Here is a 231,265-nt window from a genome sequence, read left to right on the forward strand (position 1 = left end):
ATGGACTTGTCATCTCTGACATTCCGCTGCTCCATAGGGCTGAATAGAGCATCCAATCAGGTCCGCCTAAAAAACTGACAGGTGGACTTGATCGGATAGCCCGTGTGAAAGGGCCCTTAAGAGTGCTTAATCCTAGAATTCCACCCTTGTACATTCCAGGAGAAGAGCTTTATGGGGGTCATAGTAAAGAATTAATTATAAATTGATCAAGAGGGGCGCACCCCCGATGACCCCGGTGGAAAGCATGTCACAGGTACAACACTTATACATATAATACTCCCACCCATAAACCAGCATCCAGATAAAATGAATAGTAATCACAGCATCTAAAGTCGAGAAAAAACACAAAAACAGCTTTGTTCGGTGGCAAGAAGATATAGAGGGTTTAGATGAAGAGGACTGGACACGTGCCCTTGAAACACTTCCTAGGACATCTCTCTTGCCGTCTCAAAGGCTATCCCAGCTTTTTAACTGCTTGCGGACCGGCTCACGCCGATATACGTCGGCAGAAGGGCCCGTACAGGCAGATTAATGTACCTGTACGTTGCCCTCTAAGAAGCGGTTTGCGGGCGTGTGCGCTGCAACCTCTGTGAGTGTGATCGCGGGTCCCGCGGACTCGATGTCCGTGGGGATACCCGCGATCGTCTCACGGAGAGGAAGAACGGGGAAATGCTAAAGTAAACAAGCATTTCCCCGTTCTGCCTAGTGACAGGACACTGATCACCACTCCCTGTAATCGGGAGCGGTGATCAGTGTCGTGTCACACATAGCCCCTCCCCCCCCACAGTAAGAATCACTCCCTAAGACACACTTAACCCCTACAGCGCCACCTAGTGGTTAACCCCTTCACTGCCAGTCACATTTACACAGTAGTCAATACATTTTTAATTGCACTGATCGCTGTATAAATGTGAATGGTCCCCAAATCACTCCAAAAGTGTCCGATCTGTCCACCATAATGTCGCAGTCACGATAAAAATTGCTGATCGCTGCCATTACTAGTAAAAAAAAAAAATATTAATAAAAATGCAATAAGACTATCCCCTAATTTTGTAGATGCTATAACTTTTGCGCAAACCAATCAATAAACGCTTATTGCGATTTTTTTACTAAAAATATGTAGAAGAATACGTATTGGCCTAAACTGAGGAAAAAATGTTTTTTTATATATTTTTTGGGGACATTTATTATAGCAAAAAAAAAATGCGTCTTTTTCAGAATTGGCGCTATTTTTTTGTTTATAGTGCACAAAATAAAAACCGCAGAGGTGATCAAATACCACCAAAAGAAATCTCTATTTGTGGGGAAAAACGGACGTCAATTTTGTTTGGGAGCCACGTCGCACGCCCGCGCAATTGTCAGTTAAAGCGACGCAGTGCCGAATCGCAAAAAGTTCTCTGGTCTTTGGGCAGCCAAATGGTCCGGGGCTTAAGTGGTTAATATACATAGGGCTCATTATACTCCACAAAAACTTTATGCCTGGGGAAAATATATAACACCACTATGTCCGCGATGCTATCTATTCAGTGGTTCCCTTATCCATATGCTCTGGAGATATACAAAGCTTCATCATTACTGGGAAAAAGTATTTATAACCTTAAACTTAGTATGCTCAACTGAGATAATAAGGACGCCCAAACTGGCACTACTGGGTATAATACCTGATGGAGCATTACCAGTAGAAATGCATACTATGTGTTAATATTATGATTATACAGGATTTATACAGCGCCAACAGTTTGCGCAACGCTTTACAACATGAGGGCAGACAGTACACTTACAATACAAATCAATACAGTAGGGATCAGAGGGCCCTGCTCGTTAGAGCTTACAATCTAGAAGGGAGGGTCAAGTGGAAAGAAAAGGTAATAACTGTGGGGGGTGAGCTGATGGAGAAAATGAAAAAAGTTGTTGTTAGGTGTGGGTAGGGTAGGCTTCTCTGAAGAGAAGGGTTTTCAGGGATCGTCTAAAAGCTAATAGAGTAGGAGATAAGCGGACAGATTGGGGTAGGGCATTCCATAGGATTGGGGAGGCTTTGGAAAAGTCCTGGAGGCGAGCAAGGGAGGAGGTGATGAGGGAGCTAGAGAGCAGGAGGTCTTGAGAGGAGCGAAGAGAATGAGTAGGTTGGTTTTTGTTTTTTATTGGACTTTTTACGTTATGATATGAAATGGAATAATTTGTTATATTTGTTTATATGTTTTTTGCAACAAAAAAATTTAAAAAAGTATTTGATTAAAAAAAAAAGTCGAGAACCACTGCCAAAAAATAAAAAAAAATAACAAAACCCAACCCAAAGCCTCCCCGCTCCATTTAGAACTTGGATTGCTTAGTACCCAAAACTGAACAGTAGGAGTATTTCTCATGGGGGCAATGTGTTAAAGATAGGGAAGTAAATACACAGTTCTACTCAGTGTGACCAGTCCAGTCTGGAAACAGGAACAGCCTGAAAGATAAAGGGATCCACGAAAAGGGGGAACCCTTAGCCATAGCTAGGGGAACTGACTTAATTGCATAAGAAAAAAAAAACTCAACTGATGGAAAATATTATTACTTATATTACATATAAGGTATGATGAAACAATCTTACGGATCAATCCAGCCGGGAAGTTCCATAGTATGGAGGGGATGAGAAGAATCATGGAGTCCCACTTCTGAGCATTCAGAATCACCAGGAGGTAGCAAATGATAGAGCACCTGGGTATACCCAGGTCCAGGACACATTTCAGCGGTGTTCTCTGAGTAGCTACAGAGAAGGGGAAATACTGTAGTGTATCCACACAGTCAATCAAGGCACAGTGGAAGGTACAAACAACATGCGGCATGTGAGTTAGATAAGAAGGGAGAGAGAACAAAAAGGCATCTCCAAAAGGGAACAGTAGCGGTGATCAAGCATGTAGGCCTAATCAGCAGGCACTTGGCAAAGTCTCAAGCCATTGTGAGGCATCCTTAGGTGAAGTGAAATATTGGGTAGACTCACCTTCCTGCACTCGTAACCGGGCAGGGAATCACATGCTGTACTTTCCAAACCAATTACAATGTTAAGCCTTGACGTGGTTGAAAGCTCTACAGAGCCTCTGGGTTTCAACCGGAAAGAGCACAAGTTTGGTGTTCTCATAGTGCAGAGCCTCCAATTTCCAATTTTAACAATACTGTTATAATATAACAGCATTGGCTTTTGAAAGTCATTGAACCATAAATAAAAATGTTGCATGAAAAAGTAAACATGTTTAAAACAGCTTATAAAAAGCTTTATAAGCTAAAAAACATAGAAACATATAGAAACATATAGAAACAGACACTACGTTGGCATGAAATATTTTATAGTTACAGGTGTGTGTTGAATGTACTATTTTTATTTAACTTTAATTGAGGAATAATGAGCTTATTTTCAGGGATGTCATTGTAGCATTAACCCCAGTGGAACCACTGAATTGTTTTGTGATTTTTCTGTACACCTGGAGATGACACCCCTCATTCACCCAGCACTTACAAACACACCTTAAGGTATTTCAAAGAATTTATTAGGCCAAGCATAGCCTAAAGTGAGAGAGGATTAGAAAGTGCACTTATGCAAACAATCAATCACACAATAACATTATCCTGAGAGATATGGTTAAACACTTGCAGTATTCTGACTATCAGTAATTAACAGAACTGAACTGCATTTACCTAGCAATAGTGTATAAAGACAGTCCTAACTTGCTATACCAGTCCCTGTTTTATCACACTGCCCAGGAATTGATGAAAAAAGAAACTGTTGGTCACCAAAGCTGGGGTCCTTGAAGAAAGCACAACAGTTCCCAGTACACAACAGATTATTGTGTGCAGTATTAGTCTCTTACCAGTCTCATGGTACCCTCTTCTGGGTCCCAAGGCATGTGCTCTGTCAGGAAGAGAGAACATGTTAAAGTCAGGGATAGAAGTTGCTGTGATTTCTCTCTGAGGGACTACTGAGACCCTCTTTTATTTCCTTACAAGCTGTGGGGTTGCTCTCTAGTACAGTCTGATCACACCAAGCATCCAAATCACACCTCACATGCTCCCAGGAGAAGTTACTGGTCTCTCAGGCAAGGTCCTGCACAATGAGAGTCTTCTTTGAGGTCTCTCCCGATTGTTGTCAGTTACGGCAGGGTTCCATTCTGCCAGCAGTGTAGTCTTTTTTTCACCCCTGTTAGCTTTACAATTGTTTTCTTTTTTCCTCTCAGCAGCCTGCCTACACACTTATCCTTGCTTTGTTGCATCAGCCAATTACCATCATCCAGGATCAATCCAGACCCAGCAAGGATGGCTCCCCCTGCACTGTCAACACTCCATAGATGAGCATTGCAAAGTGGTCTCCATAAAGATGGCTTCTGTACCTCCGCATTAATGAATATTCAGTTTAGCCGTGCCCACACTGCAGAAGGATAGTACAACAGCAACAAATGAAGAGTTTCCAGAGCAGTTATCAGCTACGTGTGGGCGAGGCCAACTCGCCTAGTGCACATGGGGTCTTTTGCTCTCTTTCACTCTTCTCCTTCCTCCAGACTCTCTGGTGTACAGTGGCGGCTGGTGCTCCATTGGTTGGGGAGGTGGTAGGCGGACCTAACCACAGACCCCCCCACCACCATACCCTACCCCCTCAGTCTCCGTGTCCCGGCTCCATCGGTTGGGCCCATGTGTTTTCTCGGCTGTATGTCTCCTCCTCCTTCCTCCTTATAGGCCAATAGGATGGCCTCTCCTTTTGTCCAATCTGATTGGCCGGGAGGAGGATCAATGTGAGAATAGCGAATATTCATTCTCTATTGTCACACAACTGGGTGGGCTCAGAGCGCAGTGCTTTGCTCGCCGAGCCCACCCTATTTTGAAGCCTATCAGAGCCTCTGGCTCTAATCACATGCTTCAAAAAATACATCCCCATTGTAATCCATGATCCGGCACCCTATATGTAGATCAGTGGGCCGGACGCATGGATGGGGGTGGCGCCGTGCATCCCTAATGGGCGAGCCGCCACTGCCAATGTATGTGCTCACTAATCCAGCCAGGCGGGTGATGTTTATGTGGCATCAACATTATTGTGACACCCCAGTGTCCCTGTAGCATAACCTGAAGCTGTCATACAGGTGCCTCCCAGTACAGCAGCTCCTCCTAAGCTCTTTGGGTTTTTTTCATTCTTTCCACTGGGTTGAATGAAAAAAAACCTGTTAGTTTGTACCAGGCTTTAACTGCCTTTTGCAGTAAAAAACTCTTTCACAGGACACTTGAGAGCATGCAAGATTAAGCAGTACTTATATACAGCAAAAAGGGTTGTATATGCTGTAACTGTAAGTTTTGATTTTAGAAACAAATCACAGAAAGACAGTTCCTACATGCTATATATTTCTGGATACAATTCCTTAAAACTAAGAACTTTAGGTTACATAACAGTTATAAACAATGGATGGCTTCCTTTCATGCCATGCATTGTATACAATTGTGTTGCTAGATGTGATTGGTCACAGTGATCACACGGTACAGACAGGGCCAACCACAGTCCATCTGTACCATGTGATTAGCTTTGGCCCATCACAGCTAACCACAACAAAAGACACTAAATGAACCAGTTTCATTCAGTAAAATGGACGCTTATACCAATGCAATTCATTGGTATAAGCAATCATAATGTGTAAAAAAAAAAAAAAAAAAATCTTATATTATTATATAATAGTTATATTATATAATATTTTCTTTTTTTTGTATTTGCTTGAATTGGGATGATGCCCTCATGATATTATGATGGTTTGCAATAAATGGCTCCACATATGTTTTGGTGATCTCCATTATGTAAAAACCCCCTCACAAACTTTGGACCTATGCATCCAACCCCTACATTTTCCTTATCCAACACCTTCTGATGTTTGTCACATTCTTTATAGCCCCCTTTTATGTGTTATTTTTGTCACCCTTTTACTGTATGCGTAGTACCATATTTATGTCAACCCATTATGGGTTAAAGAATCTGCACCTCCACTATGCAGACAGTGACCAATAAACAAAAACATATGCCCAGAAATCCCCTCTTTAAAAACCAAAACAACACAACGAGCTCCCAGCTTAAAAATATTCTTGTCCCGTGGGACCCCTAGGACAACCACAAACATATGCATGCTTAATCCCCCCAGACTGAAACCCACATCGTGTCCACAATTCTCTTTGACAAAAATCTCCTGAAATCTCCTCTGCTCATCTAAATTGAAAGACACCTGCATGTTCTCCTTTATATGAACCAAATAACCAAAAACAAACAGCAACAGACAACAGATGACCAAAAACAGGCACCTAAATCTCAGCAACCCTGGACTGAAAAATCCCATATGAACCCTGTCCAGGACTGAATGACCAGATGCACCCAGAGTAATGAATGTCCCCATTCTATTATCTGACTGACAGCCATCTGGACAATACCACCCACCGTACTGACAATCTCTCACACCATCTCAAAACTGATGGCTACTAGAATTAACTCAAGCTAGATGGCCATCCACACCCCTCAGAAAGATCAAGACAACACTGTGTTGAAAGTAAAAATGTGCACATGACTGATTGCCACATGAGGAAATCACACAACATTTATAAACAATCATATATTTTACTTTAATACATTTATTTGAAGAAAAAAAACCAACACACAGGCAATTGGTGTTTAACACCTATACATTATATTTTATTGCACACACCCCAATCTTTTATCCCTTTATTTTTTACTGGAATGGGTACCATTGTCCTAGATACATCAGAAGTAATGTGTATTCTACAGTGGCCTATTGTATGTGGTTTGGTCATTTATTTCTTTTAGATTTCTTTTCATCGTTCTTTTTGAGGAATGTGATTCCTATTTCAGTGACATCATCACCTTTTAGTCTGTCTTGAACAAAAGTGACTTCAGCAGGTAAATGAATCTGTAAAGAAACAAAATACCAGGATGATACAATCTTATGTATCTATAGATAGACAACATGACAAGAGAAAAGGAAGCAAGAAATAAGAATAATACAAAAATAATAAAAAACGGTTTACTGGTTTTCTAACGAAGACTTTAATCCCAGTCCAAGGATAACCCAGTCTCTCTTCCCACTTATTTATTAAGTAAGTGAAGGCCAAACTTCATCCAAAATGTCAATGTCGTTTTTAATATAGTGAGGAAGTGTTAGAATTTCCATCAAATTTTAGTTTTAATCTTTTTTGTTAAAGTTTTACAAAGATAGAAATAAGTACAAACTGATCATGGGCAGATCAATAATAGTACAACAGATATCAAAATACAACATGGTAGGAGAAAAAAGACAGTATGCAGCAAGAGCCAATGAACCATTCCCATAAAACCCTGCCGGGTCAAAAACAAAAGTATCCCTTGTAGAATAATAGGCTAGTCAAACTCGGATTCTTGGTCCACTATGTAGAGACAATAAAATTGGATCAAAGTTGCGTATAGCCAAAAATTGTTATCCAATCTAATACAGCTCCGTGGAGGCTTATTCAGTGTTTTGAACCTTTGGAGAGAGGTAAACAAATAACAAGTTCTCCAGATCAACAAAAAGCCAAGCATTAGGTAGCTAACCCAACTGAAGGGTGTGAATTGTCAAATAGAGCACCACAGGTGGAACAAGGATCTTAGCAAGGGGGGGGAATAAACAAGCAATATATTTTGTTACTTAAAAGGAGGGGCTACCAATATGTATTTATTTTGCCCAAAGTTCCACTGAAAATAATCTATAGATGTTAGTCAACAGTTTAATGACTTATAAACTTAAATAAAATAACTGAAATAAAATGGTCCCATAATTTGCTGGTTTCCATTTAAGCCTCAATAACACAATACTGCACAGAAGAGGAAACAGGGTTATATCCTAAAAGTAGGGATGCAGGGGATTTTGTGTGACTACTACAGGGGTTCCAGCACCAGTCATGAATAATAATAATAGTAACAGCACAACCTACCATTTCCAGAGCTCCTCTCAATACCCCACAGAGAAGGTTGCAGTAGCTGAGTGATGGTCTGCCAGATGGAAGCTCTTCCACAAAGTCTACAAGTGGATTTTTATCCAGTATGAGAGAGAATTCATTGCCACCATCATTACCACCTATCGTAGAAGGGGTGATCCCAAGGTACATTTTAAAGGCCACCTATAATTAGAAAAATAGTCAGTTAATACCTGCTGAAAAAGGGAATATTGCAGAAGTAGGAAGCCAGAAAGAGAAGAATCTGATACACATGGATGTGTCAGATTCTTCTCAATTTTTACTGCTACTTATAATTTAGCAGTTAATAAATAAATCATTGCCCAAGGGTTACTTTAGTAACCGTGAGCATTTCTGTATTGGATTAACTTTTAAACTTACACTACTAGCTGTGGTGAAGGATCTGTTTAATTTAAATAATACATTTATTGTAAATGGTACTGGCCGCTAAAAGTAAAATATAAAGTGTGAAGTATTAGACCTTGAAGCATAACTGCTATAAACATACTGTCATACAAAATAAGTGTCACCAGTTTTATAATATAGCCCCATTAATGTCTTATGCCGCGTACACATGATCGGAATTTCGGCCCGCAAAAGACCAATGAGAGTTTTTCGTCGGAAAATGCGACCGTGTGTATGCTCCATCGGACTTCAGCAAAAGATTGAGAGCATGCTCTCAATTTTTCGGTCGGAAAAAGTTCCTATCCGAAAATGCGATCGTCTATGGCAATTCCGACGCGCAAAATTCTTACGCATGTTCGAAAACAATTCGATGCATGCTCGGCAGCATTGAACTTCATTTTCTCGGCTCGTCGTAGTGTTGTACATCACCGCGTTCTTGACAGTCATAAGTTCAGTGAACTTTTGTGTGACTGTGTGTATGCAAGGCAAACTTGAGCAGAATCCCGGCGGAAAAGCCGTCATATCTTTTTCCGACGAGAAGTCAGATCGTGTGTACGCGGCATAAGAGTGCTTACTGTGCAGGTGCAGCCAGTGCTGAAGATTATTTTATCCTAGGGGAGATAAAACGTGGAGGTGGGTTTGTATGGATGTAAAGTATGTATATAAGGATGACATACCAGGTGGTCACTGTGTGGTCTTCCTAGTGATGTTTTACCTTGCTTTTTAAGGCTGGATAAAAGTATAATAGGGATAAACCAATAAGTGTCCTCATCAGACATTTTGATCTATGTGCCTCTTATACCAGTGTAATTTGTCCATGATGTGCTCCATGAATCCTGTAATGTTACAATTATTATCCCCATGGCTGCAAAGCTATCCATAAGGAATTAAATGGCTTAATTAGTAATTTATGACAATGCCTTAAACAAAATGATAGACAATATTCATATTCTGCAAAGGCTTTAGATAGATGCTTTAAAAACAGCTTTATTAGAAAGTGACATCAGATCCATATGGAAGAAACCTGACAAACTGGTTTGTTCCTTTGAAATTTTCATGGTAACTCCAGCATATATTTGTGTGTGGAGAATGACTTTTGTCTGACTGCATTCACGTCTCTAACATCTCTAACATGGAAGCCTTGCACAACCTTCTAAAACTATTTGCAGAAAAGAAATATGCTATTGGTTGTGGCTTTCTGACACTTATAACAGTGGGCAGCCAGCAGTTGTTTTCACCGATTGTGTTCCAGTGTCCATGCAATGAGCACAATCTTATGTATGGTTTTATTTTTCTCTTAGCTCCAGCAATTATACTCACCATCACAGGTTACTTCTTGAGTAGCAGAACTTGGAAATTCTTTACAGGCTGCTGTCTAAACCCAGTGAAGATGTGCCCCAATGGGAACCGATGTCAAGGTCTTCATGTCTTTGTACAGCTGACACGGAATGCTCTCATAGTTCCTGTCATATGGATTTCTATAGCCTTACTACATGGATCTTTCTATGCATGTGCCATGAGTGGCTGGCAGAACCCAAACTATATCCAGTATCTGTGTAAATACAAATCTGAACACTGCCAGAAGCAGCTCTACAAAGTGACCTGTAACAGAACAGCGATGCCTGGCAATGAAACACAAGAGGTTGTTCTGCTTCTTCAAGCTCAATCTCAGGTACGTACAAGAAAACTCTAGGTCTCTTTAAAAATTGCATTTATTAATTAAAAGTCCACTTTTTAACTTGTACCTACAGGTAAGCATATAATAAGGCTTACCTGTAGGTACAGTGAATATCTCCTAAACTTGCACTTTTTAGGAGATATTCACACGGGATGCAGCCGGTGACATCACGTCAGAGCATGCGCTCTGAAGGGATGGCATACCCGTGCCATACCTTCAGAGCTCCGTGCTGGGGGTTCCCATGTGCATGCACGCGAGTGATGTCATCGCACCCTGGCCATTCAGGCAGCCGAAGACCGCAAACACGGTTTGAGACTGGGTGCAGATGAAAGCACTGGAGAGCCATGACAGCGCTGCGCTGGAGGGCCTGTGTGCAGGTAAGTCTGTCATAATGTGCTAGTATGGGGTGCAAATTTGGAAAATTATGACTTAAACCTGCAGGGGGCTTGATTTTTTTAAAGTATTTTTGTGGCGGTTTACTACTGTTTTAAAATATTGTTGCTTATACCATCCAGATCAAATTTTGACATCACATCTACATTCAAAACACCTAAAAGGTTACATGGACTTTGGCAATGCCAATGACAATATAAGGGTAATTTGGGGTTAAATCCATTTATGCAGGTTCTTTACATGTTTGGGGGTTGATTTATTAAAGTCAAATAGGCTGTTGACTTTGCAGTGGAATTTGCACCAGAGCTTAGTGAATGAGGTGTAGCCCTGTTAATTTCCATTATCCAATAGCGTGCAAGCAAAAATGCTGTTTTTTTTTTTTTTTTTTTTTATTCCATAATTTTTATTAGTAAAATAAAAATGAGGTTTACATTGCCTTTGGTTACAGAAATTGGGTCATAATATAGTATTCGGTAACACTGACATTCGAAGTTAACAGACAATAACTCTTATGATATAAAATAGAAACAAACGAGAAGGGGACCTTTCTTCCGCTAACTTTGAAGAGGTGTACCCTTATGAAAAACAATGAAATATAGTTGTGAAAGGTCACTTATATATGAATGCATATGTTCCACTGTTAATAATTTTGTCTGGTGTAAGCGGATGTTTGGGTGTATTTCTTTAATAAGATTGAAATTATGTTTTCATACAGTGTTTAATGGTAAGAGTCTATTACCGTTCAATATTTGGACAGCTAAGGGTGATTGAACATCAGTGTATAGAAAGATGAGATTCTGTCTGCAGGAAATCTAGCTTATGGTGTAGACCTAGATTTATAGGTAAGGAGAGATAAAGGGAGGTAAGGAGCGAGGGAGAGAGAGAAAACAGAAAGTGGAGGGGGGGGGAGGGGGAATGGAGTGGGGGGGAGAGGATAGGGTCAGCAGTAACTTGCAGTCTCCGCCACCATATTTTAAGGGTTTGTAATCTCGCAGGGAGGATTGCCCAACTGACAGGTCTTTAGGCGGGTATGTGTAGAATGCGCTAGGCGACCTCCCCCATTCAATCCTTGTTTAGGTGGGGGAGGTCGGCCATCACAAACCTCCTTAGGTTTAACTTCTGAATGGTATAAAGAGGTTAATATTGGTTGCCCGCTTTTTAGGGAGCGCGATTCGTGTGCGCTTAGTTGGTCAATTGTTTGTATTGATCAGTGGTACAAAAGTGGGACCAGCATGCCCATGTGAATGAGAATTTGGTTGGGCAGTCTTTGGCTATGGCGATCAATTCCTCCATTTCCGCAATTTTTTCTACTCGTTTGAGCCATTCCGGGATAGTGGGTGCATTTGTTGTTCCCCAGTGGAGAGGGATACATAACTTGGCTGCATTAAGTAAGGGTGGTATTAGCGTTTTGCGATAGTGATGTACCGGAATGTCCGAGTGATGAAGGAGGCATTGTGCTGCGGTGTGTTCGAGGGTATACGTGGATATTTGTGAGGTCAGTTCCCTGACTTGGGTCCAAAAGGGCTGAATTAGGGGACAGGACCACCATATATGTTCTAGTGTGCCTACTTCATTGGCGCATCTCCAGCACTTGTCAGAAAGGGTAGGATAGAATTTGTGGATAGTTGCGGGGGTTCTATACCAACGCATTAAAGTTTTATAATTGTTCTCTTGAATCGAGACATTAAGGGAGCCTTTATGTGCTATCGTAGAAATGTGTTCCCATTGTGCCTCAGTTAATTCTGTTTGTAGGTCTCTTTCCCAGTTCACGCACGCTTTGATAGTTTTCATTGAGCCTCCTGCGGAGAGCAGGTTGTAAACGTTTGAGATCATATGTTGCTGAGGTGTAGAGTGAGCACATAGTTGCTCAAAAGTCGTGAGTGGACGAGAGACTGAGGAGCTACTGTCCATTTCTTTTAAAAAATGTCTGATCTGGAAGTATGTCCAGAGTGGGAGGGGAGTACTATTTGCATTAATTGGTAGGGAGGAGCGCTCTAAAAGAGTGCCTGCGCGAAAGAAGTGATGGGCTAGAACCGTTGAGTGTTGCCAAGTACCCGTCAGGAAGTTAGTGGACATGCCGGGAGAGAATGCTGGGTTATGTTTTACCGGAGTGAGGGGTCCCGGATTGGAGGAGATGTGTAGCTTCCGACAGGCTTCCTTAAAGCATTGGAGTGTCGGGGCGATGAGAGGATGACTATTTAGTATTCTCGGGGTGTGTTTGGATAGAGTCCAAGGCAAGGATCGCAGTGGTAATGGGGAGAATGAATGTTCAAGGGTAACCCAGTCTTTGCATTTGTCATGTACTGACCAGTCTATAATTCTAGAGAGGTGACACGCCCAATAATATTTCTTAAGGTCCGGGAGGCCGATGCCCCCTTTTGTCTTAGGGTGCGTTAGTTGGTCGTAGGCTATTCTAGGTCTTTTCTGTCTCCATAGAAATTTAGTGCATAGTCGTTTGTAGAGTTGGAAGAAAGTTGGGGGGAGTTTGATAGGTATAGTTTGTAAGATGTAGAGGATGCGGGGAAGGATATTCATCTTTAGGATTGCTGCCCTACCAAACCAGGAAAAATGAGGATTGTTCCATTTGCTTAGGTCGTTCGTAATGGTTTTGAGGATGGGTTGATAGTTTTTGGAGTATAGGTCTGAAAGCTTTGACGTTAGTTGTATCCCGAGGTATTTAATTTGGTCATGTCGCCAATGGAAGGGAAAATTGCTTTTGCATTGTGTTACCTGTTCCTGTGGGAGGGAAATATTTAGGGCCTGGGATTTTGTGAAGTTGATCTTAAAATTGGAAATGGTGTGAAAGGTATTTGCTTCTTTCAAGAGGCTTGGGATCGATATGTGTGGTTCTCTCAGGAATAATAATATGTCGTCCGCGAATGCAGCGATCTTGTAAGTGCGATCGGCAATGCAGAAACCTTTGATGTTGTCATTGGATCTGAGACATTGGAGAAAGGGTTCTAGGGTTAAAACAAATAATATTGGGGAAAGTGGGCATCCCTGTCTTGTTCCATTATTAATAGAGAAGGCGTTCGACAGGTGGCCGTTGACACGTACTCTAGCAGTCGGAGTGGTATAGAGGGACATGATAGCGTTGAACATCCGATCTTGGAGACCAATGCGTCTCAGAACTGCTCCAAGGTAGTCCCATGCCAACCTGTCGAACGCCTTCTCTGCATCCAGGGACAGGAAGAATCCCTTGTGTTTTTGGTTCGTGATCCAGTGGTGTAAATTCAGCGCTTTGATTGTGTTGTCTCTGGCCTCTCTTCCAGGGATGAACCCCACCTGGTCCCTCCCTATCAGGGAAGGCAAGAAAGGCAAGAGACGGGAGGCCAGAATCTTGGCATAGAGTTTTACGTCCACGTTTAATAAGGATATCGGCCTATAATTACTTACTGAAGTGGGATCTTTTTCATCTTTCGGGATCATTGTTATGTGTGCTTCAAGGAATCTATGGAAGGGGAGAGTGGATGATGTTAAGGAATTGAAGGTCCTAATTAGATGTGGGGCAAGTGTATCTGTGAATGTTTTGAAGTAAGTGGCTGTAAACCCGTCTGGGCCTGGACTTTTCCCATTTTTAAGTTGTTTAATAGCTGCTTTTAGTTCTTCTTCAGATATAGGGTTTTCAAGGTATGCTGCATCTTCTTTATCTATGGTTTTGGGGGCAAATTTGCTAAGAAACGATTTGATTACCTTACTTCTGTTCTCAGAACCATGTTGGCTTGTATCTTGTTTTGGGAGATTGTATAATTTAGAGTAGTAAGTCTCAAATTGGGCTGCTATATCTGTTGAGGTGATGTGCGATTTACCCTGGTGATCTTTAATAGTATGAATGGTTGCCTGTGCTTTCCTGGTCTGGAGGGCTTTAGCAAGGTATTTACCACCTTTATTGCCATATTCATAGAAAATCTTTTGATGTAACAGAAATTTACGTTGTGTCTTACGGTTTAGTTTATCTCGCAGCATCTTCCTAATTTGGGTGAGTTCGTGATAAGTTTGCTGTGCTTGTGATTGTTTGTGGGCAAGTTCAAGTCTTTTAATCTTGTCAAGGAGCTCTGTGATTTCCTGTTGTTGGGCCTTTCGACGTGAAGCTTTAAGAGCAATGAGTTTGCCTCTGACTACGCACTTGTGGGCTTCCCATTGTGAGAGAGGGGCAGTGTCTGGTGTGTCGTTTTCTAAGAAGAAGGTGTGTATGCAATTGTTGATGTCATTGGTAGTTTCTTCCGACGTAAGCAGAGACGCATCTAGGCGCCAAATTTTTTGTTTGGAGATGTGATTGTCAGGGAACGTCAGGGTCATTGTGATTGGATGGTGGTCTGATAGCACCATTGGTTCAATGGTGGCAGTCGAGAGAAAGGGAATATCTTTCTGGGACAGGAACAGATAGTCGATCCTCGAATATTTGTTGTGTGGGGACGAGAAAAAAGTGAAGTCTTTCTCATCGGGGTGAAGGGCACGCCACGTATCATGTAAGAGAAGGTCTTGGATTTGCATTTTAATTTGTCGGATAGCTTTGTATGGTAGAGATGTCGTGCCTGTGGAGGTATCTAAGATTGGGGAAAGAGGGATATTGAAGTCTCCCCCTAGAATGGTCAGTCCGGTATGGAAATCTGAGAGTAGTCGCGAGATTGATCTAAAGAAACTAACTTGTGCAGAATTGGGGCTATATAGGTTGGCTAGGGTAACTGGTCGTCCCTGGAGTCGTCCTTTCAAAAAGAGGTATCTGCCTTCGGTATCTATCAGTGAGTCTTCAAGTTGCCAGTCTAGATTTTTGGATAAGAGAATTGAGACCCTTTTGGACTTTGCAAGAGAATTGGAGGCATGGTAAACCGTTGGGAACATGTGGTTCAAGAGTTTGGGTATTTTGTTTGTGTGGAAGTGTGTCTCTTGTAAGAACACTACATTGGCTTTAAGTTTAGACATCATATCAAGTACTTGGCTACGCTTCTCCGGGATGTTTAATCCCTTTGTATTTAGCGAAACTATTTTGAGTGAAGAAGGTTTTGTTGTGGAGTGTACGTGTGCCATAATGGGTAGTCGTTCAGTTAGGATGCTAGCGAGTGAGCGATAAATAGGTAGTAGCTCAACCTTCCTGTGGGAATTTAGAAAGGTTCGGAGGAAAGGTCTGTTTGTAAGTTTTTGCCTTAGTCAAGATGTGGGGGTGGCGGAGACTGCAAGAAAGGAGAGAGAGGGAGAAAAGAGAAAGAGGAAAGACGATAAGAGTAGAGGAAAAGGGGAAGGAAAGGGAGGAAACGAGAGAAAGAGAGAGAGTGAGAGGGGTCCCGGGAGGGAGATGGGAAGAGAGAGGGAGAGGTTTACTGGGGTTTAGGAACAAAATAAGATAGAGGATATTCCGGAGTGAGGGAGGTTATATAAAACCTACCCTACAGATCAAAGAGTGTCCGGTTTGTTTTGACAGGAATACTGACTTTCCTGTCTTGTGGGAGGGTGGAAAGTGTCGGATCGAGACCGTCGAGACTTAGTATCACCCGTCCACCGAGGCTCATGCCTGTGAGTGTAGGCGGGAGCCAATAGAGTTTTAAGAGTTAAGAGAGAAACCCTTGGGTCTAATCTCATGGGGGTCAAACATATGACAAACTAAACAGGTCATTTAACAGATATATTGCATCAACGTTGTATAAACAGAATTTGCACTACATTGTATAGCACGTAGATTGGTGCTAAAGCCAGGACCTTAACAGGGGTCCTCTAACCTAAAATGTAACAGGAGGTCCCATTGTGTCATCAAGGGAATGGGGATGAGGAGTGACTCTAGCATTTAAACATAACAGTCCTGATAATTATATTCTTCCGAAGCGTTTTACACCATCGGGTTACCATCGACTCATAAGCTGAAAATAGCCCTTCTCATTTGCGTATGCATTCGGGCAGTCTACAGATTATGGTCGGTGTTTCAGCAAAGTACACTTTAAATTGGGCCGGGAAGTTGACCCCCCCCACCCAAACATGAATTAACCATCTCAGAGGTAGCAGGTGAGCAATCCGCTCCCTCTGCTATGGTGATAGGTAAGTAATCTGAACGTGTTTGAATCATATTGGGGACAGTCCCCTTGGTTAGATATCTAGGATTTGAGGATATTGCCTTAGTGAGAAGCAAGGATTTTCTAGCATAATATAATTTTTAAACATGAACAAACATATAACCTTAACTTTTTACCCAAGCGAGGCGACAGGGGGAAGGGTGAGGCCTCCACAGACGCCACAATACGGAGGTTTATTAGAGTGACTAGTGCTGTCGAGTACTCTAGGGGCGATTGAAAGATTAAATTCAGCTCATTATAGGAGGGGAGAGAACTAGCAAGGCGGAATAGGTCCATTGTTGGACCTGGAAAGGGTGTTGGCATCTGTGTGGCGTCACCCCCCACAAGTCATCCGACCAGAGCGTAAGAAAGTACAATCATAAAAATTATTGAGCTTTGGCATCAGAAATTGTTACAAGCCAAGTGGATTTTAAGGCTCACCTGTATCATACCTTCTAGGGCAGATGGGATTGGGGGAGGGTGGCGAGAAAAAGAAAAAAAAAAAAGGGGGTGGGGGGAGTTGGGCAGGGAAAGGGGTATGTGGGGGTGAGGGAAGGGCTTGGGGAGGGGAGCTGAACGGTATTTTGAGTGGAAGTCCCATATGTAAAGCATAGATACCGTCAGTGTTTCTGGAGGGGTCATACAGTGTGCAAGGGCTTCCCAAGGGGAATGTCCAACTCACAGTTTCGCTGGGGGTAATTCCACTTGCTCGGGGATCAGTTTGCACGGTGGGTTCTCAGAAGCAGTGTAGAATAATTATTACTTAAAGGGAAAAAGAAAAGTCACCTGAGAGGATACCGTTTTCGGGAAGCACTTGTTGTCCTGCGAGTTGTTGATGGGTGTTGCGGGCAAGTTCCAATCTTGAGGAGTCATATTCAGTCTTGAGAGACACAGGACGGAAGAGTTGAGGTCGTTCAGTTGGATCTGTCATGGCGGGCCCTTCTGTGGGCCGGGGAGGCCGTAGGGCTGTTGGGTGTCGCGTTCCGGGTGTCTTGCATGGTAGGCTCCCTCGATGGGGTATGTCTGCGACGTCTTATGTGGAAGTCATCACGGACTGGAATGGCGTCAGTAGAGGCTGACCTTCTCATGCGTTGTGGGCGAAGAGTGGAGTACCAATCCGGGATGTCAATGCGTGGAAGATTTAGTGCTTCACAAAAACCTGGTAAGTCTTCTGGGAGGCGTAGGTTTGCAGTGCGACCTTGGAATGAGGCTGAGAGGCAGAAGGGAAATTTCCACCGGTATTGAATGCCTTTGGTGCGCAATAGGTCAAGAAGGGGGCGCAAGTCTCTCCTATTTTGAAGGGTAATGGGCGAGAGGTCTTGGAACAGCTTTATATCAGCTCCTTGATAGAGTAAGGAGTGACGATCCCTGGCCCTATGAAGAATTTCCTCCTTCAGTTTAAAGTTAATGAGACAACAAATCACGTCTCTGGGAGGATCAGATTCTCTGCCTCTGGGCCTCAGGGCTCTATGCAAGCGTTCAAACTCAATGGGTGTTTCAGGAGGTCTGCCCAGGAGGTCGTTAAATATGGCAATAGTAGCTTTCGTAATTTGCGCATTTTCAACTGATTCAGGGATACCTCTTACCCGTATGTTATGACGGCGGCCGCGGTTGTCTAAGTCTTCCATATGTCTCTGAATGTCTCTGAGCTGTGAAGATTGTGCCTGGGAAGAGGTCTGTAAGTGTTGAATGGAGGTGTCATGGCGGTTAGTTACTTCCTCCAGATCATCCAGGCGTATTGTCATTACCTGGACATCTCTCCTGAGATCCGTGATGGCTGCAGAGAGTGTGGCTTTAATATCTTCTGCCACAGATCGCAGGTCTTGCATGGAGAGGGGCTGTGGGGTGGATGCTGCTGCAACTGAAGGCTGGATCTGTGTGTGGCTTCTCCCTGAGGGGCTGAGGCTGGATGAGCGTGCAGCGTTCGGGTAGGCCCGATTTGAAGCCGGGGCCTCGCGTGCCTGGGACCGGAAGATCTCCGGAATATTGCGGCCGATCTGCGTACCGGACCCCCTGGGGGAGCGGGACCTGGCTGGGGATGGTTCCCTGGATGTTTTCCCCATGTTTGTGTCAGGATGGCTCCGGATTGCTGATTTTTTAAGCCTCGGCGGACGGGAGCTCGGGATCTAGGCGGCCATTCAGCTCCGGCTCCAAGCCACGCCCCTGTTTTTTTTTACATTTTTTTATTATTGATTGGGTTTGGATTGATTGGCTAATCTTTGCAAAATGAAACTTTGCTGCATTCACCAGGGAAAGTTGCAGAGTGCAACGTCACTTTAGTAAGTCACCCACATGATGTTGAAGAGAGTTCAGAAAGTTTTGACTAGCAGTGGATTAATGATATAGGACTGAATGGGGCAGTTCTGCTTTGTAGCTGTGGCGCTACCCCTGCAGGAGACACTGTAAATCTTGGGTCCTCTGCTCTCTCTAGCCTTAGGTGAAGCCTAAACCTCGCTTACATCACCAGAAAACCTTGTCTGGGAACTCCCAGCAGACGCATAAAGACTACACACACTGCCCTTTAAAAAGATAAGCCGACTGGCAGATTAAAATCACAAATATAACAAGGTGGATTTGTACATCAACATCGATGTACATAAACAAAACAAAAAAAAACAGATACAGTACCAATGCAACTAACAGAGGTACCTCTAAACCTCAAACCCAGCGTATACTGCAGTACTAGGAGCTTAAAACAATACCTCTCAAGCTCTCAAGTTAACAAAAAGTATTATAAAGAGATGTGACAGGTTAAGTCACTTGAGGGCTCTTAAACAAAGGGGTTAAGCTTAGGCCTTGAAAATTTGAACTCAATAACCACAACCTAATTCTACCCTCAGGAAACATAATGACCTAGACAGTTTTTATGGTGAGCTTCTTCCGCCAATGTTGGGGCCCTTTAAAACATTGGTGCGCAAAAAGGTGAAAGTGTCTCGGGGGGGGGGGGGTGGAGGGGTGGCATTCAACAGCAGTCTAGTGTAAATTTAGGCTCAGTAAGTATGTAAAAGCCTTAGTGCAACAATGCAGAAGGTAAGGCAAGTTCAAAGGGTAGTTGGGGTATAAGGACCAGGATATTATGTAGCGACCGGGGCATTGGAAAGCAAAGTTAGCATTCTGGGATACTTACGGCTTGAGGCTCTGTATTTGGCTTTAATGGCAGCTGCTTACTGATGGATGCAGTAGTAAGTGAGACAGACTTCTTGTAGCAAGTGTCATTGGGATGAAGTGGCTCAGTCTAGACTGAAAGAAGTGTTAACAGCTAGTGACAAATGTAATGCAAGTCAGAGACCCTCTTACTGGATTCTTCTGCTGCAGTCCTCCAGTGGCAGCAAGTGGTCTGTATAGTGGGGCACCTTTAATCAGTGGCACAGCAGACAACAGCAGATGCGATGGCGGCTTCTGTATTGCATATGTCCGCTTTCAGAGCAGGCTCCTGGTTCCAGAGTCTGACACAGCAGGCTCTCTCTCTCTCTCTCTCTGGCACTGCACAGCTTGGCACAGCTTAGCACAGTTTAGCCTGATGCACCTCAGCTCGGCACAGCACAGCTCAGCTCTCTTACTCCTTCCAGGTTGATGTGCTTCCCCCAACTGCCTGACTCCTTCCTGGGCTTTTTTCTTTTATATGGTCTCTCCTGCTCCCATTTGCCTTCTGGGCATTATAGTTGGGACACATGAATGGCTGTAGTATGGATCCTTATTCAATACTTCATTTCCCAGACTGCTCCTGGCAACTGTATTTCAGTCACAGTTAGGCAAGATTAATTGGCAGTGCTATCTGGACAGATAAAGTTCTGCAATTCAGTAACATTGGCCAGTGTTACAAAGCCTAGAACTGACTAAAGGCCAATCTGTTATCCATATAATCTCCACTGAGATAGTTGTGATAGGCTTGTTTAGCCTTCCTGTAATCCCGCAGAAGTTGTGTCACACAGTAAAATGGCTTTCAGAGTCACTAGATGCAAGAATTGTGTTGATGGAGTTTAAGCTTTTATTAATGTATAGGCACTTTTTGCTTGCATTTGACAGTAGTTTGAGATGACTCTGAGATCATTTAGAGCTCAATGACAGGTGCATTGACCTGCATTCGACCTACTTCTGAACTGCATTTGAACCCTGTTTAAATCAGAACTATACTCACCTTGGCTCCAGCGATGTGATGTCTTGGAGCTGCCCGCCGGCCACTGACATCTTCAAGCGGCCAACTTCCAGGTATCGTTCAACAGCTAGTTTCATTAGTTGGGTGGGAATGATGTCACTGCAGTGCATGCACAGGCGTTCTCTCGTTTTCAGCATTGCCGAATTTCTACAACGAGCTGCGGGTGCACAGTTCATTGTACGGAGGTGGACAGGCAGGTAGGTCATTTTAATGCAGAAGAGACAAAGCATGTCTCTTCTGCATTCAAAATCCATCAACATCAACTAATTGTGTTATTGTGGCCACTGGCCAGTATGATGTTATCATGCACATACCATATTGTTCGCTGCCTCATTTATAGCCCTTTACCGCCCCAAACTTAGGGAGCCTTAAATTACATTTTTATGAATGTATTTTTATAAAAAAAAATGGAAATAGTCATTTATTGATGTTAGCAATACATACAGTAAGTTAATTTGTGGTAGAATGCCGTCTAATCACTTGAGATGCTCTCAGCTTAGATGTATACAGTCTTTCAGTAAATCTGAGCAAGCTTATTCAAATGTATAATATGTTAAAACAAAGATTTTTTTTTAACCATTTCGCTGCCAGAGCGTATTAGGCCTAAAGATTGCATAACCCCCCAAACATTATATATTTTCTGGCACCCAAGAGCAGTGATTCTCAACCTTTTTCCAGTCAGGGCGCCCTTGAAAAGTAGTATCAGTCTCGAGGCACGCCAATCTAAGGCAAGGTTCACATTACTACGTCTCGCAGAGACACTGAAAATTGCGCTCTTTCCTGACATGCAGACAAATTCTCTACTCTTTAGGGGTTCCATTAATTCTTAATGGTACTCCACACATTGGTAAACTTGCGGTGCTTTTGGTGTGGTACAATGTTTAAAAAAGGGACGGGGAGTTCTTTACCTGCGTTGAAATGAATGGACTGCTCTACATGCAGCATGCAGCCGTACAGATGTGACTCAAGGGCGGTAAAACCATGTGGTTGAGCTGTTTTTTTTACCAAGGATTTGATCACATGCGAGGTTTGGGGGGGTTAAAACCATGTGGTTGAGCTGTTTTTTTTACCAAGGATTTGATCACATGCGAGGTTTGGGGGGGGGTTAAAACCATGTGGTTGAGCTGTTTTTTACCACCCCCAACTGCTCCCCCATTAGTTAGAGAGGCAACAACTGGGGGTGTACACATGCAGTGGCCACAGCTAGAAATATACCCTCAGGTGAATGGGGCTGCACTGCAACCACCACCCAACTGTGTGTATTGCACTAGGTTGTGGTGTAGTGATGCTGCATGCAGAGAGTTAAAACAGGTGGTGAGGAGCCAACATATTGCCTCTCTACCGCCTGTCAAATGTCTCTGAAAAAGCGATCTGAGCATGGATTGCTTTTCAGAGGAGTGGCAGTCCTTGCTATTATTATGAACAAGCCCTAAAAAAGCAGTTCTGATAGTACAGGAATAGGGGTCAGGATTAAAAAGTAATATACATCCATACTGTACATATACACAGACATATAAACACACACACAAATACAAACACACACACATATACACTCAACAATGTAAAGCGCTGCGTAAACTGTTGGCGCTATATAAATCATGAATAATAATAATATACACAAAATAAAGCACACACAAACACATGTACACACACACATACAAGCACATGTATGCACACACACACATGTACACACATATACAAAGCCTATTAAAAAGTTGCAGTACAGTACCTTCACTCACAGCTGGGTACTGCACGGTAGGGGGAGGCAGAGAGCACAGCACACACTTCTTCTCCCTTTGCTTTCACTTTGCTGAATGCATTCGCTGGCTGACCAAGTTTGGCTGGGAATAGGGAGTTTGGTCTCATTGGACAGCTTTTCTCTACCAAGATGCCACAGCACCCCTGATGACCTCAGGCTGCACCCTAGTTAAGAAAGGCTGCCCTAGAGAATAAAACAGTGGCATCATTTCCAAACAATAATATATTATATATATATATATATATATATATATATATATATATATATATATATATATATATATATATAATATATCCGCACTTAGGCCAAAGGGGAAATTAGGTGTGCAGCCTAACCTGCTAGGTCCCCAATAGGGGACTAGAGTGATAATAGTGCAAGTATGAGGGTAAATGGCGCTACCTATATAGTGAAAGGCGACAGACCCTGTTCACTTGTTAGGTGCTATGTGCCTCTATAGTGACTACTGAATGTGCATATACCAATAGTGCAATCCTAATAAATTACCAATGTGCATGTGCTAGTGTTGCAAACCTCACTAGGTTGCCAAATAAACAAGATATAAATAAATGTTTAGAAGTGATACAAAAAACGTGATCCTACAATAACAAAAATACAGGTATATTAAAATAAATAAATAAATCAAATAAAAAACAAATAAAAATAATAAATAGTCCCAAAAGTGTAAGACAAATATAAGATATCAAAAAATAGTTGAAATTATATGAAACAACCCCAAAAAATTAGCGTGCCAAGTCCAAAAAATACTTCAAAAAAATCAATCCAACCAAAGTCTTATGTGATAGTTAAGTGCTTGGTGACGATACACAGGAACAAAATCTAGGTGACTTTTAAGTGCTCCCCCTCTTGGGTCCCCATTCACAAGCTCCAGTAACCCCTACAGGGGTATCTTGCATAGCATATAGGCTTAATGCACCAATCATGCAGCCAGGCTCCAACTTTACCAACCGGTATCCAGCCCCTATGGACCTTCCAAGGATATCCCGCAGCTGGATCGAATTGTGTGTGCAAAAGATCCTTCTCCAAGCCCAAATCAACCAGCTGTACTCCTCTCCTAATGCTCTCTCCAATATCCAGTATAGATAAGGTTTTCATGCAAGAAATGAGATATGGGCTCCCATAGTGTAGTATTTAAATAAGGAAATGTTTTTATTCCAAAGTTAAAACAGTAAAAAAAGAAAGACAAAAAAAGTAAAAATAAAAACAAATGTTCCATACTATGGAAACTCCTCACAAAGTCCTACAACTACAGGAGAAATGACAGCTTCAGACCCGTGGTGTGTGTCGCTTGCAGCGTGCGCTCCAGCTGTGTTCCACAGGCTCACTGACCGCTATCACACCCGGAAATGACGTCAGTGCATGACTCCGCCTTACGCACGTTTCGTTATCAAACGTCTTCTGAGGCAGTGCCATGTTACTGATCTAACGTCTTTATATAGGCCAGCGGCCGTGCAGTACCCACCCCTTATGAAAGTATATTAGAATGAACTATGTTAATGATAAACACATGTAGTACAAAGAATGTGGAATAGAAATATAAGAAGGGGGGCTTTTAATTGTCATATTGACCCCATAGATAAACTTAACCCTGCACCGCCGCTAACCCATATCAGAAGAAACAGTACAAATATATCCATAAGCATCAGAAGTGGTGTATATATATCTGAAATGCCAATGACAGAATGGGTAAATGTGTCTAATTATACTAGTACTATACTAGTAGCAGTCTCAAAGCGGGGTAGTATTGATAAGCAGCATACCTCTATATACATACTCCCCCTAGTGGTAAATAGTAGTAACGGTCACTAGCATAATCAGGTAGAGGCACAAACCTGATATTACCCAGTAAAATCGTCAGTGCTAAATTCATAGATATAACACAGAATATTAATAAACTACACCCTACATGCCAATGAAAAACTCATATGCAAGCGGCCGTGCAGAACCCACCCCTTATAAAAATATATATAATGAACATATAGTAGCAAAAAAATGTGAAATAAAAAAATATAAAAAATATATATTAAGAAATAAATATATATAAAAATATGTATAAAAAGGGGGGGGCTTAATTAGTGTCATATTGACCCCATGTATAAACTTAACCCTACACCGCCGCTAACGAGGAAACAGTACAAATATATACATTCATATCAGAAGTAATGTGTATATATCTGAATACAAGGAAACTGATGTCAAAATGAGTATAAATATAGCAGTCCCAAAGCGGGGTAATATTGATAAACCGCATACCTCTGTGTGCATACTCCCCCTAGTAGGTAAATAGTAGTAACGGCCATAAGAATAATCAGGTAGAGTTACAAACCTGATATTACCCAGTAAAATCATCAGTATTCCATTCATAGATATAACACAAATATTCATAAAAAACTACACCCTACATTGTGATAGAAAGCACATAGGAACACCTAGTAAATCAGTGAATTATAAAAATGAAAGAATTTAATTTAATAACTTAACCCCGAAATCTGTATCCATCACTAGCAGCCCTGTCCCCACCCTATAGTGGCAATAGTCAAACCTGACCTACTTAGTGTAACAACTGTTACAAAGAGTGACATGCATGTTACTCACTAGTGAGGAATCGTACATTAAAGAACATGGTGCCAGCAATAATAAATAAGTAAATAGCACCCATAAGTGGTCACCCAACTACAAGCACCATTCAAGGGTTGGCTAGGAAGCAATTCAGATCTATGTCCAGGTTCAAGCCCCTAGGAGCAAGAGAACCCAATCGATAGATTCAACTCATTTCGTTTAGTGAGATTAAAGTGGTTTTATTTCCACCTCTCCAATGGTCTGTAACTGTGTCAATCCCATAGGATATGAGGCCCGATGGATCCCTATGATGCACCTCATCAAAGTGCCAGGAAAGGTTGTGCTTAGGGAATCCTTTTTTGATATTATTAATATGCTCTCTTATTCGAATGTATAAGGGATAAGTGGTTCTGCCCACATATTGGAGGTGGCAGGGGCATTCGATCACGTAGGTGACATGAGTACTGTGACAAGCAATTAGATCTTTTATCTGGTACTCCTTATGGTCAGTCTTGGATTTGAATGTTTCTCTTTTCCTTGGCTGTTTTTTACTAGCTCTGCATGGTAAGCATCTTTGGCATTTATAAAACCCTCTCATTTCTGGGAGGACAAGATAGTTTCGAAGGGTAGGTGCTCTCCTATATGTGAATTTTGGTTTGGAAGGCAGGATTTTAGACAGAACCTGATCCTCCTTCAGGATAGGCCAATGTTTCTTCATAATCTTTTCAGGATTTATATTGATTACTAAACCCTGTAATGTAAGAACCCAAGTCACCCCATAATCCACTAGCCCCCCCTTTTGCGAAATGGAGAGTTCACCCCGGGTCTCACCCCCTCTGTCTTTGAATGGTGGTCAGATAAGGGTCTTTTGCGAATTGCAGATCTCTGCGATCACAAGGGAATGCTATCAAAAAATTTGCTGATAGAAAAATACCAACTGCCGAACTCAGAGCTTTAGATACAACCAAATCTACCACTATATGCAGACTCTCTCACGAAAAGGAGACCCTACAACTATGTCACCTATGGAAAATATGTGTCGTCAATTTGATAAAATTCAAGGTCATATATCTGTCATATATACTATCTTGACATATACCAATGTTAAACTGCCTTATATGACCCAAAGGGAATTAGATAGCCAGGAAAACCTGGAAATTGAGGAATAGCATTCATTGGCACAGGCTGCTTCCAGATCACTGATCAACACGTCAATAATCAAAGCGAATTACAAAGTTTTATTAAGGTGGTACTTAGTGCTGACCAGACTGGCCACTTTTGTTCCTTAGGCATCTTCCAAGTGCTTTTCGGGGCTGTGGTCAGGAAGGGACGGTTTATCATATCTGATGGCAATGCCCCAAAGTACGGAGATTTTGAATCAGAGTCTATAACTTTATATACTACCTTACACAGCTCAACCTGACCAAATCTCCGAAACACGCACTCCTAGGATGTAAGATTGATGAAGTTTCCAAAACCCAAAGACGGCTCCTTATGTTCATATTTGTAGCGGCCAAAATTACAATAGCCAGGAACTGGAAGTCAGCAGTCCTACCGTTTGACCAAATCAAACATAAACTATCTTGGCTTATGTTAAATGAAAGACTGACAGCAATTGTGCAGGACAAAATGAAGTTGTTTAACAAAATATGGGATCCCTGGATCAACTACTTGACGAACGACCCCCGGATGCTCACTGACTAGGGAATCTCCTGAAGGGTCTAGCACAGAGCGTGGAGTCCTCCCCCCTTCTATTTCCTTGTGTGCACGCCTATGCTGTCAGATATACTATTAATCAGACCAACCCAATTACCCTCATAGCATTCAGTTAGGAGTTTGACCTTTACAAAATGACTAATGGAACAACTAAACTCATCATGTTTGCTGTTATCTGCCACTAGACATAAGTTTATTCTCTCCCACAAGGCCGTTCTGATTAGACATCCTGAGCCCTGAAGTGTCCCACCCAAAGTAAGGGAGTGTAACACCAATGATACACAACCCAAACCTTGGAAAACTTGTCATACTGTGATGAGGCTCAGTCAGGAAATCTAAGATCAACTTTCAGGTAACAAAGTAGTTACAAGGCAGAGTCTCAACAGTTAGGATATTATGGGATTATCCAATAATAAATGTCAAATTAGCATCATCACCAGATGCTGTGTCCTAAATATCATATGCATATGATATTTCCATGAATCTGGTAACACTGTCCCAACAACCGTAAAATTATGCCATAATAAATTATACAGCCTAATTAGTGATGGGTGACAATACCCTAACCAATAAAGAACAGTATATATTCTGTGAAGTGGTTTTGATACAAATTAAAATTGGGTTTACAAGAAAGTGACATGAGATCCTCATAGAAGAAAGCTTGATAAACTGGTTTCTGAATTGTTATAATGACTCCAGTATGTATTTGTGCTGGAAGATTTAGGCCCCATTCACACTTCAGAGTTTTTGGTAGCTTGAAGCTTGAAGCTCCAAAATGCTGGGGGAGAAAAAAATAATTTATTCTCTATGGAGATGGTTCACATCTCCACTACAACTCGCCTGAAGCTCAAAAAAGTTCTGGGGCTTTTTTTGTAGCTCAAATCGGGCAGATTGGTGGGTTTTGGAAGTGTTTTTTGTTCCATAGAAATGCATGTAAACCAATGGCGGTTGGTGTTCAACATTTTTCGTACCCTATTGTCCGCATTGAAAGTGGTCAAATGAGCGCAACTCCAACTCTGTGGGAGTGGCACCGATTTTTAAAGTAGTTCCTGCACTACTTTTTGCAAGTTCAGGTGCAACTTGCATAGACATCTGTGCATGAAGTCACAGATGTCTTCCAAGTAGCACCTGAAGTAGCACTACTTTGAAATCGTGCAACTTCAAGTGAAGTAGCACAATTTCAATGTCGCAATCGGTGAGCTAAAGCTCATTTACTGCTTGTTACAAATATGTAAATTATTAAATGTCCATATCTTGGTTACAGGTTCACGTTAAATACATAACAGCAACTAATGTTAACAGGAAAAATGGACATACTGAATTTCGAGTTATCCCCTTAAAATCAGATGTTGAGCTAAACAATTTTCTCTTGGAGGTTATCATAATGCCAAATCTAGGGCAACACAACGCTGGGAGGAAGGTTACTGTGAGAACTAGTATACAGCTAAACAGATATATATCAGACAATGGCAGCTAGCAGCAGACAAAAATTTAGCTTAATGACAGATCCCCATAATGACAGATGGAAAAAGGACATCTGTGTGATTTTCAGGGCATAAAGCATTGAGTAGTCAAAACAGTAAAAGCACTAAGCTTGTGTCTGGAATTGCAATGTGCTCTTACCACAAGAGGTCACTGCAATCATTTTTAAAAGTGATCAACGCTTGACCTTTGTGATAAAGTAAGTCTTACTACATGTTTTCTTCTAACATACTGTACGTTTAACTTTACAGAAGATCTAAACTCAATCACTAAAATATCATATAAACTTGTATAATGTGTCAATATCATTTTAAAAACAATTTTAGCCCCGGAAGGATTTACCCCCTTAATGACCAGGCCATTTTTTGTGATACGGCACTGCATCGCTTTAATTGATAATTGAATGGTCGTGCGACATTGTACCCAAACAAAATTGATGTCCTTTTTTTCTCATAAATAGAGCTTTCTTTTGGTGGCATTTGATCACCTCCACGGCTTTATTTTTTTGCGCTATAAACCAAAAAAAAACCCGACAATTTTGAAAAAATATATATATATTTTTTACTTTCAGCTATAATACATATCCAAAAAAAATATATAAAAAAACTGATTTTTTCATCAGTTTAGGTCAATATGTTTTCTGCTACATATTTTTTTTGTAAAAAAAAATTGCAATAAGAGTATATTGATTGGTTTGCGCAAAAGTTATAGCGTCTACAAAAAAGGGAAAAGATTTAGAGACTTTTTTTTTTTTTTTTTTATTGTTTTTACTGGTAATGGCGGGGATTTACATCGGGGGACACTGTTTTTTTATTTTTTAATAAAGCAATTGTCAAAAACTGTGGCAGAGTCCCCCCCTGCCCCCATGTTTAGGGCATGTGGCAGGTATGGTTCAGAAGGTTCAGTCCCTCACCCCCCCTCCTTTCCTGACCTGCCAGACTGCATGCTCGGATAAGGGTCAGGTATGGATTTTGGGGGGACCCCACACCGTTTTTTTTTTGGCATGGGGTCAGGGGCGGATCCAGGGTGGGGGGGCAATGGGGCAATTGCCCCCTCCGAGAATGTGGGTCAGTAAATGTGCTGGCAGGCGTCGCTGTGGGTAAGAGAGCCAGCGGGCGGCTCTGCGGCTGAAAGACAGCGGTGGGGAGAGACAGCGGGTCTCGGGCGGCTCCGGTGGGGACTGGGGAGAGACAGCAGGCGGCTCCGGTGGGGACTGGGGAGAGACAGTGGGCTGCACTGTTGGTGAGCAGCTGTGTGGCCCAGTGACAGCGTGAGCGGCTGCTGGCCAATCAGGGAGCCGGCGGGCAGAGGAGCAGAGAGATAACACCATCTCTCACCGCCCAGCGCCCGCCCTGCATCCCTGCAGTTCCGCCCTCACTGTGTGTGCAGTGTGCAGGCAGCCGCGGCAGCAGAGAGATTACATCATCTCTCTGCTGCTTGACTGGGACACAGCAAGAGATGATTATAGCAGGTAAGTAACAATCCGCAACGTGTGGCATGGGACGTGGCAAGTAACAATCCACAACGTGTGGCATGGGATGTGGCAAGTGACAATCCGCAACGTGTGGCATCGGACGTGGCAAGTAACAATCCGCAACGTGTGGCATGGGACGGGGCAAGTGACAATCCGCAAGGTGTGGCATGGGACGTGGCAAGTGACAATCTGCAACGTGTGGCATGGGACGTGGCAAGTGACAATCTGCAACGTGTGGCATGGGACGTGGCAAGTGACAATCTGCAACGTGTGGCAAGTGACAATATGCAACGTGTGGCATGGGATGTGGCAAGTGACAATCTGCATCTAGTGACAGGCGACATGGCAAGTGGCAATCCGCAACGTGTGGCAGGTGACAGTGGCAAGTGACACGCTCGGGGCTCCCACTGATTCTGCATTATGGTGAGTTGAACTATTTCTTTTTTTATAATTTATAATTATTTATAATTTATTTATTATGTAATAATAGTAATAATGTGCTTCAATCATCCTGACACCATAACAACCATGGTGCCGTGATGATTGAAGCGCTAACACCAACCATTTCCCCATTAAATTTACCCCAAAAAAAGTATTTTCTGGCAGTGCCCCTCCCGAGACTAGGCTCTGGATCCGCCCCTGCATGGGGTTCCCCTTAAAATCTATACCAGACCCAGCAAATATTTTTTTTTCCCTTTTATTCAGCTGTCAGCAGAGAAGCCCGTTGACAGCTACATAGTTACATAGTTACATAGTAGGCGAGGTTGAAAAAAGACACAAGTCCATCAAGTCCAACCTATGTGTGTGATTTTATGTCAGTATTACATTGTATATCCCTGTATGTTGTAGTTGTTCAGGTGCTTATCTAATAGTTTTTTTAAATTATCGATGCTCCCCACTGAAACCACTGCCTGTGGAAGAGAATTCCACATCCTAACCGCTCTTATGCCCCGTAGACACGGTCGGATTTTCCGATGGAAAATGTGCGATTGGAGCGTGTTGTCGGAAATTCCGACCGTGTGTGGGCTCCATCTGACATTTTCCATCGGATTTTCCGACACACAAAGTTTGAGAGCAGGCTATAAAATTTTCAAACAACAAAATCCGATCGCGTCAATTCCGACCGTGTGTGGACAATTCCGATGCACAAAGTGCCAGGCATGCTCAGAAGAAATTCCGAGACGGAACAGCTCGGTCTGGTAAAATTAGCGTTCGGAATGGATATAGCACTTTCGTCAGGCTGCAATGTTTAAAATTGTTTAATGCAGCGCACTCTCTTCTTCTTTATAATGTGAGAAGAATGAAGTTGTTTTGCTGCTCATATTCACACAGAGTTCTTACAAACTTCTTTCTTTATTATTTATCATGATTTCATCAATATATTTTGATTTGTCACATCTGTCAAAAAATATATGTTTGTTTTTTTTGGTTTGTATTTTTTTCAAGCCTGATCGTGTTTTATTTTTTTATTTTTATTTTTTTTACTCGAGAATATTTTTGGGTGTGTTTTGTGTGTCAAGTTAGCACAACACGATTATTATCTTGTCTTATTTAATCTCAAGGAGGTTGTTTGGTGTTGGTGTCTCTTGTTAATTTCACATTGTAGTTTTGAAATGTACCTGCCTCCTCACAAATAAACTGTCCTTTTTGAATGAAAACACACATAGGCGAGTATAATTAAAACAAAAATTTCTTTATTAAGGGATCAGAACCAAACAAAGAGGGAGGCAACGCTGGATAAACATCAGAAATTGGCGAAGCCTTTGGCCCCCAAGGCACACATCAATTCTTTTACAGCAAAATTGGTGGCCTGAGGAGTTCATATCTAAGGGAGTGCAGTCTGGTCCAGAAGTCCCAGAGATCATGATAGCAGCAGATGACATGTATGTTCCCAGGCTGTGGTCATACAAAAGCCTGCATCTTTTGTCAGACCAGACTGAACCCAGGCCATCACTCTCTGGTCTTCCTTCCACACTTCCTTCCCGGCTGTGGCTCTGGTGTTGGAGGTGTGGCAGGAGGAGGAGTAGGACCTGGAGGAGGAGGGATAAGGAGGAGGACCATGGGTGAGCTCACAAATGTGGGTTTCACATGTGAGTTGGCCCCTCAACCCCTTATTTAGAGCTTCTAAAATTAAAAACTCACATAAGAGGCGTTGGCCCTCCTCCATCTGCATCATTTTGCATGCAGTTAGCTCTGCAAAATCATCTTCCACACTGTGGGGTGTTCTGAGGGCCTCAGTAGCCTTCCTAAATAGGCCTATTGCAGCCTCCTCCAGGTTACACCTCTTCCTGCCACTTTTTCTTTGAAGGTGGAGGGGAGGGACCTGGGTATCGGGCAGCCTGCTGGGCCCAGTCGCCTCCTGGCTGAGACTTCCCTGTGTATGAAAAAGGGACATCGTTTTAGTTTTTGGTTCATCAATCACAATCATAAATTAGTACTCCAAACTAACATATATTTAACATCATTGATTGGACAACCAGAAATATTTAGAAGAATGCTATACCTGGCTCAAGCTGGGCTCCTCCACATGTTGCTGTCCTGGAAGGCCCAGGTTGGACGTCAGAAGCCTCAGCTGGGGGGAAGGAAGCGTGGAAGGAAGAGTGGAGAGTGCTGGCCTGGGTTCAGTCTGACCTGACAGAAAATGCAGTCTGTCATAGTACCACAGCCTGGGGACATAAATGTCATCTGCAGCTCCTGATCTCTGGGAATCCTGGACCTTCTTGTGCTCCCTTAGATAAGTGCTCCTCATGCCACCAATTAGGATCTTCAAATAGGTAATGTCTGCCGTGGGGATCACCGGCTTCACAAATTGCAGCAATTGATCCAGCGCTGCCTTCCTCTTTGTTTGGTTCTTATAATCAGGGTGGTTCACCTGCCACAGACAAGGCAGCTCCCTGAACATGTCTATGAAGATTGGCATAAAGTCCTGATCATTGACTAGATCCATTTTCACTGCAAGACACAACACAAGACAAACCCTAATGTTAGGCTAAAGTCTCCTAATCTTGTCACAATACAGGCCTCAATCTAGAAGCAGTATAGGCCCAATTTTAAATCTTACCTTCGTTATCACGATCGGCGCCTCCGATACTGCTTCCTCCGCTCACAGATCGTACGTACTACGCACGCATGTTAAGCTTTATATACACTGCGCATACATCAAACTCCGCCCGCCCCTGACGTTCTTTCTAGTCTATTCCCCTCCCCTTCTCATTTGGCGCAGTGGGGAAGAGCACATGGAGGAGACAGAGCAGGTGTCTGATAATTACACCAACGAGGAGGAGGAAAGCCCAGAGCCTGAAACGTCCCGATCCCGGAAGAGACGATTTAAGGCCTCAAATATGTCCTTTGGGGAGATGTTGGAGATGGTCGACATAAAGAAGAGGGCCGACTATGACGGGAAGTATGGACCTTACCCCAACCCCAATGTCAGAAAGGCCAAGATCATGGCGAAAGTAGTCAAAAGTCTGCAGAAGAATTTTGGGGTACGACGATTGAAAGATCAACTGAGGAAGTGGTGGTCTGACCTCAAATTAAGGGAGCACGATCAGTATAGAAGGATCAGGAGAGTGCTGCAAAAAAGTAAGTAGTTGTCCTGCGTTCCTATTCTTTATGTTTATTACGTTCGTGCTGCTCCATGTGCTTTCTTTACTGTTGTACAGTTTAAAATGGCAACTTTCATGTTCATGGGCACATTGTTCGTTCGTATGAAACATTGTTCGTTCAGCATAGAAAACCCCATTGTTTTGGCCATATGCATTTGAATACCTTATTTCTGGCCTAATTCTCTTCAAATAATTTTGTTGTGTAGATGGGTTGTTAACCAGAATGAAATGCAAACTAGATTCTGTGTAAGGAGAGGACACTCAGCAGCTGTTTACACATCTGGACGCTGGATCACTACTGTGGGACACCAGAACACCCTTTTTATTGGGGGGCCCCACACAGGTGCTCCAGTGTATACTATAGGGGTGTCTCCATCTTTGAAGCTTGTACAAAACAGGTAAGTATTCAAGCTTGACAAAGGAAAAACATATTTCTTCATCTTGGAACTCTGCCAAAATAGACAATTGTACCCCACTTCCAAGCAATGTTTCATATTCCTATTTCTGCCATCAAATATCTGTGTGCTAAGTATACCTATTTTTTTTACATAGGGGAGAAAAGACTTAGAGGACACCCCTCATCCGAGGAGACCACATACCCCCCACCTCTGGAAGAAGGGGAAATCCACCAAAGCCAAGCAGAGCAGGAGGAGGAGGAGGAAGGAGACCTGGTGGAAATAGTCATCACAAAAGGTGAGTGTCTGCGACCACAGGCTCAGGTAAGAGATGGATGCCAGCATACATGTTTTTTTTTTTTTTTTGTTTTTTTTTGTAGGTGATCGTGATGTTGTGGATCCAGGTCATTTCACCAGTGAGAGTGCACAGATCCTGATCGGGGAGATCATGGGGTGTAATAGGGACTTGGAAAACATCCAGAAAAACATCAATGAGGTTAAAAACAAAATGAAGAACATCATTGATGTTTTTGGGAGAGTTTAAAAGACCTCCAAATCCATTCCTTTTTTGTGGTATTTGTAATTGAACAATTTGTAACATTTTTTGACATTTTATAGAAAAGCCAAATTTTGAAGATGCACACAGTGTGTCAACATGTGCTCTCTGCCATCACGGGAGATCAATGTAGGCGTTTTGGGGGTGCAACCCTTTCCTCAATAATAAAGTAGCTGTGAGGAAGGGGTTGCACCCCCAAAACACGTCCCTTGATCCCCCGTGATGGCAGCTAGCACATGTTGACATTCGGCAATTTGTGTGCATCTTCAAAATTTGGCTTTTCCAGGGTTGACTTCATCCCATCTGAACGCAATATCAAACACAGTTTATAAATACTCATGTCTGATATTGCCTTCAATTCCTACAAAAGTTGAACTTTGTAAGTTCCATATTTGTGTATTTCTTGTTTGTTTGAAACGTGCCTGTTTTACCTTAAATGGACATTTCTACTTTTATTAATGTGACCCAAAAAATTGTTATACAACAAACATGTTGGTTTGTTTTAAAAACCTTTTATAAATGCACATGTGATTGTGCTGGTATTAAAAAGATTGATACTCAAGAATGTGTGGATTATTGTTTCAATGCTCCTTACATTTTGTGGTGGTAAAATTGTGGTTTTCAGTGACAATGGTGGATATTTCCTAAGAGGAAATCCAATTTGCACTACAAGTGCAGTCTCAAGTGCACTTGTAGTGCAAAGTGGATTTTACTTTAGTAAATAAAACCCAACAGTGCTTTTTTATGTTACACAATCACGCCATTTTTAGGACTCCCCACATTTCTGTCAGGGTCAGCTAAAAGAAACACAAGCAGTAAATGTCACCAAAGATTTTAGTAGTTAAAATGCTTTTTTAATTTGAAAAATGTATCATACATTGTCTGGCATATTGATGGCCCCCCTACCCGCAAAGTATTCAAGGTATCTTAGACGGACCTTGTGGGCACTCGGGGGGGCAAGCCAGGACGGCCAGCCTCAAGCGCCGTCAGGGTTTCTTTCAGTTCCAGGAATTCCGGCCTCAGGCCCAATTGAGGCAGCATAGTTATCAGAATTTTGCCTTAAAAAGCACAAACTCTACGAGGAGTATGTATACGCAACATGACTAGAAAAACAGTCGGTTGCTCAGAACGAAGTAATAGAACGCACTGAAGAACAGCAAGGCCTGTGAAGAGCGACCTGAAAAACAGTAACGAACAAACAAGAACACAATGACAGAGTCACGCGTAACTCACTGCACACACTGAAGACCAGATACAAACCCACAAGCACAAACTGAACTACAGAAAACGATCTGAAAACCACGAGTCTGAAAAAGCGCAAATTGTCTTTCACCAAACTTTTACTAACACAAGATTAGCAAAAGGAGCCCAAAGGGTGCCGTTCTGAACTGCCCTTTTATAGTCTCGTCGTACGTGGTGTACGTGACCGCGTTCTTGGCGATCGGAAATTCCGACAACTTTGTGCGACCGTTTGTATGCAAAACAAGTTTGAGCCAACATCCGTCTGAAAAAATCCATGGATTTTGTTGTCGGAATGTCCGATCAATGTCCGGCCGTGTGTACGGGGCATTACAGTAAAAAACCCTCTATACAGTTTAAGGTTAAACCTCTTTTCTCCAAATTTTAGTGAATGGCCGCGTGTCTTATTAAATTCCCTTTCGTGGAAAAACTTTATCCCTATTGTGGGGTCACCAGTACTGTATTTGTTCCTTGAAATCATATCCCCTCTCAAGCGTCTCTTCTCCAGAGAGAACAAGTTCAGTGCTCGTAACCTTTCCTCATAACTAAAGGTCCTCCAGTCCCTTTATTAGTTTTGTTGCCCTTGTCTGGACTCTCTCCAGTTCCAGCACATCCTTCCTGAGGACTGGTGCCCAAAACTGGACTGCATACTCCAGGTGCGGCTGGACCAGAGTCTTGTAGAGCGGGATAATTATTGTTTTATCTCTGGAGTTAATCCCCTTTTTTAAGCATGCCAGTATTCTGTTTGCTTTGCTAGCAGCAGCTTGGCATTGCATGCCATCATCTACTAGGACCCCCAGGTCCTTTTCCATTCTAGATTCCCCCAGAGGATCTCCCCCTAGTGAGTAGATTGCATTCATATTTTTGCCACCCAAATGTATTATTTTACATTTTTCTACATTAAACCTCATTTGCCATGTAGTTGCCCATCCCATTAATTTGTTAAGATCTTCTTGCAAAGTTTCCACATCCTGAGGAGAAGTTATTGTCCTGCTTAGCTTAGTATCATCCACAAATACAGAGATTGAACTGTTTACCCCATCCTCAAGGTCGTTTATGAATAAATTAAGCTGATGACTCATCGGTTGTTAAGGATGCTGTGGCTGGCTTCCTGGCCCCACTCCTTAACAGCCAGCTTTTACTGCGCCCTGATTGGACAAAGCTTTACCCAAACAGGGCGCAGAGTGCACTGTGCAGCGCGCAGTGCATTGCAGGGCGTTCGGCAAGGCCAACACCGCCCAAACACCCTGCAAATTCGGGTATTCCCCGAACAGGGCGAACAGCCAATGTTTGGCCCAAACTCATGCTTGGGCTGAACCGTTCACCCAACACTATTAGTGATTAACCAGTACAGAATGACTGTTAACAATGCAGTCTCCTGTCACCTACCCCTCAGTGACCTGACTGAAATGCATGTGATCTGCTTTAAGAGCATGTGCACCAACTCCTCAGTGGCAAATTTTTGGTGTATGGGCATTAACCCTTCAGCATTCTGTACCTGGCATATACGTTTTAACCCCTTAACAACTTGTCACCAGCCTAGGTGCCCCAACCCATTGCATTTAAAAAAGGGCAGAGATATATACCTGAAAACTATAGGCCAGTCAGTCTAACATCAATAGTATGTAAACTATTGGAGGGGATAATAAGGGACTATATCCAAGATTTTGCTGATGAATACAATATCATTAGTTGTACAGTAATCAGCATGGCTCTACAAAAGGTTGTTTTTGCCAAACCAACCTGTTAACATTCTATGAGGAAGTGAGCTGCCATTTAGATAAGGGAAGGCCTGTGGATGTGGTGTACCTGGATTTTACAAAACCATTCTATACAGTCATACGCAAACGCTTAATTTACAAACTGAAGTCTGTAGGCATAGACCATAGGGTTTGTACATGAATGGTTACAGGAGTGCGTCCAAAGGGTGGTGATAAATACTGGTCTAGAGTGGTAGTGGGGTTCCCTGGGCCAATTGTTTAAGTTATTCTTAAATGACATAGAGGATGGGATAAATAGCTCAGTGTTTGCTGATGATACAAAGCTAAGCAGGGCAATAATGTCCCAGCAGGATATAGAAACTTTACAAGAAGACCTAAATAAAATAAAGGGGTGGCAACTACATGGCAAATGAGAATTAACCACTTTGCCAACCATGCTATAGCTAAATGATGGCTACAGAGCTCCAGTTCTGGGAGGCCGTCATATGACGTCCCCCTGTGATCGCACCCGCTGCAGCACGTGGGCGGCACGCTCTGTGATCGACGTGTCTGGAGGACAGGGCTGATCACAGATTGAGATAAAGAGCCAATCAGCAGCTCTTTATCAGGTGATCAGCTGTGTCCAATCACAGCTGATCATGATGTAAACAGAAGCCGGTTATGGCATTCCTTTCCTCACACTGACAGCGTGAGGTGAGGAGAGCCGATAACCGGCTTGTGTAAAAGGGACATATACACTGATAATCAGGGCACTAATTATCAGTGTACTGATTATCAGTGCAGTTCCAACAGTGCCCACTAGTGCTGCCAATCAGTGCCCACCGGTGCTGTCAATCAGCCCCCATCAGTGCTGCCCATCAGTACTGCAAATCAGTGCCCATCAGTGTCATCTATCAATGCCCATCAGTGCCAAATATCAGCGCCCATTAATGCCGCCTATCAGTGCAGCCTCATCAGTGCCTCCTCATCAGTGCTCACCAGAGAAAAAATACCTGTTTGCAAAATTGTATAACAAACTATGAAAAAGTTTTGTGTTTTTTTCCAATTTTTTGGTCTTTTTTCATTTATTTAGCAAAAAATAAAAAACCCAGTGGTGAATAAATACCCCCAAAATAAAGCTCTATTTGTGTAAAAAAAAAATGGTGTTGCATGACCGCGCAATTGTCATTCAAAGTGTGATAGCGCTGAAAGCTGAAAATTGGCCTGGGCAGGAAGGGGGTAAAAGTGCCCACTAGGCACTGAAAAAGGTAAACTAATGCACTTTGGGGCTAAAAATATAAATGCAAGTTATTCGCTAGGGGGGAACCTCTGGGGGAATCCAGGATGTAAAAGGATCTGGGGGTTCTAGTAGATGACAGACAAGCTAGCAGAATATTAGCATGCATAACAAAGATTATTTACTCAGTAAATAAAACTATAATCCTGCCACTTTATAAAACTCCAGTTCGGTCACATCTGGGGTATTCCGTCCAGTTGTAGTCACCAGTCCTCAGAAAGGAGTGAGAGAGTCCAGAGAGGGGCAACAAAGTAATAAGGAGAAGAGACGCTTGAGATGATATATGATAGCAATATACATATACTTCAATGGTGATTCTAGCATAGGGAATAAACGATTCAGTCTCAGGGAGTATAAGAAGACACGTGGTCACTCAATTAAAGTGGATGTAAACCCCATTCATGAAATTTGAGCTGAGCACATATATCTGTAGTGTTTTCCTATCTCTTTTCAAAGCACTATGTCCTGTGGCTTTTTCCTGCTCAGTTTTTCTGTTATCAGCATGATAACTTCTAATAAGTTCTCAGAGACGGGAGCCTGAAGTTTGTGTCAGGGAGGTTGCTATAAATAGATTAGCACAAAGCTGAACTATTCACAGGCAAGCTCGGCATGTGTGCCTTTCCTCCAATCAGCTGTCTCACAGTCTCTCATGGTGTATAGTAAGTATCCATACCCACAGGTGAATGAGAAAGAGAAATTTCTAATGTGAATATTCTAAACAGTATATAAAGGTGAAGACAGCAGATATACATGTAAAACTTATGTAGGGAGATTTGTTTCATATCTGTGTATTATCTGAGGCTGTTCACTTCACTGGGTATATGTGAGGGTTTACATCCACTTTAATTTGGAGGAGAAGGGGTTTAAACTTAAACTGCGTAGGGGTTTTTTTACTGTAAGGCGGTAAGGCTGTGGAACTCACTTCCACAATCGGTAGTGTCAGCGGGAAGTATAGATAGTTTCAAAAAACTCTTAAGCCTCGTACACACTATCAGATTTTCCATAGACAAAACCTCAGACTTTTGTCCGAAGGCGTGTGTCTGGATTTTGTCTTGCATACAAACAGCAAGGAATTGTCGGCCAACAAACATGAACGTAGTGACGTACTATGTGGTTTTTCAGCTCTTTAGCGCCACCCTTTGGGCTCCTTCTGCTAATTTCATGTTTGCAGAAGTTTGGTGAGTGTTGATTTGCACTTTTCATTTTGCGCTTTTCATTTTGCGTTTTCATTTCGCACTTTTCAGTTTGTTTTTCAACGGCCGTTCGTCAACCAGCCATGTTGCAGAATCAGAGGAGATAAAGTGTTATTTATTATTGGCCTTGGAGTTATTGCTTTGACCCAAGTCCAGTCCAGGAACAGGAGGATTTCTTGGACCAAAAATTAGTTGCTTTATTAATCATGACCAATTATGTAATATGTGTTTGCTGCGGGAGCTCCAGGAGAATAATCCAGATGTTTTTCGGAATTATCTCCGGATGATGGACCCCTGCTTTCACCAACTCTTGGCATTGGTGACCCCCTGTATTAAGAAGCAGGACACATGCATGAGGCTTTTATTTTATATTTTGGTTGAATAATAATGATTTGATTCGGTATATTTTCTATATTTTTGGATGCATAGAAAGCACTTTTTGGTTAAGTTCTATTGACAGATAGAATGTCTAATTTTATTTGTTTTCTTTTTTTAATGCACAATAAAAAAAATGTGGAGAATAATACTTGGCTATGTGTTTTACTTCAAATGACAGTTTGGGAGTAGGCAATTACATTTAAAAAAAATACATGGAAAATTAACAAGTGACACCAACATAGTTGTATCTTTGTATCTTAAAAACTACGGGATAATGGTGTTGTGGTAACTTGCCCAAATAAAAAAAAAGCATAATAATATTATTCTTGATATCACTAGAAAAAAGAGCCTTTGAAAATTTGTTTGCAATAACTCCATCAGTATCACCAGCAAAGCAGCTTCATTATTGTCCCATTAAAGAAGAAGAGAATGTGCGCTGCATTTCAAGATTTCATAATTCGTCACATCACGAATGTTAATTCTCCATTATGAATGATAGTTTACAAAACCGACTGCTTCTGGCTCATCCTTGCTTCCGAGCATGCGTGTTTGTACTTTGGACTTTTGTCTCACGAACCTGTGTACACACACTCGGAAAATCCGACAACAGATGTTGTCCGCGGAAAATTTTAAAACCTGCTATCCAATATTTGTCCGTGGAGAATCCAACAACAATTGTCCGATGGAGCGTACAAACGGTCGGATTTTCCGCCAACAGCCTGTCATCACACATTTCCCGTCGGAAAATCTGATCGTGTGTACGAGGCTTTGGATAGGCATCTTAGAGAGCACAATATACAGGGATATGGGATATAATTTTTAACATGAACACACACACCCACACATGTTAACCCCTCAGCACCCAGTACCCAGCTCATGTAGGTTAACCACTCACAGTACCCAATATATGGGCTTTAACCTCTCACCGCAAATTCTTCCGCTTATGTGCATTAATCCCTCAGCTGCCAGGACCCAGCACATATGTAGTTACCCTTACATGCCACTTCCATGAGCATTCCCCTCAGCACCCATTCTCCAGTGCAGTTGGTATAATCCCACACTTTTATTTGGTGTACTATGCCAAATATAAGTCTCCTCTACTGACTTTGGTTCAGTGGAAATACCACCTTCACAGTCTGCAAACCACCTCTATGGAGGTTGCAGGGAATATATGAACAGTTTTGTTGACCACAGTACTACTGACACACTCCCAACCAACTCCAATGTCCTAGAATGACTTACTTCAAAAAGCTTACTTAGAACAAATTTCTTTTTACATTTTCTACATTTAGCCCTGTTTTACATGGGCTTCAGCTTGTATAAGAGCAGTGTGAACAGCAAGCTTTTATAAAGCATTTGGAGAGCTTTCAACAACCTTTTTTGAAGCTTTTAAAGTGCCATTCAACTCCAGTTTGTAAATATTGAACATAGAACTTAATGGGAGTGTTGATTGTCACTTTAAACAAGCTTCAGCAGGCTTTCAACAAGCTTCAAGAAGTACTAAAGTCTGCTAGCAGCTTGTTTAACCACTTGCCGACCAGCCACCATCATTATACTGCAGCAGGTCGGTACGATCCCACAAACCGTCGTGGCATAGTAGACGCGCGCACATGACCACTGTGCAGCGGGGGTGCCGATGCTCATGACCGGTGGTTGCAATGACCGCCGATCACGAGTGGTCGCGAGCACCAGAGGCAGAACAGGTACGTGTGTAACACACACATCCCAGTTCTGTGAGGAGAGGAGAGGAGAGGCAGTTTGTGAGTTCCTACGAGCTAGGAACCACGATCTGTCATCTCCTATAGTCAGTCCCATCCCCCACAGTAAGAACACACACATAGTTAACACAGTTAACCCCTTGATCGCCCACTAGTGTTGACCCCTTCCCTGCCAGTGACATTTATACAGTAATTACTGCATTTTTATAGCACTGATCGCTGTATAATTATCAATCAACCCAAAAATGTGTCAAAAGTGTCCGGCGTGTCCGCCACAATGTCGCAGTCTCGATAAAAATTGCAGATCGCCGCCATTACTAGTAAAAAAAAAATAATAATAAAAATACCATAAATCTATCCCCTATTTTGTAGACGCTATAACTTTTGCTCAAACCAATCAATATACGCTTTTTGCAATTTTTATTGCCAAAAATATGTAGAAGAATACATATCGGCCTAAACTGAGGAAAAAATTTGCTTTTTAAAAAAAAAAATTGGGGCTATTTATTATAGCAAAAAGTACAAAATATTGTGTCTTTTTCAAAATTGTCGCTATTTTTTTGTTTATAGCGCAAAAAATAAAAACCACAGAGATGATCAAATACCACCAAAAGAAAGCTCTATTTGTGGGGAAAAAAAGGACGTCAATTTTGTTTGGGTACAGTGTCGCACAACCGCGCAATTGTCAGTTAAAATGATGCAGCGCCGTATCGCAAAAAATGGACTGGTCATTAAGCAGTAAATTCTTCCGGGGCTGAAGTGGTTAAAGTGACAATTAACACTCCCATTAGGTTCTGTGTTCAACATTTACAAAACTGGAGCTGAATTGTACTTCAAAAGTGTCAACAAAGCTTGCTGAAAGCTTTGCAAATGCTTTGTCAAAGTTCCTGTTCACACTATTCTACAAACGGAAACCAGCGTGAAACAGGCCTAATTACACATGCTACAGTGAAAGACTGTTTTTTCTTTCTATTTTAGCCTGGAGATCAGTAACATTAGTATACTACAAATTACATTATAGGCTATACTAATGAATTGTATAATCCACATTAATGTTATGGCTGTAATAGGACAGTGCTGTTTATGATAGTTCCAAGCTAATTGTTTATAATTATCAAAGTTATAAACTGTATGTGTATTAAACCAAGTTTATTTCTCAACTCTTCCTATTGTTTAATGCCTCCAGGCCATTCATTTGAGCAAAGTTTCAAAAAGATTTTATATTCATATAATGTATTTTAATTATGTTATTTTTCTTCTAAAATCCTCTCTTGTGTGGACATCCAAAAGCTCTGAAGCTGTGCCACCATTTTGGATGTGATGTCAGCAGCCCCAGCAGACTCAGAGGTGTCACTCAAGTGACACCCCTATAGCATTCCACTTTGTTCTTCCTAGAGTGAGCTGATCAAGCACAGAAAGTAATTAAACACTCTGAGAAGAGAAGAATGCTATAACATTCAGAGGGAGGAGGCTGTGCTGGGGAACTGACTTTTGCTGAAGTAAACACATTTTTTAGCAAATAAAAAGACAAAGAGCAAATGAATAAAAAGAATTTAAAAATCATTTATGGAAAAGAAAAACACTGCAAGTAAGCATTTTCAGCACGGATTTTTCTGTGACTTTACCTACAATTATTTAAAGGAGAAGCAAGACCAAAGCTCTACTTCTCCTGTGGGTCACAGGAGTGCACTTAGTTCTGCACTCCTGTGACATGTATTCAGCCTGTAAATATTGAACATAGATCCTAATGGGTGTGTTGATTGTCATTTTAAACAAGCTGCTAGCCGGCTTCAGCGGGCTTTCAACAAGCTGTCAGCTGATATCACTTAACTTGTCCAGACTCTGGAGGGATCCTAACTTTAATGTCGGAACGGCATGTGGCTCAGCCCCTCAACTCGCTGCTGAGAGCCTGAGCCAGGTGCTCCCGATCCCTCCACAGCCTGGTTCTCCAGTGAGCGCCGCAGGGGCAGAGCAAAGAGTAGCGATTGACAGTCACCAGCTCTCTGCTCACTGAAGACCTCTACTTCTGAACTGAGATCTGAATGATCAAAGACTGCTAAATACTCAGTTTCTCGGTCTTAGAGGTGGCGGGGGAAAGAAATGCTGAATTCATCTAAGTGAGTATGAATGTTTGTTTAATTTTTAAATCCTGCACTTCTCTTTATAGGTAGTGACAGGGTCTCTTTAAATATGCTATATAACATTTTTTAAGTGCCAGTGAAGAGACAGAAGACTATAGCTATAAATGTTTATCTTTGGACCTATGACTATGTTTTATATCCTTTGTATTTGCAGGTTATTGGATGGTGCCTTATAGCTATACTTGCTTCACTAGCACTTCTATGTGCTTGTTGGTCTAGGTGTCGATCAAATGTAAGTTCTGTTCAGACAGTTTTCTGGAAAATGTATGTTAACAAGGAAAAAGAGAAATTTGATGAACTGGCTCAGGAATATGCCACCAAACTTGCTGAAAGGAATCTGAGAAGTTTCTTCGAAAACAAAGATCCAGGTGACTTCAAACTGCCAAATAACAAAGCTTGGGAGAAGATTTCAGCATTGTATACATTCAATCCAGATTACCAGTACTATAGCACTCTTCATAGATTTGTTGAGCATGGAGACAATGACAAAGTAAAAGAAGTCATAATGGATTTTGCAGATGAACAAACATAGTTAAGCTATTTTTTATTTGATTTTGTTTTATATGAAGAGTAAAAGATGGATAAATAGCTATTTAATCTCTACAAATTGAGCTAGCAGCATTATATACAGCTTCATTGTGCTCTACATGAGCTTATGTACTATATCAGCCTTTCTCAACTTTTTCAACACAGGGGAACCCTTGAAATAACTTTTTGGCTTCAGGGAACCCCTGCTAAAAATTACTATATATATACACACACAACTCATGATACATTAGTGTGATGGTCGGTGGAAAAATTATCCTTACACTTGTGGTCATTGAGAAGAATTACCCCCTTACAGATAGCCAAAAGGATCAATGGTGTCAGTGGGGGACTTGCTTAAAGAATCCCTAGCAACCTCTGGAGAAACCCTTGGGTTCCATGAAGCCCTGGTTGAGAAACCCTGTACTACATTTTTAAGCAACTGACCCAGCTTGAATATGATTGACCCCATCTAAAACAAATGTGGCCATGCATGGGTATAGTGTAAAATATAGGGCCAAACTTTAATAATGCACAGAGGACAAATGACTACATATATAAACACATACATCATCCAGCTACATCCACTGTTCTGCCTATTCAGTATTCTGAATAGATATTGATCAGCTGCTGAATTCAGATGCATTCTATACTCAGCCTGAAAAATAGGAAATGATACCTAAATCTGCATAATCTGCATAATAATTGTGCAATGTGCTGTATATATGTAATATATATTCCACTTTTAATTAATTTGATTTTGTACATTAATTATGAATTAGGAAATCCAAAACATGTATAAATAATGCCAGCTGATGTTTATAAAGCATCTGTATTGTGCTTTGCCAAATGTTGTGTGGTCTATGAATCTGACCTTCAAGGTTGTCTCAAAATCTATTCGGTAAGTAATCTTCACAATGACTGCTTTGTAAGACAAGGAACATAAATATTTTATATTGTCCTGATCTGCAAAATGAAAAAAAATGATGCATGATGAATTTTCAAAGTAAAATTATGCATTTTGCTTTAAAACACCGCTAAAAGATATCACCTACTGAGATTATATCTACCTGTTACCCAATAATGATGTGAGGTAGAATTGTATAACTTGTGAGATGGAACACTTCATGGTCAATTTTTGAAATGTACTGATTATAATACAGTGTATAATACATGTAGGATCCTGGAGCAAGAATTAAGATTACTGCATGTCACATTGATTTTTTGGGCTATCACAGACAAGGTTTAGCAAGTAACTATAGAGTACATCTGCTGCTATATGATGATGATGATTATTATTATTATTCTTTATATAGCGGTTTCCTCCAACACTTCAAAGACATGCTGGTAGGTTAATTGGCTCCTGTCTAAATTAGCCCTAGTATGCATATGTATTAATGTGAGTTAGGGACCTTAGAATGTAAGCTCCTTGGGGGCAGGGACTGATGTGAAGCTACAATATTTATGTAAATCGCTGTATAAATTAACGGTGCTTTATAAGTACCAATAATAAATAAATAAATTAGACCTTATGTACATGCCAATTTAACCTAGTCCAGAATGTAAATAAGTACAATTTAATCCAGCAAAGGAGCCCTCATTTGTGAATGAAAAAGTCAAGTTTAAATAACAGAAAAGAACGTTTCAGTTAGTAGTTATTAGTATGACAGCAGTGCTAGAGGAGGTGTTAAGTAAAGTTACAAATGTGTATGAGGTTGCATGTTAAAATGAGTTAAGTCACGTATGCACAGTATGTAGAGGTCACAAGATGCCTACTAATATGCAATCATATGCCAGTCCAACTATACTGTAATGAGTGGAACTAGGCAAAAATCATCATATGACTAAGTGTATTTAGTTCTGTCTATTCATGAACAATGTAAGAGTACCCTAAACCCAACCACAGTTATGCCCTGTACACACAATAGGATTTTCCGATGGAAAATGTGTGATAGGACCTTGTTGTCGGAAATTCCGACCGTGTGTAGGCTCCATCACACATTTTCCATCGGAATTTCCGACACACAAAGTTTGAGAGCTTGCTATAAAATTTTCCGACAACAAAATCCGTTGTCGGAAATTCCGATCATGTGTACACAAATCCGATGCACAAAGTGCCACGCATGCTCAGAATAAATTAAGAGACTAAAGCTATTGGCTACTGCCCGTTTATAGTCCCGACGTACGTGTTTTACGTCACCGCGTTCAGAACGATCGGATTTACCAATAACTTTGTGTGACCGTGTTTATGCAAGACAAGTTTGAGCCAACATCCGTCGAAAAAAATCCATGGATTTTGTTGTCGGAATGTCCACTCAATGTCCGACCGTGTGTACAAGGCATTAGAGTTAATTCATTATTATAGCATACCCTTGTTTATATAAATATTTTTGTTCGTGCATGTCATTTTAACTTTGTTCAGTCTATATTCATTTTGGCATCAAACAGAAAGGTGTTCAGTTATCATACAAAATCATACTAATTACGCTAAATATGAGTGAGCAGCTTATAAGATGTTTTATTATGAAAGTAAGAGTATTTAGCTGAAAACTACATTGTACTATATCAAAGGGGAATATCCCACTTTACTATTAAGATGAAAGAAACGTATAGACAGGTCAGCTGCAAACTGGCGGAGTGCAGTTTATGGGTTAGGTGTAACAGGAATGAATAACAAAATGAAAACAATAATTACAGTGAGTAGAAACATTGAAGCTCATTATGGATTAAATTTTGAATTACAGTAACATTCACATTTACTAGGCGAGATCAGATGTACAGGCGTGTGAATTCTTGAAACCAAATTTCTTTTTTAGCGTCTTTTTTATTGGTTGCATTATCATTTTGCATCAATACTGTATTTCCTGCTTTATTCTTCCCAACTAACACAAATGCTGAAGCAGTGAAGTATTTATATTTTCTGAAATGTTTTCAAACACCACAGACTCAATTTATAAAGCTAAATCACTGGGACAATGATCCTTATTCTCCAAAAAAGTGACAGATATTTTTAACTGACAATTTGAAAAGTACAGTCACATGACTGAAAGAGATCTTTATTCCTGTGTAAAGTTATGTATATTTAGTCTACCATCTTGGTAAATGCTCCCTTGTAAAATAGTGCAGGCTTTATTAATCCTTTGCTGCCATGTGCAACAGATAATTGGAGACAGGGCCGGGACAAGGCAGGGTGTGAGAGACAATGCTGATGCTGCAGCATTTTTCCCTACGACACTGATGCAGTGGCATTTTTTCCTTTCGATGACACCACTGATGCAGGGGCATTTTTTCCTTCCAGGACACTACCAACGCAGGAACACTGTTTCCTTCCAGTGATACAAACAATGCAAGGACATTTTTCCTTCCAATGACACTACTGAAGCAGGACAGTTTGTGCACCACTATTAAACTCTTCAGTTTGCTGTGATGTGCCACAAACATTGGCACTGTTTTAGCAAATGCCACAACTATTACATATGTTTCAGATCAGAGCTGTGAGCACCACTATTAGCCCTGTACCCTACACCACCTGGGTGGGGTGGCCAAGCTTGACATCTTTGCCCTGAGAACTGGATAATCGTGTCCCAGAACTGACTGTAGTCCTTCCTTATATTAACCATAATATCACTGTACTTTGTATTGATGTAAAATAATATATTAACTTGTAGCTTCAAACTGTCTGCACTGTGGGTTAACCTATTCCCTTTTATTGGAGGCTCTCTTCCATAAGCTTCCCATTCCATTGGATTCTGGGAAAGGTGGTGGTGCCTCAGTCCTCACTTGCTGGACATTATTCAACTGGGACTACCAGGAACATACTGTGAGTGCAGGTAATACCTATGGCTCCTAGCACTCACAGTGCAATAGCACAGACAGGAGCAGTTACATCATCATGTTAGTGCCACTTTAAGCATCTTTGAGGGCCAGCTGTGAGCTATAAAGGAAAAGCTATGAGGCAGAAGAGGACCCTGGGTGTCACTTGACTGGCCTGATGACATCTGAAAAAGGGGACTATAAATAAAAGGCAAAAATTACAGTGGTAGGTATGACAATTTAACTCTCAGATCCCTCAACTAGAGACCAGAATGCCAGGGCTGCTGCATACCGACCTAGATCACCATTGCTGGAGTCCTGGAGTATTTTATTATGCTCGTCAGACACAGCCTTAATTTCAACTTTTTTAAATGCACCTATATTTCCATCTGACAAGGTATTACAGTCCAGCAACCAACATATTACTGTGCATAATGAAATTACAATTTATTAGTGACCAAACATGACCTTATGTATGTCTCTAGTTTAATGTGTTTTATTAGACTGCATGACCTTGTAGAATAGGCATGTGTGGTGTCTCAGTGATTGGTGTTTTCTTACACATTCATATCATGTCATTGCTATGAAGGTAAATCCATAACAACAGGAATTATGAAGTATTGACAGAGTTTCCTTCCCTGACTGATGCACCTGGCTTAGGACTGCAAAGGCATCAGATTGCACCAGGTGGCTAAAATATGGAGCTTGTAGCCTCCTCCTTCAAGGTCTAGAAGGTCTTCTTACACGCTGGTATCCAAGACACCACCTTTAGGCAGTTTCTTCTTGGTTAGATCAGTCAGGGTTTAACCAGGTTACTGTAGGTGCACACAAATTTCATAAAGTAGCTAGATATGCCTAAGAATAACCTAACATGCCTCTTTGTTTAAAGGGTAAACAGGCCATAAATGCCTAGACCTTCCCTGTTTTTGGGTACCTCCTCCTACCTGGATTCCAAGGTACTGGATTTGTTCCATGCCTATTTGACAATTGACAGTTTGTCTGGGAGATGTGACATGTGTTCAAAGAGTTCTTCTTTCCAGGTAGTGCTGTACATTGACATGTCATCCAGGTAGGCAATTGCAAATGCATCATGTCATTCATGACCCTCTAAAAGGCTGGAACTTTGTTTATCACAGATGGCATTAGAGTAAACTGGAATAATACAAATTGGGTGATGAAGGCTGACAGGTGCTAAGGGAATTTGCCAGTACCATCTGTTCAAGTCTATGATTGTTAATAGCAGGCAGACAGCAGGTTAACTAACAACTCATTGATACTGGACATGCGGTAAGCATCAGCAGTAGTGATAGCATTCAGATTTCTGTAGTTCACAGAGAACCTGGCCATCTGATTATTTCTGGTGAACCAGGACTACCGGTGACACCCGGGCATTGTGGAACTTTTGAATGAACCGTATCTGCAGCATCTCCTCATTCTCCTCCTGTCTGCCTGCATTTCAGGTAAGAAGTGGTAAGCAGGCAGTTTGGTGAGAAGTAACTCACCAAAGAGGTGTGAGTCAATCTTGAAGTCTGCTCTCAATTCCCAAGTGTCAGTTAACAATTCTAATAATGGGCCTATCTTATCCTCTTCAGGCCAGCTGTAAATTGGCATTACATAAGCTGTTTTTCATGGTGTGTTTTGAACATGGTTACATGGAAAGCTCTTTCTTCTATCTCCTTCTACTAAATTTACTGCATAACTGAAATAATTCAGGTGCTTTGTGATGGGATATGGCCCCTCCCATGCTGTTTGCAGTCTGTTCTGCTCCATAAGGAGTAGAACTTACACCTTATGACCTGTATTCCATGTCCACTGCTTGTTTTGATGTCCTGGACCATCCGACCAGTGTCTCCATTTTGTCCAAAAATGTTAGTACATAATTGGCCACAGAAACTTCTGGCCCAGCCATCTTGCCCTCCCAAGTCTCCTTGATTAGGTCTGAGTCCACTCACTTGCCCTCCATATAGGATGCCAAATCATGAAAAGCATGTGGACTCCTGGGTTACCTATTAGTAGGCAAACAGCAGGTGAGGCAAATATCATTCCTAAACTTTTCCCTGAAACTCCCTGCATCCTCAGAATTCGTTTCAAAGTCCCATTTAATTGGTCGCACACAGGGCTGGACTGGGACAAAAATTTGGCCCTGGACTTCCTCATGACTGGCCCACTTTATTTTGAGTGTCCCCAACAGCACCCCCCTTACATCAGAGTGTCCCCAACAGCGCCCCCCTTACATCAGAATGTCCCCAACAGCGCCCCCCTTACATCAGAGTGTCCCCAAAAGCACCCCCTTACATCAGAGTGTCCCCAACAGCGTCCCCCTTACATCAGAGTGTCCCCAACAGCGTCCCCCTTACATCAGAGTGTCCCCAACAGCGCCCCCCCTTACATCAGAGTGTCCCCAACAGCGCCCTCCTTACATCAGAGTGTCTCCAACAGCGTCCCCCTTACATCAGAGTGTCCCCAACAGCGTCCCCCTTACATCAGAGTGTCCCCAACAGCGTCCCCCTTACATCAGAGTGTCCCCAACAGCGTCCCCCTTACATCAGAGTGTCCCCAACAGCATCCCCCTTACATCAAAGTGTCCTCAACAGCGTCCCCCTTACATCAGAGTGTCCCCAACAGCGTCCCCCTTACATCAGAGTGTCCCCAACAGCATCCCCCTTACATCATAGTGTCCCCAACAGCGCCCCCCTTACATCAGAGTGTCCCCAACAGTGCCCCCTTACATCAGAGTGTCCCCAACAGCACCCCCCTTACATCAGAGTGTCCCCAACAGCGCTCCCCTTACATCAGAGTGTCCCCAACAGCGCCCCCCTTACATCAAAGTGTCCCGAACAGCGCCCCCCTTACATCAGAGTGTCCCCAACAGCGCCCCTCTTACATCAGAGTGTCCCCAACAGTGTCCCCCCTTACATCAGAGTGTCCCCAACAGCGCCCCCCTTACATCAGAGTGTCCCCAACAGCGCCCCCCTTACATCAGAGTGTCCCCAACAGCACCCCCCTCACATCAGAGTGTCCCCAACAGCACCCTCCTTACATCAGAGTGTCCCCAACAGCACCCTCCTTACATCAGAGTGTCCCCAACAGCACCCCCTTACATCAGAGTGTCCCAAACAGTGCCCCCCTTACATCAGAGTGTCCCAGTCAGCAGCTCCCTTCACATCAGAGTCCCCACCAGCAGCTCCCTTCACATCAGAGTCCCCACCAGCAGCCCACTTCACATAGCAGTCCCAACCAGCAGCTCCCTTCACATCAGAGTCCCCACCAGCAGCTCCCTACACATCAGAGTCCCCACCAGCAGCCCACTTCACATAGCAGTCCCCACCAGCAGCTCACTTCACATCAGAGTCCCCACCAGCAGCCCACTTCACATAGCAGTCCCCACCAGCAGCCCACTTCACATCACAGTCCCCATCAGAGAGCCCCCATCAGCGGCCCTTCACATCAGTGTCCTCCCTCTTCTCCCCCTCCCACATCTACTCACCATTTTGAAGGTAGCTTCTCGTTCCTCTCTCCAGTCATTTGATAACAAGTGATAGGGGAGAGAGGAAGGAAAGTCTGCCGTTGGTCTATCTCCCCCTGCAGGCTGGAGGGAGCATAACGCCTAATGGAAGGAAGCTTCTCTTCCTGACAGGAGTGAAATTGCGATCGCTCACTGTCAGAGAGTGACAGGACTGCACCTGACTGGCCCACTGAGCCATCAGCCCACCGGGAATCTCCCGGTAGTCCCTATGGCCAGTACAGGCCTGGTCGCACAGGCAGTTCATGGGGTGGTAGGGACTAGCCACAATATGTGTCATCTGTATTTTCCAACAGAGAGCCTGTATCAGGTTCAATACCGACTGTGGGCCCTGATCACTAAGGAGCTCCTCAGGGAACTCCACTGTCATAAAGATAGCCAACAGAGCATTAGCAACGTAGTCCACCCCGTGGGAGGATAGTGCCACAGCCTCCAGGTACTGGTTGGCATGGACATCTACTCTCAACGTGTATAGTTTGCCTGAACTTCTCTGGATGGGTAGTGGTCTAATGCAGTGTTTCTCAAATCCAGTCCTCAAGGCGCCCCAACAGGTCATGTTTTCAGGCTGTCCATTATTTTGCACAGGTGATTTGATCAGTTTCACTGCCTTAGTAATTACCACAGCCGTTTCATCTGAGGGAAATCCTGAAAACATGACCTGTTGGGGCACCTTGCTTGAGGACTGGAGTTGAGAAACACTTATCTAATGATATCCACCACAGGTAACATAGAACCAACAGTAGTTGGCTATGTTTGTAAGAATACATCAGTCAGACCTTGGTCTTACTGATTTCCAAGTGACCTTATAGGGGAAATTTCAGTGCCACATTCAGCAAGTGTCTCATAAATGTGTTGGGTACAATGAGCTGCATATTGACTTTTTTTCTGCCTTACTGCCTTCCATAGTTTGATCCTCCCTGTTTAGTTTTCCACAGTCCTAGTAAACCTATTGTTTGTCTCCCTCTGCAGAAGAGCTGTAAGCTAGGCTTCTGAGTTTCTCCACACTTGAGGCAATTTGCAGTGGTTGCTCAAATGTAGCAATGCAATTCCCAGCCAACTGTCCATGGCAAATGAGAACTACAACTGAGGCTCAGCAGAGGTTAAGTCCACTGTGTCACAGCAATGAGAGGAGTTCCTCCATCTCCATCTCCTTCCCTAGAAGAACTGCAAATATCCAACCCACTTACCTCCCACTGCTTAACCCCACCTGCTCAGATGTCAGACCCACATCTTTACACAATACCTTGGTATGCCCAGAGGGTCCTATAAGTGAATCTTGGGTGTCATTAGAAGGTGTATATTATGAGAGCTGAATATATATATATATATATATATATATATATATAGTTATACAAAGCTAGTATAGAGACACTTATGGGTCTTTCTTGCAGAGGAGGTACATCAAAACAGAACACCGTAGTTTTTGGGTTGTTTTTGTCAACATTTTGATGATCCTCAGTCCATCTATCTCAAGACACTATCACATGGACTTGAACAGACCAATATACCCAATGTCCCACCCACCAACAACAATCCCTAGTGATGACATCACACAGTGCAAGGGTAAAGAGATCACAAAAAGTGCAAATCACAGTAGTCCATCAAAAAAAGCAAAATATACAAAATCCTAGCTTAATTAAAACTATCTAGAAATAGCTCCTGCATACAATTGGCAAAATGCAGAAAAAGAAGGTAAAAAAAGCATATTATAAACACTCACAAGATGGCCTTCACTGAACTTGGCAAACACCAGGCAGCCACAGAACCACCCATTATTAGTTAAATTAAATAATAATAAAACAACAAGTGATGTGCTAGGACAACATTGCAACAACCGAGAAATTAGCAAATAGCCATAAAAATACCATACAAGACCGAATACCTCACATCTGCCAAAAGTAAACAAGTGTAAGAGTGTGAATAGCACCCCATATAAGACAAAGACAATAGATCCCTTTACACACACACACACACACACAATCCCTAAATTAAAGTAAAACTTTTTGCTTTAGTTTTCGATAGAATAGGGAAGGGTCGACCCCATGTCAAGTTGTTATTTTAGTATATGTCTCAGTTGAGGAGCTTCACCCATTTAGTTTTACTGGTGACCATTGTCACAGAAAGTGAAGATGAGGGGACATCCATAATTTTAGAGCAGTCCCCGGAACAAGAGGTAAGGGGAAATCTTCCAATGGGTTTACCTGTCTAAAAGGGGAAAACCTCTAATGTCCTGTTACATCTCTGAGAGAGGAAGTAGGGGGAAATATCCTGAATGGGACACAGCAAATAAATACATTTTTAGCTGGACATAAACTTTAACATTCCTCAGCATGATGCCTTCTGCTGAGGATACATTATTTAATGCTCTTCTATTAAACCCTGCCAGCCAGGGGCGTAACTACCACCATAGCGACCCATGCGGGCGCTATGGGGCTCGCAGCCGAGTGGGGCCCAGTGAGGATGAGAGCAGTCTCCCAGCCAGGGGAAGACAGAGGAGAGAAAGAGGCGAGCTATCTGTATCAGCAGAGAGCTGAATTGCCCGATGTAATAGCTTTCATTAGAACTTCCAGTGTTCCCGGGGCTCACGTCACATAGCTCCACCTCTTGGCCCGGCGCCTTTGATAGACAGAACGCCGATCCAATGTGGGACATGTAACGTCATCAAAGGCGTCGGGCCAAGAGGTGGGGCTATGTGACGATGAGCCCCAGGAAGACGGGAAATTCAAATGAAAGCTATTACAGCGGGCAATCTCGCTCTCTGCTGATCCGGGTGGCTTGCCTCTTCCTCTGCATAGGTGAGGCTGCATGGGGCACAGGCAGACCAGGCTGTATGGGGCACAGGTCACGCTGTATGGGGCACAGGTCATGCTGTATTGGGCACAGGTCACGCTGTATGGGGCACAGGTCATGCTGTATGGGGCACAGGCAGACCAGGGTGTATGGGGCACAGGTCACGCTGTATGGGGCACAGGTCATGCTGTATGGGGCACAGGCAGACCAGGCTGTATGGGGCACATGTCACGCTGTATGGGGCACAGGTCACGCTGTATGGGGCACAGGTCATGCTGTATGGGGCACAGGTCATGCTGTATGGGGCACAGGCAGACCAGGCTGTATGGGGCACAGGTCACGCTGTATGAGGCACAGGTCATGCTGTATGGGGCTTAGGTCACGCTGCATGGGGCACAGGTCATGCTGCATGGGGCACAGGTCACGCTGCATTGGGCACAGGTCACGCTGTATTGGGCACAGGTCACGCTGTATTGGGCACAGGTCAGGCTGTATGGGGCACAGGTCACGCTGCATTGTGCACAGGTCACGCTGTATGTGGCACAGCTCACGCTGCATTGACACTAGGGCAGCTGTGGGGGGGGGCTGTTTGCAGGGGGGCCCCATACAACATTTTGCTATGGGGCCCTGCTATTTCTAGTTACGCCCCTGCTGCCAGCCATAACTGACATCTTAGATCCCTACTAACTTGAGTGGTTTCTGATCATCTGATCACTATGTTAGCTATGACACAGTGATTGTGTTCAAGCAGAAAATTTTAACTATGAGTAACTATGAGAAAATCAGAATCTCCAGAAGCACATACTATAGTTGGGCGTATTGTATGCCTAAATCTGTGTATTGTACAGGAGAAAGATAGATTAAAAATATCTAACTGGGGTTATGTTTGGTATGGTATCAGAATCACTTTATAGTACCTTTGCTATAATGTCCACTGTTTCACTGTAACTTCGACATTTCTTTATACCAGAGTTGGCCAAAAAGTCTTCAATTAGCCTAACTCCAATGTTGTATCCCCTGTAAATGGCAAAACAAATTTAAAGACATTAAATTGAGTTATGGGATCTGTCAAATGGAATACTGGATCTAAGATAACTTTATCATTAGGCACATTTGTACTAAAACCAGGTACTGCAAAGCAGCTACAAGCTACTCACTCAATATTGACTATGACATATTATAGTACCTTTTTCTTACTTCTTTTTCCTTGTCCGGCCACTTATTGGCCTTTTCAGATAATTTCTCAGCAGCATATAGCTTTAGGGGCTATTAATTAAAAAGAGCCACAATACTCCCTTGTAGTCGAGGCAATGTATTAGACATGTGCAGAACAGAAAAATTAGTTTTGTTTTGTTTTGAATAGATACGTTATGTTACTAATTTTGCTTTGTTGATTAGTTTTATAATTGCGATTCGGTTATTAATTTTCTAACGACTTCCACAGTTTCAGAACGATTCGAATTCAGATCTGTCGAAAAATTTTTGATCGGTTAGAATTCTGTGTGAAGAATTGCTGGTTGTTAAGGAGCAGGAAGCCGGTTGCCTCGTCCTTAACAATCGATGATTTATCAGCTGTCAGAGGGCATCCCCGCTGACAGCCAAAATGTAAACAAAGAAAAAAACACGTTCCCCCCATCTATATCAGGCCCTTTGGGTCTGGTATGGATTTTGAGAGGAACCCCACGCCAATTTTTATTTTTCAGTCGGCATGAGGTCCCCCCAAAATCCGTAAAAGAAAAAAAAAAATGTGTCCCACGATGTCCATCCATCTTCAATCACACACCCAACAGACCTGAAAAATAGAAAAAAAAAAGCTCCGCCTTGATGTGAGGTGTCCCACCGACTGCTGTCTCTTGGCTGTGACAGGTGTTGTATAGGCAAGGGCGGGGCCACCCAGTGATGTAACTAAATGACCCCGCCCCTGTCAGCGGGATGCATCCCTTCGAGGCAAAGCTTTTTTAATTTTTCTATTTTTCAGGTCTGTCGGGCGCGTGATTGAAGATGGATGGACATCGCGGGACACTTTTTTTTTCATTTACGAATTTTGGGAGGAACCCATGCCAAAAAAAAATTGGTGTGGGGTTCCCCTCAAAATCCATACCAGACCCGAAGGACCTGGTACAGATTGGGGGAGGCACGCTGTTTTTTTTGTTTACACTTTTTTTTGGTGAACGGGTACAATGTACCCGATGCCCATTCACATGGGGGGCAGTATCTGGGGGCCCCCTTGTTAAAGGGGGCTTCCAGATTCCAATAAGCCCCCCACCCGCAGACCCCCACAACCACCGGGCAAGGGTTGTGGGGACCAGGCCCTTGTCCCCATCAACATGGCGACAAGAGCATGTTGAGAGCATGTGGCCTGGTATGGTTCAGGAGGGGGGGCACTCACCCCTCCATCCTGTCCTCCAGGCTGCATGCTCGGATTAGGGTCTGGTATGGATTTTGGGGGGACCCACACCATTTTTTTTTTCTTTGGTGTGGAGTTCCCCTTAAAATGCATACCAGACCCGAAGGGCCTGGTATGGATTTTGGGGGGGGGCCCACACTTTTTTAATTTTATCTATATTGCCGGGAGTTCCCCAAACACTTTATATGGCAATAACTTGCATATAAGCTTTTCAAATGAGCACTTTTGATTTTTCATGTTCGTGTCCCATAGAGTTTAATAGGCTTTGCATGTTTGCACAATTTCGGCTTTGCATGTTCGCACAAGCCTGTTCGCTTGTTCTGGTGCGCACCAAAACAGAAGGGGAAAGGGGGCAAAGGGGGGGGGACAGCGGGACTTTATATGAAACAAGACACTTAGGGTAAATTAAATCAATCAATATAATAAAAATAGCAATTTATTGGCAACACAGAGGGAGGTAGTACAGTAGATAAATTAATAATAGCTGCTCCTGATGAGTGTAAATAATCCACAAAGCGCGTTGAGCTTTTTACCATTGGATGCTATGCCCCAGTAACCATGATTCTACTATGGGTTTGATCTATTTATATCATCAATTAATTTTATTGGTTATTACTGTACACACACTTTGGAATGTACTGTTGGTTTATTATTAATCATGTGTAACAATGCTACTGTACTATGAATTTTATTGTCTTATGTCATTATCATACCTTTTAATTCTGCTAATTACATATTGACCTATTGTTAATTTATCTACTGTACTACCTCCCTCTGTGTTTCCAATAAATTACTATTTTTATTATATTGATTGATTTAATTTACCCTAAGTGTCTTGTTTCATATAAAGTCCCGCTGCTCCCCCCCCCCCCCCGTGCCCCCTTTTCCCTTCGGTGTCAAATTATCAGGGATGGAGACCTGTACACCGGAAGGTCACGGTTCATACAAAGTCCCACCTGTATTTATTCCTTATAAACTGGTGCAAACCGAACCGGGGAGGTTAGGCCCATCCCATGAATATGCTTTGATCTAAACCATTCCATTATAGCTCTGACTGTATGTTTAGGGTTGTTGTCCTCCTGGAAGATGAACCTCCGCCCCAGTCTCAAGTCTTTTGCATACTCTAACAGGTTTCTTCTAAGAATGCCTTGTATTTGGCTCCATCCATCTTCCCATCAACTCTGACCAGCTTCCCTGTCCCTGCTGAAGAAAAACATCCCCACAACATGATGTTGCCATCACCATGTTTCATGGTGGGGATGGTGTGTTCAGGGTGATGTGCAATGTTAGTTTTCCGCCACACATAGCGTTTTGCTTTTAAGCCAAATATTTCAATTTTGGTCTGACCAGAGCACCATCTTCTACATGTTTGCTGTGTCCCCACATGGCTTCTCGCAAACTGCAAACTGGACTTCTTATGGTTTTCTTTTAACAATAGCTTTCTTCTTGCCACTCTTCCATAAAGGTCAGATTTGTGGCGTGCACAACTAATAGTTGTCCTGTGGACAGATTCTCCCACCTGAGCTGTGGATCTGCAGCTCCTCCTCTTGGCTCCTGTGATTAATGCTCTCCTTGCCCGGCCTGTCAGTTTAGGTGGACGGCCATGTCTTGGTAGGTTTGCAGTTGTGCCATACTCTTTCCATTTACAGATGATGGATTGAACAGTGCTCTGTAAGATGTTCAAAGCTTGGGATATTTTTTTATAACCTAACCCTGCTTTAAACTTCTCCACAACTTTATCCCTGACCATGATGCTGTTTGTTCACTAAGGTTCTATAAGGGCTTCGCAGAACAGCTGTATTTATACTAAGATTAAATTACACACAGGTGGACTCTATTTACTAATTAGGTGACTTCTAAAGGTAATTGGTTCCACTAGATTTTAGTTAGGAGTATCAGAGTAAAGTGGGCTGAATACAAATGCACGCCACACTTTTCAGATATTTATTTGTAAAAAATTTTGAAAACCATTTAAAATTTTCCTTCCACTTCACAATTATATGCCACTTTGTGTTAGTCTATCACATAAAATCCCAATAAAATACATTTACGTTGTTGCTTGTAACATGACAAAATGTGGAAAATTTCAAGGGGTATGAATACTTTTTCAAGGCACTGTAGATCCATCCTCAATCCCAATGCCCACTGCTACTGCCAACCCAAAAGAAAAAAAAAACTCTGCACCGAAGAAGGCTCCCGCCGTCTGCCATCTCCGCCACCTAACAGTTCTTAAATAACTGACATCGGGGAAGCCTGCTGACAGCTGATGAGTCATCGGTTGGTAAGGACGTGGCGGCCAGCCTGCTTTTTAACAACCAGCCATTCTTCACACAGAATTCAGATCGGTCGATAATTTTTCAACCGATCCAGATTCAAATTGTTCTGAATATTTGGAAGTAGTTCGAAAATGAATATACGAAATGAGATTACACTAATTTCAACAATTTCATGTGGGGATTTAGATACATTGGAATCTCCGAATAACCAAAAATTTGTCTGAATTTATATTCGGACCAAAACGAATTGTACGTCTACAATGTACAGCCATGCTTGATAAACTTTGTAGATTAATTATATTTCTACATATGAAACAGACCATGCACTAATAATCACATGACACATCTAGTGAAAACTGTAGAAGATGGTGCCATCATTCACTTAGAGCAACTTGAGTATTCCATCAGGTTTGGAACAACCAGCAGTTAATAGTAGCAGATGATCAGCACTGTCTAAAAGCTCAACTACACTCAATGAATAAGTACTTGCTGCATGAAACTCATCTAAATTGTTTTGTCTCTTTAATGGTCTATGCAGAGAAACGCAATAAATAATATTATACTATTTTCAATATACATTTACTTTTCATTTTTACATTTTAAATTAAAATTTGCATCAGGTCAATAAAAAGGATTGTGAAAAAAACACTTACATTGTATCCAAATATTTGTTAATTTCCTCATCATTGTCATAATCTTTACACATCTGTGCCACTAGTGCACCATATGTGAGAACAAAAAGATCTCTGCTCTGTGAATAAAAAAATATAACAATTTTACAATTTATGGATTTTAACTTAGCCAAACACATAAAAAACGCTTTCGAGAATTAGGGTGGCTTTCAACTTTCAACCTGCCAAGATAAAAATTGTAACCACTAATATACAGTTTTATATATAAATATTCTATTAAAATACATCCACTTTTATGGATTTATTTATTTATATTATTCTGTCAGTCAAGTTGGTCAATCAGTTCTTTCAATTATTTATGGCTTTTTTATTGTATGCTAGTTTCATATTGAAAACCAATAGGTTACTAAAGTTATGAAAATTCTCGTATGACAGAATACAACTTCAAAAGTTATGTAATGTATTTTATTTCATTGTAATGTATTCTTTCGTTTCTGAGCATGTGTGGTCTTGGTCACACTATTTTTTTTTTTGCACAAATTATACATATTAATTACATCGTTCGTTCTGTTATCTTATGAGAAATATTTTCGTGCTTGTGCCTTCGGATATTTTCGCAAGAACTGGCGTGATCGGCTCTTGAAAGCTGTGTACTAACAGTTTATCAGACAATCGCTCCTACAGCGGTATTTTTCGTCCAATCTTTTTCCTGTGTACTAGACATTACACACATACTGACTTTCAGCACTCCTGGCACTTTGCATTAAAGTACGTTTTATTAAATACCACTGATTGCCTTTATTTACTTCATATGTTCTGGCTGTTAGCATCATACTTACTATATGATGTGCTGAGGCAGAGGAAGAGACAGCTGGTAATTGCCAGTCCTAAAATATTTAAAGAAACCGCAGTTAGCAAAGGGAATCTGGCTTCATACAAAAGTTTTGCATTCTCCATTATGTACATTTTATGACCAATAACTAAAACTTTCTAACAGTTGTTACTCTCATCAAGTATCCATGTAGGTTAGAAAAGAAATATCTCTCTCTCAAATATTGTTCATAATGCAGTTCTTTACCCTTTTGTAAAGGATATTGAATAAACCAGTTTTAGGGATGTATACTTCTATTGGAATTCATGTGTGCATGCTGTATTAGATATAAAAGAGAGGTCTCACATGACTGGTGTTAGATGTCTATGGTATAATTCTTTTACAATGCGTGCTTTGAAGACTTTTTTAGGCTCAGAGTGAGGATGTTGGTTTGCATATTTGAGTTGTGAGTCTTCCTTTGTTTAGCATTAAGCAAATCTAAATAGCTACATACTTACAGGGCCATAAAAATGTACAGGATTAACCATTATAGAGCCAGAACAATATTTCTTTGACTGCACGTCTCCAACCATTCTTAGGCCGGCCCTACACGGTTCGAATCTCGTCCGGTTCAGCAGGAACCAGCCAAGATTCAAACCATTATTGAGCAGGCTGAATGTACTAAGTTGATCGATTGATCAACTTGTGTGAAACCAGCCTGCCATATACTCTTGCGATTATCGCTAGAGGCTGCTATAGCCGCTAGCAAAAATCACTGTCTACTCCCAGCGGAAATGGCTCCCCCCACCCACTCCTGCCCCCTGGCCAGGAGAAGACAATTGCTGATTCCCCTGTGAACACTGCCTGTGTTGATGGGGGAATTGTGCAAATTTCTTTCCTGCAACCCATGGTTGCAGAAAAGAAATTTGCACTGTGTATGGCCTGCCTTAAACATTAAAGTGCATTCAATCCAAGAACAAAATATACATTAATTGGAGCTTACTACTTCTTAGATTTGGTGGCTCTCTTTTTTTAATCTTGACTCCTGTCCTAGGGTGACACGACTACCGAACATCTCTTCCTTGACTCACCTCCATAGCATAGGAGAGAGGTGTTCTTTAGTACGCAGAAAGATAGGAACATGGCGGCACAGGCAACTTACATAGGAAGTTATCAGCTCAATGCTTTTCTGGTTGGATGAACAGGTTTTTGCACATATCAAACAAATATAACAAAATTATTTCAATGGTTTATTTAACAGATAAGGAAGAAAGATATAACAGGAGTTCGTTGTGGGAGTTTACATATAATGTATTGCCCTCCTTACTCTGTAAAGCAACCATTTGATATTTAGATCCTTTTACATGGCAGATGGAGCTTTCTATAGGGAGTACATTTATATAAACGTGTTTTGCTTTTATTAGCATTTAGGCAGCAATAACCAAAAAACAAAAAATATATAATGTTCTTAGAACTTATTTCACAACTAACATTTAAAATGCGGAGGCACAAAATGTTAATTTAGCAATTTATGTTAATTTTAAAGATGTCACCTATATCTAATATGTAGCAAACTTGAGGAAAAGGTAGGTGTATATTATACCTGGTCTATCCAACTAAAATACAAACAACAAGAAAAAAGAAACCTGGTGCCGAATTGGCACGGTCTAACCCACCAGGACTTTCAAAGACAGACCAAGTAGGTAAGTAAAATAGGTTACCTATTTTACTTACCTACTTGGTCTGTCTTTGAAAGTCCTCAGGGGTTAGACCGTGCCAATTTGGCACCAGGTCTCTTTTTTCTTGTTATATCTAACACATATAATTTGATTAGCCACCAAATGCACCTGTCTGTGTTGCTGTTGAAGAGTTCTCCTCACTTCCTGTGTGATAAAATGTTGTCAACACAGCTGCCAGATGTGTTTGTACACATGCCACAGTAAAAATTATACTCGCTGAATGGAACCCATTCATGTCACTGGAGCCATGGCCCAACAGCCCAGCAACTGCATGTAATGCACACAGTTGCAGCGCATTGGTGTAGGATAGCATCCCCATATGACCCATAGACTTCAAGAGGAGTATCTGTAAACAGGTGAAACTTGCACTTGAAAAAACACTCTGCTCCTCTAGAACTGCTCTTCTCCTCTTGCTCAGCCCAATTAAAGCTGGAAACGTGCATAAATGCCTGCACAAAGCTTGTGAAACACCCTGAATGTATGTATTTATGCATGCAAAAACACTAAAAAAAACCACACTTCAAAATCATCAGAATCATGCTCTGCTCAAGTGTGAATGCAGGCTTAGAATATTCCACACATGAAAGGGGGGCGGGGCCGGAAGCGGATGGAGGTGAGAGGCTGCAAGGAGTAAGAATGCGTGCTCACCCCGTTCCAGGATCATGAAAGCCCCATGTGTAACTCGCCCAATCCCACCATAGTGCTCGGTGCCTTCCCCCCGCCTTCCCCGCTGCACTACTCTGCTCGCTTGGTCCTCCTGAGTCGTGCCTGTCGGAGCCAGTGCGGTGGGGCCGTGAACTTCTCCTGGGACGCTGAGAGTGATCGGTGCTGGGTGGATGCAGCGTACGCTTGTGAGACTGGGAGCAAGAGTAGGAGCAAGAGAAAGATCGGCTGCTGGTGGAGTGAATACCGGGAGTCCTCGGTGTATGTGTTATACGTCCCCTACACATGTTCCGGAAGCTGCCTAGAGGATCGAAGCTTGAAGCTGGTGTTTTCTCGTAGAGGATCCAGAGGTATGCTTTGATACTAGAGCGCTGTCAGAGGGGATGTGTATAAAACGTATCCAGCCCACCGGAGCAGAGGTACCATACTGATTTTCACTTGCTATCCTCTTTCCCTGTTACAAGTGAAGGTTGTTTGGGAACCTCTTAGGGGACTTAAAATATTGAGAAAGACTGTAACCTATGAGTGAGCTTGTGGAGAGGCTTCTGTGCAGTGGTGTGCAAGCGCTATTCCTATATAACAGACTTAAACAGCAGTGATATCTTTTGGCTTAAGGGCAGCGGTGTCAACCTACTGGGCCTTGGTAAGAGGTGTGGATAGGGGCAGTTTCCCTGTGCCCTCTTTTATATAGCTCTGCTTTGTATTTCCCTCTTTTTCCCGGCTGCAACAATAATAAGAACTGGAATCACAGATAATAACAACTGGTGAAGGAGGGGCTGTGTAGTTGTTTATCTCCTGATTACTAGTGAGCTTATTCAACTCACATAAATAACAGTAGGAAAAACAATATGTCAGCAAGAAGAAAGGGAGATGAACATTCTAACCAGGAAAACATGGGAACTCTATCTCTACGTTCGGCTAAGGATAAAGAGAAGGATAAGGAAAAAGGGACTCAATCCGCTGTGGCGGGGGCAATGGTGGCGGCTGTGGCAGCTACCACCAAATTGGAGAGAATGGTCCACGCGGCGGAACACACTCCAAATAAAGGGGGCAGCAAGTCCAAAATAAATCGTCATCATTAATGGATAGGAAAAGACAGGGACATTCAGGCTAGTCCATAGGGGCCACTAGTATGAAGAATTCTTCCAATAAAGGTTCAGGAGCGACTGGTAAAGAAATAGCAGCCTCTGCCACTCTGACACCCTCAACAGAAGGAGAGCCTTCCCTAAAAGACATTCTTCTGGCAATTAACGCATGTAAACATTCTCTGGGTGAACTGGGAGACCAGATGAAAGATATCAAGGAGGAGTTAACTCTAGTGCGGCACAAGCTCAAGAAAACAGCAGAAAGAGTAACGGAAATGGAAAATAGAATACGTTTGATAGAAGATGACCTACACCCTATGAAACAAGAGGCTAAGATTTGGAGAGAGAAAATGGATAAACTTACGGGGAAATTTGACGAATTGGAAAACAGACTTCGTAGGGACAATGTGAGGGTGGTGGGATTACCTGAAGGGAGCAAAGGCTCAGACCCAATTGTATTTTTGGAGGGCTGGCTGATTGAAGTATTTGGGGGAGATACGTTTTCTCAGCAGTTCTCAATTGAAAGAGCGCATAGAGTTCCGTTTAGACCCGCCCCCCCTCAAGGAAGTCCCCCAAGACCGTTGCTAGTGAAATTTCTAAATTATAAGGATAAAGTAAGGCTCCTTCGTAAGGCCCGAGAGATGGGGGGAGTTTTATACAACGGTGCTAAGATATCAATATTCCCCGTAGAGCTGAGTTTTTTGGGGTTAAGCGCAGCCTACAGAAATTCAATGTCACTTATGCTCTCCTTTACCCAGCCAGGCTTCGGATAAATGCACTGGGAGGAAGTCAGATTTTTGATTCCCCTGCCGGTGCGTTAGCATGGCTAGAGGATAAGAGAGATCAATTATCCATGAAATAATGGGGTATTAGATTTGAACTGGTTACACATAGGTGGGGTACAACTTTAAATAATATATTTGTTTGTTATTCGGAGTGGGGTAGGATGGTGACACGGTTAAATGAAATTAGGATCAGGATAGGGTGTGGGTAACACAAGTCACTTTATGATCACAGGGAGGGAGGAGAGGGTGGTGGTGGGGGGTGGGGTTGATGAGGAAGAGGGAGGAATGTGTTTCAAAAGGGTAGGTGGGTACGGGTCGGCCATTAAAAAAGCCCTTTGGGGTCATCTAGAATGGTATGGGAAGGGAGGGGGGAGGGAAAGGGAAATAAATGGGGAGGGAGTGGGGAGGGGGGTGGGGTAAAGGGTATATAAGAAATAGAACACATTGTAGGGAATTATATGGAACACTGAATGGTAAGAAAATGTATTGTACACCGGATGAAATAATAGTACACAAGACACAGCAAAATATAGGTATAATATCAATGTGTGTAGTGAGAAAATATGGGTAGGTTGTGTAATCATTGGGATACCAAACTTAAAATATTAGTTAAGTGGGGTTTTTTTTTTCTGGATAAGGAGGAGCAATCTTTGAATCTGGGTATTAGCCAGGGATTTAATATTACAAGGAGCCCTACAAGGATCACTATTATTTTTTTTTTTTTAATTCTCTCTTCAAATGCTATAAAGGGTCAGCTTCCGGGGTTTATCTCTCCTTGATAGTGTTCTTTCAGAATAACCAATGGGATTAAACATCGGATCATGGAATGTTCGTGGGTTGGGTACCCCTGCCAAAAGAGCACTTATTTTTGATATGTTGAATTTTTTTAAAGTGGGCATTGCCTGTCTGCAGGAGACACACTTGACTAAAGATACTAAAGCTCAAATAAGAAATAAAAAATATCAGTGCCAGTTTCACGCAGTACACACCTCCTATTCCAGGGGTGTGTCGGTGTTAATTGGCAAAGAGGTAGTGTTCACCTGCAGACAGTGTAATATAGATGTGGAGGGTCGGTATATCTTTTTACATTGTATAATCGGGAATCAGGAATATATATTAGCAAATATTTACATCCCTCCACCTTTTAAACTAGAAGTGTTATATTGTTTTTGGGAGTTTATAATAAATAAACCTAATATTCCAATTATCGCAGTTGGGGATTTCAATGTTGTTATAAATAAAAAAATAGATAGGTTTCCTCCAGGAAAACAGGGACAGGGGTCACAAGAAAATCGAATGGGTCAATTCCTGCAAGAGGACGGTCTATTGGACCTCTGGAGAATACGTAACCCAGTGGCACAACAATTTTCATGCTACTCTGGCGCTTATTCTTCACTTTCAAGAATAGACCTCATTCTGGGCAATGATTTAGCTTCTCAAACAATTAAAGATATAACTTATCAACCTAGGGGGGTATCGGACCACTCGCTATTGATAGCCTCGATAGTCACAAGGAATAATAAACCTGGTAGAGTATGGAAGCTGAATCCAATGTGGCTTGAAATAATAGAGGACCAAAATGAGATCGCAATTAAGTTGAATGAGTTTATAGCTTTCAATGTGGACTCCACGACAAGAGGTGTGATGTGGGATGCATTGAAGGCTTATTTGAGGGGATTACTTATTCAGCAGATTTCAAGAATGAAAAAAGCATCATCGGACTGGGAGGATAAGGCCAGGAAGGAGTTAATAGTAGCAGAAAGGGAGTATGTGAAAGAACCATCCCCTGACAATCACAAAAAATGGGAGAGTAAGCAACAAATATATAAGGATGTAATGGTCAGGAGATCTGAAAACAAGAGGTTGTTTCAAAAACAAATAGTGTTTGGGGAGGGGGAAAAAGTTGGGAAGATGTTGGCCCATATTGTCAGATCTGGTTCCCCCCCCCCCCTCTATGGTCCCCGCTATTAGAACTATTTGTGGTGAGATTTCGTCTCAGTCAGACAAAATTAGTGATACCTTTAAGAAATATTATGAAGAACTGTATAAATCCCGGGGGGCCATGGAGGATGAGGAAATGGATAGCTTTTTTAGGAACATTGAGATGCCCACCCTCTCAGAGATGGATTTTGAGGCACTGGAGGCTCCGATAACATTGGAAGATATTAAAACAGCAGTTAAGGAAATGGAAAACCAGAAATCCCCTGGTCCTAATGGCCTCTACCTGTATCAATGACCAAGGCCACGATAATAATACTGCACAAAGATGGGAAAGACCCCTTGGAACCCGGGTCCTATAGACCTATTTCTCTGTTATGTTCAGGTGCTAAGATCTTAGCAAAGATCCTCGCTATCAGACTAAAAAAAATAATTCATAAATTAGTTCACCCGGACCAAACAGGTTTCAGTCCCCAAAGATCAACAAGTGGGAATATAAGGAGGTTCTTTTTGAACCTACAAATTCCAAAAGAAAATGCGGGCTCAAGGGCTGTTCTGATGCTAGATGTGGTAAAAGCGTTTGACAGCCTTGAATGGGGGATTATTTGGCGTGTACTGAAGGCATTTGGCTTTGGCCCTTCGTTTAGTAAATGGCTCAAAGTTTTATACAACGACCCCAGAGCGAAGGTCAGAGTTAATAATGTTCTCTCCGATGAGTTCCGACTTGAAAGAGGCACAAGACAGGGGTGTCCCTTATCACCCCTGATTTTTGCCCTGGCAATGGAACCGGTGGCTGCCGCAGTAAGACAAAATAAGTTTATGGAAGGGTTCCGGAGAAGGGCTAGGGAAGAGAGGATCGCGTTATACGCGGATGATGTCCTCATTTTTTTGGGAGATACGGAGGGTTCACTTAGACAGGTGATAGTCATTTTTTCGAGTTTTGGAAGGCTATCTGGCCTTTCTATAAGTTGGGAGAAATCAGTTCTATTACCAATAGATCCCATCAAGAAAGGTACCTGCTTAGATAATATCCAAATAGAAATAGTGGAGAAAACAAAATATTTAGGCATTTACATAACTAAAGACCCAAATAACTATTTAAATAATAATTTAGTTCCCTTATTGGTGAAATTTAAAAACAAGACTGATATATGGAAGGGACTTCCACTGTCATTTGCTGGAAGATGCAATTTGATTAAAATGCTGTGGTTGCCCCAGCTATTGTACATATTGCACAATTCCCCAATATGGATCTATAGAAAATGGTTCAAAAAAATTGATACAATGCTAAGAGGTCTCATATGGAAAGGGGGGCAATCTAGGATAAGCCTACAAACCTTACAATTGGCAACCTGAGAGGGGGGCATGGCTGTCCCGCACCCTCGATGCTATTTTTTAGCAGCCCAATTACAGCACTTAGGGTCAGGTATTGACCCTGTTGGTGATAATAATGGGGGAATAGTGACTGCAGGAACACCTCATAAATCAGTATTGGAGGCACTAGAGGCGAATTAGTTTGCCTATAGAACCCCCACGATCAAATTAATAACAAAAGTTTGGAAATCCATCAAAGCACTGAAGGGAATGGGAGGAGAAACCAGGTTTACTCCTCTCTGGGATAATAAAAACCTACAAGAGTTGATACAAATAGGGAAAATAAGGATATGGGAGACAAAGGGGATAGTTAAATTGGTTCAACTGTATAATGGTAGTACTTTAAAAACATTCTCCTCATTAAAGGAGGAATTTGATGTCCCGAATCATTCGTATTATAACTATTTACAAATCAGGCATGCCTTACGGGCTCAATTTGGGGAACCAGGCCCGAGTTGGAGCCTCTCCCCTATCCTTCAAAGACTATGTAGCTCTGACGGGTCAGGTGGGTTCATAGCAGAAATGTACCCCCATATCTGTAAAGGTAGTATGGAGGGACCAGAAAAACTTAAGTGTAGAAGGAAATGGGAAGAGGACCTGGGCACGATACCGGACGAACAATGGATAAAGGTTCTGGGGGGGAGGGCATCAGGTCTCGCTTTCACCCGCCCAGAAATTCTCACACCTAATGCTGCTACACAGGGCATATCATACCCCTAAAAGATTGTTTGAATTTGGGCGGAAGGTGGATGCTAACTGCCCTAGGTGCCAGAATACCGGGGACTTGATGCATATGTTATGGAAATGCCCAAAATTATTTTGCTACTGTTCGGAAGTTTTAGATACTATTAATGAGATCTTTAATTCAGGTCTTAAAATGGATCCGAAACTGTGCATTTTGGGAGTAGGGGTGAGTCTAGGTAGAGGGAATATTGGAATTAAAGCAGTATTGAGATGTCTCTTCCAGGCAAGAAAGGTAATAGCTCAAAGATGGCAGGCTGAGAAACCCCCTTCGAAAGATGATTGGTTGAGAACAGTTTCAGGAACAGTATGGAAGGAAAAGGTAGTATATGCAAGGAGAGGTAATATAGTGGAGTTCAAAAAAATTTGGAAGCCTTGGCTAGCGAAGTTGGGTTATCCTATGTAGGGTGTGCACAGAAAGGAGTGGATACAGTGATCTATACGGTACGAAGATAACTATGAAGGTGTGATTGTAATGATCTTTTTTGTATTTGGTATTTCATTTGTATTTTATACAGAATTGAATAAAGATTATCTAAAAAAAAAAAAAAGAATATTCCACACATGATTAGGCCAAGTCTCCAAGGATATTGGATGAAGAAGCCGAACAGCCAGTGTTCAGGTTGTACCCATGTTGTGCCTCCCAGTGGAAAGGGGGGTGGCAGAATGAGAGTCAATGTGTAGGCAGTCTATTTTCTCCACTGCAGGTGGCACACAACTGCAGCAGCATTATAGAGGAAGTCAAAAGGAACCTAGTTCCTCAATGGTTTTCTGGGTCACAAGGGGGCAGCTGTCAGGTTGGATGCTGGCGCCCCATGTGACTCTAGTGGCCATCTTGAGTCAGACCAAGTTTATTTAAGACCCTGGCTCCTGGGGCATGGTGAGTATTTCATGTGTGGCTAGAGCAGGGACAGGGTACCCATCTGGCAGGGAAAGTGCTTAGCGTCAGGGAAAGATTCCAGAGTATTAGGAAAGGTGCAGAGACATGCCATCCTAACTGGAAGCCTCCCCACTTGGGTACAGACTGTCCAGGCTACATTCCGCCTCTCGAAATAGATGCTCTTGACATACCTGTGGCCTACTTCTACTGACACATCACTGTTACATGCTGTGAGTGTTCCCGTTTGGGTTGTCTTCACGCCTGGTCTGTTGTGTATTGCCAAACTTTTGTTACAAAACATATTTCCATTTCTCTGCACTGGGGCTCTGAGTGTTTTCTGATGCCACACCACGGAGCACCCACCCACACTTGATGGCAGTCAGCAGGATATGTCCCTTCTTCCAGCGGGTACGAAAGGCGGAGCAGAAAATCATCATGGCACTGTTAGAATCGGCTGTGATGAATGTATGGGCCATTTACTTTAGTAATCGCTGGTAGACCTGACATTTGGCAGACATTAGAAATGCATTTTAAGTGTCCAAAAACTAAGGAAACCTGTCCTGTTAGTAGAGTCATGTCAAAAAAGTTGATAGATCAAGTATCTTAAATTGTACGCAAATCTCAGCATTTTCAATAAAAATTAGGGCTATGCACCTTCCCATAAGATGCATTTCCTTCTTGGTCCTGTGTGATTGGTGAATTCATTGACCATTTTGGAGGTGTGAAAGATTAGGCCAAGTTTCTAATATTACAGGAAAAGCTGGGATTTGTATATATATTTGGCAGTCACTGGATCTATTGATTGTTGTGATTTGCAGTTTTCAATTAAGCTAACTTTTGCTTTTGTGCTTTTTTAATCCTATGTTACATCTGCATTGGCCTTCGCTTGAGAGAAGATTACATTAAATGAGGTGTGAATTCTGGGACCTAACATTGACCGATATTTTCTTTATTGTGGGCAGTCCAGGAAATTGAGGTAGGTGCAATTTCACCAGTGGCAGCTGGTGGTTTTTTTTATTATGGGGGGGGCAAACAACCCCCCCCCAATCGGTCGGCCGGCGGCACCCATACCCCCCTGGCGGTCCCCCCCCCTGGAGGACAGTCAGTCGGACATCAAAGCCCCGCACTTACCCCATATAGGTAACGGGCAGGCAGCACATCCTACGAGCAATGGCGGCCTCCATCGCATCTCCTCCTCTTTTGGATCACGGCAGCTTTTTCCATGTGTCTCCTCCCACCTCCTCCTAGGCTTCAAAGAGAATTACCTGTCCTTTCAGCCACTTGGGAGACAGGTTTCAGGACCCGCTTCCTGATTGGCCAGGAGGAAAATCAGTGTGAAAATAGTGAATATTCATTTGCTATTGTCACACAACTGGGTGGTCTCGGAGCGCAGTGCCCTGCACCCCAAGCCCACCCTTTTTTGAAGCCTATTAGAGCTTCTGGCTCTAATCACGTGCTTCAGGAAAACCTCCCCCCCATTGGAATCCAGGCATCCGGCACCCCGCACGTAGATGAGGAGGCCGGACACATGGACAGGGGGGCAGCACCATGCGTCCTTAATGGGTGGGCCGCCACTGAATTTCACAGAGCTAATGTTTATGCCATTCAGAGAAAGATATGAAGAAACAGCCCAAAGAGACTGCATAAGGAAATAATGTATGTTCCGTTTTCTTGCGCTACTACCAAATAGATTTTTTTTTTTTTAATGATCAAAGATCTCTGTCAGTGTTGAAAATTTCTATGAGGACAAGTTTTTTACAAAATGTCAAGGGTGCTAGTGTGTATGACCATCACTCATAGTGCACTCAAATTTTATTAATGCTGCCTTTGAGCACACAAAGGAAACATCGATATTTAATAGTGTAAAACTAAAAGGGTTTGGATGTGACACAATAATTGTAATGGCAGCATTATGGTTCTTTTAGCTAGATCATTTACTTGAATTCCAAAGATAACAGAGAATTAGTCACTTATTGTCCTTGTAAATATATAGGTTGTTTTGGTGAAGCTACCACAGTTAAAGTAACCCTGTCGCTATGAGATCACTTGTAACCTAAGCCCAGCCTGTAAGAGAAGAACATCCATACTTAGCTTTCCAGTACCCCATGTCTTCAAATGCCATCACTTTGCCATTCTCAGCTGCTGCAGGTATACCACACTTTTGGATGAGTTGATTACCTGCCCCCTCATTGTGGGCTGTTGTTCTTTATGTTGGCTCGTATCCTGTACTGACATATGAGCCGGAAGAGTAAATTCAGCACTCAGCAGGAAGTGTGGAAAACGTGCAGTGGCTGGGAGCAGCAAAGCAATGGGGTTTGAAGGCATAGGCCAGTGATGGCGAACCTTGGCACCCTAGATGTTTTGGAACTACATTTCTCATGATGCTTATGCACTCTGCAGTGTAGTTGAGCATCATGGGAAATGTAGTTCCAAAACATCTGGGGTGCCAAGGTTCCCCATCACTGGCCTAGGTTATTGAAAAGGTATGCAGATTGGGATTTGTTTGGAAGTGTTGTGTAGTGACACGGTCATTTAACCACTTCCTGACCAACTGCCGCAGTTATACTATCGTAGCTATACAACGGCTCGCAGGGTCGGGATAGTAAGCGTGCGCACGCACCCGCTGCCCATCTGGGGGCCGGTGCTCGTGCCCAACTTCCCGACCAACCGGCGCAGTTATATTGCGGCAGATTGGCTCCCCTGCGCGATCCGTCGTGGCTATACATCGGCTCGCAGGGTCGGGATAGCAGGCGTGAGCGCACCCGCTGCACCGGGGTGCCAGTGCTCGTGCCCAATGGTCGTGATGACCGCCGCCCACGAGCAATCGTGAGCAGGAGAGACAGAATAGGGACGAGTGTGTGTAAACACACACTTCCCTGTTCTGTTCTGACAGGAGTGACAGATTGTGTGTTCCTATTAGCTAGGAACCACGATCCGTCACTTTCTCCATTCAGTCCCCTCCCCCTTCAGTTAGAATCACCTCTCAGGGAACACAGTTAACCCCTCGATCGCCCCCTAGTGTTAACCCCTTCACTGCCAGTGACATTTTTACAGTAATCAATGCAATTTTATAGCATTGATCGCTGTATTAATGCCAATGGTCCCAAAAATGTGTCAAAATTGTCTGATGTGTCCACCATAATGTCGCAGTCACGATAAAAATCACAGATCGCCGCCATTACTAGTAAAAAAAAAAATAATAAAAATGCTATAAATCTATCCCCTATTTTGTAGATGCTATAACTTTTGCGCAAACCAATCAATATACGCTTATTGCGATTTTTTTAATCAAAAATATGTAGAAGAATACATATCGGCCTAAACTGAGGAAAAAAATATTTTTTTTATACATTTTTGGGGGATATTTATTATAGCGAAAAGTAAAAGATAATGCGTTTTTTTCAAAATTGTCGCTTTTTTTTGTTTATAGCGCAAAAAATAAAAACCGCAGAGGCAATCAAATACCACCAAAGGAAAGCTCTATTTGTGGGGAAAAAAGGACGTCAATTTTGTTTGGGTGCAACGTCGCACGACCGCGCATTTGTCAGTTAAAGCGACACAGTGCCGAATCGCAAAAAGTGCTCTGGTCAGAAAGGGGGTAAATTCTTCCGGGGGTGAAGTGGTTAAAGTTGAATTCCAAAAAACACCCATTAATCCGAATATATGTTTTACTGAACTACATACTTGTTTTGGGTCAGTAAATCAAAGCATTACAGTTTCTGGAGCCAATTAACAGCCAGACAGCTAGCATTTTCAATATTAAGGTTTATCAATGGCAGCCTAAATATTTTCTCATTTCATATACACTTTAATCATGTTTTCAAATATTAATAGTTTAAGCACCTCATATGTACTTTAATATTATTACCAGTCACAAGACTGTTGCTTTGTACAGTGCTGTCAATCTAACATAGTGGACATGCTTATAGAAAAGTAATGCACATAAATTACCTAATCAATATGTTGCTGCTGCTCTTTCAATGTTCCAGTAATAGTTTTAGAGAAGGAATATGGCACTTTTGCATTGTTACAACTGTTATGCCGCGTACACACGATCGGAAATTCGGCCAGCAAAAGACCGATGAGAGCTTTTCGTCGGGAAATGCGACCGTGTGTATGCTCCATTGGACTTTTGCTGGCCGAATTCCATTGAGAGCATGTTCTCAATTTCCTATCCGAAAATGCGATCGTCTGTAGCAATTCCGACACGCAAAATTCCTACACATGCTCGGAAACAATTTGATGCATGCTTGGAAGCATTGAACTTCATTTTCTTGGCTCATCGTAGTGTTGTACGTCACCGCATTCTTGACGGTCGAAAGTTCAGCAAACTTTTGTGTGACCGTGTGTATGCAAGGCAAGCTTGAGCGGAATCCCGTCGGAAAAGCCATCATATCTTTTTCCGACGAGAAGTCCGATTGTGTGTACGGGGCATTAGATATAATAGAGTTGATTTACTAAAGACAAATAGGCTGTGCACTTTGCAAAGTTCAGTCGCACACTGCAAGTGCAGTTGCTCCAGAGCTAAGTAAATGAGGTGAAGATTCACTTTGCAAAGAATACCCAATCACATGTAAGGGGGGAAAAAAAACAATATTTTAGCTTGCACATGATTGGATGATGGAAGTCAGCAGGGCTTCTGTTCACTTACTGATCTCTAGAGCAACTGCTCTTGCAGAGGGCAACTGCACTTTGCAAAGTGCATAGTCTATTTACCTTTAGTAAATCAACCTCATAGTGTCACCCCACTAGCAGTGCAGTGTGGTTAGGGTATATGAATCAAAAAAGTGGCTAAATATTTTGCTGGTTAAAATTGCTCATAAAAAAGGCATATAAGTATTTTCACTGAGTACTAAGCTGATCTGCTGTGAGTTCAGCTTTAAGTTGTATGCATTGAAATAAACTGATTTGTGCTCGTCTTGTTTTTCCTTTCCATTGGATTACAATCCCCTGGGATCCTGTAGTAAACAGAATTAGTAGGCTCCTTAGGCCATTAGCGCCTATTAAAAGATTTATCTATAGTACAAAACATCAACTGTGCACAATACCTAGAAAAAATATACATATTTTTAACAGGGAAAACATAAATTACACTTGATATAGTACAAACATAATTTTACATGTGTTTTGGGAATTAAACAATTGTAAAATGTCCACTAGTCCGTTAACATTAAAGCGGGGGTCCACCTATCTATCGTTTTTTTTTTTTTTTAGTTCATTCACAAACTTTTCTTCTCAGCATTACATACTCACATATTGTGTGTAATATGTCCGCCTGTGTCAGATTTCGTCGGAAAGAATAACTTATATTATTCACTGCAGGCGGTTTCCATCTTCATTGTGGGCATTTGAAGCCCACAAGCATTTATTTCCTGGATGTGGTGAATGCTGTGCTCCCAGCATTCACTGCTCGTTCCCGCACATGCTCAGTGGCATCCTGGGAAGCCTGAGACTAGCTCCCAGGAGTCTGGGAGAGGCTAGAAACACGCCTACTCCCACGGGAGGAGAACCAGGAAGTGCAAAGAAGAATAGAAAAATAAAAGGTAATTACGGCGATTTAAATTTTTTTAAACGGCATGTCAGCATCTAGGCAAGGAAGAGAATACATACAGATTTTGTTCAAAATTTGGGTGGAACCCCGCTTTAAACTTGGAAATCAGGTGTTACAAATAGTTTTCGTCCTGCCTACTGATCTTTTTATTTTTTCCAAATGAGAGTAAAAGTGTTTTGTCAGTACAATAGCTCTGTGTCTGAAAACAGAATGTGCTTCAAACTTCTATATGCTGAAGCTGTCAGGGAATGTGCCCTAATAATAAAACTATAATTTGATTATGCATGTTCGTGAATGAGTCATGACTATATAGTATGTTGGTATGTGGTAAAGGGGACTCGTTTTTTTTATTTAATCTCACATATATTAGCAAAGTTGTTCTGTAAATCTTCCCACCACCCCTCTCTGTGGTAGCTACATAGTAATATACTTACCTTCAACCCCTCTCCAGAGATCTTCATTTGCAACTCTGCCCAGCACCCAGATCCTACTGTGACAGCCCCAGAGGAATACAATAGCTATTGGGTGAGAAAAAATCATCCCAGATGAGCCCCTCCCCTCCAAGAAATGTCTAATGTCACAGAGAAGGTCAAATAACATACAGTGGTAAACATAGATTGGGGGAGTATTCTTATCAGATAGTTCCTAGTTTAGTATGCAGATAAGTGTGGATGCCTCACAGATTGCTCAAAGATAGGATGCAGAAAAAAAACTTCCATAGTGTAAAACCATTCAGAAAAGTAATGCACATAAATTACTTAATCAATATGCTAAAAATTAAAAGATACAAGTGCTTTTTTCAGCCCATCCCCCAAACAATATCATCAACGGAAAACCCCAGTAGTATTGAATGCGATGATTTTGCAAGTGGATGGTGACTGGACAAAGGTTTCTACGTTTAGCAAGAATAATAGGAAAGAGATCACTGTAGATCTGGATCTTTGCCCCCTTATATTCGATTAATGATTTATTGCATGTAGCTAGGGTCAGAGCCTCCTTGCTGTCATAAAAATTAAATCTGATGATGACATCCCTAGGTCTAGCTCCAGAGGTGGGTTTGGGGCCCAGAGACCTATGAGCCCTATCTAGAAGCCAATCGACATTGGCGATTTTGGGAGCCAATGTATTGAAAAGCCCCAACAGATAAGAATGTAAGGCATTATCGCCTACAGTTTCTGGTATACCACGGAAACTTCGATTTTGGCATCGTTCTCTGTTCTCTAGATCCTCTTGTTGCAGTTGGAGCTGGGACACAGAGTTCTTTAATGAGGAGGACTCCTCCTCTAATTCCTGGACATAATACACAAGATTGTCAAATTTAGTTTCCAATGCATCAGCTCGTTCCCCTATTTGGGCAATTTCCCCCCTTAGTTCCTGGGATAGTTTACCCACCTCCGCAGCAATGTTGCGTTTTTATTCGGTGGAGAAGTATTTGGAGCTTTTCGTCCAGTAATTCAGGGGTTAAACCTGCCTATGTAGCTCAGGGGCCATTGCAGGGGCACCCAAAGTGAGTGGTGTAGCGTCATCGGTGTCATCAGGCCCTGGCAAAGAATCCATAGTAGCGAACGGGTCCGTGGGCGTAGGCAAGGCTGGGGATTGCGGCCTAGTGGCGAACCTGTCTATCGCGACTCGATAATCGGGTGCTGGCCTGGAAGAATACTACCACAGGAGAAGTTGGAAGGAGGCTTTCCTGAGAGGCAGGGAGGACAGTACAGCAGCGACTTACAAGGAGAAAGACTGCCACATGTAGCAGGTCTCTCTTGAAAACAGCGGTGTGCCTAAATCTTCTGTAGCCTTGCCCTGGGAGATCTCCAGAGTGTCAGTCGGGTAGACTGGTGAAGAGTGTTAGTGGGGTAGACTGGTGAAGAGAGGCAGCCAGGTGGGCTAGCACTTCCTGCAGAGCTAGAGCTGGAGTCATTGTCTACAAGAGAGTGGAGGTACTCCAGGATGCAGTTCCCACCACATTGTGCTACTTACTAAGGGATTGAGAGTTCCTAGCCTCTAAGGGGCTGTTGCTAATATAAGGCCTCTTGCACCTGATACTCCTGTTTGAGCATCTACTTTTTCAGACTTTTTTTGTATGTATTTGCACCTGTTTTATGCGCATATGCGTCCACGCAATTTCGCAAAATTTTGCACGCATTTGTGCACAAACCTATTCTCGCGTTCTTTTTCTGCAGTATGTTAATGGTCATTTGTGCACATTTGTGCGCAATAGCACGTATTTGGCATGAGGCGTAAATTACTGATCATAAATGCAGATTTTGCTATTTTTTTTTTTTTTTTTACTGAAGAATACCCAACGCTTGTTTACGCTCCTGTGTGAATAGACACATTACAATTAATGGGCTGTATTTTAGCTCAGTAAAAAAAAAAGCTGTACTGAGCTTTTTCAAGCTGCAGTATGCAAGAGGTCTAATAGAGACTGTTAGTCTGTACAGAGGAATCAATTGAAGCTGTGCAGAAGAATCAATCAGAGTTGTACATAGGGAGGAAGTTGTCCCTGGTTTTCGTCACTTTTAAGTTGGGCATCCCATAATTCCTATCCCCATCCAAGTTATTATCCCTCAATAAAACAATAAAAACAAAGCTCAGGAAACGATCCATGTGTTAATAAATAGACTCTCAGAAGTTGGTGTGAAGAATTGGCACCATCCCTAAATAATACAGAAGGAACCTCATATAAATGGGATTTTAAGGGCAAAATTACTTACAAAAAAATGCTAAAAAAATATACATTTTATTTTACAAAAAAGGTTAAAAACAATTTTATACAAGAAACATGTGTGTGAACAACACAATTTGTAGTGTATTATAGTAATGACAAAAACCAAGTCCAACGCAGTTCGAAATAGTTAATTTATACAATCTTCTTCGGGGATAATTTTTGCCATTTCTGAAAGGTACAAAATATGATATAAGTATACATATATCTCATAACATGCATATGAAGCAAGCCTGTGCTGAAATACATAAAAAACGTACAAAAATAATAGTTGACATGAAAGTTTACAATAGTTCATCGGACATCCACCCAATCTGTATAGGCCTTTAATCATGCAAAAGAACCCCTGAATATTGAAATCCAAAAAGAGGCGCCAAATTGGAAAAGCGCAGAACCGCTTTAACAAAGTTGCAAATGGCAGTACTGTGAAAATCTGGGAGAGAAACACATAGCACATGGTAAAACATGGAAAAAAAAGAAAAACAAAAAAAACAAAAAAAACCTTACATGGGATTTTGCAAGTTGCGACGTTCAAACTAAAAAAGTATGATGGAAATTGCTTCAAAAAAGGGACAAAATTCAAGCCACTCAAGATTTGGCAGGGAGTCCCAACCCTAAAAGATGATGGAAGAGGAAAATATGAGGGTTGTCTAAAAACTAGATAATATACAAAAATACTCAGAAAAAAAGGGCTATATTTGCCAAATGTAAAGCCATATTTACAAATTAGGAAGGCAGAGGGATCCGAATTCATAACGTTCAATAAATAAGTTGATGGCTAAAAAAATCACTCAAAGAGGGAGATCCCCCATAGACACAGGGGGCACCCCTCCATGAGTGGAAGCCAGAATTTCAAACAATCAAATAAGAAACTAAAATCAAAATATTCATGAAAGTATACAAAATGGTCCAGCTTACCCAAATGTGCCGTGTGTCTCTCCCACACCTGAACCGAAAGGCAGTCCAGGATCCACAGAAACAGCCCAAAAAAAGAGAGGGGATTGCCCCTCTGATGTTGTAAATAAGAGCAAGATGGTGTGTTGCTCCTCAGACAAGGTGTTGTCGGATGAGGATGGCAGCTCTGGGGTTCCCGGCGTTCTCCTTTTATGGCCCATGCTTGTTCGCCGCAGGGACCTCACAGAGCGTTGAGAGATGACGCTGCATCAGATGGCAGCGGTGACGTCATTCTCTGAGCGCCGCTCGCACAGAGGCGCCGTGTATCAAAGGCAGGACGCAAGGGGAGCGGGGCCGGCGAACATCCGGCCACGCCCACCCCCTTGCGATCCATAGCCTGAAAAACCATCAGTACTGACAGCACCACAAAGGGTCGTCAATTACCGGGTCAGGAGGGAGCGATCAACATCAGCCCCATCTACCTATAGCATAAGACACAGCCAGAGGGGCGACAGTCACTAACAATATGATTCCTACCAAAATACAGGGCAGAAATCCAAAAGTTGTATGTAAAAAATACAAAAATACAAAAATGAAAAAAGGATAGTATTATCTGAAATATGAAATACTATTTACTGGACTGGGTGGATATGATGGAAAGGACCTATGCCGCAGTCCAAAGCCAGGGCATCGGAAGAGAAACCCATAGGGTAATAGTATTCAGAAAGGAGAAACTACCCCCGACACATGGAATATCCTCCCATAGCTGTTGAGCAGTGCCAAGGGCACCCAAAACCACAGCATGGGAGGAGAGAAGGCCCCCAACAGATTTGTGGGGGGCTACCTGTGCCGGATGCATGATAATGGCCACAGAGAAGGGTGGATGAAACCAGAAGGCGCATGGGAAATCGATTTCATCATAAATAAAAGTAAATGCAATAAGTAAAAAAAAAAAGAATAATATTCAAATACTGAAACAATTAAAGCACAAATCACAATCAAATTTCAAGACAGCGGGCATCAATGGTCCAAAAAGGATATATCATTCAAATAGTGTAATTTCAAAGAAACATATATTACCCCAATAGATATCTTCATTTCAACCAATCTCCTGCTGGGGAAACAGAGTGGGAGAGAACGAAATGTGAAAAAGGGAGTAAAAGAAAAACAAGGAAGGAAGAAGAGAAGGGTCTGACAAGTTATATTTTAATCTGTTTTTCCGGAACTGAAGCCATCTAATAAGGGTCTAAAGCTCTCCGCCTCATTGAGGCCTGGTGGGGTGGTGGCATCCAAGTATCTGATCCACCACGTTTCACGTTGTAAGAGAGTTTTATTCCAATCCCCACCTCTGATGGGGACATGGATACGGTCCAAAACTGTAAAATTTACAGATGGCATCCTGCATCCATGTCCCCTGGCTGTACATGTCTTCCAAGGGGGAGATATAAGTTGCCAATTTGCATGCTTTGTAAATGTTTGCTGACACGTTGTCCAAGTTCTTGTCGGGTTTTTCCGACATAGAAAGCCCCGCATTGACATTGTACCAGGTATACCACCCCCCGAGTTTTACAATTGGCGAAATGCTTCAATTGGAAGCGTTCACCATTGGGTAATCGAAAAGAGGTTCTCCTACCAATAACTCTGCAAAAAGAACAGGAACCACAGGGGAAGGTCCCCCAGGTTTTGCAAGGGTCCTGTCTTGAATTCCCCTTGTATTCACTTTGAGTCAATAACTCTGCTAAGGAGCCTGCCTTCCTGAAGGTGATCTGAGGTTTTGGGGTGAGAAGATCCCCCAGAATTGGGTCATCGGTGAGAATCGACCAGTGTAAGGATCTTTCTTATGGTGTTATGTTCGTTAGAGTAACGTAGGATGATCCTTGCTGTATCGTCCTGTTTCTGAGTTTTAGTTTTGAAAATTAGGGCATGTCTATCCTGATCTTTGACCCGGTTGAAGGCTTTTTTTAAAGAAGATTTTGTATATCCTCTTGCGAGCAATCTCTCGCTCGGTTTATCTGCCTCACATTGGAAGGTTTCCATAGTGGTGCAGTTACGTTTCAAGCGCAGGAATTGGCTGAAGGGTATAGATTTTTTAAGGGGTTCGTCGGCATGCAAAAGAGTGTTGCCGGCAGTTTCCTTTCTGTAAAGTCTGCTGGCAAGTTTTCCATTCTTATCTTTATATATGGTAATGTCCAAGAAATTGATCCAATGGTGATCGTAGGACATGGTGAAAAACAAATTCAAAGCATTGAGGTTCATCACTTTTAGGCAACCTTTTAGGGTGTCTTCTGGACCATTCCATATCAGAAAAATATCATCTATGTATCTTTGCCATAGGATGATATATTCAGTATACATGGTTAACTGGTCATCCGTTAGAAATGCTTTTTCCCACTCCCCCAGGTACGGGTTTGCGTAGGAGGGAGCGCAACAAGTAACAAAGATATGTGTTTTAAAATCCTTAATAATCGAAAATGTTACCGGAAAAATTTAGGTTCAACCAGGAATTCTATCACCTGGTTGATGAAGCCTTTACAATGGGAGCCATCACGGGTGAGCTATTGGACTTCATACGTACCAGACATCCCCGCATTCCTACGATATATGCACTCCCTAAGGTACATAAATATTTATATAATCCCCCTGGCCGCCCTATCATATCTGGCAAAGGTAGGATCTCGGAAGGTATTAGTCAAGTTATTGACCAACACCTAAGACCCCATGTTCTAGAATTGGCATCCTACACTAAGGACACCATCCATCTTCTGCAGGTATTGGAGGATTTGGTGATCCCTGATTCGGCTATTCTAGTGACTATAGATGTCGAATCACTTTATAACAACATACCACACGATCTGGGGGTAGCTGCTGTCAGTCGGGTGCTACATCAAAAGGCAACCACTGAGTGGAAATTCAACAAATTAATACTTGAGATGCTCAATTTCATCCTCAGACATAATGTGTTTCTGTTTAAGGGTTCCCACTACCTCAAGGTACAGGGTGTTGCTATGGGGACGTGTTGCGCCCCCTCCTACGCAAACCTGTACCTGGGGGAGTGGGAAAAAGCATTTCTAACTGATGACCAGTTAACCATGTATACTGAATATATCATCCTACGGCAAAGATACATAGATGATATTTTTCTGATATGGAATGGTCCAGAAGACACCCTAAAAGGTTGCCTAAAAGTGATGAACCACAATGCTTTGAATTTGTTTTTCACCATGTCCTACGATCACCATCGGATCAATTTCTTGGACATTACCATATATAAAGATAAGAATGGAAAACTTGCCAGCAGACTTTACAGGAAGGAAACTGCCGGCAACACTCTTTTGCATGCCGACAGTTTCCATCCTGAACCCCTTAAAAAAATCTATACCCTTCAGCCAATTCCTGCGTTTGAAACGTAACTGCACCACTATGGAAACCTTCCAATGTGAGGCTGATAAACTGAGCGAGAGATTGCTCGCAAGAGGATATACAAAATCCTCTTTAACCACTTGCTGCCCGCCCGCCGTCATATGATGGCGGGATGGTGCAGCTGTTGTTCTGGGCCGCCGTCATATGACGGCGCAGCCTTCCAGGCAGCCCAGCATCGCTCTGGTCCCGATGCGCGTGCCCAGCGGCCGCAATGTCCGCCGGGCACCCACGATTGCCCGGTAACCAAGCAGGACCGTGGATCTGTGTGTGTAAACACACAGATCCACGTCCTGTCAAATGGGAGGAGACCGATGGTGTGTTCCTTGTACAGAGGAACACCGATCAGTCTCCTCCCCTTGTGAATCCCCTCCCCCTACAGTTAGAATCACTCCCTAGCAACACATTAACCCCTACAGTGCCCCCTCCTGGTTAACACCTTCATTGCCAGTCACATTTATACAGTAATCAATGCATTTTTATAGCACGGATCGCTGTATAAATGTGAATGGTCCCAAAAATGTGTCAAAATTATCCGATGTGTCCGCCGCAATATCACAGTCATGATAAAAATCGCAGATCACTGCCATTACTAAAAAAAAAAATAATAATAAAAATGCTATAAATCTATCCCTTTATTTTGTAGACGCTATAACTTTTCGCAAACCAATAAATATACGCTTATTGCGATATTTTTTACCAAAAATATGTAGAAAAATACGTAAAATGAGGAAAAAATTTGTTTAAAAAAAAAATTTGGATACTTATTATAGCAAAAAGTAAAAAATATTGTTTTTTCAAACTTGTCACTTTTGTTTTGTTTATAGCACAAGAAATAAAAAATGCAGGGGTGATCAAATACCACCAAAAGAAAGCTCTATTAGTGGGGACAAAATTATAAAAATTTCATTTGGGTACAGTGTTGTATGACCGCGCAATTGTTATTCAAAGTGCGACAGCGCTGAAAGCTGAAAATTGGCTTGGGCAGGAAGGGGGTGTATGGAAGTAGTTAAAAAAGCCTTCAACCGGGTCAAAGATCAGGATAGACATGCCCTAATTTTCAAAACTAAAACTCAGAAACAGGACGATACAGCAAGGATCATCCTACATTACTCTAACGAACATAACACCATCAGGAAGATCCTTACAAAACACTGGTCGATTCTCACCAATGACCCAATTCTGGGGGATCTTCTCACCCCAAAACCTCAGATCACCTTCAGGAAGGCAGGCTCCTTAGCAGAGTTATTGACTCAAAGTAAATACAAGGGGAATTCAAGACAGGACCCTTGCAAAACCTGGGGGACCTTCCCCTGTGGTTCCTGTTCTTTTTGCAGAGTTATTGGTAGGAGAACCTCTTTTTGATTACCCAATGGTGAACGCTTCCAATTGAAGCATTTCGCCAATTGTAAAACTCGGGGGGTGGTATACCTGGTACAATGTCAATGCGGGGCTTTCTATGTCGGAAAAACCCGACAAGAACTTGGACAACGTGTCAGCAAACATTTACAAAGCATGCAAATTGGCAACTTATATCTCCCCCTTGGAAGACATGTAGCCAGGGGACATGTATACAGGATGCCATCTGTAAATTTTACAGTTTTGGACCGTATCCATGTCCCCATCAGAGGTGGGGATTGGAATAAAACTCTCTTACAACGTGAAACGTGGTGGATCAGATACTTGGATGCCACCACCCCACCAGGCCTCAATGAGGCGGAGAGCTTTAGACCCTTTTTAGATGGCTTCAGTTCCGGAAAAACAGATTAAAATATAACTTGTCAGATCCTTCTCTTCTTCCTTCCTTGTTTTTCTTTTTCTCCCTTTTTCACACTTCGTTCTCTCCCACTCTGTTTCCCCAACAGGAAATTGGTTGAATGATGATATCTATTGGGGTAGTATATGTTTCTTTGAAATTACACTATTTGAATGATATATCCTTTCTTGGACCATTGATGCCCTCTCTCGATTTCCCATGCGTCTTCTGGTTTCATCCACCCTTCTCTGTGCCCATTATCATGCATCCGGCACAGGTAGCCCCCCACAAACCTGTTGGGGGCCTTCTCTCCTCCCATGCTGTGGTTTTGGGTGCCCTTGGCACTGCTCAACAGCTATGAGAGAATATTTCATGTGTCGGGGGTAGTTTCTCCTTTCAGAATACTATTCCCCTATGGGTTTCTCTTCTGATGCTCTGGCTTTGGACTGCGGTATAGGTCCTTTCCATCATATCCACCCAGTCCAGTAAATAGTATTTCATTTTTCAGATAATACTATCCTTTTTTCATTTTTGTATTTTTGTATTTTTTTACATACAACTTTTGGATTTCTGACCTGTATTTTGGCAGGAATCATATTGTTAGTGACTGTCGCCCCTCTGGCTGTGTCTTATGCTATAGGTAGATGGGGCTGATGTTGATCACTCCCTCCTGACCCAGTATGGGACGACCCTTTGTGGTGCTGTCAGCAATGATACTTTTTCAGGCTATGGATCGCAAGGGGGTAGGCGTGGCCGGATGTTTCGCCGCCCCCGCTCCCCTTGCGTCCTGCCTTTGATACACGCCGTCTCTGTACGAGCGGCGCTCAGAGAATGACGTCATCGCTGCCATCTGATGCGGCGTCGTCTCTCAACGCTCTGTGAGGTCCCAGCGGCGAACAAGCACGGGCCATAAAAGGAGATCGCCGGGAACCCCAGAGCCGTTATCCTCATCCGACGACACCTTGTCCGAGGAGCAACACACCATCTTGCTCTTATTTACAACATCAGAGGGGCAATCCCCTCTCTTTTTTTGGGCTGTTTCTGTGGATCCTGGACTGCCTTTAGGTTCAGGTGTGGGAGAGACACACAGCACATTTGGATAAGCTGAACCATTTTGTATACTTTCATGAATATTTTGATTCTAGTTTCTTATTTGATTGTTTGAAATTCTGGCTTCCACTCATGGAGGTGTGCCCCCTGTGTCTATGGGGGATCTCCCTCTTTGAGTGATTTTTTTGCCATCATCTTATTTATTGAACGTTATGAATTCGGATCCCTCTGCCTTCCTAATTTGTAAATATGGCTTTACATTTGGCAAATATGGCCCTTTTTTTCTGATTATTTTTGTATATTATCTAGTTTTTAGACAACCCTCATATTTTCCTCTTCCATCATCTTTTAGGGTTGGGACTCCCTGCCAAATCTTGAGTGGCTTGAATTTTGTCCCTCTTTTGAAGCAACTTCCATCATACATTTTTTGGTTTGAACATCGTAACTTGCAAAATCCCATGTAAGGTTTTTTGTTTTGTTTTGTTTTTTACTTTTTTTTTCCATGTTTTACCATGTGATATGTGTTTCTCTCTCAGATTTCCACACTACTGCCATTTGCAACTTTGTTAAGGCGGTTCTCCATTTTTCCAATTTGGCGCCTCTTTTAGGATTTCAATAACGGGGGTTCTTTTGCATGATTAAAGGCCTATACAGATTGGGTGGATGTCCGATGAACCATTGGAAACTTTCATGTCAACTATTATTTTTGTAAGTTTTTTATGTATTTCAGCACAGGCTTGCTTCATATGCATGTTATGAGATATATGTATACTTATATCATATCTTGTACCTTTCAGAAATGGCAAAAATTATCCCTGAAGAAGATTGTATAAATTAACTATTTCGAAACGCGTTGGACTTGGTTTTTTTGTCATTACTGTAATACACTACAAATTGTGTTGTTCACACACATGTTTCTTGTATAAAATTGTTTTTAACCTTTTTTGTAAAATAAAATTGATTTTTTTTTAGCATTTTTTTGTAAGTAATTTTGGCCCTAAAATCCCATTTATATGAGGTTCCTTCTGTACGATCCATGTGTTTGGATGAATGCTGAAATTGTTATGTGCCTGGCTGTGCAGCAGTGGGGAACCCTGTCACTTGCAGCCCCTAGGTTGGTAGTGCTACATAATGTTCTTCATTTATTTGGACCTAAGTGGATGCTTCATTAGTATCAGGTATGTGCTTGGTACTTGAATTGTTGATGTCTTTTTACTAAAGCGTATCCCTGTACCTGTATTTCTATTTGTAATTTTTTTTATATCTTCAAGACATTGTACAAATCCTTATATATCTATTAATGTCACCTATAAAACAATCTTAATATATTTATATCTCAATGAATAATGCTAATGCTATTAAGCACTTCACTAAAGAGTATTAATGAATTATAAAACCTCAGAACTATTCTTTTTCTCATGAACTGGTGAATTGTGTTCCCACACCTCAGCATCACTCAACAGATATCTGTTAAAACAAGTTAATTTTACAAGGGTGAAAATATCTAGAAATGTAGTGCTTAAAGTGGTAAAATGTGTTACTGCATGCCAAAAACCCCAAGCATGATCTGTAACCAACAGCAAGTAAGAGCAATATTTATAATATGTGCAATATATGTATATCTTTGTACACTGATGTAGCACCCCTTTAGTCCCTAAAGACTATTAGGGTCCCCCAGAGGTCAGGTGGGCTGACATTTCACCTGGCAAGGATATAAAAAGATGGGCACCGGTCACTTTTAAACAGTCAAGAGAGTTTATTTAGATCAATAAACACCAGGTAGAGAGGGTAATGCCGCGTACACACGAGTAGACTTTTCGACCAGACTGGTCCGACGGTCTATCCAACGGACTTTCAGCAGACTTCCGACAGACTTTCCTAACGAATGGACTTGCCTACACACGATCACACCAAAGTCTGACAGATTCGTACGTGATGACGTACGACAGGACTAAAATAAGAAAGTTGATAGCCAGTAGCCAATAGCTGCCCTAGCGTCGGTTTTAGTCCGTCGGACTAGCATACAGACGAGTGGATTTTTCAACCGGACTCGAGTCCGTCAGAAAGATTTGAAACATGTTTTATTTCTAGGTCTGTCGGACTTTTGGGAAAAAAAGTCAGCTGGAGCCCACACATGATCGAATTGTCTGACGGAGTCCGGTCCGCCGGACCAAGTCTGCCGGAAAGTCCGCTCGTGTGTACGTGGCATTAGGGTCACTGTTCACCTCAAGAATGCAGCAGACTCCATACTGCCTCCAGTCATACAAAAGGGACCTTTAAGCAAAGACAGCCACTTTGTAAATTAGGACAGACTGACAGAGGAGGGGGTGGAGAGGCTGCAGGTACAGTGTGTGAGAGCTAATTGGAGGAAAGGTACACACCCCCTTCTACACAGCAGAAGAACTGTGTTGTGAATAGACAAGCTCCATTCTGAGCTCTCCTTCCACCTCCCTCCTGACACAAATTTATCTCATGTGTTGGGAAAACTTCCCAGAAGGGACTCATGCTGATAACAGAGGAATGAAGCACCAGAGAGAAACGGCACAGCTTTGGAGAGAGAGAGGTAAACACTACAGATATAAGTGCTTTGCTCAGATTCCATGACTGAAGTTTACAACCACTTTAAGCCATACCAGAACCATGTATTCTTCCAGCTGTAAGCAGTTTCAGCACTACACTCACTAAGCGAGCAACCAGACTTCCTGTAGGGTTTAGGCATTACCTTGCTCTTTAAAACACTCTCTGACAGACACGGTTCCCCCTTGTGTTCCTATCCAGTATTGTCTATATTCCTATCGCACACGTTCCTGGAAAACAAAGCTCATCAATGGTGGGTGCTGTAGAGATTACCAGTTGGATCCTGGAGACATCAAGAAAGTGTATATATTCGCCAGCACACCAAGGATCTACAATCACCATCCAAAGGTTTTTATTGCATAGAGATTACATCATAAAGACAAGTGCAACATTTCAGAGTCACTCAGGACCCTTTCATCAGGCATGTGTTCCAGTCCAGACTACAGTTTCACCGCTACAGGAAAAATACCTCCAGCCCCAGGCTTGAGCCTAACTTTCTCCAAGCACATGGTTCCTCCCCAGACAGCAAGTTTAGAATATCAGGGAACATCTACACACACATCTTTTTCCGGAAGACAAGAGAGCTTCCCTCAAATATATGTATTCTCCATTAATATACACTGACAATAAACCTCCTAATGGTTGGCCAGGGAGATATAAATATTCATAACTCTATTTACTGGATCTTCTTACACTCCCCAGCAGCAGACAGAAGCAAACAATAACTATGTGTTTGGGGGAAACCAACAGAAAGTAGAACTATCAATTCAGCTCAGGCTGGTTACAGCCTGGCAGAACTAAAAGTAATATGCCTCCCCTGCTTAGGGCAGGATCATATGACTGCAAATGTGTAACTATATTTTAGTTTGGTTCATTATAGCCCTTCAATCAAAGTAAACAGCACATGTACAGAGGTACTTTACTTTAGTACTTTGCCAACATTTGATTTCGTACAGAAGCTGTGAAAGAAGGCAAAACATAGACAGGGAGATCACAAATAAGGAAAGGTCATCAAAATAAAGATCCCCTTTAACAAAATATTTAAAGCTGAACTACTGGCAAACACCTCCGACAGACACCAGAGTCGGGAAAGTTGCAGCACTATCTCTCTGCTAAATGGACAATGAAGGAGAAACAACACACTGATAGGTTATCAGCAATCCTCTCCTACAGTCAGCACATTTCCCTCTTCCTGTCCTCCAGAGTGCTGAGATGCAAGACCAATCCCTAGACTAATTCCGTTTTTTGTGCTAATTTTATGAAAATATCCATTGATAGAACATAGTTTGATCTATACTTGACTGAAAAATATTTTCACGTCAGATTTTACATGATACATATTACTATATTATGTTTAAAACCGATCTAGACCCAAAAACAAAAGGAGTAGTAAGGTGCAATACATTAAATACAGATACTCTTCGTTTAACGACTTACCTGTTTAACGACCGTTCGGACTTACGACCAGCTCTCCCGACCCGAGCGATACACACTAACACAGGATGTCATCTCATTACTCTGCATCAGGCTCGTTCTCACTACTGACTGCCATTTTATAGGTACTACTGTACTCGGTTCTCCTCAATGCCCCTTCCAGCATTCTTAATACTGTATATTTTATGTCTTTATGTAATGTAATGTGTGCTTGTACTGTATAGGTATTGCCCACACCATGTCAAAAAAAGAAAAAGTGTGCTTGAACCTGCAGAAAGTGCTCTGAAAAATAGAAAAGCTATTGATCTTGATGAAAATGAAGATTATTAAGAACTATGAGGCTGGCAATAAAGGTAAAGAAATAGCAAGTAAATTGGAACTTGCACATTCTACCATTTCAACAATCCTAAAGGATAAGGATAGAGTGAAAGAAGCAGTAAAAGCATCAACAGGATATCAATCCATAATAACTAGGCAGCGGAAAGGCCTTGTTCATGAAATGGAGAAATTGCTGGCGGTATGGATTGATTACCAAATAGAAAGAAGAATGCTAATGAGTCGTTTATCAATTCAGGCTTGGTTCACACTATTGCGAATTCGGATGCAAGTTTCCTCACATCCAATTCGCATGTCAGGAGATTGTGACCGGCTCTCTATGGAGCCGGTTCACACATCTCCGGAGCGGCTCTGGTGCGAAGTGCACAGGAGTCCTGTGCATCTTCTGGTCCATTTCAGGTCCGAATTCAGCCAAGGATTTGGGCTGAATTCAGACATGAAACGGTGAACAGGCACACACTGGACCCCTGCTGTGGGCTGTTCTGTGCTGTAGTGTGAACCCAGCTTCAAACCAAACCACGCAGTATTTTTGAGAGTTTGAAAGTGCACAAAGGAGAAGAATTGACTGAAACATTTACAGCAAGCCAAGGGTGGTTTTAAAGGTTTTGTGGGGGATTCAACCTCCTTAATCGGAGTATCAGTGGTGAGGCTGCAAGTGCAAATGTGGAAGCAGCTGAAAAATGTGTGGTTGAATTTGATGAAATCGTTGAAAAAGGTGGCTACTGTCCAGAGCAGATATTTAATGTGGATGAAACTGGACTTTTTTGGACAAAAAAGTTAAAGCCTCTCCTCATCTATCGGTCACGGAACCCGCGTGCATTGAAGCAGGTTAGTAAGCACACACTGTCTGTTTATTATAGTGCAAATAACAAAGCATGGATGACACAAGCTTTATTTGATGACTGGTTCATCAATTGCTTCATACCCTCAGTCAAGCATTATTGTCTGCAAAAGAATGTTCCCTTAAAAATTATCCTCCTACTTGATAATGCATCTTGATGACCTACATCCAGACGTAAAGGTAGAGTATCTGCCTAAAAACACAACTGATATCCTACAACCCATGGATCAGGGGGCAATAGCACCATTCAAGGCCTACTATTTGCACACCACCTTTTCCAAAGCTGTAGCAGCAACTGAAAATGATGAAGTTACCCTTCATGATTTTTGGAAAGCTTACAACCTTTTACACTGCATAAAAAACATTGCATCAGTTTGGGAGGGAGTAACAGAAAAGTGTATGCAGGGCATATGGAAAAAATGCTTAAAATGTTTTGTGAAGAATAGCAAAGAGTTTGATGAAACAGATGTTAACCACTTGCCTACAGGGCACTTTCACCCCCTTCCTGCCCAGACCAATTTTCAGCTTTCAGCGCTCTCACACTTTGAATGACAATTACTCAGTCATGCAACACTGTACCCAAATGAAATTTGCGTCCTTTTTTTCACACGAATAGAGATTTCTTTTGGTGGTATTTAATCACTAGTGGGTTTTTTATTTTTTGTGCTATAAATAAAAAAAGACTGAAAATTTGGTGAAAAAATGCCTTTTTCTTTGTTTCTGTCATAAAATTTTGCAAATTAGTAATATTTCTTCATAAATTTTGGCCAAAATTTGTACGACTACATATCTTTGGTAAAAATAACCCTAATTAGTGTATATTATTTGGTTTTTGTGAAAGTTATAGAGTCTACAAGCTATGGTGCAAATCATTGAAAATTGATCACACCTGATCACACCTGATGTACTGAAGACTTATCTCATTTCTTGAGACACTAACAAGCCAGGAAAGTACAAATACCCACAAAATGACCCCATTTTGGAAAGCAGACACCCCAACGTATAATCTATGAGGCATAATGAGTCTTTTGAACTGCCTGGCCACATACAGAGGCCCGCCAGGGAAGTAGCACCTTCAGGCGTTCTACAAGCATAAATTACACATCTCATTTCTCAACCACCTATTACAGTTTTGAAGGCCCTGGAGCCCCAGGACAATGGAAACGCCCACAAAATGACCCCATTTTGGAAAGCAGACACCCCAATGTATAATCTATGAGGCATAATGAGTCTTTTGAACGGTTCATTTTTTTCCAGAAGTTTTTGGAAAATGTGGAAAAAAAATGAAAACGCATTTTTTTTTCCACAAAGTTGTCCATTTTTAAAATATTTCCAACACATAGCATGTACATAGCAAAAATGACACCCCAAAATACATTCTGCTACTCCTCCTGAGTATGGCGATACCACATGTGTCAGACTTTTACACAGCCTGACCACATACAGAGGCCCACCATTGAAGTAGCACCTTCAGGCATTCTACAAGCATAAATTACACATTTCCTGACAACCTATTATTTTTGAAGGCCCTTATATTTCTAACACATTGCATGTACATACCAAAAATTACACTCCAAAATAAATTCTATTGAGGAAAGGGTAAAAAAAAAGTATTACCTGTGGTTTTTGTAGTGTCCCCGAGGAGAGAATTGGTGCAGGCAGCAGGCAGGGATGTGCTTAGCAACAATAGTAATTATCCAGGCAGCAGGCAGGAATATTGTCTATAGTCAGCACAAGGATATCGTCAGCACAGCCAAAGCATTTGTCCATAGAAATTGTCCAGGCAGAGACAGCCAACACAGCCATAATATTGGTCCTGGTACACCGTTACCTCCCTGCACTCATTATTGTACCGCTCTCCAGCCCTTCATAAACATACTGCCTCTTGCTACAGCTAATTATTTCCATAGTCCAGGTAGCAGGCAGAGGTGTGGTCAGTTTATGCTGCAGGCAGGGGGATGGCGGCAGTAAGTCAGCAGCAGGCTGAGGGCCGCAATCAGGTAAGACCTGTGCACAGGGGCACAGGGGTAGAGGCTTCGACCCACCCAAATCTCTATGAAGTCTCCGGACTCCAGACCCTAATCCGGAAATTACGAAACCTGGAGACAACAAAAAAAATTGTTTTCTCCATCCGGAAAAACATTTCTGGAGCCCCTCACATGTGAGACCCCTGTGTCCTACAGTAGCAGGGCAACAGATCAGTCCAAGCGGTAGGCAAAAGCAAAGTCCATAAAACAGGCCAGGGTCAGATGACGTGCAAGCAGTCCAAGTGGTGGGCAGAAGCGTAGTTGGTAAAACAGGCCATGGTCAATTCACATGTAAGCAGTACAAACAGTAGGCAGAAGCATAGTTGGTAAAACAGGCCAGGGTCAGTTCACATGAAAGCAGTCCAAACAGTAGGCAGAAGCGTAGTTGGTAAAACAGGCCAGGGTCGGTTCACATGTAAGCAGTCCAAACGGTTGGCAGAGGCATAGTCAAAAAACAGGCCAGGGTCAGTTCACGTAGAAGGCAGTGGAATGGTTATTTGAGGAAGCATGGGAAATGGTCAGCACAGATGATGAAAATGGGGAAGTGGTTAAGAATATGGGCTAATATTTAAGGGATGTGTGATAAAGTCTGAAGCATTCACCAATGCAAAGGCCGGGTTCAAGGGGACACTGGGGACAATGGTAGCTGGTATCTCTTCAAATCCTTTACTGCTGCATACTCGACATTTTTTTTGGCGTCTTCGGCCTGCTTCAGATGGGGGAATGTGGTCCGGGAAGTGGAGTTCATGAAGTCGGCTAACAGCATCAGAGCGAAGTTTTTCTGGGGGGGGGGGTCTTTGATGGTAGATGAGGGACGTGACAACTTCTTCAATGAATTTTAGGAAGTGGGCAGGGCTTTCGGTGAATTTGGTGTAAATTATGTAGGCATTATAAATGGCCAAATGAATTAAATAGAGTGCTACTTTCTTTTCTTGTACCAGAAACGGGACCTCCTTATTGCTAAATAGGGCTGAAGCATTTGGTTGTTGAAATCCACCCCCCCCATGTACAGATTGTAATCTTGTACACATTTTGGCTTTACAATGGGACCTCGTCTTCTCTGAACTTCAACTGTAGTGTCGTCATGGATGGTGGACATCATGTACACATTCCTGGTATCCTTCCACCACAAGGCCAGCACTTTGTTGCATCTCAAAGTTGCTCTTTCTCCCCTTCGCAATTTCTTGTTTACTATGGCTTGTGGGAAGCCCTTTCTATTCTTTCTGGGGGTTCTACAAGCCAGGGTTTGTGCGAGGTATAGGTGTTTGAAAAGGGGCAGGCTGGTATAAAAGTTATCCAGGTATATGTGGTAACCTTTCTTCAGCAGTGGGTAGGCCAGGTCCCATACAATTTTACCAGTTGTGCCCATGTAGGCCGGGCACTCAGGGGGCTGGAGCTGGGAATCTCTTCCTTCACATATGCGGAACACATACAGATATCCCGTGACTCTCTCCCAAAGCTTATAAAATTTCACTCCGTATTTGGCCCTTTTGCTATGAATGTATTGTTTTATTCCTAGCCGGCCTGAAAAGGGTACCAGGGACTCATCTACACATATATGCTTATCGGGGACATAGAGTTCTGCAAATCGTTGGGAAAAGAAATTAATGAGTGGGCGAAGTTTATATAATTTATCGTAATTTGGATGATTGCGGGGAGGGCACTGGGTGTTGTCATTGAAATGAAGGAAGCGCATTATCATTTCGTATCGGGACCTGGGCATTACAGAAGAATAAATGGGCATGTGGTGAATGGGGTGGGTGGACCAATAGGCATGTCCTTCATTTTTTTTGTAAGCCCCATGTTTATGGTGAGGCCCATAAACATTTTGAACTCCTCCAGAGTCAAATCCTTCCACTCGAATGGACGGGCGTAAGAAGATTGGGGGTTGTTGGCAATATGCTGCTGGGCATATAAATTGGTCTGGTCCACGATGAGTTGCAGCAAAGTGTTGGGCAAAAATAAATTAAAACAATCAATTTCAGAAAATTTTTGGGTATTGGCCTGCACACCTGGCTGTGCGGTGAAAGGGGGAATTCTTGCTGATCCTGAGTCGGAAGGCAGCCATGTTGGATTGGCAAGACCATCTAGGAGATATGTAGCGGCCCTGGCTCTTGGGGGACGTGGCACTCCAGTGCTGGTAGTTGGAGTTCCTGTGCTGGCATTTGGGCGTGATGCTGCAGAAGTGCTGGTACTGGGCATTTCTTGTGGCCTTTCACTGGCGGCAGCTCTAGGACTGGGCCTTTGGTTTTGGGGTCTATCGCTGGCAGCAGCGCTGGTACTGGGAATTTGATCCTGGGGTATATTGCTGGTGGCTGCCTGGTTTCCAGAGCGCCGTGCTCTTTTAGGAGGCATCCATTCTTCCTCTGAATCGTTTGCCGATCCACTACTTTCGATCGGTTCAAATGCTGAATTTGATTCACAATCGGAATGAGAGCTCCCTGTGCTCTCATCAGTCATGGAGAGGATCTGGAACGCCTCCTCACTTGTATAGAATCTTTTGGACATTTTTTCTGATGGGCTGTGTGACAGGTGACAAATTACGGTTACTGATGGGCGACAGGTGATGGGTGACAGGTGACGGTCACTGATGGGCGACAGGTGATCGGTGACAGGTGACGATCACTGATGGGCGACAGGTAATCGGTGATGTGCGACGGTCACTGGTGGGTGACAGGTAACGGGTGACAGTCACTGATGGCAGTCTCTGATGGTGACTGGTGCACTTTATGGGACTGATAGGTGACAGGTGAGGGTCACGGATGGGTCATTGACGACGGTCACTGCTGACGGTCACTGAAGGGTGACAGGTGCACAGCTGACGGCAGTCTCTGACGGTGACAGGTGCACTTTGTGGGCACTGATGGGTGACAGGTGCACTGTTATAAGTACTGATGTGGTGACTGTTGGGTGACAGCTGTAATTTTGGGGGGGGGCAATGTGACAGGTTCTCTTTGTGGTGTTGGTGCAGTACACTACAGAACACACATAGATCGGTAACTTACTGCTCCTGGCTCTTCTCTCCTCAAAATGCAAACGGTGTGTGAGGAGAGAAGAGCCGGTGACAGCTAGTAACCGGTCTTTGTTTACAGTTAGTGATCGGCTGTGAATGGATCACAGCCGATCACGTGGTAAACAGCCACCAGCCATTGGCTGTTTACCCTTGTCGGTGACGAGCAGTGTTCCTGGGAACACGCCGCCACCGACGTGATCACGCTGTGCGCTCCCGATCACGCGCATGCGCGATCTAAAGCGGGGAATACCCCTTTGTGATCAGCCGTGAGGTAATCGCGGCCGATCACATGGTGAACAGCCATGCCCAATGGCTGTTCACCCCTGTGGGTAACGCGCTGTGTCCCAGGGACACGGCGACACCGACAGAGCAGGGCTGCACGCCCACGATCGCATGCATGCCCTGTGTAAACCAGCCGCCATCATATGACGGCGGCCCAGAACAAGAGCCGCACCGCTCCGCCGTCATATGACGGTGGGCGGGCGGCAACAGGTTAAAGTTATAAATCAAAAAAGTGTGCAACTGGCTAACATGCTTGACTTAGATGTTGAAGTGACAGATATTAAAGTGGTTGTAAACCCCCATGACCTATTGTTACATATAGGTAAGCCTATAATAAGGCTTACCTATATGTACTGAAAATATCTCCTAAACATCTGCTATTTAGGAGATATTTCATGTAGAGTGCACTGATGATGCCATCAGCACATGCGCAGTGAAGAAATGGCCCTCTGTGCCATTTCTTCCACAGCATTTGCCGTGACTGGCGGCTCCAGCGCGCATGCGCGGGAGTGACATCACGCGGCTCCAGCCAGTCACAGAGTCGGAGTCCACGGCCCCGGGCTAAAATGGATAGTTCCACCAGCGGGGACATCACGGGCTTCCTTTGCAGGGAAGTGCCACATACTGGGCTAATATGTGATGCATACTAGCCCATTATGCTTTTACTTTTCAGGGGAATAAAGAGGAAGTAAAACCCATCACGGTTTACTTCCTCTTTAAAAAATTAGTGGAAAATGTTGAGGGAGAGCTAAGTAATGAAGATTTAATAGAGTTGGAAGCATAGCAGCACTTAGAACAGGACGAGGAAGAAAAGGAGGAAACAATAGAAGAAGTACAAAAGAAGTTCACAGTCAAGGTTAGCTGACATGTTCTCAAAAGTGAATGCAGCATTATTAGATTTAGAGGGTATGGACCAAAATGTTGAGCGGTTCTCTAAAGTAGATCGGCAGATGAAGGAACTTTTGCGATGTTATCGTGAAATTTATGAAGAAAAAAAGAAAATTACAAAGAGGAACACCTTAACAGAATTCTTCTTGTAAACTACCCCTACCAGTTCTATCGTTTCCTTGTCGGCTTCTCCCTCATCTACAACTCCTGATGACCCTGCTGGTAACTACAATGATGACAATGATGACCCTGAAGCACTATGACTAAAATGTTACCCTAATGCCGTGTACACACGAGCGGACTTTACGGCAGACTTTGTCCTGCGGACTTTTCAACGGACTTTCCGAATGAACGGACTTGTCTACACACGATCAACCAAAGTCCGACGGATTCGTACGTGATGACGTACGACCGGACTAAAACAAGGAAGTTCTTAGCTGGTAGCCAATAGCTGCCCTAGCGTCAGTTTTTGTCTGTCGGACTAGCATACAGACGAGCAGACTTTTCGACCGGACTCCGGTCCGCCGAACCAAGTATGCCGTAAAGTCCGGTCGTGTGTACGCGGCATAAGTGTATACTGTATACGTTTTTTTTTTGGGCACTGTACATCATTGTACAGTATTCTGTACAATACAGGATTTTTGTTGTTTATACTTTTGTGTTCTGTTCTTATGCAAATTAAAACAACATCTTTGAGTTGGAGCTTTGTGTTTAGCCCTTTTTTCTGAATAAAGTACAGTAGTTAAAAATACTTAAAATATGAATTACTTGTGGCTCCTTATTTAATGACCAATTCTGTTAACGACCTGGTCGCTGGAACGCAACCTGGTCATTAAGTGAGGAAAGTCTGTATTTGTTTTTGGGTTATTCTTAAGGGATCTTGAATGGCAGCTAGGATCCAGGACCCTAGGATGATGGAGAGAATGCAGAGCCAACACCAGGATGGAAATCATCTCTCATCGAAGTGAATATTCTAGAAGTGCCTAGCCTTTACCAGTGCTACTGGTGGAAAGGTGTTAGATTTGTGTAGCAGACACTCACAGAGTGTAAATTCTTGGAATGGCCTTACCGGAGGTAAGCCAGAGCTATACAGGCCTACTGCAAAGCACTAGTTGTTTAGCAACTCGTTAAAGTGAAATCCGAACAATGTGGTCAGAAACTAAGGTCAATCCAAAGCAGCAAAAAAGTTTACCCATAGGTACCAAACACTACGTGTAACTTGAGAGTGGCATATGTTGACCTTTAAAAGGGAGTTTGTTCAATCAGAATATGGACCATTGACACGAGGGTGGTGCTTGGCCATGCCCCTGCTGCTGGGCGGATTTTGAGCATTGCAGGAGCCAGCAATGACAGCAACAGAAGAAACCAGAGCAGAAGTGTCAGCAGAATCAGCCACTGTAAACCAATACACAGCCAACTGCTTGACATTCTACCACACCGCAGACAGCCAACTCCATAGCAGATGACCTCCAGTTGCCCAGCTGCAGAAGCTCTAGATTGACGGCACATTCAATGTGCCCTCAATTCAGAGCGCAGCGGCAGTAGGCATGAGCTGGTGACGTCACCAGCTGGAGAAATTCTGAACATCTACTAAACGGTGCACATTTAGGAGATATTTATTTTACCTACATGTAAGCTTAATTATTATAACCTACTTGTAGGTACAAGTGACCAAACTGTGTTCACTACCGCTTTAATGACAAGCAGGCATAGCAAGGCACATTTCTAAATTAGAACCTAGAAATGTGTTCTTTAATATTCTACAAATATAGATCTAAATATTAATTTTGGTAATGGTTTACTCCCCCATGCTTTTGACTAGTAATTAACATGTTGGTATGGTCTGCTAATCCAATGCAATCTGAGTGTACAATCTCCATTAGCTTTTGTTTGACAGAAACAAAGCAGTAAGTTATTTACTCAGGGTAGGGATGGGGACCATGGAGGGAAGAAGCTTAGTAAACTGCAGTAATTTCAAGTTCATGGTACTTCTTATGTACCTCCTAAATCAGTGGAAGTCATTGATATTATATCTTACGTCATAAAAAATTATTTGGCACATTGATAGAATACCAGCTGCTAAAATATTAATGAATAAAAGCAATATTTCCAAGTGCTGCTTGAATTTACATTACTGGATGGCTGATCAGAATATTTCAACATTGTAATTGCACAATTAATATTGTTTTGTGTTAGCTTGATTGTATCCATACGATCTAAGAATACATTACTCTCTTTCTGGTATGGTAATTTTTAGGGATGCACCAATTCCACTTTTTTAGCAATGAGTACAAGTACCGAAAAAGTACTCACCGATACCAATTACCGATACCTATTTCCAGTATTTAGGGAGATCAAGATGAGGAGGAGCAGGGAGGGGGGTCTCCATCATCTATCAGTGTGCTGTGTATTATTACCATCTGGATGAGACCAAATGATGAAGAAACACAGCACTCCCAACACTCAGCTAGGTTATCCTATGTCCTCCTCTAATCCTGCTGACAACTGAGCCAGAAGATATTGGTTTTAAGTATCGGAGCATTTTCAACGAGTACCGATACTTGTGTAAATGCCTAGTATCGGCAACGATACCAGTATCGGTATCGGTGCAACCCTAGTATTCTTAATCTATTAGGTTATTGTTCTGTGGTATGGGTGAAGGGATGTCAGTTATTAAGGCCTGCACAACAGGTTATTGTCCCTGTTAACACTATACTCTCACTGCTACTCCTAACAGGGTGCTCCCTCACACTGCTCCCCTTAACAAAGTGCTCTCTTACACTGTGGTAATGGGGCTCTGTCTTAAGTCTCATACACAATACGAGTTTTTTTTTTTTCGTTCGACAAAAAACTGGCAATTCAGGTCAGAGACGCTGCATTAACCACTTTCGGACCGCCCACCGTCGTTATACATCAGTACTTTGAAGGAGGATATCGCTGTTATGGCAGCAGCTAGCTGCCATAACCCCGGTATCCTCGTCTTCAGCGGGCGATCCGGTTTAAGATAAAAGTGGTCTCTGCGGCGGATTTGGCGAGAGATCACTTTTATCAGTGGCGGGAGAGGGCCATAGGCAGCGGCGGAGGCGATCGCTTCTGTCCCCTGCCTGGGTATGGAGATCCATATCACTGCAGGGTGGAAGCGACGTCAAAACGTCACTTCCGCCCATAGCTCTTAAAGGGACATTTTTTTTCTTTCATTTTTTTAAATGACAATTTTTTTTTTTTTTTTTTGCATTTTAATGTAAATATGAGATCTGAGGTCTTTTTGACCCCAGATCTCATATTTAAGAGGTCCTGTCATGCTTTTTTCTATTACAAGTAGGGTTGTCCCGATACCACTTTTTTAAGACCGAGTACAAGTACCGATACTTTTTTTCAAGTACTCGCCGATACCGATTACCGATACTTTTTTTAATGTCATGTGACAGTTTTCAAACCACAATACAGACTAAGTAATGATATCTTCTTTATAATTATGAAGAACTGTAACTCAAGACACAAAAGAATAAAACTGTTTTATTTGCTTGTGTCACACAGTAAACTCAAAGAATTATCACAGAACATGTCGATAAATACAAAAAATATATTTTACAACATCAAAATATATTAATAACAATAACAACAATAACAAATGTAAAAAAAATCACACAACCAACCAAAAGTTACAGGCAATATAGCTAATAGAATTATTTCTTAAAAGTTAGTGGCAAATTCTTTTTGAGGAATAAAAGCATCTCTGCATGTTCAGCCATAAGCCTGTTTCTGCTGTCAGTAAGGACATTAGACGCTAAGCTGAACAGTCTTTCACTTTCCACACTACTGCATGGGGCAGAAAGATATTTTTGGGCCATTTTAGCCAGAGTTGGAAATCTCACTTTATGAACTGCCCAGTACTTCAGGGGTTTCTCTGAACGAGGTACAGTGATCTCTCCCAAGTAAGCTTCCAGCTGTATAGTAGCAGCTTTTGGAGCACTGTTCTCAGATGTAGATGATCCTCACCAGCAATTTCTGCAAATACACTGTCCAGACTGGTACGTGGCTGGTCACGGTGAGGCCTTTTGGAAGCTGGTTCTTCATGCTGCTCAGATTCAATTGTCTCTTCAAAAATGTTTTGCAGTTCCAGTACTAACATTTCTTTTGCCTCCCTGGAAGTGTCAGAATTACAGAAAAAACGATCTTTATACCTAGAAGAAAAAAATAAACAACAATGAATGAATGCAGCATATTCTTTCTGTGAATTAAGAAAACAATTACATTTAATAGCAGAAAAATTAACATTACCTTGGATCGAGTAAAGTTGCGATACAGTAAAGTGGGTTTCGCTCAGTATCAGAGAAGCGCTTCTGCAAAGCAGCAAGCAAAGTGCTCTTCATTGTTTTGATACCTTGGTCCTCATCCACTTTTGCTAAAACTTTCTGTAGCACTGTTACTGCAGGAATTACATCAGAGGCAAATGCATCTGAACAACTCACTTGGCGAGTCATCTCTTCAAAGGGAGCCAAGATATTGACCATCTTCTCCATCAGATTCCACTGGTTTGCAGTAATGGTGGCAGGGAGCTCATATTCAGACACATACACTCCAAGTGCCCGTTTCTGCTCAATCAGAGACTTCAGCATGTAAAATGTGCTGTTCCAACGAGTCTGCACATCTTGCTGGAGTCTTCTTACTGGCTGACCAAGCTGTATCTGGATGTCCTGCAGCCGAGAGTATGCCAGGTTCGAATGTTTGAAGTGGCCAATTATTCTGCGCCCGACTCCAACAGCATCTGCAATGCTGCGCTGTGATAACAGTCCCTCTGAGACAGCAAGCTGCAGTGTATGTGCCACACATGAAATACTGGGAAGTCCAGCAACTTCCATACCTTTTATCATGTTTTTGGCACTGTCCCGGACCACAACATGAACAGAACTTTTGGGAATCGCCCAAGTCTGAAGCATTTCCTCAAGTATGTTTGCTATTGCTTGACCGGTGTGGGAGCCTTCAAATTTTGTAGCGTGGAGCATGACCTGATGCAAAGAGAATTTGCCATCTATCCACTGCGCCGTTAAGCTGATGAGAGACAGTGGACTCACACTACTGCTCCAGATGTCGGTGGTGAAGCTAATTGCCTTTATGTCCTTCTGCAACATGATGTTAATGTGCTTTTTAACCGTGTTGTGGATCTTTGGTAAGATGATGTCTGTTATGTAATGGCGACTTGGAATGTCATACTTCGGCTCCAACACATTAAGAAATCGCTGAAAACCCATGTTCTCAACAATTGAAAGAGGTTGATCATCCAGAATAATAAATTGGGTGAGCGCCTCTGTTATTTGTACAGCTCTGGGGTTGTCTCTTGACAGCTTTTCTCTTCTGGCAAAAGTTTGCTGCAGAGTTGGCTGCTGAGTGCTACTGCTGCTACCGATAGCGGTAAATTCTCCATGCTCACTTTTATGTTTTAATTTCAAGTGCTTTATCAGGTTACTGGTATTGTAAGAGCTGATTTTTGTACCACCTCTAGATAATTTTGCAGAACAAAGTTTGCAGTCTGCAATCCGTGGGTTGTCCTCGTTAATTTTAAAATACTTCCACACAGCTGACTTTCTGCTGGTGTCTCTGTGCAGTGTTCACTGAAAGGCTCTGATAATTTGCTCGACCTTGGGTGAAAAAAAAAAAAAAATTGAGCGCAAAGTGTCCATTTTTTAACTACTTCGCTCTATATCATGCACTCTCACCCCCTTCCTGCCCAGGCCAATTTTCAGCTATCAGCAGATTCAGCGCTGTCACACTTTGACAATTGCGCAATACGCAGTCAAGCTACACTGTACTCAAATAATTTTTTTCACACAAATATAGCTTCTTTTGGTGGTATTTATTTTATTTAATCACTGCTGTTTTTTTTTTTTTTTTTTTTAAAAGAAGCTTTTCTTTGTTTCCATCACAAAATTTTGTAAATAAGTACTTTTTCTCCTTCACTGATGTGTGCTACTGCTAATGAGGCTGCACTGATGGGGCATTGAGGTGGCACTGATAGGCTGCACTGATGAGGAGGCACTAATATGTAGCACTGATAGGATTGGGTGGCACTGATGAGGCAGCACTGATGGGGAGGCCCTTATATGCAGCACTGTTGGGCACTGATAGGATTACTTGGCACTGATATGCAGCACTGATGACCACTGATAGGTGGCACTGATTAAGCAGCACTGATAGGTGGCACTTACTTATGGGCACTGATAGGTGGCATGCACTGATGGATGGGCACTGATGGGTGGCACTGACTGTCTGGCACTGATAGATACCACTGAGTGATGAGCACTGATAGGTGGCACTGATTATGCAGCACTGATGAGCACTGAAGGGTGGCACACACTGATGGCTGGGCACTGATAGGTAGCACGCACTAATGGGCACTGATACGTGGCATGCACTGATGGCTGTCAATGACTGAGGTGCACTGATAGATGGCATGGCACTGATGAGCAGTGCACTAATAGGTGGCACTGATTATGCAGCACCGATGAGCACTGATAGGTGGCACTGATTATGCAGCACTGATAGGTGACACATACTGTTGGCTGGGCAGTGGCACTGAAAGGTGGCACTGATAGGTGGCATGCACTGATAGGTGGAACGCACTAATGGGCACTGATACGTGGCACGCACTGATGGCTGGCACAGACTGAGGTGCACTGATAGATGGCACTGATGAGCAGTGCACTAATAGGTGGCACTGATATGCAGCACCGATGAGCACTTATAGGTGGCACACACTGTTAGCTGGGCAGTGGCACTGAAAGGTGACACTGACTGATGGGCACTGATAGGTGGCATGCACTGATAGGTGAAACGCACTGATAGGTGGCACACACTAATGGGCACTGATATGTGGCAGTTTGAAGCTGTGGAGCTTGGTGTAAGTGGAGCTGGATTAAGTGGGAGTTAAAAACAAGTGTTAGAGTATACAAGTCTTGCTGTCTGTTGGTGTGTGTATTGCTGCTGTCTGTTGGTGTGTGTATTGCTGCTGTCTGTTGGTGTGTGTATTGCTGCTGTCTGTTGGTGTGTGTATTGCTGCTGTCTGTTGGTGTTTGCTGGGTTGCATTTTGGGGACTTTTCCTTTCAGTTTTTAATTTGCCTTTTGCTGTCACTTTTTAAATAGTTTTTTTTTTTTTGTTTCTGTTTCATCAGTCTATCAATTAAGCGGTGTGGTTAATTGCTCACAGGTCTTCTTGCCGGGCTGCCAGGGGCCGATTTTTAAAGCCTTATCATCGGGAGATAGATGGCCACACCTCCATGACTTCCTGGATTCCGGTGGCCAGCTGAGGACGACCGCGGGAATAGAAGACCTAGACAGGCCATTGGACTTCCTGAGCGGTCTCCAACTGCGTAACTTTTTACGCCGAAGCGCCCGAACTCTAGGTCCCCCACGCCCACTTACGGAATTGGAACGTATCTGCCACCGCAGAGAGCCCATACGCCACTCTTTATCCCTGATCTACCTCTCTCTGATCGCCCCGGCTGAAGGTTTTGTGCCCCCCTTCCTTATTAAGTGGGAGACAGAACTAGGAGCGCATTTTGATGAAACACAAAGGGAAAAGATCTTACACTTTGCCCAAAAATCTTCTCTAGCCAGAAGGGTCCAGGAGACATGCTACAAGATTGTGACCAGATGGTACAGAGTACCATCCACTCTTCACAGGTTCCTCCCGCAGGTGCCGGATCTATGTTGGCGTTGTGGAGCAGGAGAAGGAACAATGTTACACATTTTCTGGGACTGTCCCAAGATTAAACCGTTCTGGAAAGAGGTGACAGACACGGTCGAACGCTTGACGGGTGTCGCACTGGGGGGAGACCCCGGGGCCTGTTTACTGCACCTATCTAGAAGTTCAATTAAGAAATATAAAGCTTCACTCACCATACATCTACTTAATGCGGCTAAGGCCTGCATCCCTCTATTTTGGAGATTGGAAATCCCACCAACGAAGATTCAGTGGTATGCTAGGGTTAATGATCTGCGGGACATGGAAGATCTTACGGCCACCCTGCATGACAGGGAGGAAGCCTTTCGGGAGACCTGGCGCCCCTGGCAACACTTCATCTACTCCGAGGCCTACCTCCGAGAGATGACTTAATGCGGACACTCCTTGATACGAGGACCCTGCTTGGCTGGAGGGTGACACCGCCACCCTCTTCTCTTTACCTCTCTCTTCCTCTCCCCCTCCACTTCACCTCCCATTCTCTCTTGCCTCTCCCTCCTTACTGTCTCCCGCTTTTTTCCCCCTCCCTCCCCCCCCCCTCCCCCTCTCTTCCTAGGTTCTCTCACAATCCCCTATACTTTTCCGGTTAAGGGAAAATCAGATCAGATATATTGAATATCATGGTATACATTACTCTACGTTAGTTGCCCCTTGCCGGACTCTACTGATCGGCAAGGAATATCTCCACCCCCGGTCAGTGGAGAGCTTCTCTCTTTGTTATTTTGGTTTACCCTTATACCTGTTGTTTAAGGATTAATACACGAGTCATCAGTTTAAACAAGGCATATCTCAGGGAACTGCTTGCAAATGGATATTATGATAATCATTACATCAGACTTTCCCATACACCCAGGCTCCGCCTTCATTACACAGACCGTGTAAACTAGAGGAATGTATATGTGTCACATCTTTAGTCGACGGTAGTTTCTGTTAAAGTCCTCTCCATACCTCTGTTTTTTTTTTTACTACTCACTAAAATGTTATAGATCTTGATAACATGTACATCACACTGTAACATGCATTATTGAAATAAAATAAAGGAATTTAATTGCTCACAGGTGCCCAGGTGCCTATTTAACTTGTTGTAGGACTCAGTTTGAGCGTGCTCAGTTTGAAGCTGTGGAGCTTGGTGTAAGTGGAGCTGGATTAAGTGGGAGTTAAAAACAAGTGTTAGAGTATACAAGTCTTGCTGTCTGTTGGTGTGTGTATTGCTGCTGTCTGTTGGTGTGTGTATTGCTGCTGTCTGTTGGTGTTTGCTGGGTTGCATTTTGGGGACTTTTCCTTTCAGTTTTTAATTTGCCTTTTGCTGTCACTTTTTAAATAGCTTTTTTTTTTTTTTTTTTTGTTTCTGTTTCATCAGTCTATCAATTAAGGGGTGTGGTTAATTGCTCACAGGTGCCCAGGTGCCTATTTAACTTGTTGTAGGACTCAGTTTGAGCGTGCTCAGTTTGAATCTGTGGAGCTTGGTGTAAGTGGAGCTGGATTAAGTGGGAGTTAAAAACAAGTGTTATGCCGCGTACACACGGTCGGACTTTTCGTCTACAAAAGTCCAACGGACGCTGACGGACTAAAGCTGGCTGGTAATCCGATCGTGTGTGGGCTTCTCCGGACTTTCAACTGACTTTTTTAGCCTCAAATCCGACGGACTTTAGATTTGAAACATGCTTCAAATCTTTACGTCGTAAGTACGACGGACCCCGAAATCCGCTCGTCTGTGTGCTAGTCCGACGGACAAAAACCCATGCTAGGGCAGCTATTGGCTACTGGCTATGAACTTCCTTATTTTAGTCCGGTGTACGTCATCACGTACGAATCCGTCGGACTTTTGTGTGGTCGTGTGTAGGCAAGTCCGTTCGTAAGAAAGTCTGCCGCAAGTCCGCCGAAGGTACGTCGGAAGTATGTCGGACAGGCTGTCGGACTTTTGTAGACGAAAAGTCCGACCGTGTGTACGCGGCATTAGAGTATACAAGTCTTGCTGTCTGTTGGTGTGTGTATTGCTGCTGTCTGTTGGTGTGTGTATTGCTGCTGTCTGTTGGTGTGTGTATTGCTGCTGTCTGTTGGTGTTTGCTGGGTTGCATTTTGGGGACTTTTCCTTTTAGTTTTTAATTTGCCTTTTGCTGTCACTTTTTAAATAGCTTTTTTTTTTTTTTTTTTGTTTTTTTTTTTTTGTTTTTTTTTTTGTTTCTGTTTCATCAGTCTATCAATTAAGGGGTGTGGTTAATTGCTCACAGGTGCCCAGGTGCCTATTTAACTTGTTGTAGGACTCAGTTTGAAGCTGTGGAGCTTGGTGTAAGTGGAGCTGGATTAAGTGTGAGTTAAAAACAAGTGTTAGAGTATACAAGTCTTGCTGTCTGTTGGTGTGTGTATTGCTGCTGTCTGCTGGTGTGTGTATTGCTGCTGTCTGTTGGTGTGTGTATTGCTGCTGTCTGTTGGTGTTTGCTGGGTTGCATTTTGGGGACTTTTCCTTTCAGTTTTTAATTTGCCTTTTGCTGTCACTTTTTAAATAGCTTTTTTTTTTTTTTTTTTTTTTTTTTTGTTTCTGTTTCATCAGTCTATCAATTAAGGGGTGTGGTTAATTGCTCACAGGTGCCCAGGTGCCTATTTAACTTGTTGTAGGACTCAGTTTGAGCGTGCTCAGTTTGAAGCTGTGGAGCTTGGTGTAAGTGGAGCTGGATTAAGTGGGAGTTAAAAACAAGTGTTAGAGTATACAAGTCTTGCTGTCTGTTGGTGTGTGTATTGCTGCTGTCTGTTGGTGTGTGTATTGCTGCTGTCTGTTGGTGTGTGTATTGCTGCTGTCTGTTGGTGTGTGTATTGCTGCTGTCTGTTGGTGTTTGCTGGGTTGCATTTTGGGGACTTTTCCTTTCAGTTTTTAATTTGCCTTTTGCTGTCACTTTTTAAATAGCTTTTTTTTTTTTGTTTTTTTTTTTTTTTTGTTTGTTTCATCAGTCTATCAATTTTAAGGGGTGTGGTTAATTGCTCACAGGTGCCCAGGTGCCTATTTAACTTGTTGTAGGACTCAGTTTGAGCATGCTCAGTTTGAAGCTGTGGAGCTGGATTAAGTGGGAGTTAAAAACAAGTGTTAGAGTATACAAGTCTTGCTGTCTGTTGGTGTGTGTATTGCTGCTGTCTGTTGGTGTGTGTATTGCTGCTGTCTGCTGGTGTGTGTATTGCTGCTGTCTGCTGGTGTGTGTATTGCTGCTGTCTGTTGGTGTGTGTATTGCTGCTGTCTGTTGGTGTGTGTATTGCTGCTGTCTGTTGGTGTGTGTATTGCTGCTGTCTGTTGGTGTTTGCTGGGTTGCATTTTGGGGACTTTTCCTTTCAGTTTTTAATTTGCCTTTTGCTGTCACTTTTTAAATAGCTTTTTTTTTTTTTTTTTGTTTGTTTCATCAGTCTATCAATTTTAAGGGGTGTGGTTAATTGCTCACAGGTGCCCAGGTGCCTATTTAACTTGTTGTAGGACTCAGTTTGAGCGTGCTCAGTTTGAAGCTGTGGAGCTGGATTAAGTGGGAGTTAAAAACAAGTGTTAGAGTATACAAGTCTTGCTGTCTGTTGGTGTGTGTATTGCTGCTGTCTGTTGGTGTGTGTATTGCTGCTGTCTGTTGGTGTGTGTATTGCTGCTGTCTGCTGGTGTGTGTATTGCTGCTGTCTGCTGGTGTGTGTATTGCTGCTGCCTGTTGGTGTGTGTATTGCTGCTGTCTGTTGGTGTGTGTATTGCTGCTGTCTGTTGGTGTGTGTATTTCTGCTGTCTGTTGGTGTTTGCTGGGTTGCATTTTGGGGACTTTTCCTTTCAGTTTTTAATTTGCCTTTTGCTGTCACTTTTTAAATAGCTTTTTCTTTTTTTTTGTTTCTGTTTCATCAGTCTATCAATTAAGGGGTGTGGTTAATTGCTCACAGGTGCCCAGGTGCCTATTTAACTTGTTGTAGGACTCAGTTTGAGCGTGCTCAGTTTGAAGCTGTGGAGCTTGGTGTAAGTGGAGCTGGATTAAGTGGGAGTTAAAAACAAGTGTTAGAGTATACAAGTCTTGCTGTCTGTTGGTGTGTGTATTGCTGCTGTCTGCTGGTGTGTGTATTGCTGCTGTCTGTTGGTGTGTGTATTGCTGCTGTCTGTTGGTGTGTGTATTGCTGCTGTCTGTTGGTGTTTGCTGGGTTGCATTTTGGGGACTTTTCCTTTCAGTTTTTAATTTGCCTTTTGCTGTCACTTTTTAAATAGCTTTTTTTTTTTTTTTTGTTTCTGTTTCATCAGTCTATCAATTAAGGGGTGTGGTTAATTGCTCACAGGTGCCCAGGTGCCTATTTAACTTGTTGTAGGACTCAGTTTGAGCGTGCTCAGTTTGAAGCTGTGGAGCTTGGTGTAAGTGGGAGTTAAAAACAAGAGTTTAAAACAGGAGGTTATAACAGGGGTCATAGTACCTGTGTAGTGTGAGTATCTGAGTGTTGTCTGAGTAGTGTGTGTGGATCGTTAGTACTTGTGTATTGTGTACCTGTGTATTGTCTTGAGTATTAGTGCCAGGAAGCTAGTTGTTAGGTAATTTGGACAGGGTAAAATCCCCAAATCCTCACTAAATTTAATAGGTACGATGCCCGGCGGGTGTGGAGAGGCGACTCTTTGTACATCTTGCCGCATGTATGCGTTCCTTGATCATCCGATCGAGGGCGAATACTGCTGTGCAAAATGTAAGCACATTGTTTCCCTGGAAGCCCAGGTTCTGAATCTGGGGAAGCAACTGTCAGCACTGAGAAGTCCCTCCATACTAAAGGTGAGCCAGGAATGTACACGGCAGGTGCCGGCAGGGGCCAGCACAGAGGCGGGTGGAGACAAAGAGGTGCAGGCACTAGCAAAGAGTAGATGGGTGACAGTCAGGAGGGGTAGAGGGGGAAGTGCCAGGGAGGCCGATCCAGGACTGGAGCATCCCAATAAGTACGCTCCATTGAGTGACATTGGTGTAACCAGTCAGGGACCAGCACTGCTGGAGATGAGGGACTCTCCTAGCTGCCAGGGGAAGAACTCCTCCAGTGAGAGTGGGGGGGCAGCAAAGGGAAAGGAAAGACAGATTCTGGTGGTAGGGGACTCAATTCTTAGAAGGACAGAGAGGGCAATCTGTAACCAAGACCTGAAGCGCCGAACAGTATGTTGTCTACCGGGCGCTCGGGTTCGGCACATCACGGATCTTGTGGACAGATTACTGGGAGGGGCTGGGGAAGACCCGGCTGTCATGGTGCACGTTGGCACCAATGACAAAGTCAGAGGCAGATGGAGTGTCCTAAAGAACGATTTTAGGGACTTAGGAGCTAAATTGAGGAAAAGGACCTCCAAGGTAGTGTTCTCAGGAATACTACCGGTACATCGAGCCACACCAGAGAGGCAGAGGGAGATTAGGGAAGTAAACAAGTGGCTGAAGAGCTGGTGTAGTAAGGAGGGGTTTGGGTTCCTGGAGGACTGGGCCGACTTCTCAGTCGGTAACCGGTACTATAGAAGGGACGGACTGCACCTAAATGAGGAGGGTGCAGATCTGCTGGGAATGAAGTTGGCCAAAAAGTTAGAGGGGTTTTTAAACTAGGCGATGGGGGGGAGGGTCCAGAGACAGTGATAGCCAGCGCGGAAGATATTCCAGAGGGTAGTATTGGGGGCATTAGTGGTAGGTTAACCAAAGCACAAAAACGCAAGGTGAGTATAGTAGCAAGTCCAAGTTGCAATCTTGCAACACCCAATACGAGGACAATATGCGACCGGTCTAAACTATGTGGCATGTTCACCAATGCCAGGAGCCTGGCGGACAAGATGGGTGAACCAGAGATACTGTTGTACAAGGAGGATTTGGATTTTGTGGGAATTTCAGAGACCTGGTTCAACAGCTCTCATGATTGGCTGGCAAACATTCAAGGGTATACCCTATACCGCAAGGATAGAGAGGGTAAAAAAGGGGGAGGGGTATGCCTATATATCAAGAATAATGTACAAGTGAATGTGAGAGATGACATCACTGAGGGGGCTAGGGAGGAGGTGGAATCTTTATGGGTAGAGCTCCAAAGGGATGAAGCTAAGGGGAAAATAATACTGGGAGTATGCTATAGGCCCCCTAACCTGAGGGAGGAAGTGGAGACGGATCTCCTATCACAAATTGGATTAGCAGCAAGGATGGGAAGTGTTATCATAATGGGGGATTTTAATTATCCAGACATAGACTGGGTGGAGGGAACCGCGCATTCATTTAAGGCTCGCCAGTTCCTTAATGTCTTGCAGGACAATTTTATGGGTCAGATGGTAGACGCACCAACTAGAAATAAAACATTACTAGATCTACTGATTACCAACAATACAGACCTGATAACAGATGTGGAAATACGGGGCAATTTAGGTAACAGCGATCACAGGTCAATTAGTTTCAGTATAAATCACACAAATAGGAGACATGAAGGGAACACAAAGACACTGAATTTCAAAAGAGCCAACTTCCCTAAACTACAAACCTTGCTAAAAGGCATAAATTGGGATAAAATATTAGGAACAAAGAATACAGAGGAGAGATGGGTTTGCTTTAAGAGCATATTAAATAAGGGCATTAGCCAATTTATCCCATTGGGTAATAAATTTAAAAGAGCGAACAAACATCCTGGATGGCTTAACTCCAATGTAAAAATGCATATAAAAGCAAAGGAGAAGGCCTTCAAAAAATACAAGGTTGAGGGATCATCCACAGCATTCAGAATTTATAAAGAATGCAATAAGAAATGTAAGGGTGCAATTAGGATGGCTAAGATAGAACATGAAAGACACATAGCGGAGGAGAGCAAAAAAAATCCCAAGAAATTCTTTAAATATGTAAACAGTAAAAAAGGGAGGACAGACCATATTGGCCCCATAAAGAATGAGGAAGGACATCTGGTTACAAAGGATGGGGAGATGGCAGAGGTATTAAATTTATTCTTCTCCTCAGTCTTCACGAGTGAATCGGGGGGCTTCAGTAACCAAAACTGCAGTGTTTATCCTCATGACACAACACAGGAAGCACCTACATGGTTAACAGAGGACGGAATTAAAATTAGACTTGAGAAACTTAACATTAATAAATCACCGGGACCAGATGGCTTGCATCCGAGGGTACTTAGGGAACTCAGTCAGGTGATTGCCAGACCATTGTTCCTAATTTTTACAGACAGTCTATTGACTGGAATGGTACCAGCTGATTGGAGAAAAGCCAATGTAGCACCAATATTTAAAAAGGGCCCAAAAAACATCCCTGGGAATTACAGACCAGTTAGCCTAACATCAATAGTATGTAAACTCTTGGAGGGGATGATAAGGGACTATATACAAGATTTTAGTAATAAGAATGATATCATTAGCAGTAATCAGCATGGATTCATGAAGAATCGTTCTTGCCAAACCAATCTATTAACCTTCTATGAGGAGGTGAGTTGCCATCTAGATAAAGGAAGGCCCGTAGACGTGGTGTATCTGGATTTTGCAAAAGCATTTGACACAGTTCCCCATAAACGTTTACTGTACAAAATAAGGTGCGTTGGCATGGACCATAGGGTGAGTACCTGGATTGAAAACTGGCTACAAGGGCGTGTTCAGAGGGTGGTGATAAATGGGGAGTACTCAGAATGGTCAGGGGTGGGTAGTGGGGTCCCCCAGGGTTCTGTGCTGGGACCAATCCTATTTAATTTGTTCATAAACGACCTGGAGGATGGGATAAACAGTTCCATCTCTGTATTTGCAGACGATACTAAGCTAAGCAGGGCAATAACTTCTCCGCAGGATGTGGAAATCTTGCAAAAAGACCTGAACAAATTAATGGGGTGGGCGACTACATGGCAAATGAGGTTCAATGTAGAAAAATGTAAAATAATGCATTTGGGTGTCAAAAATATGAATGCAATCTATACACTGGGGGGAGAACCTCTGGGGGAATCTAGGATGGAAAAGGACTTGGGGGTCCTAGTGGATGATAGGCTCAGCAATGGCATGCAATGCCAAGCTGCTGCTAATAAAGCAAACAGAATATTGGCATGCATTAAAAGGGGGATCAACTGCAGAGATAAAACGATAATTCTCCCGCTCTACAAGACTCTGGTCCGCCCGCACCTGGAGTATGCTGTCCAGTTCTGGGCACCAGTCCTCAGGAGGGACGTACTGGAAATGGAGCGAGTACAAAGAAGGGCAACAAAGCTAATAAAAGGTCTGGAGGATCTTAGTTATGAGGAAAGGTTGCGAGCACTGAACTTATTCTCTCTGGAGAAGAGACGCTTGAGAGGGGATATGATTTCAATTTACAAATACTGTACTGGTGACCCCACAATAGGGATAAAACTTTTTCGCAGAAGAGAGTTTAATAAGACTCGTGGCCACTCATTACAATTAGAAGAAAAGAGGTTTAACCTTAAACTACGTAGAGGGTTCTTTACTGTAAGAGCGGCAAGGATGTGGAATTCCCTTCCACAGGCGGTGGTCTCAGCGGGGAGCATTGATAGCTTCAAGAAACTATTAGATAATCACCTGAATGACCGCAATATACACGGATATGTAATGTAATACTGACACATAATCACACACATAGGTTGGACTTGATGGGCTTGTGTCTTTTTTCAACCTCACCTACTATGTAACTATGTAACTAATGGGCACGGATAGGTGGCACGCACTAATGGCTAGCACTAATAGATGGCGCTGACTGAGCACTGATAGGTGGCACTGATGAGCACGGATAGGTGACACGCACTGATAGGTGGCACCGATTATGCAGCACTGATGAGCACTGATGGGTGGCACACACTGATGGCTGTGCGCTGATAGGTAGCACACACTAATGGGCACTGATACGTGGCATGCACTGATGGCTGTCAATGACTGAGGTGCACTGATAGATGGCATGGCACTGATGAGCAGTGCACTAATAGGTGGCACTGATTAGGCTGCACCGATGAGCACTGATAGGTGGCACTGATTATGCAGCACTGATAGGTGACACATACTGTTGGCTGGGCAGTGGCACTGAAAGGTGGCACTGATAGGTGGCATGCACTGATACGTGGCACGCACTGATGGCTGGCACAGACTGAGGTGCACTGATGGCTGGCACAGACTGAGGTGCACTGATAGATGGCACTGATGAGCAGTGCACTAATAGGTGGCACTGATATGCAGCACCGATGAGCAGTGATAGGTGGCACACACTGTTAGCTGGGCAGTGGCACTGAAAGGTGGTACTGACTGATGGGCACTGATAGGTGACATGCACTGATAGGTGAAACGCACTGATAGGTGGCACACACTAATGGGCACTGATATGTGGCATACACTAATGGGCACTGATAGGTGGCACGCACTAATGGCTGGCACTAAAAGATGGCGCTGACTGAGCACTAATAGGTGGCACTGATGAGCACGGATAGGTGATACGCACTGATAGGTGGCACGCACTGATGGGAACTGATATGTAGCAAGCACTGATAGTGGCACACACACTGATGGCTGGTATTGACTGATGGCTGGCAGTGGCACTGGCTGGATGGGCACTGATGAGCACTGATTGATGGCTGGCAGTGGCACTTATGGGCATGAGAGCATTTACTCTTTTCTATGCTGCCTCTGCGACGCCCATCTTGGTACACCTTGCACTTGGCCTCAATAAAGCAGCAGCGGACATCTTGTTACACCCAGCCTGAACCATATGGGCTGGGTGTAACAAGATGTTCGCTGCTGGCAGGGTGTACCAAGATGGGCGTCGGGATTTCTAAGCAGTGAGCACTGACAAGTGACAACAGTTTAATGGCAACACGGAGCGTCACATTAACTTCCATTACTGAATGTGACTGCTCCGTTCGCCGAGCCCTGCACTCTGCACTACCTGGCCTGCTTGATTACACGGAGGACTCGCTCTCGCTCAGCTCTCTGCTCCGCCCGCTGACTCCACCCCTGACTCTGCCCTGACTCTGCCCGCTGACTCTGCCCGCTGACTCTGCCCGCTGACTCCGCCCGCTGACTCTGCCCGCTGACACCGCCCGCTGACTCCGCCGCTGACTCCGCCCGCCGAGTTCCTGTCTCCCAGTACAAGGTATCGGCTAAGGCATCGGGAGCATTTCTGCGAGTACAAGTACTCGCGCAAATGCTCGGTATCGGTCCCGATACCGATACTAGTATCAGTATCGGGACAACCCTAATTACAAGGGGTGTTTACATTCCTTGTAATAGGAATAAAATTGGCACAATTTAAAAAAAAAAAACTGAAAAAATGTAAAAAAAAAAAGGTAAAATAAATATGAAAAAATAAATTTTTTTAAATGTCCCGACGAGCTTGCGCGCAGAAGCGAACGCATACGTGACTAACGACCGCATATAAAAACGGTGTTCAAACCACACATGTGAGGTATTGCCACGATCAGTAGAGCGAGAGCAATAATTCTAGCCCACGACCTCCTTTGAAAGTTAAAACATGCAACCTGTCGAATTTTTTAAACGTCACCTACTCGGTGTAACATTATCTTTCACAATATATAAAAATAATTGGGCTAACTTAACTGTTGTCTTATTTTTTAATTAAAAAAAGTGTGCTTGTAAGACCGCTGCGCAAATATGGTGTGACAGAAAGTATTGCAACGACTGGCATTTTATTCTCTAGGGTGTTAGAAAAAAATGTATAATGTTTAGGGGTTTTAAGTAATTTTCTAGCAAAAAAAACTGTTTTTAACTTGAAAACAACAAGAAACAGAAAGAGATTCAGTCCTTAAGTGGTTAACAATCTGATGTTAGTACAGCGATCGCCCCTGCTGTGCTATTCTGCTCTGACAGGGAGACGGGCCCCTCTGGCCAGCTGTCTGAGAGCGCTGATTGGGAGCCGGTTGGCAGACCTTTTTCTGTCATGACCATTTGAAAGAAGCCAGCCAAAGTTGGACCGGCTGCCATACACATGGGCTAATGGTTGGCCAGTTCAATAAAAACCTACCGACATTTCACCCGTGTGTACTAGGCTTTACACTGAACTAACATAGTGCTACCTCACACTGCCCACCCTAACAAGATGCTCTCTTACACTGTTTTAATGGGGTTGTGTCTTACACTGCTTTAACAGGTTGCTCTCTCATACTGCGTTAACACAGTGTTCTCTCACACTGCTCTAACAGAATGCACTTTTATTGCTGTAACCATGTGCTCTGTCACACCTCTCTTCCTAACAGGGTGCTCTCTCACACTGTTCTAATAGGGTGCTCTAACAGGGTGCTCTCTCACACTGCTCTAATAGGGTGCTCTAACAGGGTGCTCTCTCACACTGCTCTAATAGGGTGCTCTAACAGGGTGCTCTAACAGGGTGCTCTCTCACATTGCTCTAACAGGGTGCTCTCTCACATTGCTCTAACAGGGTGCTCTCTCTCATTACTCTAACAGGGTGCTCTCTCTCATTACTCTAACAGGGTGCTCTCTCTCATTACTCTAACAGGGGGCTCTCTCACACTGCTCTAACAGGGTGCTCTCTCACACTGCTCTAACAGGGTGCTCTCTCACACTACTCTAACATAATGCTCTAACAGGGTGTTCCCTCACACTGCTCTAACAGGAGGCTCTCTCACACTGCTCTAACAGGGTGCTCTCTCTCGCTACTCTAACAGGGTGCTCTCTCACCCTACTCTAACATGATGCTCTAACAGGGTGCTCTCTCACACTACTCTAATGGGGTGCTCACTCACACTACTCTAACAGGGTGCTCTCTCTCATTGCTCTAACAGGGTGCTCTCCCACACTACTCTAACAGGGTGCACTCTAACAGGGTGCTCTCTCAGACTGCTCTAGGAGGGTGCTCTCTCAGACTGCTCTAACAGGGTGCTCTCTCTCGCTACTCTAACAGGGTGCTCTCTCTCATTACTCTAACAGGGTGCTCTCTCTCATTACTCTAACAGGGTGCTCTCTCTCATTACTCTAACAGGGTGCTCCCTCACATTGCTCTAACAGGGTGCTCTCTCACACTGCTCTAACAGGGTGCTCTCTCACGCTACTCTAACAGGGTGCTCTCTCACACTGCTCTAACAGGGTGCTCTCTCACACTGCTCTAACAGGGTGCTCTCTCTCGCTACTCTAACAGGGTGCTCTCTCACACTACTCTAACATGATGCTCTAACAGGGTGCTCCTATATACACTGCTCTAGCAGGGTGCTATCTAACACTGCTCTAATAGGGTGCTCTCTCACACTACTCTAACATGATGCTCTAACAGGGTGCTCTCTCACACTGCTCTAACAGGGTGCTCTCTCACACTGCTCTAACAGGGTGCTCTCTCACACTGCTCTAACAGGGTGCTCTCTCACACTGCTCTAACAGGGTGCTCTCTCACACTGCTCTAATAGGGTGCTCTCTCACACTACTCTAACAGGGTGTTCTAACAGGGTGCTCTCTCACACTGCTCTAACAGGGGGCTCTCTCACACTGCTCTAACAGGAGGCTCTCTCACACTGCTCTAACAGGAGGCTCTCTCACACTGCTCTAACAGGAGGCTCTCTCACACTGCTCTAACAGGAGGCTCTCTCACACTGCTCTAACAGGAGGCTCTCTCACACTGCTCTAACAGGGTGCTCTCTCACCCTACTCTAACATGATGCTCTAACAGAGTGCTCCCTCACATTGCTCTAACAGGGTGCTCTCTCACATTGCTCTAACTGGGTGCTCTCTCTCGCTACTCTAACAGGGTGCTCTCTCTCGCTACTCTAACAGGGTGCTCTCTCTCGCTACTCTAACAGGGTGCTCTCTCACACTGCTCTAACAGGGTGCTCTCTCACACTACTCTAACATGATGCTCTAACAGGGTGCTCCCATACACTGCTCTAGCAGGGTGCTATCTAACACTGCTCTAACAGGGTGCTCTCTCACACTACTCTAACATGATGCTCTAACAGGGCGCTCTCTCACACTGCTTTAACAGGGTGCTCTCTCACACTACTCTAACATGATGCTCTAACGGGGTGCTCTCTCTCATTACTCTAACAGGGTGCTCTCTCAGACTGCTCTAACAGGGAGCTCTCTTATACTGCTCTAACAGGGTGCTCTCTCTCATTACTCTAACAGGGTGCTCCCTCACATTGCTCTAACAGGGTGCTCTCTCTCATTACTCTAACAGGGTGCTCTCTCAGACTGCTCTAACAGGGTGCTCTCTCAGACTGCTCTAACAGGGTGCTCTCTCAGACTGCTCTAACAGGGTGCTCTCTCAGACTGCTCTAACAGGGTGCTCTCTCACACTGCTCTAACAGGGTGCTCTCTCACACTGCTCTAACAGGGTGCTCTCTCACACTGCTCTAACAGGGTGCTCTCTCTCGCTACTCTAACAGGGTGCTCTCTCACACTACTCTAACATGATGCTCTAACAGGGTGCTCTCTCAGACTGCTCTAACAGGGTGCTCTCTCAGACTGCTCTAACAGGGAACTCTCTTATACTGCTCTAACAGGGTGATCTCTCTCATTACTCTAACAGGGTGCTCCCTCACATTGCTCTAACAGGGTGCTCTCTCTCATTACTCTAACAGGGTGCTCTCTCACACTGCTCTAACAGGGTGCTCTCTCTCGCTACTCTAACAGGGTGCTCTCTCACACTACTCTAACATGATGCTCTAACAGGGTGCTCCCATACACTGCTCTAGCAGGGTGCTATCTAACACTGCTCTAACAGGGTGCTCTCTCACACTACTCTAACATGATGCTCTAACAGGGCGCTCTCTCACACTGCTTTAACAGGGTGCTCTCTCACACTACTCTAACATGATGCTCTAACGGGGTGCTCTCTCTCATTACTCTAACAGGGTGCTCTCTCAGACTGCTCTAACAGGGAGCTCTCTTATACTGCTCTAACAGGGTGCTCTCTCTCATTACTCTAACAGGGTGCTCTCTCAGACTGCTCTAACAGGGTGCTCTCTCACACTGCTCTAACAGGGTGCTCTCTCACACTGCTCTAACAGGGTGCTCTCTCACACTGCTCTAACAGGGTGCTCTCTCTCGCTACTCTAACAGGGTGCTCTCTCACACTACTCTAACATGATGCTCTAACAGGGTGCTCCCATACACTGCTCTTGCAGGGTGCTCTCTCACACTACTCTAACATGATGCTCTAACAGGGTGCTCTCTCACACTGCTCTAACAGGGTGCTCTCTCACACTGCTCTAACAGGGTGCTCTCTCACACTACTCTAACAGGGTGCTCTAACAGGGTGCTCTCTCACACTACTCTAACAGGAGGCTCTCTCACACTGCTCTAACAGGAGGCTCTCTCACACTGTTCTAACAGGGTCCTCTCTCACATTGCTCTAACAGGGTGCTATCTCTCGCTACTCTAACAGGGTGTTCTCTCACCCTACTCTAACATGATGCTCTAACAGAGTGCTCCCTCACATTGCTCTAACAGGATGCTCTCTCACATTGCTCTAATAGGGTGCTCTCTCTCATTACTCTAACAGGGTGCTCTCTCACACTGCTCTAACAGGGTGCTCTCTCACACTGCTCTAACAGGGTGCTCTCTCTCGCTACTCTAACAGGGTGCTCTCTCACACTGCTCTAACAGGGTGCTCTCTCGCTACTCTAACAGGGTGCTCTCTCACACTACTCTAACATGACGCTCTAACAGGGTGCTCCCATACACTGGTCTAGCAGGGTGCTATCTAACACTGCTCTAAGGGGGTGCTCTCTCACACTACTCTAACATGATGCTCTAACAGGGCGCTCTCTCACACTACTTTAACAGGGTGCTCTCTCACACTGCTCTAACAGGGTGCTCTCTCACACTGCTCTAATAGGGTGCTCTCTCACACTACTCTAACAGGGTGTTCTAACAGGGTGCTCTCTCACACTGCTCTAACAGGGGGCTCTCTCACACTGCTCTAACAGGAGGCTCTCTCACACTGCTCTAACAGGAGGCTCTCTCACCCTACTCTAACATGATGCTCTAACAGAGTGCTCCCTCACATTGCTCTAACAGGGTGCTCTCTCACATTGCTCTAACTGGGTGCTCTCTCTCGCTACTCTAACAGGGTGCTCTCTCTCGCTACTCTAACAGAGTGCTCTCTCTCGCTACTCTAACAGGGTGCTCTCTCACACTGCTCTAACAGGGTGCTCTCTCTCGCTACTCTAACAGGGTGCTCTCTCACACTACTCTAACATGATGCTCTAACAGGGTGCTCCCATACACTGCTCTTGCAGGGTGCTATCTAACACTGCTCTAACAGGGTGCTCTCTCACACTACTCTAACATGATGCTCTAACAGGGTGCTCTCTCACACTGCTCTAACAGGGTGCTCTCTCACACTGCTCTAACAGGGTGCTCTCTCACACTACTCTAACAGGGTGCTCTAACAGGGTGCTCTCTCACACTACTCTAACAGGAGGCTCTCTCACACTGCTCTAACAGGAGGCTCTCTCACACTGCTCTAACAGGGTCCTCTCTCACATTGCTCTAACAGGGTGCTATCTCTCGCTACTCTAACAGGGTGTTCTCTCACCCTACTCTAACATGATGCTCTAACAGAGTGCTCCCTCACATTGCTCTAACAGGATGCTCTCTCACATTGCTCTAATAGGGTGCTCTCTCTCATTACTCTAACAGGGTGCTCCCTCACATTGCTCTAACAGGGTGCTCTCTCACACTGCTCTAACAGGGTGCTCTCTCTCGCTACTCTAACAGGGTGCTCTCTCACACTGCTCTAACAGGGTGCTCTCTCTCGCTACTCTAACAGGGTGCTCTCTCACACTACTCTAACATGACGCTCTAACAGGGTGCTCCCATACACTGGTCTAGCAGGGTGCTATCTAACACTGCTCTAAGGGGGTGCTCTCTCACACTACTCTAACATGATGCTCTAACAGGGCGCTCTCTCACACTACTTTAACAGGGTGCTCTCTCACACTGCTCTAACAGGGTGCTCTCTCACACTGCTCTAATAGGGTGCTCTCTCACACTACTCTAACAGGGTGTTCTAACAGGGTGCTCTCTCACACTGCTCTAACAGGGGGCTCTCTCACACTGCTCTAACAGGAGGCTCTCTCACACTGCTCTAACAGGAGGCTCTCTCACACTGCTCTAACAGGAGGCTCTCTCACACTGCTCTAACAGGAGGCTCTCTCACACTGCTCTAACAGGAGGCTCTCTCACACTGCTCTAACAGGGTGCTCTCTCACACTACTCTAACAGGGTGCTCTAACAGGGTGCTCTCTCACACTACTCTAACAGGAGGCTCTCTCACACTGCTCTAACAGGAGGCTCTCTCACACTGCTCTAACAGGGTCCTCTCTCACATTGCTCTAACAGGGTGCTATCTCTCGCTACTCTAACAGGGTGTTCTCTCACCCTACTCTAACATGATGCTCTAACAGAGTGCTCCCTCACATTGCTCTAACAGGATGCTCTCTCACATTGCTCTAATAGGGTGCTCTCTCTCATTACTCTAACAGGGTGCTCTCTCACACTGCTCTAACAGGGTGCTCTCTCACACTGCTCTAACAGGGTGCTCTCTCTCGCTACTCTAACAGGGTGCTCTCTCACACTGCTCTAACAGGGTGCTCTCTCTCGCTACTCTAACAGGGTGCTCTCTCACACTACTCTAACATGACGCTCTAACAGGGTGCTCCCATACACTGGTCTAGCAGGGTGCTATCTAACACTGCTCTAAGGGGGTGCTCTCTCACACTACTCTAACATGATGCTCTAACAGGGCGCTCTCTCACACTACTTTAACAGGGTGCTCTCTCACACTGCTCTAACAGGGTGCTCTCTCACACTGCTCTAATAGGGTGCTCTCTCACACTACTCTAACAGGGTGTTCTAACAGGGTGCTCTCTCACACTGCTCTAACAGGGGGCTCTCTCACACTGCTCTAACAGGAGGCTCTCTCACACTGCTCTAACAGGAGGCTCTCTCACCCTACTCTAACATGATGCTCTAACAGAGTGCTCCCTCACATTGCTCTAACAGGGTGCTCTCTCACATTGCTCTAACTGGGTGCTCTCTCTCGCTACTCTAACAGGGTGCTCTCTCTCGCTACTCTAACAGGGTGCTCTCTCTCGCTACTCTAACAGGGTGCTCTCTCACACTGCTCTAACAGGGTGCTCTCTCTCGCTACTCTAACAGGGTGCTCTCTCACACTACTCTAACATGATGCTCTAACAGGGTGCTCCCATACACTGCTCTAGCAGGGTGCTATCTAACACTGCTCTAACAGGGTGCTCTCTCACACTACTCTAACATGATGCTCTAACAGGGCGCTCTCTCACACTGCTTTAACAGGGTGCTCTCTCACACTACTCTAACATGATGCTCTAACGGGGTGCTCTCTCTCATTACTCTAACAGGGTGCTCTCTCAGACTGCTCTAACAGGGAGCTCTCTTATACTGCTCTAACAGGGTGCTCTCTCTCATTACTCTAAAAGGGTGCTCCCTCACATTGCTCTAACAGGGTGCTCTCTCTCATTACTCTAACAGGGTGCTCTCTCAGACTGCTCTAACAGGGTGCTCTCTCAGACTGCTCTAACAGGGTGCTCTCTCACACTGCTCTAACAGGGTGCTCTCTCACACTGCTCTAACAGGGTGCTCTCTCACACTGCTCTAACAGGGTGCTCTCTCACACTGCTCTAACAGGGTGCTCTCTCACACTGCTCTAACAGGGTGCTCTCTCTCGCTACTCTAACAGGGTGCTCTCTCACACTACTCTAACATGATGCTCTAACAGGGTGCTCTCTCTCATTACTCTAACAGGGTGCTCTCTCAGACTGCTCTAACAGGGAGCTCTCTTATACTGCTCTAACAGGGTGATCTCTCTCATTACTCTAACAGGGTGCTCCCTCACATTGCTCTAACAGGGTGCTCTCTCTCATTACTCTAACAGGGTGCTCTCTCACACTGCTCTAACAGGGTGCTCTCTCTCGCTACTCTAACAGGGTGCTCTCTCACACTACTCTAACATGATGCTCTAACAGGGTGCTCCCATACACTGCTCTAGCAGGGTGCTATCTAACACTGCTCTAACAGGGTGCTCTCTCACACTACTCTAACATGATGCTCTAACAGGGCGCTCTCTCACACTGCTTTAACAGGGTGCTCTCTCACACTACTCTAACATGATGCTCTAACAGGGTGCTCTCTCACACTGCTCTAACAGGGTGCTCTCTCACACTGCTCTAACAGGGTGCTCTCTCACACTGCTCTAACAGGGTGCTCTCTCTCGCTACTCTAACAGGGTGCTCTCTCACACTACTCTAACATGATGCTCTAACAGGGTGCTCCCATACACTGCTCTTGCAAGGTGCTATCTAACACTGCTCTAACAGGGTGCTCTCTCACACTACTCTAACATGATGCTCTAACAGGGTGCTCTCTCACACTGCTCTAACAGGGTGCTCTCTCACACTGCTCTAACAGGGTGCTCTCTCACACTACTCTAACAGGGTGCTCTAACAGGGTGCTCTCTCACACTACTCTAACAGGAGGCTCTCTCACACTGCTCTAACAGGAGGCTCTCTCACACTGCTCTAACAGGGTCCTCTCTCACATTGCTGTAACAGGGTGCTATCTCTCGCTACTTTAACAGGGTGTTCTCTCACCCTACTCTAACATGATGCTCTAACAGAGTGCTCCCTCACATTGCTCTAACAGGATGCTCTCTCACATTGCTCTAATAGGGTGCTCTCTCTCATTACTCTAACAGGGTGCTCCCTCACATTGCTCTAACAGGGTGCTCTCTCACACTGCTCTAACAGGGTGCTCTCTCTCGCTACTCTAACAGGGTGCTCTCTCTCGCTACTCTAACAGGGTGCTCTCTCACACTGCTCTAACAGGGTGCTCTCTCTCGCTACTCTAACAGGGTGCTCTCTCACACTACTCTAACATGACGCTCTAACAGGGTGCTCCCATACACTGGTCTAGCAGGGTGCTATCTAACACTGCTCTAAGGGGGTGCTCTCTCACACTACTCTAACATGATGCTCTAACAGGGCGCTCTCTCACACTACTTTAACAGGGTGCTCTCTCACACTACTCTAACATGATGCTCTAACGGGGTGCTCTCTCTCATTACTCTAACAGGGTGCTCTCTCAGACTGCTCTAACAGGGTGCTCTCTTACATTGCTCTAACAGGGTGCTCTCTCTCATTACTCTAACAGGGTGCTCCCTCACATTGCTCTAACAGGGTGCTCTCTCACACTACTCTAACAGGGTGCTCTCTCAGACTGCTCTAACAGGGTGCTCTCTCACACTGATCTAACAGGGAGCTCTCTCACACTGATCTAACAGGGTGCTCTCTCAGACTGCTCTAACAGGGTGCTCTCTCTCATTGCTCTAACAGGGTGCTCTCTCTCGCTACTCTAACAGGGTGCTCTCTCAAACTGCTCTAACAGGGTGCTCTCTCTCGCTACTCTAACAGGGTGCTCTCTCACACTACTCTAACATGATGCTCTAACAGGGTGCTCCTATATACACTGCTCTAGCAGGGTGCTATCTAACACTGCTCTAACAGGGTGCTCTCTCACACTACTCTAACATGATGCTCTAACAGGGTGCTCTCTCACACTGCTCTAACAGGAGGCTCTCTCACACTGCTCTAACAGGAGGCTCTCTCACATTGCTCTAACAGGGTGCTCTCTCACCCTACTCTAACATGATGCTCTAACAGAGTGCTCCCTCACATTGCTCTAACAGGATGCTCTCTCACATTGCTCTAACTGGGTGCTCTCTCTCATTACTCTAACAGGGTGCTCTCTCTCGCTACTCTAACAGGGTGCTCTCTCTCGCTACTCTAACAGGGTGCTCTCTCACACTGCTCTAACAGGGTGCTCTCTCTCGCTACTCTAACAGGGTGCTCTCTCACACTACTCTAACATGATGCTCTAACAGGGTGCTCCCATACACTGCTCTAGCAGGGTGCTCTCTCACACTACTCTAACATGATGCTCTAACAGGGCGCTCTCTCACACTGCTTTAACAGGGTGCTCTCTCACACTACTCTAACATGATGCTCTAACGGGGTGCTCTCTCTCATTACTCTAACAGGGTGCTCTCTCAGACTGCTCTAACAGGGTGCTCTCTTATACTGCTTCAACAGGGTGCTCTCTCTCATTACTCTAACAGGGTGCTCCCTCACATTGCTCTAACAGGGTGCTCTCTCTCATTACTCTAACAGGGTGCTCTCTCTCATTACTCTAACAGGGTGCTCTCTCAGACTGCTCTAACAGGGTGCTCTCTTACACTGCTCTAACAGGGTGCTCTCTCTCATTACTCTAACAGGGTGCTCTCTCAGACTGCTCTAACAGGGTGCTCCCTCACACTGCTCTAACAGGGTGCTCTCTCTCGCTACTCTAACAGGGTGCTCTCTCTCGCTACTCTAACAGGGTGCTCTCTCTCGCTACTCTAACAGGGTGCTCTCTCTCGCTACTCTAACAGGGTGCTCTCTCTCGCTACTCTAACAGGGTGCTCTCTCACACTGCTCTAACAGGGTGCTCTCTCTCGCTACTCTAACAGGGTGCTCTCTCACACTACTCTAACATGATGCTCTAACAGGGTGCTCCCATACACTGCTCTTGCAGGGTGCTATCTAACACTGCTCTAACAGGGTGCTCTCTCACACTACTCTAACATGATGCTCTAACAGGGTGCTCTCTCACACTGCTCTAACAGGGTGCTCTCTCACACTGCTCTAACAGGGTGCTCTCTCACACTACTCTAACAGGGTGCTCTAACAGGGTGCTCTCTCACACTACTCTAACAGGAGGCTCTCTCACACTGCTCTAACAGGAGGCTCTTTCACACTGCTCTAACAGGAGGCTCTCTCACACTGCTCTAACAGGAGGCTCTCTCACACTGCTCTAACAGGAGGCTCTCTCACACTGCTCTAACAGGAGGCTCTCTCACACTGCTCTAACAGGGTCCTCTCTCACATTGCTCTAACAGGGTGCTATCTCTCGCTACTCTAACAGGGTGCTCTCTCACCCTACTCTAACACGATGCTCTAACAGAGTGCTCCCTCACATTGCTCTAACAGGATGCTCTCTCACATATCTCTAACAGGGTGCTCTCTCTCATTACTCTAACAGGGTGCTTTCTCACACTGCTCTAACAGGGTGCTCTCTCACACTGCTCTAACAGGGTGCTCTCTCATCAACAAACAAAAGGGATTTCATGAACCGTGCTCTGCTTAATTAGATATGAATATTAGCAGATGGGGATGATACCCTCACATCATCTGCATATAAATGAAGCTACCTACAAACACCCAGTTGCTCAATAGATCACAGGTGGGTGTGTTCCTCTGAATTAAAAAGCATATCAGAAAAAAGAGGAGGGGAGGAAAACGAATTCTTCAACAAGGAACCAACAGGGTAGCAAAAAATATATATAATTTATTATAGAAAAATAATTCCACATATACACCAAACAAAAATCAAAAAATGACAATAAGTGAACCTAATACCACCATTACAGATAAAATAGACAACATTGTCTAAGAACAAAAACACACACAGATGGCCACCACAAACAATTACATACAATTACATACAACTGGCTGGATAGACAAGAACCGTCTCATATATAGTATTGGGAATTAATATTGAAAGCCAAGACGTAACTGTATGCAGTCGTGGATGATGAAAATCCGCTATGCACGCTGCCGGTGCCAGACCTAGAGTGTAACTGAAAATGTTAGCCACGGGTGCTCTCTCACACTGCTCTAACAGGAGGCTCTCTCACACTGCTCTAACAGGAGGCTCTCTCACACTGCTCTAACAGGGGGCTCTCTCACACTGCTTTAACAGGGTGCTCTCTCACACTACTCTAACATGATGCTCTAACAGGGTGCTCCCTCACATTGTTCTAACAGGGTGCTCTCTCACACTGCTCTAACAGTGTGCTCTCTCACTACTCTAACAGGGTGCTCTCTCACACTACTCTAACATGATGCTCTAACAGGGTGCTCTCTCACTTTGCTCTAACAAGGTGCTCTCTCTCATTACTCTAACAGGGTGCTCTGTCACATATCTCTAACAGGGTGCTCTCTCTCATTACTCTAAGAGGGTGCTCTCTCAGACTGCTCTAACAGGGTGCTCTCTCACACTGCTCTAACAGGGTGCTCTCTCTCATTACTCTAACAGGGCGCTCTCTCACACTGCTCTAACAGGTTGCTCTCTCACACTACTCTAACAGGGTGCTCTCTCTCATTACTCTAACAGGGGGCTCTCTCACACTGCTTTAACAGGGTGCTCTCTCACACTACTCTAACATGATGCTCTAACAGGGTGCTCCCTCACATTGTTCTAACAGGGTGCTCTCTCACACTGCTCTAACAGTGTGCTCTCTCGCTACTCTAACAGGGTGCTCTCTCACACTACTCTAACATGATGCTCTAACAGGGTGCTCTCTCACATTGCTCTAACAAGGTGCTCTCTCACATTGCTCTAACAGGGTGCTCTCTCTCATTACTCTAACAGGGTACTCTCTCACATATCTCTAACAGGGTGCTCTCTCTCATTACTCTAATGGGGTGCTCTCTCACACTACTCTAATGGGGTGCTCTCTCACACTGCTCTAACAGGGTGCTCTCTCACACTGCTCTAACAGGGTGCTCTCTCACACTGCTCTAACAGGGTGCTCTCTCACACTGCTCTAACAGGGTGCTCTCTCACACTGCTCTAACAGGGTGCTCTCTCAGACTGCTCTAACAGGGTGCTCTCTCACACTGCTCTAACAGGGTGCTCTCTCTCATTACTCTAACAGGGCGCTCTCTCACACTGCTTTAACAGGGTGCTCTCTCACACTACTCTAACATGATGCTCTAACAGAGTGCTCCCTCACATTGCTCTAACAGGGTGCTCTCTCACATTGCTCTAACAAGGTGCTCCCTCACATTGCTCTAACAGGGTGCTCCCTCACATTGCTCTAACAGGGTGCTCTCTCTCATTACTCTAACAGGGTGCTCTCTCAGACTGCTCTAACAGGGTGCTCTCTTACACTGCTCTAACAGGGTGCTCTCTCTCATTACTCTAACAGGGTGCTCCCTCACATTGCTCTAACAGGGTGCTCTCTCACACTGCTCTAACAGGGTGCTCTCTCTCGCTACTCTAACAGGGTGCTCTCTCACACTACTCTAACATGATGCTCTAACAGGGTGCTCCCATACACTGCTCTAGCAGGGTGCTATCTAACACTGCTCTAACAGGGTGCTCTCTCACACTGCTCTAACATGATGCTCTAACAGGGCGCTCTCTCACACTGCTTTAACAGGGTGCTCTCTCACACTACTCTAACATGATGCTCTAACGGGGTGCTCTCTCTCATTACTCTAACAGGGTGCTCTCTCAGACTGCTCTAACAGGGTGCTCTCTTATACTGCTCTAACAGGGTGCTCTAACAGGGTGCTCTTTCACACTACTCTAACAGGAGGCTCTCTCACACTGCTCTAACAGGGTCCTCTCTCACATTGCTCTAACAGGGTGCTATCTCTCGCTACTCTAACAGGGTGCTCTCTCACCCTACTCTAACATGATGCTCTAACAGAGTGCTCCCTCACATTGCTCTAACAGAGTGCTCCCTCACATTGCTCTAACAGAGTGCTCCCTCACATTGCTCTAACAGAGTGCTCCCTCACATTGCTCTAACAGGATGCTCTCTCACATTGCTCTAACAGGGTGCTCTCTCTCATTACTCTAACAGGGTGCTCTCTCTCGCTACTCTAACAGGGTGCTCTCTCACACTGCTCTAACAGGGTGCTCTCTCACACTACTCTAACATGACGCTCTAACAGGGTGCTCCCATACACTGGTCTAGCAGGGTGCTATCTAACACTGCTCTAAGGGGGTGCTCTCTCACACTACTCTAACATGATGCTCTAACAGGGTGCTCTCTCACACTACTCTAACATGATGCTCTAACGGGGTGCTCTCTCTCATTACTCTAATAGGGTGCTCTCTCAGACTGCTCTAACAGGGTGCTCTCTTACACTGCTCTAACAGGGTGCTCTCTCTCATTACTTTAACAGGGTGCTCCCTCACACTGCTCTAACAGGGTGCTCTCTCTCGCTACACTAACAGGGTGCTCTCTCACACTGCTCTAACAGGGTGCTCTCTCACACTGCTCTAACAGGGTGCTCTCTCACACTGCTCTAACAGGGTGCTCTCTCACACTGCTCTAACAGGGTGCTCTCTCACACTGCTCTAACAGAGTGCTCTCTCACACTGCTCTAACAGGGTGCTCTAACAGGGTGCTCTCTCACACTGCTCTAACAGGAGGCTCTCTCACACTGCTCTAACAGGAGGCTCTCTCACACTGCTCTAACAGGGTGCTCTCTCACATTGCTCTAACAGGGTGCTATCTCTCGCTACTCTAACAGGGTGCTCTCTCACCCTACTCTAACATGATGCTCTAACAGAGTGCTCCCTTACATTGCTCTAACAGGATGCTCTCTCACATATCTCTAACAGGTTGCTCTCTCTCATTACTCTAACAGGGTGCTCTCTCACACTGCTCTAACAGGGTGCTCTCTCACACTGCTCTAACAGGGTGCTCTCTCACACTGCTCTAACAGGGTGCTCTCTCACACTGCTCTAACAGGGTGCTCTCTCACACTGCTCTAACAGGGTGCTCTCTCACACTGCTCTAACAGGGTGCTCTCTCACACTGCTCTAACAGGGTGCTCTCTCACACTGCTCTAACAGGGTGCTCTCTCACACTGCTCTAACAGGGTGCTCTCTCACACTGCTCTAACATGGTGCTCTCTCACATTACTCTAACAGGGTGCTCTCTCACATTGCTTTAACAGGGTGCTCTCTCACTGTTGGATAGCAACATGGTTTAATATACTTCTGGTATTTCATTTCCTGGTTGATACAGCCAGTTGGCCTAAGTTGGAATGAAACACATCAAAGCTTTGTAGCATATCAGAACAACAATGGCTTGGCTCAAGCCCACCTGCTGTGATATGTGTGATTAAAGGTTTTAAAGAGAATAAAAGCTAGATAAGACGGCCCAGGGCTAATAGAGATGATTCATGGACAAACACTGCCCCCAGAGGCCAATTACAGCAAGACAGTCAGTAATATAATAAGACTGCCCTGTGAACACTCTGATTCCTCCAAGACCAAATGGGGCTGGCGGGGGGGGGGGGGCTGGATGGTGTGTGATTGTAAAAAGGGCTGTTGCAACCAAAGAGCTCTCTCTCTTCTGATGCTGGTCTTTGCATGAGCCTGGTGGCTCTGCCATCTTGAGACCTTATTCTAAATGCTGGCTTGGGCCTAAGCCATGTGGCCCAGAGCTCTTTCAACATCTTGAGACCAGCCGATGAGTCTAGCTAGAGGATGTGATAAGTATATTCTTGTATTGTGTTCTGATTGTAAGCTTTGTAACTGTCAGGGCTGGCTCAGCCCTTCCTTCTCTGAGCTGGCTGCTCAGCTGTCGGTTAATTGCCAGCTCTCATCTCTCTCCACAGTTAACCAGCTGTTGTGGATCTGCTCGTCAGTCCCGCCTACTTAAAGATCTCCAGCTCACTTCATTCCTGCCTTCGCCTTGGTCACATCGCAAGAAACCATCTCCTGCGTTTCTGTTTAAAGACTGACTTTGCTGACATCCCTTCTGGCTCCTTATCCTGCTTGCTGTTCCTACTTGGATCCCTGACTTCTGGCCTGGTTGATTACCCGATCTGGTTACTAAACTCTGGCTTGGCTGATTACCCGATCTGGTTACTGAACTCTGGCTTGGGCGCATACCCTATCCGGTTACTGGACTTTGGCTATGATTTGAATACGCTTACTCTATTTACCTTTTTATTTTTATTAATAAACAAGTGTGATTTTACTGTTCTTCTGTATCGGTATGGTTCATGGTTTCTCACAGTAACATTGTAATTTCTTTTAATACCTTTATGTTAGTTTTTCTTAACTCTGCTGTGTAGTATATTCTTATTTTCTTGGGAAATAAATGTAACATTGTTTACTAAGCAGATGTGTTTGTTACAGTATATCATTGTGCTTATCAGACTCTTTAGACTAGCTAATTTATAGGGATGGGGAAGTTAATACACGTATGCAATAGTTATGTAGGATATATTAGATTGTATATTATTGCATAGATTACTTCATTCACACTACTCTAACAGGGTGCTCTCTCACATTGCTTTACAGGGTGCTCTCTTGTACTACTCTCCCTACCAAAGTGCTCTCTTATGCCGCGTACACACGAGCGGACTTTTTGACCAGACTGGTCCGACGGACTGAGTCCGGCGGACAATTCGACCGTGTGTGGGCTTCATCGAACCTGCAGCGGACTTTTTCGGTTGAAAACCTGATGGACTTTAGATTTGGAACAGGTTTCAAATCTTTCCGACGGACTCGAGTCCAGTCGAAAAGTCCACTCGTCTGTATGCTAGTCCGCTGGACAAAAACCGACGCTAGGGCAGCTATTGGCTACTGGCTATCAACTTCCATATTTTAGTCCGGTCGTACGTCATCACGTACGAATCCGTTGGACTTTGGTGTGATCGTGTGTAGGCAAGTCCGTTCGTTGGGAAAGTCCGTCGGAAGTACGCGGAAAGTCCGTCGGATAGACTGTCAGACCAGTCTGGTCGAAAAGTCCGGCCGTGTGTACGCTGCATTACACTGCTTTAATTTGGTTCTCTTTTACACTGCTCTTCAAGGGTGCTCTCTCACATTTCTTGAACAGGGTGCTTTCTCACATTGTTTTAACAGGGAGCTCTCTGTTTAAGGTAAGTTTTGCAGCAAATGGTGTTTTATTTATTTATTTATTTTTTATATGCCTAATGATGAACCTAAATAATTGGTTATTACATCAGTTTACATCTATAAAAAGACAAACAGCCTGTGATCATTGTTTTAATTGTATACTTGTTATAATGGTTGTTAGCAATATGTTAGTGTGATGAAGCAGTGTTCTCCTGGACTGAGGAGTGTAAATCTAAATATAAATGTACTTGAGGTCTGCCACTTAATAAATAATGCAGGTCAACTGTACCTTGAAAAAAACACATTACAGGGCTATTTTATTCTGTAACTTACAGCTGCTGGAAATTTTACTACAAAGTACAATTACATTGATGTAAGGTCTAAGTATTGGCAGAGTACATATGACAATCAATTTGTTCTACAGCTGCCCACATATTTTACAATTTCCCTTGTTCCATTCCAGTATAGTTGTATAAAACATCAGAATTTTATGTGTATGCTGCTGTTTCAAATGAGCTTTTTCCCCTAGTTATCAGTCATATAATACCAATAATAAAACCAAGAATATGTGAGAACCGATAGAATACTCTATTAGATGCAAATTAATTGGGGTGGTTTAAAGAAAATGGGGTTTAGTAATAAACAATGTAAAAGGAAAAGCGTGTGTAGGCAGGTGCAGTCCAGGGCTTTTTTTCAGCGGGAACGCGGGGGAACGCAGTTCCGGCACCTCCAGTACTAAATGTATGTAATAGCATGGGGTGTGGGGTGTGCTGGAGGTTCTTTTGATGTTGGTTGCTGGGGGATCTATTGTCACTGGTGGGGATCTGATTTTGTGTGAGGGTCTATTGTTGCTGATGGGGAATCTATTGTTGCTGGGGGGGTCTTATGTTGCTGGAAGCGATCTACTTTTCAGGGAGAGGTCTATTTTTACTGGCTGCTAGAGGATCTATTGATGCTGGCTGCTGGAAGATCTGTTGTTGCTGCTGAGGGGGGGGTCTAATGTTGTTTGGGTGGATATTTTGTTACTGGGTGTGGTATTTTGTTGTGGGTAGTTCACTGTTGCTGCAGGGAATCTATTGTTGTTGGGGTGGAGTCCACTGTTGCTGGGGGAGTCTATTGTTGTGTGGGGATCTATTGTTGGGATTCTATTGTTGCTGGCTACAGGGGATCTATTTTACTGCGTTTCTTTTTATCATTAACATGTTTCATATAAATAATTTAGCACCACAAAATGATACTTGGTTCTGTATTCTCTAAAAGTGGCAGTACTAGTAGGTGGGTAGCGGGTGGAATCAAGGGAAGGAGGTCAGAGGTGGGTAGGGGGCAGAGACAAGAGGTGACTCAAACGGGGGGAGTTCCTGCACCTATTCTCCGAGAAAAAAAGCCCTGGTGCAGTCGATTTGATTGAAAATAACACATCAGTGTACAGGCACTAGCAATACTCAAGCCAAGTTACAATGCAATACACTCTGTAATTAACAGATTGTAAATTTTACAAATTGTTCATTTTACAATTGTTAACATACAGGTGCATCTCAAAAAATTAAAATATCAAAAAGTTAATTTATTTCAGTAATTCAATTCAAAAAGTGAAACTCATATTATATAGATTCATTACACAGTGAACAATATATTTAAAGCATTTCCTTCTTTCAATTTTGATGATTATGGCTTACAGCTAATGAAAATCCCAAATTCAGTATCTCAGAAAATTAGAATATCACAGAAGACCAATAAAAAAAAGGATTTTTAATACAGAAATGTTGGCTTACTGAAAAGTATGTCCATGTACAATATAGTATGCAGTCAATATTTGGTCTGGGCTCCTTTTGCATGAATGCAGCGTGGCCTAGAGGTGATTAGACTGTGGCACTGCTGAGGTGTTATGGACACCACGAGTCTACAATATTGAACTTTTTCAAAATGTTCTAATTTTCTGAAATACTGAATTTTGAGTTTTCACTGTAAGCTATAATCATCAAAATGCTTGAAATATATCACTCTGTGTTTATTGAATCTATATAATATATGATCAAAAGTATCAGTAACACTATGTATTGCTGATCCCAGCGCTCAAACGGATAAATAGAGTTGATGCACTATAGCAGCTATTATAAAAATAAAACCAAATGATAAAGATGCAAAGACTAAATACGAAAAAATTATCCCAGCATTAACAGAGCTAGAAAAAATAACTAAAAGTATTAAGTGCAATTGGAAGCCAAACAAAAACCACATACAATCAATAAGTTCATATGTGACAGAGTCCAAACAAAAGTCCGTAGGGTAGATGTAGTGCTCCGTGACCCCTCAGAATCATAGGGAAGCCTCAAAGCCTGTATACCATCACTGTGAAGAAACCTCGTGCTCAAGTGGTCCCCGTTGGTAATGCACTTACCACAAAAAAGCTATAAATCAGCCTTATTATCTCCAAAAACTACTGAGTAGACTGCTGTTCTGGGATCAGGTCCTTTGTAAGCCAGCAGTGATGATAGAGATTAAACCTGGTCTCTCCTTATAGTGTGGAATAGGCTCCTGCTCTTGTATATATCACGATTATTTCTTAAGGTTGCTCACCAAATATTCCATGCAAAGAAAGAAAGGGGGAATTCACATAGATTAACACTGTTTTATTTGGGAACATACCCACAAACGATAACGGTTACAAGAACATCAGATAAAATCAGCAATGTAAGCACATGTCACTCTCACTGCTTCCTGGTGTTGCTGAGCTTTATTTTGGTGGTATTTGATCACCTCTGTGGTTTTTATTTTTTGCGCTATAAACAAAAAAATTGCGAAATTTTGAAAAAAACGCATTTTTTTAACTTTTTGCTATAATAAATATCCCCAAAAAATATTTAAAAAAAATTTTTTTTTCCTCAGTTTATGATACATATTCTTCTACATATTTTTGGTTAGAAAAACCACAATAAGCGTTTATTGATTGGTTTGCGCAAAAGTTATAGCGTTTACAAAATAGGGGATAGTTTTATGGCATTTTTATTATTAATTTTTTTTTATTAGTAATAGCGGCAATCAGCGATTTTTATCGTGACTGCGACGTTATGGCGGACAGATCGGAGACTTTTGGCGTGACTTTGGGACCATTCACATTTATACAGTGATCAGTGCATTTAAAAATACATTGATTACTGTGTAAATGTGACTGGCAGTGAAGGGGTTAACCACTAGGTTAAGTGTGTCCTAGGGAGTGATTCTAACTGTGGGGGGGAGGGGCTCTGTGTGACACAGCACTGATCACCGCTCCCGATTACAGGGAGCTGTGATCAGTGACAGTGTCACTAGGCAGAATGGGGAAATGCTTGTTTACATTAGCATATCCTCGTTCTTCCTCACCGTGAGACGATCGCAGGTATCCCCACAGACATCGAAGCCGCGGGACCCGCAATCACGCTCATGAAGTTCCCGGCGGGCGGGCGTGCGCCGCCAGCGGTACGCGCACCCGCAAGTCGCCTCTTAAAGGGCAACGTACAGGTACGTAATTCTGCCTGTACGCGCCCTTCTGCCGACGTATATATCGGCGTGAGGCGGTCGGGAAGCGGTTAAAGCTAGTTATAGAGAGTGGGTCTTTTATGGTAACCAAAAAATCTGATTGTACAATCTCGTTTAGATCTTTTATCAACAATGCAGTTTGAGAGACTGTCTGATTGGATACAAATGGTAAATATTGTTCAGGTTTGTCCTAGTTATGGTAAAACTAAAGGAGATTGTACTAAAGTTGTACTATCGAATTGTATAGTGCACAGCCAGGCCTGGTTTGTGGTAAATACCACCATTTACCAAAAAATTATACTATCATACAATACATTTAGAAACATTTAAATAATAACATATCACGCTAATGTGTCTTCTAAAAGAAGTCATCCATCCACAAGAGCTGAAAAGCTGCACATAAAAAACATATAAAACTGGTTCACAAAAGAAATGACAGGCCAAAAAAGGGACTGTTTTAAAGTGGTAGTTAAGGAGTTTTTTTAATTTATATCTACAGGTAAACCTATAATAAAGCTTAACTGTAGGTACAGTAAATATCTCCTAAACCTCTGCCGTTTAGGAGATATTTACTTCAACAGAACCGACACATGCGTACTGCACTCTCAATGGACAGGAGAAGAAATGGCGGCTGCCTGCAAACCTGAAAGGAAGACTGGGTGAAGATGGAAGCCCTGTCAGCAGTGACAGCGTGCCACTGGAGGGCTTTGTTTTCAGGTAAGCCTTTCATAATGTGCTAGTATGTGAACTGCACAATCTGTAATGTCAGTTTGTATGGGAGTGACCAGGTGACGTGACAGGCAATATCAGAGGAAACTCTAGGTCAGGGTTTCTCAACCAGGGTTCCATGGAATCCTTGGGTTCCTCCAGCATTTTAATACAGGAGGTGTGTTACTGCAAAAAATGAAAACCACTGCAGCTACCACATCTAATGATTGGTAAGGTGCAATAAATTTCAATTTTGGTTTTGAGTTTAATACCACCTTAATAATCTAACTATGCCAGGAACTGATAGGACATGTCGGAATTCTTCTTCTGGGCTTGAAGTCTATAGTGCACTGGACAGAGAGCACAGTTTGAAATGCCCTAGCCCTGATATCAGTGCAGGTGTAATCTATGCCTTCTGCCAACAAAGAAGGGACAGAATTGGAGTGCTTGCAATTACATGACTGCGCATTAAATATGAAGAAAATGGTACAGTGAAATAGAATTTCATAAAAATGTGTGAAACATTATTACAACGTTCTGTAAATGATACAGATGTATTAATCATCAATCAGAAAAATCATCATCAAAATTAAATTTTATTTGCAAGATCATACATTACTGTACTTATGAAATACAGTGGAACCTCCTTCGATTACGAGCATAATCCATTCCAGGAGAATGCTTGTAATCCACAACCCTTGCATATCAAAGCGAGTTTCTTCATAGAAGTCAATGGAAACGAAGTTAATTTGTTCCGCATTGACTTCTACTGCATACAATACCGCATGTGGCCAGAGGTGGGGGGGCGCTGGAGAGCCTCGGAAACACTTGGGGACAGCTCGGCTGAACTCTGAAAGGCTCGGAAACACTCGGGAACTGAGTATTTCTGAGTGTTTCCAAGTATTTCCGAGTGTTTACGGGTATTTCCGAACAGCTCCGAACCGTTCCGAGTGTCACCGGCGCCCCCGCAACTCTGGATAAATGCAGTACTGCACACCCCATTAGCTTGAATTCTGCTCGTTTTGCGAGACAACACTTGCAAACCGAGTCAGAATTTTTTTTAAAAAGTTGCTCGTCTTTCAAAACGTTTGTTAACTGCGTTACTCGTTAACCAAGGTTCCACTGTACATAAAGGGCTTGTCTTAGAACAAAACATCAGCTTGTAATTACACCTTTACTGACATCATTAATACACATAAATCTGCATTTTCTGCTAAGTATGTAAAACACCACCGTACTATAAAATCAAAACACAATAACAGCTAAGCAGAACATAAATTACTTCCTTTGTAAAAGGCTATTAAGGAATCTAGTCATAAATTCCTTGTTGTCATGCTAGCTTTTTTCTGCAGGTACAGATGGAAGATGTTTCACATTTACCTCCATTTAACAGTCCATCAGAGTATAATAAACATATATATATATATATATATATATATATATATATATATATATATTAGATACACCTTGCTAGTACCCGGTTGGACCTCCTTTTGCCTTCAGAACTGTCTTAATTCTCCATGGCATAGATTCAACAAGGTGTTGGAAACATTCCTTTATAGAGTTTGGTCCATATTGACATGATAGCATCACGCAGTTGCTGCAAATTTGTCAGCTGCACATCCATGATGTGAATCTCCCATTCCACCACATCCCAAAGGTGCTTTATTGGGTGGAGATCTGGTGACTATGGAGGCCATTATACGGTGAACTCATTGCCATGTGCAAGAAACCAGTTTGAGGTGATTTGAGCTTTGTGACATGGTGCATTATCCTGCTGGAAGTACCCATCAGAAGATGTGTACACTGTAGTCATAAAGGGGTGGACATTGTCAGCAACAATACTCAGGTAGGCCGTGGCGTTTAAACAATGCTCATTTGGTACTAGGGGGCCCAAAGTGTGCCTGTCAGGAACCATGAATCAGACTGAGACAAAAGTGCAGTAAAAATCACACCTTTTAATAAAATGTTGAAATGGTATAAACAGAACAAACGTAGTCAAAACATAGCCAGGTTTGGTAACCAGAGCGGGTAGTCGGAACAAGCCAGTGAAATAGGAATCCAGAGATCAGTGTAGTAGAGGCAGTAAACAGGATCAGGAGCCAGAAGAGAAGTCAGCCAGGTAAAAGTCTTTAACAGGAAAACACAGCAGAGAGTATCTGGATATGTTGACCAGGCGAAGGCACAGGAGATCTGATCCAGGCAGTTTAAATAGCCAACAGAGCTAGCTAACGAGCAGGAAATGAAGACCAGGTGATTCACTGTGGAATGAAGAGTACTGGCAATAAACTGACAGCTGAGCACAGAGCTCTAATGCCCCGTACACACGGTCGGATTTTCCGATGGAAAATGTCCAATCGGAGCGTGTTGTCGGAAATTCCGACCGTGTGTGGGCTCCATCGGACATTTTCCATCGGATTTTCCGACACACAAAGTTTGAGAGCAGGCTATAAAATTTTCCGACAACAAAATCCAATCGCGTCAATTCCGACCGTGTGTGGTTTGTTCCGACGCACAAAGTGCCACGCATACTCAAAAGAAATTCCGACACGGAACAGCTCGGTCTGGTAAACTTAGTGATCGCAATGGATACAGCACTTTCGTCAAGCTGCAATGTTAAAAATGGTTTAATACAGCGCACTCTCTTCTTCTTTATAATGTGAGAAGAATGAAGTAGTTTTGCTGCTCACATTCACACAGACTTCTCACAAAGTTCTTTCTTTATTATTTATCGGGATTCCCTTAATATATTTTGATTTGTCACATCTGTCAAAAATGTTTTTCTTTTTTTTTTTTTTTTTTTTAAAGCCAGTTTTTTTGGGATTTTATGTTTGTATTTTTTCAGAGGCTGATCTTTGTTTAATTTTAGTTTTAGTTTTACTCCAGAATATTTTTGTGTGTGTTTTGTGTGTCAAGTTACCACAACACCATTGATATCTTTTATTATTTAATCTCAAGGAGATTGCTTGATGTTGGTGTCCCTTGTTAATTTCACATTGTATTTTTGAAATGTACCTGAATCCTCACAAACAAACTGTCCTTTTTGAAGTAAAACACACATAGGCAAGTATAATTCAAACCAAAATTCCTTTATTAAGGGCTCAGAACCAAACAAAGAGGGAGGCAACACTGGATAAACAGGAGAAATTAGCGAAGCCTGGGACCCCCAGGGCAGACATCAATTCTTGAACATCAAAATTGGTGGCCTGAGGAGTCCATATGTAAGGAAGAGCAGTCTGGTCCAGAAGTCCCAGAGATCGGGAAAGCAGCAAATGACATCTGTGTCTCCAGGCTGTGGTACCACAAGAGGCTGCATCTTTTGCCAGACCAGACTGGATCCAGGGTCCTCACTTTCTGGTCTTCCTTCCACGCTTCCTTCCTGGCTGTGGCTCTGCTGTTGGAGATGTGGCAGGAGGAGGAGTAGGACCTGGAGGAGGAGGAGGACTAGTAGGACCTGGAGGAGAAGGAGGAGGAGGAGGAGGACCTGGAGGAGGAGGAGGAGGACCATGTGTGAGGTCACAAAGGTGGGTATCAGATGTTATTTGGGCCCTCAACCCCTTATTGAGAGCCTCCAACATTAATGACTCACACATGAGTTGTTGGCCCTCCTCCATCCGCTGCATTTTACAGGCAATGATGGCAGCAAGTCATCCTCCACGGTGTGTGGTGCTCCCAGGGCCTCTGTAGCCTTCCAAAAGAGGCCTATGGCAGCCTCCTCTAGGGTACTCCTCCTCCTGTCACTTTCTCTTTGCGGGTGTAGGGGAGGGACCGGCATATCAGGCAGCCTGCTCGGCCCGGCCCCCTCCTGGCTGCGACTTCCCTGTGTATGAAAAAGGGACATGGTTTAATGTTTTGCATCATCAATCACAATCCTAAATTAGTACTCCAAACTAACATCTAGTTAACATCATTGATTGGACAACCTGAAATATTTAGAGGAATGCTATACCTGGCTCAATCTGGGCTCCTCCACATGTTGTTGCCTGGAAGGCCCAGGTTGGGCGTCTGAAGCCTCAGCTGGGGGGGAAGGAAGCGTGGAAGGAAGACTGGAGAGTGATGACCTGGGTTCAGTCTGACCTGCCAGAAAATGCAGCCTGTCATAGTACCACATCCTGGGGACATAGATGTCATCTGCTGCTCCGGATCTCTGCGAATCCTGGACTTTCTGGCGCTCCCTTACATATGTGCTCCTCAGGCCACCAATTAGGATCTTCAAATATGTGATGTCTGCCATGGGGATCACCTGCTTCACAATTTCCAACAATTGATCCAGCGCTGCCTTCCTCTTTGTTTGGTTCCTATGTGGGTGGTTGATCTCTCACAGACAAGGCAGCTCCCTGAACATGTCAATGAATATTGCCATGAAGTCTGTATCATTCAAGATATCCATTTTAACTGCAAGACACAACACAAGACAAACCCTAATGTCAGGCAAAACTCTCCTAATCTTATTACAATATAGACCTCAATCTAGAAGCAGTATAGACCCAAGTTTGTCTCTTACCTTCGTTATTACGATCGGCGCCTCCAATGCTCCTTCCTCCGCTCACAGATCGTACGTAATACGCACGCGTGTTACGCTTTATACACACTGCGCATGCGTGTAACTCCGCCCGCCCCTGACGTTCTTTCTAGTCTATTCCCCTTTTCGTTTGGCGCAGTGGGTGAAGAGCACATGGCAGAGTCAGAGCAGGTGCGTGCTAATTATAGCAACGAGGAGGAGGAAAGCCCAGATCCGGAAACATCCCGATCCAGAAGGAGACGATTTAAGGCCACAAATATGTCCTTTGGTGAGATGTTGGAGATGGTGGACATCCTGAAGAAGGCCGACTATGACGGAAAGTATGGACCTTACCCCAACCCCAATATCAGAAAGGCCAAGATCATGGCGAAAGTGGTCAAGAGTCTGCACCGGAATTTCGAGGTATGTCGATCGAAAGATCAGCTCAGGAAGCGGTGGTCGGACCTGAAATTAAGAGAGCCCGAGCAGTACCGAAAGATCCGGAGAGTGCTGCAAAAAAGTAAGTAGTTGTGCTGTGTTCCTATTCTTTTTGTCTTTATTACGTTCGTGCTGCTCCATATGCTTTTCTTAAGTGTTGTACAGTTTAAAATGGCAACTTTAATGTTCATGGGCCCATTATTCGTTCGTATCAAACATTTTTCTTTCGGCCTATAAAACACCATTGTTTAGGCCATATGCATTTGCCCACATTTTTTAGGGCCTATTTGTATGAAAAATATTTGGTTGTGTAGATGGGTTTGTTACTAGAATGAAATGCAAACTAGATTCTGTGTAAGGAGAGGACACTCAGCAGCTGTTTTCACATCTGGACGCTGGATTATTAGTGTGGGACACAAGAACACCCTTTTTATTAGGGGGCCCACACAGGTGCTCCAGTGTATACTATAGGGGTGTCTCCATCTGTGAAGCTTGTACAAGACAGGTAAAGTATTGAAGCTTGACAAAGGACAATAAAAATGCTACATCTTGGAACTCTGCCCAAATAGACAATTGTACCCCACTTCCAAGCAATGTTTCATCTTTATATTTCGGCCATCAAATATCTGTGTGCTAATTATACCATTTTTGTTTTACATAGGGGAGAAAAGACTCGGAGGACACCCCTCATCCGAGGAGACCAGAGACCCCCCACCTCTGGAGAGAAGGGGAAATACCCCCAACCCAAGCTGAGCAGGAGGAGGAAGAAGATGTGGTGGAAATTGACACCACAACAGGTGAGTGTCTGCGACCACAGGCTCAGGTAAGAGATGGATGCCGGCAGATTTTTGATACCTGTTTTTGTTTGGTTTCTCTATTTTTAGGTGATCGTGATGTTGTGGATCGAGATCCTTTCACATCAGAAAGTGCCCAGATCCTGATCGGGGAGATCATAGGGTGTAATTTAGAATTGGAAAACCTCAAGAAAAAAATCAATGATGTTATTCAAAAAAATAATAACATCATTGATGTTTTGGGGCGAATTTAAAGCCCCACAAAATCACTTTGTTTTTTTGTGTGCTACAATCTTAAAAATGTTTTAGCGATGTTTAGAAAAGCCAAATTTGGAGGATGCACACAGTGTGCAAACATGTGCTATCTGCCATCACGGGAGATCAATGGACGCGTTTTGGGGGTGCAACCCCTTCCTCAATAATAAAGTAGCTGTGAGGAAGTGGTTGCTCCCCCAAAACACATCCCTTGATCCCCCAAAATGGCAGCTAGCACATGTTGACATTCGTAAATTGGTGTGCATCTTCCAAATTTGGCTTTTCAAGGGGTGACTTCACCCCATCTGAACGCAATATCAAACACAGTTCCTAAATACTCATGTCTGATATTGCCTTCAAGTTTTACCATATGTGAACTTTGTAAGTTCAAGATTTTTGTCTTTCAAGTTGGTTTTACCCATGCCTGTTTTATCTTAAATGGACATTTCTATTTTTGATAATGCCACCCCAAAAATTGTTATACAACAAACATGTTGGTTTGTTTTAAAAACCTTTTCTAAATGCACATGTGATTGTGCAGGTATTAAAATGATTGTTAATCAAGAATGTGTGGATTATTGTCTCAACGCTACAACACTTTTGTGGTGATTTAATTGCTGTTTTCTGTGAAAATGGGGGTTATTTCCTAAGGGCAAATCCTCTTTGCACTACAAGTGCAGTTTCAGTGCAGTTTCAAGTGCACTTGTAGTGCAAAGTGTCTACGCCTTTAGTAAATAACACCCAACAGTGCTTTGTATAAAAGGTTACACAATCACGCCATTTTCAGGACTCCCCACATTGCTGTCAGGGTCAGCTAAAACAAACACAAGCAGTAAATGTCACCAAAGATTAGCTTTTTTTATTATTTGATAAAGGCTTCACAAATTGTCTGGCATATTGATGGCCCCCCTACCCGCAAAGAACTCAAGGTATCTTAACTGGACATCACGGGCACTCAGGGAGGGCAAGCCAGGACGGCCACTTTCAAGCGCCGTCAGGGTTGTATCACGTAGAATTCCAGCCTCAGGCCCAACTGAGCCAGCATAGTTGGCAGAATGTTGGCGTAAAAAGTTATGTAGAACACAGCACGCCAGGATTATATGATTAAGTTTATACTCCGCCATATGGATGGGTGTCAGAAATAGGCGGAACCGGCTGGCCATGATTCCAAATGTGTTCTCCACCACTCTTCTGGCTCTGGCCAGCCGGTAATTAAAAACCCTCTGTTCCGGGGTGAGGGTCCTCATCGGGAATGGCCGCATAAGATGGTCCCCCAGCGCAAATGCTTCATCCGCAACGAAGACAAATGGGAGTCCTTCCACATTGTCCTCTGGAGGTGGCAAGTCCAAGCTGCCATTCTGGAGACGCCTGTAGAACTCCGTCTGGGCGATGACTCCACCATCAGACATCCGGCCATTCTTCCCCACGTCCACATACAAGAAGTCGTAATTAGCAGACACCACCGCCAACATCACAATACTATTGAACCCCTCATAGTTGAAATAGTACGACCCCGAGTTGGGTGGTGGGACGATGTGGACGTGTTTCCCATCAATTGCCCCTCCGCAATGGGCAAAGTGGGAGGCCACAGTCTGCCATTCCTGTGGCGTTGAAGGAAACTGTTAAGGAAAACAAAAAAATTAGTATTTTTGCACATAAACATGGCAAGCAGATTAGACACAAACATTCTTGACCAACCTCCAGATAACATTTATTAAGGGGAATTTAACAACACCAAAGTATAAGGTACATCTATCATATCCCCCCCCCCCCCATGGGCCATTTCTAACATTATAGCGGGGGATCTTGGACAGGTAACCCTCTCCACTTCATTGAGAGATGAATGCCTAAATACAGGGTATTACTTGGAACAGCCCCTCCTTAGTTACACTATTGGCAGCCCACTGGACAGGTAAGAAGTGTCATAATACAAAGATATAAATACACACTGTACACATTTGAGCACATTTGGACATTCTGCTATTACCTATCAAGATAATAATAGGATACAAAAACTTTCAACAGTACCATTTGAAAGTATACAGGCAGGCCCTTGCACTACATGCTTTGGGTAATTCATCCATACATCTGAGCATGAAAGAGGTGGGTATAGTGTGTATGGGTTTGGCAAAGTCAGCAGATAGATGATTGAGGATAGATAGAGAATTGGGATCAGCTGACTTAGCAGTTGGGGGGAGGGAGGGTTAATAAAAATGATTTGGGGACACCACAAAAAAAAATGCCTCTGGCACTCTGCCTGAATTTAAAGCACAAATCACATTTCAAAACATTTTAGGGGGTGTTTGGGGTAAAACACTACTATGGAGCTGATAAAATACATTGTTAAGTGACTACATGAGGTGAATATAAGGCAGGAAAGAATGCTGGGGAGGTTATTGAAGGCAAATATGTATGAAGGACAAAAAAAATAATTACAGAAAAATCCAGCATGCATGAGAACAAAGGAGACATTCACAGCATATTACAATCATGGTAATTAGGGAATGAGGAAAGAAATACAATATATTATCAAACATTCAATACAATAAAATGTGATATTAAAGGATAAAAATCTTACCTTCATATACTCCTTCTGCAGGACCTGGATGATGGCAGACCAGCTCTCTGGGATAATGATACCCAGAGCCTGGGGGGAGATGCCTGTCGAGAACTTCAAGTCCTGCAGGCTTCTCTCTGTCGCCAAGTACCGCAGGGTAGCGACGAGCCTCTGCTCCGGAGTGATGGCTTGCCTCATGCAGGTATCCTGCCTGCTAATATAAGGGGTCAGCAAAGCCAACAAATGGTGAAATACGGGGTCAGTCATCCGGAGAAAGTTCCTGAAATCATCAGGATTATTCTCACGGATCTCACGGAGCAAAGGCATATGAGAGAACTGGTCACGCTGAAGCAACCAATTCTTGGTCTATGAACGCCTCCCCACCCTGTTCATGGACTGGACTTGTGTCAAGGTCAGGACCCCAACACCAAGCCCCCGCACAGCACGAACTCTACGAGGAGTACGTATACGCAACATGGCTAGAAAACGGTCGGCTGCTCAGAACGAAGTAACAGAACGCACTGAAGAACAGCAAGGCCTGTGAAGAGCACCCAGAAAAACAGTAACGAATGAACAAGAACACAATGACTAATTAAAGTCACGCGGAACTTGCTTGCACGAACTGAAGAGCAGATACAAACCCACAAGCACAAACTGAACCGCAGAAAACGATCTGAAAGCCAAGAGTCTGAAAAAGCGCGAATAGTCTCTCACCAAACTTTTACTAACACGAGATTAGCAAAAGGAGCCCAAAGGATGCCGCGCTTGGTTCTGAACTGGCCTTTTCTAGTCTCGTCGTACGTCACCGCGTTGTTGGCGATCGGAAATTCCGACAACTTTGTGCGACCGTGTGTACACAAAACAAGTTTGAGCCAACATCCGTCTGAAAAAATCCTAGGATTTTGTTGTCGGAATGTCCGATCAATGTCCGACCGTGTGTACGGGGCATAAGAAGGTAGGGCTGAGCCCAGCCCTGACAGCGCCAAGAAAATATCTCCCCACACCATTACACCACCACCAGCTTGAACCGCTGATACAAGGCAGGATGGATCCATGCTTTCATGTTGTTTACACCAAATTCTGACCCTACCAATGTTGCAGGTGAGATCGAGACTAATCAGACCAGGCAACGTTTTTCCAATATTCTAATGTCCAATTTTGGTGAGCCTGTGCAAATTGTAGCCTCAGTTTCCTGTTCTTAGCTGACAGGAGTGGCACCCGGTGTGGTCTTCTGCTGCTGTAGCCCATTTGGTTCAAGTCTCGATGTGTTGTGCATTCACAGATGGTATTCTGCATACCTTGGTTGTAACCAGTGGTTATTTGAGTTACTGTTGTCTTTCTATCGTCTGCCCATTCTCCTCTGACATCAACAAGGCATTTTCGCCCACACAGTTGCTGCTCACTGGATATTTTCTCTTTTTCTGACCAATCTCTGTAAACCCTGGAGATGGTTGTGCAAGAAAATCCCAGTAGATCAGCAGTTTTTGAAATACTCAGATCAGCCCGTCTGTTAACAACAACCATGCAATGTTCAAAGTCACTTAAATCTCCTTTCTTACCCATTCTGGTGCTCAGTTTGAACTTCAGCAAGTTGTCTTCACCATGTCTAGATGCCCAAATGCATTGAGTTGCTGCCATGTGATTGGCTGATTAGCAATTTGTGTTACCAAGCAATTGAACAGGTGTACAGGTGTATAGAGAGAGCTATAGATAGATATACTGTATGTACTGTATAGATATACAGTGCCTTGAAAACATTCATATCCCTTGAAATTTTCCACATTTTGTCATGTTACAACTAAAAACTTAAATGTATTTTATTGGGATTGTATGTGATAGACCAACACGAAGTTGCACATAAATGTGAAATAGAAGGAAAATGATAAATAGATTTCAAAATTTTTTACAAATAAATATGTGAAAAGTGTGGCGTGCATTTGTATTCAGCCCCCAGAGTCAATACTTTGTAGAACTACCTTTTGCTGCAATTGCAGCTTCAAGTCTTTTTGGATATGCCTCTACCAGCTTTTCACATCTAAAGAGTGAACTTTTTACCCATTCTTCTTTGCAAAATAACTCAAACTCTGTCAGATTGGATGGAGAGCGTCTGTGAACAGCAATTTTCATGTCTTGCCACAGATTCTCAATTGGATTTAGGTCTGGATTTTGACCGGGCCATTCTAACACATGAATATACTTTGATCTAAACCATTCTATTGTAGCTCTGGCTGTATGTTTAGGGTCGTTGTCCTCCTATAAAGTGAACCTCCACCCCAGCCTCAAGTCTTTTGCAGACTCTAATAGGTTTTCTTCTAAGATTGCCCTGTATTTGGCTTTATCCATATCCCATTAAAGCAGGGGTCCACCTATCTATCGTTTTTTTTTTTGGAGTTCATTCACAAACTTTTCTTCTCATGATTATCTACTCACATGTTCTGTGTAATACGTTCGCCTGTGTCCGATTTCGTTGTAAAGAATAACTTATAAAATTCACTGAAGGCGGTTTCCATCTTCATTGTGGGCATTTGAAGCCCACAAGCATGTATTTCCTGGATGCGGTAAATGCTGTGCTCCCAGCATTCACTGAGATGTTGTGATGACGCTGTTGCACAATGCATGCTGGGAAGCCTGAGACTAGCTCCCAGGGGACTGTGGGAGGTCTGGGAGAGGCTCGAAACACGCCTACTCCCATGGGAGGAAAACCAGGAAGTGCTAAGAAGATTAGAAAAAAAAAGGTAATTACGGCGATTTAAATTTTTTTACACAGCATGTCAGCATCTAGGCAAGGAAGAGAATGCATAGAGATAATGTTCAAAATTTGGGTGGAACCCCGCTTTAACTCTGACCAGCTTCCCTGTGATGGTGTTTTCAGGGTGATGTGCAGTGTTAGTTTTCTACCACACATAGCATTTTGCTTTTAGGCCAAAAAGTTTAATTTTTGTCTCATCTGACCAGAGCACCTTTTCCACATGTTTGAGGTTTCCCCCAAATGGCTTCTCGCAAACTGCAAACGGAACTTCTTATGGCTTTCTTTCAACAATAGCTTTCTTCTTGCCACGCTTCCATAAAGGCCAGATTTGTGGAGTACACAACTAATAGTTGTCCTGTGGACAGATTCTCCCACCTGAGCTGTGGATCTCTGCAGCTCCTCCAGACTTACCATGGGCCTCTTTGCTGCTTCTTTGAATAATGCCATCCTTGCCCGGCCTGTGAGTTTTGGTGGACAGCCATGTCTTGCTAGGTTTGCAGTTGTGCCATACTCTTTCCATTTTCAGACTATGGATTGAACAGTGCTCTGTGAGATTTTTTTTTTATAACCAAACCCTGCTTTAAACTTCTTTACAACTTTATCCCTGACCTGTCTGGTGTGTTCTTTGGCCTTCATGATGCTTTTTGCTCACTAAGGTTCTCTAACAAACCTCTGAGGGCTTTACAGAACAGCTATATTTATACTGAGACTAAATTACACACAGGTGGACTCTATTTTCTAATTAGGTGACTTCTGAAGGCATTTGGTTCCACTAGATTTTAGTTAGGGGTATCAGAGTAAAGGGGGATGACTACAAATGCACGCTACACTTTTCAGATATTTATTTGTAAAAAATTTTCCTTTAACTTCACAATTATGTGTTAATTTGTATTGGTCTATCACATAAAATCCCAATAAAATACATTTACGTTTTTGGTTGTAACATGACAAAATGTGGAAAATTTCAAGGGGTATGAATACTTTTTCAGGCCACTGTATAAATATATATAATTGTTTGTCTCTTTTTGTAAAGAGATGTTGCATGTGTGGTGTGGCTTAATCCTAGTGGAGCAGCTAGGGTCAAGCTGAAGAGGCACTAGTTGAAATAAGTAACCTGCAGGCCTAGTTGTGTCAATGGCAATGAAAAACACATACCGAATGGGCACACCAAAGCAGAGTGTGGCCCAAGAGTTTGTAAGACCCATCTGGAAAACTGTGATATGAAGTGTATGTGTAGTGGCACCTGTAGAAGTTCCCACTCAAAGTATGATTGTCACCTTTCCCTCTACCATATGCCCCCCATAAAACACAGATGACATGTGTTAAGTCCCCCATTACATTTACAGTATATGTACACTGATGCAGGGTAGGGATCACATGAGAATAATGTAAGAAGTGATACGTCTTAAAAAAATAATGTAAGAAGTGATACGTCTTAGAAAAACGTATCTGTCAGGCCAACCACATATCCTTGTGTCCACAAAGTTCTATTTGTCTTAAATAATATATTGTAATACATTTATTTTACATGTGATGAATTGTTTATTTCAAGATATTATTTTATTTAAATATTACATAAAAAAACAAGGGACAGGCTTGTGGATGGGTGCGGTCATAATAACTCACACACAGTCCGGGATCAATCAGTAGAACTTGTATTGTGGCAAAGGCAGAACATGTATTACATGTATTGCAGTAAAGGCAGAACTAGAATTGTAGTAAAGGCAAAACAGTTTACAACTACCCCGATGGGAGAGGGCCCAACGGGGAGCACTTACGAATGCCAAACTGACAGTGTCTGTCTGGAGGGGCAGAAAGAAGCCTGGCTGTCTTGTACCCAAACGGGAAGATGTCCAAGGAACTTGCAAGCTCTAAACCCGCTGCTAATACTGTCCCTGACAGATGGGAGACCTGTCCGTAGACTACCCACACATGAATGCGCACCAAAACCTGGGAAGCAGGGACTTAAAAAGACTCTTCTGACCCAAGATGGCAACCCCATGGGTCACCTGGATGCAGTGCAACCAACCGAAAGGCTGAATTCAGGAACTAGGAAACCACAGAGAAACAGAGATTCCCCTGACTCCCTCTCCAAGCTGTGATGCCACTCCGGTCGTGCACCACCTAGAGTGGAGGAAGCAGACTGCACCTGCCTACAGCCTGACCTAGCGTTGACTTGTTTGTAACAAAGGGGGCAGCATAAGTGGAGCACAGCCTAGTGCAGAAAGGTAGTTGGGACTTATCCAAACTGGGTGTAAACCTTTGTTTACCTCACCACTTTCAGCACACACACTTTAAATTTACCTCACTTCCTCCACTCACTGTACATTCTGTACATCCATCCAGTGTGTACCCAAATGTACCACACCCCTCTCACTGTGCAGCCCAGATTTACCTCATCTCTTTCAGTGCACAGCCAAGATTAACCTTAGGCTTTATGTGTATGCATTGGTATTTTGATGTGCCATTTATCTTGAATGGCACCCCAATGAACCTCTGCAATGCACTTGTGTTTCAACCCACCACAGTACAACACAATGCATGCTGGCATGAAACATGCTGCAATGTGCCTCAATAGACCAAATGCTTTGTGGTATAGTGCAGTGTAGTGTGATTAGCCCATATCCCTTTTAATTGCATAGCCCAGATTTGCTCCCAACTGTGTAACCCAGACAGAGATGTAAACTTGGACTTGCTCACAATATCGTTGAGTAAAAACCAAGAAACCACTGTACTGTATGTATCAGCTGTACGATGATGTCACAAATGCAATGCATGATGTATATGTCAACTGGACTAATGCGTAAATGTAGTGCATGTAGCACTATTCCCCCGTGTGTTTATATACTTTTTTCTTTTATGCTCAATAAAAGTTATTTTTTAATTTAAAAAAAAACCCAAGAACCCGACAGTGGTTCTTAAACCAGAATGATGGATACACTAACTGGATATCCTACCTAAAGCAAATCTTCTAAAATCTCTATGCTAGGACCAAGCTTTGCTATCTGTTTATCTATATCAGAGGGAACTATAAAAGAAAATCGCTGTTATTTTTAGTGCAGGAAGGGAGGATCGGGGAGCTGACAGGCATGGAAGGGAGAGGGGAGGAGGACAGAGGGAGACAGACACAGGAGAGCAGACTGCGGCTGACGGAGGCACGTACTCTGACCATGGTGTCAGGGCTCAGCAGCCCTGATTATCGTGGTCAGTTTACAGGGGGAGGGCATAGCCAGACAGGATCAGCCAGGTATTACAGATGTTACAGGGGACAAAATTACACAGCACAAGTACTGTGCTGTATAACATGCTTTAAAAGAAACAGGATCAATATATATATTTTTTGGGTTAAAAAACACTTTAAGCGTTAGAAATTAGGTCAAGTGTGAAGAAGCCCCTAAGGTGAGCAGTGAATCACTTGTGAACATATTGGTAAGTATTTATAAAAAGGAAAAGTGATTTTCAATTGTACCACCTGAAAACTTGAAGAAGACAGTTAAAAAAAATCTGTTCAAGGCGAAAGTCAGGCAGTTCCAGTATGCACACTGTATATTTACATAAAATCATTTACTTTTACATTTTTGTTGCATTTGTCATCCTATACTAAAAAGGATTTACAATACTAATACATTGCTAAAAAGGAGCAGGGCTTTAATTAAAACAGTATAGTTAAAAAAAAATAGTTATGAAAGCAGTTATTCAAACCCGACGCCCCCCACCCCCCACCCCCCCCCCCCCCACACACACACACACACCCCAAATAAAAAAGGATTACAGTGGGGACGGAAAGTATTCAGGCCCCCTTAAATTTTTCACTCTTTGTTATATTGCAGCCATTTGCTAAAATCATTTAAGTTCATTTTTTTACCTCATTAATGTACACACAGCACCCCATATTGACAGAAAAACACAGAATTGTTGACATTTTTGCAGATTTATTAAAAAAGAAAAACTGAATTATCACATGGTCCTAAGTATTCAGACCCTTTGCTATGACACTCATATATTTAACTCAGGTGCTGTCCATTTCTTCTGATCATCCTTGAGATGGTTCTACACCTTCATTTGAGTCCAGCTGTGTTTGATTATACTGATTGGACTTGATTAGGAAAGCCACACACCTGTCTATATAAGACCTTGAGGCTGGGTTCACACTGGTCCGACAAACGCTCCGACATTGGGAGCTCATGTCGCATGACGTGTGAAATTTAATGTTTCCCTATGGGAGCCGTCCTAACTGGTCCGACACAAGTCGTTCCGACTTTAGAAATGCTCCCTGTACTACTTTGGTCCGACTTTGATCCTACTTCAGCCTATTGACTATCATTGAAGTCGGATCAAAGTCGGATTGCCGTCTTGCATGATCCGACTTTGGCACGCGACTTGTGCTCAGATGTTCTTGAGGGGGAACTCCGCGCCAAATTTTAAATAAAAAACCGGCATGGGTTCCCCCTCCAAGAGCATACCAGGCCCTTGGGTCTGGTATGGACCTTGAGGGGAACCCCCTACGCCGATAAAAACGGCGTGGGGGTCCCCCCCAATCCATACCAGACCCTTATCCGAGCACGCAGCCCGGCCGGACAGGAATGGGGGTGGGGACGAGCGAGCGCCCCCCCCCCCTCCTGAACCGTACCAGGCCGCATGCCCTCAACATGGGGGGTTGGTGCTTTGGGGGAGGGGGCGCGCTGCGGCCCCCCACCCCAAAGCACCTTGTCCCCATGTTGATGAGGACAAGGGCCTCTTCCCGACAACCCTGGCCGTTGGTTGTCGGGGTCTGCGGGCGGGGGGGCTTATCGGAATCCGGGAGCCCCCTTTAATAAGGGAGCCCCCAGATCCCGGCCCCCCACCCTATGTGAATGAGTATGGGGTACAGCGTACCCCTACCCATTCACCTAGGAAAAAAGTGTCAATTTAAAAAAAAACACTACACAGATTTTTAAAGCATTTTATTAGACAGCTCCGGGGGTCTTCTTCCGACTTCGGGGGTCTCTCCGGTTCTTCTCCACGCTCTCCGGATCTTCTGCCGGGCTCCTCCGCTCTCTTCTGCTCTTTTGCCGCTCTTTTGCTAAAGCGGAGGAGCCTGGTCTTCAATCTTCTGCCTTCTGCCCTCTTCTCCTGATGTTGACACGACGCTCTCTGGGGCTAGAATGCTCTCTGTGCGCTCTGCTCTGACTTATATAGGCGGTGACCCCGCCCCCTTAAGCCGTCACAGTCCCTGGGCATGCTGGGACTGTGACGTTTTAGGGGGCGTGGTCATCACCCGATGACCACGCCCCCTTATGCCGTCACAGTCCCAGCATGCCCAGGGACTGTGACGGCATAAGGGGGCGGGGTCACCGCCTATATAAGTCAGAGCAGAGCGCACAGAGAGCATTCTAGCCCCAGAGAGCGTCGTGTCAACATCAGGAGAAGAGGGCAGAAGGCAGAAGGCAGAAGATTGAAGACCAGGCTCCTCCGCTTTAGCAAAAGAGCGGCAAAAGAGCAGAAGAGAGCGGAGGAGCCCGGCAGAAGATCCGGAGAGCGTGGAGAAGAACCGGAGAGACCCCCGAAGTCGGAAGAAGACCCCCGGAGCTGTCTAATAAAATGCTTTAAAAATCTGTGTAGTGTTTTTTTTTAAATTGACACTTTTTTCCTAGGTGAATGGGTAGGGGTACGCTGTACCCCATACTCATTCACATAGGGTGGGGGGCCGGGATCTGGGGGCTCCCTTATTAAAGGTGGCTCCCGGATTCCGATAAGCCCCCCGCCCGCAGACCCCGACAACCAACGGCCAGGGTTGTCGGGAAGAGGCCCTTGTCCTCATCAACATGGGGACAAGGTGCTTTGGGGTGGGGGGGCCGCAGCGCGCCCCCTCCCCCAAGGCACCACCCCCCATGTTGAGGGCATGCGGCCTGGTACGGTTCAGGGGGGGGGGGGGCGCTCGCTCGTCCCCACCCCCACCCCCATTCCTGTCCGGCCGGGCTGCGTGCTCGGATAAGGGTCTGGTATGGATTGGGGGCGACCCCCCACGCCGCTTTTTCGGCGTAGGGGGTTCCCCTCAAGGTCCATACCAGACCCAAGGGCCTGGTATGCCTCTGGAGGGGGAACCCATGCCGGTTTTTTATTTAAGATTTGGCGCGGAGTTCCCCCCTAAAGATTCATACCAAACACAGTGCCGGCATTGGCGGGGATCCAAGTCGGATCCCCGTTCATTGAAAGTCGGACACATGCCGGCTTCATGTCGCAGGGCAAAGTAGGACGGCTGTCGTGTCGCACCAGTGTGAACCCAGCCTAAAGCTCACAGTGCATGTCAGAGCAAATGAGAATCATGAGGTCAAAGGAACTGCCTCAAGAGCTCAGAGACAGAATTGTGCCAAGGCACAGATCTGGCCAAGGTTTCTGCTGCACTTAAGGTTCCTAAGAGCACAGTGGCCTCCATAATTCTTAAATGGAAGACGTTTGGGACGACCAGAACCCTTCCTAGAGCTGGCTGTAAGGCCAAACTGAGCTATCGGGGGAGAAGAGCCTTGGTGAGAGAGGTAAAGGAGAACCCAAAGATCACTGTGGCTGAGATCCAGAGATGCAGTCAGGAGATGGGAGAAAGTTGTAGAAAGTCAACCATCACTACAGCCCTCCACCAATCGGGGCTTTATGGCAGAGTGGCCCAACGGAAGGCTCTCCTCAGTGCAAGACACATGAAAGCCCGCATGGAGTTTGCTAAAAAACACCTGAAGGACTCCAAGATGGTGAGAAATAATATTGTCTGGTCTGATGAGACCAAGATAGAACTTTTTGGCCTTAATTCTAAGCAGTATGTGTGGAGAAAACCAGGCATTGCTCATCACCTGTCCAATACAGTCCCATCAGTAAAGCATGGTGGTGGCAGCATCATGCTGTGGGGGTGTTTTTCAGCTGCAGGGACAGGACGACTGGTTGCAATCGAGGGAAACATGAATGCGGCCAAGTACAGGGATATCCTGGACGAAAATCTTCTCCAGAGTGCTCAGGACCTCAGACTGGGCCAAAGGTTTACCTTCCAACAAGACATTGACCCTAGACAATGACAATGACTCTAAGCACACAGCTAAAATAACAAAGGAGTGGCTTCACAACAACTCCGTGACTGTTCTTGAATGGCCCAGCCAAAGCCCTGACTTAAACCCAATTGAGCATCTCTGGAGAGACCTAAAAATGGCTGTCCACCAACGTTTACCATCCAACCTGACAGAACTGGAGAGGATCTGCAAGGAGGAATGGCAGAGGATCCCCAAATCCAGGTGTGAAAAACTTGTTGCATCTTTCCCAAAAAGACTCATGGCTGTATTAGATCAAAAGGGTGCTTCTACTAAATACTCTAAATACTGAGCAAAGGGTCTGAATACATTGGACCATGTGATATTTCAGTTTTTCTTTTTTAATAAATCTGCAAAAATGTCAACAATTCTGTGTTTTTCTGTCAATATGGGGTGCTGTGTGTACATTAATGAGGAAAAAAATGAACTTAAATGATTTTAGAAAATGGCTGCAATATAACAAAGAGTGAAAAATGTAGAGTGTCTGAATACTTTCCATCCCCACTGTACCTGTTCAGGGATCTTAGCCGGTTCTTCGCAGGTCTTGGGATCCCCTAGAGCTGCCATCCTAACAGTGGGAAGCCGGCTGTGATTCCTTGTGGCTTCACAGCTAATTTCCCATTGCGTGTGAGAGGGCAGTGCTGTGTGAATGGTACTGTAGCCTTCTGGGACTTGTGTCCCAAGACGCTGCGGGCAGAGTGGTGGGGCCAAACTTCCCCTTGGATCGATCAGGAGATCCGGGTGGAAGTGGGAGCGGGTAACTCTGAAAACCCCCAAAAAATGTGTATTTGACCTGTTTTTTTTGCCTGCAGCCTGTTTTATGGGGCAAGGAGAGAATCCTTGTCAAACTAGCACTCAGAATGTGCTTTCTTCCCTCGTGGCTGCAAGGGCAATGGGGGAGTGCAGTAAAAATGTGTGTATGGGCTGCTGGGGTAGGAGCATTAAAATGCAAGATCAAAGCACAGGTTCAATTTAAGGCCTTAAAGTGATTGTAAAGGCTTAGGGTTTTTCTCTGCATTAAGGTAAAAAACATTCGATGGTCAGTTCCCCCAGCCCCCCTAAATATCAAGTGCTGTGCCCGAAAGCAGTGGCACTGCTCTCTCTCCTCAGGACATGGACATGGAGGCAGCAGCGTGAGTCATTACATCCTACTGCTGTCAATAAAATCTTGTGAGGAGGGAGGCGGGGGCGGGACCAGGTTGTGCTGTGTGTGTCAATAGACGCACACAGCCTGGCTCAGGATCAAGTGCCCCCATAGCAAAGGAAAAACAAAAGAAAACAAATGTTGCCATCACATCTAATATTTGGTCTTGGGTTTAATACCACCTTAACTTAAATTAAGCTGTGCAATAAAACTACTGATACTATTTATTAAAATGAATTTATGGACAGTGCAGTTTGAATTTAACTGCCATGTTCCATTTCTCTACGTAAACCTGGCAGTAAAAAACTCAGTATGAAAGCAAATAGATTTCTCAAAGAAATATTGTCTTAATATAGAATGATCATAAAATATCATTAAGGGTATATAACACATAGGGGTTGATTTACTAAACAGGAGAGTGCAAAATCTGGTCCAGCTGTGCATGGTAGCCAATCAGCTTCTAACTTCAGCTTGTTCAATTAAGCTTTGACAATAAAACCTGGAAGCTGATTGGTTACTATGCAGAGCTGCACCAGAGCTGCACCAGAGTTTGCATTCTCTAGTTTTAGTAAATGGACCCCATAGCCTATAATAATTCAACAAGATGTATTTGGTTTGTGTTTTATGATGGGAAAGCTGTTTTATAAATGGCACGTCCTTGTTATTAGACAAATAACAGTAAAGGCATATCTGCACCTTCCCAAGAATTCAGCTATACAAATAAATGGACTTACAATTTTGAAGATTTCTTGCTTTCGGTTTGATGACCTTGCCATCTCAGAGATACTGGAATCTGCAAATAACTCCTGCTATCCCAGCTTGTCCCAGTGGTACTTTGTTTGTCTGGAGGCTTTGCTTGTTTGTTGTACATTGCATTGATCTTATGTTTCCTTCTGTCTCTAGTGATGGTGAACTCTTGGCTGCTCCTCCCACAATGTGCACGCATTTAGCAGCGGAAAGCAGATTGATTGCCAGCAGAACGTTTGAAAGCACAATAACCTGACTCAGATTAAATAATGTGGCTGTTCCATTTACGCAAATGGAAGAAAAAGAACATCTAAATTACCTCTGTGCTTCTTCTTATTTCCTGTTGCTGTTTTCTGATATGTTATTGTAATCTCAAGGGCAATTGAATAAAAGCTGAAATACAAGAAATGTATCATTTTTGCAAATATCTTTGTTAAAGATGGTATACTCAGTTTTACTTGTAAATCGTTCCATGGAACCACTGACCAGTTTCTGCTTCACTACAGGGCACTTTCACCCCCTTCCTGCCCAGGCCGATGTTCAGCTTTCAGCGCTGTCACACTTTGGATGACAATTGCGCGGTCATGCAACACTGTACCCAAATGACGTTTTTATCATTTTTCTCACATAAATACAGCTTTCTATTGGTGATATTTAGTCACCGCTGGATTTTTGATTTTTTTGCTAAAAAAGATCGCAAATTTTGAAAAAAAGTTTTTCTTAGTTTCTGTCAGAAAATTATGTAGATAAGTCATTTTTCTCCTTCACTGATGTGCGCTGGTGAGGCTGCACCAATGGGCACTGATGAGATGGCACTGATGAGAATTGATGAGACGGCACTGAAAGTCACTGATGAGGTGGCACTGATAAGGTGGCACTAATATGCGGCACTGATGAGCACTGATAGGTGGCACTTATGGGCAATGATAGGTGGCACGGATAGGCAGCACTGATGGGCACTGATTGGCGGAACTTATGGGCACTGAAAGGCAGCACTGAGTTGCATCACTAATGGGCAAAGATTGGCATCACTAATTGGCACAAATTGGCATCACTTCTGGGCACAGATTGGCATCACTTTTGGGCACTGATAGGCAGCACTAAAAGGGCTGCACTGATGATCAGTGCCCTGATTATATGTACAGTCTCCCCTGTGTGGAGATGCTGCCGATCAGCTCTCTTCTCCTCACACTCCTTCAGTGTGAGGCGAGGAGAGACGATTACTGGCACTTCCATTGTTACATGTGATCAGCTGTGATTGGACACAGACAATCACATGGGTAAAGAGTCACGTCATCGGCTCTTTACTGAGATCGGGGTCGTGCCGTTTCCCAGGGACACAGTGAGCCCGCAATAGCCACTGTGCGCGCCGCCACAGGCAAGCGCAGTGAGACTGGGGCAACGTCATATGATGTCGTCCCAGAACGAGAGAGGATCCCGCCTGTCGTTAATTGTCTATACGGCGGTGGGTGGTTAAGGGCCAATTCACACCAGAGCGGCATTCACGCACCGCCTAGGAAACACGCTGCCTTTGCGATCTGTTGCGGGTGCATTGTTAATGGCACCCTAAGTACAGTGCGTTCGCGAGCACCAAACTGCATGATATCGCAGTACTATGCGATTTGGAGCTGCACATTTGTTAAAAGTAGTGCATGCACTACTTTCTCTGCGTTCTGGTGCGATTTCAGCCCATTCAAATGAATAGGCTGTAAAATTGCATCGCACGGGAACGCGCATTCCTGTGCGAAGAGACCCCAGTGTGATCCAGCCCTCAAGCTGAACTCCAGGCAAAAAGCTATATATACAGTAATGTAGCACCCTGCTCCTGTTGATCAGGCGCTTATATGTAAATTTAGTGGGTTAACTGTTTTGTACATGGTTCAGATTTAATCTATGGCTAAATTAGCCTCTGTTCCAGCATTGGCTGTGTTGTGTGTAGTTCCACATTGCTGTCTGTAGGTGTCGTTGTCACCACAGGCCAGTGTAGAAAAGCAACAGGCTGAAGTGTATTGACTGCTCTTCTTTCTCAGAGGTAACTTGGCCGAGGTGGTCCACTGCTGTGCTTTCTGGGAGAGAGTACTTAAGGGGCAGACGCCATCTTGGGTTCTCTTTTACCTGCTGGCCCTCCTGGCCTAAAGGCTTCCTTTCAGTCTCGGGATCATGCTGGCCCGAGGCTATGTTACTATGAGTAGGCCCAGAGGTCGTCTGGGGCTCATTGGTTTAGAGGTGGTCCTGTGCTGTCCGTCCTGCAGGAGGAAGCCAAGCAATTGAGAAGATCCAGGGGAGGACTCATCTTGGAGAGGACTGTGCAGAAGGCTGGTATCTCAAGAGGGGCCTGGTGACTCAATTGGAGGATGCATCCTAACCTGACCTACCACACAGTACTGCTGGATTGGCTTAAAGGTTTTGCTACTGTGTTGCTGTTAATCTAAAAACTAAAATTCTGTGGCAGAGGATTGTGCAAACATCACTACGTCCTGTGGCAGAGGATCGTATAGCAATTTTGTTCCTTTAAAGTCTGTGGCAGAGACTTTTTGTTTGTGCTCCATTCCGGCTGCTAGGTCAGTGAGAGAGACCTATCCGGGTGGGCAAAGATCTTTGGACTGAAGGTGTATTCGTCTCTAAGATCTTCAATTCCTCAGTGATCTGCAAAATGTATTTGAACTTTCCTGCAACTCCCTCTCTACCTCTTCACTGCTACTTCTTTCAAGTTTTTCATTAAAGCATTGGAAAAATACTAAAGTGACTGGTGCATACATTGTTGGATACAAAGCTCAACTTGGACTCTAGGTTCCTGATGTGGTGAAATTACAGGTAAGGGGTGGCGGCAACAACCCAATTTAAATCAGCAGCTCCTTTGGGGGTTCGTGCTACAGTAACAATTATGGAGACTGCTTGATGTGCCAGCAGATTCATAAGTCTGCTCAATCAGTCACACACATCTACAACACTATAGCCAAGAAGCCACAATACACTTCAGTGTTCAGTGCCAGAATTTTGATGGTGGTCATTTCAGCATAGAACTCCCGGTATTAGTGTAAATTGCCAATGAGTTATTCTCTATACAAAAAAATCCTTCTGGCCCTTACATGTATGTAAACCCTAAATCAATTTTTTTCAGTATAATCATGTCTTACTGTATACAGTTTTCTGAAACATATTTTTATGAATACATTGGGGGAGATTTACTAAATATGGTGCACATAAAATCTGGTGTAGCTGTGCATAGTAACTTCTGTTGCATGCTGACAGTGCTAAACTACTGCCTTTCAATTAGAAGTGGTGTTCTCAGCCTACCAAGTGGCACCTTCAGTTAGCCATTGGGCTGCCCATCTGATAGCCCTAATACGCAGCCCTATGGCCAAATGAAGACGCTCACACAGCAGGCGGACATTGCTACTGCTAATTGTGAGGCAGTGACTTAATGTTGACATGCTCCAACAGAAAGTGCTCTTAATGCCAGGTTAAAAAAACTTTGCAATGGATTAAAAAAAAATTATATAAATTGTATACAATGTGACTTTGAGACACAGCCCCAGCGTGTAAGGGGGTGGTGTGCTGGCAGCCACCCAGTGAGCAAAATCACTACTTGAGCAAGGTTGAGGCAGAGATCTGCAGATCCACATTGGCTGCCAGAAGTAAACACAGCAATCACATGATCGCTGCTTACCTCTGACACTAGTGGAACGTTGTATAAGACTGACTTGTCCTCTGCTCTGGGTTCCCAGTGACCACCTTGAAGTAGCCTGTGTCTAATTAGATAATAAGATCATCCAAGATTTGGTGAAGGGAAAAGTTCCTTAGGAGCAGGGATGGCATAGAGGTGGCCTGGAGTCAGTGGCATCTCCAGCTTTCATATTTAGGGAGGGCACATGGGGGGACAGGGACAAAGGTAGAGGGGCAACTATAAAATGCAAATAGATATATATATATATATATATATATATATATATATATATATATATATATATATATCTATCTATATCCTGGGGCACTTTACTATGATCCCACAACGAGCCCTTTCACATGTTCTGCAGTGAGCTCCCTTCCTACTGTATTGGGGCCCCCCAGGGTGGCAGAAAACAAGAGATATATGTCACCAGCATACCAAGAAAATATAAGGGTCCAAAGCAGTGGGAGAACTATCAGGGTTGCAAAGGTTGTCTTGCCACCGGGCCCTGGTGTTCTGCCACTGTGGGGTTCCCCAGCCTCCTCTTGCTGTCCTGCCCCTGCTATTGACAGCGCTGGTCTGGCATCTCTTGGAATTTTCAGTCTGGTTCTCCTTTCCTAAGGATGGGAGAAATCAGTCTGTTTTTTCAGTAACTGAGAGTCCTGGTGGAGTCCTTCCTGCAACTCGCTCTTCTTCTTGCCAATGAGGATGCAGGGGAAGGAGCAGATCGGGCAGCCGTGATTGTGTGAGTGCTCGCATTATGCAGTGTCAGTGAGCAGAGGGAGGGGGGAGGAATCACCCGCAGGAGCTGACTGGGGACGCTCTCCCTCTCAATAGAGACTGTGTTACTTCAGTGGCGGCCCGAGTAAGATGTGGCGCATCCGCTATGAATGCAAGCAAAAAGACATTGCCTTTTTGTAAAAAAAATAAATAAATAAAAATAACTTATTTTTTTTAATTGGGGGGCACATGGTGGGGCACAGAATAATGTTGGGGGGGTCAGGGCCCCCTCTGCCCCCCCCCCTAGGGACGCCATTGCCTGGAGTACCCCTGAATACTACTTGAAGTATGGGGAAGGACCTGGTTTCCCCACTTGCCACCAGGATTGTTGCATCTTTAAGCCATTCTCTGCCAGCACAGCACCCCATCTGGAAGGCCATTGCAGAAATCTTGGAAGTTAGTGGGTGGAGGCTAGGAGATCCTGATCTGCATACTTGAGGGAATCTGGCCAATCCCCAGGCAGAGGGCCTGGCAGAGTGGCTGATTCAACCCCTAAATATGGGAGAGCCAGGCTAGCAGGGGTGTTGGGTGGAAGATGGAGTGCCAAGGAGACGGTCAGTGGTCTAGGAGGGGTCCCCTAGGTCTGGGGGGGGCTTTGCCTCCATGCTGGGTTCGGGCTAGCTTAGGAAGATCCATTCAGCATCACGATTTGACCAGGATTGTTACCTGAGAGCAGTGGGAGCAAGGACAGAGTAAGTACATCATCACACCCAGGGATTCACAAGGGGAGAGACTGCCACATGTAGCAAGCTTTCAAAGGACAGCACTGTGTTTAACCTTTATATCATGTGCCTAAGATCTTCAGAGCAGCAGCCAGGAGGGCAGGTAGTCCTTGCATGCAGTGGAGCTGGGAGCAGTTCTACTATAGAAGAGGTGATACTCCTACAAGCAGTTTTCAACCTTTTGTGCTATTTTACAAAGGGGACTAAGAGCTCCTAGTCTGTAGGGGACTTTTGCTACTGATCTTTAAAGACTGAGTGTGTCAAGGAAGGGGAACAGTCCAGGATCTTATCTTTGTATATAGGAAGGAAGTTGTCCTCAACTGTGTTCTTCAAGTCAAATTGGGCACCCCATAAATTCCTCTACCTCATCCAAGTTGTTACCCCTAATAAAACAACAAAAACAAAGCCAAGGGACTGACTTCTTGTGTCTGGGTGCAAGTGAAAAATGCATGTTGCCTGGTTTTGCGGGAGTAGGGGGAACCAGTAACCAGTGGCTTCTGTGGGGGTAATGCCACATATGCATCTGGGGAGAGGGATGGTGGGCTAGTTCAGGTCAGGGAAGGGGGGTAGAGGATAGTGGCGGCCCATGCATTGTGGGTGCACAGGTGCCGTCCCCCTATCCCTGCCACTGCCTCCCTATCCATGTGCCCGGCCCCTTTCAGGACACTGGACGTATGGATTCCTATGGTGGGGGTGGGAGGAGGTGTTTTTTTTTTAATTACCTGATTAGAGCCAGAGGCTGGGGGGGGGGGGGGTGTGCTGTCAGTGTGACCTGCCTGCGAGCCCCGAGCAGGGGGGGTGCTGTCGGAGTGTCCCAGAAATAGAGCTTTCTTTTGGTGGTATTTGATGACCACTGGGTTTTTCATTTTTAATTATATAAATAAAAAAGGTCAAAAATTTTGAAGAACAAACAATATTTTTTACTTTCTGATATAAAACATATATAATGAAAAAAAAAGTAAAATCTAATTTCTTCATAAAGTTAGGCCTAAATGTATTCTGCTATATGTCTTTGTTAAAAAAAAAATCACAATAAGTGTATATTGATTGGTTTGCGTGAAAGTTATAGCATCTACAAACTATGGTTTACATACTGGAATTTTTATTTATTTATTTTTTGTATACCACTAATGGCCGTGATCAGCGATTTATAATGGGAGTGTGGCGGAAAATCTGACACTGACTGACACTGGGGGGGACTGACTAACTGCCACTGATACCACCTGTGACACTAATGCAGTAACAATAATATACACTGTCACTGTACTAATGACACTGGCTGGGAAGGAGTTACCATCTAAGGCGATCAAAGGGTTAACTATGTGTTTACTGTGTGTACTGCGTGCTGTTTTTACTAAGCAATGTGCTGGTTTTTACTCCCTGCTTTGCAGGGAGATAAAAAAAAAAACAGCTCATCGCTGTTGTCCATAGAGAGCCCTGTGTTATTTACCAACACAGTACTCTCTTCTGTCATTCGCTTAGCTGATCAGCCGGTTCCAGCCATAAATCATTGGCTAGGACCTGCTGATCGGCTTGTGCTATAGCAAATGACAGCTTAGCTGGGGTGGCGCGGAAATGCAAATCACGTATATTTGCAAGTCGCCCTGTGGCATTAAATTATGTAAATAAGATCATTACAGGTTATCCTCCATAGGAAAGGTTGTTTAGAAAAAAAGTCTAGTGAGCGCTGTCTTAAATCTCTGGGTAATCTCTGGGTTATCATGACCACCAATTTGATACAAACCTACCTTGAAAGTATGATCTCACTGGTGATACAATGTGCTGAGAAAGTATAAAAAGGCTGTTTATACAGGCGTTCATTTTGTTGAAGCACCTCTATGTTAGCTTATGTGGCCCTGAACACATAGGTGTTTGCAGGAGTATTTGAAAATATATGTTTACAGGCAGAAACAAAAAACACCAAAGGTGCGTTCTGAGAGGTGAGCATAAAAAATGTGTGTAAGCAGGTCTAAACGCGTATAAACGCACACGTATGCACGTATATGTATTCCAGTCGCCAAAATGAATTCATATTCTGGCCAGTAGAATTTATTTACGCTCTGACCCCAAAATGTTTATAAGTGTGCATACATGCAAGCAAATACGTGCATACATATTGTAACATTATAGAGGTGTTTTTTCTGACAAATTCTGGCAGAAAAAGTGCTGCTTATTTTCATAAGCCCATGTCCATGAGGCCCTAAAGAACAGAACTCACAGCACATGAGCAGCTATTCACTTACATTGTGCTGTGTTCGGCAATTAACTGTATTTATCTCACTTACAGCAGCATAACATGTCTTCCATATCTCCTAACAGTGTACCTTTCATGTTTGTCCCTGCTACCAAAATAGCTTACTGTGTAAGGCTTCTATCATAAAAACAGGGTAGGGCAAGTATCTATGCAAAGACAGGAGAATATACAAACTCCATACAGATGAATGGAGATGGAAATAGGAATGCTAGCACTGTGGGGCAAGGATTAAATGACTAATGGAAATACCACTGCTCTTCCCCAGACAAAGCCCTGTTTATGCATTTTAAGCTTGATTTTTAAATGGAGGCTGCGGTGTGTCACCTAGGATGTCCCATAAAGCGTTCTTTGCATAACTCTATGGGACTGGAAAAGAAGCAGGCCATTTGACTTTGAAAGGTCACACAACAAGGCTGTGCTCCTGTTTTTTTTTTAATTCATATAAATGGGGAAAAGTACATTTGTAAAGCACACTTCAGTGCTACCACTGCTAAATAAATGAGCCTCTAAGGTGGCCATTCTCAACCAGAGTTCGGTTAGAGATACCTAGGGATTCCTTGAGCTGTGGCTCATTGACATTCCGTTTGATGGTACCTGCATAGCTCCAGGACCATCGTCACTTGATAAAGCCAGCAACATGACACCAATGTTTTTTTAGCTGTCTTTAAGAATTGTATTGTGACTACCACTGTAAAGCTGGTCAAAGATGGCTAGTAGGAATGAGCCCGCAGTTCGAGTCAAACGTAAGTTCGACTCGAACACTGGGTGTTCGTTCGTTCTAAAATGAACTGAACAAATGGGGTGTTCGCGGGAAATTGGAACGCCACGTAACGCCCCATAATGCACTGTGAGATCGCAGTGCATAAGCGTCAGATGATTGGCCAAAACATGCACCTGACCTGCATGCTTTGGCCAATCACAAAGCGCTCTGCTGAGAGAGCCATAATTGGCCAAAGGCACCCTGCCTTTGGCCAATTATGACTCAGGGGGAGCCCCACACTATATACGTCTGCTTACATAGCGGCCATGTATAGTGTGTGGACGGAGATAGATTAAAGCGGGAGTCCGGTGAAAACTTTTTTTTTAGATGTCAGCAGCTGCAAATACTGCAGCTGCTGACTTTTAAAATAAGGTCACTCACCTGTCCCGGGGTCCAGCGATGTTGGCACCCGAGACCGAACCGTCCCTCGATCCTCGGGTGCTGCCGCCGCCATTCTCAGTGAGGGAATCAGGAAGTGAAGCGTGGCGGCTTCACTTCCCGATTCCCTACTGCGCATGCGCGAGTCGCGCTGCACGTTCTCAATGGTCCCCGCTATCTCCTGGGACCTGTGTCTTTCCCAGGAGACAGCGGGGGAGTGCGAGAGGGGGCATGACTCCCGCAGGAGTCTATTCCCGGAAGTGGGTGCAGATACCTGTCTAATCTATCTATCTGCACCCCCCTCCCCCCTGAAAGGTGCCAATTGTGACACCGGAGAGGGGGGAGGAATCCAATGAGCAGAAGTTCCACATTTGGGTGGAACTCCGCTTTAAGCTAGATTAGGCAGGCAGGTTAGTTAGTGGCAGTGCAGTGGTGGTGTGTCCATAACGGCGCACGGGCGCCGCCCCCTCTCTTCAGCTACCCTCTCTATGACCAATGGATAAATTCAAGCATTGCATAAATCTATCCATGGCTGCCACTGCCAACCCCTATTCAGGTGCGCCGGGCACCTGAATTACAGCAGTGGGGGGTTGGGGGGGGGGGGTTGAAGCACCTGATTAGAGCCATAGGCTCTAATAGGCGTAAAAAAAGCTGACCTGCGAGCGCCATGCTTGGCGCTCACATTTCATCCAGGTGTGTTAGAAAAGCGAATGGATATTCACTTTCCTAACACTGAACTGCCTCCCTGCCAATCAGGTGCTCGGGTCTGTTACCCATCACCTGATTGGCTGAAACGACAGGCGCTGTGATTGGACGCCTATATGAAAGGACAGGAGAAGACATGGAGGACATGGAGGAACATGTCCATGGAGCAGCATGGAGGACATCGTTTGTCGCCGTCACCCGCTGCCCCACCGAGACAGGGCAAATGCCGGGCAGACAGCAAGGGGGCGGGGGGGGTCACAGTGGCAGCATTCAATGGGCACAGTGGCAGCATTTGATGGGCACAGTGGCAGCATTCGATGGGCACAGTGGGTGCATTGGATGGGCACAGTGGGAGCATTTGATGGGCACAGTGGCTGCATTTGATGGCACAGTGGGAGCATTTGATGGGCACAGTGGCAGCATTTGATGGGCACAGTGGGAGCATTTGATGGGCACAGTGGCAGCATTTGATGGCACAGTGGCAGCATTTGATGGGCACAGTGGGAGCATTTGATGGGCACAGTGGCAGCGTTTGATGGGCACAGTGGCAGCGTTTGATGGGCACAGTGGCGGCATTTGATGGGCACAGTGGCTGCAATTGATGGGCACAGTGGCTGAGTTGGATGGCACAGTGGCTGCTTTTGATGAGCACAGTGAGGCTACAATTGATGGTGTTTTTTTCAGAACTTTTTAGTTTGTTTGCACCCCTTAAAAATTTTGAGCACCAACAGACCACTGTGGCAGTGTATTTGATATGTATACAACCTAGTATATATATATATATATATATATATATATATATATATATATATATATGTGTATATGTTCTGTTCATTCATCTGCAGATCAAAGGGATGAACCCCTCACCTCACCTGTGAAGACAGCATACACCATCTATCCCTGCCTACGAATGCTGATCCCACACTATACATCCATGTCACATTCATATACCGAAGCACAGTACACCTGCTGACCCCCTACTATATGATCAATAACCCATTAGGCCCCTTTCACACAATTGGTGTGATCTGGTCCACCTGTCCATTTTTCAGGCAGACCCGATCTGATCCTCCATGGAACATGTGTGTCATAGTTGCCAACATTGCAAAAAAAATACGTGGGACACTTTTTTGGCTGTAGGCGGAGCCGTACAATAATTAGGGGGCGGGGCATTCATTTCTGGGCGTGACGTAGCAAAAAAGTAAAACTGCGGCGCGCGCAGCGTGCCGAAAATGGGCGTGGCTTACGAGAAATTGTGGGCGTGGTTTAAATGGGCGTGGCTCAAATGGGGTGTGGTTAGAGTCTGAGATGAATAAGGGATGGAGAGGGAAAAGGGGGAGAGAGGAATGAAGGGACAGCAGCCCCAGATCCTACACAACAATGGAAATATGTGTATTCCAGAAAGTTTAACAATCAGCAGATAAAGATACTCCCAACACCTGGTGTTAGCACTTCAATCATCCCGGGACCATGGTTGTTATGGTGTCAGGATGATTGAAGTGCATTATTTCTATTATTACATTGTAATATAAAATGAAATCATTCAACTCACCATAATGCCGAATCAGTGGAATCCCTGAGCGTGTCACCTGCCATGTCGCCTGCCACCAGCTGTCCGTCCTTGCATCAGGTGCCCCCAGCAGAGCCCCCCTTACATCAGATGTCCCCAGCGGAGCCCCCCCCTTACATCAGATGTCCACAGCGGAGCCCCCTCCCCTTACATCAGATGTCCCCAGCGGAGCCCCCCCCCTTACATCAGATGTCCCGAGCGGAACCCCCCCCTTACATCAGATGTCCCCTGTGGAGCCCCCCCTTACATCAGATGTCCCCAGCGGAGCCCCCCCCTTACATCAGATGTCCCCAGCGAAGCCCCCCTTACATCAGGTGTCCCCAGCGGAGCCCCCCCCTTACATCAGATGTCCCCAGCGAAGCCCCCCTTACATCAGGTGTCCCCAGCGGAGCCCCCCCTTACATAAGGCTTCCTAGTAGGTCTCCGCCGGCTGCGTGGTTATAGAACCCCCGCCCCTTTCCATAACAGGTCGGAGCGAAGCGGGGCGGGTAGGCAGGGCGGGGCCAACACTGAAATTATGCATGTAACATCTGTTCAAATAACAGTCCATATGGAATAAATAGTGACAAAGTGCTCAGCGCCTAAGTAGATTTCCACTTCAAAGTGCTCCTTGTGTTGAAAGGGAGTCCTCTTGCTAGATAAAGTGGATCTCGAATTACAGAGATCAAATCCTACAACAAATAGAATGCCTAAATTCAATCTTATTTGTTTGTAAGAGTTTTATATGGCACACTGTTGTAAAGAAACATAAACTTCCTTCTTTCTACTGTAGGCTGACAATACACAAAAATGTAAAAAAAAAAAAAAAAAAAAAAAAAAAGCAACATTTTTTTTACTTATTTTTTAATTAATTTGCTATTATTTTTAATACTGCAACTGCCACCACAAGTTGAACGCTGCCACCACATATGAACGCTACCACCACATATGAACGCTACCACCACATATGAACGCTGCCACCACATATGAACGCTGCCATTACATATGAAGGCTGCCACCACATAGGAACGCTGCCACCACATATGAACGCTGCCATTACATATGAACGCTGCCATTACATATGAAGGCTGCCACCACATATGAACGCTGCCACCACATATGAACGCTGCCATTACATATGAAGGCTGCCACCACATATGAACGCTGCCACCACATATGAACGCTGCCATTACATGTGAAGGCTGTCACCACATATGAACGCTACCACCACATATGAACGCTGCCACCACATATGAACGCTGCCATTACATATGAAGGCTGCCACCACATATGAACGCTGCCACCACATATGAACGCTACCACCACATATGAACGCTGCCACCACATATGAACGCTGCCACCACATATGAACGCTGCCATCACATATGAACGCTACCACCACATATGAACGCTGCCATCACATATGAACGCTGCCATCACATATGAACACTGCCATCACAAGTTGGATGTGTTCATATATAGGTTGAAGACTTTTATTTGACCAAGGACCCCAGCTGACAGATTGCCAGTGTCCATGTGATCAGTGCAGGGAGCTCCCCTCCATCCGTGTTTGAATCTATTTGGTGGCATCCTCCCTCCTCGGCGGACCTCCCTCCTCGGCGTCCTCCCTCCTCCCCGTCCCGGCTCCCGTGCGCCTCCGCTCTGAACACAAGAGGAAATAATCCTCGAGTTGTGATGGCGGCGGCCATCTTTTTGTAGCCCGCCGCCCGTTTTTCCTAAAACATTCCCGATTTTCCTGGGACAAACGCAAAATCCTGGGAAATTAATCGGGACGAGCTCCGATCGGGACGAGGGTCCCAAAATCGGGATTGTCCCGGGAAAATTGGGATTGTCCAGGGAAAATCGGGACTGTTGGCAAGTATGGTGTCTGTTTACACCCGTCTACTTGGAATCTTATGTGATCCACTGAAAGAAAACATAAGAGAATCCGTTCACCTCCATTTGGGTGGATTGGATTGGAGGGCAGTAGGGTGTAAATGGACAGTGAAGTCCATTTACATCCAACTGCCCATAGAGCAGAACGGAATGTGACTTGTCATTCACCCACTCCACTCAGCTCACCGGGGGATAAGCAGACAGATCCCCTGCTGAGCAAAAGGATTCTGCCTGAGTGAAAGGGGCCTTACAGATTACTTTGCTGGATTGCAGTACTGGTTGGAGTACTGCTTGGACCTTGAAGAAGGGGACATACCCCGAAAGCTTGTCCTGAATAAGCCCCAGAATCTTTTTGGGCATGTTTTATCAGTGCGAATTTGCTGCACAACAATACGCTCTGGTAGCCATTTTTGGGTGCCATTAACAAATAATGGTTGTGCATTGTGCATTTGTGAAATGTGCAACAAAATGCAGGTTTCGTGTTTGTTTTGTCTCACGTACAGAATAATTGAAGTGTGAATGGCTCCTTAAGCTTAAACCAGCTACCTGTACCTTTTCCAGAACTCCATTGCAGGCATCAATGGAGTCAAGCTCCGTCAAGCTCCATGATCCCAGGGCCTCAAGCAGCAGACTATACTGGACAGGCAGACTTCTTCTATGTCCAAGCATTTGCACCAAACACATGCAAAGGCCTTTACAATTCCTCAGGCTGCAACCCAGGGGTTGGGGGTGGGGGGAGTGTTCACATCGTCTACCCCAAATATTTAGACTCCCCCACAGCATGCTGCACCAGTGGCAATAAACCTCTTACTGGTTTGCTAAGGGAAATATAAATAGCCATAACTCAGTTTTACTGTAGCTCCTCACTCAGTCATCCTTATGGCCCGTACACACGATCCGAATATCGTACGACAGATTGTACGGCCATTACCGCTTAATAGTCGCAAGTAAAAATTGAATAGGTAGATAGAGTCACGAAAATTCTGGTATGACAGAAAAAAAAAAAATCGGAAGTGATGTCATGTGTTGTAATATATTTGTATTGCATTTTCAGACGACAACTATACTGATTAAATGGAAATCGTATGATGTGGAATCGTACGAGGAAAATTTTCGTGCGTGCCCGATCGAATAAGATCAGATGAACGGCCGTGATCGGCTGTCGAACGTAGTGTACACACGATCCGAAAATCGGACGATCCTTCCTCGGACGACCGTTTTCGTACGATATTCGGACCGTGTGTACGGGCCATTACTTGTAAACAACAGATCTCAAAAAGAGGCTCGGTCCTTAAGTGGTTAAAGTTTATGTGCGTGTAAAGGCAGGTTTCCCAATACTTTTGGTAATATAGTGTAATTCACTGACTAACTGAGCCTTCTTCCTGCCATGGCTCTCATGTATGTGTAGCCCTGGATGAAAAGTCCTCACGCCTATGGGTAGATTAGGAAGGCCATTGTTTCTAAGACACTACATGGAGTCCTATTACAGAGGAACATCCTCTGACTGACATGCGAATTCCTCTCAGAATGGGTACAGGGAGGGGGCGTGGCTTGGAAGGCAGCGCTGATTGGCCACGCCTAGAAAATCCAGAAAGTTTACAGAACATTAGGAGCGCTCCTCTAAGAGAAGACACAAAGGAGGAGAGGACAGGAAGGCAGGAACCATGACTCTAGCGTCTCTCATTTCTTTCCTGAAAAGTAAGGAGTCCATCATCTTCAATGCTATAATAGCTCTGCTGACAGTGGGCGGCCAGCAGTTGTTCTCCTTCTTCGCCTTCAGCTGCCCATGCAGCCCCACTGATAACCTGAGGTATGGACTGGCTTTCCTGGGGGTGCCCGCTCTGCTCCTGTTTATTGTGGGCATTGTGTTTAATGACAACACGTGGAGGTTGTTCATGGGGACCACGTACGACGTATCCATCCGGGAGATCAGCCGCCAGAGCCTCCTGCTAAAGTACAAGCTCCTGTGCTTCGTGCTGGGGAACATCCTGGGCAGGTCTCTGGTGGCTCCAATCACATGGCTGGCGGTGACCCTACTGAACGGTGCGTATTATACGTGTGCGGCCAGCGAGTATGCCAACGTACAGAGATACGACATCCTGAAAGTCATGAGTGTGGAGGACAGGAGGAGGACCCTCGCTCAGTTCCCGTGTTCGCAACTAGTACTCAGCAACTTTACCAGAGTCCGGGAGGAGGTAGTGCTGGAGCTCAAGTACCAGTCTCAGGTATTCCCTCATCATTCTAGGGAAAGGATGCCAATCAGTGCTATGTGCATGCCAATTACTTCCCCCATCAGGCTATTAGAAAGATAAAACCTTCTTTTTTTTTTTTCTCTTGTGTATCCAAACTAAAAAAAAGCACCAAAAAACGCAGGTGCGTTTCTGATACGTTTTAGCCACATTTTTGATGCGTTTTTCATTCATTTAACCACTTGTCTACAGGCAGAGCCGGACTTACTATTGGGCTTGACTGGGCTTAACCCCATGGGCCCCACCCAATAAGGGGCCACGCGGCGCCCATGCTATAGCCGAAAGACAGGTACAGCGCGGACGCCAATAGCCGGGAGGGCGTCCCTGGACGTCCTCCTGTTTACTTCCCCGCTGCGCGCCGCCGTGGGCACGCAGGAAAGTTCTGTGCTGCCTGTGTCCCTTAGACACAGCCAATCACAAATCGTGCTAAATGGCCAATCACAGCGGCCATTTAGCACTCAATCGGAGTGTCCAATGGTAGGTGATCTCATATGAGATTATCTCTCATCGCCGGCTCTCCCTCCTCACACAGAGACAGCGTGTGAGGAGGGAGAGCTTCCATGCTGCAGAGTAAGTGAACACTCACACTAGCTACAGTTACACTACACAACATAGTGCCATCTGTCCCCAGTGCCACCTGTCCCCAGTGTCACGTGTCATCAGTGCTACATATCATTGCCACCTGTCAGTGTCACGTGCCATCTGTTATCAGTGTCACGTGTCATCAGTGCCACATATTAGTGCCATCTGTCATCAGTGCCACGTATTAGTGCCATCTGTCATCACTGCCACATGTCATCAGTGCCACGTATTAGTGCCATCTGTCCCCAGTGCCACCTGTCCCCAGTGTCACGTGTCATCAGTGCTACGTATCAGTGCCATCTGTCATCATTGCCACCTGTCAGTGTCACGTGCCATCTGTTATCAGTGTCACATGTCATCAGTGCCACGTATTAGTGCCATCTGTCATCAGTGCCACGTATTAGTGCCATCTGTCATCACTGCCACATGTCATCAGTGCCACGTATTAGTGCCATCTGTCATCAGTGCCACATATTAGTGCTATCTGTCATCAGTGCCACGTGTCATCAGTGCCATCTGTCATCAGTGCCATGTGTCATCAGTGCCACATATTAGTGCTATCTGTCATCAGTGCCACGTATTAGTGCCACATGTCATCAGTGCCACGTATTAGTGCCGTCTGTCATTAGTGTCATCAGTGTCACGTGTCATTGGTGCCATCTGTCATCAGTGCCACATATTAGTGTCATCAGTGCCACGTATTAGTGTCATCTGTCATCAGTGCCACATATTAGTGTCATCAGTGCCACGTATTAGTGTCATCTGTCATCAGTGCCACATGTCATCAGTGCCACATATTAGTGTCATCTGTCATCAGTGTCACGTTTTTCAAGCTTCAATCAGTGGTCATATAAATAGATTATTACGTTTTTTTAACATGTAACACTGCCTATGGTACCAGTCAACATTTTGTTCTATTTAAAGTAATGTATAGAAGGTAGGGCCCAAAAGTGACTCAAGCCCAGGGGCCCCCACCACCCTAAGGCTTGCCCTGCCTACAGGGCACTTCCACCCCCTTCCTGCCCAGGCCCGCTTTCAGAGCTGTCACTCTTTAAATGACAATTGCGTGATCATGCTACACTGTATCCATGTGACATTTTTAGCATTTTCTTCACACAAATAGAGCTTTGTTTTGGTGGTATTAACCACTTCAATACAGGGCATTGTAACCCCCCCTCCTGCCCAGGCCAACTTTCAGTTTTCAGCACTGTAACACTTTGAATGACAATTACGTTGTCATGCAACACTGTACCCAAATTCAATTTTTATCTTTTTTTTCCCCACAAATAGAGTGCACTGCCATGCTTTAACTGACAATTGCGCGGTCGTGCGACATTATACCCAAACAAAATTGACGTTCTTTTTTTCTCACAAATAGAGCTTTCTTTTGGTGGTATTTGATCACCTCTGCGGTTTGTATTTCTTGCACTATAAACAAAAGAAGAGTGACAAGTTTGAAGAAAACACTTTTTTACTTTTTGCTATAATATCCCAATTATTATTTTTTTTTTTTTTTTGGAAACATTTTTTTTTTCTTCAGTTCAGGCCGATTTATATATTCTTCTACATATTTTTGGTAAAAAAAAAATGCAATAAGCGTATATTGATTGGTTTGCGCAAAAGTTATAGCGTCTACAAAATAGAGGATTAATGGCATTTTAATTTTTTTTACTAGTAATGGCGGCAATCTGCGATTATTATTATTTTTTTTTTTTTATCGTGACTGTGATATTGTGGTGGACATATCAGACTCTTGACGCTATTTTGGGACCATTCACATTTATACAGCGATCAGTGCTATAAAAATGCATTGATTACTGTATAAATGTCACTGGCAGGGAAGGGGTTAACACTAGGGGGCAATCAAGGGGTTAAATGTGTTACCTAGAGAGTGATTCTAACTGTGGGGGGAGGAGACCGATCGGTGTTCCTCTGTACTGGGAACACACCATCGGTCTCCTCTCACCTGACAGGACGTAGATCTGTGTGTTTACACACACAGATCCACGGTCCTGCTCTGTTATCGGGCAATCGCGGGCGGACATCGTGCATCGGCTCCCGAGTGACGCAGCAGGCGTGCACCCCCTAGACGGCCGGGAAGCTGAGGACGTCATATGATGCCCGCCCAGGATGGGAGATCCCTTCTGCGGACGTCATTTGATTATGGCTGGGATGGGAAGTGGTTAACCACTGGTGGGTTTTTTTTATTTAAAAAACAAGACCAAGAATTTTGGAGAAAAAACGTTTTTTTCTTAGTTTCTGTCAGTAAACTTTGTAAATAAGTAATTTTTCTTGTGCGCTGATGAGGCTGCACTGATGAGGTGGCACTGAGGCGGTACTTATGGGCCCTGATGAGGAGGCACTAATATGCTGCACTGATAGGTGGTACTTGTGGGCACTGATCGGCTGCACGGATAGGACGCACTGATTGGTGGGTACTGATTGCTGGCACTGGTGGTGCTTTATTGTAATCAGGGCACTAAAGAGGAAGAGTTAAAGAGGAGTTCCAGCCCGGGTGAAAAAAATGAAAAGACAGCACTTACAAATACTGCAGCTGCTGACTGTTTTAATATAAGGACACTTCCCTGTCCAGGGAGCCCGCAGTGTCAAACCCCCCCCCCCGAAGCCGATTTGTCCATCAGCTCCGGGTGCAGGTGCCGGCATCCAAAACTTTGGAAGATTTCCCCTCTATTACTTTTCTTGGAACAATCCAGGATTTGGGATTCTTTTACTTTCACTTTCATTCTAATCTCTCTCCACTCTATCCAAAACTAAAAAAAAGTTTTGTCTTTAGTTAGACTTTAATGCAGTAAACTACAAATGCATTACAAGCAGACACCTGATTCTTTCCCATGTGGCTGGTTCACATCTGTGTGCTGCAGTTTAGAAACTTTACAAGCCCATCCACATCTACAAGTGTGAATCCAACCCTACTCCATTGTGTATTGTTGTATGCATTATTGTGTAGATAGGTCGTACATATACAAGTATTTATTAGGGAGAAACTCCTAACAATCATGGCATGCGAGTTGGAAATGATTATGACAGCCGGCGGTTCTGATGAAGAAACCGCCTGGTTCTAGAATGCAGAAGTTGCATAACATGACATTGCTCAGACAACCAAATGACATTGCCAAGCTTGCAAAACCACACTTTCTAGTGTCTTAAAAAAAAAAAAAAACCTGTCAAACAAAGTTTTGCATAGAGGTCACCCACCTGCCTTTTGTCTCTCTTGTAATTCTTTAAACCTACATTCCCAGCTCTGCCCAATGATTTTTGAATATTTTTTTGTTATGGCGAGACTTTGCTGCAGCAGGAATAGTTAGGGCTTATTCTACATTGAGCTGCTTTAGGCTCGGTTCACACTATTACGAATTGGATGCGGGATCCCCGCATTCAATTTGCTATAGCAGGAGATTGTGAATGGCTCTCTATGGAGCCAGTTCATATATCTCCGTTGTGGCTCCGGTGCAAATTTGCACAGGAGCCCTGTGCGTCTTTTAGTCCATTTTCAGGTCCGAATTCAGCCCAAAATTTGGGCTGAAATCACACCTAAAACTGTGAACGAGGACGCACAGGACCCCTGCTGGGAGCCGCATCAGTATTAGGTGTTGAACCGAGCCTCAATCTGCATTGATCAAAGCAGGCTCAACAAAAGGGAATTGACAAGGAAAGCATTTATTTTCCAGTTTTGTCCTGCTAACATCATAGTGCTGAATTGAGGGGGGCTGTGGTGTGGTGTGCAAAAATGTAGATAGCAGAGCAACGCGCCCGCTACATGGCACTGCAGTGTGACACAACACACTGTGCTCCATAGATATGAATGAAGTGACATTTGTTGCGACACTTCAAAAGCATTAATAAAAAGGTAAACCATACTGTGTGGTCTAAATACGCTAAGCACCGCCCCATCACAACTGATTAAAGCAGTAGTAAACCGCGGAAAAAAAAACATGCAAGACAATAGCATAATGTGCTAGTATGCATTGCATACTAGCACATTATGAAATACCTTAGAACGAAGCCCTGCAGCGGCGCCTGGTCACCCTTGAGGGAGTTGATATGTTCCCTCTGCGTTTCTTCCGGGATCGCTGGCTCCGGTGCTGTGAGTGGCTAGAGCTGTGATGACGTCACTCCGTGCATGCGCGGGAGACCTCCATTGCGGCAAGTTTTGGCAGGATGCGCCGCTGACATCAGCAGCTGCATGCAGGGTCAATATCTCCTAAACCGTACAGGTTCAGGAGATATTCTTTTTACTTACAGGTAAGTCTTTTATTATAGGCTTACCTGTAGGTAAAAATGTCCAAGCGGGGGGGATAAAACCACTTTAGGACACACTTCACACTGTCGCGACTTGGGATCCGACTTGTGAGACCCCAGATCGCATGACATGTGAAATCCTATGTTAGTTGATGAGAGCTGTCTTAATTAGCGCTACTGAAGTAGCTGTCCGAGTTTAGAAACAGTTCCTGTACTACTTCAAGGCGACTTCTATCTGACTTGTGCCCATAGACTTTAATGGAAATCCCCTCCAAGTCAGATCTTCATCTAGATTGATGGGATTTGGATCCGACAATACAGGAAGATTACCTAAGCATTCCCGAAAGTCGCTTCTAAAGTGGCATCAAGTCACATTAAAGTTGCACTGAAAGGTGCGCGACTTTCAGGTCACAGCAGTGTGAACTGGGCCTTAGTTTTCAGGCTGGTATGAACAAGCCCTTGCACTTCATGGTAAAGAGGGGCAGCATTGGAAGATATATGATATATGACACCAAACCATATACTTAATACTTTTTCTACAAAATAATCCTTATACATCCACTACTTAATGGCTCTGTAAACTTTTTTTTTTTTTTTTTTTTCTTTAGGAATTTGTTTCTTACTGTGTTTTTGTGCTTTTTTGTAACATCCACTGTAAGCTCCTGAACCTTTCTTTTTTTCCCCCTAACCTCTGGGGTGAGCAGTGCACTAATATGCATTAATATGCAGTCATGTACACTACAAATCCCAGAGTTCATAGTGCCTAGTTTATCTCGAGAGCAAGCAAGAGAGAGCAGCTACTTTCTTACGTACAGTGGCACCATGGAGGATGAACATACCAGAGTTTAGTGTCAAAGTAAAAATGGAGACCTTATTGCTGGATCTGCTGAATAAATACTGCTATCAATCTGCCCAATGAGGTGGGAGAGAGCCATTGTTATCGGGCACAGTACTGGATTGAGATCAGGCTCAGGTAAGTATAAGAGGGTAGAATCCTCACATGGTTGTACACCTTAGACATGAATTATGAACAAAGCATATCCCTCTATCGTCTGTACTTGTCTCTATCCAGAGCACTAATGCCGCGTACACACGAGCGGACTTTACGACAGACTTTGTCCTTCGGACTTTTCGACGGACTTTGCGAATAAACGGACTTGCTTACACACGATCAACCAAAGTCCGAGGGATTTGTACGTGATGACGTACGACCGGACTAAAACAAGGAAGTTCATAGCCAGTAGCCAATAGCTGCCCTAGCATCGGTTTTTATCTGTCGGACTAGCATACAGACGAGCGGACTTTTCGACCGGACTCGAGTCCGTGGGACAGATTTGAAACATGTTTCATTTCTAGGTCCGTCAAACTTTTAAGAAAAAAAAAGTCCGCTGGAGCCCACAAACGGTCGAATTGTCCGACGCTGACTCAGGTTCGCCGGACCAAGTATGCCGTAAAGTCCGGTCGCGTGTACGCGGCTTAAGTGTCATTTCCGTCTGCTGCTTCGTTCCTTTGCTATATGCACACTTCTGGGTCCTTACTGATAAATTGTCCCTCCCTGTCTTTCAGGACAGCCACAATGAGAGACCTTGGCTCTTCCTCTTCGGTTGGAAACACTGCGCCAGCCCCCATAAATTTCTACCTCCCCCTGCCAGCCTCAGTTATTTGTGTTTCCCCTGGTGGGGAGACACTGCGCTGGAACCAGGCCTCAGTCAGTCAGAGAGACTGGGGGCTGTATATTTCTAAGTCCCTGGTAAGGAGACAGAGGTTCTCCAGGGCAGCAGCATGGTACTCACCGGCCGCATCTTTGTTTGCCACGTGCAGGTGGAAGTCTGGGGGCCCACTATCACAGCCACAGGGCTGCAGGCAGGGAGGCATCACCGTTCCCCCTGTACAGCGTACAGGCCGCAGTTTGGAACCAACCAGGCGGGCCGGACGGTGGGTGACGTCATTTCTGGGGGGGGGGGGGTCGGGGGGGTTTGCGGGTGTTTTCCCTTTGACCCGCGACTACTTCCGGGTCGCGGGGCTGATAGGGGGCCGGGCAGAGGCTGGAGATGAGTCGGAACACAGCACAGGCGGTTAGAAGACTCCACAGGCAGCACCACCAGCATGTCGGAAGCCGATGCTCCGACAGCGCACAGCGATGCCAGCTCCAGCCATCCCAAGGTAAGGGCACCCTGGGGAAGGGTCCTCTCTACCTAGGATTTCCCTCCGCCACCATGGTTCCTGTAGTGGGGGGGCCCCCCTCTAGGTGGTTAGAGGAGGGGGGAGACCAAGTCAGAAAACTACTGAGAAAAAAGACACGCATAGCTCTAAGAGAAAGTGCGCCTCTTGTAGGGTCACCCTAGGGGAGGCTTGGAAGAAAGTGCTATGTAAAAATTGCATTGATGCACTGGTTAATGAAAGAGCATCAGAGCAGGAGACTGGGTTAGCGGCATCGGTTAAAGAGTTGTCATCAACTTTTCAGTCTTTTAAAACCTTGTTTGAGGGTTTACAGTTTCCCGTTAATCCCTCACCCGCATCACAGAGTACAACCCCGCCTCTTGCACAGGGCTCTGCATCTTCCCAACCTATGGCCAGTGCTTAGGCAGAGGAAACTGTGGGGCCTTCCAATGAGGAGGCTAGGGAGGAACCAGACAGTGCTACCTCCGGTTCTCAGGACGAATCGGACAGAGAGAACCGGGACGGGGAGTCCATGAAACCCTCAAGATACAAACTGTCCCTTGACGAGGTAGAGGACCTTTTAGGGGCAGTCTATACCACCCTGGGTATCCAGGTAGACAAGAAACCCTTCTTTTCCAGGTCCTTGAAAAGGTTTCCGTCTTTCGGATGACCCTGCGTCAATCTGTAACAAGAACCCCAAACTGGACGCAGCATTCTCGCAAGTTTCCAGAAAAACAGATCTGGCCTTCGAGGATTTAGCGGCTCTGATGAATACCATGGACAAGAAAATTGATTTCCTTCTAAAAAAGACCTGGGAATCAACTCTGGGTAATCTGAAACCAGAGATGGCGGTCACAGTGGTGGCTCGTAACCTCGAACATTGGCTTACACAGATTCAGGCCCACACTGAGGCAGGTACGGCAAAACAAACCATTTTGTCATCCTTTTCCAACTATTTTGCGAGGGGTAGCATATATAGCGGATGCTTCTGCTGAGTCTATTCGCAAGTCTGTCAGAACCGCTGCACTACCGAATTCAGCCAGAAGAGCCCTCTGGCTCAAAACATGGCCAGGCGACAATGCCTCTAAGATTAAATTATGTGGCATTCCACTGACGGGGGGGATCTTCTATTCGGCTCAGGTCTGGAAGCAGTATTGGACCGCACAGCCGATAAGAAAAAGGCGTTCCCATTGAAACGGAAACCCCCAACTCAGACCAGGGGGGTGAAGATATGTGTGGGTAGGGGCAAGTGGCGCTACCTATATGGGTACGTATCTGTTATGTATTAGCTATATAGCTCAAAATTAGTTATGTGCTCTCCTAGTAGTGAATAAGTGTGCTTGGGCAAACCCGTGTAATAAAGTGTATATATGCCCAATGGGATAATTATCCCGTAACAAGAAACCCGATTTACCACCAAAGTGTATATGTATATACAAATGTGACAGAAATTATCATCAGTACCATTAATTGTAAATAATAAATAAATATGACTGCACACAACTCTCTCCTATTCTATAAAGGATTAACCTTACTTTACAATTTGTTCTTATACTTCCTACAGTGGCTAATATAGAGTCTTTTATTCGTCCACATCCAGTGCCATCCACTGGTTACATATTGCCACTAAATATCCATTGTGCACAATTAACGTGACCAACCAATCTATATATATATATATATATAAATAAAAATGTGTATATAAAGTGATCCGTTGTTTCAAAAATATACCAGTTGTAACACAGTTGTAATATATAAAAAATTGTGGATAAAAATCAATATTATGAAAGTTCTATCTTGAAGATATTTCATTCAAAAAATTCCTGCGTGAAGTGACTGTGGTGATGACAGTTGAAATCCAGTGACTTAGGTGCTCCCCCTCAAGGGTCCCCACTCACCCGCTCCCTGCACCCCTGCAGGGGTAAAAAGCATCTGGTATCCTCGCTTCTTTCTTGGAATCCGATGTAGTTGTCCACTGGGGTTATCCTTAGGGGGCTTCCACTCCAGGTGTAACTGTCCTTCAGGTTTAGGCTTTATCCTGCAGGTAGAAGACAGAGGATGCAGCATGCTGGATCAGACCTTTTCAGACCAGGGGGGGTTTTGTCCTCAAAAAAGAACCCCCCCCCCCAAGCCTGATGGGGGAAAAGAAGACTTGGGGCCAAAGGTGTAAGGGCAAATGAGGAGCGATTTTTCTCCCTCCTGAGCAGCCCCGTAAAAACCAATGACCCACTGGTTACAGTGGGAGGAAGACTGGGGGCCTTCCTTCCACAATGGGAAGCAATTTCCCCCAACATATTTATCCTGGGGATCGTAAGAGGGGTACTGTCTACACTTTACAGAGCCCCCCTCCACGACGAAGCCTAGTCACGCTTCTCCCCAGATGTCCCGCAAAGGCAGAAGCCCTCCTGGGGGCATTAAAGGAACTACAGCAACAGAATGTAGTCTGCAGGGTTCCAAAAGGGGAGGAAGGGAGGGGCTTCTATTCACACGTTTTTGTGGTAAGAAAGCCCTCAGGAAGCTAGATTAATCCTAAACCTGAAACCCCTGAACCGATCAATTGCTTACAAAAGGTTTCGGATGGAGTCTATATTCACAGTCAGGGCGTTACTACCCCAGAACTGTTATATGGTGTCATTGGATCTCAAAGACTACTACCTCCACGTGCCTATTGCAGAAACTTTTCAAAAGTTCCTGCGCCTAGCTGTGAAGGTAGAGGAAGAAACCATTCATATGCAGTTTCAGGCCCTGCCATTCAACCTAGCCTCTGTACCCCGAGTATTTACAAAGGTCATGGCAGAATACTCAGGGGAGTATCAATTATTGCATACTTGGACGATCTACTCATCTTCGCAGTATCTCCAGAACAGCTAATCAGGGATCTGGTGCTAACAAAACAAACCCTGACAGGGCAGGGATGACTGCTGAACTTGGAAAAATCCAGTTTATTTCCAGCTCAGCAAATCTATCTGGGATACCTGCTGGACTCAGCAAAGTTGAGAGTTTTTTCTCCCAGAGGAAAAAATACTAAAGGTGGATAGAGCGGTAGCTTCCCTCCAAAACAACCAGCGGGTATCAATAAGGGCAGAAATGTCAACCCTGGGCTTACTGACTTCTGCCATCCCGGCGGTCCAGTGGGCAGGCCTACACTTCCGTCCCCTGCAGGCCTTTGTTATAAAACTGTGGGACCACAGCCAGGAGTCAATAGACACCCTGCTTTCAATTCCCCCTCGGGTCAAAAGATCCCGGCAGTGTTTCTAAAGGAGGAAGAGAATGTAGTGGCCGAATTCCTCAGCCGGAAACAACTGAGAGAAGGCGACTGAGTCCTCAATCAGGAAGTCTTTGAACTTTTAGTCAGGAGATGGGGAGGGGGGCCCCAGAGGTGGACCTATTTGCTTCAAGCAGCAATGCAAAGACCCCATGCTTCTTCTAATTAAACAGATGGGGAAAATGCTCTAGGAGTAGATGCCCTGGCTCAAAGCTGGCACTTCAAAACTTGCTACGCCTTCCCACCTCCATTTCTACTTCTGGCTGTAAGAAAATTTCAGGTAGAAAACATCTCTCTAATCTTAGTGGCTCCACACTGGCCCAAAAGGGCTTGGTTTTCGATCCTCAAGCAGTTGGCAGTGGAACCCCCATGGCTCCTTCCGCTTCGAAAGGATCTCCTATCACAGGGCCCAGTTCTCTGTCCCCAGGTTCACCGCTGGAACTTAGCGGCCTGGCTTCTGAAGAGGAAATACTAAAAACCAGGGTTTTTTCTGACCAACTAGTAGCCACCCTTCTCAATAGTAAGGAGACGCGCCGAATCTACCAGAAGGTTTGGGGGAGCTTTAGAGAATGGTGTTTAGAGTACTCCTTTAAGGTGCAGAGCCCTATAGCAGTCTTGGAGTTTTTGCAATGCAGAGCAGATAAGGGGCTAGCCACCAGTACCCTTAAGAGCCAGGTCTCAGTGCTCAGCGTGTATTTAGAGAAATCCCTGGCCACCAACGCCTGGGTGGTCAGATTTCTCAAAGTGCTAGCAAGGCAAAGGCTAGTGCAGGGTCCTTCCTTCCCTAAGTGGGACCTTTCCCTGGTCTCACAGGCCCTAACGGAGCCTCCATTTGAGCCTTTAGAAGATTGTGCTCTAAAGGACTCAACTTACAAAACCGTTTTTTTTGGTGGCAGTGACCAGCGCTAGGAGGGTCAGCGAAATTGAGGCTCTTTCAGTTAGACCCCCCTTTTGTGTTATTTTTTTGGATCGTGTCGTTTTTAAGAGTGATCCGGCTTTTTTACCGAAGGTGGCTTCAAGATACCATAGAAGCCAGGAGGTAATTCTGCCCACTTTTTGTCCTAATCCCTCGTGATGGGGAATTTAGGTTCCATAATTTAGACGTAAGGAGATGTATCCTACAGTATTTAGAGCTGACGAAGAGTTTTAGAAAGTCAGACTCTCTATTTTTTTTGTTTGGTGGTGCAATGAGGGGGCAAATGGCTTGGGGTAGCCATTAGCCAGGTCTACAAACTGGCAGGTAAAGAGGCTTTCATGGGAATTAAAGCACACTCTACTAGGGCTATGGCAGCTTCTCAGGCGGAAAGAGCTGAAGCGATGCCAGAGCAGATTTGCAAGGCAGCAGTATGGTCCAGTTATACCTTTGTGAAACATTACAGAGTGGATCTGGTATCGGTAAATGAGCAGACCTTTGGGCGAAAGGTTCTGCAAGCCGTGGTCCCGCTGTAAAGTGGTAAGTGCTCGCCTAGCCTCTCATTGTGGCTGTCCTGAAAGACGGGGAGGGAAAATTAGAGTTACGCTTACCGGTAACGTCTTTTCCAGTAGTCTTTCAGGACAGCCACAGTTACCCACCCAAATTTTTCAGGGGGGTCTTGAGGAAGACCTAAATGCAGGCACAATAGTAATTTGTGATGGTATGTTATTAACGTGTTCTTGTGTCTCCCCAGCTGACCAGAGGTGCTCTAGAAAAAACGGAGGCTGGCAGGGGGAGGTAGAAATTTATGGGGGCTGGCACAGTGTTTCTAAAGGAAGAGGAGGAGCCAAGGTCTCTCATTGTGGCTGTCCTGAAAGACTACTGGAAAAGACGTTACCAGTAAGCGTAACTCTAATTTTCCTGACGCCAAGAGGTGACGGAAGGGATCTCGAGCTGATTGACAGCTAAGCTCTTTCCTTTGTGCTGTATGGATGGGGTGGGGTTGTCCCTTTCCTCCAACCAGCTGTTAGAGCTCTTCTCACTGCACTCCACAGAGTGTAATTTCATCTCTCCATCCCTTTTTCTGAACTCTTAGACAAGCTTTAAAATTCAGCACTTTGAACAGATGTAGAGAAGAGAAGACTGCAGATAAACGGGTACAACATATGTAGGAGGATTTGCTTCATCTCTGTGTATCACAAAGGCCAGTCACTTCACTTGGTATATGTAAGGGTTTACAACCACTTTAATGCAGAGAATTAACCACTTCAGCCCCGGAAGGATTTACCCCCTTCCTGACCAGAGCACTTTTTACAATTTGGCACTGCGCCGCTTTAACTGCTAATTGCGCAGTCATGCAATGCTGTACCCAAACAAAATTTGCGTCCTTTTCTTCCCACAAATAGAGCATTCTTTTGATGGTATTTGATCACATCTGCCGTTTTTATTTTTTGCGCTATACACGGAAAAAGACCGAAAATTTTGAAAAAAAATGATATTTTCTACTTTTTGTTATAAAAAAAATCCAATAAACTCAATTTTAGTCATACATTTAGGCCAAAATGTATTCGGCCACATGTCTTTGGTAAAAAAAAATGTCAATAAGTGTATATTTATTGGTTTGCGCAAAAGTTATAGTGCCTACAAACTAGGGTACATTTTTTGGAATTTACACAGCCTTTAATTTATGACTGCCTATGTCATTTCTTGAGGTGCTAAAATGGCAGGGCAGTACAAAACCCCCACAAATGACCCCATTTTGGAAAGTAGACACCCCAAGGAAATTGCTGAGAGGCATGTTGAGCCCATTGAATATTCATTTTTTTGTCCCAAGTGATTACTAAATGATATATTGCTCACACAGGCCATGGGCATATGTGGAATTGCACCCCAAAATATATTCAGCTGCTTCTCCTGAGTATGAGGATACCACATGTGTGGGACTTTTTGGGAGCCTAGCTGCGTACGGGGCCCCGAAAACCAATCACTGCCTTCAGGATTTCTAAGGGCGTAAATTTTTGATTTTACTCCTCACTACCTATCACAGTTTTGAAGGCCATAAAATGCCCAGATGGCATAAAACCCCCCCAAATGACCCCATTTTGGAAAGTAGACACCCCAAGCTATTTGCTTTGAGGCATGTTGAGTCCATGGAATATTTTATATTTTGACACAAGTTGCGGGAAAGTGACAATTTTTTTTTTTTGCACCCCAAAATATATTCAGCTGCTTCTCCTGAGTATGGGGATACCACATGTGTGGGGCTTTTTAGGAGCCTAGCTGCGTACGGGGCCCCGAAATCCAATCACCGCCTTCAGGATTTCTAAGGGTGTAAATTTTTGATTTCACAACCTCCCCCAAATGACCCCATTTTGGAAAGTAGACACCCCAAGCTATTTGCTGAGAGGCATGGTGAGTATTTTGCAGCTCTCATTTGTTTTTGAAAATGAAGAAAGACAAGAAAAAAATTTTTTTTTCTTCTTTTTTCAATTTTCAAAACTTTGTGACAAAAAGTGAGGTCTGCAAAATACTCACTATACCTCTCAGCAAATAGCTTGGGGTGTCTACTTTCCAAAATGGGGTCATTTTGGGGGGGGATTTGCTACCTGGGCATTTCATGGCCTCCAAAACTGTGATAGGCAGTGAAGAGTGAAATCAAAAATTTACGCCCTTAGAAAGCCTGAAGGCGGCGCTTGGTTTTCGGGGTCCCGTGCGCGGCTAGGCTCCCAAAAAGTCCCACACATGTGGTATCCCCATACTCAGGAGAAGCAACAGAATGTATTTTGGGGTGTAATTTCACATATCCCCATGGCATGTTTGAGCAATATATAATTTAGTGACAACTTTGTGCAAAAAAAAAAAATTTGTCTCTTTCCCGCAACTTGTGTCACAATATAAAATATTCCATGGACTCGACATGCCTCTCAGCAAATAGCTTGGGGTGTCTACTTTCCAGAATGGGGTCATTTGGGGGGGGTTTGAACTGTCCTGGCATTTTATGCACAACATTTAGAAGCTTATGTCACACATCACCCACTCTTCTAACCACTTGAAGACAAAGCCCTTTCTGACACTTATTGTTTACATGAAAAAGTTATTTTTTTTTGCAAGAAAATAACTTTGAACTCCCAAACATTATATATTTTTTTAAAGCAAATGCCCTACAGATTAAAATGGTGGGTGTTTCCTTTTTTCTTTTTCACACAGTATTTGCACAGCGATTTTTCAAACGCATTTTTTGGGGAAAAAACACACATTTTTAAATTTTAATGCACTAAAACACACTATATTGCCCAAATGTTTGATGAGATAAAAAAGATTGCTTGTAAAAGCAGTCTAGAGGCTAATTAGCCACTAGCATTGCTTTTACATGAAAGCCGACCGCTGTCTGAAAAGAATGATACCAAGATGATACCTAAACCTGCAGGCATCATTCTAGTATAACCACTCAAAGTCGTGAATGGCGTACCTGAAGACAAAAAAATGGTTAACAATAAAGCACAGTAAATGGTAAAGTATAAAAAATTGCAGACCTGAAAAGCAAACATGATAAAACATAACAACAATAAAACATTGCAGAATAGAATACAGTAAAAAAAGAGCAGAACAATTGAGAGAGAATAGAGAGAGAGATAACAATAAAACGCCAACTATTTTTTTTATTTTATATTTTTGTTTGTGTTTTTTTTTTTTTACACTTTTTTTTGTAACTGTAACTTTTATAACTGTAACCGGTTCCAGGTTCGGGTCTCTCAAAATGCGATGGCATCTTGGGAGACCCTGTGAAAGTGTGCCTAGTCTGTGCAATGCTGTACCCTACGCTAATACTCAACTAGTGAATGGTAGCGTTCAAAACATTCACCAATGCAAAGACCAGGATTGTCAGGACAGGAGGGACAATAATAGCGGGTGTCACGCCTATATCCGCGCTTGCTGCAGACACGACATCTTTTTTGGGGGGTTCGTTGGGTAGGGGTACTCGGGAGGACATAAAGAAAATGCCTCTCATGCAGCCGACTGCATTTGGTTGGGGATGTGAATGGGGGAAGTACGGGCGCTGCAGAAGCGGTGGGTTCCCAATTAGGATTGGCGAATGCAGCAGGAAGGGCATTATGGGCACGACGGGCCTGTGTTTGTCTTTTTGGTGGCAGCGGGACACTACTTATGCTTGCCACCTCACCAGCTTGAACTACACTTATGGGACTCGCCACGTCACCAAGTGTTACTGCAGTGCTGGTTTGACTACGACCGCGGTGTGCTAGGTCGCTGACGCTTGCCAGTTCACCAAAACGCTACCAAAAAAACTGTTAGCGATCGCAGGGATCAGGCCTGACTCTGCGAACGCTGCAGTTATGCGGTTAGTGTTTTGTAAGTGACAGTGATCGATCGATACTGCACTTGGGTGGGCTGGGCTGGGCCGGGTGGAGGGGCAAAACGCGGGTGCTAGCAGGTATCAGGGCTGATCCCGCTAACACTGCGTTTTTGGGAACCCTAAACTGCTGGGGACGCTAGTATAGATCTGATCGGATCAGATATTGATCCGTTCAGATAATATACCACTAAGGGAGGCGTATGCTGCGTGCGTGGGTGTTAGCAGTACTGGCGCTAACCTGATGCTGCTTGGGGCTGGTGCTTGCCAGTTCACCAAAACGCTACCAAAAAAACTGTTAGCGATTGCAGGGATCAGGCCTGACTCTGCGAACGCTGCAGTTTGCATTTAGTGTTTTGTAAGTGACAGTGATCGATCGATACTGCACTTGGGTGGGCTGGGCTGGGCCGGGTGGAGGGGCAAAACGCAGGTGCTAGCAGGTATCTGGGCTGATCCCGCTAACACTGCGTTTTTGGGAACCCTAAACTGCTGGGGACGCTAGTATAGATCTGATCGGATCAGATATTGATCCGTTCAGATACTATACCACTAAGGGAGGCATATGCTGCGTGCGTGGGTGTTAGCGGTACTGGCGCTAATCTGACGCTGCTTGGGGTGGCGCATATCACCGGCGGGCGATCAGGGGGCTAAACCTTTATTCGGTAATAAACAGCGTGTTCCCTGACACTATAAAAAATAAACGAACTAACCAGCGTCACCCGTAACGGTTATACGGTGATCAGTGGTGAAAGGTTTAACTAGGGGGCAATCAAGGGGTTAAAACATTTATTAGGTAGTATATGGGGGTCCCTGTCGCTATAAAATGCTGACGGCGAACCTAAATATTTACCTCCCTAACTAGTGTCACCAGTGACACTAATACAGCGATCAGAAAAATGATCGCTTAGCGACACTGGTGATGGGGGGTGATCAAGGGGTTAAATCTTTATTAGGGGGGGTTAGGGGGGTATCCTAGGCCTAAAGGGGGCTAACACTCACTGCCCTAACACACTAACTGTCACAAACTGACACCATGCAGTAATTAGAAAAACAAAAAACAAAAAAAAACTGCTTGGTGTCAGTGTGACGAGGGGGGGAGGGGTGATCGGGGGGCGATCGGGGGTGTAAAGTATGCCTGGAATGTTCTACTGTGAGGTGTAGTGTTGTGCACTCACTCAGATGTCTTCTTTCCTCGGCGCTGGAACGGAAACTGCCGAGCCGAGGAGAGATGACATCACATCCCCTTCCTCTGTGTACTACACAGAGGCAGGGGACGATTCTCATTGGCTAGGAGCGATCGCGAGGGGGGGCCACGAATGGATGGCCTCCCCCTCATCTCTGATCGCTGCCAGACCAAAGCCGACCGCCTCGGGCATCGGGGGGGGGGGTCCGATTGGACCCCCCGCCCGCGGGAAGGCAATCACGTACCAAGTAAGTGATTTTGCCTGCCTGTGCCATTCTGCCGCAGTATATCTGCGTTAGTTGGTCGGCAAGTAGTTAATGCATTCTATGCATTACCCACTTGCCTACTGGCCACTTTCACCCCCTTCCTGCCCAGGCCAATTTTCAGCTTTCAGTGCTGTCCCACTTTGAATGAAAATTGTACGGTCATGCAACACTGTACTCAAACAAACTTTTTATCATTTTTTTCACACAATTAGAGCTCTTTTTTTTTTTTTTTTTGTATTTAACCACTTCAATACCAGGCACTTAGACACCTTCCCGCCCAGGCAAATTTTATCATTTTGTTCCCACAAATAGAGCTTTCTTTTGGTGGTATTTGATCACCTCTGCGGTTTTTATTTTTTGCGCAACAAATAAAAAAAGCCCGAAAATTTTGAAAAAAAAAAAAAAAGTTTTTCTTTGTTTCTGTTAAAAATTTTTGTAAATAAGTACGTTTTCTTCTTCAATGAGGGGCACTGATATGTCTGCACTGACGGGCACTGATACGGCGGCACTGATGGGCACCGATGAGGTGGCACTGATGATGGGCACTGATAGGCGGCACTGATGGGCACTCATAGGCGGCACCGATGGGCACTCATAGGCGGCACTAATGGACACTCGTAGGTGGCATTGATTGGTACTTATGGGTGGCACTGATGGGTACTTATGGGTGGCACTGATAGGTGGCACTGGGCACTGATAGGTGGGCACTGATGGGCACTGACAACACTGATTGGTGGCATTGCTGGGCAGACCTGAAACATGTTGCTGCCAATCAGTGCCCATTTGTGGGCACTGATTGGGCACATGTGGATGGCCATGGGGTACATACCTGGCCATCCAAATGTTGCCCCTTCCCTGGTGGTCCTAGTGGCGATCCCTGGTGGTCCACTGTGGTGATCTGAGGGGGGCTGCGCTGATAAACAATCAGCGCAGACCCCCCCTGTCAGGAGAACCGCCGATCGGCTCTCCTCTACTTGCGTCTGTCAGACGCGAGTGAGGAAAAGCCGATCAATGGCTCTTCCTATTGACATTGTGATCAGCCGTGATTGGACTCGGCTGATCACGTGGTAAAGAGCCTCTGCCGAAGGCTCTTTACCAAGATCGGTGGAGCGGTGTGTCAGGCTGACACACCGCTCCACCGATCGCCGCGATGCGCGCCCCCATGTTATCTTGCTGGACGTCATATGACGCCCAGTCAGGATAACTGAACCACCGCCCGGCCGTCATCTGCTATGGGCCGGGCGGGAAGTGGTTAACCACTTAAGCCCCGGATCATTTTGCTGGCCAAAGACCAGAGCACTTTTTGCGATTCGGTACTGCGTCGATTTAACTGACAATTGTGCGGTCGTGCGACGTAGCTCCCAAACAAAATTGAAGTCTTTTTTTTTTTTCCCACAAATAGAGGTTTCTTTTGGTGGTATTTGATCACCTCCTGCGGTTTTTATTTTTTGCGCTATAAACAAAAAAAGAGCAACAATTTTGAAAACGCATTATTTTTTGCTATAATAAATATCCCCCAAAAATATATAAAAAAAAACATTTTTTCCCCTCAGCTTAGGCCGATACATATTCTTCTACATATTTTTGGTACAAAAAATCACAATAAGCGTTTATTGATTGGTTTGCGCAAAAGTTATAGCGTCTACAAAATAGGGGATAGTTTTATGGCATTTTTATTAATATTATTATTTTTTTTGTTAGTAATGGCGGCGATCAGCGTTTTTTTTTTTTTTTTTTTGACTGCGTCATTATGGCAGACACGTCGGACAATTTTGGCGCGATTTTGGGAACATTCACATTTATACAGCCATCAGTGCGATTAAAATTGTATTGATTAAATGTGTAAATATGACTGGCAGTGAAGGGGTTAACACTAGGTGGCGCTGTAGGGGTTAAGTGTCTCCTGGGGAGTGTTTCTGACTGTAGGGGGGATGGGCTAGCTGTGACACATCACTGATCATAGCTCCCGATCATAGGGAGCTATGATCAGTGACACTGTCACTAGGCAGAACGGGGAGATGCTTGGTTACATTCCTGAGACGATCGCGGGTATCCCCGCGGACCTTGAGTCCGAGGCGCCCACGACCCAACTCACGGAGCTCCCGGCCGGCGCGCACGCAATGACACGGCGGCAAATTCAAAGGGACGTACAGGTACACCCATTTACCCAGCCATGCCATTATGCCGACGTACATCGGCGTGCGCCGGTCGGGAGCCTCAGCTGTCTGGGACTCTCCTTCCTGATTGGCTGAGACACAGCAGTGGGTGCCATTGGCTCATTCAAAACGGACGTTTTAAATGTGGGTTTTTACCTGTCAAGTTAAATCGTTCAGGAGAGGTTGTAAAAACGTCCCGTTTACATTAAGCCTTAGAAAACCAAGAACAGTGATTTTAGGAAGGTTTACAGCTTTTTAAAATACATTTTTGAACTTGCATGTTAAACTTTATTCACATATAGGTCCAATATATGGTTGTTACTTTTAGGCAGTACACATTGTACAGGGGACGCTGGGTTTGGCAGTAAGAAGAGTGACTAATGCGCACTGCATGTATGTCTGTTCATGTCACTAGTAGCTGGTTTTTCAGGTTTATACATCATGTAAAGTTGTTTGTGTTTAACTATATCTGGGATGTTTGCCAAATTATTGAAATGAAAGACCTTTTTATTAAAGTGATTTGTAAACCTACATTTTAAAATAACCCAAACATGTTGCGGCTGAGTGTGACCTGCTGTGTTCAAATCATTCACCAGAAATCAGGAATGATTTGAACACAGCAGAGCACACTCAGCACTGGAATTACTTTGAATACACAAAAGATTTCTTTTAATCAGATCACAGATTTATATATTTCAGGACTATATTTATTCACTACTTAATAAGACTCTTTTGTACATTTATCACCACAAAGCACTGCACACCATTTTTTGTTTTATTGCCCTATCTGCATGCTCAGTATATAGGTGGGGGGAAGAGCAGAAGACTGTGTGGATGCTGGTTCTGAAGGATGGGAATTGGTCCGTGGTGACACTGGGCAGGGGGACGCTATTGTAATAGTATTATATGGGGACAGGTTAGTGGTGAGGGCGGCGGGGTATTGATCATCTTGCATAGGACAGTCTGGCACCTCCCTTACCACGCCCAGCAGGTCTGCAGTCTCTGATCATCTCCTGTACCATATCTGCAGTCTCTGACCATCTCCTGTATCATGTCTGCAGTCTCTGACCATCTCCTGTATCATGTCTGCAGTCTCTGACCATCTCCTGTAGTATGTCTGCAGTCTCTGACCATCTCCTATAGTATGTCTGCAGTCTCTGACCATCTCCTGTATCATGTCTGCAGTCCCTGACCGTCTCCTGTATCATGTTTGCAGTCACTTACCTTCTTCTGTAGTCATTTGGGGGCAGTCTGGAGCTCCTCTTCTGCTGTGTTTACACTTTACTACATGCAGGGAGTGTTGTCTTTTTTTTTTAAGAACAGATAAAATTAAAAAAATGGCGTTCTTCTGACTACTTGAATTTTTTGGATGAAAACCGTGTGCAGTAATCGTGATGCAACGCGGAATCGAATCGAATCGTGGACCGGATAGTCGTAATCGAATCGTGAGGCCAGTGAAGATGCGCACCCCTAGTCGCCAGACCACGGGACTGAATTCCAGCTTATACCCCCCCACCGAACCTTTCCCCCCCAGGTTGAGCCTCTCCTGGGGTTGGAGGGTCCAGAATGATAGAGGTGAAGCCTCTTATGACACTGGGCGCCTTGTGCCAGGCTGTGGGCATTTGTTGTCTAAAGGATGAACTTAAACTGTGGCGAGCTGAAGAGGATTTTTACCTGCATCTTCCCCTCTGGAGCCTTGGTTGCCGCCGAATGACCTCACAGGGGGGCGGGGCTTAGCGGGAGCGGGCGTGCGTTGCTGGGGAAACCAGCACACCATAAAGCCGGACACCACAGCGGTGGCAGGCGCTGATCGCAGTTTGTTGCAGAGGATTCCAGGAGGTGATTTCACGGTCCTTATCTCCAAACTTTTTTTAAATGACTTATGTGCTTCTTACACTCTCTGCTTGCTCTTCCTTTCCAGCCAGGTTTGGCTGAATTGTTTGCTGTGACTACCATCAAGCCTCTCTGTCAGCCTGCACTTCTCAGCTTGTTTTGCTGCAGGTAAGATGGCCGACGATTTAAAGGGGTAGGACAAAAAAAAAAAAAAAAATTTTTTTTTTAAGGGAGAGGAAGAGGATAGTTACTAGGATGTGTCTATTGTTTAACCTATTGTTCTCTCGTTCATCTGTAGCCATGAGCTCGTCACAGCAGACAAGAAGATCTGCGGAAAGGTAGGAGGGGTCTACAGGGAACAAAATACTGCAAAAGAGTGCCGCACACGCAAGTAACGTGTTGCTTAAACTTTTTTAGGAGCAAGAGCCCTAAAAAAAGACATTCCCGGAATGAAAAGTCCCACCACCGTTTTAGGTCCCACTCCAAACGGAGGGATTGACCTCCTAGTGGTCCAAGCTGCAGCAAATCCTCAGCGGTAGAACCACGACAATCCGGGAGACCGGCAGAGGGCTTATGCTGGGCTTGCGCAGCACCAGCTATTGCCGGGAAACTTCTATGTGCCGAATGCATAAAAGATGTGGCCACGGATAAGGAAGCAGAAGCCCAGAGGGTTAAGGATTATATACAAGAAGCAGTGACCGAAAGTATGCAGCTAGCCACCAGCGCATCCTGCTCTAAAGAGGAGCCTAGACCAGGCACCTCCACAGATCAAACGCAAAGATCGTCAAGGATATGTGTGACCTTATCAGAATCCTCATCAGAGACAGAGGACATGCCCGAGCATTTGTTCGACTATCATCTGATTGAGCCATATGTTACGGCCATAAAGGAGGCCATAGAATGGGATCAGGACTCAAAACCTCCAGAGAAGGTTAAGAGACTTTTTCCTAATTTAAGGAAACAAGGGCCATCTTTCCCATTTATGGAAGAAATCCGGGAATTGATGGAGGATGAATGGGAGAAGCCAGAGAGAAAGGCGAGAATCCAAAATCGCTTTAATAAACTCTATCCCTTTAACCCATCAGATGCCTCTTTTTTGGAATCAGCACCAGGGATAGATGCAGCCCTACAACGCCTTGCAAGGCATGTCTCCCTCCCGATGGAAGATTCCACAACATTTAGAGATCCGATGGATAGAAAGACAGACGCTGATCTTAAAAGAATTTATGCTGTTGCAGGAGCAGCCTGTTGCCCATCCATAACCCTAACATCAATCTCAAGAGCCCTTAAAATCTGGGTTTCGAATGTGGAAACGGCACTGCGGGCTGGAGTGGAAGCAGCTAAAGTTATTGATGCACTGGAGGAACTCAACCTGACTGCAGGCTTTTTGACCGAATCTTCGATCGATCTGGTAAGATTAATGGCGAGATTGATGGCACACACAGTGACCGCAAAGAGGGAGTTATGGCTCAGACATTGGACCGCAGATACGGCATCTAAATAGGCGCTATGCAATCTTCCATACAATGGTAAGATGTTGTTCAGAAAGACCCTGGAGGAGGCAATTAAGCGGGTCACAGGTGGAAAGTCAGGCCTGTTACCTCAGACCTCTAAGAAAAGACAGCAACCTTTGTGGTCGGGTCAGTTTGATTCCAGAAGGGGCCACGAGGCCAGGTCATATAGACCAGGCCAGGAATACAACAGACCGCAATGGAGGGGTACACAGAGCTCTTTTCTGCGCAAAGTGAAGTCAACTGCAGGACAGGTGGTGAAAAAGTCTGAAAAGTCTTTTTAAAAGGTCATTCCGTCCAAACCCTCCAGGTTGGAACCAGATTGGCAAGATACTGGAGGGAATGGGCAACAAATGTGAAGAACTGCTGGACCCGACAGACAGATAAACATGGATACAAGATAACATTTTGAAGGCAACCTCCAAACATCTTTGTCCAAACTCATCATCCACAGGATCCGAAGAAACGCAAGTTCCTGCAGGACTACGTTGCTTAATTATCTAAAATAAACAATTATGCCAGTGCCACAGGAGTGCCAGGGGAAGGGAGTATATTCTCCAATATTCCTAGTACCCAAAGCATCCGGAGAGCTCAGACCAGTGTTGGACTTGAGGTCCCTAAATCTTTTCATCGTGCCCAAAAGATTCAAGATGGAATCAATATATACAAGCTGACACTACAACGCGACAAGGTGATAGCAATCCTGTCCAACTTTGGATGGCTAATAAACAGTCAGAAGAGCAATCTCATTCCTTCCCAATGGATGGAGTATTTAGGCATGGTGTTCGACACGCAGTCAGGTTGGATTCTCCTTCCACATCACAAAGTAGCCGAACTAAAAGCCTGTGTCTACAGGGTAATGGAGGCTCAGACACTGTTGGCAAGAGACTGCATGACAATGTTGGGAATGTTCACCGCAGCTATCCCTGCGTTACCTTGGGCAAGATTCCATATGAGAGCTTTCCAGACGTCCTTCCTGGGACAATGGGACAGCCAGTCACTGGACCAGAAGATCTGGGTACCGGGACGAATCCGACAGAGTCTGAACTGGTGGACCTTGCCAGAAACCCTGTGGCGGGGCATGCCTCTCAGCCCGGGAGACTGGATTGTAATTACTTCGGATGCCAGTCTCCAGGGCTGGGGGGCTCACCGCCTCGGCAAGTAGGTTCAAGGCAGCTTGAGCATGACGGAAACCAGACACTTCAACCAGCATACATGGCCCTGATGGCATTCAAAGGGGATAATTCAGGGAGCTCGAGTCAAGCTTCGGTTGGACAACCAAACAGCAGTAGCATATATCACCTGACAGGGGGGGAACCAGGAGTCTGGCATTACTCCAGGTGGCAACCAAGATTCTCCACTGGGCCGAGACTCATGTGGAAGATTTAACAGAAGTGTACATTCCAGGCAGTCAAAACCAGATAGTGGACCGCTTGAGCCGGAGATTTCCCAGCCAGGGAGAATGGGCAATCGGCAGTCGCTATATTCAACCAATTTTTGCCAAATGGGGGACACCCAGTGTAGACCTTATGGCCACACCAGCGAATGCTCAAGTACCAGAATTCGTCACAAGGTTCAGGTACAACGGGGCAATAGCCCAAGACGGTTTTTGATCTCGTGGCGGTTTCCCCTAGTGTACCTGTTTCCTCCAATCCCATTAATTATGAGGACCTTACTGAAGATCGAGAAGGAAGAGGTGCATGCCATCTTAATTGTACCCTTCTGGCCCAGGAGGCCATGGTTTCCGCTGCTCTTGCAGATGGCATCAGCCCCACCAGTACACCTCCCCCTCAGGAGAGATTTGTTACAGCAGGAGCAATGGATGCACCCCAACCCGCAGAGATTGCGGCTGATGTCCTGGCTCCTGGCTGCTGAATCGGCCCGACTGCAGGCACAGGGCCTCTCAGAGGATGTAATTGCTACCTTACTAGGGGAAAGGAAGTCTACAACAAATACCACATATTCCAGGATCTGGAGGAGATTTGTCGACTTTGCACTACAGCATAATTTCTCTTATCCACCTGGATCACAAGGACCATCTCCTTGGCATACAAGCAACAGGGCCTTGCTCCTCCGCAAACTATACGGGCTCATTCTACAAGAGGGATGGCAGCTTCTTGGGCGTCCGTAGCAAAGATCCACGGTGGAAGACATATGCAGGACTGCTAGCTGGAGCTCCTGTGAGACTTTTGCTCGGCACTACAAACTAGATGTAGTCGCTGCTAGCTCTTCGACGTTTGGAGCGGCAGTAGTTTCGACTCCTTTGATCAATTAATTAATTAAAAGTGTGGTTAAGCATGGAATTAGAAGAGTCTTTGTTGTTTCTTTCCCACCCTATATTGACTTTGGTATATCCCATAGTGTGCTGACGGGAGGACGACCAGGAAAATGGAAAATTGTTATCAATACTCACGTAATTTTCCTTTCCTGGTCCGTCCTCAGGTCAGCACAACTTTGCTTCCCTCCCTAAGTGGCCTGTCGCCGCTACAAAAGAACATGAGGGGGAGGGGAGGACAGGAATTTATAACGCTGGAAGAAGGTGGTCCTGAGGGTTAATGAGGAACAGTTAACCCATAGTGTGCTGACGTGAGGACGGACCAGGAAAGGAAAATTACGGTGAGTACTGATAACAATTTTCCATTATTCGGCATCGTCCTTTCATGGTGTAAAACAGTAGTGATATGCAAGGTAATGTAGCAGATGTGTGCTACAGTTAGACTCGGTTCACACTGGGACGACTTGGGATCCGACTTGTCACCCCTCAAGTCGCCCCAAGTCGCCCCAGAAAGAGATTCACATGACAGTGAATGGGAGCGTCTTAATAGACACTACTGAAGTCGCTCCGACTTCAGAGCGTACTCCCTGTACTACTTGGATCCGACTTGGTAGGCGACCTGTACCATAGAAATCAATGGAAGTCGCCTTCAAGTCGGATCACTCTCTAAAGTCAAGCGACTTTGCAGGCAAAAAATTTTGTTTGCCCAGGCAAACCCCTCCCTCCCAGAGAGCTGATTGTCCTGTGATTGGCCACAGCCGAAGTCGCCTGTCCTGGAGGCGACTTGAAGTCGCGTTGTAATTTGCTAAAGTCGCGCTGAAGTCGCGTTGAAGCCGCGTTGAAGTCGCCGTGCAAAGTTGCGCTGAAGTCGTGTTGCCCCTGTGTGAATCGAGCCTTAGGGCTGCAACTAACGATTATTTTCATAATCTATTAGTCGACCTTAAAAAAAAAGTGTGGTGTATAATTTAGTTAATATGTAAAGTTTTTAAAAAAGGCAATTTATTCTTAAATTTCTCTATGCAGTGGTAAATATAAATGACCAACTATATGGTAAGGGAGCAAAATTTTTCATCTGAATATTCTCGTCTGAAAATTGATCCGTGTGGCCAGCATAAGGCTCGGTTCATACCTAATGCAGTTTGCTTGTGATCTGTTTCTGCAGTGCTTTTTGCTGTGCGTTTTTTGATTTTTGTGTACGTGATTTTATTGCGATTTGTGTTTTTTTTTTTTTTTTGGCCAATTTGTTGTTGGGCAGATTAAAAAACACAAATTGCTGCAAAAATGCATTACACACTTTTCTGCAGCTTCTCCATTGAAGGCTAATGCAAAAAGGTGCTTATTTGGTTCAATAAAGTCCCTGACCCTTTCCAAATACGCAGAGGCTAAAAAAAGCATAGATGTGAACGTGTCCCATAGGAAACCATGTAAATGTAGTACTGTAGTGCGTTCTGCAAAAAGCCCCAAAAAACACATAGATGTGAACCAGGTCTAAGACATTTAATAATATAATGGGCTTAAAAAAAAACTAAAATTGGTCCTTTATAGTGCAAAAAAAGCAGATAATCACTACTGTAAGGGGTTCATTTTTTTACTGTAGAACTGTGAAAGTAATATTTACAGTAGCGATTATTTGTTCTTTTTGTACTATAAAGGGCTCATTTTAGGTTTTTTTTCCCCCCATTATTTTATTGGCCGATTAATCGATTTATGAAAATAGTAATCAATTAATTTCATAATCGATTAGTAGTTTCAGCCCTAGTTTGAATAGGCCTATAGGTATACAAATGTTCTCAGATACAGTATAAATAAAAAATGTATGATCAACATTTGAACATTTCTTATGTCTGTAGGTACTTTTTAAAGCTTGCAGCTACCCCCCCCCCCTCCCCCCCGCCACAATCCATTAGGGCCATCACTATGAAAAGCAGCCTCACTGGGCAGTAAGAAGGATTGTTTGGGAGGCTCTTGCAGGTATGTGACTTGGGCTACTTTCACACTGGGGCGGCGGTGTGTTAGCAGTAAAGCGCTGCTAGTTTTAGTTGCGCTTTACCGTTGTTTTAGCATTGCTTTTTGGCTGCTAGCAGCGGGGTGCTTTTAACCCCGGCTAGAGGCCGATGAAAGGGTTAAATGTGCCCATAATGCGGCGCTGCTGAAGCACTTTGCAGGCGCTTAGGCAGCGCTGCCCATTCATTTCAATGGGCAGGGCGTTTTCGGAGTGCTGTATACACTGCTCCTATACTGCCCCAAAGATGCTGCTTGCAGGATTTTTCCCATCCCGCAAGCACACCACCCCAGTGTGAAAACGCTCAGGCTTTCACACTGGGGAGGTATGAGAGGCGCTTTACAGGCACTATTTTTAGAGCTAAAACACCTTAAAAGCACCTCATTGTGAAAGGGGGTCTAAATGTTATACCTGCAGCAGGGTTTTTTTTTTTTTCTGTTACAGAATCACATTAGGCCCTGACTTTAATGCAAGCGTCATCCCTGGAGCTAAAGCCACCTCAGTTACCAATTTATGCCATCTGTGATGCCATTATTGGCCACCGAAGTGATCTCATTAGACGGGGGGCGGGGGCAGGTGGGTGAGATTAGGCCCCTAAATCTGAGAAGTCAAATTATTAGTGCATATTGAAAAACTTGGACACAGAGAGGTTTTATTGGGTCACATAAGTGTCCCTTTTAGAATATGCAAAGGGTGAAGCATCTCAGCTGTTGGAACCAGCTTATCTTGTGAGAAAAGCATAGCAATTAGACAAGACTTTCTTACCTATCCAGCTGCTTATTAGGACTGTCTGAAACTTCTTGTAGGCATGACATCTTGAGAATCACAGCAGTGTGACACTAATGTCTGTTATTGATACTTTGCCTTTTAGGCCTCATGTACACTGCTGCTAGTACTGTAAACGGATGTTTAGGAGTAGTTGGGCGTTTTTTTGTTTTTTTTTCAGCTGCCCCTGAACTCTCCTGTTATCTTATCAGTACATGTACACATGGTCATTTATAGTTGCTTGGAAGCAAAAAAAAATGCGTTCAGGACGGATGTTCAGAGAAATTTCAAACGCCTGTAACCGCTGGTAAAGGTAACCCGCGTTTAGCTGCGTTTTTGTTTACAGGCTTTTTTTTTTTTTTCTGACTATTTGAAAAAAAAAAAAAAAGCTTCTGAACAGACGTTTTTAAATGTTGGTTAATATCTGTCAAGTTAAATCGTTCAGGAGTGGTTGTGAAATGTCCCGTGTACATTAAGTCTTAATGTGGTTTCAAACGCATGTGATCTTCAGGGTCGTTTTCAATCAATGGTGGTTAACAGCCATTACAAAGACATGACTAATTGATTTTGTGTGGTAAAAAAAATTAAATACTGGGAAACCAAGTTTGTAGTTTGACATTCAGTCCTCAGCAGATATCTATTATTGCATAGAAGCAAACTGTTTAAAATTGAGCATGAAACCAAGTTTCATACTTTTCCGTTGAAAATTGGGAGACCCATTGTACTGAAATCACCAAAAGGTATTTCTCAAAGCCACCTATCAGATTTAAAGCAGAATTAAACCCTCCTGTCCTTTACAGCCAAGGAAGCAGTCATCTTAGCTTCTGTTTGATTTTCAGTTGCCGTGATGCTGCACATGCAATCAGCCATGACACCAGACATTGCATGGCTTGACAGTTCGATTGAGAGCTTACATAAGCACACTAGTAACTGTTATAAGTTACAGCATGCCTTGAATGCAACTGTTTTTTGGAACAGTGAAATTGGTGGGTTTAATACCACTTTAAATGTACAGGATAGCTGCAGCCATGGCCCAGTATAGCTGGCGTACCAGTACGCCATTTAAGGCCAAGTGGTTAAGCTGTCTGATGACTGTGTAGCAGTGACAGCATTTATTTATGTTGAGACTTTAAAATATCCAGCCCTATGTGACTACAGCAAGGCAGAGCTGACTACATACAAAAACAAAAAAGGAAGTGGTATCCTACAATATGACTCAATAAAAACATACAAAAACACACAAAATTCATAGTCCATTTGTCAGTGTGTCAAAGCAGTGCAAAACATGCACCATAAATTGAAAGGGAGCTCCAAATCCACCTTAAAGTGTAAAATCACACCAGTACCATCACCTTTTTAAAGAGTTACTAAACCCACCACAATAAAATCAGTCTGTGTATACTGTATATGTGTGTGTGTATATATGTAAATATATATAAAGTTTCAAAGCAAGTATAACAAACATGCTTTAATATAAAGGGTTAATCCTTTGCATTGTGTAAAAAGGGTGTTTGTTCCTGTCTTCTCTGATCCTCCCCTTTAACTGTCCCCAATCCATCTGTTGATAGAACAGAGCCTTGGGGGCACTGTGACATGCTCAGTTTGGTGTGTGGGGTTTTTTTTTTTGTGTGTAGGGTGCATGTAATTAGTACTGTCCAGACAGAGGGTCAGGGGTCATGCAGCCTCATACGACAGTCAGAGGAGAATGAAAACTTGTACAAGCTTTTACCAGTGCTCGACCAGACTGATATATACTGCTGATGAGAAAAGGTATTTAGTCATTTATATTTACTAAAATAATTGCATTTCCATGGTCTGTATACTGTGGGAGACCATTTATAATGATGAATGCAGTGTCCTGGGTTTAGTAACGCTGTAAGACAACAGCTCACCAGAGGATGTTGACCCCCTAAAGTAGAAAGGTTAAATAGAACTCAATGTTTAAATCTTCAAAAGACTTTAAAGTGGAGTTCCACCCACTTTTACAACTCTTCAGCATCCCTCACTAAACTGTGCACTGTAAACGAATTGGATATTTTTAAATTTTTTTTCTCAGCACCTACTGTATATCTGCTGTATCCATTTTTCACTTCCTCCTCCCTGGCCGTGGCCCATCGCATCACTTCCTGTTTGCAATGCCTTCTGGGAAGGGGTGGCAACTTCCTCTGACACTGCCGTTGCTATGGAAACCTGACCTGAAACCTATTACACTGCTTGTGCTGCACTGAGCATGTGCGAGATCTGCAAGGATGAGATCCAGGAAGAAATACAGTCTGGCTTCAGATGCCCACACTTAAGATGGCCACGACCTGCTTTAAGTTTATAAAATAACAAACTACTGCTATAAACTAACAAAACAGACCTTAGTTTACAGACTAACTTTACTAGAATAAATTAAGCTTGTGTATTATAGGGGTATTTTTATTTAAAAAGTATAATTTCAGCCGGAATACCACTTTAAGACCTCATGTACACTGCTGCTGCTAAACGGACGTTTAGTAGCAGTTGGGCTTTTTTTTTTTCAACTGCTCCTGAACTCTCCTCTATGTTATCTTATCATTACATGTACACAGGGTTGTTTACAGTTGTTTCTAGGCAGTTGCGTTTAGAGGCTTTTTTTGGAACGCAAAAAATGGGTTCAGAAGCTGAGTTTAGAGGCATTTTAAGCGCTTCTAAACGCGGTAACTTGCATTTAGCCGTGTTTCGTTTACAGGCGTTTTTCATTTTTTGTTATTTTTAACCACTTCAGCCCTGGAAAATTTGGCTGCTCAATGGCCATGCCATTTTTTGCTATACGGCACTGCGTCGCTTTAACTGACAATTGCGCGGTCATGCGACGCTGTACCCAAACAATTGACGTCCTTTTTTTCCCACAAGTAGAGCTTTATTTTGGTGGTATTTGATCACCTCTGTGGTTTTTGCACTTTAAACAAAAGAGCGACAATTTCGAAAAAAAACACTATCTTTTACTTTTTGCTGTAATAAATATCCCACGTTTTTTTTTCCCTCGCTTTAGGCCGATATCTATTCTTCTACATATTTTTGGTAAAAAAAAAAACGTAATAAGCATATATTGATTGGTTTGCGCAAAAGTTATAGCGTCTACAAAATAGGGGATTCAGATTTATGGCTTTTTTTCTGTGTAATATTATATATATACACACAAAAAAAGCCATAAATCTAAATCCCCTATTTTGTAGACGTTACAAAAATAAAATATAAAATATATAAGTGCACTTGCAATAAAATGACATAAATCAGTGATCATACATGATGCATGACAGAAATTATCAAAAATAATTAAAGTTCATAAACTGCTTTAAAAGTACATGATAAAGTCCATACATAGACAAAACAAGGAAAGCTTGATGAAAGCGAGCAAATCCAGTGAGCAAGGGTAACACATCCAAAGTTCATCCACCTTAAAGTGGGAGTTCGGCGACCAATCTTCTTTTTTTTTTTTTTTTTTTTTTTTTAAGGTCATTGAGACACTTTGCTAATCCCAAAATAATACTTACAGTTTGGGTGTAATATTTCAGCCTCTGTCTGTTTTCGTACTGAAGAATAACTTTAAAAATGTGATGCTGGCTGTTTCCGTCTTGCTTGTGGGCATGTGAAGCCCACAAGCATTGATTTCCTTGATGCGGTGAATGCTGTTCATTCACAGCTTGTTCACAAGCATGATCATTGCTCCCACACTGAATCTTGGGAAGCCTGACACTAAGCTCCCAGGAGACAGTGCGGCGCTGGGGAAAGGCAATAAACACGCCTACTCCCATGGGAGGAGAGACAGGAAGTGCCACAATAAAGTACAATATAAAGGTAATTACAGCGATAAAAAAAAATTTCGTGGGGCATTTGAACATCTATGCAATTAACTGAAGGGGGTAAGATTAAGTTAAAAATTTGAGTGGAACCCCGCTTTAACCCGCATGAGAGGGGAAGGGAAGAGGGAAATGTGAAGGAAACATCCAGGCTGAAGGTGAATCCAGATGACAATAAGATTATGCTCTTACCGGAACAGGTGGACCTCCTTTAGAGCAAGGTCAATTGCACAGGCAGATACAGCCCTCTGCGGGGACAGATGGACTCCCATTTCTGGATCCTCAAGTGACTGTGACGTCCCAGGGGCGAGCAAAAATCGGAGTGTCAATCTAAGGGGAAGCACTCACTGGTCCAAAGGGCCGTGAGTGCAAAAATCGCAGAAGACTCCAATAGTGTAGTATGAAAAAGATAAGCCTTTATTGCTCAAAGGGGCGGGGAACATATCTCCACCATAAAAACATGTCTAAAAAGCCAGCAATGAAAATAGTAGCGAACACCTGTGTACAAACATGGGGCTAAAACGCGATGGCGTATAGTGCGTAGCCACGCCCTACATGTTTCGTCATAAATTATGTCTTCAATATTACCGTATTTATCGGCGTATAACACGCACCCCAAGTTTAGGAGGGAATTTTAAGGAAAAAACTTACATTTAAATGCCCATCTATGCAGCCTTATCAGTGTCCATTTGCATCCTTGTCCTGTGTCCATCTGCAGCCTTGTCAGTGTCCATCTGCAGCCTTGTTAGTATCATTTGCAGCCTTGTCAGTGTTATTGCAGTTTAAATATGGCGCCGAGATACATCCAAGATATCGGGAGCATGCGGCAGCGTTGGGCACAATGTCCTGCTCATTGCGCAGGCACCGTGTACAGCTCACTCACAGCTGTTCTGCTTCGGATATTTTCGGTGGCTCCCTTGTTGTTCATACTGTGCAAGCGCTGCACCTGCGCAGTACAGGGGGATCATTATCCGCTGAGGGGACCTTTCTCGGCAGAACATCGGGGGAACTTTTTCGGCAAGACACCGATATACATACATAGCCGAGTGCACTTGGCTAGGCTCGGCTAGTTCCGCTCACAGTCACGCCCAGTCCCCGTGTTATGTCCATCATAGGGCGTGACTGTGAGCAGAGCTAGCCGAGTCTAGCCTAGCCGAGTACACTCGGCTATGTATGTATATCGGCGGAGCTCACAATCAGCAGGGGATTGACGTATAACACGTACACGTACCCATGATTTTCCCCTGATTTTAAGGGGGAAAAAGTGCGTGTTATACGCCGATAAATACGATATATATATATATATATATGTAATATATATATGTAATTTTTTTTTTTTAATTAGTAATGGCGGCGATCTGCATTTTTTATCGGGACTGCAATATTGCGGAGAACAAATTGGACACTTTTTTTCTTTTTTTTTTTTTTTTTGACACATTTTTGAGACATTGGCAATTATACAGTGATCAGTGCTAGAAAAATACACTGATGGGTTAACACTAGGGGGCGATCAAGGGGTTAACTGTGCTCCCTACGTGTGTGTGTGTGTGTGTGTATTCTAACTGAAGGGGGGAGGGGGGTTGGACTGTCTAGGAAGAGAGACAGATCGATGTTCATACTTAGTATGAACACACGATCTGTCTCTCCTTCTCTGAATGAACCGGGATTTGTGTGTTTACACACACAGAGCCTGGTTCTCGCTCTGTCACGAGCGATTGCAGGTGCCTGGCGGTCATCGCGCCTGCCAGGCACTCGCATCGGCTCCGGGCACACGCACGTCCCTAGTGGCCAACAAGCGTAAAACCGGCAAGTGGCCCGGAAGTGGTTAAAAATATATATATTTTTTTAACGTTTCTAAACGAAAATGCCGCTAAATGCGGCATGTAAACGCGGCAAAACAGACGTTTAAACATGGGTTACGATCTGTCAAGTTAAATCGTTCAGGAGAGGTTGTAAAAAGGTCCCGTATACATGAACCCTTACAATAGCTAGATGAAAATGCACAGTCATAACCGATCTTGATCATTGTGCAAAGAACATTCGTATATTGCTTCCACAGGGGGCATTATACAACATTAAGAACCGAAAGTAAGATAAAAACAAACTCCAGTGATGAAATACCATCAGGTCTATCACATAAACAAAAGAGATAAAGGACTACATTTTGTAGTACATATTCAGCACAGATTGAAATTGCTTTAAAAAGCTGAAACGTATTTTAGCAAAAACACTAGCCTATTCTAAAAAAATACCATATATTAGGACCTCATTTACAAGATAAACCTCAAGTGGTACTTAGGAAAGCTTCTTTATTACGTAATAGGGTGGCTCCTAATATTGTAAATCCTCCTGTGTAGATGCCTTGTTTGTAGAATATGTTTTTGTTTTTTCTTGGAGCCTGAAAAGCATTGCACCAGCGATCAGATTGTTGGTGCCACGCAGGTGTCCTGCAGACTGTCAGTTTAAGCTGTCTGCCCGTACATTGAATGGACAGGCATTTTCACACTGACAGAAAGTCAGTGAACTACCACAGCGCTCAACAGCACCATGGTAGTTCACGAACAATGACAAGCCGACAGCCGCAAAGGCTGTCGGTAGTTGTAGTCCATTTATTGACAGAACACTGTGAATGAATGACGCGCTGGGCAGGCAGATTTTTGGTAGTGAGCAGGGGGAGAAGATCCCAACCCCCCCCCCCGCTCACTGCCAAAACGGGATCAGTGGGGCACGGTACATTTTGTTACATGTTACACTCTGAATATGGGTTTAACATGTTACAAAAGGTGAAATTATCTTTTAAGAGTATGTAAAACTAGTGTGCATAGTTTGGGCACAGGTTCACTTTGAAGAAGATCTCTGGTGGACTGGAAAAGCAGAATTTTGTTCACTGGCTGATGTGTGTGTGTGTGTGTGTGGTTTTTTTTTTTTTTATGCATTATTATTTTTATTATTATTAAACAGGATTTATATAGTGCCAGCTGTTTGTACAGCACTTTACATTATAAAGGGAGACAGTACAGCAACAATACAATTGAATACAAGAGAGTAAAGCCCCGTACACACGATAAGAATATCGTAAAGAACGTTCATCCAAATATAATTGTATGCAAGTCTAGAATCGAATCGTCTCCGCGTACACACGTTTAGAATATCGTACGAACGGTCTTCCAAATATAATCGTATGCGCGTCTAGAATCGAATCGCCAGCGTAGTTTATATCCGACAATTCCCGTACGATCAACTCAAACGTCCCCTGTGCGTAGGCACGTTCTGCAGCGTACTAGCGGAGGTGATGTCAGAAATTGACCTTGTGCAGGCCACGCCTTTGGGTTCGTAGTGGCGGGGAGATCGTAGCATACAGACGTGTGTTCGTTCGTGATAATAATATTCGTTATATACGATTGTTCTTTTCTGAAAATGGACATCTACATGGAAGAGCAAACACTGCCACTGGTAATGCTTGGAGTTTTGGCCATCCAAAATGGTTTAAAAAAGAAAATGAAGAAAAGGAGCACATGGTCAAAACAATGGCTACAGAACAGAGAAAACTATTCTCATATGACCTTGCTTCGAGAATTACAAGAGAATAATCCAGACGACTTCAGAAACTACCTCAGAATGAACGATAAATGTTTCCAAGCATTACGTTATAAAATCATATGTTAATATATTATGAAACAGGATTAATATATTATATTATAAGTGCCCATCAGTGCTGCATATACATTAGTTGCCATCTGTGCTACCTAATCTATATACCATCAATCTATTGCCACCAGTCATCCTCTGTCATTTAAATGATTGTGATCATGGCCTCTCTGCCCACAAACAATGCAAACACCCCTTTAGCTTCCTATTGAATATGACAAATAGCAGTATGTTTGTTTACTTTGGTTTGTTTTGTTTCCGGTTCGTTCGTTGGTTTCCGATCATGTGCACTACTATTCCCGATATTATTATTTTCGTACGATAACCATACCATTGATACAATTATCGTTCGTTGTGTTCACAAACGGAAAAAATTTTCAATCTTGTTCCTTCTACAAATTTCGTACGACTGGCCTTAATCGGACGCGACAGACCTGTACTAATGATTAGATTATCGAACGATATATCCAAAAGCGGGATTTTTCGTACGATATTCTTATCGTGTGTACGGGGCTTTAGGAGAAGTCTGCTCCTGAGAACCTACAATCTAATAGGGAGGGGCTGGTGGAACAAAAGGTAATAACTGTGAGGGATGAACTGATAGAAGATACAGTAAGTGCTCATGTTTCCTCTTTTTTTACCGTCCTGCCAGCGCATCGCTCCAGTGTGAAAGCCCTCGGGGCTTTCACACTGGAATGAAAGTAGCGGCACTTTTGGGTCGGTTTGCAGGCGCTATTATTAGCGCAATAGTGCCTGCAAACCGCCCCAGTGTGAAAGGGCTCTAAGTTGTGTAAGAGCTGGGGGGAGGAGAAGCAGCCAGCAGCACACCAAGCATTCCAGTGAATGGTTTACAGCAGGGGCATGTCAGAACAAGTCTGATCATTGGAGGAGAGTAGTCCAGCATAGCTAGAGAACTGACCACAGTGTGCTCTCCTACTTAGTGTGGTCAGTTTTTAATAGGAAAGCAGAGTGACTAGCAGGAACACCAGGGATTTCACACAAAGGAAACAATACAAAGAGAAAAGGATACTTTCTCATACAAGCACATGGTACAGCAGGCATATAAATTTTTAGGTTAACAAACGATATAAAGCGGAGCTTCACCCAAAAGGGGAAGCTCCGCTTGTTTGCTTCCTCCCCCACTCCGCTGGATCCCCTGGAAGTTCGGCCACCCTCCTCCTTCCACCGGGCCATTCAGAAAGCGCAGCGCGTTTCATGCATGCATAGCAGGGAACCGACTGTGAAGCCTCAAGGCTTCACTGGTGGTTTCCTTTACAGGGAATGGCGGCGGCAGCACCTGAAAGCCAACTGAAAAAGCGGCTGGGGTGCCGACATCGCGGGATCCCTGGACAGGTAAGTGTCATAACGCTGATCCATGTTGTGAATCTTGCTGTGATGACAACTCTCATCTTATTTGTCTTTTATTATTGTCAATACATTTTTACCTGCACTTCCCAGTGCGCTTCTTTAGTTCTGTAACTTCCAATGCACTAACCCCAACACACACTTTCCTGTAGAAATGGCTGTGCATGTATACAAGTGCTGTACTGACCAGCAGCTGGAACCACGTTAAGTCAAATGTTACCAGGACCCCACGGATTTCCAGAGTAGGTCCAGAGCTTTAATCAGTGATTACATCATTACAGCAGATTGCAATGTTTCGGAGCCATGCAGGACCACTTCTGCCATATGCCTGAAGGGGTCCTGCGTGGCTCTGAAACGTTTCAATCTGCTGAATGGGTCCTACTGTAACGATGTGATCACTGATTAGAGCTCTGGACCCACTCTGGAGATCCTTGATGTGTTGGTGACATTTGATTTATTTTGTTCTGTAGTCACAGCTTTGACTCTTCCCAAGTGTTCTCATAGCGTAGCTACTATTTTTAACTGCTTACCTCTGTCTCATCCCATTCTGGACTGGTGGCTGTTCTTTCAATTTTGTATTGCACCAGTTGGTGTGTGTATTTTTGCAGTGCAGTGAATGTTGCCCCAGAACTGAAGATTACTAACATGTTGGATTTTTTAAATAGTACTTAATAAATATAGTTTCTAAAGTTTTTACTTAATCTGTTATTGTAAAATTGCCTGGTGATCCTGCCAGTTTCCCTTGGTTCCCTCATCAAACTGACCATGTCAAGCACAAAGGTAGATCCATGCTGGTGTGGTCAGTTTGCATTCTTGGGATTGGTGCTAGGATATACAGGATGTTGTGCTAATGCATGGTGAGCTTGTATGTCCAGTAGTCGGTTTTGTGGAAACACCCTGTCCAATCCTGCTGTTTTGCAGCTGCAGCCTGTATGGGCCTTCATCTGATTTCTAAAATGAATCCACACAAGTGGGGAACACACTGTACCTCTCTGCTGTGTGTCATGTCATGTCACACAATCACCACAACCTTGCTGTACAGACTATGAGGAAGAAGACAAAGGAGGCTGTGCATTATATGACCGCAGGATAAAAAATAATAAAAATGTACATATTACTTATTTTGGGTAAAAATAAAAGCAAATTGAGTTGGTGATTTGAGCTTGCTGCCTTAGGCTGGGTTCACACTATTGTGAATTGGATGCGGATTTCCTTGCATCCAATTCGCATAGCAGGAGATTGTGACCGGCTCTCTATGGAGCTGGTGCGAATTGCCAAGTGGGTCTTTTGGCCTGTTTCAGGTCCAAATTCAGCCCAAAATTCGGGCTGAAATCGGACCTGAAATGATGAATGGAGACACATCGGGCTCCTGCTGTGAGCCGCTGCGTGTTCCAGTGTGAACCCAGCCTCAATATTTACTTTTAAACTACTGTGTCCTAAAATACTTTGTCCTTTTATGAGTGCTAGCTTCAGCTTGGCGTGTGGCCTTTTCATCTTGTTAAATCTAGCAAAGGCTAGAAGAAAAGGACCACTGTGCCTTTGGTACAAGTTGTCCTTTAGGACCTTTCCCTCCTGAATACAGCCCACCTGGTCCAATACTTTCCTCTGTCCCCATTCCAGCAACCTTCGCTTTACAGCTGTGCCCAGAGGCACATATATTTTGTAAGAAAGGTGGGCTGCTCAGAGCAGGGCTACACTGCGAAGATCGCTAAATTTGGGACTGGACTGGGCTGCCCTCGGGGTAGGGCATGCCATGAAGCGCAACTTGTTAAAAGCATACAACAGGTCTGCACAACCCCCCCCCCATGACCATTGTATATTGACAAGAGGAGAGCCAGGAATAAGGATAATTGTTATCAGATCATTTTCCTTTCCTGACCATTCCTCATGTTGGCATACAGTGGTCAAAGGGTATGGGCAGACCCAATGGGGTTGATTTACTAAAAGAAAATTTTCTGTTCACTTTGGGTAATGCAATATTCACCTTCCTTTACAGAGAATGCAGTGCTTTAAACAAGGCACATAGACAAGGCATTTTGCATTGTCTTGGGGTGGGACTGCCCTGGAGTAGCCGCCCAACACAGTCCTACCACATCTGGTGTGAATAGACCCTTAATGTTAATAGAAAAATAAAGATTTCCTTTTCAAACTGCAGCATGGTAAATTTCTAAAAATTCAATGCCATATGGCAACCTGGAGGAGTTCTGTATGGTTGTTGTACAGAATGTCCCCAAAAATATAATTTCCTGCTTGTGTGAAGAACTCTGCACAAAGATTCAAGTCAGGTTTTAGGCATCCCCTGCAACAGAAATGTAATATTTTGTGAGATACTCCCTAAGGCCCCTTTCACACTGGGGCGGTTTGCAGGCGTTATTGCGCTAAGAATAGCGCCTGCAAACCGCCCCTAAACAGCCTCCGCTGTTTGTTCAGTGTGAAAGCCCGAGGGCTTTCACACTGAAGCGGTGCACTGGCAGGAGAAGAAAAAATCAGCCGCATCTTTGGAGCGGTGTATTCAGCGCTCCTAAACCGCTCCTGCCCATTGAAATCAGTGGGACAGCGCGGCTATACCACGGTAATACCGCGGCTATAGCCGCGCTATACGAGGGCTTTTAACCCTTTTTCGGCCGCCAGCGGGGGGTTAAAACCGCACCGCTAGCGGCCGAATACCGTGGTAAAACAGCGCTAAAAATAGGGCTGTTTTACCGCCGACGCCCCCTACCGCCCCAGTGTGAAAGGGGCCTAATAGTTAATCACTTCTAAAGGAATGCAGACATTGAAACTTTTCTCATCAGAACATAGAATGTGCACCATCTGATTAAAAATGGAATTAGGCATTCCCATTCACAATCCGTATCCAAAACATTGTGAAACAAACAGCTATTTTTTCAGGGCAGAGATGGGTAGTAATCTGCAACAAAGTTTGTGTAAATGTACATTGATCACCCAAAAGTGCAATTACTCTCTCTACGTTTGTGTAAATTTCCACTAAAATATTTGTGCAAAAGCTATATTTAAAAAACATTATAAGGATTTTTTTTATCATTTTCTTTTTTGCTTTACTCATTCTCTATTATCGTTTCTTTCAGGTTAGCGGATGGCTTTTGGTGGCAATTGTAGCACTCCTATTCTTCACAGTCCTGTGTGTAGGCAGGTGTTGTTCACCGCTCACCTACCTTCATCTGAGGTATTGGACCAGCTACGTTAATAACGAACAGGCTTTATTTGAGCAAGCAGTAGACCAGCATTCAAAGATTTCTGCTCTGGAAAATATCAAAAAGTTTTTTGGCTTTGCACCTGGGAGTACAAAGGTTTCTGAAATTCGTATCCCATCACGATTGGATTGGAGAGCTATTTCTGGACTTGATCTCATTAAAGTAGTCGATCAGGACTATTGCCATTACAGTCTTCTTCATGCATGGGCAGATGAAGATATAGCAGATGGAAAAATGATTCCTATTGATTTAGAACAAACCACTGTCGCGGCTCCTCCAGTTCCAGTTCCAGTTCCGTCTATATCTATAACGTCATAAACATGTAGTTCCATCATCCTCTTCCAGTCCACCCAAAATGCATACTGCCGTTTTTGGTAGATACTGATTGACACAAAACCACCCAACAGAGCAAAGCAACAGGTTACTTTAATCCCTCCTTACCACCAGCACAGAATTCCAGAATTATTTTTGCTCCCCTGCTGCTGCTCTCTTTAGCCATTAGTAGTGTTTAGATATTATGGAGCTTGTGACTCACTTTATTTGACAGTACTGGTGCTTACTGATTGGCACACGGGGGGGAAAAAGTCCCCAGCCCTGGCTGGAGCAACCTGTTTTATACAGGACAACCTTTCTTCTCTGCTTTTGCATGAACAAAGCAGGGGAGTGAATATATGCAAGTGTGCAGCCAGAAAAGAGAGAATTAAAAGGCTTTTCCTACATAGTCAAAACAGTTTTGAGATTTGCACATCTTCCATGAACATCATTATAAGGGGCCAGCTCTTCCTGCAAGATTTCTCATTATATTATACAGTATTAGGGGGAGAGTAAACGGAAGGGAGCACACCCACTACCCTAAGGGTGGGTAGCAACAGACCTCCAAACTTGCCACTAGAGATGCAACTCCAAATTTCAACAAACTAAAATATCACTTTTGGGTGGACTGACCAATACATACCAAAACTTGAAAAACAGATTGTAGGCTGTGAAATCCTGAAAATATTTGGATATATATAAAATGCAGTACAATGGGTATAATATATTATAGAAGTGGTTCTAAAGTTAAAACCTTGTTTTGCCTTAAAGTGGTGTTCCACCCTAAAAAAAAAAAGTCATGATTGTGCCTAAAAAAAACAAAAAAAAAAACATTTGGATATTTTTTTTTTTTACCTCTAAATGCCTGTTGCTAGGGGGTCCCTCGTAGTCTGCCTCTTCCAGTGCCTGGGCTGGTGACATCACTTCCCCCTCGGCACAGGAAGGGCTCAGCTCTGCTCCCTCCCTCCTGTCAATCATCTGGGACCCATTACAGGTCCCAGGTGACTGAGCGGCCAATCACGGAGCGCGGCGCCGCTCGCGCATGCGCAGTGGGTGCCAGGCTGTGAAGCCAAAGCCCGGCGCCGACAGTTGCAATGCCGGTGCCACTGAACAGAGGGGGAGACGAGCGGGACTCCAATGCCCCGCATCGTTGGACCCTGGGACAGGTAAGTGTCCAATTAAAAGTCAGCAGCTGCAGTATTTGTAGCTGCTGACTTTTAATTTTTTTTCTGACTGGCCCTCCTCTTTAATGCCTTCTCTGCATTAAAGTAAAAAAGGTTTTACCACTTGTTCCACCCCCCCCCCCACCTCTAAACACTTTCCTGACTCCTGGATCAATCCAGTGCTGTGCCCGGCAGCAGTTCTCTCTCCCTGCATTCACAGGCACAGTAGCAACGACGAGAGCCATGCACTCCTGCTGCTGTCAATCAAAGCCTGTAAGGAGGGAGTAAATTTAAAATATAGCGCCCTCATAGGAAGTGGGTTCCGATGGGGGCACACCAAGAACACGAGGTGCTGAGAACGTAGACGGGGAACCCCGGAAGAGGAGGTTTTCGGGGCCAGGTATTGCGCAGAGCAGGTTAAGGATAACATGTAGAGCTGCAGGATTCTGGCAAAAATGAATATCACAATTTTTTTGCTTAGAATAAAAAGATCACTATTCTCGCGACGTAAAATCTTTCACATTATACCAAAAAAAATTGGGCTACCTTTACTGGTTAGTTCATTTTTTTTTTTTAATTCATTAAAGTATTTTTTCCCAAAAAATTTAATTTGAAATACCGCTGCGCAAATACAGTGTGACATAAAATATTGCAACAACCACCATTTTGATTCCTAGGGTCTCTACTAAAAAATATTATATAATGTTTGGGGGTTCTAAAGAGGAGTTCCCGTTTTTTAAAAAAAATTAAAAGTCAGCAGCTACTGCAGCTTCTGACTTTTAATAATCGGACACTTACCTGTCCCACGGTCCAGCGATGCGGGGGATAGAGGCCCCGCTCGTATCTCCCTCCGTTCGGCGGCACCGGCATTGCAACTGTGGGTGCCCTGTTGTGGCTTCACAGCCGGGCACTCACTGTGCATGCGCGAGCGGCGCTGTGCGCCGTGATTGGCCGCTTAGTCATCTGGGACCTGTAATGTGTCCCAGATGATTGACAAGAGGGAGGGGGCAGAGCTGAGCCCTTCCTGCGCCGAGGGGAAGTGATGTCACCAGCCCAGGCACTGAAGGAGGCAGACTACAAGGGACCCCCTTGCAACAGCCATTTAGAAGTGAGTTAAAAAAAATTCAAAATTATTTCTTTTTTTTTTTTTGGTACATTCATGATTTTTTTTTTTTTTTTGGGGTGGAACACCACTTAAGTAATTTTCTAGCAAAAAAAAAAAAAAAATTTTAGCTTGAAACCAACAAATGTCAGAAAAAGGTTTAATGTTTAACTGGTTAAACTTTCACTTACACACAAAGTCTATATTCCATTGACAGATTGTTACAATCTTTATTCCACTGCTGAAGAATGTTGTGATTGAAGAATGTTGTGATTCTTGGCAGACTGCCCAGTTTTTCTCTTCCTTTCTTTTAATGGCTGTCGGCTTCAGAAGAGCAGAGAGAATTATTTGCATAGAAAGAATCGTGAAACACTTTTGTCAAGATAGCAACAGGGAAAAAAATTGCGATAACAATTCTTGACGATTAATAGTGCAGCTCTAATAACATGTTTATTTTTTTTATTAAAAAACACACAAGCCTTTACAACCACTTTAAGAGCTGAAGATATAACAGAAGTTGTAGATCCCGAGAAGTTGTGGATTCTAAAACTAAATGGTATATGTTCATTCTATTAAAGAAATCTTAAGTTTAAAATATATATTTTTTGAATGTACAACGGGTAGTCTTTTACCCCTATCTTATCATTATTTTATACAGTGACATGTCAAGTAACTTTCTAAAATGCTATTAGTTTATGAAAACAAACCTGTAATGCCCCGTACACACGGCCGGACTTTGTTCGGACATTCAGACAACAAAATCCATGGATTTTTTCCGACGGATGTTGGCTCAAACTTGTCTTGCATACACACGGTCACACAAAGTTGTCGGAAAATCTGATCATTCTAAACGCGGTGACGTAAAACACGTACGTCGGGACTATAAACGGGGCAGTGGCCAATAGCTTTCATCTATTTATTCTGAGCATGCGTGGCACTTTGTCCGTCGGATTTGTGTACACACGATCGGAATTTCCGACAACGGATTTTGTTGTCGGAAAATTTTATAGCCTGCTCTCAAACTTTGTGTGTCGGAAATTCCGATGGAAAATGTGTGATGGAGCCTACACACGGTCGGAATTTCCGACAACAAGGTCCTATCACATATTTTCCGTCGGAAAATGCGATCGTGTGTACGGGGCATTATTGTATGGACATACATCTTTTGGGATTCCAAAACTAAATGGTACATTTTTTTTTTCTATTAAAAAAAAAATCTTAAGATTCAAATATTTTTTAATCCACTACAAGTAGTCTTTTATCCCTTTCTTATCTCATTAGTTTATACAGTGACATGCCAAGTAAATTTGGAAAGCGCTATTAGTTTTTAAAAACCCACCTGTTATTGTATGGATTATAAACACTTACACTATTGAGTAATACTGTTAAAAAAAAATCTAATATTCACCTTGCTATGTAAAAGTTATCTTCATTTAGTGTATTACCTCACTGTTTTTCCACTTTTGAAGTATGTGAATTTAGTAAACACTGGAAGTTTATTTATAAAACATGTGTATGCAGCTTTTTATTTTTGTTGAACTTTGTTTTACAATAGTTTTTTTAAGCAATGAAGATTCCCTTGTAACCACCTTGACATTATGTAGCATAGAGATAATACAGTGCCAACAGCTGGCGCATATATTAGTAAAGGCAATCGTTTGTTTTGTCCAAGCAAAGTAACGTTAAATAAAACCTGTAGTTAAAGTGGAAGTCCATGCTAACTAAAGTCCACACAAAACTAAAATCCCTGCATCTATAGCCACCAGCATTCTAACACTAACCTCTCTATCCCTGTAAAGAAAAAACAAGTATCATACCTTTTTTGAAGCCTCTCCGATCTGACCGGATCGCATGCTGGGCTGTGAGCCGCGGCTTCGCTGTGGAGGCGAGTGCAGAGAACACGGACGACAATGGAACCCCATAGTAAGTCTATGGGTGACGTCACTTCCAATTCATTTCACAGCCATTGTCGGCTGTGTCCTTTTCAGAGCTTCCGCCGCTGGAGATCGGGTTCAAGAAAGGTATGTATACTCATGGGTTTTTTTTTTTTTTCTTTCTTTACGGGGCTAGAGAGGTTAGTGTTAGATTGTGGTGTCTATAGATGCAGGGATTTTAGTTGCATGGACTTCCACTTTAACCGCTTCTGGACCAGCCGCCGCAGTTTTACTGCGGCAGGTTGGCTCCCTTGCGTGAAACCACGTAACTATGCGTTGACTCACGGGGTCCGGATAGCAGGCATGCACGCGCCCGCTGCACTGCAGTGGTGCCGATGCTCATGGCCGACGGTCGCGATGACCGCCGGCCACAAGCGATCGTGAGCTGGAGAGACAGAACAGGGACGAGTGTGTGTAAACACACACTTCCCTGGTCTGTTCTGACAGGAGTGACAGATCGTGTGTTCCTATTAGCTAGGAGAACAAAACAAAATATTACAGCGCACACATGCAAAAAAAGACATTTACCTCCAGCAAGGCTTATTTAAAACATCTAGACATTTTCAAAAAAACATTATAAAAAAAATATGGGGATTTGATCACACCATATTACTATATGGTGCTTAAGCCCACTTACTGTGACAAAGTACCCCATGATTAGTGGGTCCTACACTATCCATAGAATGGGAGATCCTGCTTCTCTGAACCATGGGAGCCATACACTCCTCTATATGGGAGAACTAGAGGTCTCCACCCATGACACAGGTGGACACTGATGAGAGGCACTGATGAGGGAGTGGGATGCTCCAGCCCATAAGGATTTGGTCAGAATCCATACAATAGACAAACAAGATATTTGGGGGGCACCCCCAAATATCTTGTTTGCCTATTAGCTAGGAACCACAATCTGTCACTTCCTGTAGTTAGTCCCCTCCCCCTTCAGTTAGAATCACCTTCCAGGGAACACAGTTAACCCCTTCACCTCCCCCTAGTGTTAACCCTTTCACTGCCAGTGACATTTTTACAGTAATTAATGCATTTTTATTCGCACTGATCGCTGTATTAATGCCAATGGTTCCAAAAATGTGTCAAAATTGTCCGATGTGTCCACCATAATGTCGCAGTCATGATAAAAATCGCAGATCGCCACCATTAATACACTAGTAAAAAAATTTAAAATGCTATAAATCTATCCCCTATTTTGTAGACGCTATAACTTTTGCGCAAACCAATCAATATACGCTTATTGCAGTTATTTTTTTTAACCAAAAATATGTAGAAGAATACATATCGGCCTAAACTGAGGAAAAAAATGTTTTTTGTATATATTTTTGGGGGATATTTATTACAGCAAAAAGTAAAAAATAATGCGTTTTTTTTTCAAAATTGTCACGCTTTTTTTGTTTATAGCGCAAAAATAAAAACCGCGGAGGCTATCAAATACCACCAAAAGAAAGCTCTATTTGTGGGAAAAAAGGTGTCTTGTAGTCTGCCATTAGGGAATATAATTGTGCTGAAATTGTCATCCATTCATACCAACAGTACGCATGATACCAGAGGATTGACAGGGTTGATTTACCAAAGGAGCTGAGGTTGTTTACGTAATGAATGTTTGCTTTGCAAAGTAAAGGTAAGTAAACAAGGGAAAGCTGTGTTCCTTTGAATATCCATGTGAGAGAAATAAAAAACAAACAAAAAAAAAAACAGGATGTTTGCCAGCACGTTATTGGTTGTTTGAGATGGACACCGCTTCACATTAGTTCACGTGTGCAAAGTGAAAAGCCTCTACTCCTTTATTAGATTACTCCTTGGTATAATTGGGCCCATACTATTTATTGAATTCACACTGCCCCCTTGTGATATCACCAACTCAGCATTCATCGTCGGTGACGTCACAAGGGGGTGAGGTCACCAGGTGACCCTGCCTCTTACCTGTTTATTAACTGTCAAACGGTGGAGCAGGTATTCGGGAGGTCAGCTGTCCTCACGGGCAGAGCTGCTTTTTTTTTTTTTTTTTATATAAAGGACTTGTCAAAATCCCATTTACTGTTTTTATTTATTTTTACGCTTTTTTGGTGAATGAGTAGGGGTAGAATGTAGGGGTACAACTCGTTCAGATGGGGGGGAGGGGCTGGGATCTTGGGGCCCCCACAACCACAGCCCAGGGTTGTGGGGAAGAGACCCGTCTCCCCATGTTGAGGGCATGTGGCCTGGTATGGTTCAGAGGGGGGGGGGCCTGCTCGTCCCCCCCCCTTTCCTGACCTTGCCGACTGCCTCACGCAGATATACTGCGGCAGAAGGGCTCGTATAGGCAGAATCACGTACCTGTACGTTCCCCTTTAAGAGGCGGCGAGCGGGCGCGCCCGCGGCAAGCTCCGTGAGTCGGGTCGCGGGGATACCCGCAATCGCCTCACGGGGAGGAAGAACAGGGAGATGCTAATGTAAACAAGCATCTCCTCGTTCTGCCTAGTGACACTGTCACTGATCTCTGCTCCCTGTCATCGGAGCAGAGATCAGTCACATGTCACACACAGCCATTCCCCCCACAGTTAGAAACACGCCCCTAGGACATACTTAACCCCTACACTGCCACCTAGTGGTTAACCCCTTCACTGCCAGTGTCATTTACACAGGAATTAGTGCATTTGTATAGCACTGATTGCTGTATAAATGACATTTATTTTGTAAACGCTATAACTTTTGCGCAAACCGATCAATAATCGCTTATTGCGATTTTTTTTTTTTTTTTACCAAAAATATGTAGAAGAATACGTATCAGCCTAAACTGAGGAAAAAAATAGTTTTTTTTATATATTTTGGGGGATATTTATTATAGCAAAAAGTAAAAAATAATGCGTTTTTTTCAAAATTGTCACTTTTTTGTTTATAGCGCAAAAAATAAAAACCGCAGGGGTGATCAAATACCACCAAAAGAAAGCTCTATTTGTGGGAAAAAAAGGACGTCAATTTTGTTTGGGAGCAACGTCGCACAATTGTCAGTTAAAGCGACGCAGTGCTGAATCGCAAAAAGTGCTCTGGTCAGGAAGGGGGTAAATTCTTCCGGGGCTAAATTGGTTAAGGGTCCGGTATGGATTTTGGGGGGGGGGACCCCACGCCAGTTTTTAAGATTTTTGTATTGCCGGCATGATTTTGTTTACATTTCAGCTCTCAGTGGGGAAGCCCGCTGATGACTCATCAACTATCAGTTGATAAGGACGTGGCGGCCGGCTTCCTGACCCACCAGCAATTCTTCACACAGAATTCAAATCGGTTGATAATATTTCGACCGATCCGAATTCTAATTGTTATGAAAATTTTGAAATTGTTAGGAAATGAATAAATTAATTTGAATGGATTTCAACAAATTCGTTACTATTTCATTCAGATATTTGAATATATCTGAATCTCCGACTAACGAAAAATTTGTCCGAATTTGTATTTTTAACGAAACGAATTGCACATGTCTACCTTTAACCCCTTCGCTGCCAGAGACGTTACTGCAGTTTTTTGCACACGTTTAAAAAAAAAATCATTTTGGGACTGAAGATTACATAAAACCCCAAAACATTATATATTTTCTGAAAGCTGACACCCTGTTCACTTCCTGGATTTACACAGACACACACCTGCAGTTCTCATTGGCCCACTTAAGACTCATCCCCCCCTCACTTCCTGGCAAACGCTCACGAAAGAGAGCTGTGCATGATATCATAAGCCTAGGCTTTTTTCCAAACAAGAAACAGGAAGTGGGCTGTATAAGGTATTTACTGGCAGAAAAAAATGTTTTACTATCCAAAGTTAAAACAACAAGGGCAGAAAATTTAATAGATGGAAGGATGAAAAAAATGACTGAAGTTCCACTTTAAGGTGAAAAACAGTGGAGTGTAGTGCTACAGACTTAACCGTGCAAACTGATCAATATAAACAGGTGTCTCTTCATTCCATGCAATGACACCTCTGTGTGAAGTGGACTCTCACCTTACTGCTGTGAGTTAACAGCATTAGAAAACCAGTGGTTGCAATATCTTCTGGGGGACTTTACATAAATGGCTGGTGATTTAAAAGATCTCAAATTCCTTTCAGGGTCCTCTCGTTGTCCCAAGAATCAATGCTGGGTGGTGGACAGTGATTCTTCTATAATGTGATCTTACTCTCACCCAGAGGGGGAGGGGATGTAGCGGGAAGAAGGGGAATGCCCATATAGTTTAGTATGTAATAAAATATTTATTCGATAAAAATAGACACTAAAACACTCACATTTATTTAGCAAGATGGAACACAATACATCATCCAGGAGCGCCGAGCTCATTCCCACGTCACTTCCGGTATGCCTGTCAGCCAAGTTGGGATTGGCTGACAGGCACACCATAATTGACGTGGGAACGAGCTCGGTGCTCGTGGATGATGTATTGTGTTCCATCTTGCTAAATGTGAGTGCTTTAGTGTCACTGTCCACCACCCAGCATTGATTCTTAGGACAACGAGAGGAGGACCCTGAAAAGAAATCAAGATTTTTTTAAACCACCAGCCATTTATGTAAAGTCCTCCAGAAGATATTGCAACCGCTGGTTTTCTAATGCGGTTACCTTACAGCAGTAAGGTGAGAGGCCACTTCACACAGGAGGTGTCATGGCATGGCATAAGGAGACACCTGTTTATATTTATCAATTTGCACAGTTAGGTCTGTAGCACTACACTCCACTGTTTTTCATCTTAATCTCAAGAAGATTGCCTCAGAGACTTGTTACTTGTCACACCTTCAATTCACTGTTCAGGTTATGTCGATCAGCTTGATGAACACCGATTGACTAATCACCCACATTTGTTATATATGTCATCTGGTTTGTTGTGCAAATCATTTATTATTTGCTTGATTGTAAGAAATCTGTTTTTTGAAGAGTTTATTTGCACGCTTGGTTTACACTGCCACCTTGTGCACATCTTTATTATTGTTTTTTAATTTTTTTGTACATTTATTATTTTGTGACACATTGGTTACACTTCAGTTCAACAACAGCGCAGCATCACTTATTATACACAAACATTTATTGGTCACGGATTCACCTATGGGTGTTTGCAGTCCATTGTTTTTTCTACTTCCAGTGATAGCGCGGGAGTATTCCTCTACCAGTCTTGAATTCTGCGTCTTTGGTTATACAGTAAAACCTTGGATTGCGAGCATAATTCGTTCCAGAAACATGCTTGTAATCCAAAGTACTTGTATATCAAAGCAAATTTCCCCATAAGAAATAATGGAAACTCATAATTTGTTCCACAACCATTTATTCATAAATCCTTCAGTTTATAGTCCATATAAAAAGATTATAGCAATGTGACCAGGTTGTGTAACCATAAAATATCCATCCACAAATGGCAGCCTCTACAAGGGGATTAGAAGCAAAATCCAGCAGGAGATACAGAGAATACAAGAGAAGCGCCTCTAAGTGTAGCAATATGTTGCTAAATGTTCTACCTTCATTATATGTAACCATATTGCTACACTTAGAGGCAACTCTCTTCTCTTTTATACTCAGCTGTGACATGATGCTACTTGTATATCAAGACATTGCTTGTATATCAAGTCAAAATTTATTAAAAAATGTTGCTTGTCTGGCAAAACTCTCTCAAACCAAGGTTTTACTGTATTAAGTAATGACAAATCGATCATCAAATAAACCGGACCACAGAAGGTGTGTAAACTATGCTCTGGTTCACAATGGGTTGAAAAAATACAAGCACTGAACTGTTTAAAGCTGAATTCCAGGTATGATTTTTAATGCATAATTATTGGTGCAGCTTGGAACAAATGCAAGTATGCCCCTTGGTCCTGTGCTGCTTCTCTTTGGTATAGTGGCCACGGAGGGTCGTTCTGACAGCGGCCGTTTACCACGTGATCGCCCCGTCAAATGACAGAGTGATCACATGTAAACAAACCGGCGTGATATCCGGTTCCTCTCTCCCCTCTCCGTCCAGTGTGAGCAGAGAGGGGAGTGATCAGATGCAGCAGTGCTGTGGGCTGGATGTGTAGTGCCCACAGCGCTGCTCAGTGACAAATCCAGCCATCCATCCCTCTGTATAAGCCATCCATCCATCCCTCTGTATAAGCCATCCATACTCAGTGTCAAGTTCTCACGTACCTGACTGATGAGCTTGATAGTGCAGAGGAAGGCCTCCCTTACGTATCTGACTCTCGGCCCCTGGTAAAGCAGACAGGTGGCACGAGAGTGCAGAATTGTATGAGTGCCTGGCAAGATTAACAGCAGATGGGTCAGATGGCCGGCACAGCAGACAGGACCAGCAGGCTGGATGGATCAGCAGACAGGTGAGCAGACTGGATGGATCAGCAGACAGGTGAGGCAAACCGGCACTGGAGCTGGATGGCTGCAGTAGGTAAGTATAGCAGACTGGAGGAGAGTCTTGCAACGTCAGGCAGGCCGGGTCGGTAATCAGGCTGGCAACAGAGGTACAGGAGGAGCAGGCAGAAGGAATTGTCAAACAAGCCAAGGGTCAGATGCAGGCGGACAACAGGAACAGTCTCAAAACAAGCTGGGTCAAACAGGAGCAGATATCAGATCTTCAAGGAAACACATACACAGAGCTGCAGATCAGACAGCAAGGACACGGTGCTGCTGAGGTGTTTAAATAAGGCAGCCTGTTGCCGATCACTGAAATCAGCCTGGACTAAGTTAACCCTTAGGTGGCAGATCCATGACATTGCCACCTCCTAAGGGCAGCCTCCGGATGCCCAATTGGACCAACTTCACAGCATGGGATCTCTTGAAGGATTGCATTAGTTCTTTAGCATGAATATTGCTTTCAGGCTCCCAAGAGTTATTTTCCTGCCCATACCCCTTCCACTTATTTAGATACTGAACCTGATTGTACCTCCTTCTACAATCCAAGATTGCCTCCACCTCAAGTTCCTCCTCTCCATTGACTATTACAGGCTCCGGAGGACCAGTACTTCGTTCAGGGAAGGGATCCGGAACAGCAGGTTTCAAAAGAGTCACAAGGAAGACGGGGTGAACTTTAAGTGAATTGGGTAATTCCAGCTCATAAGCTACATCAATGATCTTTCTCTTTACAGGGAAGGGGCCCACAAACTTAGGGCCCAATTTTCTTGAGGGGCAAGCCATTTTCAAGTTCACTGTAGACAACCATACCTGGTTGCCGGATTCCAGAATTAGTTCTCGTTTTTTCCTGTCAAAGATCTTTTTATTGTACTCTGTTTTGGTCATGGTCTCTTGTAATAGTTTGTTGTTTTTAGAGAAGAAATCTATTGTTTCATAGACTGCAAGGATTTAGCATTCAGGTATGGTACTAGGCAGGAAGGATGGGTGAAAGCCGTAATTAGCAAAAAATGGAGTTTGTTTGATGGCAGAATGGGAAGAGTTATTCTAAGCGAACTCGGCAATGGGGAGTAAATCGACCCGTCATCTTGTGAGAACGAAGAAAAGCAATGGAGGTACTGCTCCAGGGTCTGATTGGTTCTTTCCATTTGCCCATTCGTCTGAGGGTGGTATGCGGAGGAAAAGGCCAATTCGATCTCAAAGGACCCACACAGAGGTTTGCAGAAATTGGAGGTGAACTGGACACCCCGGTCGGACACAATGTTGGCTGGGACTCCATGGTGCCTTACAATTTCTTTGATGAATATTTTTGCAGTTTCCACAGTCGAGGGTGTTCCTTTCATGGGCAAAAAATGGGCCATTTTGGACAGCCTGTCCACCACCACGAAGATGGTAGAAAAACCCTCTGCCGGAGGGAGTTTCACAATGAAGTCCATTGAGATCATTTTCCAGGGTCTCCCTGGAATGGGCAATGGCTTCAGTAAACCCCAGGCTTTTACCTTGCTGTTCTTGCTTCGGGAGCAAGTAGTACAAGACTCCACATAACTCTTATGCCCCGTACACACGGTCGGACTTTGTTCGGACATTCCGACAACAAAATCCTAGGATTTTTTCCGACGGATGTTGGCTCAAACTTGTCTTGCATACACACGGTCACACAAAGTTGTCGGAAAATCTGATCGTTCTAAACGCGGTGACGTAAAACACGTACGTCGGGACTATAAACGGGGCAGTGGCCAATAGCTTTCATCTCTTTATTTATTCTGAGCATGCGTGGCACTTTGTCCGTCGGATTTGTGTACACACGATCGGAATTTCCGACAATGGATTTTGTTGTCGGAAAATTTTATCTCCTGCTCTCCAACTTTGTGTGTCGGAAAATCCAATGGAAAATGTCCGATGGAGCCCACACATGGTCGGAATTTCCGACAACACGTTCCGATCGGACATTTTCCATCGGAAAATCCGACCGTGTGTACGGGGCATTACAGTCATCTACCACCTGAGGCCACCAGAACGTGCGTTGTACCAGTTCGGCCGTCTTCAGGGCATCGAAGTGCCCAACCAGCTTGTGGTCATGACAGAGCTCCGATACTGCCACCCTTAAGTCCTTAGGTACAACAATTTTACCTTCATGCCACAGTAGGCCATCCTGTGCCTGTATGCTGGTTTCAGAAGACGAAGCAACCTCAGCAGCAGCCTGTTTGATTCGGGATAGCAGCTTCTCCTGCAGTTTGAGGAAGCTTCCTGAGGGAAGGATGGTGTCTGGAAGAGTGGACCTCACAGAGTCGTTGAACATACGTAAGAGTGCATCTGGTTTTGTATTCTTCGACCCTGGCCTGTATGTTATATGGAATGAGAATCTAGAGAAAAAAAGTGCCCACCTTGCCTGCCGTGGTTTTAATCTCTTAGCTGTTCTCAGATATTCTAAATTCTTGTGGTCCGTATAGACCAGAATGGGATGTGCTGCACCTTCAAGTAAGTAACACCATTCTTCTAATGCGGCCTTGATGGCCAAAAGCTCAAAGTCTCCCACATCATAATTTCTTTCCGCTGTAGATAATTTGCGGGAAAAGAAAGCAACTGGGTAGAGTAGGGCTTTAGCTCCTTGCCGTTGAGACAGCACAGCCCCTACTGCAACTTCCGAGGCGTCAACTTCAAGAACAAACTGTAAGGCAGGGTCAGGGTGCTTCAAGATGGAGGCTGAAGTGAACAGTTTTTTGAGGGCTTCAAATGCCGATTGCGCTTTGGGAGACCAGAGGAATTGGATTCCTTGTTTAGTTAGTAATGGGGGCAATAATAGCAGAGAACCTCCTAATAAACTTCCGGTAGAAGTTGGCAAACCCGATGAAGCGCTGAACCCCCTTCTTGTCCACAGGAGCTGGCCAATCTAAGATGGCGGTGACTTTCTGGGGGTCCATCTTGATGCCTTCAACAGAGATTATCAGACCTAAGAACTGGATACACTGAAGTTCAAATTCGCACTTCTCCGGTTTGGCATAGAGGCCATGCTGCCGGAGTCGGGTTAGCACATTTCGGACATGCCTACGGTGGTCATCTACTGTGGAGGAGAAAATCAGGATGTCATCCAGGTACACAATGACGTACAAGTCCAGATAGTCACGAAAAATGTCATTGACAAAGTGCTGAAAGGTGGCTGGCGCGTTGCATAACCCAAAAGGCATGACTAGGTATTAGAAGTGCCCGAAACAGGTACGAAAAGCCATCTTCCGCTCATCTCCTTCTCGAATAAGGATTAGGTTGTATGCTCCCCGGAGATCCAGTTTAGCGAAGATGACTGCGGTTCCCAGTCTTTGAAACAGGTCGGGCACAAGAGGCAGTGGGTGATGGTTTTTGACAGTAATCTTGTTCAATTCGCGGTAGTCTACACAGGGGCGTAGTGAATGGTCCTTCTTTTCAACAAAGAAGATGCCTGCGCCAGCCGGAGAAGTAGAATAAATCCTTTTTTAAGGTTGTCATCAATATAGTCCTTCAGCGTGCCCAACTCAAGCTCGGTTAAAGGGAAAATCCTTCCGAAGGGGACCTCAGCCCCTGGTAACAGTTCAATATGGCAGTCGTAGGATCTATGGGGAGGAAGGGTCTCTGCACCCTTCTTACTGAACACGTCCAGAAAATCGTGGTATGCCACTGGGATTGATTGGCGTAATTCAGGATCTGTGTCAAGGCAGAGTAAGGGTGAGGAGTTGACTAAGGCCTCTTGCAGGAAATGTTGCTGGCAATAACTTGAAGGAAATTTGATTTCCCTAGTGGCCCAGTTGATGTGGGGATTATGGGCCTGCAGCCAGGGCATACCTAAGATGATGGGAAACAGAGGTGATGAAAAGGCATCCAGGCGTAAAAACTCTTGGTGATAGGAAGCCCGGCGGGCGCGATGACCGATGGGCTCCTGGAATCGCTCGTGACACACCGAGAACCAGGATCTGTGTGTGTAAACACACAGATCCTGGTTCTCTGAGGGGAGAAGAGACTGATCGTCTGTTCATACAAAGTATGAACAGCGATCAGTCATCTCCCCTAAACAGTCCCCTCCCACCTTCAGTTAGAACACAGAGAGGGAACACAGTTAACCCCTTGATCACCCCCTAGTGTTAATCCCTTCTCTGCCAGTGACATTTTTCAGTAATCAGTGCATTTTTATAGCACTGATCGCTGTATAAATGTAAATGGTCCCAAAAATGTGTCAAAAGTGTCCGATGTGTCTGCCGCAATGTCGCAGTCCCGATAAAAATCGCAGATCGCCGCCATTACTAGTAAAAAAAATTAATTAAAATGCTATAAATCTATCCCCTATTTTGTAGACGCTATAACTTTTGTGCAAACCAATCAATATACGCTTATTGCGATTTTTATTACCAAAAATATGTAGAAGAATACAAATCAGCCTAAATGAGGATATTTATTATAGCAAAAAGTACAAAATATTGCGTTTATTTTCAAAAATGTCGCTTTTTTTTGTTTATAGCGCAAAAAATAAAAAACGCAGAGGTGATCAAATGCCACCAAAAAAAGCTCTATTTGTGGGAAAAAAAAGGATGTCAATTTTGTTTGGGTGCAGCGCCACACGACCGCGCTATTGTCAGTTAAAGCGACGTAGTACCGAAACGCAAAAAATGGCCTGGTCATTCAGCAGCCAAATCTTCCGGGGCTGAAGCGGTTAAAATGTATCTTTAGCTAGTTATTTTTCTAGTTTTGGATAGAGAGTAAGGAAGAATTAGAACCCCTGTCTGGTTTTACTGCTTTTTGGGCCTTCGTTAGAGAGGTCTCCCTCACTTCATCTTCTGGTGACACAGTTATACCATGAGCAATATAGACAGCTCTGTCAGCTTTTTATTGTCTGTTAGGGAAACAGAAACAAGCTACAGATTTCCCCTCCCTTCCTGTCTGGTTAAAAAGGGTCACCAGGACAGGAAATAAGGGAAATCTCTGTTACAGAGTTCCAGATAGCAGTAAAACTTGAAAGGGATTCTAAATCATCCCCGTTGCATTACAAACTAGTAAAAAAATGGCTATAGATTAATTTTAAAGAGATTTACAACCCCCATTTATTTTTTTATTTTTTTTTTTTTTTTACATTTTCAGATGCTGATGGTAAGGCTTATAATGTCTGCAGTTCTTTCTGATCTTTATCTTTCTTCCCTTTTTACCTGCCCCCCCCCCCCCCCCCCCCCCCATTGCTGTACAGGCAGCGCCTTCATGTGTTCTGTGAGCATGTACACGAAAGGGTGGCTATGGCAGGACCCTGCAGGCCATGGGGTCGCCCCTTAGGCTGGGTTCACACTATTGCGTGTTCCCCGCATCCAATTTGCAATAGCAGGAGATTTTGACCGGCTCTCTATGGAACTGGTTCACATATCTCCCCTGCAGCTCTGGTGCGAATTGCACAGGCGCCCTGTGCGTCTTTTGGTCCGTTTCAGGTCCGAATTCAGCCAAAAATTCGGGCTGAAATCGGATCTGAAATGGTGAACGAGGACGCACCGGATCCCTGCTGCGAGCCACATGCGTAGGATTGCCACCTCATCCCTTTAAACCCGAACATATATGAATTACACATGTTCTGAGGCTTATTTTATTGCACATAAGGCACCAAGTGAGTTTTATTAATCAGCCACAAAACCTGTGTAATCAATATGTGTTCGGGTGTAAAGGGATGAGGTGGCAACTCTACGTGCACTGTACATGCACAGGCAGCCCAGAGGAAAAAAAACAATGACATCATGACGGGTGCACAAGCATAATGGTGCTAGGACTAATGGGACCTGTAATCCTGAGAAGGGTAAACAGGAGACTTTTGATTACATTCAGTGTGTGCGCTCATTAACCCGAAGTTCAGAAAAGCTCATGCAGAGGGAGCTGGAAGCTATGGCGGTAAAAACAATCAGGTGTGAATGTTTAGCAGGATTGTTGGCAGTAATAACGACTAAAAAGGCAAGAGGGATGAATTGATAAAAAAATGAGGCTTTAGTACTACCTTAAAGTTGACTTTCACCCAAAAAAAAAAAAAATGCTGCTTATCCTTTTTCTCCCCTCAGCCCTTAATGTTTATACTTTTTAGGGAGGGGGGAGTGGGAAACCTTTTTTTTGACAGGTACCTTCTCCCAAAAGAAGGGTTATGCCTATCTTAACCACTCCAGCCCCGAATCATTTGGCTGCCCAAAAACCAGAGCAATTTCTGCGATTCGGCACTGCGTCGCTATAACTGACAATATCGCGGTCGTGCGATGCTGTACCCAAACAAAATTGACGTCCTTTTTTCCCCACAAATAGAGCTTTATTTTGATGGTATTTGATCGCCTCTGCGGGTTTTATTTTTTGCGCTATAAACAAAAAAAGAGAGACAATTTTGAAAAAAACGCAGTATTTTTTACTTTTTGCTATAATAAATATCCCCCAAAAATATATTAAAAAACGATTTTTTTCCTCAGTTTAGGCCGATATGTATTCTTCTACATATTTTTGGTAAAAAAAAAAAAAATCGCAATAAGCGTATATTGATTGGTTTGCGCAAAAGTCATAGCGTCTACAAAATAGGGGATAGTTTTATGGCATTTTTATTTTTAATTTTTTTTTATTAGTAATGGCGGCGATATGTATCAGGACTGCGACATTATGGCGGACACATCGGACATTTTTGACACATGTTTGGGACCGTTGTCATTTATACAGCGATCAGTGTGATAAAAAATGCATTGATTACTGTGTAAATGGCACTGGCAGTGAAGGGGTTAACCACTAGGGGGCAGTGAAGGGGTTAACCACTAGGGGGCAGTGAAGGGGTTAGGTGTGTCCTAGGGAGTGATTCTAACTTGGCTGGGGCTGGGCTTGAACACACAGGACAGTGATCACTGCTCTCGATCACAGAGAGCAGTAGATCACTGTCCTGTCACTAGGCAGAACGGGGAATGCTTTGTTTACATAAGCATCTCCCCATTCTTCCTCACCGTGACACGATCGCGGGCACCCTGTGGACATCGAGTCACACCGCTTCTTAAAGGGGATGTATCTGTACACCCTTTTGCCTGCCAGTGCCATTCTGCCGACGTGCATCGGTGTGCGCTGGTGGGCAAGCGGTTAAGGCTCCCCTTCCCTAATGGGATCATAGCGGTTGGGAAGTTTCAAGGTTCCCCATTGATTTTAAAATCAATGGGTGGCTTATGATAGGTCAGGAAAGGTCACATGTTAAGAACTTTCTGGAAGCTTGGGAAGAGTCAGCTGTGATAGGTGGAAAAAGGTCAGCTGACCCTTTGGAAGCTTCTAGAAGCTGAATGAGCCCCTATTTAAAGGGAGAGCTGAGGAGAATTTTTGCCAGTCGCCAGAGGATATCAAAGAGCTCCCCACCCTTTCTCCCCCGTTGCGGCCTTTTTATGTGGTAAGTCCTTTTCGTCTAAGAAAAGGGACAGTTATTGAAATGGATTTAATTAATTTTACAGCTCGAGCCTTAATAACTGAGCTGGGGTTTTGCTGGTTTTAAAAAAGTTGATAATTTTATAAGATTTGAAAGTGATAAAATATGATGAATTATATATTAAAAGATATATGTTGTGAAAACCAATAAATAAGGCCGCGACCATTTCCATCCAAATGGTGTCCATTTGGGCTTTATTGCATGTCTGGAGTTCAATGCCGCCTGTGATCCCGTATTGCCGCCTTTTCGGGCTTTCTCGTCCCACCGGGCAGCCCAAGACTAAAGCTGGCCATTTGGCCGACTTACCATAGAGATGACCGAGGCCTAGAATGTCCACAATCATCTCTGTGGTCTAAGAAACTAAGAAACTGGAAGCAACGAGTATTTTGTCACTTCCGGTTTTCCAAGATATATAGTGCAGCCACTAATGGCTCGTAAAAAAGCATCTGATCAAACTAATCTTGGTTGGATCAGATGCTTTTAGGGGCAGAGGAAAGATCTGGGGTCTAATTAGGGTTGACACCTGTCTGGTTTTGACCCGGACAGTCTGGGTTTTGACACATAAAAATAAAATAAAAGAATGGGACTTTAAATGAGACACTAGGTCTCCATCCCTATGCGTAAATACATAAAAGAGGAGGGTTGGGACTTTAGATGAGGTGAGCAAAGAAGGCCAGGGGGACAGTCAAACATTTCATAAAACACTTTATTGATATATAGTAGTGCAATAACACAGTTGGAGTTCAAGTGTAGATTGTCATAACAAGTCATGTAGCAGTCACGTCCTAACTCGTACATGGCAGACATGATAAACAACACCCAAATGGATGCAGGGAAAATAATCCTATTCTGGACAAAATGTTCACTAAAGTAGCATAGAAACATAAGGTAATAAAAAACTTGTGGGTATATGATTGTCTGATGCATGTCGTAAGCCCGACGCGTTTCGTGTATAGAACACTCTTCAGGGGCGATATAGCACCAGGGTCTACAAAGGAAAAGAACAATGGAATAAAAACTGTGTGAGGAGAAAAAAAAAAAAAAAATAAATAAATGAATAAAAAAGGAAAAATAACAAAGGAGGAAACAAAAACCCCTAGTCTCCAATGGGTACTCACATGCCACGCGGTAGTGAAACTAAGGGGGTCCACAACTGCCGGCAGCCAAATAGCCCGGGCCCGGGAGCTGAGGGAGGAGCTCAAAGAGAGGGACCGGAGGAGATTCAGACACAACACAGGAGTCCCCAGAAATTAGTGATTCACACTGGTAATTGGTGGGGATAGGGTCCTAAAGTAATGAAAGTAAATAATATAAGATTTAGCCCCAAAAATAGGACTGGGGCCCCTGCTTACAACAAAAAGTACAGAAGTATCCCTGTGAGACCCCCCTTACCTTAGGATGGTGAGAAGTGGCCAACCGGAACTGACCCAGTGATCTCCATGCTGCCTGAAAGCAGGCTAAGTCTAAATGGGAACCCTATATATGGCCAGTCCCCGCCCCAATCAGATAACTCCCCCCAGCATCACGCGGTGCAGGCACACATGCGGTCGGAGGACTCCTCCAGCGCAGCGGCAACCGCCGCCCACAGCTGCTGGGGAGGCCTCCTCGTTACGCACGTGACCTCTGCTTGAGTGTCACGGCGTCTGACGCTGTGTTTATCTTCTCGTGCAGACACGTGGATGGCGGCCTCCCCAGAAGTCTCACAGGGATACTTCTGTACTTTTTGTTGTAAGCAGGGGCCCCAGTCCTATTTTTGGGGCTACATCTTATATTATTTACTTTCATTACTTTAGGACCCTATCCCCACCAATTAGCAGTGTGAATCACTAATTTCTGGGGACTCCTGTGTTGTGTCTGAATCTCCTCCGGTCCCTCTCTTTGAGCTCCTCCCTCAGCTCCCGGGCCCGGGCTATTTGGCTGCCGGCAGTTGTGGACCCCCTAAGTTTCACTACCGCGTGGCATGTGAGTACCCATTGGAGACTAGGGGTTTTTGTTTCCTCCTTTGTTATTTTTCCTTTTTTATTCATTTATTTATTTTTTTTTTCTCCTCACACAGTTTTTATTCCATTGTTCTTTTCCTTTGTAGACCCTGGTGCTATATCGCCCCTGAAGAGTGTTCTATACACGAAACGCGTCGGGCTTACGACATGCATCAGACAATCATATACCCACAAGTTTTTTATTACCTTATGTTTCTATGCTACTTTAGTGAACATTTTGTCCAGAATAGGATTATTTTCCCTGCATCCATTTGGGTGTTGTTTATCATGTCTGCCATGTACGAGTTAGGACGTGACTGCTACACGACTTGTTATGACAATCTACACTTGAACTCCAACTGTGTTATTGCACTACTATATATCAATAAAGTGTTTTATGAAATGTTTGACTGTCCCCCTGGCCTTCTTTGCTCACCTCATCTAAAGTCCCAACCCTCCTCTTTTTGGGTTTTGACACATGTGCCTGGGTTTCCATCCACCAGAAACCCGGGCACACATACCACCGTCCTGTGGCCAGTGGCAGCGGATCTCAAGAGGCACCACGCATCCCATGCCAACTATTACTGTCACACAGTGCCAGGACATCGGTGCGCTCTGAGCCCAACGGGTGCCCTGTGTGATTGGCCGAATAGCACTTGTAATGTGTGGGGCGGCAGACATGAGAGTCTGTGATTGGCCCGGCGGAGCTGGTCACAAGTGGAGGCGGGGCTGGACAGGTCTGTGGATAATCTCGCCTGCTGCTTGCTCCCGGAGTCTTGCCTCACGCTGTGTGCACTGTCTCCTGAGGTCGGTCTCATCTGCTCTGTCAGCCCCCTTCCTGTCAGCCCCCCCTCCTCTGTCAGCCCCCTCCTCTGTCAGCCACCCCCCTCCTCTGTCAGCTCCCCCTCCCCTGTCAG

General features: G+C 44.0%; 3 protein-coding genes across 3 annotated transcripts; 2 read left to right on the forward strand and 1 right to left on the reverse strand.

Annotated features, from left to right (window-relative positions):
• Nucleotides 1-6,652: 6,652 nt before the first annotated feature.
• Nucleotides 6,653-191,647, reverse strand: TRAPPC3L (trafficking protein particle complex subunit 3L). The gene is made up of 7 exons (XM_073627124.1): nucleotides 191,325-191,647; nucleotides 155,521-155,926; nucleotides 60,686-60,733; nucleotides 59,868-59,965; nucleotides 55,449-55,548; nucleotides 7,957-8,142; nucleotides 6,653-6,917 (listed from the first exon to the last, which is right to left on the reverse strand). Exons 2-7 carry the CDS (start codon nucleotides 155,560-155,562, stop codon nucleotides 6,798-6,800), a joined length of 594 nt encoding a protein of 197 aa, XP_073483225.1. The 5' UTR covers nucleotides 155,563-155,926; nucleotides 191,325-191,647; the 3' UTR covers nucleotides 6,653-6,797.
• Nucleotides 9,515-45,842, forward strand: CALHM5 (calcium homeostasis modulator family member 5). The gene is made up of 2 exons (XM_073627123.1): nucleotides 9,515-10,054; nucleotides 44,035-45,842. The coding sequence occupies exons 1-2, from the start codon at nucleotides 9,515-9,517 to the stop codon at nucleotides 44,410-44,412; spliced, it is 918 nt and encodes a 305-aa protein (XP_073483224.1). The 3' UTR covers nucleotides 44,413-45,842.
• CALHM4 (calcium homeostasis modulator family member 4) lies at nucleotides 169,820-211,295 on the forward strand. Its single transcript, XM_073627122.1, has 2 exons — nucleotides 169,820-170,472; nucleotides 209,960-211,295. The coding sequence occupies exons 1-2, from the start codon at nucleotides 169,912-169,914 to the stop codon at nucleotides 210,401-210,403; spliced, it is 1,005 nt and encodes a 334-aa protein (XP_073483223.1). The 5' UTR covers nucleotides 169,820-169,911; the 3' UTR covers nucleotides 210,404-211,295.
• The last annotated feature ends 19,970 nt before the right edge of the window (nucleotides 211,296-231,265 follow it).

The sequence above is a fragment of the Aquarana catesbeiana genome, linkage group LG04 (assembly GCF_042186555.1).
Source record: "Aquarana catesbeiana isolate 2022-GZ linkage group LG04, ASM4218655v1, whole genome shotgun sequence".
Lineage (NCBI taxonomy): Eukaryota > Metazoa > Chordata > Amphibia > Anura > Ranidae > Aquarana > Aquarana catesbeiana.

Coding starts and splice junctions, on each gene's coding strand:
- TRAPPC3L (XM_073627124.1), bottom strand. CDS start 155,562: ATGGCAAGGTCATCAAACCGAAAGCAAGAAATCTTCAAAATT. Junction 59,966..60,685: donor CTGCCTCAGCACATCATATA/GTAAGTATGATG, acceptor TTTTATTCACAG/AGCAGAGATCTTTTTGTTCT. Junction 8,143..55,448: donor CAGTGGACATTATAGCAAAG/GTACTATAAAGT, acceptor TTCTAATTATAG/GTGGCCTTTAAAATGTACCT.
- CALHM4 (XM_073627122.1), top strand. CDS start 169,912: ATGACTCTAGCGTCTCTCATTTCTTTCCTGAAAAGTAAGGAGTCCATC. Junction 170,473..209,959: donor AGCTCAAGTACCAGTCTCAG/GTATTCCCTCAT, acceptor CGTTTCTTTCAG/GTTAGCGGATGGCTTTTGGT.
- CALHM5 (XM_073627123.1), top strand. CDS start 9,515: ATGGAAGCCTTGCACAACCTTCTAAAACTATTTGCAGAAAAGAAATAT. Junction 10,055..44,034: donor TTCTTCAAGCTCAATCTCAG/GTACGTACAAGA, acceptor TTGTATTTGCAG/GTTATTGGATGGTGCCTTAT.